Source organism: Cervus canadensis, chromosome 16 (genome assembly GCF_019320065.1).
Source record: "Cervus canadensis isolate Bull #8, Minnesota chromosome 16, ASM1932006v1, whole genome shotgun sequence".
Taxonomy (NCBI): domain Eukaryota; kingdom Metazoa; phylum Chordata; class Mammalia; order Artiodactyla; family Cervidae; genus Cervus; species Cervus canadensis.
The window spans coordinates 6,227,668-6,482,374 of record NC_057401.1 but is presented as its reverse complement, the minus strand read 5'-3'; the positions used below and the strand labels follow the sequence as shown (position 1 = coordinate 6,482,374).

The 254,707-nt window shown below is 40.8% G+C and overlaps 5 protein-coding genes across 18 annotated transcripts; 2 read left to right on the top strand and 3 right to left on the bottom strand.

Annotated features, from left to right (window-relative positions):
* Positions 1 to 17,249: 17,249 nt before the first annotated feature.
* Positions 17,250 to 50,862, bottom strand: LOC122454606 (beta-hexosaminidase subunit beta-like). 3 transcript variants are annotated; one of them, XM_043489211.1, is made up of 14 exons: positions 50,485 to 50,862; positions 44,478 to 44,623; positions 39,100 to 39,165; positions 30,268 to 30,314; positions 29,895 to 30,005; positions 26,297 to 26,398; positions 24,285 to 24,414; positions 21,960 to 22,140; positions 21,248 to 21,334; positions 19,952 to 20,024; positions 19,287 to 19,461; positions 17,996 to 18,086; positions 17,734 to 17,838; positions 17,250 to 17,435 (listed from the first exon to the last, which is right to left on the bottom strand). In XM_043489211.1, the coding sequence occupies exons 1-14, from the start codon at positions 50,721 to 50,723 to the stop codon at positions 17,375 to 17,377; spliced, it is 1,614 nt and encodes a 537-aa protein (XP_043345146.1). In that variant the 5' UTR covers positions 50,724 to 50,862; the 3' UTR covers positions 17,250 to 17,374. The 3 variants fall into 3 exon arrangements, with proteins under 3 accessions (XP_043345146.1, XP_043345148.1, XP_043345147.1); XM_043489213.1 differs by lacking the exon at positions 44,478 to 44,623 and having other exon boundaries at positions 50,485 to 50,622; XM_043489212.1 differs by lacking the exons at positions 44,478 to 44,623; positions 50,485 to 50,862 and adding an exon at positions 44,374 to 44,413.
* Positions 50,863 to 57,699: 6,837 nt separating this feature from the next.
* Positions 57,700 to 89,625, top strand: LOC122454605 (beta-hexosaminidase subunit beta-like). The gene is made up of 14 exons (XM_043489210.1): positions 57,700 to 58,192; positions 64,662 to 64,807; positions 70,088 to 70,153; positions 75,894 to 75,940; positions 76,203 to 76,313; positions 79,821 to 79,922; positions 81,807 to 81,936; positions 83,621 to 83,801; positions 84,421 to 84,507; positions 86,768 to 86,840; positions 87,652 to 87,826; positions 88,800 to 88,890; positions 89,048 to 89,152; positions 89,452 to 89,625. Exons 1-14 carry the CDS (start codon positions 57,954 to 57,956, stop codon positions 89,510 to 89,512), a joined length of 1,614 nt encoding a protein of 537 aa, XP_043345145.1. The 5' UTR covers positions 57,700 to 57,953; the 3' UTR covers positions 89,513 to 89,625.
* GFM2 (GTP dependent ribosome recycling factor mitochondrial 2) lies at positions 89,590 to 138,125 on the bottom strand. Of its 5 annotated transcripts, none has more exons than XM_043489196.1 (21): positions 137,988 to 138,125; positions 129,816 to 129,902; positions 127,470 to 127,554; positions 126,027 to 126,084; positions 125,484 to 125,581; positions 123,313 to 123,438; positions 122,482 to 122,594; positions 117,707 to 117,795; positions 115,928 to 115,988; positions 115,487 to 115,666; positions 111,950 to 112,030; positions 110,509 to 110,657; positions 108,943 to 109,083; positions 108,754 to 108,853; positions 107,853 to 108,042; positions 106,320 to 106,396; positions 103,817 to 103,955; positions 99,192 to 99,371; positions 97,870 to 97,985; positions 90,501 to 90,683; positions 89,590 to 90,051 (listed from the first exon to the last, which is right to left on the bottom strand). In XM_043489196.1, exons 2-21 carry the CDS (start codon positions 129,876 to 129,878, stop codon positions 89,923 to 89,925), a joined length of 2,358 nt encoding a protein of 785 aa, XP_043345131.1. In that variant the 5' UTR covers positions 129,879 to 129,902; positions 137,988 to 138,125; the 3' UTR covers positions 89,590 to 89,922. The 5 variants fall into 5 exon arrangements, with proteins under 5 accessions (XP_043345131.1, XP_043345132.1, XP_043345133.1 ...); XM_043489197.1 differs by having other exon boundaries at positions 122,506 to 122,594; XM_043489198.1 differs by lacking the exons at positions 126,027 to 126,084; positions 137,988 to 138,125 and adding an exon at positions 125,945 to 125,992 and having other exon boundaries at positions 129,816 to 129,854.
* Positions 138,126 to 138,168: 43 nt separating this feature from the next.
* Positions 138,169 to 146,215, top strand: LOC122454607 (ribosome biogenesis protein NSA2 homolog). Its single transcript, XM_043489214.1, has 6 exons — positions 138,169 to 138,404; positions 140,585 to 140,772; positions 140,864 to 141,014; positions 142,797 to 142,976; positions 144,410 to 144,602; positions 145,962 to 146,215. Exons 1-6 carry the CDS (start codon positions 138,402 to 138,404, stop codon positions 146,027 to 146,029), a joined length of 783 nt encoding a protein of 260 aa, XP_043345149.1. The 5' UTR covers positions 138,169 to 138,401; the 3' UTR covers positions 146,030 to 146,215.
* Positions 146,216 to 146,920: 705 nt separating this feature from the next.
* Positions 146,921 to 214,072, bottom strand: FAM169A (family with sequence similarity 169 member A). 8 transcript variants are annotated; one of them, XM_043489201.1, is made up of 13 exons: positions 213,354 to 214,072; positions 193,865 to 193,999; positions 192,694 to 192,793; positions 192,300 to 192,385; positions 190,035 to 190,206; positions 170,996 to 171,175; positions 166,854 to 166,982; positions 166,252 to 166,364; positions 163,174 to 163,213; positions 162,604 to 162,754; positions 156,087 to 156,243; positions 153,178 to 153,381; positions 146,921 to 151,148 (listed from the first exon to the last, which is right to left on the bottom strand). In XM_043489201.1, the coding sequence occupies exons 2-13, from the start codon at positions 193,994 to 193,996 to the stop codon at positions 150,600 to 150,602; spliced, it is 2,013 nt and encodes a 670-aa protein (XP_043345136.1). In that variant the 5' UTR covers positions 193,997 to 193,999; positions 213,354 to 214,072; the 3' UTR covers positions 146,921 to 150,599. The 8 variants fall into 8 exon arrangements, with proteins under 8 accessions (XP_043345136.1, XP_043345139.1, XP_043345137.1 ...); XM_043489204.1 differs by having other exon boundaries at positions 213,504 to 214,072; XM_043489202.1 differs by lacking the exon at positions 213,354 to 214,072 and adding an exon at positions 212,841 to 213,314.
* Positions 214,073 to 254,707: the final 40,635 nt, after the last annotated feature.

The following is a 254,707-nucleotide window of genomic DNA, read 5'->3' as shown; positions in this document are numbered from 1 at the left end:
TGCTGTCTAGGTTGATCATAACTTTCCTTCCAAGGAGTAAACGTCTTTTAATTTCATGGCTGCAGTCACCATCTGCAGTGATTTTAGAGCCCGGAAAAATAAAGTCAACCACTGTTTCCACTGTTTCCCCATCTATTTGCCCTGAAGTGATGGGACCGGATGCCATAATCTTAGTTTTCTGAATGTTGAGCTTTAAGCAACTTTTTCACTCTCCTCTTTCACTTCATCAAGAGGCTCTTTAGTTCTTCTTCACTTTCTGCCATAAAGGTGGTGTCATCTGCATATCTGAGGTTATTGATATTTCTCCCGGCAATCTTGATTCCAGCTTGTGCTTCCTTCAGCCCAGCGTTTCTCATGATGTACTCTGCATATAAGTTAAATAAGCAGGGTGACAATATACAGCCTTGACGTACTCCTTTTCCTATTTGGAACCAGTCTGTTGTTCCATGTCCAGTTCTAACTGTTGCTTCCTGACCTGCATACAGGTTTCTCAAGAGGCAGGTCAGGCGGTCTGCTATTCCCATCTCTTTCAGAATTTTCCACAGTTTATTGTGCTCCACACAGTTGAAAGCTTTGGCATAGTCAATAAAGCAGAAATAGATGTTTTTCTGGAACTCCCTTGCTTTTTCAATGATCCAGCGGATATTGGCAATTTGATCTCTGGTTCCTCGACCTTTTCTAAAACCAGCTTGAACATCTGGAAGTTCACGGTTCACGTATTGCTGAAGCCTGGCTTGGGGAAGCTGCAAGCAATTCTGAACTCAGATCACAGGTGATGTGTGAGGTCCGCCCCAGTCGGAGATGAGAAAACTGAAAGAAAAAAGGGAGGGTAGAGAAAGATTCAGAGGCACTTTGTAGACATGAACACAGAGAGAAAGCAGGAGGAAGGGGATCCTAGGGCTGGGGGACAGCCCCAGATCCTCCCTGCTCTGGGGAAAAAAGAACTCTGCTCAAGTCTTTCTCCTTTTCTCTTTTCAATCAGTCAAAAACTAACACTAGGAGCACTAGGATTTTTTTTTTTTTAGCAGAAGGTAGCATTGCTTTATTGTCAGCTGAACATGAATGTTCTTCCTCAACTCAGGAAGATTGCATTTTGTTGAGAATACATGAAATTTAAACCTTAAAAGCTTGATAAGTGGCTGGACTTTAGTATCATACTTCAGAAGTCAAAGAAGGCTCTTACCTTAGAAATCATGTTCTTTTCCACCCTAAGGGTCAAGTGCGAGAGAGGAATGGCCCTCAAGAGCCTGTCTGTGACTGATAGAGTGGAGAGAGAGGTGAGGAGCCCAGAGGCGGAGAAACAGTTGTCACTTCACCTAAGCAAGAAGCCAAAGGAGAAGAGAGGCTCTGACCTTTGTCAAGAACACAAGGATCATTTGGGAAGGAAGCAAGAGGATGGGGCGTGTGTGGTGCAGAGACCCTCAGTCTGGCAGAGCCCACTCATCAGCCCCCACAGCCATCCCAAACCCCGATGATATTTCCAAGTGTGCCCAGCCCTCAGCAATAACTGGCAATTGGTCTCAGCCAAACATAGCAACCCTCATCCTCTTACTAAGCGCTGGTTGCCCAGCCTACCTCTTTAGCGAGGGTAGTGCCAATCAAGCATAAAACGTAGCCTGCCGGGAGGTTTCTGGAAAACGTTTTGCTTTTTGGTTAAACCAATATGTCTGAGGCTACCTCTTTTCCTCTTCCTCCTCCCTCCCTGACTACACATGATGCCTGAAGTCTCAGCAGCCAAGAGGAATGAGGCAGGAGAGTCAGAGATCCCAGCCCCGAGGGCCTTAAGCTGCTGAATTAAGCCGGCACCTACCCACCTGTGGACTTTTTGGTAGGTAAGAAAAACTAGAACATGTTTGCTCAAGCTACCCTCCTTAGTTGTGTCTACTCCTCCCAGCAGCCTCCGAATACTAAAGTCTTATTCCAAGAAAATGTCTTTCAATCCTGATAGCCTTTATAACTGGTAAAACCACCGTTTAGATGATCACAGGAGAAATCCTGGCAAAAAAAAAAAAAAAATTGTCTTGGAGTTCATGGAATCCATCACAGAGGCCTCTGATCATCAGGGCTTCACACACTACAGCTTGAGAACTGAATGAGGCCAGAGATGCAACTACAGCAAGGGTAAGAAAGACAAGGCATTGCCTGGCAGAAAAGGTCAGCTTAGGAAAGCAAGAACATGGGTACCTGAAAAAGGTGCCACCCAGCCTCCCTGCAGCAGCGGGAAAATGCCGGTTAAGAAATCCCTTTCGGCTTGGCCTCCACCCTTCAGGCCAGACAGCAGTGGACTGAGCCGCGGGGAGGCAGGAAGCCCTGTCTGTTGGTATCAATGGGGGGTCACAGAGCAATCAACCCCTCTCTGCCTCCCAGCAGGACAAACTCAGGGCTGGAGCAGAGGCCAATTGCACTTGCACCGAGTGCTCATTAGATCCCCAGAGCGTTCTGGAAGCTGAACATAAATTGAAGTTTACAGTCCTTGACCCCCAGGAGTTATCCTCTGAATGAGAATAAGGGAAAATCAACAGGGAGGCAGAGAGGTGAGAAAGAAAAGCCTGGAACGGAACACATGCCAGACGGACCAGCTGGGGGCTCACATCTTCCCTAGTTTAAGCAGGCTTTTCTGTTTTACTTTTGACTGTATTTAGAAACTGACATATTTTTGAAACTAAGTTCTACTTAAGGAAATTCAATACATAAAAAAAATGTTGAATGACGATCACTCACATTGTGGACGGAGAGTTCATTTGACAGACTGCAGAGGTGCTTCATGAGATGAATTTTCACAACATGTTTGCTCCAAGATCTGAATTCAGCAGAATTTCTCAGCCTCGCGTCCACATACAATAAGACCTTACCTAACACATTTTTCCTTTCATAATTATGTTTTCATTCAAGGAGAAATATTCATCTAAAAAGTCGGTTTACTTTTAGCCAAGTATAAAATTTGTATGTGTTCATTGCACAAAGTTGGAAAATATAGAAAAGTAGAAAGGGGGAACATTCACCATACTCCAAAGAAAACCTCTATGATTTTAAGCTTTTTTGAAATAATTTTTTGTTAGTTTCAGGTGTACAACATAATGATTCAATACTTATATGTAATGAAAAATGATCACACACTAAGCTTAGTTAACCTCCATCACTATAAATTGTTATGATTTTTTCCCTTGTGATGAAAACTTGTAAGATCTGCTCTCTTAGCAACTTTTAAATATACAATTCAGTATTATTAACCATTGTCATCATGCTGCACATTATGTCCCCATAAATTTTTCTTTTAGTCTTTCTGCTGTGCATGGTATTTCTCCACAGGCATATAATATTGATTAGACAATTTTATTTTCTGCTTTTTTTCATCTAACATTATAGCATGAATATTTTCTTATTGTTACTTTTACTAAATATTATTTTTTATGATTGCACACTATAATTTACTTATGTATTTCTGACGGTGAAATACTCTACTAACACAAATATACTTGTTTTGGATTACCCTGTGTCATTTAACCAAAAATCTAAATGAATTATGTTGTTATAAAATCTACCACACTATCATTGTCCCTACTATTGAGATTTTCCTGGCATCATTCACTCTCTGACATCTTTATGTACAATTTTTTTCTACATCTTAGTTGAATTTCTTTTAGGCTAAATTGCTAGAGATGGGACCTATTGGTCCCAAAGGAAAGAAGTCTCAAGGTGCTTGATTGTAAAAATTACTTCTCAAAAAGTATTATAGCCAGGTATACTCCTAAAGTGTCCATTTAACCACACTTTCACAGCACTGAGTGGGTATTTAAAAAAAAAATATTTATCAGTAAAAAAATCTTATTTCATTATTATATTAATTTGCCTTGTCTTTGACTACCATCAAAGTTGGTACATCTTTCCAGAAATTTATTAACTAACTATATTTTCTCTTTTGTGAAGGATTTGGTCCTAGTCAGAAACAAACTTCCTTTTACTTCTGTTAGGTAGTTAGAATAGAGAAAAGGAGTCCAGAATGGCAGTGACTAAAAGACCTGGAAGGAAAAAGCCCGCGAAAATAGAACAAAGGAAGGTCTGAGGACCAGAGTGAGAACCTCAGGTAAAACAAACAACACTCCTGGCCGGCCCAATTTACATAGGACAGGCCCAGGGACAGAGAAACATATAAAAAGAGGAGCCAAAGCTCTCTCTCTCTCTCCCGCGCGATGGGGCGCTCTTCTCTTCGCGACTTTGGATCGACATGCCCTCACGCCTCGAGGATGGATTTTCCTGCTATTATCTAAATAAAATAGAGCTGTAACACTGATTTATTTAAGAGCTATAACATGGTCTGTTTGAGATCTGAGAGCTATAACACGGTCTGTCCAAGACCCAAGAGCTGTAACAAGCTGAGGGGGCTTTAATGTCTGTCACTCCAAATCTTTGTTGTGGCGAGACAAAAACCAAGGAGCATACACTCGCCTGACACTTCCAAGGAGAAAAAAAGCTAGCAGAAGTCAAACCAGTTCCCCAAGGCTACACAATTAAATGTTTCAGGAATCCAATTCAGGCATTTTAAGGCCTACTTAATAAATTGCCCCTCCCACTACCGCCATTTTTTTTTCCCAGTTCCTCCACCCTACTTGCAAATATTAACAAAATAAGTACATTTCAAAGCACACACTTGAAGCTCATAGCTTCTCTTCTGGTTTGAAAAGTGAAAGTCGCTCAGTCGTGTCCGACTCTTTGCGACCCCATGTACTATACAGTCCATGGAATTCTCCAGGCCAGAATGCTGGAGTGTGTTACTGTGCCCTTCTCCAGGGGATCTTCCCAGCCCAGGGATTGAACCCGGGTCTCCCATACTGCAGGCGGATTCCTTACCAGCTGAGCCACACTCTCTTCAGGTTTACCACTGAGTAAACTGAAGCCCCAGGCAACACTGGAGACGGGTTTGATCCCTGGGTCGGGAAGATCCCCTGGAGGAGGGCATGGCCACTCACTGCAGTATTCCTGCCTGGGAGATCCCATGCATGGAGGAGGCTGGCGGGCAGGCTAGAGGAACAATGGCAACCTAAACAGGGGTGTGGGTGTGGGTGTGGGTGTGGGTGTGTCGCTCAATTGTGTCCAATTCTTCGTGACCCCAGGGACTATAGCTCACCTGGTTCCTCTGTCCATGCAACTCTCCAGGCAAGAATACTGGAGTGGGTTGCCATGCCCTCCTCCAAGGGATCTTCCCAACCCAGGGATCAAACCCAGGTCTCCCACATTGCAAGCAGATTCTTTACTGTCTGAGCCCCCAGGGAAGCCCTTCATCAGCCGATAGAGGGTTAATACCTTTACTTTGGAACTGTTACTCATGGGAGGACCCAGAGGGCATGAAAGGTGGAACACTCATGTTCTCATGGTGCGTGTGTATGACACACATCATTACACCCTTTCTGAAGAACACTCGGGACAGTATGTGTTAAAATAAAGCCTTAAAAAGAAAAGCTCATATCCTTTTACCTAGCCATTCTACTTCTAGGAAATAATCAGAAATCTATAAAAAGATTTTTATGGAAAGATATTTCTCCTAGACTGTTCTTTTTTATTGAAGTATTGTTGATTTACAGTGTTGCGGCAATCTCTGCTGTAGGGCAAAATGACTCAGTTTTACACATATATATTCTTTTTTTATATTCTTTTCCATGATAGTGTTTCTAAGGAGATTGCCTATAGTTCCCTGTGCACCAGGATCTTGTTGTTTATCCATTCTAAAAATAACAGTTTGCATCTACCAACCCCAAACTCTGAGTCCATCCCTCTTCCTCCCTCCCTGCCCTCGGCAACTTCAGTATCACAGACTATTTACAGCAGTGACCATTCCTAAAAACTCCAAATGTCCCCAAATAAACTAGTTCAATAAAAATAGTCTTTCTATCAAGCTTCCTATTTTAGAAGAACAAAACATGTGTGGTATTTGAAGTGACAACACAGTAAATAGAATATCGTTGTAATCTTATAAAATGAAAAATGCCACCTATATACACTGTGGTAGTAACTGGACATAGCTACAGATGATTTTTCAGTTTTCTTCTGTACTTTTTTAAACATTCACTTTTTAAATTGAGGCATAATTGGTTTGCAGTGCTGTGTTTCAGGGGCACAGCAAGATGTCTTCTTGTAGTTTTCTGTGTTTTCCAAACTTTCTACAATAAATGGGTGTGTGTGTGTGTGTCTTCGGTGGTGTGGTGTTCAAGGAGATTTTTAGAATAGTAGCCCAGTGGACAGAGTTCTAAATACCTTTGTTTCCGTTCCCCATACACACACAGATGTTAAAAGCATCTTGTTGGAACCCCACAAAGGTCTATAAAATGGAGACTACACAGGTGGGTTAGCAGCTAAGCTTTCTTAATGAGAAATTGGAAAGAAGTGAACAGCAAGTTTGATGAAACCATTTTTTCAAAAAGCTGTAAATATTCCAGAAGACAGATAAGAATATAAACGACAGCAAGATCAAAGATTTGATGGAACAAATCCACTAGGAGTGAAGGTAAATTTATGGACTGAATTCTTTTTCTTAAGCTGGTGCCTTGTGAGTGTCCAGTTTATTGACGGTTTAAATTATGTCTGCAATTTTCTGAGCGGTTCACTTACTTTTCAAGTTTGTAAACCAACACATCAACAATCCCTAATCAATGGGAGAGCATTTCTCCAGGGAGCTATGAAAATATATGTTGCATTTCAATGCAATAAAAAACATGACTAAACATGCCTCTGTTCTTCATAACACAAAAGTACCACATCTGGTCATTTAAAAAAAACAGCATTATACAGAGTTGTAAGGATGCCAGATACTTATTACAGAGAACTGTTTTATCCATTTAGCCCAATTTTCCAGATGTTTTATTACTTGGAGACAGGACAATTGTTGAAACTGGTGATTGAAGCCCATTTATTTCAAGGGGCTCATCTGCAAGCCATAGGAAGCATTTGAAGGACAAGTAATTTATGACAGGCCACACGGCAAGGCTTGAGGAGGGCTGCCATCTCACTGGGTCACAAATAATCCCAACAAAGAACAAACTACCCTATTTTGTTAACACCCAGCTTCATCTGCAAAAATTGCCTCTGAGGCAAGCACTTAGTTGTCATTTCACATGCAAATGTGATGCACTTAATTGGAGCAATTTCCATAATAGTGGGTCAAGTTGGCTGTGACTGGTTGGCCGTGATTGGAGGCCTGGTTCTCATTGTCTACCAGCAACAAAATGCTCACTTGGACTAGTTGGAAGTCCTGTCCTCATAAAGACAACAGGATCGTGTTACACAGGAGCAGGTGTTGCTCCTCCCGCCCTTTCCCCAGCCAGGTGTCCCCGCCCCCTGCTAAGCGCCCCTCCCCGCTCAGAGCCTCACTTCCCTGCACACAACCAGGGAACCTGCAGAGCAATGGCCTCAGGACATTAGTGAAGCAGTCCTGGCAGCCACAATCTTTGCAGCTAATTAGAAGGCACCTCACTGTGGTAAATTCTCTCCACCTGTAGATCAAAGTGGGGATTGGGGGGCAGAAGGGGCGGGTGGAATCTTTTAGCTGCACCACTCTGAAGTCAGCGTGTGTGTCTTTGCTTCATATACAGACGTAGGAGATCCCAGGACCTTGGAGAGGTGTATTTTCAGGTTAAAAGGTAATGCTGCTAACTATCCTAAGCCAGAGGATTCACTAGCAAGTCAGTGTTGGGCAATTTATTTGTTGTTGCTTTTGTTATTCTTGTAAAAGCCGATTACCTCTAGCGTTTGAGAGTGCAGACTGCACTTCCTCTCCTTGACAAATTTGCTACCAGGTTGTTTATTGTGATGAAATGGAATCTGAGACCAATTTCTGCTAAGGGTGTCAGTGTTTATTAACAAGCAGGTATAAAAATGATCACACAGTGGTTTCTTGTGAGTGGGGGAAAAGTCCCTCGCAGTCTTTAGGCATTCCAGCTAGCTCTTTGCTTGAGAGGTTCATTCTAAGGAGGAACAGTATTTTTTAAAGCAGAATTAGCCAACTTACTGGTTGGGTAAAGAAACAGGCCAGAGGGATGAGAAAGAACACAGGGTCAAGCGAATGTCTGAAGGGCAAGTGCTGCTCCAAAGGCGTGGGCTGGGCAGACCAGATCCTCATACTTGCTTGGGTAAGGGGAGTAGGGCCCATTATAGTCTTTCTGCTGCTGCTGTTTAGTCGCTAAGTTGTGTCTGACTCTTTGTGACCCCATGGATTGTAGCCCACCAGGCTCCCTCTGTTCATGGGGTTTTCTTGGCAAGAGTACTGGAGTGGGTTGCCATTTCCTTCCCCAGGGGATCTTCCCAACCCAGGGATCAAACCCACATCTCTTGCATTGGCAGGTAGATTCTTTACCACTGAGCCACCTGGGAAGCCACCTTCTAATTAGTCATAGATTTCAATTCTGCATTTCAACGGGAATCATTTCAGTCATTACTTCTGCTAGTTAACCAACCCTCTCTTTCAAAAACAATAATTCTAATCCATAATTCTGGAGTGTATCTTCTTGATTAGGATGCTTCAGAGGCTCACTAATCATCCCTGAAGTGTGGATTTTTGATTAGGGGTTCCTCAAAGGCTAACCAGCCTCATGTGCATCACACTGTTTACAGTGGATAATATTAAACTAAATTATCTCAGGTTGGACAGAGGTTCCTGACATTGTACAGGAGGCAGTGATCAAGACCATCCCCAAGAAAAAGAAATGCAAAAAGGCAAAACGGTTGTCTGAGGAGGGCTTGCAAATAGCTGAGAAAAGAAGAGAAGCAAAAGGCAAAGGAGAAAAGGGAAGATATACCCATTTGAATGCAGAGTTCCAAAAAATAGCAAAGAGAGATGAGAAAGCCATCCTCAGTGATCAATGCAAAGAAACAGAGGAAAACAATAGAATGGGAAAGACTAGAGATCTCTCCAAGAAAATTAGAGATACCAAGGGAAATTTTCATGCAAAGATGAGCACAATAAAGGACAGAAATGGTATGGACCTAACAGAAGCAGAAGATATTAAGAAGAGGTGGCAAGAATACACAGAACTATACAAAAAAGATCTACATGACCCAGATAATCACGATGGTGTGATCACCAACCTAGAGCCAGACATCCTGGAATACGAAGTTAAGTGGGTCTTAGGAAGCCTCACTGCGAACAAAGCTAGTGGAGGTGATGGAATTCCAGTTGAGCTATTTCAAATCCTAAAAGATGATGCTATGAAAGTGCTGCATTCAATATGCCAACAAATTTGGAAAACTCAGCAGTGGCCACCGGACTGGAAAAGTCAGTTTTCATTCCAATCCCAAAGAAAGGCAATATCAAAGAATGCTCAAACTAATGCACAAAAACATCTCACAGGCTAGCAAAGTAATGCTCAAAATTCTTCAAGCCAGACTTCAACACATGAACCATGAACTTCCAGATATTCAAGCTGGATTTAGAAAAAGCAGAGAAACTAGAGATCAAATTGCCAACATCCATTGGATCATTGTAAAAGCAAGACAGTTCCAGAAAAACATCTACTTCTGTTTTATCGACTATGCCAAAGCCTTTGACTGTGTGGACCACAACAAACTGTGGGAAATTCTTGAAGAGATGGGAATACAAGACCACCTTACTTCCCTCCTGAAAAATCTCTATGCAGGTCAAGAAGCAACGGTTAGAACTGGACATGGAACGATAGACTGGTTCCAAACTGGGAAAGGAGTACGTCAAGGCTATGTATTGTCACCCTGCATATTTAACTTATATGCAGAGTGCATCATGCAAAATGCCAGGCTGGATGAAGCACAAGCCAGAATCAAGATTGCTGGGAGAAATATCAATAACCTCAGATATGCAAATGACACCACACTTATGGCAGAAAGTGAAGAACTAAAGAACCTCTTGATGAAAGTGAGAAAGGAGAGTGAAAAAGTTGGCTTAAAACTCAACACTCAGAAAACTAAGATTATGGCATCTGGTCTCATAACTTCATGGCAAATAGATGGGGAAACAATATAAATAATGACAGGCTTTATTTTGGGGGGCTCCAAAATCACTGCAGATGGTGACTGCAGCCATGAACTCAAAAGACACTTGCTCCTTGGAAGAAAAGCTATGACCAATGTAGGCAGCATATTAAAAAGCAGAGACATTACTTTGCCAACAAAGGTCTGTCTAGTCAAGGCTATGGTTTTTCTAGTAGTCATGTATGGATGTGAGAGATGGACTATAAAGAAAGCTGAGTGCAGAAGAATTGATGCTTTTGAACTGTGGTGTTGGAGAAGACTCTTGAGAGTCCCTTGGACTGCAAGGAGATCCAACCAGTCCATCCTAAAGGAGATCAGTCCTGAATATTCATTGGAAGGACTGATGTTGAAGCTGAAACTCCAATACTTCGGCCACCTAATGCAAAAAACTGAATCATTGGAAAAGACCCTGATGCTGGGAAAGACTGAAGATGGAAGAAGGGGATGACAGAGGATGAAATGGTTGGATGGCATCACTGACTCAACGGACATGAGTTTGAGCAAGCTCTGGGAGTTGGTGATGGACAGGGAAGCCTGGGGTGCTGCAGTCCAAGGGGTCGGAAAGAGTGGGACACGACTGAGCGACTGAACAGAACTGATGACATCCACAATCCATAAGGAGTGGGTCGATAAGAGAGCCAAGACTCAGAGAATAGACAACCTGTCCTGCTCCACAAAAGGGATGGAGGGATGGAGACTGGCTCTGTGATATCTAGCCATAACATGCCTTGATTGTGATCCATGGAGGCTGGACCCAGCCCAGGCAGGGTTACCTGATGCAGACAGGGAACAGGTGAAGGGGTGTGTTGTTGGGGAGGGACCTCCTAAGAACTGTAGCTGTGTGCCTCAACCACTAGCTTGTTTTCTGTGTGTGTTTTTCTTTGCACATTTGTCCTTTGATCTTGAACTCTGCTTTTCACTAATCACAGAAAAATTCCATTTTTCTTATAATTTTTTCATCTTTCTTCTGGATTGGAGTTTGGGGAGGGTAGGTGGGAAGCAGTTTTTCCAGATTCAGGCTTCAATAGTGGAAGCCAACTTCTTTACAAGTTAAGATGATTTCAGAGGGTCAGCCTGGCCCGTGGGAAGAAGAGAATGTGTAGATAGTCCAAGTAGAATCAGATCCTGGTTCTCAAACTTCCTAGCAGTGTTTTTCTGAGCCTCACTTTGCTCATCTATAACATAAGACCATGTTACTGAACACAGATTCCACTGCTTGAAAGTCAGTACTCGACAAGTGTTGGTTGGAAAGGAAAGTTTGCTTTATCCAGTTGGCCAGTAACATGGGCAGAAGGCAGACTCGTTTCCAAAAACCAACTTGACCATGAAAGTTTTTACAGGGAGAAAAGGAAGTTAAACATTTGAGGGGATGCGGGGGTGGGGGGTGGTCCAGAGTCTTCATTATCTTCCACTGTGTGCAGACTTTCTTCTGATTAGTTGTTGGTGAGGAAACAGGAATCTTAGGCTCAGCCTGACGTTACAATCTTCCATCTGGGCGAGGCCTTCATTCCTGCAGAAGAACTTAAAGACAGTGATGCGTATTCCTTGAGGTGGCACCAGGACCCTGCCACATCACTGCACTACTGTTTCTTGATTGCTCCTCCTCTCCTTTGTATCCTCTTTCCCTTTGTTGTTGTTAATTAGTCGCTAAATCATGTCCGACTCTTTAGCCACTCCATGGACTATAGCCCCCCAGGCTCCTCTGTCCATGGGATTTCCCAGGCAAGAATTCTGGAATGGGTTGCCATTTCCTTCTTCAGAGGATTTTCCAGACCCAGGGATCAAATCCAAGTCTCTTGAATTGCAGGTGGATTCTTCACCGCTGAGTCACCAGGGCAGACTCATTCATCCCCTTACTCCCCAGGTTAGTTACTGAATCTGCCCTTTAGAACTCAGGAAAGGTCTTTCAGCCTCCTTGATGTCTAGTTCCCACAAACAAGAAACGGAGGGCAGGGAAAACATTTGTCCCCTAGAGGGTACCACAGGGTCCTGCTCATTTCACTCAATTTTCTGCACCTTGCAAGACTGTCATAAGGTCTGTCTAGTCAAAGCTATGGTTTCCCCGATAGTCATGTATGGATGTGAGAGTTGGACCACAAAGAAGGCTGAGTGCTAAAGAATTGATGCTTTTGAACTGTGAAGCTGGAGAAGACTCTTGAGAGTCCATTTGACTGCAAGGAAATCAAATGAGTCAATCCTACTAGAAATCAACCCTGAATATTCATTGGAAGGACTGATGCTGAAGCTGAAGTTCCAGTACTTTAGCCACCTGATATGAAGAGTCAACTCACTGGAAAAAAAACCCTGATGCTGGAAAAGACTGAGAGCATGAGGAGAAGGGGGTGACAGATGAGGAAATGGTTGGATGGCATCACTAACTCAATGGACATGAGTTTGAGAAAACTCCAGGAGATAGTGAAAGACAGGGAAGCCTGGTGTTCTGCAGTCCATAGGGTCCCAAAGAGTCAGACACAACTCAGGGACTGAACAAAAAACAATAACAAGGCTATCATAAGGATTTGAGATGCTATTTGTAAAGCAACTGGTTAAGTGAGGGCTTTTAAAACGATAGTGGAACTTCCCTGATGGTCCAGTGATCTGCCTTCCAATGCAGGGAACTCGGGTTCAATTCCTGGTTGACAAATGAAGATCCCACATGCCACGGGGCAACTAAGCCCATTCGGGGCAACAAAGATCACACGTGATGCAGCTGAGACCTGACAGCCAAGATAAAAATTTAATATGTAAATATTAAAAAATAAAATGACACAACCAAAAATAAAAATTAAATAAGTAAATAAAAAAGGGAAAATGATAGCTTCTCTGAGCCCCCAGGAGGCTACTGCTGTGAGCAGAGTGCGCATAGAAATACTGAAATGGAGCAGAACCTGGGCCCTGGGACAGACCCACCATGTGCTCTGCTGAAGTGCCTCTCTGAAGTACCTAGGTAATAGTACATGATACCTGAGTTGTTTTACAGATACGAAAACCCCCACCAAATGGGAGACGCTAACTCCGTAACGACCGTGAGCACACAACCCCCAGGCCTGCTGGAGCCTGAGGACCGATGTTGCTAACCCACTGACACTGCCCTGTGAGCTCACCCTCAACCAAGCAGAGGGCAGTGCACAAGCTGATCACGTGTCCTGCGACCTCCCTCACCTCGCCTTTAAAGCTTCTTTGCTGAAAGCCTTCAGGGCACTCAGGCTTCCTGAGGACCAGCTGTCCTGAACTCCTTGTGTGGTGCCCGGCCATAAACACTGTATTCTCCCTCTCCACAATCCTGTGCATCACCAGGGTGGTTTTACTGTGCCAGGGCAAGTGAACCCAAGTTTGGTTTGGTAACAGTACTACAACATGTATGAATCTTAATTATGCTGATTTAAAAAAGTGGCTCAGAGAAGAAAACATACTGAATGATTTCTAAAAAATTTTAGAGAATGCAAACTAATCTTTGATGACAAAAGCAGATGAGCAGTTTGTCTGGACAGGTGAAAAGGAGGGAGGGGGTGAGGTTAGAGAGGGCAGGGGTCAGGGAAGGGGTTACATAAGGGCAGGAAGAAACATTCAGGGGTGATGGATATGACATGTTTCATTATCTTGATGGTGGTAATGGTTCCACTGTTACATACCTAAAACTCACCCAATGGTTGTTCAGTCGTTCAGTCACGGCCGACTCTTTGCGACCCCTCTTCTCGACTTTGGAAAGAAGTTAATGTTGCTGAAATTCAGCCTCTGTTCACAGGTGCTGAACAGAGACGTGGAGACAAGAGTTCTCGGTGAAACAGGAAAGAGTAGCTTTTATTGCTTTGCCAGGCAAGGGGGCCCTGGTGAGCCAATGACCCCCAGTGACCCCTGAACCACTATAGTGCTTCAGGAGCAGGCTGATTCAACCAGTCTATGGTCCATGCTCTCGTGGTTAGCAGTTTTCATCAGGAGGGGTCTACCTCCTGTAAAAACAATTTAGGAGTGCGTGTCAGGCCTTTATATCTTTAAGGGAACTGTGAGTTTGGTAATTCTGCTTTGTGACAGAATTACAGTCTAAATTGTTACCAGTTCCCTAGCCCAACAGCTATCCTTGTTTCTTCATCTTCACATTTCCCAATCAGTAACTCTTGAGCATTTTACTTGAAAAGACAAGGACACAGGGGCTTTTACACATTTTCCTTAATTGTTGAGCTGTGATGTTTTGGAGGATATGGGTACAGTGGCAGCATTCTAGACATGGAAAGATTAAAGAAGGCAGGGGAGAAATGAAATTAGGGTTGGAAAAGTAAAATAGAGTCCGACTGTAGGGAAACCTGTAAGAAACTACACCGAGAAATTTCAGATTTGTTTTGAGAACTGTGGTAAATGATTTAAACATTATGAAGAGAGCACCATAATCATTAGAATGTAGGAGAGACTGGAGTCTGGAGAGCCTCAGGGAATAGACCAGATCTGAGCTAGAGTATCAGCAACAGGAATATAAATCTCACAGCTCACGTTGGGGAAACAGGAAATCAAAGACGCATGTCCGGGTAACCTGACGACGAGTGATGCCGTCAACAGAAAGAGGAGCGAGCAGGCAGGCGTTTGGGAAGGAAACAGTGAGATCAGTTTGGGGCGTCCTGGGTTGCTGCAAGACACTCAGACATCATCCCAGAGCAGCCCAGTGGGTTACAAGGAGCACCCAAAGACTGTGACTCCCGTACAGCTTAGCGTTTCTGAGGAAGCTCTGTAGAAGCAGTTTTTGATGCTCTATAACTACGCAGGGTCGCTAAGGAAAACGCTGTGAAAGAGGACTAAGGACAGACCCACGAGCACAGTACCTCCTGTTCAGTCACACAGAACTCTGACCCTTCCTTAGATGCAGCATTACTCCTCTTAATTTTTAGTCTTTTCCCACTCCAATATGTTATTCAAAAAGATACCCTGTGAAGTGGCACGAAGCATTGGGTAAGAATTGCAAAAATACACAGGATGTATTTAGTTGTTTCTGTGTCATTATTTTTCCGTAATGTTTCCATTCAAGGATTATTAGATACTTTTTCGCTAATTGAGTCATTTCAGTTGGTAGTGATTTTAACGGCTTAATCAGCTGCAAAGAACTGAAATTATGCTTTTACTGTGTATATGTGTGCTATGGTTTTCTGAAATGTCTACAATAAAGAGAATATACTGATGTTTTTATGAATCTGCCCATTTTTCATGATTGTGAAGGTAGGAGGGGGAGGGGAAGGAGGAGGCGCAGAGCATTACTGGACAATAGAGGCGGTGGTACCGCCGGTCCTGAGTGACTGGGGGCAGGCGAGCAGAGAGAGGATGATCAGCCAGAGGCAGATAAAGGAGAGGCCACATTCCAGAGCCCTTGCTTTTTGATCTGGCTTCCACTGCTAAATCCAAGATGATTGTATCCCACCAGACAACCAAACAGGCTTAGAATATATAGGAAATTGTTTTATTGTGTTTTAACTCTGTTAGGCTGGAGAAGTAGGTTACCTATTAAAGCAGACCCATCAGTAGTTACAGTGTTGCAAACGGCCTCGAAATCCATGTACCAGTTTGGCTGATGGAAGGATGCTATGCAGACAAAATCTGACTAGGACCCCAATATGTGTTATTCCTCTGCTGCTTCCCCAGTTTTTGTCCACTTCCTATTTGCCTGATGCTGTTTTAGCTTTTTTCAGTTTCTGTATCTGCTTGTTCTTCTTGGCCTTTGAAATCTAAAATTCTGAACAGAATTCTGTTTGTCTTACACTGAGAACATGTTTCTGCTTACTGTTTTTACCTCTCTCCTTCATTTCCCTCCTTGATTGTCCTGACTTGTAGCATGGACTGTAACTACAGGTTTCGAAAATAAAAGAGGAGATATATGAAGGAAATATGTCTTTGAGAGGGGAAAACCATTTTCTTTCCCCTGTGTCTCTGGGCACATGTTGACAGGTATTCTACCTAATCAGACTTTACCAAGCATCCTCTTGCAAAACATATGTGAAGGTAGGAGCAAACCCTACATGAGGTCTCAGGTATACTGTTGGCGTGCATGTACACGCAAACGTTGATGTTTTGGACTTCTTAGAAAGAGGGTTAAGGCAGGCTTCTGTCTTTTTGCTGGAGGCTCTGTGCTTAAGAGTATGGACAGTATTTAAGTTTTTATGAATCTTCCCTTCATAACAGAAGTCTGATCTGCAGTCTGAAGAAGAGGAGTTAACATCCTTTAATTCCTTTAGGCTCTGAAGAAAGCTGAAAAGCAAATTCTGGAGCCCCTGATGAATCTTGAGGTGACGGTGACAAGAGATTACCTCGGCCCTGTCCTAGCAGACCTGGCACAGAGAAGAGGGAACATTCAGGAAATCCAGTCTCCCCAAGACAGCAATGTTGTTACTGGGTTTGTTCCCTTAGCAGAAATCATGGTAGGTGCTCTGAGACTAAATCTACATATTTTACATAAATTGCTGGAGAAATCCCAGGGATCATATCAGCACGGGTGTGGATGTGTGGCGGAGGGCTTCCCAGCCCTGTACAAAGTTTGAGGTGGGCTCTACCAAAATGTGTCATCAGCCTAAATGACCGCTTCTCCATCCTGAGCACTTATTTACGTCTACTATCGCTGGCTCCCAGCCAGTTCTTCCTGCCATTCTTTTCCCCGCCAGTCTCTCCTGCTCTAGGACAGGCATCTGAGTGCCAGCAGGGCCTTTTACCAAACGCTGGGACTGCGGAATACTTCTGAAGCATACCCCACTCCTGGTTTTCTGTCCTCACAGTACTTAGCAAGTTTTTCCTGATAATGGTCAAAAGATGTGCAGGGAGAGATTTGAGGCTTAACTTTGCAGAGATAACTAACTTAAATTATTTTGATTAGGGTTATTCAACTGTGCTTCGGATGTTAACATCAGGCTCAGCTACTTTTTCCTTAGAGCTGTCTAATTATCAAGCCATGAATCCTCAGGACCAAAGTACACTGCTCAGCTAGATAAATGGCTTGTCCTAAGTCCTTGGAGAGAAACTCAGGAGCACCTACCTACTTCATTTTCAGTAAGAACACTTTAAGGGAGAACTTGAACAGACAGTGGCACTGGTGCTGGTCATTCTACTTTATAGCATGAGAAACGTGCTGTGATGTTGAAGGTTAATGTACCTGAACTGTATGTGTATCTAGGAAATTATTACTGTTGGCAGTTAAGATTCAGTCTTTTGGAATACACTGAGTGATAGATATCACAAGGTTTTCGGTTGGCTGATTTTACGCTTATCTCACAAGAAAGATGTCAGTATAATAAGATGGAGGTTCAATCAATAAAAAGATACTTTATTCAAAAACATGATTTTTAAAATCAGGTTGATTGTAGTATGGATTGACTGTGGGCTCTTTTCCCATATTTTCTTCTGTTTCAGCTCGTTTTTACATTCTGCCCTCATGGTCACAATAGCCAGTAAAGAGAGGTTGTGCAGCTATTCCTCGTCTGTAGGACAAGTATAAACAAAAGATGTTTTAGACTGATGTAATTCACCTCTGTCTTAAGAAACTTAGTAGCTCAAGTCAGAATCACTAAACCATACCACAAATTACTGAGGAGAGATTCATAATTAATGGAGAAACAGTTGCCAATTTTTCCTAATTAGATCACTACCTCTTAGGTCACATATACTTCCGTTTACAGCAACAACAAAAAAATCCCAATAAGCTAGCTAACACTAAATAAGGTAAAAAGTCACCCTGTACTTAACAGTATCCTAGCCTGACAAATAAATGTGTCTTACTTGACCATTCTGCAGCGGTGTCTTGTTAGTCTCCTGTAGGCATCCTCTAGGTCTGTGACTTCTTGATGACTCCAGAGTCTCTCACCAACAGCACTTGCCCGAGGCCTAAAATTTAAACCACATATCCCCCAAGGCAGTTTAAATTCATGTTTTCTTCAAGAAGCAAATCACACACTTGGGCAAATTTCTAGTGCTTTCCTGCTTGGGTGGAGAAGAGAAACTCAGGCACCTTAATTCACATGCCCTTCCTTAGATTCCATACCATAATCTTGGAGTAAGGTTAGTTGCATCCACATACTCTCCCCACAGGCAGGCTTCTCCACCAATGACAAGCTGTTTCTGTTCTGGAGTACCTAGATTACAATCAGTGGTGTAAGTTAAAAGTGAAAAGTGAAAGTGAAGTCATTCAGTCGTGTCTGACTCTTTGCAACCCCGTGGACTGTAGCCTACCAGGCTCCTTCCTCCATGGGATTCTCCAGGCAAGAATACTGGAGTGGGTTGCCATTTCCTTCTCCAGGGGATCTTCCTGACCCAGGGATCGAACACAGGTCTCCCACATTGCAAGCAGACGCTTTAACCTCTGAGCCACCAGGTAAGTTAGGTAGTTGCAACTTGAGGCTCACCTACAGAGCCGGTGCTGATTTCCAGTGTTAGCCTGGGGCAAGGTTTCTCTCTCAGAGTCAGGAGGACCTTGGGAGAAGTTCACAGCTGTGGCACAAAAAATGGTCGGAAACTTTATTGCCACAACTGACCCCGTGGTTCAGAGTGTTTGTTAGCGTGTGTCGACTAATGTAGCAGGCCAGTAGTAAAGAGACCATTCTATTTTGGTTTTATGCAAACTTATTTGGACACCAGAAGCACTTCCCCTGGTTGCCTGGGAACAGTGTGCCAAGGAATGCAAGGTGGACTATGCTAGTGACCACCACTCCTGCCTTCAGTACCTATCTTTTGGTATCAAAGAGACTAGGTATCTACAGTAACTATGACTTTTTGATTCTCAGAAAATGCTTTTAGAGAAACAGTTCCTGATAGGCCTACAGTTTTGAAACTTTTTAAACACCAAAATACTTTTAATTAAAGGAAAGTGTATATTAAAGTCTAGTGTACAAAACTGGACAAAGCAGAACTGTTCTTAAGGGGGTTTGAGAGCCTGGAGCCCCACCACTCAGACATGCCCATCCCCAAGGATGCCTCCTCCTCAGAACCCGGAAGCCACCGAACAGGACGCGATCCCTACTTAGGTGTCTGACATCGCAGAGAAAGCTCAGGGGAGAGACAAGGCTCATGCAGTAGGCATCTTTAAATGCATGGTGACAAGTCGTGTCAGTGTAAGGGAATCTTACTTTAGAAGTTTTCTCATTTAGGAAAGAATACGGTTTCCTTCACGAAGTTTAAAATGATAACTGAGTTCAGTCTGTTGGATTATACACTAGAAAAATCAAGGGTCAAACATAAAAGGGAGGATAGGAGGTGGTACTAGGTAAAGATTCCCTGGAGGGAGGGAAGGGTTTGAAAAACCTAACACATCAAGTAATGATCGTTGCTTCACTTACCTGCAAAGAGAAGAGGCTCCACAGAGTAGTATTGTTTCCAGTCTTCCCCATAACTGATCACATCTAAGTACCAAGGGGCAGAAATGATCACAGGGAAGCCATCTGCTGTAACTTTACTTAGTTTCATATGAAGGTTTCCCATTTTCCATACTTGAACTACTGTGCCTTGTGTAAGCTATTAAAGTTAAAAATGAAATATGTATTAGGTCTTGCAGCTACAGCAGATGATATTAAAAGTCTAAGGCATTGTAGTTAATAACTTTCAAGATCCTTGAATAAAGCAATGCTTTCTTCTTTCCCCTTTCCTCTTTGAGGTAATATCTAATGCTATTTGTAATAAGGACTTAGACATTTCATCAAACCTTTTAATTTGTTACCTTTTGTCTATATACAATACCATGTAGGTGTAATAAATTAAGGCTTTAGTCTCATTTCTACCACACTATTTTACTTACTTTGGAACTTAGAGGATGCTACTAACCCTTTTGGAAAGATAATACAAGTAGCTGGACTTTCAAATTTTCAGTTGCCCCAAAGGAAAATAAAGAATTCTGATTATGTCAGAGAGAAATGCCATTTAAAAGCTTAGAGTTCCTTCCATCCAAGGTGTTAGAGTATTAAGTCTCATATTATCAGAACCACATGCAGTATTAGTAACCTCTCACCTTGACTTCATCATCATAAACCTCTTGCCAGACTATGGATCTCTTGTTCATGGCTGAAATCATATCCAAAACCCTACCATTGAAAAAATTACAAAGTTATTTCAGATCACAAACTTAGCAATGTGTGTAAAGAATGCACATTTTATACCAAAGACTGCAACCCTGACAGATGCCTTTCAGTATGTGCATGCGAAGCTGCTTCTGTGTCCGACTGTCTGTGACCCCATGAACTATACAGTCCATGGAATTCTCCAGGCCAGAATACTGAAGTGGGTAGCCTTTCCCTTCTCCAGGGGATATTCCCAACCCAGGGATCGAACCCAGGTCTCCCTCATTGCAGGCAGATTCTATATCAGCTGAGCCACAAGGGAAGCCCCTTTTTACATTGGTAAAACAGAGCTTAAAAAATATTTGAAAAGTATGTAACCTATGCATGCGTGCTCAGTCGTGTCCAACTCTTTGTGACCCCATGGACTGTAGCCCACCATGTTCCTCTGTCCATGGGATTTTCCAGGCAAGAATACCCGAGTAGGTTATGATTTCCTCTTCCAGGGGATCTTCCCGAACCCACATCTCATGCACTGCAGGCAGATTCTTCACCGCTGAGCCGTCGGGGACGCCCATGAAACCACATGTGCCGCGAGAAAGCCAACACTTACTGTCTAGCTCTTTACAAAATAAGTTTACTACTCTTTACCAAAGGGCAGCACTGTCGAGTAGATCTTTATCTGCAGGGATGGAAATGTTCTCTATGTGCACTTTCCAATATGGTAGCACTAGTCACATCTAGCTGTTGGCTGCGGAGCATGTGAAATGTGGCTGATGTGACTGAGGAACTGAGTTTTTAATTTTCTTCAAGTACAATTTAAATACAAACAGCCACATGTGGTTGTGGCTGCCATACCAGATAGCACAGGTATAAAGTAAAAGCAGTGCTGGAGTTGACAAAATGAATTCCAGGAGCTAGACGGTGACGAAGCCTTCACAGGGTAGCCTGGGTTTTCAGCTGAGCTCACAGAACAGGTAACCATTACCACCCTATGTCTCAACCGTTACTGCAGAAGGATTAGAGTCACCATGTTACTGATTTAGAGAGAATAATGTGTATTGCACCCTCCTTTATGATTTTTTTTTTTTATGATTTTTATCTGTACTTTGTGTAACAAAGATTATAACATGTACACTTTGAAAAGGAATGAAGAGAAAATGAGAATATAAAATAGTACTAAATAAGAGCTTAAACTTTTACAAAAGGCACTGATGAAATAAAAAGTAGTAGGCTTTCAAGTAACTTACCTCTGCATATAGAAAGATTCCAGTTTCTCAATTTTTTTGCCAAAGCCTTTGTTCCTCATGAAATGCTGGACTGCTAGATTGGACTCCCTTAAACAAAAACAGTGATAAAAATTTCATTAGAAGTTCAATATGCCCAATCTTTTTAAAGCAACATATAACCCCAACATCATTTATACAGATGGAAATCTATTAAAGTTTGTAAAGAGTAAAATAAGCCTAATTATAACTAAATTAAACCTAAAATAAGCCTAATTACACCTAAAATAAGTCTAAAATTTAATTATGAGTTATGTTAACTTTCCATTGCAAAAAAATTTTTTAGAAGCTGATATCCTGTAAAAATGGCCTTCTCTAAGCTCCCCCATCTTTCTTCCATCTCAGGCTATTTGCACAGAAGATTTTTACTAGAAAAATCTCTCCCACTTAATCATTACCCTCTTCACTAAAGCTATTCTTGTTCTCTAGTTTTTTTTTTTTAATTCCCATTTTCTTCTGCATTTTAATTCTCCTTCCTACAGGCTTCTGTCAATAGCACCCATATGCACATTCCGTAAACAGTTCACCGTCTTAGGAGTTGTAGTGCCAGGTTAACACCTCACAGAGATGTTCCCCCAAGTCTTCCCTTTTCCCAGGGACACCTCTACACCTACTTCAAAGATAACACATTTTAGAAAGGGGCGGGGGAGGGGAGGCAGTTAACAGATTTTCATACCAACAACCAAAATTTACTTCATCTCCTCCCAGATGAATGAATTCATCTGGAAACACAGTACTAATTTCTTTGAAAAGTTTAGACAGGAAGCTGTAAGTTGAATTCAAAATAGGATTTATAGGTCCAAAGGTCCCAGATGGCTCTCTCGCATAATAACATGGAGTCAGGATGTCTTTCTGGCCTAGAAGGAAACATGGAGAATCTTTGCTGAAGTAGTAGTTCAGTCACAAAGACAAGACTTTGCACATGATCATATTACTTTATTTTGTTGAAGATATATGTAAGAGATTTTATACAGAAAAAGATAAGCGTGTTTACTTAGAGTTACTTTGGTAATTTCTTCAGATAAGAAAAGGGAGAATTAATTTCTGAATACTGCCCCTGTCCCGCTTTCTTTCCATTTCCATCAACCTCTCTGAGATTTTATCCATGTCAAATACTATCTCAAATATTAAGGGCTCCCAAATCTTCAGCTTGCCCCAATCCTTTTCCTCAAGTTTCAAACTGTATTTCAAATTCCCTGCTGAACACAATTAGCTTCACTTCAAATATACTCCAACAGGGCTTCCCCAATGGGTCAGAGGTAGAGAATCTGCCTGCCAATGCAGGAGACACAGGTTCGATCCCTGGTCTGGGAAGATCCCATATGCGGAGCAAGTAGGCCCCTGCGCCACAACTCCCGAGCCCGCCTGCCGCGAGCAGAGGAGCCCCCACGCGCTGCAACCAGGGAAAAGCCTGCATAGCACAAAGACCCAGCACAACCCAAATAAATACAATTAAAAAAATACAATCCAGCAGAAACCAAAGTCTCTGCCCCAAACTCCTGCAGCTTCCCAATTTCCACATTCTGGTCCACGAGCCCCCATCCCACCGAGTCTCTCGTCCCCTCCTGCTGGAGTCAGCCAGTCACCAAGTTCCATGGACTGTATTTCCAGAATGTCTCTCAGTTCGATACATTATTTGCCATCCCTTTTATCAGCATTCTGCTCTCGGACCTCACTTCCCATCTGTCGCCTTCACGTAGGGCTCCCTGCACTGTGGCCCCCGCCATGTCTCTCTTCCGCTCTGCAGCTTTCACTGGCTTCCATGTGTCCTGACGAAGCACAAACTCCTCCCCCAAGGCCTACCATGCTACTTTTCAGACTCATTTCCCACTATTCTCCATGTCTATTCTAATAATACTTATTGAACAATTATAAATGCTAGGTGCAGTGCTATGTGCTTTATATTCATTTTTTAAACTTCAAAAAACAGGACATGATAGCTACTACTAATACACCATTTTAGAGATGGGAAGTCTCAGAATGAGATGTTCTATCACTTGCCCAAGGTCACTCAGTTTATAAATGCCAGAAAGTGAAAAGTGAAAGTGATAGTCGTTCAGCTATGTCCCACCATTTGCAACCCATGGACTATAGTCTGCCTGACTCCTCTGTCCATGGAATTCTCCAGGCAAGAATACTGGAGTGGGTTACCATGCCCTTCTCCAGGGGATCTTCACAACCCAGGGATCAAACCTGGGTCTCACGCATCGCAGGCAGATTCTTTACCATCTGAGCCACCAGGGAAGCCCATAAGTGCCAGAAGCAGGATTCGAATCCCAGGCAGCCTAGCTCCAGAAGCAGTTCTTAAGCACCCAGTAGTAAAGAATCTGCCCACAATGCAGGAGACCCCAGTTTGATTCCTGGGTGGGAAAGATCCCCTGGAGAAGGGACAGGCTACCCACTCCTGTATTCATGGGCTTTCCTGGTTGCTCAAATGGTAAAGAATTCGCTTGCAATACGGAAAACATGGGTTCAATCCGGGGTTGGGAAGATCCGCTGGAGAACAGCATGGCAACCCGCTCCAGTATACTCGCCTGGAGAATCCTGATGGGCAGCGGAGCCTGGCAGGCTACAGTCCATGGGGTTTCAAAGAGTCGGACACGACTGGGAGGCTAAGCACAACATAGCATAGTACATACTGCTCTCCCCGCGCTGCCCTCCAGCTAAATGCCTTTCCTGTATCCCCTCTACCAGAAACAAGAATGTATTCTCTGATGTCTCAAGCACATTTTAGGTGTTACTTCACTCACGTAACTCTTTAACTCACATATCACATTCTACTTGTTTTCTTGTTTTCTTTTATCCCTTGTGTTTATACTTTAGGCAATGCCTAGATACAGCGACCTGCTCACAATAGACATATAATAGTTACTGAATTACAACCATCAATAGTGCTACCTTTGTGCAAATCACAAGTAAGAACAAAATAAGCAAACACCAAGTGATGAGATGCAGGAGCACACATGTTCACTTTTAGCGACTCATAAAGCACACTCCTTACCTTTTCCCCAAGATGCCGTGTGGCCAGGGCTATCAAATTCTGGCAGGATGCGAATCCCTCTTAATCGTGCATATTCAATCACTGTACGGACATCGTTTGGTGTATAAACATGAGACAAAGAATAGCTTCCCTGTAAAAGTCACGTTTATTAAAGTTAAAATGTATGAGCTGTTCACAGTTCTGTTGTACTCTGACATCTGCCAGCAGACTTTTCAGGTATCACGAAGTATTCAAGTCTTATGTGATGTTGGGGGACTCCTTTAAATTATCTGTTTACTGCATCTTATCAGTAAGCTCTCAGCACACTTTGGGTTAATTCCAGATTTATTGACAGAACTATCTACTGACAGAGCCAGCACCTTGATTTAGCAATGTGTACCATCACACTATTTCAACCTCATGTGACCATATGACAAAACAGAAATAAAATGTTCGACTCCAAAGTGAAAATTCCTAATATATTGCCCTTGTCAGCTTTAGAATCAAAATTTACACATTAATACAAAACAGCTGTTGGCGTTCAAGGTCACTTTAATTACTGCCAGCAGCAAAAATTCCCCTTGAGATGCCCTGGTTTTTTGTTTTTTATTTTATTTAAAGATTACCTTTGGTCCTGTTTTTTGTTCTTGAAAAATTAGAACTCAGTATCAGTGGTAAATAAAGGTCCATTCAAAGTGTTACTATGGCATATCTCTCAAGGTATAAATATATAAATATAAATAAATACTCAACTCCTTAAAAAGTAATCTTGCCTTCCCCAACCCCAACAACAAATCTGTATTGAATCAAGACCTGATCTAAGTTTATAGTAAATACATGGGACAGAAGAACAAATTGACATGGAAAGGCAATCAACAAAACCCAGACTGTGGAAAACTATAGGACAAATCGAGCTTCATATCCTCAATGAAACTAATACATTAAAAGAAAAATAAAAAGACATGGTCAGGGATGGGCACCCATAGAACAGATGTGTTAACTGACCACAACGTATGGAGTTTATTTGCATCCCACTGCAAATAAAAATTTTTTTTAAAGAAAAAGGCTCTTGGGGAAACATGAATAATGATTGGCTATCTGGATTATTACTAAATTTTTAGCTGTGATAATGAGTTATTTTTAAACAGGCCTTTTTACTAATAAGAGATGATGTCTGAGATTACCTTCAAAATAATGGTGGAGGGGATATAGATGTTGTAGGATTGGCCATTACTTGATTATTGAAGCTGAGTGATGAGGAAATGGGAATTCATGAAATTCTTCTTCTGTATATGTTTGAAGCTTTCCATATCAAAAGCAAACAAGAACAGGAGTGCTGCTAGGATTTCAATCCAAACCACATCAAAACTTTAAGGAAAGCTTTGGAATTGTGACCAGAGGCCTCATCTAGGGTCTTGGCTCTGCCCCTTCATAACTACAACTCTGCATGACACAGGCAGCCTCTCTTGCTGACAGTGACCAGCTCTGTAGCACAGGGGATCCAGTGAGACGGTGCAAGGCTTGCTCCCCGCTTCACTGGTCTATAATTCAGTCAGTTTGAACACTTCTAACACTACCATTATTTTCTACGAAGGAGCCATTATCTCTACGAAGAAGCCATTATCTCTCAAGATTCCCTACTTCATACAGTTTTTTAGAGAGAAAAGAAGTTGTCATTTACAGAATTGAGAACAATTCTGTTTAAAACACTTATACAGTTGGGCTACTTGATAAATATAATTATTTAACTTTATGTTAATCACAAAGGCTCCAGGTCTCCTACATCCATTAAGCTTTTAAATTTTTATTTGTATAGCCCCATAAATGTTTACATTTATGATAACAATTACAAAAGCAGACCAGTTTTGTGGACCTAAAATGCTCAGCAATAGCGTATTAAAAATTTTAAACCACGAATATCTAACTTTTACACCTAAATTCTATCCATAATAAGAAACACTTAAGCTGCAAACTTCTAAGGAAACCATACCCAAAATTTTTGTACACCAACAACAATAACATGAATTACTCACTTTATTGCTTAATTCAGGAAAAGTGATGCTCTGATAAGGGAAAGACTGGTCATCCACGATGTGCCAGTGGAGAACATTAAACTTATTAAAAGCCATGGCATCCTACAAGCGAACAGGTTGAAAATTTATACACCTTTAAACCACAATGAGATTATCAACTCATACCTGTCAGAATGGCTATCATCAAAAAGGACACAACAAATGTTGGTGGGAATGTGGAGAAAAGGGAGCCCTCGTAAACTCCTGATGGGAATGTGCATTGGTACAGTCAACAGTTTGGAGGTTTCTCAAAAGACTAAAAGTAAAACTTACCACATGACCCAGCAATTCCACCTCTTGGTACACATAACCCCAAAAAACAAGAAAACTAATCTGAAAAGATACATGCACCCCAGTGTTCATAGCTGCATCATTTACAATTGCCAAGATACAGAAGCAACCTACGTGTTCATGAGCAGATGAATGGGTAAAGATGTAGTGTATGTATATACAATGGGATTCTACTCTGCAATAAAAAAGAATGAAATTTTGCTGTCTATGAGATAGATGGACTTGGAGGACATTGTACCAAGTAAAGTAGGTTATACAGAGAAAGATAAATACTATGATATCACTTGTATGTGGAATCTAAAAAATAGAACAAACTAGTGACTATAATAAGAAAGAAGCAGACTCACAGAAAGAACAAACCCAGTGGGGAGAAGAAAGGGAAAAATAATTACATACCACAGATATACATTCCAATTTATTAATACTTACTATATCCAGGATTGTTCCCAATATGTCTGTTTCCTTTGAAATTTTCCTTTTCAACAAGGGAAGGATGTGAAGAAGTATAAATTTCTTTTCACTTTTCAAAAAGCCTATACACAATTCAAATTCAAATTAAAGCTGTAACTTTGCCCTACTGGAAGAGAGCCAGCTCATGAATTCCCAGTAGCTCTTGACTACCACTACTGCAGAGTTTGGGAATAGAGCAGAGGAAAAATGGGACTTACCAGTCCCACAATTCTGAGATTTGAGTGCCAACTTTCTTACAAATGAAAGAAATTCAGTACACAAACAGCACAAATCCAATTAACATTCTCAGAAATTTGGGGGACACTGACACCGATTTTATGTACAACCTGGAGGAGTAAACAATATAATATGTATATAAAATATAAAAGATGATATGAAGAAAATGGAAAATAAGCGGAGAGACTTTCCCTATCAGAGAAACAGAACACACAGACTCCCTCCTCACGATGGGGCAAGACGGCAGAGCAGGAAGGCCCTCTTCCTCACCTCCTGCCATAAACACAGCAAAATGACAACTATTAAGAGTAATTATTGATGAGAAGGACCTGAAACCTAGCAGAAACGCTTTCTTCACAACTCAAGATATAAAGATGGAAACACAAGGAGACAAGTAGGTGGGTCAAGACCCACAGTCCTGGGCACATGACCCACAAGTGGGAGGCGAACACAGCTGTAGAGGTTCTGCCCAAAGGGGTGAATCCGAGCCCATATCAGGCTCTGCAAACCCAGTGTCCAACACTGGGACAATGAGCCCCCCAAAACTTCTAGCATTGAAAGCCAGCAGGACTTGAATACGGGAGAGCTGAAGGGCTACAAGACACAGATTGTGCTTTTCAAATTTCACAGGCTCTTAGTCCCAAGGCAGAGGCAGTAATTTTTAAGAAGCCTGGGTCAGAACCATGTGCTGATCTTAGCCTCCCAGAGAGGCAGGAGACAAGTGGGAATCCCCCTGGGAACAAAAGCACTAGAGGGAGCCTTCTGGGGGGCTTGCTGACACTGGTGATGTCATCTGCTATTTTGGAGTCCTCCCTCTAGTCTGTCAGCACCAGACACTTCACTGCCCATCAACAGGCCAGCGCCAGTCCCCGAAGCCAGTCCCACAGGCAGCTGCCCCGGGGCCCAGCTCTGCCCACCCATGGAGCAGCACCCCCACAGGGGGCAGGGCCTGTTATATATGAACCTTATGGTGACTACAAACCAAACACCTATTAATAGGTACACACACAAAGAAAGGAATCCAAACATAACACTAAAGATAGCCATCACATGGCAAGGGAAGAGAGCAAAAAAGATAAAAGGAACGAAAAAGAACTATGGAAACAACCCAAAACAATTAACAGAATGGCAGTACATATAGATCCATCAGTGATAACTTTAAATGTGAATAGACTAAGTTCCCCAATCAGAACAGAGTGGACTCAGCCATAAAAAAATGAAGTCTTGCCATTGTGACAACACGGGTAAATCTAGAGGATATTATGTTAAATACACCAGAGCTACATTACAGAAAGACAAATACCAAGGACCTCTCTCATCTGAAACCTAAAAAGCAAAATGAAACAAAAACAGACTCAAATACAGAGAGTGGTTGCCAGGAGGGCAAGGGGGTGGGTAAAAACAGGTGAAGAGGATTATGAGGAACGAACCTCCAGCTACATGATAAATAAGCCCTGGGAAGGTAATAATATTGTGATAACTATATGGGGATAGATGGATACCAGACTTATCCTGGTGGTCATTCCATAATGTACGCTAATGCCAAACCATGATTTAGTATACCTAGAACTAACAGAATATTGTATGTCAACTACATTTCAATAGAAAAAGAATCATATATTAATTCATTGATAAATGGGACATAAAAATTTACGTCAGTCTTTGGTAAATGAGATTATGGGATCACCATTTTATGTATATCTGTGTTCAAACTTTTTTTTACACTAAGCCTGTATTTCTTTCATTAAAAATTACAATAATGTCTTCTGAAGAAAAAAATCAAGGTTTAAATATAAATGTAAAAATAACTTTTTTATAACAGGCTATGTTCATAAATGATTCGGCGAAGGTACAGGAAAACTTCCTGATCCTCACAAACTGACAGTGATGGGAGGGATGAACCCATAAAGCGTCAGTAAGAGGAGAGAGTTACGTCAACGCTGCTTCCCAGCGCCCACCACCTGAGGTTCCATATTTCTTTGGAACACTTTCTTAGTTACAAAGCTGCTCTCAGATTCCTTTCTAGGCCACTGAAAAAAGCAGTAAGTGGAGGTCACAGAATTAAAGGTCCATAACTGGAGATACTGGAGAAGAAAAGAGCAACCCACTCCGGTATTCCTGCCTGGGAAATCCCAGGGACAGAGCAGCCTGGGGGCTACAGTCCACGGGGTCCCAAGAGTCGGACGGACTAAGTCAACAGCAGCAGCAGCAGAAACCAGAGGTGATATATTCCTGATGAAAAGTCTCGACCCATGATTTGACAGTTGAGATTTACATAGAGGGCCAACAGGCAGCATTAAAACTGAGTGTTTTTCTTAACAATGCTGACTGAATCCTGGGTTAGCCTCTCTCCCACCTCAATGAAAACAAGAGGGTGATTCCCGAGGGGAGCCTCCACTTCTCAGCAGAGGAAACATATATCTCAGGGAAGGGAGGGAAAAGCCCACTGCTTACACTCACTATACGGAAATAGACTTAGTGTATGGAAATGAATCCCTTGTTCCAACCGGCACAACAGCACAGTGACCAACATACAGTAACGACATGAAGGAGCAGACAATGGAGTTAAACCATTACCTACCAGAGTTTTCAAAATCGTCTTAACGGGCAGAAAGTGTCTAGAGGTATCAATTAAAACTCCTCTATGAGGAAACCTTGGAGAATCTACAATGTTGGATTCATTGGCAATGAACTAAAAGACAAAAGAAAACTTTTATTTATTTTTAGAATTTTCTCAAGTTCAATGATGATTACATCTGTCTATGCAAGTACTGGATAAGAGATTAATTTACAACCAAACAAAGTGTAAAAACTACATTTACCAGCTAAGAGACACACTTGGGGAGAAGAAACATTCAAGAAGCAATAAATAGTTAAAAAGTTTACATTTTTCCTATAGAATATTGTATTATGTCTACCCAATAATGTTAGTAACATACAATAATCATACTTACAGTCCCATAAGAATCTTGATAAATCAACTGGCTAAAGGTCTCTAAACCTGAGGAAAATAAAATTTATAATTTATTGCATTAATTTATAAAGGAAACAATAAAAGATATATTATCCAAGCATAGAACCATAACCAGGAAAGGCAAATAAAATTAAATATGTTATACTCTGTAACATATTCTCTAAAATCAAGGCTCAATTTAAAAAAAATCTCTGTTGCTATCAAATAAAAATGTTTTACTTAATTGTACCCATACCATTTTTTCTGTTTTAATGATAAACACAAAAAAATAGTGTTTTAAGAAAACAAAATTCCAGTTCCTTAATAAATTTATAGCATTATAATAAAGAATTTTTATAATACAACATTATAGGCACTTTAGAAGGTACCTAAACTTAACAGAGGGCAAAGAAGCTCAGAAAACACTATGAAATTATAAAGGCCCAAATTACAATGTTTTATTTATAACTGCAGAGACTCTTTCTTATGCATGTGGACTGTTCCCTATATTATAGACCAATTCCTCTTTCTACCCTCAACTTTACCAAAATTCATGATTCTAGTTGACAACTATACTGCCAAGGAAAATTTTAACCTAAGAATACAGGCATACTTCAGTTTCTTGCATTTCACAGATAGCTGCGTTTTTTACAAATCAAATGTTTCAAGCAACCTTGCATTGTCAGATGATGATCAGTATTTTTTAGCAATTAAGTATTTTTAAAACGGGGGAGGAAACGGCAACCCATTCCAGTATTCTTGCCTGGGAAATCCCATGGTCACAAAGAGTTGAACACAACTTTATGACTAAACAATGCAACATTTTAAAATTAAGGTATGTACCTATTTTTTAAGACATAATGCTATTGCACTATACTGTTGAAAAACTACAGTATAGTGTAAGCATAACTTTTTTTTTTTTTAATTTTTTATTAGTTGGAGGCTAATTACTTCACAACATTTCAGTGGGTTTTGTCATACATTGATATGAATCAGCCATAGATTTACACTTATTCCCCATCCCGATCCCCCCTCCCACCTCCCTCTCCACCCGATTCCTCTGGGTCTTCCCAGTGCACCAGGCCGGAGCACTTGTCTCATGCATCCCACCTGGGCTGGTGATCTGTTTCACCATAGATAGTATACATGCTGTTCTTTTGAAATATCCCACCCTCACATTCTCCCACAGAGTTCAAAAGTCTGTTCTGTATTTCTGTGTCTCTTTTTCTGTTTTGCATATAGGGTTATCGTTACCATCTTTCTAAATTCCATATATATGTGTTAGTATGCTGTAATGTTCTTTATCTTTCTGGCTTACTTCACTCTGTATAAGGGGCTCCAGTTTCATCCATCTCATTAGGACTGGTTCAAATGAATTCTTTTTAACGGCTGAGTAATATTCCATGGTGTATATGTACCACAGCTTCCTTATCCATTCATCTGCTGATGGGCATCTAGGTTGCTTCCATGTCCTGGCTATTATAAACAGTGCTGCAATGAACATTGGGGTGCATGTGTCTCTTTCAGATCTGGTTTCCTCAGTGTGTATGCCCAGAAGTGGGATTGCTGGGTCATATGGCTGTCTAGGTTGGTCATGAGGAACGCTGGGCTGGAAGAAGCAAAGCTGGACTCAAGATTGTCGGGAGAAATATCAATAACCTCAGATATGCAGATGACCCCACCCTTATAGCAGAAAGTGAAGAGGAACTAAAGAGCCTCTTGATGAAAGTGAAAAAGGAGAGTGAAAAAGCTGACTTAAAGCTCAACATTCAGAAAACTAAGATCATGGCATCTGGTCCCATCACTTCATGGGAAATAGATAGGAAACAGTGTCAGACTTGATTTTTTTGGGCTCCAAAATCACTGCAGATGGTGACTGCAGCCATGAAATTAAAAGACGCTTACTCCTTGGAAGGAAAGTTATGACCAACCTAGATAGCATATTAAAAAGCACAGACATTACTTTGCCAACAAGGTCTGTCCAGTCAAGGCTACGGTTTTTCCAGTGGTCATGTATGGATGTGAGAGTTGGACTGTGAAGAAAGCTGAGCACCAAAGAATTGATGCTTTTGAACTGTGGTGTTGGAGAAGCCTCTTGAGAGTCCCTTGGACTGCAAGGAGATCCAACCAGTAAAGGAGATCAGTCCTGGGTGTTCATTGGAATGACTGATGCTGAAGCTGAAACTCCAGTACTATGGTCACCTCGTGCAAAGAGTTGACTCATTGGAAAAGACCCTGATGCTGGGAGGTATTGGGGTAGGATGAGAAGGGGATGACAGGAGATGAGATGGCTGGATGGCATCACCGACTTGATGGACATGAGTTTGAGAGAACTCCGGGAATTGGTGATGGACAGGGAGGCCTGGCGTGCTGTGACTCATGGGGTTGCAAAGAGTCAGACACGACTGAGTGACAGAACTGAACTGAACAATGTTGGTCATAACTTTCCTTCCAAGGAGTAAGCATCTTTTAATTTCAAGGCTGCAATCACCATCTGCAGTGATTTTGGAGCCCCCCAAAATAAAGTCAGCCACTGTTTCCACTGTTTCCCCATCTATTTCCCATGATGTGATGGGACCAGATGCCATGATCTTAGTTTTCTGAATGTTGAGCTTTAAGCCAACTTTTTCACTCTCCTCTTTCACTTTCATCAAGAGGCTCTTTTAGTTCTTCTTCACTTTCTGCCATAAGGGTGGTGTTATCTGCATATCTGAGGTTATTGATATGTCTCCCAGCAATCTTGATTCCAGCTTGTGCTTCATCCAGCCCAGCGTTTCTCATGATGTACTCTGCATTTAAGTTAAATAAGCAGGGTGGAATATACAGCCTTGATGTACTCCTTTTCCTATTTGGAATCAGTCTGTTGTTCCACATCCAGTTCTAACTGTTGCTTCCTGACCTGCATATAGGTTTCTCAAGGGGCAGATCAGGTGGTCTGGTATTCCCATCTCTTTCAGAATTTTCCACAGTTTATTGTGATCCACACAGTCAAAGGCTTTGGCATAGTCAATAAAGCAGAAATAGATGTTTTTCTGGAACTCTCTTGCTTTTTTGATGATCCAGCGAATGTTGGCAATTTGCTCTCTGGTTCCTCTGCCTTTTCTAAAACCAGCTTGAACATCTGGAAGTTCATGGTTCACATATTGTTGAAGCGTGGCTTGGAGAATTTTGAGCATTACTTTACTAGCATGTGAGATGAGTGCAATTGTGCGGTAGTTTGAGCATTCTTTGGCATTGCCTTTCTTTTGGGATTGGAACGAAAACACATTTTCCAGCCCTGTGGCCACTGCTGAGTTTTCCAAATTGGCTGGCAGATTGAGTGCAGCACTTTCACAGCATCATCTTTTAGGATTTGAAACAGCTCAGCTGGAATTCCATCACCTCCACTAGCTTTGTTTGTAGTTATACTTCCTAAGGCCCACTTGACTTCACTTTCCAGGATGTCTGGCTCTAGGTGAGTGATCACACCATCACAGGTATCTGGGTCATTAGGATCTTTTTTGTATAGTTCTTCTGTGTATTCTTGCCACCTCTTCTTAATATCTTCTGCTTCTGTTAGGTCCATACAATTTCTGTCCTTTATTGAGCCCATTTTTGCATGAAATGTTCCCTTGGTATCTCTAATTTTCTTGAAGAGATCTCTAGTCCTTCCTATTCTGTTATTTTCCTCTATTTCCTTGCATTGATCACTGAGGAAGGCTTTCTTATCTCTCTGTGCTATTCTTTGGAACACTGAATTCAAATCATTATATCCTTCCTTTTCTCCTTTGCTTTTTGCTTCTCTTCTTTTCACAGCTATTTGTAAGGCCTCCTCAGACAGTCATTTTGCTTTTTTGCATTTCTTTTTCTTGGGGATGGTCTTGATCCCTGTCTCCTGTACAATGTCATGAACCTCTGTCCATAGTTCATCAGGCACTCTGACTATCAGATCTAGTCCCTTAAATCTACTTTTCACTTCCACTGTATAATCATAAGGGATTTGATTTAGGTCATACCTGAATAGTCTAGTGGTTTTCCTTACTTTCTTCAATTTAAGTCTGAATTTGGCAACAAGGAGTTTATGATCTGAGTCACAGTCAGCTCCCAGCCTTGTTTTTGCTGACTGTATAGAGCTTCTCCATCTTTGGCTGCAAAGAATATAATCAATCTAATTTCGGTGTTGACCATCTGGTGATGTCCATGTGTAGACATTTCTCTTGTGTTGTTGGAAGAGGGTGTTTGCTATGACCAGTGCGTTCTCTTGGCTAAACTCTATTAGCCTTTGCCCTGCTTCATTCTATACTCCAAGGCCAAATTTTCCTGTTACTCCAGGTATTTCTTGACTTCCTACTTTTGCATTCTAGTCCCCTATAAAGGAAAGGACTTATTTTTTGGGTGTTAGTTCTAAAAGGTCTTGTAAGTCTTCATAGAACCGTTCAACTTCAGCTTCTTCAGTGTTATTGGTTGGGGCATAGACTTGGATTACCATGATATTGAAGGATTTGCCTTGGAAACGAACAGAGATCATTCTGTCATTTTGTTGTTTTTTTCTTTTTTTAAGGGAGCATGTCTTTTATTCCTTAAAACTTCATTGACATGGAATTTGTGGAAGAGCAAATACACTTTGCTTATTTTTTTCCATTTTTAAAAATTTTAATTGGAGGTTAATTACTTTACAATATTGTATTGGTTTTTGCCATATGATGACATGAATCAGCCATGGGTGTACATGTGTTTTCCTAATTAAACTTAAAAGCTTTTCCACAATGAAGGAAACTATAAGCAAGGTGAAAAGACAGCCTTCAGAATGGGAGAAAATAATAGCAAACGAAGTAACTGACAAAGAATTAATCTCAAAAATATACAAGCAACTCCTGCAGCTCAATTCCTGAAAAATAAACAACCCAGTCAAAAAATGGGCCAAAGAACTAAACAGACATTTCTCCAAGGAAAACATACAGATGGCTAACAAACACATGAAAAGATGCTCAACATCACTCATTATCAGAGAAATGCAAATCAAAACCACAATGAAGTACCATCTCATGCTGGTCAGAATGACTGCTATCCAAAAATCTACAAACAATAAATGGTGGAGAGGGTGTGGAGAAAGGGAACCCTCTTACACTGTTGGTGGGAATGCAAACTAGCACATTCTGTCGTTTTTGAGATTGCATCCAAGTACTGCATTTTGGACTCTTTTGTTGACTATGATGGCTACTCCATTTCTCCTAAGGGATTCCTGCCCACAGTAGTAGATATAATGGTCATCTGAGTTAAATTCACCCATTCCAGTCCATCTTAGTTTGCTGATTCGACATTCACTCTTGCCATCTCCTGTTTGACCATTTCCAATTTGCCTTGACTCATGGACCTAACATTCCAGGTTCCTATGCAATATTGCTGTTTACAGCACGGGACCTTGCTTCTATCACCAGTCACATCCACAACTGGGTGTTGTTTTTGCTTTGGCTCCATCCCTTTATCCTTTCTGGAGTTCCTTCTCCACTCATCTCCAGTAGCATACTGGGCACCTACCGACCTGGGGAGTTCATCTTTCAGTATCTTATCTTTTTGCCTTTTCATACTGTTCATCATCTGCACATCAAAAGAAATCATCAACAAAAAGGCAATCTACCAAAGAGGAGAAGATCCTTGCAAATTATATATCTATTAAGGGGTTAATATATAAAGAACTCATACAACTCAGTAGCAAAAAACAGTCCAACAAAAAAATGGGTAGAAGATTGTGAACAGGTATATTTTTCGAGGAAGATACATAAATAGCCAACAGGTACATGAGAAGATGTTCAACATTATTAAGCATCAGTTCAGTTCAGTTCAGTTGCTCAGTCATATCCGGCTCCTTGCGACTCCATGGACTGCAACACACCAGGCCTCCCTGTCCATACCCAGTTCCTGGAGTTTACTCAAACTCATGTCCATTGAGTCGGAGATGCCATCCAACCATCTCACCCTCTGCTGTTCCCTTCTCCTTCTGCTTTCAACCATTCCCAGCATCAGGGTCTTTTCAAATGAGTCAGCTCTTCGTATCAGGTGGCCAAATTACTGGAGTTTCAACTTCAGCAACAGTCCTTCCAATGAACACCTAGGACTGATGTCCTTTAGGATGGACTGGTTGGATCTCCTTGCAGTCCAAGGGACTCTCAAGAGTCTTCTCCAACACCACAGTTCAAAAACATCAATTCTTCGACGCTCAGCTTCCTTTATAGTCCAACTCTCACATCCATACATGACTACTGGAAAAACCATAGCTTTGACTAGATGGACCTTTGTTGGCAAAGTAATGTCTCTGCTTTTTGATATGCTGTCTAGGTTGGTCATAAATTTAACCATTAACCATTAGGGAAAGGCAAATGAAAACCACAGTGACATATCACCTCACACTTGTTAGAATGACTATAATAAAAAACACAAGAAATAACAACTGTTGGTGAGGACATGCAGTAAAAGGATCCCTTAACACTGTTCATGGGAATATAAACCGGTGAAGCCACTATAGAAAACAACATGGAGGTTCCTAAAAAGCTAAAAATAGAGCTACCACATGATCCAGCAACTCCACTTCTCAGTGTTTATCCAAAGAAACCAAAACACAAAATCCCTCCACCCCAAATACGTGTACCTCTGTGTTCACTGCAGCATTAACTACAATAGCCAAGATACGGAAACAACCCATCCATCAAAGGATGAATGGATAAAGATGTGGGGTGTATATGTGTACAATGGAATACTATTTAGCCACAGAAAGAAGGAAAGCTTGCTATTTGCAACAACATGGATGGACCTTAAGGCCATTATGGTAAATAAAATAAGACAGAGAAAGACAAATACTGCATGATCTCAATTAGATGTGGAATCTGAAAAACAATAAACCAAAAGCTCATAAATATAAAAACTAGATTGGTAGTTATTCGAGGCAGGGGTAGGGGGTCGGTAAAATGGGTGAAGGGGATCAAAAAGTACAATCTTTCGTATATATACAAGTCCTAGGGATGTGAGGTACAGCATAGTGACTGTAATTAATAAATATTGTGCTACCTATTTGCAAGTTGCTAAAAACAGTAAATCTCAGAAGTTCTCATCATAAAACAAACAATTCTCTTCTAACTATGTGTGGTGACAGATGGTAACTAAACTTACTGTGGTGATCATTTTGCATTAAATACAAATATCAAATCATTAAGTTGTAAAACTGAAATGAATAAAATGTTATGTCAATTATACCTCAAAAAAAATTAGGGAAGAATAAAAAGTTCAAAGTTCCTTTGGCTATGCCTTCCTCCTATCCCCAATTACAGAATAACTTTGGAATTTTCTGTTAAGTAGCAGTGCACTCAAGTATCGTTTATGGCACATTTGTTACTTTCAAAGTCTGACAGGAAGTGGAAAATAAAGACTTCCTGGACTAGATTCACAGAACGCTCTCAAAAGTTCTTATGTGGATTAGCGCAGACATCAATAAAGCTCATTTCCCTAACAGACCCCAGACAAGACAAGCAGACCAGACTGGTAACAGTTTAACATCACATCCCAGTATATGTAAATAATCTAGATGATAATATCTGTAGTTACATTTGCGGTAAGTATCTATAGCTATTTTCGTGTCATTATTTTGAATAAGATCACAATCATACCATTATTATTATGACTATAAAGCATAGCATTAACAATCATTATTTTATTCTAGATAACACTCAACCAGAGTCAAATCCAAAGGTTTCTCTCCTTTTAATTACTATAACTTTGGCTGGCTAGCTCACATTAAAGAAAATCATTCTTCTCCTTTTTCAAAACCATAGTAATTTGGAAGCCAGTAAAACAAAATCTTATCCTCTCAAAAGAAGAGGTCAAAGCACCTTTTGAACAGCAAAAGTAAATGTCCCAACGCCTGAACTTTGAAGTTCAGACTAAAAGTCACAGGAAAAGCTTTTAAGGTTCTTCTCTGCTCACTGCCTCCAATCACTCAGAGTATATTTTTATCTTTTCACAACGTTCCTGCAAACTTTCTTATATTTCTAAATTCACAGGAATTTAAAATGGGTGAAGGGTTCTCTTCTTTTCTAGGTCATCATGGTGTGTGTGGTTGACTCTGTTCCTGAACTTCTCTTCTTGAGACTCCCAGGATCAAATGATTCCTGGCCAAGAAACAGAACAATAGTCCAATTGCCCAGTGGATTCAGCTGAAAATGGACAATGAGATCAAGTACAACTCCACTCCTGAAAGGAGACACCGGAGAAGAACCAAGCTGAGTCGACAAGGACTCTCAAATGCCACGGCACATGCATTTATGCTGCACTGAGGTCATGAGCATCTTCTCGTATCAAGCAGAAAACATCACCACACATGGAGAGTTGGACATGTTTTATTGGGAACATGATTTTCCTCTTTGCTTTTCTGCTTCTGCACTAATAGACTGGTTCAGAAAAAAATATGAGTATACTGTTGTTTGAATAAATAAATAAAATGCAGAAACGACATGCTTGCTACTGAAGGTGACAAGAGGTGACGGATGATAAAACCAAATCTAATTGGAGCAGATCAGGGCCATTTATAACTCTAAATATTACAGATCAAGAACATCACGGAATTGCAGCATTATGAATGCGATAACCTTCAAACATTTTAAAAGGTCAAATGATCTTTCATTAAGTGGTATATACAAATGTATATACAGTACTTAATGGAAATTGTTTTGGAAATACCCAACAAATCATTCTACAAAGGGCCCCCAGGAAGCAAAGTTTTACTATTAATATGCTTGATTTCCCAAAGTGGCAACTGAAACTCTTTCCTCACTAGAAAATAACAATGAAACTACATAGAATTTACCTCGTAATACTCCCCAGACTCTGTTGGCAGTGAGCGTAGCCACTGGTCCTTTCACAAGTAAATTATCTGTATTGGAAAAAAGAAAAGAATGTTTCTTGTATGGTGACAGATGGTGACATTTTACATTATATACAAATATCAAATCATTATGTTGTAAACCTGAAACTAATATAATGTTATGTCAATTACACCTCAAAAAACCAGGAGAGAATAAGAAGTTCTCTGCTTCATCATCACCGACCACGGCCACCACCACTCAGGGTGTCGCGTGACAGCTGGTGACACCTGGGAAAACAGATCTCTCCACAGCTAGTCATCAGGTGACGGTCTTCTGACAGGGTAGCCTTTCCTCAGAAGAACAGAGTCATGAGTTAGGCTTATGTGTAAAAATGTATGGAAATACTGAATCACCATGTTGTGTAAGGGGAATTAGCACAGCGTTGTAAGGTAACTGTACTTCAAAAACAAGCAAGCTCAAGAGAGAGAGATCAGACTCTTGGTTACCAGAGGCAGGTGGTAACTGGACAAAGGCAGGCAAAAGGTACTAACTTCTGGTTATAAGATAAATAAGTACAAGGGACATAATGTACACCATGATGAACACAGTTAGCACGGTGGGATGCTACATGTGAACATTGTTCAGAGTAAATCATAAGAGTTCTCATCAAGAAAAACCTGTTTTTCTTTCTTTAATTTTGTATCTATTTGAGATGGACGTGCCCTAACTTCCTGTGATAATCATTTCCCGATGTAAGTCAGTCAGATCATAACGCTGTGCACCTAGACTTACACGGTGCTGTCAGTCATGTCTCAGTAAAACCGGAAGAAAAAATGTTTGCTTTTAATCCCTCAGTGATACACAGTACATTTCCCAAAACATACCATTGTTATTTCTGCATCACTCCTTTCTCCTGAGCTCCAAACCTGTCTCTCCAACTGCCTTCTGTATATCCTCATGTGGAAGTCCCGTGAAAAGTGAAAGTTGCTCAGTCCTGTCCGACTCTTTGCGACCCCATGGAATTCTCAGTCCATGGAATTCTCCAGGCCAGAATACTGGAGTGGGCAGCCTTTCCTGTCTCCAGGGGATCTTCCCAACCCAGGGATAGAACCCAGGTCTCCCACATTTCTTGGGGATTCTTTACCAGCTAAGCCACAAGGGAAGCCCAAGAATACTGGAGCGGGTAGCCTATCCCCCCTTCTCCAGGGGATCTTCCCGACCCAGGGATCGAACCGGGGTCTCCTGCACTACAGGCGAATTCTTTACCAGCTGAGCTACAGGGAAGCCCCAGAAAACCTGACGGCTCTTCCTTAAAGTCCACAAGCCCCAGACTGAACGCGTCCCGCTTCTCACTTGCTGGGCTCCGGACTCCTCCTCTCCTCACTCCAGCCAGCCCAGGAGCTCAGTCAGGAAGCCGGGAGGCCCCGCCCTCATTCCTCATTCTCCCTTACTGGAGAGTTCTCTCCCGCTAGCCCTCTACAGAGCAGGGGCTTACTTAAGCTGAGAGTTTAAGTCAAAGGGGCAAGCCCCTCAGTGCCCCTCATCCCCTGATGGAGCCTCTGCTGTCAGTCTTGAGCTCTGTAAGACCAGAGTTTTCTCTGCTCCGGCCGCTCCCCCGCTGTGTCCCCTACTTGCCCTGGACCTCCACACCCCTAACGTTTTCCCAAATCTTCCTTCACACTCACTTGCTGGGACCTTGCTGGTGGTCCAGAATTTGCCTTCTAATGCAGGGGATGGAGTTCAATCTTTGGTTGGGAGCTAAGATCCCCCATGCCGAGCTGCAACCAAGCGCAGCCCTGCAACTAGAGGTTGCTCCAGCCTCATCTCAGTCTTCAGAAAGGTTTCCCATGGACTCATCCCCAGAGAAAGCGGAGCACCAGGAAGCAAAGAGAGGCCGAAAGCTAAAGGCATGAAGACTGCAGCAGGAGGGACACTCGAGGGCTGCAGGCTCATGACTTAACTGGCATCTCTGCTTCATCATCACCCTGCACCACCATCACCCAGGGTGCTGCGTAACAGCTGGCTACACATAGGGAAAACAGCTCTATCAACAGCCAACGATCAGGCGACAATCTTCTGACAAGGAAGCCTTCCATAAGACGAACAGTCGTGAGTTAGCTAAAGGCCAGGCTAAGAATGGTATTGCTATTATGACCACAGTCTAATCACGATTCCACCCCTCTATTAAATCCTTAGTTTAAGCTACCTAAATAGAACTCACCATTTCACTGGTCACTGTTTAAAGCCAGTTTTTGCCACTTTCCAGTTCTGAGATCTCCTGGAATCAGTCAGCACAAAGACTTATCTAAAACCATTAACATGTGGCATATACCTGATGCCAGTTATTTTCCAACAGCTGACGACTGGCTGATATTGTAAAGGATTCTGATTCAACCCAATGCAAAAACCACACATATAAAGCAGTAAGGAGGAGATTGTGTTTCCTAAATATATGGACAAATAAGCTATAGAATTTTTATTTCAAAGCCAAATTGTTAGTCTTAACACTGATAAGCTCCCTGAGGTGGGATGAAGGCATCTTTCTTTCAATTATCTCCTTCTATACTTTTTGCACCACACTATTTTGACGGGTATACATGCAAGTAACAGCAATGGATTCCTCTTTTTAAAATAAAAAAATGTGATAGGTAAGACTAAAAGCCCTTTGAGATGCCCACTGAACTCCCTACTTTCCTTAGAGGAAACAGCAGATCTTTTCCGGGGCACTTGTATATCCACGTGACAATAAAAAGAATACTGCTTTCTGTGCACCTTCTTGTATTATGTTGGTATTTAAATGGTATCCTCCTGTACACATTATGATGTATCTTCCTTTGTCCAACTCAGCAATTTATCTTGGCAAGTTCTCCACGTCTGTTCTATCTCCACTTGTTTTTTAAGTATTTCATTTCCCTACGTATGCTGCACTGGGTCTTCACAGCTGTGTGTGGGCTTTCTCTAGTTGCAGCGAGCAGGGACGCCTCTCGAGTTGCAGTGCGTGGGTTCCTCACTGTGGTCGTTCCCCTTGTTGCAGATCACAGGCTCTAGGCCTGCAGGCTTCAGTCGTTGTGGCGGCTGGGTTTAGTTGCTCCTCAGCGTATGGGATCTTCCCAGATCAGGGGTCGAACGCGTGTCCTCTGTGTTGGCACGCAGAGTCTTAAACACTGGACCACTAGAGAAGTCCTGTAACTCCATTGGTTTATTCTCAATTGTTGAAGAGTATTCTCCAGTGTCAACTGACAAGATATATGCAGCTATTCTTCTAGTGATGAACATTTCATTTTGCTTATAAACATTCACTGTGGCAGACAAACCACAGAGAACATTCTTGATGTACGTAATTACTTCTCTATGGTAGAAATTAGTCTACATCTGGTTCTGAGGGGATGCCTATTTTTATTTTACTTGATGCTGCTGTTAACACTTGTCAGTTTCTCCAAGATTTCCCTGTACCCTTGGACAATGGTTGATATCTTGTTATTTCCATTTGTGTGTTATTTTTATCATCATCATCAACTAGTTTAAAACTAGTTTATCCTTTAACCAGAAAATTTCACGGTTAGCTTATCTCCAGAAGTCTCCCATTCAGAAAAATGGGGTTTGCAAAACTGAAAGCAAGGCAGACTGTAACTCCCCAGCCTCGACATATTCCCTCATTTGGATTTTACAGTATGTCATTGTACTGCTGGTGAGCAAAGATTCCTTGGTAATTTGCTGATCATTTCTCAATTCAGATTGCAAAATCTAATTCATCAAGTGTCTGAGTGCTGTCAACTCACATGACCAATGTGGGCAAACCATCCTGTTTCTCTTCTAAGAACAGCCACAGAATGGAAGAGAAATGAAGTTATTTTGCAAAAAGATGTATCAAGGCATCAAGTAATCTCACCTCTAGTCTAATTAAAAGGATGAAGAGATGTATTTTAATTGTCTGTGAGGCAGTCTGAGAACAAAGGGGTTACTCTTTTCTCTAAGATATGCATTTTCTTTTCTATTTTTACACCTGACTCACCAGTCTGCTCTTTCTGCACTAATCCTAAATCACCCATTGTTCTTCTATGATTCCGTGGTACAATTCCACATAATTTCCAGTCAGTACATGCTATGATAAAGGTCTGCCCATCTGCTTATTCTTCCTACAACAAGTTAGGAATATTTTACGCAAATAAGAAATCATGTAGCTAAATGTTGATTATATTTTCAATCAATATAAATGAAGATGGAATATAAATATAATACAACATAAATATAAATGCAACCTGAAAAACTTCAACCCTCACATTATCTATGTGTCAACTTAATTATAAACATAAATCATGCCAGGGCTTTGCTGGAGCCCAGTGTAAGATTCTGTGCTTCCACTGCAAGGGGCACAGGTTCAATTCTTGGTCAGGGAACTAAGATCCCACATAATGTGCCCAAAAAAAAAAAAGAGAGAGAGAGAGAGAGAGAAAGATCATGCCTATAAGCACAAACTTGATTTCAAAATAAACTATCTAGATGTTCAAAATTAAGGGATAAGCCAGTGAGTTTTGGCGCAACCATACAGTTGGTAGAACATTACTCAGCCACTAAAAATGCTGTCATTGAAAATTATTTAGTGAAATTCCTGTTCATAGGCAAAAAAGTGGCTTCCCAGGTCATGCTAGTGGTAATGAACCCACATGTCAATGCAGGAGACATGAGAAATGCGGGCTCAATCCCTTGGTTATGACGATCCCTTGGACAAGGAATGGGAAACCACTCCTGTATCCTTGTCTGGGAAATCCCATGGACAGAGGAGCCTGGCAGGCTACAGTCCAAGGGGTCTCAGAGTCAGACAGACTGAAGCAACTTAGCATAGCACACGCAAAGAAGAAAAACAGAAAACCACATGCACAGAACTAGACCCCTTTTTCATGCCATTCCTTATCTTATGCTTTTATTTATATCTATGTAAAACATTCAAATGTATTACTCTGCAAAAAAAAAAAAAAAAAGACATCTAAGTAACAAAGGTCAACTCTGAGTGCCGGGATTATGAGTAATTTAATTCCTCCTCTTCACTTACTGTACTTAAAGATTTCCTGCAATGATTATGTTTTAGTTTTGCCATCAGACTTTTAATGGTAATTATTTAGTTATTTACTATTGCCATAGGTACAGCATGTGGGACTTTGGTTCCCCATCCAAGGATCAAACCTGTGCTCCTTGCAGTGGAAGCGCAGTCTTAAACACTGGACTGCCAGGGAAGTTCCCTAATGGTTATTTTTTAAAAATAATAATTATAAACTCACTGGTTAAGAGGTCAAAACAGTTCATGGAGCAGAGTCAGCTTCTGGCACTTGAGTCTGTAACAAGCAGCTTTGTGTACAATCCGTCCCATGACATAGGTACTCACAAGACTCATCCGAAGTGATGTTGGGGAAACTGTCACATTGTGGGTTCTTGATAACTGAGACTTCAAGTTTCTGTAACTCCATTGCACTTGGAACTTTATTAGAGCCAAGAGGCCACTTGTAGAAACCAAAAATATAGTCATAATATCTGTGTGAGAGAAATTCAAACAAATTTTTAAACCATTGTTGTTTATTCACTGAGTCGGGTCTGACTCTACATGACTACATGAAGTACATCGCACCAGGCTTCCCTGTCTCACTAGGTGTGTGAAGCAGGGTGTGCAAGCTCATTCTGACCAGTGATGGGGCAGGGCGGGGAGGCGGTGGGAGGAAGCTTCCTCTCCGAGGTGAGCACCAAAAAAACTTTCTCTGTATGTGACACCTACATCAGTGGCAGCCACACCAAAGATGGAACATCAGAGATGACAAGAATACAGATCCTAATGATACTGTTGAGCCACTTAGCCAACTAGCCCTGAAATCCTGCCTTCTTTTGGACTTCTCAATGTGTGAGATTCTTTACCCTCTGAGCCACCAACAACTGAATGGTTCAAGATCGAGAAAGGAGTACGAAAGGGCTGTCTGCTGTCACCCTGTTTGCTTAATCTATATGCTGAGCACATCATGAGAAATGCCAGGCCGGATGAGTTACAAGCTGGAATCAAGGTAGGCGGGAGAACCTCAGATACATGGATGACACCACTCTAATGGCAGAAAGAGAAGAGGAACTAAAGAGCCTCCTGATGAGGGTGAAGGAGGAGAGTGAAAGAGCTGGCTTAAAATTAAACATTAAAAAAACTAAGATCATGCTATCTGGCCCCATTAGGTGGCGGTTGAGACACTAAGTTGTGTCTGACTCTTACGACTCCATGGACTGTAGCCTGCAAGACTCCTCTGTCGATGGGATTCTCCAGGCAAGAATATTGGAGTGGGCTGCCATTTCCTTACCAGAGAATCTTCCCGACCCAGGGATTGATCCAGGGTCTCCTGTTTTGCAGGTAGATTCTTTACCAAATGAGCTACTGGCCCTATTACTTCATGGAAAAAAGAGAGGGGCAAAGGTTGAAATTAGTGACAGATTTCCTCTTCTTGGGCTCTAAAATCACTGTGGATGGTGCTGTAGCCATGAAATTGGAAGATATTTGTTTCTTGGCAGGAAAGCTATGACAAATCTAGACAAGTGTGTTGAAAAGCAGAGACATTACTCTGTGGACAAAGGTCTGTACAGTCAAGGCTGTGGTCTTCCCAGTGATCACGTATGGTTGTGACAGCTGGACTCTAAAGAAGGCAGAGCACCAAAGAATTGATGCCTCCAAACTGCGGTGCTGAAGAAGACTCCTAAGAGTCCCTTGGACAGCAAGGAGATCAAACCAGCCAATCCTAAGGGAGATCAACCCTGACTGTTCACTGGAAGGACTGATGCTGAAGCTGAAGCTCCAGTATTCTGGTCACCTGATGTGAACAGCTGACACCCTGGAAAAGTCCCTGATGCTGGGAAAGATTGAGGGCAGAAGAGCGTGTCATAGGATGAGACGGCAGGATGGAATCACCAATACAGTGGATGTGAACTTGGGCAAACTTCGGAAGATGGTGAGGCACAGAGGTCTGGCATGCTGCCTCCATGGGGTCGCAGAGAGTTGGACACGGCTGGGCAACTGAACAACCACAAAATGTGAGATGTCAGCTTTTCTTTCTGCTCACGCCACACTGAGTTGGGGCTCAGTTACCTTCCAACAGAAGTATCCAGCTAACACCACCAAAGAATCCTCACTAGGGCCTAGACAATTTACATTCTGCTGGTACCTGAATGTCAGAGGAAGAGGGTAGGAAATAAACATTTGAAGGTGCTAGAAGATAAAAAGGTCACATAGTCTTCAAAGCCTAAGACCTGTAACAGAGTTTGAAAAGCCAGAAGGCTGTATAAGCTACTTATTCATAAGACTGTCTTCTGCTTTTTCCAGGGAAGTAAGGAGAGATGGGAAAGTTCTGATGAACATCAAAGTGTATGGAAGTTAACCAGTGAGACAGCGAAACAGATTAAGGTGCTGGGGGAAATCATTAGCTTAGGAAAATCTTTTTATAATTTAAAAATACATTATTTATTTACTTGGTGGGGTTGAGCCTTAGTTCTGGCATGTGGGATCTAGTTCCCTTACTGAGGATTGAACCTGGGCCCCTGCATTGGGAGCATCCAGGAAGTCTAAGCCCCTGGACCACCAGGGAAGTCCCTATCAAAAAATTCTGACAAATTCAAACGGAAATAAAGCTCACTAAATTGTATAGCTAAAAATAGTTAACACAGCATCCTAGGAAGTTAACCAGTGAGACAGCGAAACAGATTAAGGTGCTGGGGGAAATCATTAGCTTAGGAAAATCTTTTTATAATTTAAAAATACATTATTTATTTACTTGGTGGGGTTGAGCCTTAGTTCTGGCATGTGGGATCTAGTTCCCTTACTGAGGCTTGAACCTGGACCCCTGCATTGGGAGCATCCAGGAAGTCTAAGCCCCTGGACCACCAGGGAAGTCCCTATCAAAAAATTCTGACAAATTCAAACGGAAATAAAGATCACTAAATTGTATAGCTAAAAATAGTTAACACAGCATCCTAGGGCTTCCTCGTTGGCGCTAGTGGTAAAGAACCCAGCTGCCAATGCAGGAGACACAGAGATGATGGTTCCATTGCTGGGTCTGGAAGATCCCCTGGATCAGGAAATGACAACCTTCTCTAGTATTCTTGCCTAGAATATTATGTGGGCAGAGGCGGCTTAAGGGCTACAGTCCACAGGGCCACAAGTCAGACACAACTAAGTACATAGCAATCTTATGTACATGCTACCATAATTTAAAAAAAAAAAAATTGAAGGGAAATTAAAGCTGTCAGCAGCTTTGAGTAAGGTGCTGCCTTGTCCCAAATAAGGAAATCATGGCCCTAGATATTAAAACTCTAACAGAAAACTCTAGTCAATACTGTGGTTTTTCTAGTAGTCATGTATGAATGTGAGAGTGGGACTGTAAACAAAGATAAGCACAAAAGACTTGATGCTTTTGAACTGTGGTGTTGGAACTCTTGAGAGTCCCTTGGACTGCAAGGAGATCCAAACAGTCCATCGTAAAGGAGATCTGTCCTGGGTGTTCATTGGAAGGACTGATGCTGAGGCTGAAACTCCAATATTTTGGTCACCTGATGCAAAGAATTGACTCATCTGATAAGACCCTGATACTGGGAAAGATTGAAGGTGGGAGGAAAAGGGGAGAAAGAGGATGAGATGGTTGGATGGCATCACAGACTCAATGGACATGAGTTTTAGTAAACTCCGGGAGTTTGTGATGGACAGGGAGGCCTAGCATGCTGCAGTCCATGGGGTCAAAAAGAGTCAGACACACTGAGAGACTGAACTGAACAGAAAGCTCTAAGGGATCTGACGCAGTGGTATTCAAGGTGTGTGTGAAACAGTCAATAGCTCCATCGTCTCCAACTCTTTGTGACCCCACAGACTGTAGCCCGCCTGGCTCCTCTGTCCATGGAATTCTCCAGGAAAGGATACTTGAGGGGCAGCCACTCCCTTCTCCAGGGGGTCTTCCTGACCCAGGGATTGAACATGGGTCTCCTGCATTGCAGGCAGATTCTTTGCCATCTGAGCCACCAGGGAAGCCCATTTGAGCTTGTCAGGAACTGAAACTAAAGTTTTGGTTAACTAAGGAGGGGAAAAGGTTAAAAAAAAGAAAACTGGCATGTGATCTTGCTATAAATGCTAAGGAAGCAGCCACATACCAGACAGACAGAACTCTGCCTGCAAAATGCATACTGTTTCAAAGCAGGGGTTGATAGAAGTGGGTTCTTCAGGAGACAGGAGCCTTGAGGATCTCAGCACACTGGGGCCTCAGTTTTACCTGTTCTCCATGGCCTTGAGATTCTAGAACACCCATCATCTCTAAACCTTTTCAACTTCATCATGCGTTTACTCTGAAGTAGTAAAGGCCCCTCCTCGGTTCCTAGAACACTCTCCTGAATGCTTTCAAGTCTCAGCCATAATGGCTAATGTTTTATACCCTGCTTCCTAACATGCAGGGTATAATTAATAGCTGCTTCCCACACAGGGCACAAATTAGTTAGGCAAAGTCCTCAGATAACTACCTACACTCCCTTACGATGCCAGGCCTTCTTCAAGTTCTGGTTATCTAACCATGGTTGCCTGACATCATCCACGCTTTCTTGCCAGACTCACACCATTCAGCTGATCACCGTGTCCTTGTTTTACTAGCAGTATGGCACAGAAGGAAAATCCAGTTTTACAAATTGAGTCCCAGAGCAAATAAGGTGTGTTTATGTTTAAAAGATTCCCAAGTCATGATCTTCCATTAAATGGCCTTCAGGTACTTTTTCCTTCTCAGTATCCCAAGGCGGGTAATCAACCACCTTCATATTACTTCTTCACCCAGACTCCAGCCATTCTGACCTGATGGCAGATTCAACACCAAAGACTTATTAGATTATGCATCTAAAATGAGGGTAACATTGTCCCTCGCCTTATTTAGTGGTTCACAAGGGAAGGAGAAGAAACCATCTCTGCCATCGACTCCGTAAGTCTCTTCGGCCTAAGCCTAAGTGCGAGGCCTAGCTGGGGTCAGCAGCTGCTGATCTGACGAGTCCTGCATTTACCTCCCAGCTGCTTGGTGTCCTGCAAGCACAATTAAGCTCTAATGACCTCAGGGAACAAGGACCAAAATCTGAGGGAGGAAAGGACCTGTACAGTGAGCACCAAGCCACACTCCTTCAGGGCGCCTTGAGGACAGGTCGAAGCCTGAGGCTTCTTGAGACATCGCCCCAAGGGCAGTCCGCCCTGTACGCGGTGAAGTGAGCAAAGCCAGCGCCGCGGTACCACACCGCAGATCAGCTCTTACTGCTGCTCAGTCAGTAGTCATGTCCCGCCCTTTGTGACCCCACGGACTGTAGCCCACCAGGCTCCTCTGTCCACGGGCATTGTCCAGGCAAGAATGCTGCCGTGGGTTGCCATTTCCTCCTCCAGGGGATCTTCCCCACCCAGGCAGGGATGGAACACATGTCTCTTGTGTCTCCTGCATTGGCAGGCAGATTCTTTACAGCTGAGCCACCAGGGAAGCACCCCCCCCCCACACACACCCCCCAGATCAACTAGACATCAGTTTTAAAAAGAAAGGAAGAAAAAACTAGCACTGTGGGCTGCCTCCCTACTACACAATTCTCCCTGCGGCCAATCGGGTTACAGAGCTGAGGCTGGAGGGCTGAGAAGCGCTAAGGATCAAAACAGGAACCTGGGAGAGGAAGCACATAAGTGCTTCTGGCAAACAAAAGGAGAAGCAGGGACTGCAGTGCAGTGACCATACCAAAGTAGTAGGTGAAAATATCCAACACTTTGCATGGAACAGAGATTTGGAAAGGGAACGGGAGTTTTGACAATGCTTCAACCTAAGGACTTTCTGCCACCTGAACTGTTACCAGATTGGGGGAGGAGAGATTGCCTATAAATGACAAGCCACTTTGGGAAACCCCTTGCCCGCAAACTTTAAGAACCCATCTTCCTCTTCGAACTCCCTCCAGATAAACTGCCATTAACCCTCCATCCACTCCATTCTCCGAGGCGAACAATGGCCACAAACTCTGAGCACGCTACTCCTTCCGCTCAATATCCTGCACCCGAACGCGTTCCCGAGCACCCAGGAGGTCCCTTAGGAGGCGGGGTGGGGGAGGGGAGGGGCGGTCAGGGGAGGGCTTGCGTTTCCGGCCCTGCTGCGCCAAGCCGGCTCTGCTCTCTTCTAGACCCGTGACTTTGGTCTGGTCACTGGCCGGTTCACCTGCCAAACAGGGGCAAGAGCGTCGGCGAGGCTGGACGGCCGTGCAGGTGCTAAGAGGCTCTCAGGTGCTCCTCCCCTCGGGCCCCGCGCCTGCGCTGCGTCCCAGGGTGGGCCGTCCCTCCCCGTCCCGGGGTCTCCGGGTCCCCTCCCCGGCCGCCCGTCGGGAGCGCTCACCGCCGAAACGCTTCCTGCAGGACTGCGCAGGAGGGGCCGGCCTTGGAAGCGGGGCTGTGCCCGAAGAAGAAGTTTCCGGGCGATAGGTACAGCAAACGCGGGGTCGTCTTCACAGAGAGAGGCAGGGGCCAAAGATTCAGGTCCCGCGAAGCAGAGACGCGCGGGGTCCGCGCCGCCAGCAGCGCCAGCAGCGCCAGCAGCCCGGGTAGCCTCAGCCTCCCCAGCCCGCGTTGCTCCATGGCCGCTCAGCTGCTCTCTACCCGGGCCCCCCCCCGTAAGCACCGGCCGCCGCCTCGGCTCCTGATCGCGCCCGGAGTCCTGGGAGCGGTGCCTGGAGCGAGCGAGTCCGAGAGTCAGCGGACTGTGCTCCGCCTCCAGAGGGCTGGGGCAGCCAGCCCCGGCCGCAGCAGCCATCCGCCCCCAGCCGATCCCGGGTTTCCTCCCTGCCCAGACTTCCCGCTGGCAGCGCTGGGGTTCTTGCAGCAGTTCGCCTCAGTGAAACTGCAGAACGCACGCCACGTAAAAACCAACTTCCTCCCGCCGCTAACACCAGATAACCCGCGTGGTTCAGTTCAGTTCAGTTGCTCAGTCGTGTCCGACGCTTTGCCACCCCATGAATCGCAGCATGCCAGGCCTCCCTGTCCATCACCAACTCCCGGAGTTTACTCAAACTCATGTCCATGGAGTCGGTGATGCCATCCAGCTCTGTCGTCCCCTTCTCCTCCTGCCCCTAATCCCTCCCAGCATCAGGGTCTTTTCCAATGAGTCAACTCTTCACATGAGGTGGCCAAAGTACTGGAGTTTCAGCTTCAGCATCAGTCCTTCCAATGAACACCCAGGACTGATCTCCTTTAGGATGGACTGGTTGGATCTCCTTGCAGTCAAGGGACTCTCAAGAGTCTTCTCCAACACCACAGTTCAAAAGCATCAATTCTTTGGCGCTCAGCTTTTTTCACAGTCCAACTCTCCACATCTATACATGACCACTGAAAAACCATAGCCTTGACCAGACGGACCTTTGTTGGCAAAGTAATGCCTCTGCTTTTTATTTATTTATTTATTTTTTTAAATTTTTTTATTAGTTGGAGGCTAATTACTTCACAACATTTCAGTGGGTTTTGTCATACATTGATATGAATCAGCCATAGATTTACACTTATTCCCCATCCCGATCCCCCCTCCCACCTCCCTCTCCACCCGATTCCTCTGGGTCTTCCCAGTGCACCAGGCCCGAGCACTTGTCTCATGCATCCCACCTGGGCTGGTGATCTGTTTCACCATAGATAGTATACATGCTGTTCTTTTGAAACATCCCACCCTCACCTTCTCCCACAGAGTTCAAAAGTCTGTTCTGTATTTCTGTGTCTCTTTTCTGTTTTGCATATATGGTTATCGTTACCATCTTTCTAAATTCCATATATATGTGTTAGTATGCTGTAATGTTCTTTATCTTTCTGGCTTACTTCACTCTGTATAAGGGGCTCCAGTTTCATCCATCTGATTAGGACTGGTTCAAATGAATTCTTTTTGACGGCTGAGTAATATTCCATGGTGTATATGTACCACAGCTTCCTTATCCATTCATCTGCTGATGGGCATCTAGGTTGCTTCCAAACACATGAAAAGGTGCTCAACATCACTCATTATTAGAGAAATGCAAATCAAAACCACAATGAGGTACCATTACACACCAGTCAGGATGGCTGCTATCCAAAAGTCTACAAGCAATAAATGCTGGAGAGGGTGTGGAGAAAAGGGAACCCTCTTACACTGTTGGTGGGAATGCAAACTAGTACAGCCACTATGGAAAACAGTGTGGAGATTCCTTAAAAAACTGGAAATAGAACTGCCACATGACCCAGCAATACCACTTCTGGGCATACACACTGAGGAAACCAGATCTGAAAGAGACACGTGCACCCCAATGTTCATCGCAGCACTGTTTATATTTGTCTCTGCTTTTTAATATGCTGTCTAGGCTGGCCATAACTTTCCTTCCGAGGAGTAAGCGTCTTTTAATTTCATGGCCGCAATCACCATGCGCAGTGATTTTGGAGCGCAGAAAAATAGTCTGACACTGTTTCCACTGTCTCCCCATCTATTTCCCATGAAGTGATGGGACCGGATGCTATGATCTTAGTTTTCTGAATGTTGAGCTTTAAACCAACTTTTTCACTCTCCTCTTTCACTTTCATCAAGAGGCTTTTTAGTTCCTCTTCACTTTCTGCCATAAGGGTGGAGTCATCTGCATATCTGAGGTTTTGATATTTCTCCCGGCAAACTGGATTCCAGCTTTGTGCTTCTTCCAGCCCAGCGTTTCTCATGATGTACTCTGCATATAAGTTAAATAAGCAGGGTGACAATATACAGCCTTGACGTACTCCTTTTCCTATTTGGAACCAGTCTGTTGTTCCATGTCCAGTTCTAACTGTTGCTTCCTGACTTGCATATAGGTTTCTCAAGAGGCAGGTCAGGTGGTCTGATATTCCCATTTCTTTCAGAATTTTCCACAGTTTATTGTGATCCACAGTCAAAGGCTTTGGCGTTACTTGCCCCTAAGTCTGGATTTCTCTAAAACAGCACTTCCGCTTTAAATATTAAAGCCTGCCTTCAGAACTCCTTAGGACAAAGTTTTCAACAGATGGGAGGTTAAAGATTAGGCGGGAGATGATACTCCGTAAGAAAATGGGCGATATTGAATCTTCCCGCTTAGACATGATCTCTGACTTTGTAAAGTCGGCTTATGCTTAGCGTCGAAGTCTCATAGCCTACTTGAGACGAGCTTTCTTATTTCTTCTTAGGCATGTTGCTAGATTTTTCCTTCCTTTGCTGATGGTCTTAATAGAATCGCTCCCTCCCCTAGCTCCCCCTTCCTCCCCAGAAATGATGAAAGAATGAGGTAGACTTTTAGGTATTGGCCTGGAAATAGCTTTCCACCTGCTACTTATACCACTGACCTCACCCCACCTCAAACAGTGTGGAAACACAGCTGCCAACGTCTTCCTTGTAAAAGGTAGACTGGATCATGTCACTTCCTTACTCAGTCAGTACATGCCAGTGGCTTGTTTCCCATTGTGTCTAGCATAAAATATAAATTCCTTACCATGATCCACATGGTGTGGCAGAATTTGCATCAGCTCTACATGACTTCCACCTTTCATTACCTTGTTCCAGTGCCCTGACCTGTTACTTGAATCCACTGAGCTTTCTCCTCCTTCACAGCCTGACCTAAAGGTGTCAGGAAAGCAGAGAAGGGAATGAGAACTAATACAACTTACTCCTGCCCTAGACTGGCCACATTTTCATCTATCAATTGGCAAAGAGGTTCTCCTTGACCAACCTTTACTCAGGCTCTCTTAAACCCTCTTCTTGACTAGCATAGCCCAGTTCTAGCAAGGATCCTGATAAGTTAATGGATTAAAAATCCCCCACCACCACCCTTGATATGGGATCACCCTGGGATCCTGCAGCAAGAATTCTATTAGGTTGGTTTGGCAAGAATCTCCCTTACCCTTGATGTCTCCTGTTCATAATTCTCCATCCACCGACCACTGCTGCTGCCTGCTCATTGGCCATAAATCCCCAGCTGTCTTTCTTATACTCAGAGTTGAGCCTGATCTCTCTCCCCTGTTGTGATTGTCTTGGCACTTCCTTCAATATCCTGAATACACGTGTCAGAATAATTTTTTAAAAATTACTCACACAATGTTTTTGGATCAATGAGCCCTGAGGAGTGAGAGGCCAGGGGACTTTAGGCAATTTATTTCTAGCTCAGGCTTTTTTTATTTTTATTTTTGGCCTTGACATGTGGCATGTGTGAACTTAATTCCCTGACCAGGGATCAAATCCTAACCCCCTGCACTGGAAGTTTGGAGTCTTAGTCACTGACCACCAGAGAAGTCCCTCTAGCTCGTTTATGGATAGATAATTTATCAGTCCCTGGTAAAGTCCCTGGTAAAATCCTTGGGCTTCCCTGGTGGCTCAGCGGGTGAAAATTCTGCCTGCAATGCGGAAGACCTGGCTTCAATCCCTGGGTTGGGAAGATCCCCTGGAGAAGGAAAAGGCTGCCCACTGCAGTATTCTGGCCTGGAGAATTCCATGGACTGGTATAATCCAGGGAGTCACAAAGAGTCAGACACGACTGAGTGACTTTCACTTTCAAGGCTTAGTTTCATGGAAGAGTATCCACTCCCCTTAGTGTTACCAGAAAGGAATTAAATACAGGATATCAAGTGGCTCACAGAAACTTGTGAGAGCCGAAGAACTTGACTCTTGGCTGAAATTCCCAGTATTGTGACTAGGAACCCAACTGCTTACTGGAGAAGCATCTACTATGGATGCTAGTTCTAGAATCTACACCAGTGAAAGGGCTGCCTCATGCATGGTCTCTGTCCCCACTTAACTCGCTTCTGAATAACACTCTCAAGTAACTGTTATACCTAATGACAGAAACTAAAAGCTATGGAATCTCAGCAGTGTGGCAGTCTGGGAAATGTAGTTTCTAGCCTCTGTAATATAGGAAGACATAGTGGAAGGAATTTCAAACAGGTGGATGCTGAGTGAGCCAGTTCAGGGCACCAAGACTTTCTGAGCACTAGCTGTCCTGAACTCCTTGTGTGGTGCCCTGCAATAAACACTGTATTCATTGAAAGAGGAAAGTGGCTGTGGAGTATTGAAGGAGAGCTGAGATTCCCACCAGGTGGCACTGTTTAATAGATAAGGGAATGAGAGAATCTAATCCCTACCGCTAAACTTTGGAAAACTAGGAGAAACCTTTTCCAGCCGCCAAACCAGACTGAACTCCAAATCCTCTTGCCCTTCTGGGAGAGCCCAGTTCAGTATTACTATGGCAAATGGAACTGAACCTGTTTTCATGATTGCAATGTCAGAATATACAAATATTTCAGGATTGTTTATGGGTATGTTGCGAGTGCAGAGAAAGGCAATCAGAGGGAAGATCCACCTCTAATATCAGGGGCTCTCTCCCAAACACAGGCTCTTCATGTTTCCTCAGGAATTAGGCTGCTTTACCCACATGTCTGCCCAGGTCCTAGGTTGTCCACTCGTCTCAATTGTCATGTTCTGGGAGGTTGCGGAACTTGATCACTCAGCATCCATCTGTTTGAAATTCCTTCCACTATGTCTTCCTATATTACAGAGGCTGGAAGCTATATTTCTCAGACTGCCACACTGCTGAGATTCCATAGCTTTTAGTTTCTGTCATTAGGTATAACGGTTACTTGAGAGTGTTATTCAGAAGCGAGTTAAGTGGGGACAGAGACCATGCATGAGGCAGCCCTTTCACTGGTGTAGATTCTAGAACTAGCATCCACAGTAGATGCTTCTCCAGTAAGCAGTTGGGTTCCTAGTCACAATACTGGGAATTTCAGCCAAGAGTCAAGTTCTTCGGCTCTCACAAGTTTCTGTGAGCCACTTGATATCCTGTATTTAATTCCTTTCTGGTAACACTAAGGGGAGTGGATACTCTTCCATGAAACTAAGCCTTGAAAGTGAAAGTCACTCAGTCGTGTCTGACTCTTTGTGACTCCCTGGATTATACCAGTCCATGGAATTCTCCAGGCCAGAATACTGCAGTGGGCAGCCTTTTCCTTCTCCAGGGGATCTTCCCAACCCAGGGATTGAAGCCAGGTCTTCCGCATTGCAGGCAGATTTTTCACCCGCTGAGCCACCAGGGAAGCCCAAGGATTTTACCAGGGACTTTACCAGGGACTGATAAATTATCTATCCATAAACGAGCTAGAGGGACTTCTCTGGTGGTCAGTGACTAAGACTCCAAACTTCCAGTGCAGGGGGTTAGGATTTGATCCCTGGTCAGGGAATTAAGTTCACACATGCCACATGTCAAGGCCAAAAATAAAAATAAAAAAAGCCTGAGCTAGAAATAAATTGCCTAAAGTCCCCTGGCCTCTCACTCCTCAGGGCTCATTGATCCAAAAATATTGTGTGAGTAATTTTTAAAAAATTATTCTGACACGTGTATTCAGGATATTGAAGGAAGTGCCAAGACAATCACAACAGGGGAGAGAGATCAGGCTCAACTCTGAGTATAAGAAAGACAGCTGGGGATTTATAGCCAATGAGCAGGCAGCAGCAGTGGTCGGTGGATGGAGAATTATGAACAGGAGACATCAAGGGTAAGGGAGATTCTTGCCAAACCAACCTAATAGAATTCTTGCTGCAGGATCCCAGGGTGATCCCATATCAAGGGTGGTGGTGGGGGATTTTTAATCCATTAACTTATCAGGATCCTTGCTAGAACTGGGCTATGCTAGTCAAGAAGAGGGTTTAAGAGAGCCTGAGTAAAGTTTGGCCATGGAGAACCTCTTTGCCAGTTGATAGATGAAAATGTGGCCAGTCTAGGGCAGGAGTAAGTTGTATTAGTTCTCATTCCCTTCTCTGCTTTCCTGACACCTTTAGGTCAGGCTGTGAAGGAGGAGAAAGCTCAGTGGATTCAAGTAACAGGTCAGGGCACTGGAACAAGGTAATGAAAGGTGGAAGTCATGTAGAGCTGATGCAAATTCTGCCACACCATGTGGATCATGGTAAGGAATTTATATTTTATGCTAGACACAATGGGAAACAAGCCACTGGCATGTACTGACTGAGTAAGGAAGTGACATGATCCAGTCTACCTTTTACAAGGAAGACGTTGGCAGCTGTGTTTCCACACTGTTTGAGGTGGGGTGAGGTCAGTGGTATAAGTAGCAGGTGGAAAGCTATTTCCAGGCCAATACCTAAAAGTCTACCTCATTCTTTCATCATTTCTGGGGAGGAAGGGGGAGCTAGGGGAGGGAGCGATTCTATTAAGACCATCAGCAAAGGAAGGAAAAATCTAGCAACATGCCTAAGAAGAAATAAGAAAGCTCGTCTCAAGTAGGCTATGAGACTTCGACGCTAAGCATAAGCCGACTTTACAAAGTCAGAGATCATGTCTAAGCGGGAAGATTCAATATCGCCCATTTTCTTACGGAGTATCATCTCCCGCCTAATCTTTAACCTCCCATCTGTTGAAAACTCTGTCCTAAGGAGTTCTGAAGGCAGGCTTTAATATTTAAAGCGGAAGTGCCGTTTTAGAGAAATCCAGACTGAGGCGCAAGTAACCACCCCAGCTACCTGCTGTTAGGGGCGGGAGGAAGTTGGGCGTTCCGTGGCGTGCATTCTGCCAACAGGAAGTCACGGTGTGGAGGAAGCCCGGGTTGGGCTGGGTGCAGTCCGCCGCTGCGTGCGGGCGGTGGTCCGCATCGCCGCCCCAGCCGTGTGGAGGCGGAGTCGAGGCGGGGCGCTGATCCCGAGGCCCGCCCCACCCGCCTGGAGGCGAAGCACAGTCAGCTGACTCTCGGACTCGCTGGCTGCTCGCACCCTCCCCCGGACCCCGGACGGGAAGTCTGAAGCCCGGGCGGCTGCCGGTGCTTACGGGGCGGGCCCAGGTAGAGAGCAGCTGAGCAGCCATGGAGCAACGCGGGCTGGGGAGGCTGAGGCTACCCGGGCTGCTGGCGCTGCTGGCGCTGCTGGCGGCGCGGACCCCGCGCGTCTCTGCTTCGCGGGACCTGAATCTTTGGCCCCTGCCTCTCTCTGTGAAGACGACCCCGCGTTTGCTGTACCTATCGCCCGGAAACTTCTTCTTCGGGCACAGCCCCGCTTCCAAGGCCGGCCCCTCCTGCGCAGTCCTGCAGGAAGCGTTTCGGCGGTGAGCGCTCCCGACGGGCGGCCGGGGAGGGGACCCGGAGACCCCGGGACGGGGAGGGACGGCCCACCCTGGGACGCAGCGCAGGCGCGGGGCCCGAGGGGAGGAGCACCTGAGAGCCTCTTAGCACCTGCACGGCCGTCCAGCCTCGCCGACGCTCTTGCCCCTGTTTGGCAGGTGAACCGGCCAGTGACCAGACCAAAGTCACGGGTCTAGAAGAGAGCAGAGCCGGCTTGGCGCAGCCGGGACGGAAACGCAAGCCCTCCCCTGACCGCCCCTCCCCTCCCCCACCCCGCCTCCTAAGGGACCTCCTGGGTGCTCGGGAACGCGTTCGGGTGCAGGATATTGAGCGGAAGGAGTAGCGTGCTCAGAGTTTGTGGCCATTGTTCGCCTCGGAGAATGGAGTGGATGGAGGGTTAATGGCAGTTTATCTGGAGGGAGTTCGAAGAGGAAGATGGGTTCTTAAAGTTTGCGGGCAAGGGGTTTCCCAAAGTGGCTTGTCATTTATAGGCAATCTCTCCTCCCCCAATCTGGTAACAGTTCAGGTGGCAGAAAGTCCTTAGGTTGAAGCATTGTCAAAACTCCCGTTCCCTTCCCAAATCTCTGTTCCATGCAAAGTGTTGGATATTTTCACCTACTACTTTGGTATGGTCACTGCACTGCAGTCCCTGCTTCTCCTTTTGTTTGCCAGAAGCACTTATGTGCTTACTCTCCCAGGTTCCTGTTTCGATCCTTAGTGCTTCTCAGCCCTCCAGCCTCAGGTCTGCAACCCCATTGGCCTCAGGGAGAATTGTGTAGTAGGGGGGCAGCCCACAGTGCTAGCTTTCTCTTCCTTTCTTTTTAAAACTGATGTCTAGTTGATTTGGGGTGTGTGTTGGGGGGGGTGCTTCCCTGGTGGCTCAGCTGTAAAGAATCTGCCTGCCAATGCAGGAGACAAAAGAGACATGGGTTCCATCCCTGCCTGGGTGGGGAAGATCCCCTGGGGGAGGAAATGGCAACCCACGGCAGCATTCTTGCCTGGACAATGCCCGTGGACAGAGGAGCCTGGTGGGCTACAGTCCGTGGGGTCACAAAGGGCGGGACATGACTACTGACTGAGCAGCAGTAAGAGCTGATCTGCGGTGTTGTACCGTGGCGCTGGCTTTGCTCACTTCACCGCGTACAGGGCGGACTGCCCTTGGGGCGATGTCTCAAGAAGCCTCAGGCTTCGACCTGTCCTCAAGGCGCCCTGAAGGAGTGTGGCTTGGTGCTCACTGTACAGGTCCTTTCCTCCCTCAGATTTTGGTCCTTGTTCCCTGAGGTCATTAGAGCTTAATTGTGCTTGCAGGACACCAAGCAGCTGGGAGGTAAATGCAGGACTCGTCAGATCAGCAGCTGCTGACCCCAGCTAGGCCTCGCACTTAGGCTTAGGCCGAAGAGACTTACGGAGTCGATGGCAGAGATGGTTTCTTCTCCTTCCCTTGTGAACCACTAAATAAGGCGAGGGACAATGTTACCCTCATTTTAGATGCATAATCTAATAAGTCTTTGGTGTTGAATCTGCCATCAGGTCAGAATGGCTGGAGTCTGGGTGAAGAAGTAATATGAAGGTGGTTGATTACCCGCCTTAGGATACTGAGAAGGAAAAAGTACCTGAAGGCCATTTAATGGAAGATCATGACTTGGGAATCTTTTAAACATAAACACACCTTATTTGCTCTGGGACTCAGTTCGTAAAACTGGATTTTCCTTCTGTGCCATACTGCTAGTAAAACAAGGACACGGTGATCAGCTGAATGGTGTGAGTCTGGCAAGAAAGCGTGGATGATGTCAGGCAACCATGGTTAGATAACCAGAACTTGAAGAAGCTGTGAGATGATTTCAGAAACAAGGCTTGGCATCATAAGGGAGTGTAGGTAGTTATCTGAGGACTTTGCCTAACTAATTTGTGCCCTGTGTGGGAAGCAGCTATTAATTATACCCTGCATGTTAGGAAGCAGGGTATAAAACATTAGCCATTATGGCTGAGACTTGAAAGCATTCAGGAGAGTGTTCTAGGAACCGAGGAGGGGCCTTTACTACTTCAGAGTAAACACATGATGAAGTTGAAAAGGTTTAGAGATGATGGGTGTTCTAGAATCTCAAGGCCATGGAGAACAGGTAAAACCGAGGCCCCAGTGTGCTGAGATCCTCAAGGCTCCTGTCTCCTGAAGAACCCACTTCTATCAACCCCTGCTTTGAAACAGTATGCATTTTGCAGGCAGAGTTCTGTCTGTCTGGTATGTGGCTGCTTCCTTAGCATTTATAGCAAGATCACATGCCAGTTTTTTTTTTTTTAACCTTTTCCCCTCCTTAGTTAACCAAAACTTTAGTTTCAGTTCCTGACAAGCTCAAATGGGCTTCCCTGGTGGCTCAGATGGCAAAGAATCTGCCTGCAATGCAGGAGACCCATGTTCAATCCCTGGGTCAGGAAGACCCCCTGGAGAAGGGAGTGGCTGCCCCTCAAGTATCCTTTCCTGGAGAATTCCATGGACAGAGGAGCCAGGCGGGCTACAGTCTGTGGGGTCACAAAGAGTTGGAGACGATGGAGCTATTGACTGTTTCACACACACCTTGGATACCACTGCGTCAGATCCCTTTGGGTTTTCTGTTAAGAGTTTTAATATCCAGGGCCAAGCTTTTCCTTATTTAGGACAAGCCAGCACCTGACTCAAATCTTAAAGCTGCCAACAGCTTTAATATCCCCTTAAATTTTTTTTTAAGTTGTGCTAATGTATACATAAGATTGCTATGTACTCAGTTGTGTCTGACTCGTAGCCCCATGGGCTATAGCCCTCCAGGCGCCTCTGCCCATAGAATTTTCTAGTCAAGAATACCTGAGTGGATTGTCACTTGCTGCTCCAGGGAATCTTCCCAACGCAGGGGTGGAACCACCATCTCTGTGTCTCCTGCATTGGCAGCTGGATTCTTTACCACTAGTGCCAACGGGGAAGCCCTAGGATGCTGTGTTAACCATTTTTAGCTATACAATTTAGTGATCTTTATTTCCTCTTGAATCTGTCAGAATTTTTCAGTAGAGACTTCCCTGGTGGTCCAGGGGCTTAGACTTCCTGGATGCTCCCAATGCAGGGGCCCAGGTTCAATCCTTAGTAAGAGAAGTAGATCCCACATGCCAGAACTAAGGCTCAACCCCACCAAGTAAATAAATAATGTATTTTTAAATTATAAAAAGATTTTCCTAAGCTAATGATTTCCCCCAGCACCTTCATCTGTTTCACTGTCTCACTGGTTAACTTCCATACACTTCCAAGTTCATCAGAACTTTCCCATCTCTCCTTACTTCCCTGGAAAAAGCAGAAGACAGTCTTATGAATAAGTAGCTTATACAGCCTTCTGGCTTTTCAAACTCTGTTACAGGTCTTAGGCTTTGAAGACTATGTGATCTTTTTATCTTCTAGCACCTTCAAATGTTTATTTCCTACCCTCTTCCTCTGACATTCAGGTACCAGCAGAATGTAAATTGTCTAGGCCCTAGTGAGGATTCTTTGGTGGTGTTAGCTGGATACTTCTGTTGGAAGGTAACTGAGCCCCGACTCAGTGTGGCGTGAGCAGAAAAGAAAGCTGTCATCTCACACGTTGTGGTTGTTCAGTTGCCCAGTTGTGTCCAACTCTCTGTGACCCCATGGAGGCAGCATGCCAGACCTCTGTGCCTCACCATCTTCCGAAGTTTGCCCAAGTTCACATCCACTGTATTGGTGATTCCATCCTGCCGTCTCATCCTATGACATGCTCTTCTGCCCTCAATCTTTCCCAGCATCAGGGACTTTTCCAGGGTGTCAGCTGTTCACATCAGGTGACCAGAATACTGGAGCTTCAGCTTCAGCATCAGTCCTTCCAGTGAACAGTCAGGGTTGATCTCCCTTAGGATTGGCTGGTTTGATCTCCTTGCTGTCCAAGGGACTGTCAGGAGTCTTCTTCAGCACCGTAGTTTGGAAGCATCAGTTCTTTGGTGCTCTGCCTTCTTTACAGTCCAGCTCTCACAAACATACGTGATCACTGGGAAGACCACAGCCTTGACTGTACAGACCTTTGTCCACAGAGTAATGTCTCTGCTTTTCAACACACTTGTCTAGATTTGTCATAGCTTTCCTGCCAAGAAACAAATATCTTCCAATTTCATGGCTACAGCACCATCCACAGTGATTTTAGAGCCCAAGAAGAGGAAATCTGTCACTGACTTCCACCTTTTCCCCCTCTATTTTCCATGAAGTTAGGGGCCAGTAGCTCATTTGGTAAAGAATCAGCCTACAAACCTGGAGACCTGGACTCAATCCTTGGGTTGGGAAGATCCTCTGGAGAAGGAAATGGTAACCTACTTCTGTATTCTTGCCTGGAGAATCCCATGGACATAGGACCCTGGCAGACCACAGTCCATGGGGTCGCAAGAGTCAAACATGACTTAGCGTCTAAACCCCCACCTAATTGGGCCAGATGCCATGATCTTAGTCTTTTTAATATTTAGTTTTAAGGAAGTTCTTTCTTTCCCCTCCTTCACCCTCATCAGGAGGCTCTTCAGTTTTTCTTCACTTTCTACCATTAGAGTGGCATCATCCCTATGTCTAAGGTTCTCCCGCCTGTCTTGAATCCAGCTGATAACTCATCCAGTCCAGCATTTCTCATGATGTGCTTAGGGTACAGTTTAAACAAACAGGGTGACAGCAGACAGCCTTGTCTACTCGTTTCTCAATCTTGAACCATTCGGTCATTGGTGGCTCAGACAGTAAAGAATCTCACACATTGGGAAGTAGAAACGCAGGCAGGATTTCAGGGCTAGTTGGCTACGTGACTCGACAGTATCATTAGGAAATCTGTATTCTTGTCATCTCTGACCTGCTTGCTTTGGTGTGGCTGCCACTTGTGTAGGTGTCATATACAGAGATAGTTTTCTTCTTGGTGCTCACTTCGGAGAGGAAGTGTCCTCCCACCCTCCTCCCGTCTCTGCCACATCACTGGTCAGAATGGGCTTGCACACCCAGGATTATTGGTTTGATTACTTTTATAATGGGGACCTCATAAGAGTCACTTGGGGTCATGGCCCAGGCAACTTTTAAAATCACACTCTCGGAGATTCTGATTCTGAAGGTCTGGACATCAGTGAAAGTGAAAGTCACTAGGTTGTATCCGATTCTTTGTGACCCCGTGGACTGTACAATCCATGAAATTCTCCAGGCCAGAATAGTGGAGTGGGTAGCCTTTCCCTTCTCCAGGGGTCTTCCCTACCCAGGGATGGAGCCCAGGTGCCACATTGCTGGCAGATTTTTTGCCAGGTGAGCCAACAGGGAAGCCCTGGACATTAGTACCTGTTTGCAAAATGCTCCCCAGGTGATTCTGATGTGCAGCTTGAGGTGGGAGCTTCTAGTTAGACTCATACCAGGTAGCAGGGGTTTGAGGAGTCAACAACATCACCCACTACCATGTATGTATTTAAAACTTAGCTTGTGTTGTTCAGTCCCCAGTCATGTGAGACTGTTTGTGACGCTATGGACTGCAGCACATCAGGCTCCTCGGTCCTTCATTATCTCCTGGAGTTTGCTCAAATTTATGCCCATTGAATCCCTGATGCTATCTAATCATCTCATCCTCTGTCACCCCCTTCTTCTTTTGTCTTCAATAAAACATGGCTACAGTGCTAATCGACTATACCAGATCCCACTCTAGTATGGCAGAAAGTGAAAAGCAATAGAGAGTCTCTTGAGGGTTAAAAAAGATGGGGAAAAGGCTGGCTTAAAACTCAACATTCAAAAAGCTAAGATCATGGCATCCAGTCACATCACTTCATGGCAAAGAGGGAAACAATGGAAACAGTGGAAGTTTTCATTTTCTTGGGCTCCAAAATCATTGCAGATAGTGACTGCAGCCAGGAAATTAAAAGACCCTTGCTTCTTGGAAGGAAAGCTATGATAAACCTAGACAGTGTATTAAAAAGCACAGACATCACTTTGCTGACAAAGATCCATATAGTCAAAACTATAGTTTTTCCAGTAGTCCCGTATGGATGTGAGAGTTGGACCATAAAGAGATCTGAGCACTGAAAAATTGATGCTTTCAAATTGTGGTGCTAGAGAAGACTCTGGAGAGTCCCTTGAACTGCAGGGAGATCAAACCAGTCAATCCTAAAGGAAATCAACCTTGAATATTCATTGGAAGGATTGGTGCTGAAGTTTTAATACTTGGGCCACCTGATGTGAAGTGCTGACTCTGGAAAAGACCCTGATGCTGGGGAAGATTAGGGCAGGAAGAGAAAGGGAGGACAGAGGATGAGATGGCTGGATGGCATCACTGACTCAATGGAGAAGAGTTTGAGCACACTCTGGGAGATACTGAAAGACAGGGAAGCCTGGTGTGATACACTCCAAGGAGTCACAAAGAGTCAGACCCGACTTAGCAAATGAACAACAGTTTGAAAATTTGTTTGAATTTCTCTCTCACACAGATATTATGACTATATTTTTGGTTTCTACAAGTGGCATCATGGCTATAAGAAAATTCCAAGTGAAATGGAGTTACAGAAACTTGAAGTCTTAGTTATCATGGACCCACAATGTGACAATTTCCCCAACATCACTTCGGATGAGTCTTGTGAGTACCTATGTCATGGGAATGGATTGTATACAAAACTGCTTGTTACAGACTTGAGTAACAGAAGCTGACTGTACTCCATGAACTATTGTGAGCTCTTAACCAGTGAGTTTATAATTATTATTTTTAAAAAAACCATTAGGGAACTTCCCCTGGCGGTTCAGTGGCTAAGACTCTGTACTTCCACTGCAGGGAGCACAGGTTTGATCCTTGGATAGGGAACCAAAGTCCCACATGCTGTACTTATGGCAATAATAAATAACTAAATAATTACCATTAAAGTCTGATGGCAAAACTAAAACATAATCATTGCAGGAAATCTTTAAGTACAGTAAGTCAAGAGGAGGAATTAAATTATTCATAATCCCAGCACTCAAGAGTTAACCTCGGTTACTTACATATTTTTTTTGCAGAGTAATGCATTTGAATATTTTACATAGATATAAATAAAAGCATAAGATAAAGGGCATGAGAAAGGGGTCTAGTTCTCTGCATGTGGTTTTTCTGTTTTTCATTTTCCATGTGCTACGCTAAGTTGCTTCAGTCGTGTCTGACTCTTTGAGACCCCATGGACTGTAGCCTGCCAGGCTCCTTTGTCCGTGGGATTTCCCAGGCAAGAACACAGGAATGGTTTGCCATTTCTTTCTCCAGGGAATCTTCATGACCCAGGGATTGAGCCTGTATCTCTCATGTCTCCTGCATTGACATGCAGGTTCTTTACCAATAGGATGACCTAGGAAGCCTGTTTTTTGCCTACAAACATGAATTTAAATAAATATTTTTCAATGACAGCATTTTTAGTAGATGAATAATGTTCTACCAACTGTATGGCTGTGCCAGAACTCACTTGGCTTATCCCTTAATTTTGGACATCTAGATAGTTTATTTTGAAATCAAGTCTGTGCTTATAGGCATGATTTTTCTTTCTTTTTTTTTGGGCACAGTATGTGGGATCTTAGTTCCCTGACCAAGAATTGAACCTGTGCCCCTTGCAGTGGAAGCACAGAATCTTACACTGGGCTCCAGCAAAGCCCTGGCATGATTTCTGTTTATAATTAAGTTGACACATAGATAATGCAGAACTGAGAGGGATGAAGTTTTTCACTTTGATTTATGTTGTATTATATTTATAGTCTGTCTTCACTTATATTGACTGAAAATCAACATTTAACTACATGATTTTTTGTTTGCATAAGATATTATTCTCCAAGGCTTTTCCTAACTTGTTCTAGGAAGAATAAGTGGATGGGCAGACCTTTATCATAGCATGTACTGACTCGAAATTATGTGGAATTGTACCACGGAATCAAAGAAGAGCAATGGGTCATTTAGGATTAGTGCAGAAAGAGCAGACTGGTGAGTCAGGTGTAAAAATAGAAAGGAAAATGCATATCTTAGAGAAAAGAGTAACCCCTTTGTTCTCAGACTGCCTCACAGACAATTAAAATACATCTCTTCATCCTTTTAATTAGACTAGAGGTGAGATTACTTGATGCCTTGATACATCTTTTTGCAAAATAACTTCATTTCTCTTTATTCTGTGGCTGTTCTTAGAAGAGAAACAGGATGGTTTGCCCACATTAGTCATGTGAGTTGACAGCACTCAGACACGTTATGAATTAGATTTTGCAATCTGAATTGAGAAATTATCAGCAAATTACCGAGGAATCTTTGCTGACTAGCAGTACAATGACATACTGTAAAATCCAAACGACGGAACATGTCAAGGCTGGGGAGTTACAGTCTGCCTTGCATTCCGTTTTGCAAACCCCATTTTTCTGAATGGGAGACTTCTGGAGATAAGCTAACCGTGAAATTTTCTGGTTAAAGGATAAACTAGTTTTAAACTAGTTGATGATGATGATAAAAATAACACACAAATGGAAATAACAAGATATCAACCATTGTCCAAGGGTACAGGGAAATCTTGGAGAAACTGACAAGTGTTAACAGCAGCATCAAGTAAAATAAAAATAGGCATCCCCTCAGAACCAGATGTAGACTAATTTCTACCATAGAGAAGTAATTACATACATCAAGAATGTTCTCTGTGGTTTGTCTGCCACAGTGAATGTTTATAAGCAAAACGAAATGTTCATCACTAGAAGAATAGCTGCATATATCTTGTCAGTTGACACTGGAGAATACTCTTCAACAATTGAGAATAAACCAGTGGAGTTACAGGACTTCTCTAGTGGTCCAGTGTTTAAGACTCTGTGTGCCAACACAGAGGACACGCGTTCGACCCCTGATCTGGGAAGATCCCATACGCTGAGGAGCAACTAAACCCAGCCGCCACAACGACTGAAGCCTGCAGGCCTAGAGCCTGTGATCTGCAACAAGGGGAACGACCACAGTGAGGAACCCACGGACTGCAACTCGAGAGGCGTCCCCGCTCGCTGCAACTAGAGAAAGCCCACACACAGCTGTGAAGGCCCAGTGCAGCATACGTCAGGAAATGAAATACTTAAAAAACAAGTGGAGATAGAACAGACGTGGAGAACTTGCCAAGATAAATTGCTGAGTTGGACAAAGGAAGATACATCATAATGTGTACAGGAGGATACCATTTAAATACCAACATAATACAAGAAGGTGCACAGAAAGCAGTATTCTTTTTATTGTCACGTGGATATACAGGGGCCCCGGAAAAGACCTGCTGTTTCCTCTAAGGAAAGTAGGGAGTTCAGTGGGCATCTCAAAGGGCTTTTAGTCTTACCTATCACATTTTTTTATTTTAAAAAGAGGAATCCATTGCTGTTATTTGCATGTATACCCATCAAAACAGTGTGGTGCAAAAAGTATAGAAGGGGATAATTGAAAGAAAGATGCCTTCATCCCACCTCAGGGAGCTTATCAGTGTTAAGACTAAGAATTTGGCTTTGAAATAAAAATTCTATAGCTTATTTGTCCATATATTTAGGAAACACAGTCTCCTCCTTACTGCTTTATATGTGTGGTTTTTGCATTGGGTTGAATCAGAATCCTTTACAATATCAGCCAGTCCTCAGCTGTTGGAAAATAATTGGCATCAGGTATATGCCACATGTTAATGGTTTTAGATAAGTCTTTGTGCTGACTGATTCCAGGAGATCTCAGAACTGGAATGTGGCAAAATCTGGCTTTTAAACAGTGACCAGTGAAATGGTGAGTTCTATTTAGGTAGCTTAAACTAAGGATTTAATAGAGGGGTGGAATCGTGATTAGACTGTGGTCATAATAGCAATACCATTCTTAGCCTGGCCTTTAGCTAACTCACGACTGTTCGTCTTATGGAAAGCTTCCTTGTCAGAAGATTGTCACCTGATCGTTGGCTGTTGATAGAGCTGTTTTCCCTATGTGTAGCCAGCTGTTACGCATCACCCTGGGTGATGGTGGTGCAGGGTGATGATGAAGCAGAGATGCCAGTTAAGTCATGAGCCTGCAGCCCTCGAGTGTCCCTCCTGCTGCAGTCTTCATGCCTTTAGCTTTCAGCCTCTCTTTGCTTCCTGGTGCTTCGCTTTCTCTGGGGATGAGTCTATGGGAAACCTTTCTGAAGACTGAGATGAGGCTGGGGCAACCTCTAGTTGCAGGGCTGCGCTTGGTTGCAGCTCGGCAGGGGGGATCTTAGTTCCCAACCAAAGATTGAACTCCATCCCCTGCATTAGAAGGCAGATTCTGGACCACCAGCAAGGTCCCAGCAAGTGAGTGTGAAGGAAGATTCGGGACAATGTTAGGGGTGTGGAGGTCCAGGGCAAGTAGGGGACACAGCGGGGGAGCGGCCGGAGCAGAGAAAACTCTGGTCTTACAGAGCTCAAGACTGACAGCAGAGGCTCCATCAGGGGATGAGGGGCACTGAGGGGCTTGCCCTTTTGACTTAAACTCTCAGCTTAAGTAAGCCCCTGCTCTGTAGAGGGCTAGCGGGAGAGAACTCTCCAGTAAGGGAGAATGAGGAATGAGGGCGGGGCCTCCCGGCTTCCTGACTGAGCTCCTGGGCTGGCTGGAGTGAGGAGAGGATGAGCCCGGAGCCCAGCAAGTGAGAAGCGGGACGCGTTCAGTCTGGGGCTTGTGGACTTTAAGGAAGAGCCGTCAGGGTTTCCGGGGCTTCCCTGGTAGCTCAGCTGGTAAAGAATTCGCCTGTAGTGCAGGAGACCCCGGTTCGATCCCTGGGTCGGGAAGATCCCCTGGAGAAGGGGGGATAGGCTACCCGCTCCAGTATTCTTGGGCTTCCCTTGTGGCTTAGCTGGTAAAGAATCCCCAAGAAATGTGGGAGACCTGGGTTCTATCCCTGGGTTGGGAAGATCCCCTGGAGACAGGAAAGGCTGCCCACTCCAGTATTCTGGCCTGGAGAATTCCATGGACTGAGAATTCCATAGGGTCGCAAAGAGTCGGACAGAACTGAGCAACTTTGACTTTTCACGGGACTTCCACGTGAGGATATACAGAAGGCAGTTGGAGAAACAGGTTTGGAGCTCAGGAGAAAGGAATGATGCAGAAATAACAATGGTATGTTTTGGGAAATGTACTGTGTATCACTGAGGGATTAAAAGCAAACATTTTTTTCTTCCAGTTTTACTGAGACATGAGGTGCACAGTGTTATGATCTGACTTACTTACATCAGGAAATGATTATCACAGGAAGTTAGGGCACGTCCATCTCACATAGATACAAAATTAAAGAAAGAAAAACAGGTTTTTCTTGATGAGAACTCTTATGATTTACTCTGAACAACGTTCACATGTAGCATCCCGCCATGCTAACTGTGTTCATCATGGTGTACATTACGTCCCTTGTACTTATTTATCTTATGACCAGAAGTTAGTACCTTTTGCCTGCCTTTGTCCAGTTACCACCTGCCTCTGGTAACCGAGAGTCTGATCTCTCTCTCTTGAGCTTGCTTGTATTTGAAGTACAGTTACCTTACAAGGCTGTGTTAATTCCCCTTACACAACATGGTGATTCAGTATTTCTATGCATTTTTACACATAAGCCTGACTCATGACTCTGTTCTTCTGAGGAAAGGCTACCCTGTCAGAAGACCGTCACCTGATGACTAGCTGTGGAGAGATCTGTTTTCCCAGGTGTCACCAGCTGTCACACGACACCCTGAGTGGTGGTGGCCGTGGTCGGTGATGATGAAGCAGAGAACTTCTTATTCTCTCCTGGTTTGTTGAGGTGTAATTGACATAACATTATATTAGTTTCAGGTTTACAACATAATGATTTGATATTTGTATATAATGTAAAATGTCACCATCTGTCACCATACAAGAAACATTCTTTTCTTTTTTCCAATACAGATAATTTACTTGTGAAAGGACCAGTGGCTACGCTCACTGCCAACAGAGTCTGGGGAGTATTACGAGGTAAATTCTATGTAGTTTCATTGTTATATTCTAGTGAGGAAAGAGTTTCAGTTGCCACTTTGGGAAATCAAGCATATTAATAGTAAAACTTTGCTTCCTGGGGGCCCTTTGTAGAATGATTTGTTGGGTATTTCCAAAACAATTTCCATTAAGTACTGTATATACATTTGTATATACCACTTAATGAAAGATCATTTGACCTTTTAAAATGTTTGAAGGTTATCGCATTCATAATGCTGCAATTCCGTGATGTTCTTGATCTGTAATATTTAGAGTTATAAATGGCCCTGATCTGCTCCAATTAGATTTGGTTTTATCATCCGTCACCTCTTGTCACCTTCAGTAGCAAGCATGTCGTTTCTGCATTTTATTTATTTATTCAAACAACAGTATACTCATATTTTTTTCTGAACCAGTCTATTAGTGCAGAAGCAGAAAAGCAAAGAGGAAAATCATGTTCCCAATAAAACATGTCCAACTCTCCATGTGTGGTGATGTTTTCTGCTTGATACGAGAAGATGCTCATGACCTCAGTGCAGCATAAATGCATGTGCCGTGGCATTTGAGAGTCCTTATCGACTCAGCTTGGTTCTTCTCCGGTGTCTCCTTTCAGGAGTGGAGTTGTACTTGATCTCATTGTCCATTTTCAGCTGAATCCACTGGGCAATTGGACTATTGTTCTGTTTCTTGGCCAGGAATCATTTGATCCTGGGAGTCTCAAGAAGAGAAGTTCAGGAACAGAGTCAACCACACACACCATGATGACCTAGAAAAGAAGAGAACCCTTCACCCATTTTAAATTCCTGTGAATTTAGAAATATAAGAAAGTTTGCAGGAACGTTGTGAAAAGATAAAAATATACTCTGAGTGATTGGAGGCAGTGAGCAGAGAAGAACCTTAAAAGCTTTTCCTGTGACTTTTAGTCTGAACTTCAAAGTTCAGGCATTGGGACATTTACTTTTGATGTTCAAAAGCTGCTTTGACCTCTTCTTTTGAGAGGATGAGATTTTGTGTTACTGCCTTCCAGATTACTATGGTTTTGAAAAAGGAGAAGAATAATTTTCTTTAATGTGAGCTAGCCAGCCAAAGTTATAGTAATTAAAAGGAGAGAAACCTTTGGATTTGACTCTGGTTGAGTGTTATCTAGAATAAAATAATGATTGTTAATGCTATGCTTTATAGTCATAATAATAATGGTATGATTGTGATCTTATTCAAAATAATGACACGAAAATAGCTATAGATAACTTACCGCAAATGTAACTACAGATATTATCATCTAGATTATTTACATATACTGGGATGTGATGTTAAACTGTTACCAGTCTGGTCTGCTTGTCTTATCTGGGGTCTGTTAGGGAAATGAGCTTTATTGATGTCTGCGCTAATCCACATAAGAACTTTTGAGAGCGTTCTGTGAATCTAGTCCAGGAAGTCTTTATTTTCCGCTTCCTGTCAGACTTTGAAAGTAAAAAATGTGCCATAAATGATAGTTGAGTGTACTGGTACTTAACAGAAAATTCCAAAGTTATTCTGTATTTGGGGATAGGAGGGAGGCATAGCCTAAGGAATTTTGAACTTTTTATTCTTCCCTAATTTTTTTTGAGGTATAATTGACATAACATTATATTCGTTTCAGTTTTCCAACATAATGATTTGATATTTGTATTTAATGCAAAATGATCACCAGGGTAAGTTTAGTTACCATCCATCACCACACATAGTTAGAAGAGAATTATTTTTTTTATGATGAGAACTTCTGAGATTTACTATTTTTAGCAACTTGCAAATAGGTAGCACAATATTTATTAATTACAGTCACTATGCTGTACCTCACATCCCTAGGACTTATGTATATTCGAAAGATTGTACTTTTTGATCCCTTTCACCCATTTTGCCCACCCCCTACCTCTGCCTCTAGTTTTTATATATATGAGCTTGGTTTATTGTTTTTCAGATTCTACATCTAATTGAGATCATGCAATATGAAGTATTTGTCTTTCTCTGTCTTATTTCATTTAGCATAATAGCTTTAAGGTCCATCCATGTTGTTGCAAATAGCAAGCTTTCCTTCTTTCTGTGGCTAAATAGTATTCCATTGTACACATATACACCCCACATCTTCATCCATTCATCCTTTGATGGATGGGTTGTTTCCGTATCTTCCCTATTGTAGTCAATGCTGCAGTGAACACAGAGGTACACACATTTGGGGTGGAGGGATTTCGTGTTTTGTTTTCTCTGGATAAACACCAAGAAGTGGAGTTGCTGGATCATGTGGTAGCTCTATTTTTAGCTTTTTAGGAACCTCCGTGTTTTCCATAGTGGCTTCACCAGTTTATATTCCCATGAACAGTGTTAAGGGATCCTTTTACTGCATATCCTCGCCAACAGCTGTTATTTTTGTGTTTTTGATTATAGTCATTCTAACAAGTGTGAGGTGATATGTCTCTGTGGTTTTGATTTGCCTTTCCCTGATGGTTAGTGATGTTGAGCACCTCCTCATTTACATGTTGGCTATTTATGTGTCTTCCTTGAAAAAAATACTTGTTCACAATCTTCTACCCATTTTTTAATTGGACTGTTTGTTTTTTGCTATTGAGTTGTATGAATTCTTTATATACTAATCCCTTGATAGATACATAATTTGCAAGTATCTTCTCACCTTTAGTAGATTGCCTTTTCATTTTGTTGATGATTTCCTTTGATGTGCAGAAGCTTTTTAGTTTGGTGTCACCCCATTTGTTTATTTTTGCTTTTATTTCTTTTGATTTTGGTGTCATATCCTAATAATTAATTCTTTTTTATTGTTTAGTAGAGTTCACTAGTGAAGCCTTCCAGTCCTGGCCTTTGTTTGTTGGAGACGTTTTATTATTGTTACCATCTCCTTACTGGTAATCAGTCTCAGATTCCGTTTCTCCGTAATTCAGTCTTGGTAGGTTTTCTCTCTAGGAGTTCATTCATTTCTTCTAACTTGTGAAACTTGTTGGCATATAGTTGGTCATACTAGTCTCTTATGATCTTTCATATTTTTGTAGTATGTTGTCACATCTTCTCTTTTATTTGAGCTTGCACTACAGGGAAACGTTGGAGATATTGTGGGTTTGGTTCTAGACCACTGCAGTAAAGTGACTATCTCAATGAAGGGAGTCACACAAGATTTTTGGTTTCCCAGTGGGTGTAAAAGTTATGCTTACACTATACTGTAGTTTTTCAACAGTATAGTGCAATAGCATTGTGTCTTAAAAATAGGTACATACCTTAATTTAAAAATTGTTTTCATTGTTTAGTCAGTAAGTCATGTCTGACTCTTTGTGACCCCATGGACTGTAGCCCACTACGCCTCTCTGTCCATGGAATTTCCCAGGCAAGAATACTGGAGTTGGTTGTGTTTCCTCCTCCATTTTAAAAATACTTTATTGGTGATAAATACTGATATCATCTAACAATACAGGGTTGCCACAAACTTTGGATTTGTAAAAAATCTGTGAAATGCAAGAAACTGAAGTACAATAAAGTGAGGTATACCTGTATTCTTAGGTTAAAATTTTCCTTGGCAATATAGTTGTCAGCTAGAATCATGAATTTTGGTAAAGTCAAGGCTAGATAGAGGAATTGGCCTATAACAGGGAACAGTCACATGAATAAAAAAGTCTGCAGCTATAAATAAAACACTGTTTAATTTGAGCCTTTCTGGTTTCATGGTGTTTTCTGAGCCTCTTAGCCTTCTGTGAAGTTTAGGTACTGATAGCTTATGGTAAAGGGTGTTGGATTTCTAATCGCCAAATAAGATTTAGCTTCTGGACCATGGACCAGCCTTGATCACTCAAGAGCTGTTGTGTAGCGGAGTTTTGGGACACAAAACTCCTACTGTTACCAAGGGAGTTATATACTTTTAAAATTAGCTATTCAGTTCAGTTAAGTCGCTCAGTCGTGTCCAACTCTTTGCGATCCCATGAATCGCAGCACGCCAGGCCTCCCTGTCCATCACCAACTCCTGGAGTTTACTCAAACTCATGTCCATCGAGTCTGTGATGCCATCCAGCCATCTCATCTTCTGTCGTCCCCTTCTCTTCCTGCCCCGAATCCTTCCCAGCATTAGGGTCTTTTCCAATGAGTCAGCTCTTCACATGAGGTGGCCAAAGTACTGGAGTTTCAGCTTCAGCATCAGTCCTTCCAGTGAACACCCAGGACTGACCTCCTTTACAATGGACTGGTTGGATCTCCTTGCAGTCCAGGGGACTCTCAAGAGTAGTCTCCAACACCACAGTTCAAAAGCATCAATTCTTTGGCGCTCAGCTTTCTTCACAGTCCAACTCTCACATCCATACATGACTACTGGAAAAACCATAGCCTTGACTAGACAGACCTTTGATAGCAATGTAATGTCTTTGCTTTTTAATATGTTATCTAGGTTGGTCACGACTTTCCTTCCGAGGAGTAAGCGTCTTTTAATTTGATGGCTGCAATCACCATCTGCAGTGATTTTGGAGCCCCAAAAAATAAAGTCTGACACTGTTTCCACTGTTTCCCCATCTATTTCCCATGAAATGATGGGGGCCAGATGCCATGATCTTAGTTTTCTGAATGTTGAGCTTTAAGCCAACTTTTTCACTCTCCTCTTTCACTTTCATCAAGAGGCTTTTTAGTTCCTCTTCACTTTCTGCCATAAGGGTGGTGTCATCTGCATATCTGAGGTTACTGATATTTCTCCTGGCAATCTTGATTCCAGCTTGTGCTTCCTCCAGCCAGTGTTTCTCATGATGTATTCTGCATGTAAGTTAAATAAGCAGGGTGACAATATACAGCCTTGACGTACTCCTTTTCCTATTTGGAACCAGTCTGTTGTTCCGTGTCCAGTTCTAACTGTTGCTTCCTGACCTGCATATAGGTTTCTCAAGAGGCAGGTCAGGTGGTCTGGTATTCCCATCTCTTTCAGAATTTTCCAATTTATTGCGATCCACACAGTCAAAGGCTTTGGCATAGTCAATAGAGCAGATTTAGTTTTTTACAATAAATCAAAAGAATGTCTCAAAGTTGTAAAAATTTTACCAGACCCACTCCCACAATTTACATTTTCGGATAACAGGATTAGAATTTAACAATAGAAAGATCCTACCAGACCAGGATTAGTCAGAAGGTTTTCAGGAAGGAGAAACTGTCCTGAAGCAGGATACATTGTTGTTATATAATCCCTAGTACAGAGTTTAAACTGAGTTATATGTTGTGTAATCATGAGTTCCAGGCTTAAAGAAAAAAAATCTTTTTATGTGATTAAGACTAAGGAATGTAGAGGGAAAAAAAAAAGTTTGTCCTTTCCTCCTCCTTGAGGAACCCAGGCCCCTCTCTCCTCAGGGGGACCCCTGGACTTCTTATCACCCTGCCGAGGAATTGACTTTCTCAATACCCTCTAAAGTGCCTATAATATTTTATTATGAAAAGTCTTTCTTATAACGCTATAAATTTATTAAGGAACTGGAATTTTATTTTCTTAAATCACTATTTTTTCTGTTTATCATACAAACACAAACACGGGTATGGGTACAATGAAGCTTTTTTTTTTTTTTTCATAGCAACAGGGATTTTTTTAAATCGAGCTTTTATTTTAGAGAATGTTACAGAGTGTAACATACTTAATTTTATTTGCCTTTTCTGGTTATGGTTCTATGTTTGGATAATGTATCTTTTATTTTCTCCTTTATAAATTAATGCAATAAATTATAAATTTTATTTTCCTCAGGTTTAGAGACCTTTAGCCAGTTGATTTATCAAGATTCTTATGGGACTGTAAGTATGATTATTGTATGTTACTAACATTATTGGGTAGACATAATAAAACATTCTATTGGAAAAATGTAAACTTTTTAGCAATTTATTGCTTCTTGAATGTTTCTTCTCCCCAAGTGTGTCTCTTAGCTGGTAAATGTAGTTTTTACACTTTGTTTGGTTGTAAATTAATCTCTTATCCAATACTTGCATAGACAGATGTAATCATCATTGAACTTGAGAAAATTCTAAAAATAAATAAAAGTTTTCTTTTGTCTTTTAGTTCATTGTCAATGAATCCAACATTGTAGATTCTCCAAGGTTTCCTCATAGAGGAGTTTTAATTGATACCTCTAGACACTTTCTGCCCGTTAAGACGATTTTGAAAACTCTGGTAGGTGATTGTTTAACTCCATTGTCTGCTCCTTCATGTCGTTACTGTATGTTGGTCACTGTGCTGTTGTGCCGGTTGGAACAAGGGATTCATTTCCATACACTAAGTCTATTTCCGTATAGTAAGTGTAAGCAGTGGGCTTTTCCCTCCCTTCCCTGAGATATATGTTTCCTCTGCTGAGAAGTGGAGGCTCCCCTCGGGAATCACCCTCTTGTTTTCATTGAGGTGGGAGAGAGGCTAACCCAGGATTCAGTCAGCATTGTTAAGAAAAACACTCAGTTTTAATGCTGCCTGTTGGCCCTCTATGTAAATCTCAACTGTCAAATCATGGGTCGAGACTTTTCATCAGGAATATATCACCTCTGGTTTCTGCTGCTGCTGCTGTTGACTTAGTCCGTCCGACTCTTGGGACCCCATGGACTGTAGCCCCCAGGCTGCTCTGTCCATGGGATTTCCCAGGCAGGAATACCGGAGTGGGTTGCTCTTTTCTTCTCCAGTATCTCCAGTTATGGACCTTTAATTCTGTGACCTCCACTTACTGCTTTTTTCAGTGGCCTAGAAAGGAATCTGAGAGCAGCTTTGTAACTAAGAAAATGTTCCAAAGAAATATGGAACCTCAGGTGGTGGGCGCTGGGAAGCAGCGCTGACGTAACTCTCTCCTCTTACTGACGCTTTATGGGTTCATCCCTCCCATCACTGTCAGTTTGTGAGGATCAGGAAGTTTTCCTGTACCTTCGCCGAATCATTTATGAACATAGCCTGTTAGAAAAAAGTTATTTTTACATTTGTATTTAAACCTTGAATTTTTTCTTCAAAAGACATCATTGTAATTTTTAATGAAAGAAATACAGGCTTAGTGTAAAAAGAAGTTTGAACACAGATATAAATAAAATGAGATTATGGTGATCCCATAATCTCATTTACCAAAGACTGACATAAATTTTTATGTCCCATTTATCTCATTTTAGACTTGAAGAATGAATTAACATGTGATTCTTTTTCTATTGAAATGTAGTTGACATACAATATTCTATTAGTTCTAGGTATACTAAATCATGGTTTGACATTAGCGTACATTATGGAATGACCACCAGGATAAGTCTGGTATCCATCTATTCCCATATAGTTATCACAATATTATTACCTTCCCAGGGTTTATTTATCGTGTTTCTGGAGGTTCATTCCTCATAATCCTCTTCACCTGTTTTCACCCACCCCCTTACCCTCCTGGCAACCACTCTCTGTATTTGAGTCTGTTTTTGTTTCATTTTGCTTTTTAGGTTTCAGATGAGAGAGGTCCTTGGTATTTGTCTTTCTCTGATGTAGCTCTGGTGTATTTCACATAATATCCTCTAGATTTACCCATGTTGTCACAATGGCAAGATTTCATTTTTTTATGGCTGAGTCCACTCTGTTCTGATTGGAGAACTTAGTCTATTCACATTTAAAGTTATCACTGATGGATCTATACGTACTGCCATTCTGTTAATTGTTTTGGGTTGTTTCCATAGTTCTTTTTTGTTCCTTTTATCTTTTTTGCTCTCTTCCCTTGCCACATGATGGCTATCTTTAGTGTTATGTTTGGATTCCTTCCTTTGTGTGTGTACCTATTAATAGGTGTTTGGTTTGTAGTCACCATAAGGTTCATATATAACAGGCCCTGCCCCCTGTGGGGGTGCTGCTCCATGGGTGGGCAGAGCTGGGCCCCGGGGCAGCTGCCTGTGGGACTGGCTTCGGGGACTGGCGCTGGCCTGTTGATGGGCAGTGAAGTGTCTAGAAGGAGGACTCCAAAACAGCAGATAACGTCACCAGTGTCAGCAAGCCCCCCAGAAGGCTCCCTCTAGTGCTTTTGTTCCCAGGGGGATTCCCACTTGTCTCCTGCCTCTCTGGGAGGCTAAGATCAGCACGTGGTTCTGACCCAGGCTTCTTAAAAATTACTGCCTTTGCCTTGGGACTAAGAGCCTGTGAAATTTGAAAAGCACAATCTGTGTCTTGTAGCCCTTCAGCTCTCCCGTATTCAAGTCCTGCTGGCTTTCAATGCTAGAAGTTTTGGGGGGCTCACTGTCCCAGTGTTGGACCCCCGGTTTGCAGAGCCTGATACAGGTTCGGATTCCTCACCCCTTTGGGGAGAACCTCTGCAACTGTGTTCGCCTCCCACTTGTGGGTCATCTGCCCAGGACTGTGGGTCTTGACCCACCTACTTGTCTCCTTGTGTTTCCATCTTTATATCTTGAGTTGTGAAGAAATCTTTTCCGCTAGGTTTCAGGTGCTTCTCATCAATAATTACTCTTAATAGTAATTTTGCTATTTATGGCAGGAGGTGAGGAAGAGGGCCTTCCTGCTCTGCCATCTTGCCCCATCATGAGGAGGGAGGCTGTATGTTCTGCTTCTCTGATAGGGGAAGTCTCTCCGCTTATTTTCCATTTTCTTCATATCATCTTTTATATTTTATATACATATTATATTGTTTACTCCTCCAGATTGTACATAAAATCGGTGTCAGTGCCCCCAAATTTCTGAGAATGTTAATTGGATTTGTGCTGTTTGTGTACTGAATTTCTTTCATTTGTAAGAAAGAGTTGGGACTCAAATCTCAGTACTGTGGGAATTGTAAATCCCATTTTTTTCCTCTGCTCTATTCCCAAACAACACAGTAGTGGTAGCCAAGAGCTACTGGGAATTTATGAGCTGGCTCTCTTCCAGTAGGGCAAAGTTAAAGTTTTAATTTATGATATGAATTATGTATAGGCTTTTTGAAAAGTGAAAAGAAATTTATACTTCTTCACATCCTTCCCTTGTTGAAAAGGAATTTTAAAAGGAAACAGACACATTGGGAACAATCCTGGATATAGATAAGTATTAATAAATTGGAATGTATATCTGTGGTATGTAATTATTTTTCCCTTTCCTCTCCCCACTGGGTTTGTTCTTGCTGAGTCTGCTTTTTTCTGTTATAGTCACTAGTTGGTTGTATGTTTATAGATTCCACATATAAGTGATATCACAGTTTTTATCTTTCTCTGTCTGACTGACTTTACTTGGTACAATGTCTTCCAAGTCCATCCATCTTGTAGATAGCAAAATTTCATTCTTTTCTATTGCAGAGTAGAATCCCATTGTATATACATACACTACATCTTTACCCATTCATCTGCTAATGAACACGTAGGTTGCTTCTGTATCTTGGCAATTGTAAATGATGCAGCTATGAACACTGGGGTGCATGCATCTTTTCAGATTAATTTTCTTGTTTTTGGGGGTTATGTATACCAAGAGGTGGAATTGCTGGGTCATATGGTAAGTTTTATTTTTAGTCTTTTGAGAAACCTCCAAACTGTTGACTGTACCAATGTACATTCCCACTAAGAGTTTACGAGGGCTCCCTTTTCTCCACATTCCCACCAACATTTGTTGTGTCCTTTTTGATGATAGCCATTCTGACAGGTATGAGTTGATAATCTCATTGTGGTTTAAAGGTGTATAAATTTTCAACCTGTTCGCTTGCAGGATGCCATGGCTTTTAATAAGTTTAATGTTCTCCACTGGCACATCGTGGATGACCAGTCTTTCCCTTATCAGAGCATCACTTTTCCTGAATTAAGCAATAAAGTGAGTAATTCATGTTATTGTTGTTGGTGTACAAAAATTTTGGGTATGGTTTCCTTAGAAGTTTGCAGCTTAAGTGTTTCTTATTATGGATAGAATTTAGGTGTAAAAGTTAGATATTCATGGTTTAAAATTTTTACTACGCTATTGCTGAGCATTTTAGGTCCACAAAACTGGTCTGCTTTTGTAATTGTTATCATAAATGTAAACATTTATGGGGCTATACAAATAAAAATTTAAAAGCTTAATGGATGTAGGAGACCTGGAGCCTTTGTGATTAACATAAAGTTAAATAATTATATTTATCAAGTAGCCCAACTGTATAAGTGTTTTAAACAGAATTGTTCTCAATTCTGTAAATGACAACTTCTTTTCTCTCTAAAAAACTGTATGAAGTAGGGAATCTTGGGAGATAATGGCTTCTTCGTAGAGATAATGGCTCCTTCGTAGAAAATAATGGTAGTGTTAGAAGTGTTCAAACTGACTGAATTATAGACCAGTGAAGCGGGGAGCAAGCCTTGTCTCACTGGATCCCCTGTGCTACAGAGCTGGTCACTGACGGCAAGAGAGGCTGCCTGTGTCATGCAGAGTTGTAGTTATGAAGGGGCAGAGCCAAGATCCTAAGTTAGTCCTCTGGTCACAATTCCAAAGCTTTCCTTAAAGTTTTGATGTGGTTTGGATTGAAATCCTAGCAGCACTCCTGTTCTTGTTTGCTTTTGATATGGAAAGCTTCAAACATATACAGAAGAAGAATTTAATGAATTCCCATTTCCTCATCACTCAGCTTCAATAATCAAGTAATGGCCAATCCTACAACACCTATATCCCCTCCACCATTATTTTGAAGGTAATCTCAGACATCATCTCTTATTAGTAAAAAGGCCTGTTTAAAAATAACTCATTATCACAGCTAAAAATTTAGTAATAGTCCAGATAGCCAATCATTATTCATGTTTCCCCAAGAGCCTTTTTCTTTAAAAAAAATTTTTTATTTGCAGTGGGATGCAAATAAACTCCATACATTGTGGTCAGTTAACATATCTGTTCTCTTTTGATCTATGGGTGCCCATCCCTGACCATGTCTTTTTATTTTTCTTTTAATTTATTATTTTCATTGAGGAAACGAAGTTCAATTTGTCCTGTAGTTTTCCACAATCTGGGTTTTGTTGATTGCCTTTCCAGTGTCAATTTGTTCTTCTGTCCCCTGTATTTGCTATAAACTTAGATTGGGTCTTAATTCAATACAGGTTTGTTGTTGGGGTTGGGGAAGGCAAGACTACTTTTTAAGGAGTTGATCATTTATTTATATTTGTATATTTATACCTTGAGAGATGTGCCATAGTAACACTTTGAATGGACCTTTATTTACCACTGATACTGAGTTCTAATTTTTCAAGTACATAAGACAGAACCAAAGGTAATCTTTAATTAAAAAAAAAAAAAATCAGGGCATCTCAAGGGGAATTTTTACTGCTGGCAGTAATTAAAGTGATCTTGAATACCAACAGCTATGTTTTGTAATAATGTGTGAATTTTGATTCTAAAACTGACAAGGGCAATATATTAGGAATTTTCACTTTGGAGTTGAACATTCTATTTCTGTTTTGTTATACAGTCACATGAGGTTGAAATAGTGTGATGGCAGACATTGCTTAAACAAGGTGCTGGTAGAGATAGATAGTTCCATCATTAAATCTGAAATTAACCCAAAGTGTGCTGAGAGCTTACTGATAAGATGCAGTAAACAGATAATTTAAAGGAGTCCCCCAACATCACATAAGACTTGAATACTTCGTGATACCTGAAAAGTCTGCTGGCAGATGTCAAAGTACAACAGAACTGTGAACAGCTCACACATTTTAACTTTAATAAACGTGACTTTTACAGGGAAGCTATTCTTTGTCTCATGTTTATACACCAAACGATGTCCGTACAGTGATTGAATATGCACGATTAAGAGGGATTCGCGTCCTGCCAGAATTTGATAGCCCTGGCCACACGGCATCTTGGGGAAAAGGTAAGGAGTGTGTTTTATGCGTCGAGAAAAGTGAACATGTGTGCTCCTGCGTCTCACGACTTGGTGTTTGCTTATTTTGTTATTACTTGTGATTTGCACAAAGGTAGCACTATTGATGGTTGTAATTCAGTAACTATTATATGTCTATTGTGAGCAGGTCGCTGTATCTAGGCATTGCCTAAAGTATAAACACAAGGGATAAAAGAAAACAAGAAATGATTACAAGTAGAATGTGATATGTGAATTAAACAGTTACATTTAAGCAGTGAAGGAAGTAACACCTAAATTGTTGTTGAGAGATCAAAGAACATATTCATGTTTCTGGTAGCGGGAATAGCAGGAAAGGCATTTAGCTGGAATATAGTGCATGAGAGTTGCCATGCCCTTCTCCAGCGGATCTTCCCAACCCCTGACTGAACCCATGTCTCCCGCATTGCAGGTGAATTCTTTACCATCTGAGCCACAGGGAAGCCGATGAGTACTGCAGTGGTAGCCTGTCTCCAGTGGGTAGTACTGGAGAAGGGTCTCCAGGGGATCTTTCCGATTCAGGAATCAAACCGGGGTCTCCTGCATTGCAGGTGGATTCTTCACTGCTGGGTGCTTAAGAACTGCTTCTGGAGCTAGACTGCCTAGGACTGGAGTCCTGCTTCTGGCACTTAGGCTTCCCTGCTGGCTCAGATGGTAAAGAATCTGCCTACAATGCTGGAGACCCAGGTTTTATCCCTGGGAGGTGAAGATCCCCTGGAGAAGGGCATGGCAACCCACTCCAGTATTCTTGCCTGGAGAATTCTGTGGACAGAGGACTCTGGCAGGCTACAGTCCATGGGTTGCAAAGATTCGGACACGAATGAGCAACTTAGCAGTTTCACTTTTCATTTTCTCACATTTATAAACTGAGTGACCTTGGGCAAGTTATAGAACATCTCATTCAGAGACTTCTCATCTCTAAAACTTGGCGACTGGCTGACTCCAGCAGGAGGGGACGAGAGACTCGGTGGGATGGGGGCTCGCAGACCAGGATGTGGAAGTTGGGAAGCTACAGAAGGAGTTTTGGGCAGAGACTGTGGTTTCTGTTAGACTATTTTTTTTTTAATTGTATTTATTTGGGCTGTGCTGGGTCTTTGTGCTATGCAGGCTTTTCCCTGGTTGCAGCGCGTGGGGGCTCCTCTGCTCGCGGCAGGCGGGCTCGGGGGTTGTGGCGCCCCTGCGCCTACTTGCTCCGCATACGGGATCTTCCCAGACCAGGGATCGAACCTGTGTCTCCTGCCTTGGCAGGCAGATTCTCTTCCTCTGACCCACCGGGGAAGCCCTGTTGGAGTATATTTGAAGTGAAGCTAATTGTGTTCAGCAGGGAATTTGAATACAGTTTGAAACTTGAGGAAAAGGATTGGGGCAAGCTGAAGATTTGGGAGCCCTTAATATTTGAGATAGTATCTGAAATGGATAAAATCTCAGAGAGGCTGATGGAAATGGAAAGAAAGCGGGACAGGGGCAGTATTCAGGAATTAGTTCTCCCTTTTCTTATCTGAAGAAATTACCAAATAACTCTAAACACGCTTATCTTTTTCTGTATAAAATCTCTTACATATATCTTCAACAAAATCAAGTAGTATAATCATGTGCAAAGTCTTGTCTTTGTGACTGAACTACTACTTCAGCAAAGATTCTCCATGTTTCCTTCTAGGCCAGAAAGACATCCTGACTCCATGTTATCATGCAACAGAGCCATCTGGGACCTTTGGACCTATAAACCCTATTTTGAATTCAACTTACAGCTTCCTGTCTAAACTTTTCAAAGAAATTAGTATTGTGTTTCCAGATGAGTTCATTCATCTGGGAGGAGATGAAGTAAATTTTGATTGTTGGTATGAAAATCTGTTAACTGCCCCCACCCCGCCCCCCGCCCCTTTTTAAAACCTGTTATCTTTGAAGTAAGTGTAGAGGTGTCCATGTGAAAAGGGAAGACTTGGGGGAACATCTCTGTGAGGTGTTAATCTAGCAGCACAACTCCTAAGAGGGTGAATTGTTTACATAATTTGCATACAGATGCTATTGACAGAAGCCTGTAGGAAGAATTAAGATGCAGAAGAAAATGGGGATTAAAAAAAAAACTAAATACAGAACAAGAATAGCTTTAGTGAAGAGGGTAATGATTAAGTGGGAGAGATTTTTTCTAGTGAAAGTCTTCTGTGCAAATAGCCTGAGATGGAAGAAAGACATGGGAGTTTAGGGAAAGCCATTTTTACAGGATATCACCTTCTAAAAAAATTATTTGCAGTGGAAAGGTAAGATAACTCATAATTAAATTTTAGGCTTATTTTTTAGGTATAATTAGGCTTATTTTAGGCATAATTGGGCTTATTTTACTCTTTACAACTTTAATACATTTCCATGTGTATAAATGATGTTGGGGATATATGTTGCTTTAAAAAGATTGGGCATATTGAACTTTTAATGAAATTTTAATCACTGTTTCTGTTTAAGGGAGTCCAATCCAGCAGTCCTGAATTTCATGATGAACAAAGGCTTTGGCAAAAATTTTAAGAAACTACAATCTTTCTATATGCAGATGTAAGTTACTTGAAAGCCTACTTGTTTTTATTTGATCAGTGCCTTTTGTAAAAGTTTAAGCTCTTATTTAGGAGGTCCAACCAGTCCATATTAAAGGAAATCAGTTCTAAATATTCACTGGAAGGACTGATGTTGAAGCTGAAACTCCAGTACTTTGGCCACCTGATGAGAAGAGCTGACTCATTTGAAAAGACCCTGATGCTGGGAAAGATTGAAGGCGGGAGGAGAAGACAGAGGGTGAGATGGTTGGATGGCATCACCAACTCAGTGGACATGAGTTTGAGTACTCTGGGATTTAGTGATGGACAGGGAAGCCTGATGTGCAGCAGTCCATGGGGTCACAGAGAGTCGGACACGACTGAGTGATTGAACTGAAGCTCTTATTTAGTACTATTTTATATTCTCATTTTCTCTCCATTCCTTTTCAAAGTGTACATGTTATAATCTTTGTTACACAAAGTACAGATAAAAATCATAAAGGAGGCTGCAGTACCCATTATTTTCTCTAAATCAGTAACATGGGGACTCTAATCCTTCTGCAGTAACGGTTGAGACATAGGGTGGTAATGGTTACCTGTTCTGTGAGCTCAGCTGAAAACCCAGGCTACCCTGTGAAGGCTTCGTCACCGTCTAGCTCCTGGAATTCATTTTGTCAACTCCAGCGCTGCTTTTACTTTATACCTGTGCTATCTGGTATGGCAGCCACAACCACATGTGGCTGTTTGTATTTAAATTGTACTTGAAGAAAATTAAAAACTCAGTTCCTCAGTCACATTAGCCACATTTCACATGCTCCGCAGCCAACAGCTAGATGTGACTAGTGCTACCATATTGGAAAGTGCACACATAGAACATTTCCATCCCTGCAGATAAAGATCTACCCGACAGTGCTGCCCTTTGATAAAGAGTAGTAAACTTATTTTGTAAAGAGCCAGATAAGTGTTGGCGACTTCACGGGGCACATGTGGTTTAATCGGCTTCCCCGATGGCTCAGCAGTGAAGAATCTGCCTGCAGTGCATGAGATGTGGGTTTGATCCCTGGGTCAGGAAGATCCCCCGGAAGAGTAAATCATAACCTACTCGGGTATTCTTGCCTGGACAATCCCATGGACAGAGGAGCATGGTGGGCTACAGTCCATGGGGTCGCAAAGAGTCAGCCATGACTGAGCAAGCATGCTGCATACTTTAAAAATATTTTTTAAAGTGTGCTTTACCATGGGGTTGCAAAGAGTGGGATACGACTGAGCGACTTCAGTTCACTTTACCAATGTAAAAAGGGGCTTCCTTGGGGCTCAGCTGGTAAAGAATCCACCAGCAATGCAGGAGACCTGGGTTTGACCCCTGGGTTGGGAAGATCCCTTGGAGAAGGGAAAGCCTACCTACTCTAACATTCTGGCATGGAGAATTCTATGGACTGTATAGTCAGTGGGGTTGCAAAGAGTCGGACACGACTGAGCGACTTTCACTTTACAAATATAAACACCATTCTCAGCTCATGAGCCACACAAAAACATTCTGCAGGGTAGTTTGCCAACCCCTGCATTGAGCAGGTCCAGATTCTAGCCTTTTCCTGTTTAGCCTTTTGCATGATGCAGTCTGATTTTCTTGACCTTTTTTTTTAATCCTGCATAACACCCAGCGTTGTCTGAGTATCAGGAGATAATTTGTGAATTGACTGTCAGCACTGTTGGAAGTTACTTAGGTGCTGTCACAGGACGGTTTCTAGTTTCCTTTATTCTAAGGTCCTCATGAGATTATCCAGGATTGCTGTTTGTACACTTCCTTGTGAATTGCCACATCGTCCTATCTTTGGGGCATGCTTAGCTGATTCATTCTGCAAATGACTGTTGAACCCTCCTGTTGTGTCAGAAAGAACCACAGGGGTCACCACCAAACTTAGCTTGTTCTGCTATAAAGTTGGGTTGTACTGAAAGGCTTCCCAGGTGGCGCTAGTGGTAAAGAACCTGCCTGCCAATGCAGGAGACACAAGAGACATGGGGTCGATTTCTGAGTTGGGAAGATCCCCTGGAGGAGGGCATGGCAACCCACTCCAGTATTCTTGCCTGGAGAATCCCATGGACAGAGGACCTGGTGGGCTACAGTCCATGGGGTCGCAGACAGTCGGACACAGAAGCAGCTTCGCATGCGCATACTGAAAGGCATCTGTCAGTGTTGCAGTCTTTGGTATAAAATGTGCATTCTTTACACACATTGCTAAGGTTGTGATCTGAAATAACTTTGTAATTTGTTTCAATGGTAGGGTTTTGGATATGATTTCAGCCATGAACAAGAGACCCATAGTCTGGCAAGAGGTTTATGATGATGAAGGCAAGGTGAGAGGTTACTAATACTGCGTGTGGCTCTGATAATATGAGACCTAATACTCTAACACCTTGGATGGAAGGAACTCTAAGCTTTCCCTGTAATGTTGGGGGAAGTCAGCTTACCTTTCGGTTTAACCTGCTGTTAGGCAAGAGCCGCACGCTGACACCAATGATCATGGTGTTTATTTGATTTCTTCCATTTACTTCATTCTTCAGTGCTGCCTCCTCTCATCTCTGCCATCTCCCTTCCTCCCTCTCCATCTCATTCTTAGTAACAAATTGAAGTACTTTGAAAAATGTTCCGTTTTTCAGAAGGGCAGAACAAACAGATAAGAATGAGTCTTTATTGCTGTTAAGGTAACCTTCGTTTTAAGTATCACTGTCAAGTACACTTTTTATTTTAAATGGCATTTCTCTCTGACATTATCAGAATTCTTTATTTTCCTTTGGGGCAACTGAAAATTTGAAAGTCCAGCTACTTGTATTATCTTTCCAAAAGGGTTAGTGGCATCCTCTAAGTTCCAAAGTAAAATAGTGTGGTACAAATGGGACTAAAGCTTCAATTCATTATTCCCACATGGTATTGAATATAGACAAAAGGTAAAAAGTTAAATATCAAACCTTAAGGTTTGATGAAATGTCCAAGTCCTTATTACAAATAGCATTAGATATTACCTTAAAGAAGAAAGGGGAAAGAAGAAAACGTTGCTTTGTCAAGGATCTTAGAGAGTTAGTTATTAGGTACAGTGTCAGACTTTTACTTTCATCTGCTGTAGTTGCGAGACTTAATAATATGTACTTCAATTTGTAACTTTATTAGCTTATACCAGGCACAGTAGTTCAAGTATGGAAAATGGACAGCTTCTCTATGGAACTAAATAACATTACAGCAGCTGGCTTCCCTGTGATCATTTCTGCTCCTTGGTACTTAGATGTGATCAGTTACGGACAAGACTGGAGACATTACTACTCTGTGGAGCCTCTTGACTTTGAGGGTAAGTGAAGCAACGACCCTTAGTGGACATGTTAGGTTTTTCAACCGCTCCCCTCCCTCCGGGAATCTTTACCTAGGTACCACCTATTATCCTCCCTTTATGTTTGATCCTTGATTTTCCTTGTGTATAATCCAACAGACTGAATTCAGTATCATTTTAAACTTTGTGAAAGAAACTGTATTCTTTCCTAATGAAAGAACTTCAAAAGTAAGATTCCCTTACACTGACACGACTTGTCACCATGCATTTAAAGATGCCTACTGCATGAGCCTTGTCTCTCCCCTGAGCTTTCTCTGCGATGTCAGACACCTAAGTAGGGATCGCGTCCTGTTCAGTGGCTTCCGGGTTCTGAGGAGGAGGCATCCTTGGGGATGGGCATGTCTGAGTGGTGGGGCTCCAGGCTCTCAAACTCCCTTAAAAACAGTTCTGCTTTGTCCAGTTTTGTACACTAGACTTTTACAATTTCCTTTGAGGAAAACTGTTCCGGTGTTTAAAAAGTATCAAAACTGCAGGTCTGTCAGGAACTGTTTCTCTAAAAGCATTTTCTGAGAATCAAAAAGTCGTAATTACTGTCGATACCTAGCTTCTTTGATACCAAGAGATAGGTTCTGAAGGCAGGAGTGGTGGTCACGAGCATAGTCCACCTTGCATTCCTTGGCACACTGTCTGCAGGCAACCAGGGGAAGTGCTTCTGGTGTCCAAATAAGTTTGCATAAAACCAAAATAGAATTGTCTGTTTACTACTGGCCTGCTACATTAGTCAACACACGCTAACAAACACTCTGAACCACGGGGTCAGTTGTGGCAATAAAGTTTCCAACCAATTTTTGTGCCACAGCTGTGAACTTCTCCCAAGGTCCTCCTGACTCCGAGAGAGAAACCTTGCCCCAGGCTAACACTGGAAATCAGCACCGGCTCTGTATGTGAGCCTCAAGTTGCAACTACCTAACTTATACCACTGATTGTAATCTAGGTACTCCAGAACAGAAACAGCTTGTCATTGGTGGAGAAGCCTGCCTGTGGGGAGAGTATGTGGATGCAACTAATCTTACTCCAAGATTATGGTATGGAATCTAAGGAAGGACATGTGAATTAAGATGCCTGAGTTTCTCTTCTCCACCCAAGCAGGAAAGCACTAGAAATTTGCCCAAGTGTGTGATTTGCTTCTTGAAGAAAACATGAATTTAAACTGCCTTGGGGGATATGTGGTTTAAATTTTAGGCCTCGGGCAAGTGCTGTTGGTGAGAGACTCTGGAGTCCCCCAGAAGTCACAGACCTAGAGGATGCCTACAGGAGACTAACAAGACACCGCTGCAGAATGGTCAAGTAAGACACATTTATTTGTCAGGCTAGGATACTGTTAAGTACAGGGTGATTTTTAACCTTATTTAGTGTTAGCTAGCTTATTGGGATTTTTTTTCTTTTTGCTATAAACAGAAATGTACATGACTTAAGAGGTAGTGATCTAATTAGGAAAAATTGGCAACTGTTTCTCCATTAATTATGAATCTCTCCTCAGTAATTTGTGGTATGGTTTAGTGATTCTGACTTGAGCTACTAAGTTTCTTAAGACATAGATGAATTACATCAGTCTAAAACATCTTTTGTTTATACTTGTCCTACAGACGAGGAATAGCTGCACAACCTCTCTTTACTGGCTATTGTGACCATGAGGGCAGAATGTAAAAACGAGCTGAAACAGAAGAAAATATGGGAAAAGAGTCCACAGTCAATCCTTACTACAATCAACCCGATTTTAAAAATCATGTTTTTGAATAAACATCTTTTTATTGATTGAACCTCCATCTTATTATACTGACATCTTTCTTGTGACAGAAGTGTAAAATCAGCCAACCAAAAACCTTGTGATATCTATCACTCAGTGTATTCCAAAAGACTGAATCTTAACTGCCAACAGTAATAATTTCCTAGATACACATACAGTTCAGGTACATTAACCTTCAACATCACAGCACGTTTCTCATGCTGTAAAGTAGAATGACCAGCACCAGTGCCACTGTCTGTTCAAGTTCTCCCTTAAAGTGTTCTTACTGAAAACGAAGTAGGTAGGTGCTCCTGAGTTTCTCTCCAAGGACTTAGGACAAGCCACTTCTCTGGCTGAGCAGCGTACTTTGGTCTTGAGGATTCATGGCTTGATAATTAGACAGCTCTAAGGAAAAAGTAGCTGAGCCTGATGTTAACGTTCGAAGCACAGTTGAATAACCCTAATCAAAATAATTTAAGTTAGTTATCTCTGCAAAGTTAAGCCTCAAATCTCTCCCTGCACATCTTTTGACCATTATCAGGAAAAACTTGCTAAGTACTGTGAGGACAGAAAACCAGGAGTGGGGGTATGCTTCAGAAGTATTCACCAGTCCCAACGTTTGGTAAAAGGCTCTGCTGGTGCTCAGATGCCTGTCCTAGAGCAGGAGAGGCTGGCGGGGAAAAGAACGGCAGAAGAACTGGCTGGGAGCCAGCGATAGTAGACATAAATAAGTGCTCAGGATGGAGAAATGGTCATTTAGGCTGATGACACATTTTGGTAGAGCCCACCTCAAACTTTGTACAGGGCTGGGAAGCCCTCCGCCACACATCCACACCCGTGCTGATATGATCCCTGGGATTTCTCCAGCAATTTATGTAAAATATGTAGATTTAGTCTCAGAGCACCTACCATGATTTCTGCTAAGGGAACAAACCCAGTAACAACGTTGCTGTCTTGGCGAGACTGGATTTCCTGAATGTTCCCTCTTCTCTGTGCCAGGTCTGCTAGGACAGGGCTGAGGTAATCTCTTGTCACCGTCACCTCAAGATTCATCAGGGGCTCCAGAATTTGCTTTTCAGCTTTCTTCAGAGCCTAAAGGAATTAAAGGATGTTAACTTCAGACTGCAGATCAGACTTCTGTTATGAAGGGAAGATTCATAAAAACTTTAAAATACTGTCCATACTCTTAAGCACAGAGCCTCCAGCAAAAAGACAGAAGCCTGCCTTAACACTCTTTATAAGAAGTCCAAAACGTCAACGTTTGCGTGTACATGCACGCCAACAGTATACCTGAGACCTCATGTAGGGTTTGCGCCTACCTTCACGTATGTTTTGCAAGAGGATGGTTGGTAAAGTCTGATTAGGTAGAGCACCTGTGAACATGTGCCCAGAGACACAGGGGAAAGAAAATGATTTTCCCCTCTCAAAGACATATTTCCTTCATATATCTCCTCTTTAAGTTTTGAAACCTATAGTTACAGTCCATGCTACAAGTCGGGGCAATCAAGGAGGGAAATGAAGGAGAGAGGTAAAAACAGAGTAAGCAGAAACATATTCTTACTGTAAGAAATAGAATTCTGTTCAGAATTTTAGATTTCAAAGGCCAAGAAGAACAAGCAGATACAGAAACTGAAAAAAGCTAAAACAGCATCAGGCAAATAGGAAGTGGACAAAACTGGGGAAGCAGCAGAGGAATAAAAATATATTGGCGTCCGGGTCCTTGTCAGATTTTGTCTGCATAGCATCATTCCATCAGCCAAACTGGTACATGGATTTGGAGGTCGTTTGCAAGCACTGTAACTACTGATGAGTCTGCTTTAATAGGTAACCTACTTCTCCAGCCTACCAGAGTTAAAACACAATAAAACAATTTCCCATATATTCTAAGCCTGTTTGGTTGTCCGGTGGGATATAATCATCTTGGATTTAGCAGTGGAAGCCAGATCAAAGAGCAAAGGGCTCTGGAATGTGGCCTCTCCTTTATCTGCCTCTGGCTGATCATCTTCTCTGCTCGCCTGCCCCCAGTCACTCAGGACCGGCGGTACCACTGCCTCTATTGTCCAGTAATGCTCTGCGCCTCCTCCTTCCCCTCCCCCTCCTACCTTCACAATCATGAAAAATGGGCAGATTCATAAAAACATCAGTATATTCTCTATTGTAGACATTTCAGAAAACCATAGCACACATATATATAGTAAAAGCATAATTTCAGTTCTTTGCAGCTGATTAAGCCTTTAAAATCACTACCAACTGAAATGACTCAAATTAGTGAAAAAGTATCTAATAATCCTTGAATGGAAACATTACGGAAAAATAATGACACAGAAACAACTAAATACATCCTGTGTATTTTTGCAATTCTTACCCAAAGCTTCCTGCCACTTCACAGGGTATCTTTTTGAATAACATATTGGAGTGGGAAAAGACTAAAAATTAAGAGGAGTAATGCTGCATCTAAGGAAGGGTCAGAGTTCTGTGTGACTGAACAGGAGGTACTGTGCTCGTGGGTCTGTCCTTAGTCCTCTTTCACAGCGTTTTCCTTAGCGACCCTGCATAGTTATAGAGCATCAAAAACTGCTTCTACAGAGCTTCCTCAGAAACGCTAAGCTGTACGGGAGTCACAGTCTTTGGGTGCTCCTTATAACCCACTGGGCTGCTCTGGGATGATGTCTGAGTGTCTTGCAGCAACCCAGGACGCCCCAATCTGATCTCACTGTTTCCTTCCCAAACGCCTGCCTGCTCGCTCCTCTGTTGACGGCATCACTCGTCGTCAGGTTACCCGGACATGCGTCTTTGATTTCCTGTTTGCCCAACGTGAGCTGTGAGATTTATATTCCTGTTGCTGATACTCTAGCTCAGATCTGGTCTATTCCCTGAGGCTCTCCAGACTCCAGTCCCTCCTATATTCTAATGATCACCAAACTCACAGTTCCCTTAAAGATATAAAGGCTTAACACACGTAAACTGTTTTTCAGGAAGCAGAACCCTCTCAATGAAAACTGCTAACCCCAAGAACACAGACTGTAGACCGGTTGAAACACCCTGCTCCTGAAACACTATAAACTGCTCCCTGTCTCTTCAGGGTGGCTCACACAGTCTTGGGATTAGCTCACCAGGGCCCCTTTGCCTGGCAAAGCAATAAAAGCTTCTCTCCTGTTTCACTGAAAACTCTTGTCTCTACGTTTCTATTCAGCAGCTGTGAACAGAGGCTGAATTTCAGCAACATTAACTTCTTTCCAGTGTTGACTAAAAAGATGCAAGTTAAGCTTCATCTGGGGCAAAATGAAAACTGCAGCCTGGGAGACAGCACCTCAGACAGCTCTGAGAGACTGCTCTGAAGAGGCAGTGGGGTAAGGTTAATAACATAAGATTTTGGTGAAGGGGGAGTTCAATACAATTAAGTACTCATTTCACAAAGGGTTTTCTGCTCTCCAGGAGGATCTGAGGTCCTCAGAAAGGGATTTAGTGCTTTTCTAGGCAAGAGGAGATGCAAGGACTGGAATCTTGAAATCAGTTCCTAAAACATCCAAGTATCTAAAGACCTGTCCTGCAGGTTCCCTGCAGCGAGGCCGCCGCGCTCCACGCTGAACTCCCCGGGGTGTTGCAGGTCGAGAGCTGTGGCAGCCCGGGCTCAGCCTCTGCAGAGGCCGACGGGGACGCCCTTGTTCGGGGGCTGCCAGCGCTCTTGGCAGGTGCCAAATAGTAGGTGACACCAAGAACCGTGCTCCAATTCCCCACTTCTCAGCTTCTGTGAATCTTATACCATTCTGTCTAATATTCTGACTGCTTGGCTATATTTAATTTCCTTCTAAATGATAAGCTCGTTTAGGTCAAGAAAAACATGCATCTTATCGTGCTCCCTCAGATCCCAGTGCACCGTAAGTGCAACATAGATGGCTCAATAACTATATGAAGCATCATTGACTTCTCATCAGCAGAGGCAAGGAGCTTCCCCACCAGATGAAGTTTCACAAGGCTCAGAGTACTTCCATTGGTAGTATTTAAAGTAATAAATTAAAACTAAAGATTAAGTGGAGGCCTCATAAAGTTAATTCTTATTCTCTACTATGGTCTTAATGGAAGCTTAATCAAGGGGTATTAGATTCTGAAGGACTGGCCAAAATACTGGGGCTTGAGGTTAACTTAGAAGCACTGTATCATCTTTCAGGTTACGGTAATTTGAATACTAAAACCAAAGTCAGGTGGAACGTTTAAGAACTATTGGAAGGTAAATGTTTTCAACAATTTCATCATGACCACTTTACAGGCAATATTTCTAACTATATGCTCCAGAAAACAATATTTAAATAATTTTATTTTTGAAAATGTAAGTGGGTATTTTTTAAAATGAAAACTCTTAAGAAGTATGAATTTGAACTCACATGAAAAAGTCTTTCAAGTTCAGCCTTCTAAATCAGGGACTTAGGATAATTAAATTAACTTTGTAATTATGGATTCAAATGAGACTAGAAAACCACATCTCAAACCCAGTCCAAAATACTAGAAAATGGTGATAAAAGCAAGTGTTTTAATGCACATCAGTCACCTACAAAGCTAGAGTATTCCCACACTGAATGAATGCATGGAATCACCATTCAGCACACCAAGGTCCTGGCGGCTGACCCCATGGACTGCAGCACACCAGGCTTCCCTGTCCATCACCAACTCCTGGAGCGTACGCAAATTCATGTCCATTTAGTCAGTGATGCCATCCAACCTTCACATCCTCTGTCGTCCCCTTCTCCTCCTGCCTTCAATCTTTCCTAGCATCGGGGTCTTTTCCAATGAGTCAGTCCTTTGCATCGGGTGGCCAAAGTACTGGAGCTTCAGCATCAGTTCTTCCAATGAATTTTCAGAACTGATTTCGTTTAGAATTGACTGGTTGGATCTCCTTGCAGTCCGAGGGGCTCTCAAGAGTCTTCTCCAACACCACAGTTCAAAAGCATCAATTCTTCGGTCCTCAGGTTTCTTTAGAGTCCAACTCTCACACCCACACATGACTACTGGAAAAACCATAGCTTTGACTAGATAGACCTTTGTCAGCAAAGTAATTTCTCTGATTTTAAATATGCTGTCTAGGTTGTTCATAGCTTTTCTTCCAAGAAGTGCATCTTTTAATTTCACGGCTGCAGTCATCATCTGCAGTGATTTTGGAGCTTAAAAAAATAAAGTCTCTTACTGTTTCCATTGTTTCCCCATCTATTTGCCATGAAGTGATGGACTGGATGCCATGATCTTTTTTGAATGCTGAGTTTTAAGACAGCTTTTTCACTCTCCTCTTTCACTTTCACCAAGAGCCTCTTTAGTTCCTCTTCTCTTTCTGCTGTAAGGGTGGTGTCATCTGCATACCTGAGGTTATTTGTATTTCTCTAGGCAATCTTGATTCCAGCTTGTGCTTCATCCAACCTGGCATTTCGCATGATGTACTCTGCATAGAAGTTAAATAAGCAGAGTGACAACATACAGCCCTGATGTACTCCCTTCCCAATTTGGAACCAGTCTGTTGTTCCAAGTCCGGTTCTAACTGTTGCTTCTTGACCTGCATACAGAATTCTTAGGAGGCAGGTAAGGTGGTCTGGTATTCCCAATGCTTTAAGAATTTTTCAGTTTGTTGTGATCCACACAGTCAAAGGCTTTGGCGTAGTCAATAAACAGGAGATGTTTTTCTGGAACTCTGTTGCTTTTTCGATGATCCAACGAATGTTGGCAATTTCATCTCTGGTTCCTCTGCCTTTTCTACATTCAGCTTGAAGTTCTCAGTTCACATACTATTGAAGCCTGGCTTGGAGAATTTTGAGCATTACTTTGCTAGCATGTGAGATGAGTGCAACTGTGCGGTAGTCTGAACATTCTTTAGCATTAAAATGAAAACTGACCTTTTCCAGTCCTGTGGCCACTGCTGAGTTTTCCAAATTTGCTGGCGTATTGAGTGCAGCACTTTCACAGCATCATCTTTTAGGATTTGAAATAGCTCAACTGGAATTCCATCACCTCCACTAGCTCAAGGGCAAATCCCCAGGCAACCACAAGGAGAAGAGGAAACTGCTTTATGCTCTGAGAAGGAACTTCACTTATCTGATCTGTAACTCAACAGGACTTATCTGATTTTAGTGATCCTTGATTAATCTTAGTAGAATAAACATGAACTCCAATACTGGAACCAATATTAGACCTACAGTGTCCTTTACATTATAGTCCATTTTGGGCAGAGCTGACCCAAAGAGTGTCTTTTACTCAGAGCTGCCAAGCCTGCCTCTGTGGCTATGTATATGGTATAGGAAAAGCAGCATGTATGCTCAGTCGCTTCAGTCAAGTCCGGCTCGTTGTAACCCTATGGACTGTAGCCCCCCAGGCTCCTTTGCCCATGGGATTTCCCAGGCAAGAACAATAGAGTGAACTGCCATTTCCTTCTCCCCTCCAAGGTATCTTCCTGACCCAGGGGTGGAAGCTGCGTCTCTTATATCTCCTCCATTGGCAGGCAGGTTCTTTACTCCAGTGCCACCTGGGAAGGCAGGGGAAGGAGAGACGCCACTAAAACAACTTGCCTCTTCGGCAGAAGCAGAGGATGTTTAGTCACTTTCTGTGTTGAATACCAATATCCTAGATCCTATTTTGAATAAAACTCCAGTGATTAAGAAATCAAAGTTTCTCCAGGATTAGAAACTCTTGATTATAGGGTTCAGAATGCAAGGACACAAGGTCAGGCCCTGGGAGCACAGCTGTCTGCGGATCAGTGGTGCATGGCTGGCCAGAGTGCCTTAAAGCAAAATGGATTCAGTTCAGTTGCTCAGTTGTGTCCGATTCTTTGTGACCCCATGGACTGCAGCATGCCAGGCACCCCTGTCCATCACCAACTCCTGGAGTTTGCTCAAACTCATGTCCATTGAGTCAGTGATGCCATCCAACCATCTCATCCTCTGTCATCCCCTTCTCCTCCTGCCTTCAATCTTTCCCAGCATCAGGGTCTTTTCCAATAAGTCAGTTCTTTGCATCAGGTGGTCAAAGTATTGGAGTTCCAGCTTCAACATCAGTACTTCCAATGGATATTCAGGACTCACTTCCTTTAGGATTGACTGGTTGGATCTCCTTGCAGTCCAAGGGACTCTCAGGAGTCTTTTCCAACACCACAGTTCAAAAACATCAATTCTTCAGTCCCCAGGTTTCTTTAGAGTCCATGACTACTGGAAAAACCATAGCTTTGACTAGGTGGACATTTGTTGGCAAAGTAAGGTCTCTGCTTTAATACGCTGTCTGGGGTGGTCATAGCTTTTCTTCCAAGGAGCAAGCGTCTTTTAACTTCATGGCTGCAGTCACCATCTGCAGTGATTTTGGAACCCAAAAAAACAAAATCTCTCACTCTTTCCATTGCTTCCCCATCTATTTGCCATGAAGTGATGGGACCAGATGCCATGATCTTAGTTTTTTGAATGTTGAGTTTTAAGCCAACTTTCACTTTCACTTTCATCTGGAGGCTCTTTAGTTCCTCTTCACTTTCTACCAAAAGGTTGGTGTCATCTGCGTATCTGAGGTTGCTGATATTTCTCCCAGCAATCTTGATTCCATCTTGTGCTTCATCCAGCCCTGCATTTTGCATGATGTATTCTGCATATAAGTTAAATAAGCAGGGTACAATATACAGCCTTGACATACTCCTTTCCCATTTTGGAACCAGTCTGTTGTTCCATGTCCAGTTCTAACTGTTGATCTGAGTATAGATTTCTCAGGAGACAGGTAAGGTGGTCTGGTATTCCTAACTCTTTAAGAATTTTCCATAGTTTGCTATGATCCACACAGTCAGAGGCTTTGGTGTAGTCAATAAAGCAGAAAAAGATGTTTTTCTGGACACTCTTGCTTTTTCGATGATCCAACAGATATTGGCAATTTGACCTCTGGTTCCTCTGTCTTTTCTAAATCCAGCATGAACATCTGGAAGTTCTCAGTTCACATACTGTTGAAGCCTTGCTTGAGAATTTTGAGCATTACTTTACTAGCATGTGAAATGAGTGCAATTGTGTGGCAGTTTGAACATTCTTTGGTATTGCCTTTCTTTGGGACTGGAATGAAAATTGACCTTTTCCAGTCCTGTGGCCACTGCTGAGTTTTCCAGATTTGCTGGCATATTGAGTGCAGCACTTTAATAGGAAGCACTGTTACAGCAGCTTCTCCAATCAGGAAGCTTCCATAAGCCTCTTATTCTTATCCCTTAGAGGGCAGACTAATGAATGAAATGAAAATCACAATCACAATTACAGCAGAAAGGATTAGGACACTTTCATACCTTTTGTAGGCATCTTGAGACACAGGCAGAAATCATAGTTGTGGAGGTACCAGGATGAATTACCAAAGAATGTAAAGTAACTGCTAGGTCTTGAACTGGGGATCCAAGCAATGGTCCTAGGTAATGGGGAAAACTATATTAGGACTGTATTGTATTCAGTGAGGGGTAACTGAAATGTGTAAAGAGGCAGAGAACTTCCAGTGTCCTGCATGTAAGGAGCTTTGAAGTCATCACACTGTTCTAAATAATAAATAAACAGCAACAACTCTTATTGGGTTGACTGGAGAGGGGAGGACAAAGGGCAAACTACTGTCCCTAAGACTGGAGAGAGAGGTCAGTGCAGGGAGTTGCACTGAACTGTAATTGATAAACTGTCTGAGGCTCAGTGTGGCCCAGTCAGAGTTAAAAACTCCAGGAGAATCCAGTCTTGGGGGTGGGGAGGGGCACAATTTTGTGATCTCAAGCAGGCTCTCACAGTAAATATCAGATTCATGAGGGTGGCAGTGGGGAGGAATTCTCTCTGAAATACCCCAAGGCACTCTATTCTTAACAAGGTCCGCCCTCACAGCCAAACTTGAAGGGGTATCAGAGCCTAGGTGACTTGAGGGAAGCACCCAATGGCAGTCTACTCCAGCCGTCCTGTCCCACCTATGGGGGGATGGAAGGTCTGAGAAACGGCTGTGCAGCTCAGAGGCCAAGGGCACCGGCTAAGACCCAATCTTAGGGGCACAGACGCTCCCCTCCCCTCCCCTCCCCACCACAGTACTAAAGGCCAGTTTAGAGCAGTCCCTTTCACCCAGTGTATCATAGCTGGCTATCAAGAAAAATGCTGAAGGGCAAAGAGCACAATCTGAACAGAGAGAGCAAGCATCAGAACCAGACATGGCAGGGATGCTGAATGGTCAGACTGAGAATATGAACTGTGATGAACATGTAAGGGCTGTGACAGACAAAGTGAAGGCCACGAAGAACAGATGATCATGATGGAACAGAGACAGAATCAAAACGGAATGCCTCAGGTCAGAGACACTAACAGAAAGGAAGAAGACCACTGACACACTCAGACGGGACACGGCAGAGCAAAGTCTGAGTGAGAAGATTTATCAGTAGACACCTCCAAAACTGAAAAGCAAAGTGAACAAAAGATTGAAAACAACAAAACAGAATATGCAACACTGTGGGACAACTACAAGGTATGACATATGCATGGGGAGAAACAGGGAGAAAATACTCCCAAAGTTAGAAAAGAAGAAAGAAATAATTTCTATTATTAGAAGGGGTTGAAAGTGATACCCATGCTTACTCTGGTTTGACTACCTCACCTTGGAGGCATGCACTGTGAACGCCATTTTCAAAGGCCTCCCTGGAGGCTTGCGAGAGGTCTCCGGCAACGCTTGCTGCATACTCGATAATGGGCAGAAGAGATGACGTTTCCATGGGTTTTGCTTCCAGTTCTACAGTCACAAGATGCCGTTTGTCTCCTAAAGTTCTATCTAAGGTATCTGTAAACAAATTGAATATAGTACCTCAGAGATTTGTTCTGGAAAGGTGTCAAGGTGCCACAACTGGCAAAATCAACAAGTCGAACAAGTTGATTACAGTCAACAAATTCAAGGTCTCATGGAAGAGAATACCAATAAAGACACTAAGCATAGTATAAAAATGTCAGAGTAAATAGTTCTATCAAGAAAGCGTAGATTCTGTATTTATCAACACTTGCTCTGAATCACCTATTAATATTGCTTCAGTGTTAGGGTGTGTTGAGGCAGATGAACACACAAGTTCTGACATGCAGATTATACGTTTCAACGTTTATGTGACTGAAATTCTTTTAAGCACAAAATTTTTACTTAAAACACTTACTGAGTACAAAAGGTTATCTAATGAAAATTAAAAGGTTTTTAACCTTGACAACAAACAGTTAAATTTCATACAGTTCCAGCAATATATTCTTTATTTAATGTTCATGATTTCAATCCTCCAAAACTACTGATCTATTTGTTAAAATGAAAATGGTATCCCTCATTTGTCAACAAGCAACAGTGGTCAGTGAAACTGAGTGGGGCCCTGTTGGGGCTCTCTGGCATGGAGGGCTTTTGTCCCCCATTTCTTGTAGGCAAGACTCCAGCCTCTACGACCTTCCCTGAGTTCCACAGGGCAGATCTGGAACCACTGCTAAGCAAGGGAGAAGCAGTCAAGAAACCACCTGTTCAGTTCAGTTGCTCAGCCATGTCCAACTCTGCAACCCCATGAACCACAGCACGCCAGGCCTGCCTGTCCATTACCAACTCCTGGAGTTCACCCAAACTCATGTCCATTGAGTCGGTGATGCCATCCAACCATCTCATCCTCTGTCATCCCCTTCTCCTCCCGCCCTCAGTCTTTCCCAGCATCAGGGTCTTTTCAAATGAATCAGCTCTTTGCATCAGGTGGCCAAAGGATTGGAGTTTCAGCTTCAACATGAGTCCTTCCAATGAACACCCAGGACTGATACCTACTGATACCTACTAGAGGAACTGCTGAGAACTAAGGTCTACACATAGCCAACTTCATAACAAAGTTGCCAAACTGTTTTCTTGCCAATCTCGTTGGTGTAAAAGGGCATCTTGTCTTTTAACTCGCATGACCCTAATCACTGACAATCTTTTAATGTGTTCATGGGCCTTCGGCCTCTTTTGTGAAATGTCTGTTCAACCTTTTTTGCTCACTTTTCTACTTGGTTGGCTGTCATGTTTTTAGTGATTTTTGGATTCTCATCTGTCAGTTTTGTATGAGGCAAGTATCTTCTCTCAGCCTATCTTTTTGCTTTCATTATATTCTAATACATTCTTAATTTCAATACCAGCAAATTTACTCATCTTTTAGTTCAGTTTCAGCCTTACCTGGTTAAGTTCTCCTATACTATCTTCCAAAAATTTGAAAGTTTAAAAACTTTCATAAAGCACTGGGGTTTTCTTTCTTTCCTCTTTTGCATACATTAGCATTTGTTCTCTTTATTCTTCTGTCCTCATAGGGAGACTTTCCAACTCTTTCCTCTTATTTAGGCTTTTAAATTCAACTGGAATTGAGGTTTAGATACAGTATGTGGGAGGAAAATAAATCTTTTCTCATATGAATAGTTTTTCCAGGCCCATTTATTGAAATTCAGTCTGCCCTTTCCCACTGAGCTTCAATATCACTCTGTGAAAGCTGCATTTTCATTAGATATGAGTGTGTTTCTAAGCGCTCTGGTTTGTTCCCCTGGTATATCTGTCTATTCCTAGCTTGATTAGTTGATCAGTATCATAATGACTGCTTTTATAATAAGTATTAATGTCTGATACACTTCTTTGGGTAGAATTGGTACCTTCATGCTGTTCAGTCTTCTTATCTATGAATAGTATGGTTCTTAGCTATAGTTTTCTTTCATTCTCTTTTTTCAAAAAATTTATTTGGCTCCACCAGGTCTTAATTGTGGCATGCACAATCTTTAGTTGTGGCATGTGAACTCTTAGCTGTGGTACGTGGGATCTATTAACAGTTCCCCGCCCAGGGATCTGAACCCTGGCCCCAGGCATTAGGAGGACAATCTCAGCCCCTGGACCACCAAGGAAGTCTCATGAATAGTATGGTTTCCCACTGAACTTGGGTCTTAATACCTGTACATTTTGATAATTTTCTAGATGTACACAAATGTAACCTGTGTCTCAACAGCATGTGATCACTGGTGGTCTGACTGTTCAGTCAAGGTGTGGTCTGACTGCTGCAGCATCTGGTTGCTAGCTTTTCACTTTGTAACTAGCAAGCAATTTAGAGGGAGACACTTGAAGACTATGCAAATATGTTATTCAACAACGTAAACAATATTAAGTATTTGCAAAATGACGATTTTCTATTCCAACCCTCCTCCTCAACATCTAACAGTCAGCACTTGCCATTTCAGTGTAAGGAAAAACAGTCTCTTCTTGTTGATCTATTATTGGTATGGCCTCAGGAATTCTAGCTTTTTGTCAATGGCTTAATTATTGTACTTAGCTATTCTGGAGCTCAAATTAACCCAGATTTAGCCAGTGTAGCCTCTTCAGGTTGGTTCCTATGTCCTTATGACACAACCCCATCATTTTTTTGAGCATTTCCTTTCTTTCTCAGATAACATTCCATCGCTTATTTATTTTTGAAAGTTTCCTATTTCTTACTAATACTTTTTAATCCCCTTTCTTATTTCTTCAAAAATAATATTTATTTTATATACGCTGTACATGGTAATTCCAGTATCAGAAGGCTTTGCTCGTCTGCCTGTGAGGTTTATTGTTCCTACTGCTTTTTTTTGCTCATTGTGCCTTTTCTCAAGGCTTTATGATTTTAAAACTTCAAAAAAAAATATTGAGTTCATTTTCCTTTGTGGGATCTTTGAGGCCCGGATTGAGGGTACATTTACCTAAAGAGCCCTATGTTTGCTTTCTCCAGGCTCCTTGGTCTATCACCAATGAAGAGGACTTCACACTAAGTTCCTCTTGGTTTGGAGTTTTATAGATTACACTGGTTCTGTGAACTTAGGCTGAAATTGCCTATGGTTACAAATCCTCAGAAATTCTGCCCCTTTGCCAAAAGCCAATCAGATAAGTTTCTCTGTCACCTTCTTTTATGGAGAAGACTTTCCATATTGTTTCCATGAGAATGTGGCTCTCAAGCAGTAAGTTAAATAGGACCACAGATTTCTCCAGAATAGCTAGTGGCCTAGGTGCTGAGTTATCTTCCAACATTCCTGTTCCACCTTCCTTTTTTTAATCTCTGGAAGTTTCCATCATATTCTAACCACTTCAGACATTAATTTGAAAGGGGTTATTTATATTTTCCAAGCATCTTGTTTTTCCAGATATAAAGTCCAGAAAAAGAAATCATCATGTCATTTGTCATCATGCCCCTATATCCTGTTTAATTTTTCAAGTTTCAATGAAAAGTAATCACCTGGCCTATTTATAAACCACTGAAGTGCTTAAAAGTTCCTAGTTACGCTACACATCTCTTTTCTATATTTTTTCACAAACCTGTCCAAGTTTCCTTACTGTGGGGATGGGAATAACTGCCATGTTCTTTTACTTAAGGGAACCAAACTGAAAATATCGTATGTAGAAAAAGCATGAATTCTTACATTTTGGCACAGAAATATAAAAACTTCAGTTTCTCAAGAATACCATCAGCACAAGATTACCATGTTTATTAAACAGTGGAAATTATTTTCCACTCTATTTTTTTTCTTTTTTAAATTTTAAAATTATCTGTAATTTTACTGATATAATTGACATACAGCACTGTAGGAGTGTACAACATAAGGATTTAACTTATTTATATAGATCATGAAATAACTACCACAATTAGTTTGGTGAACATCTAACATCTCATATAGATATAACACTAAAGAAATAAAAAATATTTTTTCCTTTGTGATGAGAAATCTTAGGATATACTCTCTTAACTTTCACTTATAATGTACAGCAGTATTAATTATCTTTATCATGGTGTACATCACATCCCTAGTACTTATTTAAATATCTTATAACTGGAAGTCAGTACCATTTGACTGCCTTCATCTAATTCTACCTTCCCCACTCCCATTTCCACTATTTTATGGAGTAAAAAATAGCACACCAACTTCAAACTCTTATCCTCCTTCTGGTATTGAGGACCAGGATGAGCTGTCTACTTCAATGGCTAATCCACTGCACACCTGCTTGACAAGTGGCTCAGCCAAGTATATGTAATAAATGAGCGGCAATGAAATAGGGCCATGCCTAAAGCAAACAAATTCTAAAAAAAACAAGAAAACACACATAAAACCTGTCCTCACTGATGGAAGACACTAGTGAATATAAACCCTGCTTTATGCAACTAAACTAAGAGATGCAGCAAACAGATCCTGGAGAGAAAGAGAGCAACAGGACCAGCAAGTTCTGAACGTTGAGTTTACCTGTGGCATGAACTGAATTCAGGATGGCCTCTCGGTATGCCACCTGCAGGGGCCCGAGATAGGTTTCTAGTCCGTATTCCCTCTTGATTCGGTCATGAATAATTTCAATATGTAACTCCCCCATGCCACAAAGGATAGTCTGGGTAAAAGAGGAAGAAAACAAAACAAAGGTCAAGGAAAAACTGTTTATCACAAAACACTAAATACACGTATGGTATCAATACATTTTATTTCCCATTACTTACAAACAAAATGTCTCCTGTAAACTTTTTTTGGCTCCTACATCAAAACACTGTTTTTAACTTCTCTGACTATAATAATAAATCAATTAAAAGTGAATCACAAGGGGTGGCCCAGTGGCTAAGATTCCACAATCCCAATGCAGGGGGCCTGGGTTTGATCACTGGTCGGGTAACTACTCAGTGCTCATGCCGCAATGAAGATCCCATGTGCCACAACTAAGAGCCAGTGCAGCCAGCCTCTTACTCTGTGATAGCTGGGCTATTAGCTGGCCAAGTGGCATTCTAACCAGAACCATGCTTCCCAACCACAAAGCTAAGTTCTGGCCAATGGAACATAAGTATCAGTGATGTTGTCAGCTTCTAGGTTATGTCTTTAAGGATAAATAAAACCATTCTCTTAATGAAGATGTAGATAACTATCTTGAAATGTGAATGAGGGCAACAGCTTGTGAATGAGGGAAATAACCCCTCTCCCACACACTCCCAATCACATGGCTATTTCCCAATCATCCTGGACACCTTAACCTTACAGTTTTGTGGGCAGTCAAAACTACTAGAGTAGCTTGAACCTTTAAGTGACAGAGAAACTGACTTTTATCTTTTCTGAACCAATGTCATTTTGGGTCCTTGTTAGAACAGCCAAATTTGCATTAAACATTAAAAAAAAAAAACCCAAAAAACAAAATAACACAAAAACAGTTACTCCTGAAGGTCTTTGTGTATGGGAGAGTACAGTGCAAGTAATCCTCTTTGCCCCATTTTATTCATATACCATCTGTATAGTGAAGCATTAATTTTAACCCCAAAAGAGATCTGGCCCTTGCCTTCAGCTACTGGAAAGTTATCTCTAGGCCAAAATGCTCCTTGATAGAAGTGTTTTTGCTTATCTGGCGCCTTTGTCCGCCAGACAGTCTAACAATGTGACTTATGAAACAGGCTTTGGAATAACCATACCCATTCACAACCTAGAGGGTGAAGGTAGTAGCCCAAACCTAGAGAAGACACCAGAGATTAAATGTCAACCACATAGGCAGTATGTGATTATGTTCCAACAAAATCTCTGGACACCGAAGGCTTAGGTGAGCTTCCCTGGCTGGCAGTACTCCGCAGAGTCAAGATGAAGAAAGCTTTGCATTTAGAACTCTCCCAGACTTTGCCCTATGTGTCTCTTCCTTGGCTGTTTCTGATTTGTTTCCTTTCAGTGTAAAAAAAAAATTGTAAGAAACAACAACAAAAGACTGTTTGGTATATGACTGTGATACTTTAATATAAAGTTAAAAAAGTAAATTATTTGGAAAGAAGCAAGTTGTTGAATAATACAAATAGAACGACTTGCTATATATCTGTATATATACATTTAGAAATATGTATATATATACTATGTTTTATAACATAGCACAGCAGAAAAATGGATGTTTGGAAAAGTGTGAAAGGCTATTCATTGATTATCTGTCTAGAACAGGATGGAAAGACTGAAAGGGAGACTTTAATTCTTTCCTTTGTCCACTTGCATGTTATCTGCTATTTTAAAAAAAATATGTATTGGTGGTTTTTAAATAAAAAGTTTCTATTGCAATTGCTGTTGCAGCCTTCAGAATCAATTAAATTAAGCTGCTACATCATTTAGTTGGCATTTAGGAAAAAAAAGTACTCCACATTTTTCAGATTAACTGAGTTTATCCTTTTTACAGGCAAATTTATAATCTTTTAAAGGACCTTTTTCTCGATATTTTACATAAACTCTACTCTGCCTCCCTGAAAAGACGACGTAGAATGAACATGCGTTCTCCCACTGTACCGTAACACACAGTGCGGTCCTGTGCCCACTCTAGACTCTACTTCCCACACTGTTGGCCGCGGTCTGTCACTTCTCACCCATGCTGTGTGTGTTATCATCACTGAAAGTATCTGTGCATCCTCCCTTTAGTAAACTGTTTCTGTAAGTTTTAGCATATGAGGTTCAAAGTGTTGTCTTGGGGTTGAAAGATTTATTTCAAAATTTCACAAAAGGCTATGTTCTGGAAGATAAAAATGTTGGAATAGTTTATATATGAGTAAGGTATAATCATGCTGAGGAATTAAGAATTTAGCTTGACAGTAAAGATAATAATCAGAAATTTATATTATGAGAGAGCCAAAGTAGAAGGCCTTTTCTTTTAGGTGCATGGACAAATCAATGTTTTAGACAAATGGACTTAAACACTCCTACACACAAACATTATTATTGAAAGATTTAGGGAATCAAATAATAATATGCATACTTGTCCAGAATCAGGATCTAGCTTCACTTTCAAACTGGGATCTTCACGCTGAAGGCATTTCAATGCATGATCCAAATCTAGAGGATAAACAATAACTGTTACCTTTACATTTTATTTTTTAAGATAAGGTACTACAATAACAGTTATTTCACATGGCCAGAATGTTTTGTAAATAATTTAAAAAAGTGACAAGACAGTGATGGGAGGTTACTTGAGATTGAGTGACCTGGAAAGACCTGTCCAGGATGATTTAGATTAAGACATAAACCAAAAAGAATGATGTCGTAACTAAAATCCCAAAGAAAAAGAATTCCAGATAGAGGAAATGGCTGTGCAAGGAATGGTTTCTATGGAAGAAACAAGAAGGCCAGTGTAGCTGGATATTGGTAGACAAAAGAAAGAGTAGCATCAGATGAGGGAGATGTGTGATGAGATCAATCACATCATACAAGGTTTGGAGGTCATGGTGAAGTCTGGATTTACACTTGGAAGCCACTGAAAGGTTTTACATGGGACAGTAACATCATCTGATTATACTCTGCAAAAGTTAAGAAGCTAACAAAAAAGCCTTCAGAAACAAATATGAAGGAAGCTAAATTATATCATGAATAAAGAGATGCTAACGTGCCTACTCTACGATGAATGATCACACCAAAGAAGTAAGAATACAGCTGACCCTTGAATAACATGGACTTGATGTGGGTCTTCTCATATACAGAATCAGATATGGAGGAACCAACTATAGGGAGTGCCAACTATAACTTCAACATTCAGAAAACTAAGATCATGGCATCTGGTCCCATCACTTCATGGCAAATAGATGGGGAAACAATGGAAACAGTGACAGACTTTATTTTCTTGGACTCCAAAATCAGATGGTGACTGCAGCCATGAAATTAGAAGACACTTGCTCCTTGGAAGAAAAGCTATGACCAACCTAGACAGCATAATATTAAAAAGCAGAGACATTACTTTGCCAACAAAGGCCCATCTAGTCAAAGCTATGGTTTTTCCAGTAGTCATGTATAGATGTAAGAGTTGGACTATAGAGAAAGCTGAGCACCAAAGAATTGATGCTTTTGAACTGTGGTGTTGGAGAGGACACTTGAGAGTCCCATGCGTGGCAAGGAGATAAACCAGTCCATCCTAAAGGAAATCAGTCCTGAATATCCATTGGAAGGACTGATGCTGAAGCTGAAACTCCAATACTTTGGCCACCTGATATGAAGAACTCACTCACTGGAAAAGACCTTGATGCTGGGAACTATGGAAAGCAGAGGATGAGATGGTTGGATGGAATCACAATTCGATGGACATGAGTTTGGGCAAGCTCCAGGAGCTGGGTGATGAACAGGGAAGCCTGATGTGCTGCAGTCCATGGGGTCACAAACAGCTGGACATGACTGAGTGACTGAACTAAAATGCTGAACTCAATGACATAAAATGACATAAAAAACCTTTTGAAGTGAAATGTAACTATTTTATCTAAATTATCAGAGCACTAATTAATTGATGCACCAAGATTATTTGTACCTGGCTGCTTAGCCATTGATGGAGGTTCTATGGTACAGAAGAAAACAGGTTCTGGAATCTCCACGCCAGCCAATAAAAGTCTCTCTGCTTCACCGTTTTCTTTCTGCTTCTTTTCTCCCTCCCTTTTGGCTCGACGAGATGCAGCTAATGCACTGGACTTTGATGAGACAATGGTGTCTCCGGTAGCAGTCTGCAAGCAAACAAGATGCGTGAACACAACAGGCAAGCACTCAGCTTCCACCAAAACCACGGAAACCAAAGAAAAATTTAATGTAGCACTTTCTCTTCATCAAAACCTAAAAGAGACAAATTCACTAAGCTTATTATAACTGTACATTCATAAAGCTAATTTAACTTATAGACGAATTCTATGCAAAACACTGCTGTAGTAAATTCTAACAATAAACACTGCCGGAGGACGACAACAATAAAACACACATACACACAAAAAATACATTTAAAATTCATCTGGCGAATCAAATTTATCTTTGAGCAAAAGAGACAAAAATTCCTGCCCTTACAAGACTTCATTGGGAAAATATCTTCACTTTTTACATAATCAGTTATAAAGTTAAATTTTCTGAAGTTATCAAGATAGGAAAAAACCTAATGAGAATAACACTATCTAATATAAACATAAACCATAAGTATGTATCCATAAATAATATATTTATTTTACTTGGATTTGAAATTTATATGAAGACAATCCATAGTGTTTATAGCGTTCCATAATTTATTTTTCTCTCTATTAAATATTTGAGATTTGACTATGTTGATGAATGTACTACAATATTCATTATTCCACTTTTGGATTATTTACGGGTTTTTGCTATGATAAAATACGTACTTTTAATTAAACATTTAAGCTGTGATTTCCTACAGAAACCATTTGGTCACTTACATGTTTAAGCCCAACAGTCAAAGCAATGTTACCAGCAGTCAGTAAAGGGATTTCTATGTGTTGGTCAGCAAATGGCAAAAGCAGACGACTTATCCTCTCCCTGTAAAACCACGGTTCATATTAGTAAAAGTACAAAGAAATGAGCTCAGAAATGAGGAGTTTTAGAAAATAACCTAGGCTTCTACTTACGTGCAGTTTCCATTAATATTATGGATGGCCGTTTGGGGTTTTAACATGCCCGAGTATATGCGCATAAAAACCAGGGGGCCTCGCTGCTTGTCATGGAGGACTTTAAATGCCAGGGCACATAAGTCACCCTCATACCACTGCCTAGAAATTAAGGAGAAATTCCAGAAAAGCCTTTAAAATATGCCTCCTATATATCTATATAGGTAAGATCAGAATTACTTCATAAACTTTACCTTCATGTCCTCCAAAGATTACTCTTATCTTCTAATTTAGCAACCCAGGACAATTAAATAATGTATTACGTACCTTTGTTCCTCCACTGGACTATACTACTTATTGGAGATCTTACCATAATGCTTCAAAACTGGAAAAAACCAAACAAAAAAAGATTCTCTTCCAAATATTACCTCTATTAGCAAATAATTCTTGCCGAGACATCCCTCCTCAAAAACTACACCTAGGAATATCACACCACTTCTTAAAACCCCATAAAGGATAAACAAGAAGATACTTTTCAATTACTGCTTTCACGCTCTCCTCCCACTTCTTCTTCAGCTGCATAGCCATATAAATCTACACTATAAACTTGAACTTGTTTACAACACCAACACTTACAGAATGATGTCCTTAAACTGGTATTCACTGAGGTTTCAGAAAGTTTGAATTTGTCTCAAATTGCCAAATTTTGTGCATAGGTACATTTTTCTGAGGAAAAAGCTCCATATTTTCACTAGTTTCAAAGGGGTCCATGACTCAGGAGATGAGACACTTCTATTATTGAGCTTCTCTAATCTTATTCCTATTCTCTCCAAATTTTATTTAACAAGTCCTTATATAGAGAGTTGATCATATACTGGGCACTGTTCTTTGTGCTTTATAAATATTAGCTCATTTATTCTAGTGTCAACCTTATGAGATAAATCCCATTTTCTGCATTTTACAGATAAGAGGTTAAGCAACTTGGAAGACCTGAGATTTAAATTCAAGTAGTACACAGTCCATGCTCATCATCACATTGCCATAATGCCTCTCCAATAGAGATGAGAAGTGACTCAGATTCCAGTTAACAGGATTAAAGTCCACCTCTGTCTGCCATTATGCACAAAGCTCACTTAGATTTTAGAGGATTTTTAACCAAGGACAAAGCTGTTAGGCACAAGAGGAGTAAAACAACAAATCTTTCTGTACGGTCACAAAATATTTTGAGCTTATGAAAAATCTTGAAATCCAGAATAAATATATCTATAGCATATTTATCAAACACCCCCAGTATACTACTTCTTTTTTTCAGACTAAGATGGAAGGGTCAACACTTATACTTTTACACAACAAAGAAGTCACACATTCTTAGCTCCATCTTAAAGACAGCAGGTTACAAGAGATGATGACAAACATCCCTTTCAAGTAAAAATTACAATGACTCTATATTATATTGTTTAGAATAATATTCTTCATCAATATTATTCAAAAATTGTGATTCAACTACCACTTTTGAAAAATAAGACCTATCTGTCTACCTCTCTTTTCAAGCCTGTAAAATTTTAATCTATGTACTTTTATACTTACAGAAATTCACAGCTGCGTTCTTCAGGTGAAGGCAAGTACAGAGTAACAGCATCTAATAAGGGCTGGACCCCTTTGTTTTTCAGGGCACTCCCACAGAGCACCGGCACTGCGGTCTGAGCCAGTGTCACTCTGCGTATTGCGGTTTGTAGCTATAAAGCAGAGATATAAATGCTTCATGTGTAGTATTTTGGTCTCCACCAAAATATCTCAGAATCAGATGATTTTTCTAACCAACCATGTAAAATATCACTCCTCAGCACACTACCATCATTCTTTTTATGGCCTTATTCTATTTTTCACTGTAAATAACATTAATCACTATCTGGTATATTAAATACATATTTAGTTTACTGTCTGTCCCCCCATCCAGTAGAATGTAAAATCTATATAAGCATTGTAGCAAATCCCATAAAACACCACTAAATCACCAAAAACTACTAAAATAAAGTAGTTGAATAAAAACATTTCTTGAAAAAGTTAAGTACTTGTGATTTAACCTTGATAGTCTACTAGAAGAACTTGTTAGAAATTAGAAATATGAATTTCAGTTTCTTCAAATGAATTAAATTCACATTAAATAAAATCCAAGGCAAAATGAGGTGTACCAAAGCTAGAAACAACTTTTAAAAGATCACAAAAATGAAGAAAAGCTTAGATGTGTTTGCAAGCTATTGATAAGAGGAATGGTGGGTCAACTTCATTTTATATTATAAGCTCTTTGAAAACAGAAATCATATTATGTGACTATAGGGTAGAGCAAATATCACATCTAACCATTCAAATACTAAACAAGAAAAAAACTCAAACTTATAGCATTCATGCAAAAGAAAAAAATTTTTTACACCTCTAATTTCAAATGGCTCAAAATTAATCTACAGATCTTGTGTTTTTCGTTAATTCTTTCCATGAAAAATAACCAAGCCAATTTGCTGGGCTCATCTTGAAGTCAACTTAAAACACATTACCACTTAAACACTGTTCATGGGAGAAGGTTCCTGTCAGAAAAAACCAAAAAGACCTTGAATAAATCTGTCATAATTCAAATACAATTCTCTGGTTTGATGTATTTCATAAGAAAGCCAGGAAAAAAAAAAAAAAAACCTGGGAAGATCTAGAATAAGTTTCCACTAACAATTAAAACAGATTCAGAAAAAAATGTTCTGAGAAAAATGACCATTATAGTAGTCTGAAAAATCAGTAAATTAAAAAAAAAAAGAAAAATTTCCATCTGTGATTTTCCTACTGCTACTTAGTGAAATGATCACAGTGAAGGGAAAAGGATGCAGAAAATGAACAATGTTCTCTAATTTTTAACAGTGTTCTAATTTTTAAGTCGGCATTTTCTAATAACATCCAAAGTTGAAAAAAAAATCTACAACAGTCATCAAACCACATCCAAATAGTAAAACTTGGTCAGAAGTAAATGATTAATACAATTTACCTTTTCAGCTGGTAGCAAATCAAAATTCTCACTAAATTCTCCTAAAACCAAGTCAGCAAATTCATCATCCAAATCTGCAACCTGTAAGGAAAGGCATTAGTTCTATAACTTGCATTCATTATTACAACTATAGGTCTACACACCATAAACATCCATTACCCACATATCTCAAGACAGTTACACAATCCAACTTATCCAGGCTAAGGAACTCATCACATCTTCTAGAGATTTTCTTTCAAAGGAAAGAGACTGAAAACTGAAGATATGATTTCATGAGTTTCCTAAACTCATGGGAAGCCAGAGCCTTTTGATAAAGCACCTCAATACAGTACTACCTACTCAGAGTACTCAAGAGGAATAAGAGAAAATTTACAGCTGATAGCCAAAGATAGCACACACAATGGACTGCTGTCTTAAAATAGATCTGGAGGGGACGTGCCTGGCAGTCCAATGGTAAGAACTCTGTTATTACAATCCAGGGGGCATGGGTTTGATCCCTGGCTGGGGAAATAATATACCACATGCTATGCCGTGTGACCAAAATAAGTAAATTAATAAAGATTTGGGGTCTTAGTTCATAAGAAAAGTTTCATTTGGTAATCCTCTAATGTTTTGAATGTTCATCATATCTCCTAAGTAAAAGAACATCCTGTTTATAATTCTTCACTGAGGGAATAAATTTAAGTTGAGAGGGTCATGGTATCATTTCAATAATAAAAACATAAATAATCTCATTCATATTTGTTCCTAATCATTTGCCTATGTGACAGGAGAAATCAGCTGATAATAAAATTAACAAAAGAGTTTCAATAAGAGGCCTCCGCACTGCAACAAAGAGTGGTCCCCTGCTCACCCAACTAGAGAAAGCCTGCATGCAACAATGAAGACGCAGTGCCGGCAAACACAGATTTAAAAAAAGAAAAGAGAAAAGTTATGTCACCTCTCTCTCTCTCTTGGTTACCTGTGGAGATAATACTAGGACTTATCCCACGAGACTACTGTGAAATTTAAATAACCAATTCAAACTATGCTTCCAGAACATATAGTAAGTATACAATATTCTTTTCATTGCTCTTCACCTTTGGAACACATGAAGTTGATTCTAGTTGCACTAATCTTATTCTCTAATTAAAAACTTTTTAACTGTGGTAAAATATAACAAACATAAAATTACCATCTTAACCATCTCTAAGTGAATAGTGTTAAGTATATTCCACACTGTCATAAAACTAACCTCCATAACATTTTCATGTCACAAAACCAAAACTCTATATCCATGAAACAAACTTTTTCTCATTCTCCCTTCCCCCCAGCTCCTGGTTAATTATCATTCTACTCCCTGTCTCTTTAACACTGAGGACTCTAGATACTTCATATAAGTGATATTCTACAGTATTTGATTTTGTGATTGGCTTATTTCAATTAGCATAATGGCATCAAAGTTCATCCATGTTGTAGCATATGTCAGAATTTCCTTATTAAGGCTGAATAATATTCCACTGTGTATACAGTACATTTTATCCACTCATCTGCTGAAGAATACTTGGATTGCTCCCACTTTTTGGCTGTGAGAAAAATGCTGATATGAAGAAGGATGTACAAATAGCTCAAGATCTTGCTTTCAATTTGTTTGGACATATACCCAGAAGTGGAACTGCTAAATCATATGGTAATTCTATTTTCAATTTTCGGAGGAACCACAATACTGTTTTCCATAGTAGTTGCATCATTTTCATTCCCCAAACAGTACACAAGGGTTACAATTTCTCCCAATTCTTGCCAACTCTTCCTTTTTTTTATTATTATTTTTTTCTTCTTCCTTTTTTTTTTTTTGATTGGAGCTATTCTAGCTGGTGTGATATGCTGTTATTCTCTAATTCTATACATATATATGTATTCCTTGTAATGAATACTTTATTACTATCTACTGATAGTTGTCTCAAATTCACCTTATTTTCATTATATACTACCATGTTCTGGAACATTGAGAGATATACATGCAAGTGTAATTTGGCTCCTTAACTGTATTACAAAATCCTTCTTAGGATTATTGATAGGTAGAGGTGTGTGTGTGGGTGTGTGGGGGTGTGTGTGTGTGTGTGTACTGATAGGTAGAGAGGTGTGTGTGTGTGTGTACTGATAGGTAGAGAGGTGTGTGTGTGTGTACTGATAGGTAGAGAGGTGTGTGTGTGTGTGTGTACTGATAGGTAGAGAGGTGTGTGTGTGTGTGTACTGATAGGTAGAGGTGTGTGTGTGTGTACTGACAGGTAGAGAGGTGTGTGTGTGTGTGTGTACTGATAGGTAGAGAGGTGTGTGTGTGTGTGTACTGATAGGTAGAGAGGTGTGTGTGTGTGTGTGTGTGTGTACTGATAGGTAGAGAGCTGTGTGTGTGTGTGGTACTGATAGGTAGAGAGGATGTGTGTGTGCTGTTACTGATAGTAGAGAGGTTGTGTGTGTGTGTGTGTTGTGTGTGTTGTGTGTGTATGATAGGTAGAGTCGTGTGCGTGTGTGTTGTATGATAGTAGAGAGGTGTGTGTGTGTGTGTACTGATAGGTAGAGAGGTGTGTGTGTACTGATAGGTAGAGGTGTGTGTGTACTGATAGGTAGAGAGGTGTGTGTGTGTGTGTGTGTGTGTACTGATAGGTAGAGGTGTGTGTGTGTGTGTACTGATAGGTAGAGGTGTGTGTGTACTGATAGGTAGAGGGGTGTGTGTGTACTGATAGGTAGAGAGGTGTGTGTGTGTGTGTACTGATAGGTAGAGAGGTGTGTGTGTACTGATAGGTAGAGGTGTGTGTGTACTGATAGGTAGAGAGGTGTGTGTGTGTGTGTGTGTGTGTACTGATAGGTAGAGGTGTGTGTGTGTGTGTACTGATAGGTAGAGGTGTGTGTGTACTGATAGGTAGAGGGGTGTGTGTGTACTGATAGGTAGAGAGGTGTGTGTGTGTGTGTACTGATAGGTAGAGAGGTGTGTGTGTGTGTACTGATAGGCAGAGGGGTGTGTGTGTGTGTGTACTGACAGGTAGAGAGGTATGTGTGTATGTGCGCGCGTGTGCCCTTAGTCACTCAGTCGTGTCTGACTCTTTGCAACTCCACGAACTGTAGTCCGCTAGGCACCTCTGTCCATGGGGATTCTCCAGGCAAGGTTCAAACCCAGGTCTCCCGCATTGCAGACAGATTCTTTATCAGCTCAGCTACCAGGGAAGCCCCATTTCATTTAAGTAAAATTCAAAAACATGGAAAATTAGGCATATATCTGTAGTAAACTATAACGTAAAGCAAACGAAAGACAAACACTGCAATCAAGATGGTGGTGGTGGGGTAGATGATTAGTGGGAGGGAGAGAGAACAGGAAGTAGCACACAGAGATTCAAGACTATTGCCAATATTCTACTTCTTAAGCTGGGAGGTGATTACACTGGTGTTCCCAGTATTATACTTTATATATTCTATATGTAAATTTAGATGAAATGTCACAGTAAACATTTTTTAAAGTTTCTAAATATTTAAGCAATTTTAAGCTCAAAGTATTTACTTTACTTGTTCAATTAAGGCATTCCTTGCTTCCGTTGTTTCTTTCAACAATTTAGGATCACTTGTTTCCAAGAGGGGTTTTCTCTCAAAGTCTTTTCCATCATTTGAATTGGGATTCCAAAGAAGTTTTTCTTTACCTACTACATCCACCACTCCTTTGAAAGCTTTGCCTTCACCAATTGGTAACTATAAGTGAGAGTGAGACAAACATTAAATGATCATTAGAACTCAATTAAAACTATACTGGTGATAAAACTTCCCCCACTCACTCCCAAATGTCTCTTATCATCATTATCATAATCTAAATCTATTTTTACTTATATCCTAACTTCTTCCAAAAGGATTTGAGATAGCTTCAAAAATGTATATAATAATACCACAATAAACCGATAAGGAAACTAAGAAGGATCTGTTCATATTAATTAAACCAAATATTAATCAACCAACCTGTAAAAGCAAAGGTTTTGCCTTCAACTTCTCTCTGATGCTTTCAACTGCATAGTTAAAACTGTAAAATAATTTTAAATGTTAAGATTCTTAAAATAGGATTTAAGAACCTAACCCTATTATAACCCTAAATTGTTCCTAATGTTTACCATTTAACATTTTTCCACAGGACATTTTGTCTAATCTTTTAATGGTAATTTCAGATTAACAGTCCCTGGAGAAGGGAATGGCAACCCACTCCAGTACTCTTGCCTGGAGAATTCCACGGACAGAGGAGCCTGGCAGGCTACAATCCATGGGATCACAAAGACTCAGACACGACTAAGTGACTAACACTTTCACTTTTCAGATAAAAGTGACTGAGAATCTATCATAATTCTGCCACACATGTATTTAGGGTATTTTATTATTGTGAGCTTTGTTTAACTAAAGTTTGAAGTTAAGGTTAAATGAATTGATCAAAGTCACACATAATAAACTGGAGTTAAGATTCAAATCCAAGATTTATGATTACAAGTCAAAGATTCTTCTAACAAATATCAATACATTTGTTATCACACATGACTACCCACTTTCTTCCAAGAGCCAGCCTAATTTTTCTACACTTTCATCTCAGGCATTCTTCATATCATATGCTATACTGTTCATTTTTGTGCTAACACTAGGGCTGGCTTACCTACGAAACTCATGCCATCTTTGGCATGTGGGCTGATTCAAACACACATGCAAATCACTCTGGTCCCGATGTCTTTAAGCAGCAACCTAGTATCCAGTATCTCCCTCCCATCACTATAGATTCTGTCAGTCAGTACAGGCAGTAGCCTATCAATCTCAAGGAACTCCAAACAGAAAATGGTCAGAACTTTAGTCTAGCACATTTTGAAGGTTGCTGTGCTTTACTAATCAAGACACAAGTCCTTTAAACCAGCAGCCTTAGAATTACTATGCAGAGTTACAGACACACGGAGCATACCTGTGTGGTATTAGAAGAGACACGGTTTATTACTGTCACTCTCATACCACAGATCAGGATTGCTCCCTTTCACATTTCCCCAGAATCATCAGAATTCTTAATTCTCGCCCTTTCACATTTTCTCCAAATCCTTCATACATTCTTGACTGTCCTGAGTTCTGTTCTCAGAATAACGTGTCCATTTAGGATTACCACTCTAAGTCTGCAGAATTACCACTACATCTCAGCATTAACTTGTTTGCCCTATATGCAGGTCTGAAAACACCTATTTCTCCTTCCTAGTTTCTTTTCATTGACAGCACTTTATCCAGTAGCTAAAGAAAATCAGGGGACAAGGAAGAACATCATTCACTGAGGCAACTACAGGAAACAATTCTCTACCCTCTACCGTTAGCAATGACAAGAGCACCATTCAGCAATACAAGGACTCAGCCATGCAGCTCTAAATAGAGACAGTGGAATCAGCAAGACATCACTCTGTCAGGAGCCTAAAAAATAGGATAAAGCCTCTCTACCTTAGAATCAGAGAGCTTCATCATCTATCAGCTCTCTATTAATCCCACATTTTTACTTTATCTATTAGCTGCTTTGAATTTTTTTTTAATGGGATTGAACTGGGATACCATGGAATAGATACCATGGATTGAATTGGGATACCATGGAATAGATACCATGGATTGAATTGGGATACCATGGAATAGATTATACTTTATAGGGAATAGCTGTTTCTAAATTTAAGTTACAGTGCATTAAAAAGTCAAATGATATTCTTACTTTGATAAGCCAAAGAAACACATTTTAAATACCTTGCTCCAGTTTTGTCCATCTTGTTTAAAAAACAGATTCGAGGTACCTTGTGCTTATCAGCTTGCCTCCATACTGTAAGAGTTTGTGCCTAAAGCAAAGATAAGGAAAAAACACACATCTGACAAAAACAACTGTTACTACACATGAAATAAGCAGACTCAGCCTGTATTATAATGGAACTGGGCCCTATTCTAACATAGCTAGTACCACTGCACATATATCTCTGGACCCACTCCAATGCTGTCAGATTAAAACAGCTAAGAAAATGCTCAAGTATGACTGCAGATTATGCTTCCAACTGAGAATACTTTGGGTGAACCATGATGCAAGACAAAGGAAATGAACAACTGAGAAGTACTGGGAGTCACAGAAAGAGGACTTAACCAAGAATCACAAGAACTCCTTTGTTTGGCTTCACCTTACTTAGTAACAACCACACTTGGTAACATCATACAATACTGAACTCATCAGTTTTCTGATCTGTGCAATATAGACTTTTGCCTTAATTAATTCAGACAATTGTAATGTAAAAAGAACAAATAGGAATGTACTATAAAATGCTACTATGACAAAAATCAAGTATTTTTACTGTGAATGTTTGAATACTCATGTAAACTGAAGAAAATTTAAGGAGGGGAAAGGAAGCCAACACCTGTATTTCTAAGTCACAATTTTCATATGCTTTTTTATTTGGCTTCTTTTAATTCTACTTTCTGTACGTGTTAAATATAAACAGTTTGCCTAGTAGAGTCTAGACTTTTAAAAACCTAATGTGCTGACATTGTTAAAATAGAAACCAGTCTGTCATTTGTTTTATTAGGTAAAACTTAATATAAAATAAAATACAGCTGCCCCCTGAACAACACAGGGATTAGGGTGCAAACCTCTGCAAAGTCAAAAGTTCACTTATAACTTTACAGTTGGCCTTCCCTATTTGCAGTTCTGCATCTGCAGATTCAACCAACCATGGCTTATGGAGTCTGAAGCCCCTATTTAGTGAAAAAAATCCACTTGTAAGCAGACCCATGAAGTTCAAACCCATGCTGTTTGAGGGTCAACTGTATACAGATTTTAAGAGTACAGTTCAATGAATTTTGGTAAGTGTGTATACTTATATGACTACTACCCCAATGAAGAGATAAAACACATAGAACATTAGAGATTTTTATGTCCCAAGATTCATTCTGCCTGTTGTTGAACCTCATATAAATAGCATAGCATCTTTCACCCAATATAATGTTTTTGACATTCATTCCCATTGTTGCATGTACTGGTTAATTTTTACTGCTAAATTCCTCTGTATAAAGCCTGGCATGCTACAACAGTCCACGGGGTCACAGAGTTGGACACAACTGGGTGACTGAACAACAAGGACAAGTGTATACTTAATTTTACAAGAAACTGCCAAATAGTCTTCCACCGTGAGTATAGTACTTTACAGACCCACCAACAAAGTGTAAGAGTCCCAATTACTACACATCCTCAACCAAGGTCTGCCACCCTTCTTTTTAATTTTAGCCATTCTTATGGGTACGAAATGGTCTCCTTTTGTAACTTTAACTTGCATTTCCCTCATGACCAATGAAACTCAGCATCTTTTCATGTGCTTACTAGCCATTCAACTGCTTCTTTGGTGAAGTATCCTTGATTCAAGTCCTTTGTCTTTTTTTTTTTTTTAATTGGGTTGTTAGGTTTTATTGGGTTAATACTGACACACAGTTCTTCACATATTCTGGATACAAGTCCTTGGTCATATACATGTACTGTGAAAATTTCAGTACATACTTACAAGACAATAATATTCTCTACATAATCAGATGTTATTGCACTCTGGAAGTTTAGCATTCTTACAGTATTTTATCTAGCATTATACATCTTTTTCACAGTCTAAGGCTTGTTTTTTTAAGTTTGAAACATGTAATTTTGATGAGGTCCAATGAATCAATTTTGTTTTTTGTTTCCTGTGTCTTCTCTAAGAAACTGTTACCTAGTGGCCCCACTGATTTTTATGTGGGTTGGAGGGGGGGATATACATTATAAATTTCCCAACAAACAAAACATATTAAAAAATAAAACTCCCATCACGCCACCTGCCAGCTAAAAGCTCATCTACTATTTTAGCAAATAATAGCCTTCTGTATCACAAATTCAGAAACTTCCTACTAAGCATATTTCGATCTTGTAAATAATGTAATCTGTCTGAATGATTAAGTGTCAAATGCCTGTAAAGAATTATAACGATAGGAAGGATGCAACCATTAGGAAATGAAGTGACTCAAAGAAATACAAACAATAGTGTATAATCAACCTCAGACCTCAGTGTCAGGCTTTATATCAAGCAAATATCACTGTCTGTCAGGGGTCCTCAGGTGGGGCTTTCAATAACTGTTTTATTTCCCCTCCAACTTTTCATTTGAAACACTTCAAATCTATAACAAAGGGGAGAGAACAGTACAATAAATATCCATGTACTCTTCATTCACCTAGATTTACCAAATGTTAACATTTTGTTACACTTGCCTTTTTCTATGTATAAACATGTGCCTCTGTACACATTATGTGTACGGTGGCTGTGAAAGTGTGCCCCTTGAAACTACTGTGTAGAGCACAATGAACTGATGGTCCCAACTGTCAGCCTTCTAGATCAACACCATGTTCTTTCAAGAGCCCCCTTCCAGGGGGCTGTTCCCAGCTAATGACTGAGTTCAGCAGAGTAATAATGTAGGTCTATTCCCACAAAAAATGGGTTCCTCTAACAGGTGACTTTGGCTTGAAGAATCCCCAGAGCGTAGTCAAACTCTTCTAACTGTGCTGTAGCCTGAGACTCTTCCTCCCGAATCCCCCTTCCTAACCCTCTCCTTCACAGGTGGCCTGCCCTGTGGTCTGGACACCCTCTGCCACTTCTCTTTCTCCCTTTTTATTCCCCCCAATAAATCTCTTCTACCTCTAATCCCATCTTGGCACCCAAACTAAAACCACGTGTGTATCTGAGGTGGATGGGAGCTGAGCCATGAGATCACGCTGCAGGTACCACGACATTTCAACCCTAAATACTTCAGCATGCACTTCCTTTGAGCCTCTTTTTTTGGGGGGTGGGGGTGGGGGGATGGGGGTGGGCAAGAATACCATTCCCTTCTCCAGGAGATCTTCCTGAGCCAGGGATCGAACCCAGATCTCCCGCAATGTAGGCGGAAAGCTTTACCGCCTGAGCTGCCAGGGAAGTCTCTCAGCATGCATTTCCTAAGGATAAGGACGTTCTCCTACATAATCAGTTACAAACATCACATTCAGGGAAATTTAAGTTGACATTTTAAAAAAATTCTGGCTGCACCTTGTGGCATGGGGGATCTTAGTTTCCACCAGGGATAGAACCCATGCTCCCTGCACTGGAATGGCAGAGTCTTAACCACTGGACCACCAGGGAAGTCCCCTGATAAAATACTCTAATATATATACTTCATATTCAAAATTCTGATTTTCCCAAAGATGTCCTTTGTAACCTTTTCTTTTTGATCCAGGGTTCCACTGAAGAGGATATGTTACATTTAGTCTTCTTGTCTCTTTAGAATTCTGTAATCTAGAACAGTTTCCCAGCAAACCCCCCCAACCCCAATCATTCATTTTCCTAATGTTTTTTCCTTACATTTTTCTCTCAATTTCTGAAAAGCCTTGGCCCACTGTTTTGGAGAATGCCTTTCAATTTAGATTTGTTAGTCTGTTTTCTCACAATATGAGCCAAACATTTTTGCCAGAAAACAATGTCCTTCTTAGTGCTTCATATCAGGAGGCCCATGGTATTGATTTGTCTCATTTTGGGGGATGCTGATTTTGATCCCTTAATTAAGATACCACTTTTAATAATCTTAAGATAAGAAGAACTAATATGGTTCTATATTCAAGGTAAAGCCAATCTTGAGATTACAAAACAAACAAAATACCAGTTAAAGAGAACATAACGGACCCCAGGAGCAATAATTTAAGGAGTATTGCTATCATTTTCAGGATTTATTCAAGGAGATTTACATTAAGTTTCAGGAGAAAATCCTTCATGTGTTGCTCATATTTCTGCATGTTTTATCAGGAGAGGCAGTGACTGCCTTTGTTCTGGACTATCTTTTCAAAGATGTTTGTATAGTGAACAGTTTAGAGGGAGCAGCTAGTGTCTCCTTCCAGAGCAAAAGGCAGGCGGGTCTACGACCCTGGAAGAGCAGAGAGCAGGCATGTCTACTGCCCGTTATAAGATACCTGCACTGTCTAAGCACAGGTTCCACCACACGTGCAGCGCTCACTTGACCTCTCTTGTGTCACCCTAAGGGGATTAGGGCTTGAGGAATCAGCACAAGAAAATGTTGGTACTCTGGATATTGCTATTTTGGTGACTAATATAGTCCTTCATCCTTGACTCAGGAATCTTGTGTCTTCTGCCAGAATCCATAAAGCTATGGCAGACTAACTTGATAGCTTGAAAGTAAGAATCCAGCTCTTCTCAAAACCAACTTTCACTATTTCCTACAGAAAAGTAAATTTTACTTTCTTTTTACTCTGAAGTACATGAGATCATATACAGATCACATCTCAAATTCCAAATTATTCCAAATTCTTTTCATCATAATTGGACTTATATGAGCTTACCAAATAAAGGTATAATACCACCAATTTGAGCTTATGAAATAAAGGGCTATAATAATATCAATTTCAGCTTACTAAATAAAGGGTTATAGTTAAATCAATCTGATGCATTCTACTTTTTAAAAAAAAAAATCATACTTTCTACCTTTACTTTGACAATATTTTTTACCTCTACACCGGCAGAGGCATCAAACACGGCCACTGCACCATCTAATACTCTCAGGCAGCGCTCAACCTCCAAGGTAAAATCCACATGACCTAAGAAAAGATGAGAAATATAACACCTAAAATCTTTAAACCACAACCACAACCATCACATGGTCCAGCAATCCCACTTTTGGGTATACACCCAAAAGAACTGAAAGGGTAATTTCAAAGAGATATTTACACCTCCACGTTCAGAAGGGCACTATCCACAATAACCAAGAGGTGGAAGCAACCCAAATATTCATCAATTTTTCTGTATTCAAATATTCACCATATATTTCTGTATATACACAAGATTTTGTATGTATACCATAATGTGTTACTTATGGGCAATGGAATACTACATAGCCTTAAAAAGGAAGGAAATACTGGCACAGGTTACAATACAGATGAACCCTGAAAAGTTTTGCTAAGTGAAATAAGCCTGTCACAAAAGGACAAATAGTGTACAATCCTATTATAAGCAGTATCTAAAGCAGTCAGTCTCATAGATCCAGAACGTAGAATGGTGGCTACCAGAGGTCAGTCAAGGGCACAAAGAAGAGACGCTGTTTAGGGTACAGAGTTTCAGTTCAACAAAATGAAAAAGTTCTGGAGATCTATTTCACAATAATGTGAACAATCTTACTCTACTGAACGGTACACTCAAAAATTATTAAGATGGTGAATTTTACATGCTTTTTACCACGATTAAAAACACACACACACACACAAATAAAAAAAACTCAAAATAATGCAGCACCTCTGCAGTGCTGAAACGGCACTGTACCTGGTGTATCAATAAGATTGACTCTATGCCCCTTCCAATCAAATGTGACAGCGGCTGACTGAATAGTTATGCCGCGTTCTCGCTCTTGAGCCATGAAATCTGTCACCGTGTCTCCATCATCAACATCTAGCCAGGAGAAGAAATGACACAGTTAGGCTTAAAAGCAAGTATATTTTATAGGCCTGTGATGTCTACCTGACATAGTTTAATTTGCTCTAAAAAAAATTGTTCATAAAATAATTGATTTAAGACCCTTAATCTTTTTCTAAATCAAGCATCATTCTAGAAGAAGTTTTTTTAGCAGATGAGTAATTATTCCATAAAAACATTTTTTCTGTAATAACAAAGATTAACCTCTTTACTTAATTTTACTGAATCATATACTTCTTTCATTTTTTTTCCCTAGTTTAACTTTCATTATCCCATCTTTACCTGATATTCCTCACACCTGATCCCTTGACAGGGGGCAGAGTAATGCCATAAAAGAGCACAGACAAACCAAACTTTAATTCCAACCTAATCACTTCTCTACAATATTTTTAAAATTTTTATTGGAATATAGTTGCTTTCCAATGTTGTTAGTTTCTACTGTACAGCAAAGTGAATCAGCTAACTTTCACGAGTTGGACAAAAGACTCTTGCAATCCCATGGACTGTAGTCTGCCAGGCTCCTCTGTCCATGGATTTTCCAGGCAAGAATACTGGAGTGGGTTGCCATTTCCTTCTCCAGGGGATCTTCCCAACCCAGGGATCAAGCCCAAGTCTCCTGCATTGGCAGGTGGATTTTTTACCACTGAGCCACCTGGGAAGCCCCATTTTCCCATTTACACAGCAAAAAATTCTATGAGAAATTCATGATGATAGAGACCTATCATCATGAAGATTCTCATCTTGAATGGTTTTATCCTTTATAAAAGTCTCAGCCAATTCCAAGGACCTAGAGAAATGGTTCTCAATGAAGCACATTTCAAAATCACTGTGGTGGACTCCTCTGGTGGTACAGTGGATTAGAATCTACCTGCCTATGCAGGAAACACAGGTTCAATCTCTGGTTCAGGAAGATTCCACATGCCACGGGCAACTAAAGGCCATGCACCAAAACTACTTAGCCAATGTTGTAGTGCCCACAAAGCCTGTGTGCTTCACCTACTGAAGCCTGTGGGTCTAGAGCTTGTGCTCGACGACAGGAGAAGCCACTTCAGTGAGAAGCTTATGCAGCACAACAAAGAGGAGCCCCTGGTCACCGCAACTAGAGGAAGCCTGCAAGCAGCCATGAAGACTCAGTGCCACCAGAAAAAAAAAGTTAGGACATGAGGCCCTCTGTGTCAAAAAAAAAAGAAAAAATCTGTTTCACCAGAGATAAGGGGCAAGGTAGAAAAAAAGAATCACAGTTTTTGACATATTATAATAAAAACAGTAAATTCAAACTTAGGTAAATAATACTATTACTAGGGGTTAAAGATTAACAAAATCCTTTCTTGTTCTGCATGAGAATTTGACCTCTGGTTAACTTTCCAGCTCTTTTCTCCTACAGCCCAGAAAACAAGTATGCCAAACGCACTGCTAGGCAACATACTTACAGAAAAAATAATTTCTGACTGGTAAACTACATCTGGCTTGGGAAGGATTAACAATGAAGTATAAATGCCTGATGAAGATATGCAGCTCTAGGTTTCCCTGAGTGGGGTATGGCATGTCTCTGTGAGAAACCTGGAAGGTGGCCCACAGAGCTGTAACGAGAGAGACTCATTCCTCCAAGGCAGGAGCTTTCCAAGCTAGAGCGGCTCCAGTGAATCTTGTCACCTTGTACCTAAGCTATCACTTTTGGGTGGCCAGAGAAGACAGTTTCCACAGAGCTCTGTAGACTGCTCTAAGAAACTCTGTAGGAAGAAACACCTACTGCTGCTCTGCTTGTAAGCTATGTTTCCTACCCCAAAGACTTCTGAGTAGACCAGCGCCAACTGTAGCCCAACACATGAGTCTGAATGTTGAACTGAAACTAAAAACATCCTTTGGTGAGTACCGTAACTACCTTAACTTTATGTTGTGGCTTAAATAGTACTGCCTCCATGCCATACTCAAGATCTCTGGGTTGACTTCTTCATCAAAATATTTCCCAATAAAGTTTTTTCTAATAGGGGTGGGGAGGGAGAGGAGGAATCCAGTCTAACCTCCCAGTGATCTTGTGTATCCAGAATAATATAAAATTCTTTCTGTGGTGGTAGTTTTTCCTGCATCAATATGAGCCATAATTCCAATGTTACGAATTCTGTTTAAAAGGGAAGAAAAAAAAAAGACATGTATTATAAGGTGGACATTACTGAAACTGTAAAACCAAAGTATCTATGCTGTGCAATTTTCAAAACTGGTTAGTATTTCAACATTTTATATGAAAGTGTAAAAACTAGAAAAATGGATAACGTATCATTCTCACAGTATTCTGACAAAACAGTTAAGTAACCAAAGAGCTAACTGCAATTCTGTGAATATCTTATATTTCTATGAAAAGTGTGCTGCTGCTACATTAAAAATTCCGAGCACTGAATTGAAACAACAGCTTTTAAGAGACAAACCAACATCTATTTATAGTTAATTAGGTAGGGCAGGAAGTTATAGAAATTAGAGCACTCACTAAATGCTGAAGTAAGCCTGTGAGACATCTGTAAAGTTTCATGGCAGCCTATGGAAAAGACAGTATCAATGATGAGACTTACTTAGCAATAGGAGGACTGATGATGGAATGAAGGGACTTGATATCATTTCCTATTAAACCTAATGGAAAGAGTGTTAAAATCAAACTGTTAAAGAAAATGTCCTTAACTTATAAATTAAAGAAATTAAAAGAATTTTAAGCAAACAGTATAATACCAATTAAAGTAAAATTCAAACTAAATGTAACACTCATTTACCTAAAATTTATTTTCTTGCACTCTCTAAGAGAGTTTGGTCTTGAACCAAACAAACAACAAAAAATGCACAAGGACTTTCCTGGTGGTCCAGGGGCTGGGGCTCTGCGTTCCTAGTGTAGGGGGCCCAGGTTCAAGCCCTAGTCAGGGACCTGGATCTCATGCCACAACCAAGAGATCGTAGGCCACGACTAAGATCCAGCACAGCCATATAAATAACTTAAGACCAAAATCAGAACAAAAAACACTACACAATCCTGTAAACTGACATTCTCAAGGCTTGAAGAGCAAAGAGAGATACTCATATCATCTGACAATGGTTTCTGTACAATTTGGAACCTACCATGCCTCAGCAATTCCAAGGACAGAATACCTTTAAAGATGGCCTGGGAGGTGTCACTGAATAGGAAAGCTATAATAATTTAATACTCATAGAAGGCCAAATAGTATTTCTGGAATAAAAAAGTCCATGATGACTTATTCCACACTTATCATTTACTCTATTAATACTAAAGAAACAATGCAGTTACATTTATAAATTTAATCTACACCTTTCTGCTATTTAAACCAGTTCTCCCAAACTTCTATAATAAATTATGAAGACTTCTATTGTATTTTGAAAACCTGATGGGAATCTGAAGACTGGATGATAATCTGCACTGCTATGGATAAATCTGCACGGGCAAAACACAGAAGCCCCAGATTCGCCAATAAGGCAGGCCGTTAAATTCACATGTCTCACAAGTTACACAGCCAACTGGTGTTTTTACTCCAGTATTCTACGTGACAAAGATGGTAGTGAGAACTGCTACAGAATGAAGTTACAGGTGAACCTTGGACTACAGAGGTTTGAAGTGTGCAGGTCCACTTATCCGAGGATTTTTCCAACACACGCATGCCACAGTACTATACGATCTGCGGCTGGATGAATCCGCACATGTGCAACTGCAGACACAGCGTGCTGACCACCGGCCACACCTCTGAGCCACCAACCCTCCCCTTTGCTCAGCTCATGAGGATGGACAGCACATGAGACATGTAAGTCGACGTGTACTACCGCCTACCATCTACCAGAATACTTCAATTCCAATAATCTCAAAGAAATAGCCAAGAAGTAAAAGAGAGCCACTGCTTTAAAAATGGTTGAAGATCCCTAATAACAGAGATGCTTGCAAATGAGAGAGAAAGAGACAGAGAAAAGGGAGAAAGCAAGCAGTTTAAGAAAGATGAGAAGAATCTTAACATCTGTACCTGGTAGGGAACTGTAATGTCTTCCAAGAAGCACATGTAGCTTTAATCTTTTTAGACTTGCTCTTATTTTAGAGGAACACATATTCTGGTGAGGAGAAAAAGAAATGTTAACTTTATTTTAGCATAACTTTTTACTGTAGCTTTAACATCATAACTTTGAATCTTTAGAATATGCGTTGAATCTTCAGATAGTAGTCCCAGTTTATTAACTCCAGCTCTTCTAAAAAGTGACAACACAAAATTATACAAGAGAAAAATAAGGCTAAAGTTAATACTGCTTGCCCCTTTGAGCTGACCTTAGATGATGGCTCTTCTAGATCTGCAGCCTTAACATCACAGGGATCTTATGTGAAATATAAATTCTCAGGACCCATTCCACTCAAGAGAATCAAACTCTACAGATAGGGTCAAATAATGCATCTTAACAAGCCCTCCATTCATCTGTAGACAGACATCTAGGTTGCTTCCATGTCCTAGCTATTGTAAATAATGCTTCAGTGAACATTGGGGTACACGTATCTCTTTCAATTCTGGTTTTCTCAGGGTATTTGCCTAGTACTGGGATTGCTGGGTCATATGGTAGTTTTATTCCTAGTTTTTTAAGGAATCTCCATACTGTCTTTCACAGTGGCTTTATCTATTTATATTCCCACCAACACTGCAAGAGGGTTCCCTTTTCTCCACACCCTCTCCAGCATTTTTTGTTGGTAGACTTATTTATGATGGCCATTCTGACCAGTGTGAGGTGATACCTCATTGTAGTTTTGATTTGCATTTCTCTGAAAATGAGTGATGTTGAGCATCTTTTCATGCGTTTATTACCCATCTGTATATCTTCTTTGGAGAAATATCTGTTCAGGTTTTTTTAACCACTTTTTGACTGGGCTGTTTGTTTTTCTGGTATTGGGTTGTATGAGCTGCTTATATATTTTGGAAATTAATCCTTTGTCAGTTGTTTCATTTATTATTATTTTCTCCCATTCTGAGGGTTGTCAGCCCAATAACTAGGACATGGAAGCAACCTAGATATCCATCGACAGGTGAATGAATAAAAAAGCTGTGATACATATATACAATGGAATATCACTCAGTCATAAAAGGAACACATCTGAATCAGTTCTAATGACGTGGATGAACCTAGAGTCTATTACACAGAGTAAAGTGGGTCAGAAAGAGAGAAACAAATATTGCATATTAATGCATGTATACAGAATCTAGAAAGACAGTACTGATGAACCTATTTGCAGGGTAGCAACGGAGATGCAGACAGAGAGAAGAGACTTACGGACACGTGTGGGAGTAGGAAGGAGAGGGTGGGACAAGTGGAGAAAATGACATGGAAACATAAACACTACCACAGGTAAAACAGACAGCCAAGGGGAGTTTGCTGTCTGACTTAGGGAATTCAAACCGGGGCTCTGTAACAACCTAGAGGGGTGGGATGGGGTGGGAGGTGGGAGGGAGGTTCGAGAAAGAGGACATATGTATACCTGTGGCTGATTCATGCTCACGTACGGCAGAAACCACACAGTGTTATAAAGCAACCAGCCTTCAATTAAAAATAAATAAAGCAAAAAAAAAAAAAAATACCAAGTCCCCCCACGTGACTCTGACAGCTAGAAAGCTTTTAAAATACATGGAGGGGAAAAAAAACTAACATTTTTAAAAGCTCCTAAGTATCTTCTTGTAATGTTCCCACACAGAGGTTGAATGTTCTCCAACAATTTATCCCTAGACCACTAGATGACCACTAGGTGGTCCCTAGACCACCACATTTAATGGCTGTCAGTATATTGGGCATTGTTGCAGTTAGTGTATGTAATGATTCTGGGCTGCACAATCTGCCTTTAATGATGTCAAGGAATGCACACCTGCGATTTCTGTGTTATTTCTACATTAGTTACCAAGTTGCTGGCAATAAAATACTATCATTATAAGAAAATAGATTAAGAGCAGAGAAGAGACTCAATTAATTAAATTTCTACTTCATAATGACCAGGATAAGAAAGTATCATCTATCAAAGGGTTTACATTCTGAAAGCATCAGAAATGGAAACACTTGAAGAAAATCTGTGTAACTCCTTGGGCCACTAATGACCTCAAAATGGAATATAGTCTCAATATGCTGCACAGGTAATTTTAAAGTAGCAAAGTGAATTTATAGACTAATGATAAGGCATGCTTCTTGTTGCCTACAGACTCTTCCATACTCCGTTAAGAAATTGCTGACATACTAGTATAAGAAATACACAATTCTTATACTAGTATAAGAAATACACTAGACCTTCGGGGAAGTCAAGTAACTGAAGTTGTCAAAGTACATTTAACTTTACAAGAAAAGCTTACATTAAAGTAGTGCAAGCTGGATATTTTCTTCCGATTCACTGCAAATATCCTTAGATTGGACATCTTGACCCTCTAAACTGTTATTCTCTGAAAAAGAAATAACAGAATTGCAAAACTAAGCTTATGTGTTACATGTAAGACATATGTAAGGTAAATGCAGTATATTAAGTAAAAATGTATTACTGTTAAAAAATACAAACAATACTTTTAGCTATCAAAAGTCAATGTATAATTCAGGAAATGAAAACTCAAACTAAACATGAGAAACACGGTTCTCAAGTCCCATATTTTTTTCAGCATCCTTTAACTCTTCAAGAAAGATGTGACGATACTGCAGAAAAAGATATATTGAAATTACAAAAATACACCAAGCAAAAAAGCATTTTTATGTTAAAAAAAAACCACAGAATTAAGTACAGAAAGGTAAGCATCTACATGTTAAGTTGGTAATTTCTCACTGACAGTATAACTTTTTGGTTTATCTGTATATTCTGATTTTGCAACCAGAAATATATAGAGACAAGTCCTCTTCTGTGATCATGGAAAGTTAGTATTTTTAGTTTTAAAAACATATACTAAATATTCACCATGCATCAGGTACACTCTCAAAGCAATGAGAAAAATGCCCAGAAGCAAATGAGATGAGGGGGTGGGCACCAAGTAAACAGATAAGGTTAAACTCCCTCGGAACCTGTTGCGGAAGAAGTCATGTCAGAACTCCGTATCATCCTTTCTAAATCTCCCGTTTCTTACGACAGAACCATTCACTACCCTTAGTTAGGAAGCCACCAGTCCTTCTGATTTTATTTCCCAAATATATCTTGAATCCATTCCCTCTTCATTTCCAATACCAAAGTTCAGAATATTTGCAAAATAACATATGTTAGATTTATTCTGAAATAGAACAATTTCAGAATTCTACCATAACAGAACACAAAAAGCTCACTAATTTGGCTGGTTCCCACACTGCAACCTTTAAGACACTATCACCTGTCAAAACCTGGTATATAAGTTGATACACAATTTTCTGAAAAGACTACTAAAAGACTCCTCCTGTGGGAGAGGGGATCGGGATGGGGAATACATGTAAATCCATGGCTGATTCATGTCAGTGTATGACAAAAACCACTACAATATTGTAAAGTAATTAGCCTCCAACTAATAAAAATAAATGAAAAAAAAATAGAGATCAAAAAGTTAAAAAAAAAAAAAAAGACTCCTCCTTTGCCCAACCACATGTATGTATTCTGCTAGATTTTCTTCAGACACTTCAACCAAAAAATTTTTTTAAATACATATGTGTATATATGTATGTATATATATATATATATATCAGGAAAATATGTATATATCTATCGGGAAACTAGATATATATATATCTACATATATGTATGTATCAGGAAGATCCCCTGGAGGAGGGTATGGCAACCCACTCAGTATTCTTGCCTGCATAATCTCATGGACAGAGGAGCCTGGCGGGCGACTGTCCATATGGTTGCAAAGAGTCAGCTTAGCATAGTCCATAGCAGTAGCAGCACAATGCATAATAACATAATAGAGAAGCAGATAGAAGCTGTTTTCTGTTAAGCCAGACATTTAAGACTTGCCAAATTATAAAACAATATAAAACACCCTTCAAACTAGATCATTTTTGTTTTTGAAAAATAGGTATTTTCATTATAGTATATTAATGACATTAATATCTAATGGATTTATTAGTTTAATGAATTATTAAAACATTTTAAAGTTTTGCTTTCATTTCTAATATCTGAGTTATCAATTATAACCCATATAAACAAAACTGTTCTGAGTTCTGACTCATTTTTAAGAGCAAAAGGTTCCTATAGACCAAAAGTTTTTACCTTATTCCACCACTGTGTTTCCCAAGGTAAATGCCCATGATTATTATTTTGGGTTACAGAGGGGAAAAAAATTTAATAAACAAATGTTAGAAACAATAGCCAACAAAATCTATGAGTTTGTGCGTGCATGTGTCCAACTCTTTGTTGCAACCTTATGAACTGCAGCCCGCCAGGCTCCTCTGTCCATGGGATGCTCCAGGCAATGGGTTGCCATGCCCTCCTCCAGGGGATCTTCCTGACCCAGGGATCGAAACTGAGTCTCCTGTGTTCTCCTCCAGTGCAGGTGGATTCTTTACCGCTGGGCCACCTGGGATTTTGCAGTATTGCTTTCATGAAATCATTTATGTAAAAATTTCAATTTAAGAAAAAATATTAAGTAATTAATAGCTCAGGTGACATTCAGTTGTCAGACTTAAAAAGGTAGTACTCAGATCGTTTAAGTAGAAAATACTGCTTGAAGCCATCATCTTGTCAATTTCTTACTTAAAAACCTGTAAAGTTTTTTAATATGACAAATTTGCCCTTAACTACCTTCACAGCCTTGTACTCTACTCAGTTCAGTTCAGTCGCTCAGTCATGTCTGACTCTTTGCAACCCCATGAATCACAGCAAGCCAGGCCTCCCTGGCCATCACCACCTCCTGGAGTTTACTCAAACCCATGTCCATCGAGTCAGTGATGCCATCCAGCCATCTCATCCTCTGTTGTCCCCTTCTCCTCCTGCCCCCAATCCCTCCCAGCATCAGGGTCTTTTCCAATGAGTCAACTCTTCACATCAGGTGGCCAAAGTACTGCAGTTTCAGCTTCAGCATCAGTCCTTCCAATGAACACCCAGGACTGATCTCCTTCAGGATGGACTGGTTGGATCTCCTTGCAGTCCAAGGGACTCTCAAGAGTCTTCTCCAACACCACAGTTCAAATGCATCAATTTTTTGGTGCTCAGCTTTCTTCACAGTCCAACTCTCACATCCAACATGACCACTGGAAAAACCACAGCCTTGACCAGACAGGACCTTTGTTGGCAAAGTAATGTCTCTGCTTTTTAATATGCTGTCTAGGTTGGTCATAACTTTCCTTCCAAGGAGTAAGCGTCTTTTAATTTCATGGCTGCAGTCACCATCTGCAGTGATTTTGGAGCCCAAAAAATAAAGTCTGACACTGTTTCCACTGTCTCCCCATCTATGAAGTGATGGGACCAGATGCCATGATCTTAGTTTTCTGAATGTTGAGCTTTAAGCCAACTTTTTCACTCTCCTCTTTCACTTTCATCAAGAGGCTCTTTAGTTCCTCTTCACTTTCTGCCATAAGGGTGGTGTCATCTGCATATCTGAGGTTACTGATATTTTTCCTGGCAATCTTGATTCCAGCTTGTGCTTCCTCCAGCCCAGCGTTTCTCATGATGTATTCTGCATATAAGTTAAATAAGCAGGGTGACAATATACAGCCTTGACATACTCTTTTCCTGTTGGGAACCAGTCTGTTGTTCCATGTCCAGTAGTAACTATTGCTTCCTGACCTGCATACAGGTTTCTCAAGAGGCAGGTCAGGTGGTCTGGTATTCCCATCTCCTTCAGAACTTTCCACAGTTTATTGTGATCCACACAGTCGAAGGCTTTGGCGTAGTCAATAAAGCAGAAATAGATGTTTTTCTGGAACTCTCTAGCTTTTTCGATAATCCAGTGGATGTTGGCAATTTGATCTCTGGTTCCTCTGCCTTTTCTAAAACCAGCTTGAATATCTGGAAGTTCCAGTTCACGTATTGCTGAAGCCTGGCCTGGAGAATTTTGAGCATTACTTTACTAGTGTGTGAGATGAGGGCAACTGTGCGGTAGTTTGAGCATTCTTTGTACTCTCCTACTCCTACTCTATTCCAGGAGCTCTAGCCAAGATTCCTCTGAAACACCAGCTCTGACATCTTCGCACCTTGGTGTGTAATGGAGCCACTGTCTGAAAGTAGTCCTCAAATCCCCAAAGCCACACACCTGGCAAATTTCTATTCAACCTTCAAGCCTCAGCTTGGAAGCCTTTCTGAATCTCCTGCAAAGTTTTCATACCGCCTTCTCTCTGTTTTCATAATACCTGGAACTTATATTTACTCATGACAAACATGATATTTCCACGTTATCTCCACTATCGACTCAAAAGGAGGGATCTTCTATCAGCAGCCTAGCACCATGCCTCAAACATTTTTTTGACCTACGAAGTCATTTAGGGCCTGCCACCGAAATTCTTCTTCCTCTTGGCTCAATGATTTTCAGTGAAAATGGTTTCCTACTGTACTATCAGATGATTCTTTATACAAGGTCCAGACCTCCTCAGGCTTAGACAACACATAAGTACAACTGAAGCACTTTCCTTGGTGATCCAGTGTTTTTTAAGACTCCGCACTTCCAATGCAGCGGATGCAGGTTCAATCCCTCACCAGAAACTAAGATCCCACAGGACAACGGGGAGCGGCCAAAAAGTAAAAACAAACAAAAACAAATGAGCAAAGCCCTACAGGGCCTTCCAGAACAGACCCCTCCCCTGTCCTCCACTTGCCTGTTGTCTGTAGAAAAACTTTATCCTCTAGGTCTTCCCCAAGTTCCAAACAACTGATTTAATTAGAGAAGTGAGAAAGTGCAGAAATAAAACTGCCAAACGATAAAATAATAACAGTCTACCCATTCTGAACTGTGTTCTTTGAGCTGTTTTGCAGGTACTGAAACCTCCACCAGGGGGAAGTTAACTACACGATGCCGACAAACAGGTAGACTCCAACTGATTGGAATGACTGTCCATGAGCAGATTACACACCCACAATCCCCCTCCCTCTCCCTTTCTTTAAAACCTTTCCTTGAAAGCCTCTGGAGAGCTGAGGCCTTTTAAGCACTAGCTACCTAGGCTCCTTGCTTGTGTGTGTTAGTCCTCAGTCCTGTCCGATGTTTTGGGACCCCATGGACTGTAGCATGCTAGGCACCTCTGTCCATGAAATTCTCCAGGCAAGAATACTGGAGTGGGTAGCCATTCCCTTCTCCAGGGGATCAAACCTGAGTCTCCTACATTGCAGGCAGATTCTTGACCATCTGAGCCACCAGGGAAGCTTTGCTTGGTTCCCTGCAGTAAACACTGCACTTTCCTTCACCACAACCTGTGTCAGGAGATGGACTTTATTGTGCTCATGCACGTAGACCCAAGCTTGTTTCGGTAACATAAGTACTCACTAAAAGGTGTGACACCTTATGTTATGAAAAGGGAAAGTAACGAGGGGAAAAAAGCTAAATATCCATTCTACATTATCAACAAGTTACACAATCTATAAACAAAAGACTATTTGGCAAATCCAAAGACTAATTAAAAAAAAAAATCAGTGGACTATCATGTCTGTAAGGTTTAATACACAAAAACAGGAATCATGGGACACTAAAATACAATCACAAAATACATTAGTATGCAAGCATAAATGAAGATGCTGTTCCTGAGGATCAAGTAATGTATTAATAGGAAAAGAGATTCTACAGCATCAAGTTAAAATAGTCTGTTTGCATATGGTATTTGTTACCATACTTAGTAATTTTTCCTGAATTAGAAACTTCAGATTTGTGTCATATTCAATATTCTCAGAAAAGTATCAAATATGAATCAGGTCAATATGTTCATCGTTGATTAATGTCAGTCCCTACTGTCATTTTTGCTTTTTTCTCTTTATATTGAACAGATCACCTCAGGCTATCTATCTAAACACTCATTTCTACCACAAGATTTACGTCACAAGCTCTATTTATGTAAGTTTTTAAAATTCGTCTAGCATTTAACTTCATTCAAGATAAAAGCTTGGCAAAAAAAAAAAAAAAAAAAAGCTTGCTAGAAAAAAATGCTCAGTAAATAAAGATACTCTTAAAGGTCAACTGGAAAAGTACCTTCCAATTCCTTGTTCTACTAACATTTAGTGAAGCAACACAAGGAACTGCTATTGGAAACATGACAATGGGTAACACAAGATCCCCAGCCTCAGGAAAATTGTGACCTTTAACAACCCTGCATATCAAAACAACAAACATTTCCTTCATAACACCTTCTGCAAGGCTTTTAGTACTGTACCTGTTCCTCCTCTTTAACAAATCAATTTACAAAGCAGCTCTCACTTCCTCCTGGCTTATTCTTCTAACCTTATCTATACCAATAAATACTATCACAGTATCATACAGATCAGAGGAATACATTGTCAAGCTTTTAACAGCCAAAATGTAAAGAGTGTGTATCTAGTATATCCTTTTGGGAGATGCACCAAAGTAGTAATGATACCCTTCTTGGCTACTGCCAGTTAGATAGGAAGAAATTTTTTTAAGAGAGCTTTTTGCTAACATGATTAGGCCATTTCTATCCCACAATCCCAGGTGAAAGTAAGAACACATGATAAACAACATAGCAACAACTTTGCCTCCTCTTCTTCACACAAATCAAGATGTGACTATTGCTTAATATCTAAAATATTTTCTATTTCCAATTCATAAGGGAAAAGGGCATATGGCTTTGAGAAATACAAATGAAAAAAAAATATATCAGGAGTTCACAATTTAAACAAACCTATTAAATACTTCCATGAATTGGCAGGAAGCAAAAGAAACCAACACATAAAAGTTTATACTGTATGATTCCAATCAGTCAATTTAAAAGACAAACTAATCCATTCTGTTCGAAGTCAGGATAGTAGGTACTCTTAGAAGTGAAAAAGGCATGAGGAGGGCTTCTCACATGCAGGTCATTTCTTGATTTGGGTGCTGCTTATATGTGTATATTCAGGTTTTGAAGAATTCACTAAGATCGTTCATCTACAGTACACATTTGTCTTCGTGCCACAATTATTACACATCAATAAAGCCTTTTAAAAACTCTCCATAGACTTTTAATTATACTAGAAATGTCAAGTGGGCTTTTCACTTGTGGGAAAAAACCAACCGGACTTTAGTCAGAGGACCTGCCTGAGTCCCAAGTCTTCTATGATCTTTAGTGACTAACTTCAAATCTCTGAGCCTGTCTTTTCATCTATCACATCACATGATCCACATGAGAATTCAATTCAATTAACAAGAATTTATTGTCTACGACTGTCTTCGAGATAATGGGGTTAAAAGTAGTGAGCAAAAAAACGACAATCCCTGCTTTATGCTGTCTCTATCCTTATCAGTGGACACAAACAAGAAACAAAAGGAATAAAACACAGCATCTCCTATGGTGACAGGTGCTACAGCAAAGAATTAAGCAGGAAAGGGGAACTGAGGCAGCAGTAACTGTAAATAAGGAGCTCATATGTTGTGCTGTGCTTAGTCGCTCAGTCGTGTCTGACTCTTTGCAACTCTATGGACTGTAGTCCGCCAGGCTCCTCTGTCCGTGGGGATTCTCCAGGCCAGAATACTGGAGTGGGTTGCCATGCCCTCCTCGAGGGGATCTTCCCAACCCAGGAATCGAACCCAGGTCTACCGCATTGCAGGCGGATTTTTTACGGACTGAGCCACCAGGAAAGCCCAAGAAAACGTAGTGTGTAGACTATTCTTTCTCCAGGGGATCTTCCCGACCCAGGAATACAACTGGGATCTCCTGCATTGCAGGCAGATTCTTTACCAGCTGAGCTACCAGGGAAGCCCAAGGAGCTCATGGAAGGCCTCAATATAACAGTGATCTGAATCGGGTGGGGAAGGCAATACCAGGGGTAAATGTATCCCACTTAAAGTCTACATAATTTACTGCACTTGGAAATATACAAATACTAATTAGAATGAGTTCAGGTTCTAAAGAAAATAAGTCACATTAGAAGATGAAGGCTTAAAAAGCTGCCTCAAATCCATGCTCTAAGACTTTGGGAGACGAATAACTGAATAACTTTCCAGACGTAATTAAAGAAATTTCAGCGACCGTGCTTTAAAGGGTAAAACAGACAGCTTTCTTCGGTACCACTAGAGAACGACGAAATGCAAATTCACACAGCCCTATGCACCAAAAGGCCTCAGGAATTTCAGAAATTAGTTCGAAAAAACAGGACGCTGTCTTTCTTTTCTGGCAGTCATTAAGGCCCAGTAATTTTACTTTCCTCTACAGTAAGTTCTCATGCCTCCGCATCCTTCTCAATCGTGCACACATTACACACGGTGACAGGAATAAAGACTAGTCGCTCTCGTCAGAGGGAAAGAAAGGCCTACACCTGGGCGAACACCGAGGTGAGGGGCGAGAGACTGAGGTTCTCGTGTCTGCCTGGCTGTAGCATCCTAGAAGGCCTCCAGTGAACTGCGTGGACCAAGGCACGCGGGAGCCGCACGGCGCGACCCGGTACCTACCCGGCACTCGGTCGCATTCGGAGGCCGTCTTTTTCCCACCCCGCTGGTGAGAGCCGAGGTGCCGGCTGCAACCAAGAGTGCAAAGGCTTTACGTCGCTACGCTCTGTCTCCGAGGACGCCCTACTGGTGAGCTGAACCTAAATCTGTTTCGCTTTGCCTCCGTCGGCGCCGCACTTCACCACTTCCGGCAGCGCACCACTCAAAGGCTGCCGGCTAGCAACTTCCGCCCTCTTAGCTGAAAGTGGAGAAAGGAAGCTCGGAACGGTTGCGTCGCGGTTTTTCTGGAGTCCGTCGAGTTAGAAGAGACCCTTTCCTGTCGCGGGTGGTGAGGAGTCGGCTCGTGGGTCTTTGAGAGCCGAAAATTGAGACCTTCGCGCCGCGGAGACTGCACCCGGCGGCTCGGCAGCCGTCACCATGGTGAGGAGGTCGCCTCGGGCGCTGGGGACCTAGGGCGTCGGAGGTGGCGGGGCCTGAGGTCCCATAGGCGCTGGGCCTGGCGGTGAGGGGTGATAGGCGGAAGTAAGGTGCTGCTGAGGGAATGAGGGTGGACTCTGTGGGGTGCGCTCTTGCTCAGTCGTGTCCGACCCTTTGCGACCCCGTGGACTGCAGCTCGCCAGGCTTCCCTGTCCTTCACCAACTCCTGAAGCTTGGTCAAATTCCTTCCCCTTGAGTCGGCGATCCCATCCAACCGTCTCGTACTCTGTCGCCCTCTTCTCCTGCCTTCAGTCTTTCCCAGCATCAGGATCTTTTCCAATGAGTCCGTTCTTCGCATCAGGTGGCCAAAGTATTGGATTTCAGCTTCAGCATCAGTCTTTCCAGTGAATATTCAGGACTGATTTCCTTTAGGATGGACTGGTTGGGTCCCCTTGCTATCCAAGAGACTCTCCAACACCACAGTTGAAAATCATTAATTCTTCGGCGCTTAGCCTTCTTTATGGTCCAGCTCTCACATTTATACCCTGGAGTCAAAATAACCTCTTTTGGTCGGTGGAGTGGAGTATTTGCCTGAGTACAGGCTTTTGGAGTCAGACAGGTTTCACTCTGCTGAATTCCTGACTTCACCTAAAGTTGTGTGGCCATCAGTTCCAGATCCTAGTGATAACTCTGTACACTAATCTTTAATCCCGCATCAGTCCTCATCTCGGCCGAGGAAACTGAAGGTATGCCCTGCCCACGGCCAAGCAGCTGGATTTATAACCCAGATCTGACTGCCAGATCTTTTGTCTTTCTACTAAGTACCTAATCTGTGTTTCTCTGCAAAGTGTCAAATCCACATACCCTTTTCACGGTTGATGCCAAATTTATGTGATAGCAGTTGAAAACACCACACAATACAAAGTATCTTGTTGATTGTTACACTTAGAATTATTTTCCGTGTTGTTGGAGTTGGCCTCACACCATTGTTTTATTACGGGCTTCCCTGGTGGCTCAGAGGTTAAAGCGTCTGCCTGCAAATGGTGAGACCTGGGTTCGATCCCTGAGTCGGAAGATCGCCTGGGGAAGGAAATGGCAACCCACACCAGTATTCTTGCCTGGAGAATCCCATGGATGGAGGAGCCTGGTGGGCTACAGTGCACAGGATCGCAAAGAGTTGGACACGACTGAGCGACTTCACTAGACTGGGGCCACACGTTTATAAATAAAACTGGCATATGGAAAGCAAACAGGCGCTTAAGAAGCAAAAGAGGATCCCATACATTACCAATGAAACGAAAAATAGTACAGCCGCCTTGAAACAGTTTGGCATATGTCGAACAAAGACTGGGTACACGTTTATTCACCGAAAACTGGAAACAAGCTAAATATTCGTCAACTGGTAAATGAGTAAACAAACGGTGGTAAAAATAAAATGACTACTTATCAAAAGAATTGAAGTAGGATTCATACAGCAATGTAGGGGAATCTCAAAAGCCTTATGCTAAGTGAAAGTTAGATGCAAAGGGCTGTATACTGCAGATTCCATTTACTTTTCATTCTGGGAAAGGCAAAACTAGAACAACAGATGCCAGGTTGGAGGTGGGAAAAGATGATTTACTTCAAAGTGACACAGAACATTCTGGGGTGTTGGAAATATTCTTAATTTTGACTGTGGTTACAGAGCTGTGTGACAGCTCTGTAGTATAGCTTGTGAAAACTTAAGAACTCTTTACCTACATGCACATATCTTTGTATGTATGTAAATTATACTTTAATAAAATTGGATAAATTTAAAAATTTTTAAGTATGAATGATGATTATATTGAAAAACCAGATATTGATGTTCAGAAAAGAGCAATTCTAGAATCAGATCGTCTCCTTTGTGGTCTAGTGGATTTTGGACAGTTCTATTCAATGAACAGTAACTTTCACTGAGTTTATTACCGAAGTAAATCCTGACACCTTATGTCCTACAGGATTAAAATTTATTTAACTTACATTACATGATTAGACTTAACGGGGCAAGAGTTATTTAATCAAGTGAGCAGTGGATGATATACGACAATCTATACTTCACATGCTGCTCACAAGAAAGTATTTTTTTTTTTTTTAAGAAAGTATTTTAAAATAGTTGTCAGTTTTTTTTTAAATTAAAGTTAACACTTCTTGCATCGTTATAGCCACAAAATGAATATATCGAGTTACACCGTAAGCGCTACGGATATCGTTTGGATTACCATGAGAAAAAGAGAAAGAAGGAAGGTCGAGAGGCTCATGAACGTTCAAAGAAGGCAAAAAAGATGATTGGTCTGAAAGCTAAGCTCTACCATAAACAGCGCCATGCTGAGAAAATACAAATGAAAAAGACGTAAGTACCGTTTATTTGTTGTACCAAGTTAATGTCTTTTGAGTATTAGTTGTTAAAACTGATAATCTTGAGTCTTCCTCATTCTTGGTAGTATTAAGATGCATGAAAAGAGAAACACCAAACAGAAGAATGATGAAAAGACTCCACAAGGAGCAGTACCTGCATATCTACTGGACCGAGAAGGACAGTCTCGAGCTAAAGTACTTTCCAATATGATTAAACAGAAACGAAAAGAGAAAGCGGTAAGCAGTAAAAAACTGGTCTTTATTTTGTTGTTGTTGTTCAGGAGAATTACTTAAATTCATATTTGAGTTTCTTAGTTTCTTCAGTTAAATGGAAAAATAAAATCCAACTGTTACCATTATTCAGATGTTAGAGTCTTTCATATAAAATGTTTTAGTAATAAAAAAAGGTTTGCTTTCTTACCATGAGAACATTCAGCAGGATTTAAATTTTTTTTTTTAAGAATGTCATGCATCTTTAGTTTTCAAAAATTACTTAAGGTAATTTCCTGCCGATCCAGTGGTTAGGACTCTGAACTTCCACTGCAAGGGGCACAAGTTCAGTCCCTGGTCAGGGAACTAAGATCCCGCACATCATGGGCAGAAAAAAGAAATTATTTAAAACAGCTGCTTATACTTGACAACTCCTAATGTTGTGGTGTTGTAGAGAGGGATACAACTGCTTGTTTTTGTTGCTTTGCAATGCCAAAACTGGTTAAAAAGTAGCATAGTGGAAAGCATCCTAAGTGATTTGACTCAGATAAAAATTCAGAAATTAAAAAGAAAAAAAAAAAGTTTTTGGCTTGCCCTTAGTGTCAAATTCGGTTACCTTTTGCTAGAAGCTGAGGGAAAGACAGATACTATTTTTAAACACCTGTGGATAGAGGGACAAATCTAGGTAGCCGCAGAATATGCACTATCTGTATTTAAAGAACTGACAGACTCCAGATTTGATCTGTAAAATCTTACTGCTTTTTTTGGTATGTATCAAAATTGGAAAGGTAGAACTTCACCAAATTTTAGAGATTATCTACTTTTACACTATGAACTATTTAGCAGTAAACTTAACTAGTTCCAATTCATTTCAGGCTTGTTTGAGGACACAATGTAGATCTCTAGAAAATAGTTGAGCCAAAATATTGTTGCTTAAGCCAAAATACTGTTGCTAAAGCAAAAAAAGTGAGTCTACAACTTTGTACAACTAAAAATACTAGACTTTTTATTCTCATTCTCTTTCACTAACAATTTTTTTTTTTTTTTTTCTGTTTCAAATTCTTTATTATACATCATGGTTGCACAATTTGAGGCTGGTTAAATACAATTGGTTTTCAATTTTCCTTTGAATATTTTCCAGATTACTACATGCAAGTGACCATGAAAATATTTGGCATTTTAAAATTTTGAAACTCTGAACAGGCACTTACATGAAGGAAAACATTATCATTCACAGATATCCACATTTATAACCGGGGCTCCAGCACATGGAACTTTTTGCCAGTTAAGCTGGTTACTGACCATTCTTCAAAGAGCCACAGTAGTAAAACAGGCTTAAAGAAACGTAATTTGGGTTACTTAGTTTACTCATAAAGTAAGGTTAACTAACAAGACTTGCACTGAAGTGTATAAAAAAATATTGGTACAAAAACCAATGAACCATAAGTGAAAGTAGTTTCATACATCAGGTTTTAGTTTCTACGCCCCATATTTAGTGTATCTGAGATCAGACCCCATGCATAGCATAAAAACAGATGACTGTAACCTTCTTTTTTAGAGGCTTTGAACAATGCTTGAATTTAATGTTAAAAAAATTTAAACATAGTGGACAAAGAAGTTTAAATTTGAGTTTGAACTAGTCAAGGTTCTGATTTAACAAATGTGAAATTGTCCAGATCTGGATAACTACATGCTTTACCAGTTCTCCTGAGTGCCCTCATCCTCAATTTTCTCCTGAAAAGAGAATATTTGCAAGAAAGTTTATATTTGTGTACATGTGCTAAAAAGATTAATTGTGATCTGTTTTAGGGAAAATGGGAGGTCCCTCTGCCCAAAGTTCGTGCCCAGGGAGAAACAGAAGTATTAAAAGTTATTCGAACAGGAAAGAGAAAGAAGAAAGCCTGGAAGAGGATGGTTACCAAAGTCTGCTTTGTTGGAGATGGCTTTACTCGAAAACCACCTAAGTATGAAAGATTCATTAGGCCAATGGTAAGACCCTGTTAGAGTGCAATGGCTTAAAGATCAGTTCCTGTGGTAAACCAGATAAAGTACTTGACAATTTCCTAAAATTCCTAATACTGGTATTAAAAAAAACAGGTTGAAAGATGTTTTTAGGCTGTTTTTAAGCTGATGATAGGTATTGTTTAGCACTTTTTCACTACTGTCAAGAATCTTTGGCTTCGTAGGAGATTTGAAATGAAAAAGAATTCTCATTACAGAGATTGTCAGTGAATCTGGACTTGTAAACATGACAGAGACTTCCCTGGACGTCCAGTGGTTAAGACTTGGTGCTTGCAATGCAGGGGACACAGGTTTGATCCCTGGTTGGGGAACTGAAATCCCACAAGCTACATGGTGTGGCAAAAAAAAAAAAAATTAGAATCTTCATTTCCACACAGTCATTTTACTCACTCATCAAGTGCCTGACACTTGTCTTTGAGAACAGTTAGAAAATTGGAGAATTGTTTTTTCAAGAGTCAATTCCAGTTTAGTAAGAGAAGTATCAGTGCCTTTGAAAATATTTACTTAATATGTAGTCATTGACAAGAGAGTATTAAAATGGGCTTTCAATTTCTGTTGACAGCGGTAACGGCCAAACCCAATCTCCTTCTCTCCTCCCCTAATATATTTTTGCAGAATGCCTTTAAACAGAATGAATTCATCTCCCAGCTAGACACCAGCCTGCTTAGAAAAACAAAGAATCAGAGGGGAAAGTCGGCAGTATTACTCTCTCAACCTGAATCATTTTCAATGAATTAAAATGTTGCCCAACAGCCTGCTTCTATAAAGTTCTATTGGAATATAGCCATGCCCATTTATTTACATGTTGTCTACGGTTCTAGGTGACTAGGGGAATCTGGTCTCTGTAACAGAAACTTCTCTGGGCTCTCTGCAGTTTTTGACCAGTATTAACCATCAATGCAGAGAGCTGACAGTCTTTTTCACCAAGGAAGGTGGCTGAGGTATATAAAGACTTGGAATCGAGATACTTAAGTTTGATTCCATCCTCACACTATTTAGCCTGGGAACAAGTTATTTAACCTGCTGGTCCTTGTTTTATCCTTTTTTTAAAAAAAGTAGCGGGAGTTGTTAAGGCTGTCATGCTGAAATGCACTGCCTGTGAGCTCTGGCACAGTGCCTGGCATGTCGCGAGCCCTCGGGAAGTACAGACAACTGGACCGCTGTTCCATGGTGAAAACTTTTTAGGAGTATGTGTTTGAGTTTTTCCTCACATATTTTTCTGTAACTGTCAGATACATTGTCTGTAGAATTAATTGTATTTTCTCCAGTGCCTTAAGATGAGATAATATTCAATCCTTTTTGAAGCAGGGTGGGGAGATGATTGGAAAAGATAAGCAAAAAGAATCAATATTCTTCATTAACATCTTTAACTCAGAACATTCTTGTGTTTGGCTTACTAGGGATTACGTTTCAAGAAGGCTCATGTAACACATCCTGAACTGAAAGCCACCTTTTGCTTGCCAATACTTGGTGTAAAGAAGAATCCCTCATCCCCACTGTATACAACTTTGGGTGTTATTACCAAAGGAACCGTCATTGAGGTGAACGTGAGCGAGTTGGGCCTTGTAACACAAGGAGGCAAAGTCATCTGGGGTAAGTCCCATCTGAATATGGGATTCTTGGTGTTAGAATCCTAAAATAGACGCTTTTTAGTTGACGTGAAGTATGCAGCAAGATTTTAATGTAGTTAAACTTGATGTGAATAAGACTTAGAAAACAAATGTTCTCAATTTAGTTTACTGATTTCAGTTATATAAACTACATTGCTAGATATTTTTGGTTGCTTTTTATTTTAAGAGGTATTATTAGAAAAGATGGGAAGTTACAATTGAAAATACTGGAAGAAATTAACTACAAACGGGGGAAGGGAGGCATACAGCAAACATGTAGCTATACTACTTAAGTGACAATTACAAACTAAAATATATATAACAATTTTAAATTCTTTTTTCCTCATTTTCTTAGTTTTCTGCTTTCAGTACCCAGGTATTTCTAAACTTTAATGTTCTTTGAAAGGGAAGAATACAGTGTATAGCTTATTGATTGAATCTTCATATGAGTCATTGACACGTACTTCACATTGACCTAGATTTTAAAACAGGTTAATAAAACTAAGCCTTTTTTTTTGGCTAGTGATTGGCCATAGTATTATGCTGAGAAAGGATGTTTTTATTTCGTTCTTTTTCAATAGTTTTTACCCAAAATTAATATTGAAGTTTTAACAAATGCTTTTTTGGGCATCTGTGAAGGTGATCATACTTTTTCCTCTGAAATATTTATGGAATTAATTGATCTATTAATAGTCTTCCTAGTAATAAACCATAATGTATTTCTAGAATGTACCTTCCTTGATCATGATGCATTATTCTTTTAATATTCAAATGATTCAACTTGTCCAAGTTTAATTTAGGATTATCTTTTCTGTGTTTTTAAGTAAGATATTTTGCTTTATTTTCTGTTATCTTAGTCGGGTTTTTGTGTCTGTATAATGCTAGGTCAGAGGAAAGAACCAAGATAGTTTTCTCTTTCTGTGGTTGAGGGAAAATTTTTTGAAAACTTAGAAGTATCACTTCTGGAGGTTTTACTAATGGATTTGAAAACTTGGATGATTTCCTGCCTTGTTTGTGGTATAGACTGGATGCCAGTAAACTGCAGCCTGTAGGCTGCCACTTGTATTGGAATACAAAAACAAAATAGGTTGTTAAGTTGATTTGAAACCTAGTTAATAATACTTGATACTTTTTCCAGTAAGAATTGTGTGGAAAAGGAGCGGTGCTAGGGTCAACCCACAAAGGCATGTTAAGTGATTTCGTTTTATAAAGTCACATGTAATACTACTGTTGCTCACTTTTTTCTTTCTTAAAGTGGTGATTGTAAATATCTTAAGCAAAGGTCATATGCATTCTTTTTTATTAGCTAACATCTCTAATTGTTCTGTTTTGTTTCCCTTAGGAAAATATGCCCAGGTTACCAATAATCCTGAAAATGACGGATGCATAAATGCAGTCTTACTGGTTTGACAGCAGTTACCTACAAGTAACTCCTTGTAATCACGGAAGGCCACACGCCAATCGGGAAACCATCACCCTGGTATTTCTGAATACTACCAGTCAACCTTACATGTTGTCTTCAGTCAAAGAAAACTATTTATTCTGTTTTAAAAAAGAAAAAAGCCAACATTAAAATGATCTCATTTTACAAATTGGTCTTTTGCATCTGTGTAGCGTTTAAATGTTCATAAAAATCAAATGATTAAAAAATCAATTATAGAATATCTTACTTCAATAGTATTTGCGTTAATGAATGGTACTACGCGGTGCAGACCTGTCATTTAAAAAAAGGAAAAGCCAGTGTAGTTGAAAATACCTTTTATCATAAAGGTTAGTGCACACTTAAATGTGAAGAATAGGCCAAGGAACTGTCACGTCTAAGACCTTACCTTAGGTCTCCTCCTCCTCACTGTAGATAGTACTCCAAAGAAATGTAGCATTAACACATTTTAATTCAAATACTTTAAAAGTGTACAAGAGATGGCACATTTACACTATAAAGCTCAAAAGAACAATAGTAAGTCAGGGAATTAGTATCTTAAACATTTTTCCCTTCTCATTCATCATATATAATGCCATATACTTCAAACTATATTTTCTACTCAAGACACATGAAAAAAATAAACCAAAATGTTTATACTTTTAGCATTTTCTATATTCTAAACTTAGGGTAGTATATTTATATTTTTAGAATGGTAAAAAGACTGCACTAATGCCCTTAAAGGGAAATAAATATGTTTGCAGTTACTTAGATTACATTAAGAAGGTCATGTTTTAGTCAGAAGCACATCTGTGATCTGAGTCTGTTTGTGACTGAGCTTTAGGGTGTTTATATATTGTATTAATTTATAATCACGTTAATTGTTTTCAATTCTGTTTATTTTTTTTTAAAGTCTGTCTTGAAAGTACAACCAATGTGATTAATTGTGGCTTTAACAAAATCAGTGTAAACAAATCCAGTATCTAAACACATCTTCACCAATGAAATTAGGGAAAAGGGAAGGAATTTCAAAACATAGACAATCACAAAATATAGGTTTAGTTACTACTGTTAAAATTGGAAAGAAAAAAAACTACCAAGAAAACAAACATAAGTACTTGAGTAAGTCTTGCTATTCTGAATAATGTAACATCTTTCCTAAGTTCTATAAACAGTAGGTAGAAGTTTTGGAAACACACAAACACTTAGGAAAAGAAAGGCTAGTTTCTTGGGAATGACTATCCAGTATGATACAATTACTTCAGGATAACAGAAGTGGAACCTACCTTACAATCAGATTTTAACAAATGATTTTGCCACTAATAGAAATGGGGAATGAGTGAGTGACAAGTTTTGGAGGGTGAAACAAAATCAACTAAAGGTAAGCACTGGATACAGAGCTGAAGTTTGCTTATTTTTCACAACCAAAAATAAGCAAGTTAACTATCTTGTACAAATAAAGCTTGATACTAAGTATGTGAACAGAAGCATAAACATTACTAACTAATCACAACCATGAAAGACTGGATTAACACTTTAAACACAGTATTGCTACTAGTGGACAAACAAGGCAGAAATTTCTAAAATACTGTTATACAGATGAGTAATGTTAGTATAAATTCTTTATTTACATTAAGATCTGTCTCAGTTTGCTGGTGTGACCAAACCTTAGAAGGTAATCCCTAAGGGTAAAGCAGAATGTAAGAGCAGATACTTAGGTACCAGATAAACGCTCAACTTGATGCAATCATAAACTTTCCAAAATATTTTTCTAAAGTCACTGAAACCATTTTAGGTGGTGTTCTGGTGGTCAGCTAAAAGTGAACCATTAATCACTAGTAGTTTTTATCCTTGCCATGATAATTCTCTGCACTGAGTGGAAACACCATGAATATAGACACATTTTAAGTAGTAGAAGATTGACATTCTGTCATGCTATTTTTGATTTTATAAAAAAATCATAATAGACCCTCTCACTTCAAAGTTGTAGAGGAACTTTATAATAAACTCTTCAATATATTTCTGTGATGTCTAGCAATTGAATAAACTTGAAAGTAGGACTAAAACTTTGCTAATAACTGTCTGCTTTATATTACACAAGGAAATATATATGTATTTACACAAACTGCAGTGAACTCCCTTCTCCACAAATAAGACTTCTAAACAGAAAAAAAGCAGTTCACAAAGAACTGTAGAATGTGACTGGACACTCAACTACCTGGTTGAAATCAGATTTCAGTCCTCTGTAATTCTGTTTTTCTAATGCCTTTTGCAAAAAGTACAAGTAATCTGATTAAGTTTTATTTAGAGTCCTAACTGAGGATAAATTTTGTTATAAATTCTATACTCACTCACTGAGCATAGAACTTATTGTTACTGAACATGAAAGTTAGGTTTTTTCCATATAAGTTAGATTTTTTCCATGCGATTTAACTTTTTCCCTCTGCTACCTATAAACTCCAAAATAACATTTTCTGTCAGAAATAATATGTGACAAAATTTTTCTTGTGTGAACAAAAAGTTTTGAAACTTGATTAAAATGCGCTTATGGTTTAAGAATAAGCCAAACAAATTTAAGTATACATTTATATAGTGAGTCCTTAGTGACCACATACGAATATCCATTTCTTTTCTGTAAACTCAGCAACTATATTCACACATCAGAAGATGTCAGTGAGCTCAGTCTTAAACTACATCTTGTTAAAAGTATTTTAAAGAACAAAGAAGAATCCAAGTAAAAAAGTAAATGTTAGGTTTTTAAATCTGTTTTAAGAAATTAAAAATGGAAAGGTTTAAGAATTTACTGAATCTATTTCCCTAACTGTGGTATTAACAAAAATTTCTCACAAAATGTATAAAACAGCATAAACATTCAATACATACACTAGTATTAGCCACTTATCCTTTCACTTGACTAGCATTTGTTAAGAAAACAAATGGCCAAAGTGCTTCATTTTCATTTAGAATGGAATAATCTAGGCTAACTCTGAACATAATGAAAGAAAATGTAGGGGACACAGTATTTAAATTTTTACATGAATAAGGAGGGTTTGCCCTTTTGCCTACTAATGATTTTACCTCAACTTTAAATCTTCCTAAAATGCCAACAGCCCAAAATAAAATTTAGTATCACCTGACTATAGACTGAATAAACCTTCAACATCAATCCTTAACTCCTCAAATAATGACACGAAATCATAACACATTTTTTTTTCATGTAAGGACCAAGCAGTTTTAAAAACAATCTAAATAGTCTCAAAGCATTCTCAAATGAAAATTTGAGCACACATAATACTTTCAAAGAATAGGACTGTTTTAAGATTCTCTTTGGATTTGAATGACCATTTTTTTCACTTTTAAATAAATTACCATACAAAAATAAACAATTTAGGGTGTGTTTTTCAATTTTTTGTTTCTAGTTTTCCCAGGCAAAGGCCTTTGCTGTGGCCACACAATGTCTACACAGGTTAGCCTGTCACTTCTCTGCACAGAACAAATCAAGGGTGAGCAAGCTCAAAGGGACAAGACTCTTGCAACTACGGCTCCCGGGGCCACTTACTCCTGCCATCTAGGCCTAAGACTGGGGCGCAGTTCTAAACTTACCAAAAATGGAAGCCAAGGGCACAAGCTGGAAGGCAGGCAGAGAGATCTTTTGACAGGAATCACTCCGTCAGTTAGGGAAGTGGACAAAAGCTGAGGGGAATATAAACAAGATTCTAGAATAAAGGCAGTGTCAGGATTAAGGAGAACCCTCTAGGAAGGGTTCTCATACTTCTGAAGTATACATGTTAATCGGGTGAGAACCAAAATACAACCCCCAGCTTCAAAAGAAATTTTAAGTAATTATGCTAGTGCCTACACACTAGAGTTAAATCCCGAGCAGTACTGTTAACATCAGATGTTATCAAGAGTGAAGTGGAAACAGATTATGTTTGTATTTTTCAACAGATACAGAAGTCAAAGGAAGAAACTGCACCTGCAACTAAGAGATCAAAAATACCACCTTTGTAAACCTTTGACCATAAATTTCTGAATCTGTGCTCTCAATTGGTTGAAATTACTTTGACCCTAATTTACTGACATTTTTGTTTAATCATGCCTACATTTTAAAAAATCATGATTAGTTTCAAAATTTAAGATAAAACTTCTAGAACCTTCACCAAGATTACTATTAAAACCCTTAGTATAAAAGATGTCTGTGATCCTTACAACTGATGGAAGCCCTACTACTTTCATAGCTTTTAAATTTCTATTTTCTGAAATTATAATGGTCAGGTATCTCCAACTGCTAAAGAAAATATAGTATGATCTGGCTTCCAAAATCGAAACATGGTTAATAGAAATAAAAAAAAATTGTATTTACACAAATATAGCCTGAAAAATTAAAAAGAACAGTGAATCCTAGGATCTACCGGGGAGGGAAAGCAGCATCATAAATAAGTTCAACTTGAAAATTTGGAATTTTTGTCCTGGGCCCCATGCCATTTATTCATCGCCATATTGTAAAAACAACAACTTGATTGCAAAGAAGAGGTTTTATCATCTGCACGTCTTCCTCACTCAGGTCAGCTTGGCTTTCTTCTTTGCAGGCCCCTTGTGCCCTTTGGCCTTTCTCCTTAAATTCCGCCTGTCAACCACAGGCACCTCCACTTCTATCTCCTCGGAGCTGCTGTCTACCGTCTTCTCTGTTGACTGTGTCAACTGATCCAGCTGCTCAGAAGACGCTTCAGACTGCTCCTCTGACAGGTTCTTCTGTCCTGCATTCTGTGAAAACGGCACATCTTCAAGTTCAACCTCTATCAGAGAGCTCTGAGGCAGAGCTGCAGATGATTCCTGGGGCTCGGCGACCCCCTCCTCACCCTGGTCTTCCAATGAGGCAGTAGTGTTGGGTGACACATTTTCAGGGATCGATTCCTCAGAAAATTCAGCAATTACAGAGTTTGGAAAAGCACTGTCTGACCTTTCTTCATTTGGGATAGTAGCCACATTGTCTGAACTCCCAAAATGTGCTTTCTTTCTTGAAACCAGAGGCAGCTTCTCTTCGGTGCGCCCCTTGTCATCAGATGGACCTTCGTCTAGCAATGTTTCTGAGTCAGTGGCATGTGAAATCTAAAAACAAAAAATCCAGTGAACAACTTTTGCAATCAAGTTCTTACATAAATTATTCTCAGGCACTAATATGCAAAGACCCTGAACCACATTTTATTTTATTTTATTTTCCCTAAACCACATTTTAAAGAATTCAGGACTCACTACTTTTGTCAATCATGTGCACATATTCTCTGAATATAGCTCAATTTCTTAAAAACTGTCTTACATGATACTTTGTACTCATTAAGTGCTTGCTTTAAAGATACAATGAAAGTAATGATTTTACCTCAAAAAGTATTTAAGGCTCTTAAACTATCCATCAAGATTCTTTAAAACCGTGAATCAACTCAAGTGTTTAGTTTCTTGGTGTTACTGGAGCCAGAACCAAGTATCCTGGGACCTGACACTGTGCTACCCACTGGGTTTGACTATTAGTTGATGGGTGGGGTTCCCCAGGTGGTGCTAGCCGTAAAGACCACACCAGCCTGTGCAGGAGATGTAAGAGATGCGGGTTCGATCCCTGGGTCAGGAAGATCTGGAAGAGGGCCTGCCAACCCACTCCAATGTGCTTGCCTGGAGAATCCCATGATCAGAGGAGACCAATGGGCTACGGTCCATGGGGTCTCAAAGAGTCGGACACAACTGAATGGACTTAGCAGGCAGGAAGGCAGTGAAAATTCTACTCAGGTAATTACATGAGACACCAATAAAATAATGCTATATAAGAGGTTTTTAGACTTAAATTGGATATTCAAAACTAGAAATTAAATGTCCTTTCAGATGTGGCGCACACACACACACACACACACACACACACACACACACACACACACACACACACACGATGGAGTATTACTCAGCCATAAAAAAGGAATGAAATCTTGTCATTTGTAACAACATGGATGGATCTACATGGTATTATGCCAAGTGAAATAAGCAGACAAAGACAGAACCCATATGATCTCATTTATATGTGGAATCTAAAAGACAAAATAAAAGGAAAACAGACTCAGATTAGGAGGCCAAATGGGTGGTTGCCAGAGGGGAGGGAGCGAGGGGAGAGACACAGGTAAAGGGGATTAAGAGGCACAAACTTCCAGTTATAAACCAAACCACAGGGATGTAATATACAGCATAAGGAATGTGTCAATAATATTGTAATAATTTTGTATGGGGACAGAGAGTTAATAGACTTACATTTGACATTTAGGTGATGATTTTATAACATATGGAAAATCAAATCACTATGTAGTACACATGAAATTAATGCTGTACATCAACTATATTTCAATAAAAATATTTCTTTAAAATATTATATCAACTTTCCCCCACTAATCAATCTCTCTAATTAAAACAAATTAAATGACTGTACTGGTCACAGACCAGCAATAGGTAAATCAAATATTTGCGTGCATGCCTGCTAAGTCGCCTCAGTTGAGTCTGACTCTTTGTGACCCTATGTACTGTAGGTCCACCAGGCTCCTCTGTCCATGGGATTCTCCAGGCAACAATCCTGAAGTGGGTTGCCATTCCCTCCTCCAGGGCAATTTCCCAACCCAGAGGTCGGGAAAGAGTCACCCAGGCCTCATGTCTCTTGCACTGGCAACTGGGTTCTTTACCACTAGCGCCACCTGGTGAATAATATTTAGGCATGTTAATCACTCAGCCGTGCCTGACTCTTAGTGACCCCATGGACTGTAGCCCTCCAGGTTCCTATGTTCATTAAAGTCTCCAGACAAGAATACTGGAGTAGGTTGCCATCTCCAAATATTTAGGTAAATAATGCTTTATCCATTTTTCTAAGCATTTCCTAAATCTACAAAGTAAAACTCATGTTGTTATCATAAGTCAGATATGAATGAAGTTACAAAGATTTGAATTTATATTACTGATCGCATCTGCTCAAAATATCCAATGTAGCATAATTTATTTTTCCTAAATGACTGTACACGTTAAAGTAGAGGAAAATATATATCCTACACTGCCCCAGCTGAGTCACCAAGGATGGACACTGTAACTATAAAAAGTTAGGTTATTTTTCTATTACCTTATCCTGTGCAACACCCTCAAGGGGTTGTGAAGAGTCTACCACCAGTGGAGCAAGATTCGTAGAGTCTTCATTGGAACTAAAAGACTGCAATTTTAATTCTTCATCTAAAACTTCACTAGTGGAGTCCTCCTCTTCTGTTACGAGTGAAGTCTTAAGAGTATCATCTATTATCTCACCATTCATAGGCTCTAGTGCAGATTCCTACACAATTGAGCAAAAAAAAAAAGGACAAAATTACAGATTAACTTACTTGTCACACAACACGGGTCCATTCTCAGTACCTCCCTATCATGCACTAGGACTCAAGATACATTTTACCATGTTACGGGGCATAGATTAAGCAACAGCAGAGTCAGGAAGAGAACAGAACCCCTAAGCAGCCCAATTTCCCTCTGTGTTCATGGAGAACCATGCAGTGAAGAGACCCTACCTCCTTCTTCCTCTTCCTCCTTACAGGGCAGTCACAGGAAGAACCTTTTCGGTAAAAAGTTACCAGAGAAAGTCTAAATTTGGTGCTGGCTCTTTACAGAACATCAGCTGATCAGTAGCTGGAATCTTTGGGATCTGAGGGAAGTCACAGTTCAGCGTGCCTGGGAAGGAAGCACTAGCAGATTTGTGGCAGGTTGAGTTTGGGTAAAGCTTCCCGCTGGGAGAAGAGAGTCCTCAACCTCAGTGAGCTCACTGTATAGTCAATAAATGGTTGTCTCCAAACAATCCTGAATGAATTGTCTCCGAACAATCTCCAATTTCTGAAACTCTTCCTCTCGTGTTTAATCAATCTACAAGACTTCCATTAATGTCTAATATTTCTAATTAATACTATTGACATTTTATATTTAAAAATTAGAATAATGATACACTCGAATTTTTAAAAGTAGACTTGGCTGGATTATATAGAATCCCTGAAATGATATAATGAGTATTTTCCTAAGGGATATTTAAATCAGAGACTTAGAAAAATTAATCTGGGGAATTCCCTGGTGGTCCAGTGGCTAAGACTCAGTGCTCCCAATGCAGGAGCCCAGGTTTGAACTGGAGGTCAGGGAATCAGATCCTACATGCCTCAACTAAAGGTCCCACATGCCACAACTAAGACCTAGTACAGCCAAATTAATTAATTAATCTAAAAAACCACAGATTTAAAAAAAGAAAAAGTAATCTGGCCAGAGTACAAAGAATAAACTGCACACAGAAGGTAATTAAAATAAAACTCACAAAAGGACCAACTGGGGTAGAAGAAATGTTAAAAAGATGAAAATGAGAAAGAGACAGCAAAGGTTTTTGTAAAAAAATTGAATTTTGGTGAGTAACTACAAGAGAGAAACAAAAGAGAAAAACTCATGTCCTTCAAGTTCTAGGTTTGGGAATAGAATGAAAAATAGGAAATAGGAAAAGAAGCCCAGTAGAGAAGTGATAGGCAAGAACAGAGATTAAATTTAAGATGATAAAAGACATCTGTCTAAACAGAAATACTCAGAAGGCAGGTAATATTATGAGATCATAGTCTGGATCAATCTTCAAAGTCTAGAGCTACTGGTCACCCCCACAGAGACAATCATTCCGTCATAAGACTAGATGCATTTAAAAAAAAAAAAAATGAACAAAAGGGCAGAAAGTCAAGAACTGAGTCTTCAAGAATGTCCACAAAGACAGGGGAGAAAGGGGAAAAAAAAACAACAGGAAACAGAACAGTCAAAAACCAAATGCATAAAACCAAATGAAAACTCCAGAAAGAGGTAAACCTAGAAACCAAAACGCAGTAGTGTTATAAAGCCAGGCGATCAGAAAATCTAGAGGAAGAGAGAATAGACAGCCTCAGTAAGGAAAGCCACTGCAACTGAGTGAAACTGTCACTGTTGACCTACCACGTAGGTACTCAGAGGTATCGCTGGAGAGAAGAGACAGGTTACATGTAGTATGTACAGCATAATCTTAAATTTTTAATAAAGGAAAAAAACCACACAAATATACATTCCCATAATCATCTAGAAGCAGATAAATTTTGTTTTTAAAACATGTATTTTTCCAATTTAAATCAGTAATGCAGTTTCACTTTCTTAGCTCCTGGTTGGACTTGACAAACAGGTAAAATATTTTTAAAGAAACTTAAGCACATTTGAAAGAAGAAATAAGGAATCTGTAAAAGACTAAAGATATTAAAGAAAAAGAAGAGAAGGACAGGAAATAGAGAAGATGAAAAAAGAAAGAGAAAAATAATTGAGGAGCTACAGAAATCAAGACAGATAAAGAGATTTTTTACTCAGTCAAGAAGTTATTTTCTTACCTGTTTCCTAGTAATTAAACAAGAAAAGAATGTAGTTATTTTTTAGGAATTTGTAAATCAACTGTTAAGTAAAAATAATTATTTTTTTCTGGACAACTAATTCTATCTTTACATCCAAAATGGGATGAATTTAGAGCTTCTTGGTCTTTAAGGCATTCTAATTGGTTTTTTAAGGTAGGCTTCGATCAGTCACATAATTTGCATCACTTCTCAAAGTTTATGTTTAATTCCACAAATTGATTTGAATTTTAAACACACTGAGAGGACATTACTATCTAAACACCTTCTATTTTATCTCTGTAATATGTCAAACTTTATAAATTCAGTTTGAAACATAAAATACTTAACACTTTATCTTCCACTACCCGACTTTGCTTTAGACATATATGCTTTTTAACATTACAATTTCTACTAAGAGTCTTTATGCTTTTCCAACAATATACGACTAAGTTGAAATTTACCTCCATTCATTCTATTAAATAAATAAACCTCAGAAATCCAAAAATGAGGGGATATATGTATACATAGAGCTGATTCACTTTGCTGTACAGCAAAATAACACAATATTGTAAAGCAACTACATTCCAATGAAAATTAATTTAAAAAAAAGCGAATCACTCACCTTTTCACCTTCTTGCTTTTCCAGGCCTGGCTGGGTTTCTGGTGCTGGTTGAGCATCTTTATCACTACTTTGATCCTCAAATTCAATCACACTCTGTTCGGGTTCTTCTTCCAAGAATTCTTCCGAGCTCTCTGATGTGCGTGCAGTAGACTCCAATCTAGGAAACCGAAGAAAAACATTTTTACTTATTTTATTAAAGATGCCACAGGTTACACTCATACACAATGGCAAACTTTAATGAATTATTTTATCGGAGTACAGCTGACTGACAATGTTGTGTTAGTTTCTGCTATACAGAACAGTGAGTCAGTTATACATATACATGTCTCCACTCCTAAGATGGCAAACTTCATTGATAAATGTTGCATGTGTTCTGACTATTACAACTGATTGGCCATTACCCATCTCTCTCTTTCTTTGGGTCTCCCTATTCCTTGAGACACAACAATATTGAAATTAGGCCAGTTAATAACCCTGAAATGGCTCTAAGTGTTCAAATGAAAGGAAGAGTCACATATTTCTTACTTTAAATCGAAACCTTGCTAGAAGTGACTAAATTTATAAAGGCATTTGAAAGCTGAGACAGGCAGAAAGCTAGGTCTCTTGTGCCAAATAGCCAAGCTGTGAATGCAAACCAAAAGTTCTTGAAAAAAAAAAAATCAACAGTGCTACTCTAAGTGAACACACCAATGATACGAAAGCAAAACAACCTTATTGCTGGTCTAGAGAAAAAGTTGTAGTGGTCTGGACAGAAGATCAAACCAACCTCAACATTCCCTTAAGCCAACGCCTAATCCAGAACAAGGCCCTGAATCTATTCATTCCCACGAAGGCTGAGAGAGGTGAGGATGCTGCAGAAGAAAAGCCTGAAGGTAGTGGAGAGGCTGGTTCATGAGATTTAAGGAAAGAAGTTATCTCCATGAGAGTGCCAGGTGAAGCAACCAGGGCTGACACAGAAGCTCTATCAAGTTAGCTAGAAGACACAGAGCTAAGATAATGAATGAAAGTGGCTACAATAAACAACAGACTTCTCAATGTAGACAAAAAGATGTCATCTAAGACTTTCATAGCAAGAAAAGAGTAGTCAACGCCTGGCTTTAAAGTTCCAAAGGACAAGCTGACTCCTGTTAGGCACTAATGCAGCTAGTGACTTGCAGTTGACACCAATGCTCATTTACCATTCTGAAAATCCTAGGGCCCCTCAGAATTCCCTACTCTGCCTGTCCTCTATAAAGGCAAAAACAAAGCTTTGCTGACAGCACACCTGCTGATGACATGGATTACTGAATATTTTAAGCTCCCTGTTAAGACCTATTACTCAGGGAAAACAACAAATTTCCTTTCAACATATGACTGCTCATTGACAATGTAAGTGGTCACCCAAGAGCTCTGATGGAGATGTACAATGAAGTTCATGTTGTTTTCATGTCTGCTAACACAACATCCATTCTGCAATCCAAGGATCAAGGAATCATTTCAATTCTAAAGCCTTATTTCTTAAGAATTACAGTTCATAAGGCTACAGCTGTCAAAGATACAGATTCCTCTTACTAATCCGGGCAAAGTCAATTGAAAACCCTCTGGGAAGGATTCACCATTCTAGACGCCACTATGAACACTTATGATTCATGGGAAGAGGTCAAAATATCAACATTACAAGGTGTTTGGAAGAAGCTGATTCCAACTATCATGGATGACTGTGAAAGGTTCAAGACTTCAGCGGTGGAAGTCACTGCACATGTGGCAGAAACAGTCAGAGAACTATAATGAGAAGTGGAGCCTGAAAATGTACTGAATTGCTGCAATCTCAAGATAAAACTGTAATGGATGTTCAGTTCAGTCGCTCAGTTGTGTCTGACTCTTTGCGACCCCATAAATTGCAGCATGCCAAGGCCTCCCTGTCCATCACCAACTTCCGGAGTTTACTCAAACTCATGTCCATCGAGTCGGTGATGCCACCCAGCCATCTCATCCTCTGTTGTCCCCTTCTCCTCCTGCCCCCAATCCCTCCCAGCATTAGCGTCTTTTCCAATAAGTCAACTCTTTGCATGAGGTGGCCAAAGTATTGGAGTTTCAGTTTCAACATCAGTCCTTCCAGTGAACACCCAGGACTGATCTCCTTCAGGATGGACTGGTTGGATCTCCTTGCAGTCCAAGGGACCCTCAAGAGTCTTCTCCAACACCCCAGTTCAAAAGCTTCAATTCTTCAGCGCTCAGCATTCTTCACAGTCCAACTCTCACATTCATGCATGACTACTGGAAAAACCATAGCCTTGACTAGACGGACTTTTGTTGGCAAATGGATGTTGGTAATGGATGAGGAGCTGCTTATTGTGGATGAGCAAAGAAAGTGATTCCATCTCGAGATGGAATCCACTCTTGGAATCCACTCTTGAAGACGCCATGAAGATCGGTGAAATAATAAAGACTATGACATAAACTTAGTTGAAGAAGCTGCATCAGGGTTTGAGAGGACCGACTCCAATTTTGCAAGAATTTCTACTGTGGGTAAAATGCTATCAAGCAGCACTGCATGTTACAGAGAAATCATTACTAAAAGGAAGAAGTCAGCCAATCTACATGGCAAAGTTCATGGCTGTCTAACTAAAGAAATGGCCAAAGTCACCCCAAACTTTAGCAACCACCTCCCTGGTCAGTCAGCAGCCACCAACACTGAGGTAAGACTCTACACCAGCAAAAAGATTATGACTCATTAAAGGCTCAGATGATGGTTATCATTTTTTTTTAACCAATAAAGCATTTTTAAATTATATACTTCTTCTTTAAAGACATATAGTACAGTGTAAACATAACTTTTATGTGCACTGGAAAACTCAAAAATTTCTGTGACCTGCCTTATTGTGATAGCTGCTTTACTCTGGTACCGCGGAACTGAACCTACATCTCTGGAGTACGCCTATATGTAACGTCCCTTTCATTCTCAAAAATACCATTTGGGGCAATAAATGACATGGCTTAGTTCTACTTCTGAAATGCTTTTCAAACAAATCCACAACTTTTTATTCCCATTCTCATCTTCCTTCTTCAAGCCCTATTATCTCTGGACACTATAACTTCTTCCCAACTCATGTCCAGACTAGCAGTACATACATTCTTTAGTAAGGTTTAAGAAAGGCAATCCCAAAGAATGCTCAAACTACCCCACAATTGCACTCATCTCACATGCTAGTAAAGTAATGCTCAAAATTCTCCAGGCCAGGCTTTAGCAATACATGAACCGTGAACTTCCAGATGTTCAAGCTGGTTTTAGAAAAGGCAGAGGAACCAGAGATCAAATTGCCAATATCTGCTGGATCATCGTAAAAGCAAGAGAGTTCCAGAAAAACATCTATTTCTGCTTTATTGACTATGCCAAAGCCTTCGACTGTGTGGATCACAATAAACTGTGGAAAATTCTGAAAGAGATGGGAATACCAGACCACCTGACCTGCCTCTTGAGAAGCCTGTATGCAGGTCAGGAAGCAACAGTTACAACTGGACATGGAACAACAGACTGGTTCCCAACAGGAAAAGGAGTATGTCAAGGCTGTATATTGTCACTCTGCTTATTTAACATATATGTAGAGTACATCATGAGAAACGCTGGACTAGAAGAAGCACAAGCTGGAATCAAGATCGCCGGGAGAAATATCAACAACCTCAGATATGCAGATGACACCACCCTTACGGCAGAAAGTGAAGAGGAACTAAAAAGCCTCTTGATGAAAGTGAAAGAGGAGAGTGAAAAAGTTGGCTTAAAGCTCAACATTCAGAAAACTAAGATCATTGCATCTGGTCCCATCACTTCATGGGAAATAGATGGGGAGACAGTGGAAACAGTGTCAGACTTTATTTTTGGGGGCTCCAAAATCACTGCAGATGGTGATTGCAGCCATCAAATTAAAAAACGCTTACTCCTCGGAAGGAAAGTGATGACCAACCTAGATAGCATATTAAAAAGCAGAGATGTTACTTTGCCATCAAAGGTCTGTCTGGTCAAGGCTATGGTTTTTCCAGTGGTCATGTGTGGATGTGAGAGTTGGACTGTGAAGAAAGCTGAGCACCGAAGAATTGATGCTTTTGAACTGTGGTGTTGGAGAAGACTCTTGAGAGTCCCTTGGACTGCAAGGAGATCCAACCAGTCCATCCTGAAGGAGATCAGTCCTGGGTGTTCATTGGAAGGACTGATGCTGAAGCTGAAACTCCAGTACTTTGGCCACCTCATGTGAAGAGCTGACTCACTGGAAAAGACCCTGATGCTGGGAGGGATTAGGGGTAGGAGGAGAAGGGGACGACAGAGGATGAGATGGTTGGATGGCATCACCGACTCGATGGGCATGAGTTTGAGTAAACTCTGGGAGTTGGTGATGGACATGGAGGCCTGGTGTGTTGCGATTCAAGGGGTTGCAAAGATTCAGACACGACTGAGCGACTGAACTGAACTGAACCGACTGAAAGAGCTATGTTTCTTTCTTTCTATATGTACCAGTGATAGTCCAGCTCAGAAAATTCTGATGGTCCTCTATGGACTGCAGAATAAAGCACATATCCTCTCAAAGTCTAACATGACCAGACCTTTATATTTTTACCTTCCACTAGATGCTGAAGCTAAAACTTGAATACTTTGGCCACCTGATGTGAAGAACTGACTCATTAGAAAAGACCTTGGTGCTGGGAAAGATTGAAGGCAGGAAGAGAAGGGGACGACAGAGGATGAGATGGTTGGATGGCATCACTGACTTGATGGACATGAGTCTGAGCAAGCTCTGGGAGTTGGTGATGGACAGGGAAGCCTGGTGTGCTGCAGTCCTTGGTGTCACAAAGAGTCGGACACGACTGAGCGAGTGAACTGACTGTGATGCTACTTACCTGTGTATCAGTTTTCCTTACCAACACCCCTCCCAGTTTTGTGCCTTTGCTCACATTATTCCTGCAGTCTAGAACTGCATGGTACAATACAGTAACCACAGGACACTTGCAATTATTTATAATATGGTAATAAACTAAGTGAAATAAAAGACTCAGCTCCTCAATCGCCCGAGCCACACTTCAGGGCTCAGTGACAGGCACACAGAGCAGAGGCAAGGCACAGAACACACCCGCCGTGACAGGAAGCTCTCTAACAGCCCTGGCGTAGACCAAGGTCTGGCAAACTTTTCTGTTAGGTTGTGTGGGACACATGGTCTCTGAACACTCACTCACTCCACCACTGTAAAGCAAAAGCAACCACAGTAAACATGTAAACTAATAAACATGGACGTGGTACAGTAACATGTTATTTACAAGAGGTGGTGGGCCAGACTGGCCTACAGACCATAGTTTGTGAACCTTCAAACCAGAAAAGTCTTCTTTCCCAAATATGCTTGTTGAGTTTCTACTCATCCCTGAAGCCCTGGCCCAAATGTCAAATTTCTCCATCCCCTCCATTAGAGTCAATCACGCTCTCCTTTGTAATCCACAGCACTTTCACTTCTATTATCACATCACAATCCACCTTGCAGCTCTCTCAACCTGTGTCCTAGGAACAGACACGTGTATTAGAAACTACTAGCCAACGGCAAAGGTGAAGTTTGGTTCCTCAGCGTGTCTGATCATTTAAGCATCTAGTCTCACTGCTAAAGAAAAATTCCACAACATTTCTGTGGTGTGCGATTTAAAATGTGCTATTACACTCCCTTCTAAAAAGGGTATTACATCAAAATGTTACTCAGTGGAAAAAACCGTAATTATCTAAACTCTTATTACTCTTTTCACAAGTTAAATACTTAGATTTTTCTTTAAAATGGTGGATTTTTCATTGAAATATAACATTTACATAATTATCCAACTTTAAAATTATATACATTAATGAAATTAGCATAGCTACAGAATACTTTACCCGAGAATAATTTTATAGCCAAGGTGGCAAAGTTATGAATGGTTGACTCAAGAACAGTTAGTAGGACTATCAGAGCAAAAGCTTAATTTAACTATACTATTCAAAATCTTACTTTCTTTAAATAAGAAAATAAGGTTTTGATCCAAGGGTTCTGTTGATTCAGCAGACTATTAAGTTTCTGGAGGAGCTGATGATATCATTTACGGCAATTACTAATTTATGTTATGTTCTATAATCTAGTAAGAGAAGTTCAGATAAGTCCATTATAAAGTAAAATTGAGGGTTTCTTAAATTGACTGAACTTCAGGATTACTGAAAACCACAGCTACTGTCAAATTCAAAGCTGACAATAAATGACTCATTTGAGATAATATAACCACTAGAAGATTCTTCTGGATTTTCACACAAGAAACTAAAACTTCAGTTTATTCTACTCTCTTACTAGCAACTTCTCCCTATAATACTGTCAATGTGACACTTAGTAAGTGTAATCAATAAACTTGTTGAAGAACTCAAATACAAACTTCTACACCAAGGTCATTTACTACACAAATAATATAAAAAATGTCACCTTAGAAACTAAATACTATGAAAATAAGAGGACACAAAATAGTGACAGTAAAATAAACAATGCTTTACTTGTTCACTGAAGCTGTGGGAGAAGTCTGAGGAGTCTTTTCATCTTCCCCTTGAGAACTACTAAACTCAGAATCCTGAAACCGCTTTCCAATCTTTGGCCGCTTTAGATGGCTACTTCGAGTACAAGTGGAAACAGGTGTTTTATCGTGACCTGAGAAAAAAATAGCAAGCCCATAATTAATTGACTGTGTATTCTAAGAATTACCCATTAATTATACACAGAAATGCAAAAACTAAGCTAGTTTAACTATATCACCACCATTACATACTTTCTATCACATCAGGCTAGGAAACCATGTCAGTGACATATATGTTAATTTTCACTTAGATTCTCTTTCAATAATCTTGGGAAATAAACAAGGCAGACATTATGGTCCCTATTTCACAGGTAAGGGAATGAAAAAAAAAGAGGTACAATAGCTTATCTGTTCACACAGCAGAATCAGTGGTACCACAACCCCGACCTAGATATTAGAGGTGGGTAAGTCTTTATTTATACTAAGGGACACACACACACACTTAATTCTAACACTCTCAAAGACTTACTAATAGACCAGATGAATTTCTTACCTTCAGAAGTACTTGCAAAGGCATCTTTTAGAGAATCAATCTAAAACAGAGATACATATCAAAACCAAAAGTTTTAGACCCCTTTTCCTTCCTATGCATCTACTTCATTCAGTTTCAAAGAAAATCTTTTAAAAACTTTTTCAAATAAAACCTTTTGTATTCACTATCCATCAATTAAGAAGATTCACAAATGGCAACCCACTCCAGTATTCTTGCCTGGAGAATCCCACAGATGGAGGAGCCTGGTGGGCTACAGTCCACGGGGTTGCAAAGAGTCAGATACGACTGAGCGACTTAACTTTCGCTTTCACTTAAGAAGTAAAAGGGCTATATTATAGCTTCAGTTTATTATAAGCCCAAGAACTTGTGAAATCACCTAATATGCAATACTGATATACACTGGGGTTTCCAACTGTTCTGTCCTCAGCTCCTTTCTCAGTCCAAATACTCCTTCTATGTAATTGTATCTACCACCTTTACTTTAACATCTCCTTGCTGATGAATCCAAATATGCAACTTAATTCTCCCAACTTTTTTCCTGATTTCCAAAGCTCTATTTCCAATGAAATCTCTCTCCAGTGAATACTCCAACCCAATTTCCTATCCAATCTGTCCCAAACTAAACTCTCATATTTAATCAGTATTATTCTCTATCTTGGTTATTTGCAATAACAATTCAGTATGCTATTCCAATCAAAGACCTGTGGGGCAGTAATGACTTCTTGTCCTTCGTTCAACCAACCACAAGCCTGTCCATTAGGACACTGAAGAATCTCTCAAAACTGCCCCCCCTTTGGTATTACCAATGCTTCAATTTGGGCATTTATCATCCTTAACATGAAGGTGTACACCTTAAATATGTATAATTTTTGTCGATTATACCTCAATAAAGCTAAAATATTATGTAGTTAAACAAAATCACTTCCCCATGTGGTTACTAATGAAAAGAGAGTTTAATATGAGAAATATCTTCCTTGATTAAAATATTACAGTAATATGAAGAATATGAATTTCTAAAATGAAAGAAAATCTAATTTATATTGCCAGCCTTTACAGTACAGTGAAATTTTAATGTTCTCATTAAAATGACACAAATTATTTGGCTTAATATTAAAGTAAATCATTGCTCTCAGTACATGTATGAAACAAATGGATTTTTCTACTTTCCCTTGTTTTATGATATCTGATCAATAATAAAAGAATTTGAATATATCTGAGGAATTTGGATGCAACATAATAGAAGGGCTTATTTTGAAGCCTGAAATTCCAAAGGTAGGAAAAAAAAAACTGAACTCCTTATATAGTTATTGTATTATTTATATTATCCTTAAAAATGCTTTTCAGAATTTTTACTCAAATAGTCATCACTCATGCTAATTAAGACAGAAGAAGAGAGGCACAAATAATTCCCCAAAGCACTTGATGTTGAAATGCATGTGCATTTACACAGACATATTCAACACTCACTAAAAATATATTCAGATACCAACATACAAAATAATTATGACTATATTAAAACCTTCCCTGGTGGCTCAGCTGGTAAAGAATCCATGCAACACAGGAAGACCCAGGTTCAAACTTTGGGTCAGGAAGATCCCCTGGAGAAAGGAATAGCAACCCACTCCAGTATTTTTGCCTGGAGAATCCCATGGACAGAGGAGCCTGGCAGGCTACAGATATGGGGTTGCAAGAGTCGGACATGAGTGAGTGATTAACCAATGTAATAATAATGTAAAAGCTACCACAACAAAACGCTGAAAAAATAAACCTCTAGGATCACCAATGAACTGGTATTTTAAGTAATATCAAGTAGGTTTCAGAAAAGTACCTGGTAAGTCCTCTGGAATTAGGAAAGGGGACTTGCCCTTCTACTTTCAGGTTACCTAGTATTTGCAAAGTGCATTACATTCTACAGTGACTTAACACATGTAGCCTCAAACTTCCCCCAAATAACTTCATAACCTTTGACCTATTTCACTTCAAGAAATTTATCTGTGCAAGGAAATAATTACATTTGAACAAAGATGCATGTATAATTGTGTTCATGGTTGGGCCATTTGTAAAAGCAAGTATAATATGTTAAGAAAATAAATGCTGGTATTTACATAGAAGAGTGTGCTACCTAACAACAATGATTTAAAACAGTAATAACAGGGTTCTCTGGTGATTCAGTGGTAAAGAATCTGCCTGCCAATACAGGAGACATGGGTTCGATCCCTGGTCCAGGAAGATCCCACATGCCACAGAGCAACTAAACCCATGCTTCACAGCTACTGACCCTGTGCTCTAGAACCCGTGAGCCACAACTACTGAAGCCTGTGCGCCCTAGAGCCCAAGCTCTGCAACAAGAGAAGCCAGTGCAATAAGAAGTCCTCGCATGCAACGAAGAGTAGCTCCCACTCGCTGCAACTGGAGAAAAGCCCACCCAGCATCGAAGACCAGCACAGCCATAAATAAATAAATAAAATTTTAAAAAAAGAGTAATGACACAGAAAATGCTTACAACATTATGTCAATGGAGAAAAGCGGTTAGAAGCATGTATGAAAGTGAATGAAAGTCGCTCAGTTATGTCCGACTCTTTATGACCCCGTGGACTGTACAGTCAATGGAATTCTCCAGGCCAGAATACTGGAGTGGGTAGCGGTTCCCTTCTCCAGGGGATCTTCCCAACCCAGGGATCAAACACAGCTCTCCCACATTGCAGGCGGATTCTTTATCAGCTGAGCCACAAGGGAAGCCCAGTTAGAAGCATAAAAGAATAAAAACAGAAATGAAACATATGCACATACATGTTTCATAATATATATTAAGTACGTATACAAAAATGTTAGTTGCTAGATCTAGGGTAACAGAATTACAGATTTTTATTTCCTTCTGTACTACTTTGTGTATTCCAAATTATTTTTCAAAGAAAATTAAATCTTAGAAACCAATTAACAAAAAATGCCAAGTAACACAGTAGAAGTTACGTAAGTTTGCTGAATGAACAATAACATTTATAAAGTTAAATATTAGCTGAACCTCTTTTAAAAACAGCACACTTGGTATTTCCTATGGTAAACATATAGTATACCTACAGTTAGCTGCATCTCACTAGACTGACTGTCTTCAGCTCTTGCTTCATATTCTGGAACAGAGGCAAGACTGTATTCTCCAGATGTAGATCTTTTAGCTTCATTTTGAGAAACTGCTGTGTGAAAAAGAATTTTTAAAATTTTAACCCAGTTAGTATTTGGTTTTAATTGTCACATTCTTTGTATGGATTTTTATAAAAGCTCTAAAGAAGGGTGTTAAATATTCGGATGTGGGATATCCCTTCACCAGTATCTTACAATGAAACCTTAAAAGAGTTTTAAATAGTTTATCTGTTATTTAGCAACTTCATAAGACTGAGTACTACCTTTGATCCCCTGATGCCTATTCTGTGCTGAGTAATCTGTGTTCATTTCTTGCCCACCAATTTCTACTGGACTACTGAGCTATATTCTATAGGGCTATTCTAGGTCTTCTTACTAATAATGACACAAATGTTTAAATATAACAAAAATGCAAACTTTAGAAAAGAAGGCCTATTACTAGAGAGATCAAATTATAACACATTGGACTATTCTGGACTATAAGACCATCATTAGGCAATGCTTTTACACTAGCCTTATGTCCAAACTGAAAACAGTCTTACCTGTAATTTTAAGTGTTTCTCTTTGTAATGCTCTGGTGATTGGTATTCTCTGGTACCAGTGTCCAACACCTTCAACTTCCCAAAGGAGTTCATGGTCTCCTGGATATTTTTCAAAGTACTGGTTGCAAGCTGAAAAACACATTGAAACTTTTCTAGAAATCCCAGCAATCAATTGGAATGAACAGTTAAAATGCTGTGTAATGTGTATTTTATCACCAAAAAACTGTTTAGGGGACACTGCTCTGGGAAAGATGCCTGGTGTTCCCCTCACCTAATGCAACTGGTAAGTTCTCCTACTCTTTGATTTGGCTGTGTCTTTTGGCTCAAAACGCATCAAGAGGTGAACCCAGTTTTCAGGCAAGACCTCTAATAGGGCAAATGAGGAGAACTTCTGTGCTTTTTAAATTATATCTATATTGTGGGAAGTGTGAAAATCTAAAGTAATTCTGTAAATATGAATACATAAAAAATAAGTGAAATTATTTTTTTAAAAACTTAAAAAATTTTAAAATAAGAAAGCACACAAAATAATGTTTTATAGTGTGTATAGACAGAGACTTAAGTGTGAAACCATGGGCAGGAAGGATACACACAACTTGAGGAACACAATTATCTCTGGGGAGAAAAAGGTGAAAGGGGGATGGGATTAGGGCCGGGTTCAAAGAGAACATCAACTGTATCTACATCTTGTTTAAGTCTCCATCTAGTTTAAATCTCTTAAAATAAGTGAAAATAAATGAAAATATGGCAAAACCTTAACATCTGTTAATCTGGACACTGAATATGTGGACACCAGGATACCATTTGCTCACTTTTCCCCCATGTATTTGACAATATTTCTCAGGTTCTTTGGTTGTAGTTCCCACACCTATCAGGAAGTGAAAAGCTGGAGAAAACCAGTAGGCCACTCTGTCTCAATTAAAATAACTAAAATAGTAGAGGATGCATTACATAATACATAAGCACCTGTAGTTCATTTAGGATTCAATTTATTTATCATTAGAATCCTTAAAAAGGGTAAGTAATATGAGACTCTGCCTACAGTAGATGTGTTTGCTGCTGCTGCCGCTAAGTCACTTCAGTCGTGGCCGACTCTGTGCAACTCCGTAGACGGCAGCCCACCAGGCTCCACCGTCCCTGGGATTCTCCAGGTAAGAACACTAGAGTGGGTTGCCATTTCCTTCTCCAATGCATGAAAGTGAAAAGTGAAAGTGAAGTCGCTCAGTCATGTCTGACTTGTAGCGACCCCATGGACTGCAAGCCTACCAGGCTCCTCTGTCCCTGGGATTTTCCAGGCAAGAGTGCTGGAGTGGGGTGCCACTGCCTTCTCCAAGATGTGTTGCATCCCTCCCCAAATTTAGTGAAGCAATAATTAAGACTTTAAGAGGAAAATCCATGTTCAGATTACCCAGGGCATACAGGACTCACTCCACTCTCATGTACGGGCCTGGAGAGAAACTGTGAATCAAGATGAGCATGCAATGCTTGGTTTTTGTTTTCTGGATTTTTGACATTAAAAAGGGAGAAGAAACTTAGAACAAAAATATTTTTTCAGTGAATATCTGATGCTAGATTAAAATCAATGGTAAATTAGATACTATAAAAGTTTTCACACAAATCACTCTTCAGTATCAAATCTTACTTCACTAAGAAAAGAGAAGTACTACAGGCTTCATACAAATACAAATATAAATCCACTAATGGCTTTTAAAACACAACAGCAAAATACATCCACACAATAGAAACAGCATTAAAAAAGAGTAAATTGAGCTACATGAATCCATAGGAATAAATCTTATAAAGATGAGTAGAAAAAGCAAACTGCAGAATTCATTCAGTACATATTATTTATATAAAGTTTTTTTTTTAATTGATTTTCAAGGACTGCATTTAGGGCTTTGGCACGGAAAGCAGAGTCCTAACCACTGGACTACCAGGGAATTCCCTGAAGTCCTTAAACATGCAAAACAGTATGACACCGAGACTTCCCAGTGGTCCAGTGGTCAAGAATACGCCCTCCAATGCAGGGCACTCGGGTGTGATCCCCGGTTGGAGAACCAAGATCCCACATGCCTTGGGGCAACTAAGCCCACATGCCACAGCTAAAGAGCCCACCCAATGCAACTAAAACCCAACGAAGCCACACACGAAAAAGATGATTAAAAAAACATGACACTGTTGGACTGTGTGTGTGTGTGTGTGTGTGTGTGTGTGTGTGTGTATAATAAATGCATGGGGAAAAGAAATGCCAAATTAAGGACAGTGTTTGAAGGAAAGTTACACTGCTCAAAATAGCCTGGAGTTAAACTCCCCTCCAGGTCCTCCCTACCATTCTATGCAAAACAAAGAACTCTCTCACCCGAAGAAAAAAAAATGGACATTAAGGTTGATTTGCCCAGCTCCCAGCCTGTCCAGCCTCTGGCCCATCTCCAGAATTCCTTGCCCCAGCCGTTTAAGAGAGAACTACTCTGAACAACCTTGGAGAACAGGCCCCCTTAAGACAGTAGATTTCCACATACATGCCTGTGTATACTTACTCTTTTCTTGGGGAGATGCAGCAGCTCGCTCATCTGACCGCTGCCCCTTCTCGCCTCATTAAAGGTGACCTGTTCCCCGTACAGGGCCGGTCTCCTCCTTTTCCTGAACCTCGCCTTCTCTAACTCCATGCCCTACAGTGCTTATTTCAAGGAACGGAGGGAATAAGCTAATTGGATAGGACAGGAGTACAACTACACTGGCAAAAATCCACTTCTCAGGGATGCTACATGCTGGACGATACATGAGTATTTTGTTACCGCCTACTTTTTTTGTATATATGAATTTTTTAATTTAAAAAGCTACCACAGGGACTCCCCTGGTGGTCCAGTGGTTAAGACTCTGCACCTCTAACAGAAGGGGTGAGGGTCTGATCCCTGGTCAGGGAAATGAGTTCCCACATGTGTTGCAGCACGACCAAAAAAAAAAAAACAAAACCTACCACAGACAAATAACAAATAACCCAAAGAAAGAATGGCTAAAGGATCTAAATATACATTTTTCCAAAGATGATACATATATGACTAATAAGCACATGAAAATATGTTCAACACCAAACGCACATCAAGACAATGAGATGCCACTCCACATCCACTGAGAGGGCTATAGTAAAAAACACAAATAATGGGAATTTTCCAGCAGTCCAGTGGTTAGGACTCTGTGCTTTCACTGCCAAGAGTGAGGGTTCAATCCCATCAGGCAACTAAGATCCCATAAGCCTTGCAATGTGATCAAAACTTAAAAAATTAAAAGGACAAATAATAGTACACATTGGTGAGGATGTAGAGAAACTACAACCCTCATACAATGTTTACGAGAATGTAAAACGGTGCAGTTGCTTTCAGAACAGTTTGGCAAGGTTATGACCAAGCTATTTCATCCACACCTAGATATACACCAGAGCAATGGTCACACAAAAACTGCACAAATGTTCACAGTAGCATTATTTCTAATATCTAAAAAGTGGAAACAATCCAAGTCTATCAACTGATGATGGCATATCCACACAATAGAATATTTCTCAGCCATTAAAAAAAAAATGAAGCACTGAGTCAGACTACAACATGGATGAACCTTGAATACATTTATGCAAAATGAAAGAAGTTAGACACAAAGAACTTACAATATATCATACAATTACATTTATATGAAATCTCCAGAATAGCTAAATCCATAGACACAGAAAACAGATCAGTTGTTGGTTGCTAGGGGATGAAGGAATGGAGGAATGAAAGAGTCACTGCTAACTGGTACAGAGCTTTTGGGGATGTTGAGAATGTTCCAAAATCAGATAGTGGTTATGGTTGCAAGCTGTGAAATAATAAAACCACTGAACTGTACACTTTATGCAGGTGGATTTAATGGTATGTGAATTCTATTTCAATTTCTTTAAAAAAGCTACCATACCCTCAAAATGTCATTCACGTGAGGTTAAGGGCACATTTGCAAAATGCCATTTATGTGAGGTAAGGGCACATAGACTCTCTTGACCCTGGAGAGTCAAGAATGTAATTTACTTAATACTGACATACACACGTTTAAGTGCAGAAACAAGTCCGAAATGACACTGAGACAAGTTTAACGCTCTAAAAACTTAATCCAATTACCTATGTACATGAGCGAGGTCAGGGGATACCGCAAGCCAAGTGCATCTTCTGTAAAGGAGTCAACAAAGTCCTCCAGCATGTGAAGCCCACAGTCTCTGCCTCGATATTTCTTTCTTACAAACATTGTATCCAGAACTGGCAGTTGGTAGCTTTGGGTAAGAAACGAGGCACATGTGCTTCCTGCAGTCATAAAACAGAAATCCAACAATTTTTCACATTTAAAAGACCATGTAGGTATATATATTTAGAGAACATGAGTTAAATCTGAAATTGGTTATTTTTTCTTACATCACGAATCTTAAATCAATGCATAAATTTTACAATATAAAATGCTTTCCAGCTATTACATATCATAATGTATACCTGAGATGATGAGAAGAAGTGCGTATTTTACAGCTGCCAACAGTATCTCATGCAAATTAACTGTTACCATTTGATGAACTGTATGCTTGAATACATATCTCTGTCCATAGACCTGTACAACTTCAAAGCTCATCAACTATTAAAATTTAAAGAGCATTTGGTGATTGCATAAGTACACGAAGTATCTAATTCCAACCTTAATACGTGAATATTCATCTTTTCCCTTTACTTTTTCCCTAGTGAGTACAGTTTCATTTTTATCTACTTAATGACGGCAAAGAAGTGAATTAGTTCTCCAAATTTTTAAGGACTATGGATTAGGACTAAATGGAAACAATGGTTTTAGAAACAGCTAAGTCAGCAATCTTTCCTCTGTGAATACACTTTTTAAACTATCCTGTACATTTAAGGTTTAATAGGAGAAATGTTTGTAGTAGTAACTAAATATGCCTCCCCTCATTATATTACAGAGTTACACTGATTTGTCTTTTGAGAACCCTGATTTGGGTTTTGACCCATCAAATAGATGTATAAGCTTCTATAATGTATCTTAAGATAGTTTATAAGAAGAGGACATCATGGTGGAGTATCCCACTTTCTAACTTAGCTATCAGTTGTTATTCTACTCTTTTAGTACTTCAAGTAAAACAATTATTCTCAGTTATATTATTCATGTGATTTTGGATACTTACAATGTTGTAGTTCAAGAAAGAAACAAATTTTCAAGCACCAAACCTTTCACAAATTAACTTTTAACCAATCACATAATTTGATGAGATGGTCAATATAGCAAGGCTTTTTAAGTTCAACCAAATAATGAATTACTTATTATTAAACTGGAGAACTTCAATAACTTTTTGCAATAATCTCTGCAAGAGATTATCCACTCCAGGATTCTTGCCTGGAGAATCGCCATGGACAGAGAAGCCCGGTGGGCTATACAGTCCATGGGGTCACAAAGAGTCAGACACGACTGAGCGACCAGGCACACACACTAAGACAACTAATTTAAATTCAAAACAGGTGACTCGCTGTTACGTACTTAGATCTGAACCGCTGTTCTTCAGTTAGGACACCAGGAAGGGTCCAAATGTCTTACACAGTGGCTGTAATTAACAATGCTGCTTTACACACATTAAATTTATTAAAAAGGTAGATCTCAGGCTTTCCAGGTGGCTCAGTGACAAGGAATCCACCTGCCAATGCGGGAGCCACAGGAGACTCGGGTTTGATCTCTGGGTAGGGAAGATCTCCAGGAGGAGGAAAGGGCAACCCACTCCAGTATTCTTGTCTAAAAACTTCCATGACAGAGGAGCCTGGCAGGCTACAGTACATGGAGTAGAAACGAGTTGGACAGAACCAAGTATGCAAACCGAAAAAAAAAGTAGATATTAAGCATTAGCATCTCAAAAAAGAAAGGAAGAGGGCTTCTTTGGTGGCTCAGTTGTAAATATGTGTAGGTAAAACCCAATGCAGGCGACAGGGGTTCGATCCCTGGCCCAGGAAGATCTCACATGCCATGGAGCAGCTGAGCCCAGTACAGGAACTACAGCACTTGTGTTCTAGAGCCAGGAAGCCACAGCTAGTTAACCCTGAGCACCCTAGAGCCCATGCTCTCCAACAAGAGAAGCCACGCAATGAGAAGCCCGCACACCCCAACCAGAGAGCACCCCTGCTCGCTGCAACTCGAGGAAACCCTGCATAGCAACAAAGGCACAACGCAGACAAAAATAAATAAAATTACACACACACACACACACACACACACACACACATATTATACATATAAGAGAAAAGAAGGAAGAAAGAAAATGGCAACCATGTTAGGCAATTAATATAATGATTATGGTGAATATTTTGCAATGTGTATCAAATCACAACTCAACTTATCAATTATACTCAATAAATTCAAAATAAATACATAAAATTTTTTATTAGTCTAACGGATAGCCTCACCAACAAGCTACTGTGACTAGCTTTTTTAATGTCTTAAAATTAGGGTTCTTGCATAGTAACTGCTAGAAGTGATAAAGAAATCAAGAGACATTACTTTAAAAGTAACATTAATTCAAAGAACAAAGCAAAAATGAGAAGAGAATCATATCTAGTTCGTAACACTGAAGATCTATTGCTTTTACCCTTGTACATGTCTCAGAATATCAAATATATGAAGTAAATTTCCCACAAATTGATTTTTTTCTATCTTTACACAAACATTCCTTTAAATAGAGAAAAGGTAGAGTCTAGCAGCTAATAGTGTTAACAAGGTCAATTTATGGAACTAACAGTTTTCACAAAGTCTAAAGTTCTACTTACTCACCATGTACATATTCATTTCAAAAAACCATGCTAATTATCTTCTTGTGACTACACCTTAAATTCTTATTTTTATATTTCTATCAGCTTCTATCCAGATATAAGAGAAATTAAATAAAGGGCAGAAAAACTTCCCAAGTTACCAGAGATTCTTCAGACACATCAACAGCAAAATTATTTAGTGATTAGTAAAGGGAAAAAAACCCCCTACAACCTTAGATGAACTTTTCATTAAAAATCTAGTTGAAATGAAATTTAATTTAGCATTGCACAAGAGGCAGCTTGCATATTTATACTCCTCAGAATTTCACCTTTGGCAACCTTTTTCTATATGCTCTCTCTAGGTAATCTCACCTACTCTCACGGTTTCTAACATTTATTCAAATGCTTATGATCACAATCTTTTATTTCTGTAATGCATGAAACTTACTCCAGGATGAATGGAAGAGCTCATATAAATGTAAACACAACAAAAAACACACAGTCATCTCCAACTACAGAGAAAAAGCATTAGACAAAATCCAGCACATTCATGATAGAAATACTCAACATCTTCAGTCTGATAAAGGGATCTATGAAAAACCCCGCAGCTAATAAAAACCACACTTAATGGTGAAAGACCAGATATTTTTCCCTAAGATCAAGAACAGGATAAAAATGTTAATTCTCACCACTTTTATTTAATATCTTAAGGAGGTTCTAGCAGGGCAATTAGGCAAGAAACGGAAATGAAAAGCACCTAGAAAGAAAGAAAGAAAACCTTCTTGTATATAGACCTTAAGATTTTCATCTTAAGAAATTCACTAAAGAATTATTAAAACTGGTAGTTCATAAAGTTCAGCAAGATTATAGGATATAAGATCAATATACAAAAATCAATTAAGGAGTTCCCTGGCAATGCAGTGCTTAACACCTCGGGCATCCACTAAAGGGTGCCTGGGTTTGATCCCTGGTTGGGGAACTAGGATCTAGACCCTCACATGCCTTGCAGAGTGGCCAAAAAAAAAAAAAAATTCAATTGTATTTCTAGACACCAGCAATGAACAATCTTTAAATGAAATTAAGAAAACAATTCCACTAACAACAGCATCACCAAATAATAAAATACTCAGGAATAAATTTGGCAAGAATACAAAACTGAAAACTACAAACATTTAAAAGAAATTAGGGACCTCCCTGGTGGTCCAGGGGTTAAGAATTTGCCCGGCAATGCAGAGGACACAGATTCCTTCCCTGGTTAGGGAACATCCCACATGCCGCAGAGCAACTAAGGCCATATGCCACAACTACTAAAGCCCACTAAAGCACTCCTGAATCCCTGCTCTGCAACGAGAGGTCACTGCAATGATAAGCCCGCACACCACAACTAGAGAGTAGCCCCCGCTCACCCCAACTAGAGAAAGCCCATGCACAGCAACAAAGAGCCCCTGGGATGCAGTGAAGACCCATCACAGCCAAAACTAAGTAATTAATTTTTCAAAAAACCAAAGGAATTAAAGAACAGTTAAATAACTGGAAAGACATCCCATTGTTCATGATTCAGAAGACAACACTGGTGTCAACACACCCCAAACTGACCCATAGGTTCAAAATTCCAGCTGGATTTTTTGCAGAAATTGACAAAGTAATCCTAAAACTCATATGGAAATGCAAAAAAACACAAATGACCCAAATAATCTTAACAAAGAAGAGCAAAGTTGGAAGACTCCCAATTTAAAGACTTCCCATTTTAAAAGTTACAAAGCTACAGTAATCAAGCCAGTGTGGTACTGGCACAAGAATAAATAGCAATCAACAGAATAGAAGCTGCAGAAACAAAACCTCTTATTTTTGGTCAACTGATTTTTGACAGGAGTCCCAAGGCATTTCTCTGGAAACACAACAGTGTTTTTAAAATGAATGGGGGTGGGCCAAATGGATATCCACATATGCAAAAGAATGATGTTGGGCTCCACTCCGCTTTTTTAGACCACATACAAAAATTAACTGCAAATGGGACATAAACATAACTTTAAGTGCTGAAACTACAAGAATCTTAGCATAAAACACAGCAGTAAATCTTCATCACCTTAGATCAGGAAAAGTCTTCTTAGCTATAACACCAAAAGCAAAAGTGACACATAAAAAGATAACTGGACTTTATAAAAACTAGTGCTTCAAAGGACATCAACAAGAAAGTAAAAAGACAATCCACAAAATGAGAGAAAATCCTCTCAAATTATGTATTTGATATGGGACTTCTATCTAGAATATATGAAAAATGCTTAACAACTCACTAATAAAAAGACAAATAAAACCCAACTTAAAAACGAGCTAAGGATTTAACAGACATTTCTCCAAAGACATACAAATGGCCAACAGGTATATAAAACATGTTCAATGTCTCAAATCATCAGGGTAACAGCAAATCAAATGAGTATCACCTCACACGTATCAGGACTGCTACCAGCAAAACAAAAGACAACAAATGCTAACAAGGCTATGGAAAACTGGAACACTTGTATTCTATTATTGGGAATGCAAAATGGTGTAGCCACTATGAAAAAAAGCACAGAGGCTTCTCAAAGGATTAAAAATAGAACTATCACAGATCCAGCTATCCCATTCCTGGGTATAAATCCAAAATAATTGAAAGCAGTATCTCAAAGAGATTAGCAATTCAATGTTCACTGCAGCATTATTAACAACAGCCAAGGTGTGGTAACAACCTAAAGGTCCATTGATGAATGAATGGATAAAGAAAATTTGGGAGGGGGTGGGGTGTGTGTGTGTGTGTGTGTGTGTGTGTAGGATACATACCTACAGCTTCAAAAAAATGTAAATCTGCAATATACAACAACATGGATGAACCTTGAGGACATTATGCTAAGTCAGCCACAGGACAAACACTGCATGATTCCAATTATATGAGACATTTTAAACAGTCAAATTCACAGAGGCAGAGAGCAGAACAATGGGTGTCAAGGGCAGAGTGAGGGAAAACTGGGCAGTTGTCAATGGATTTAAAGTTTCAGTAATGCCAAGTTCTAGAGATGTGCTTTTTATAACACTACATCTATAGTCAACAATATTGTAATCTATAGTTAAAAATCTGTGAAGACAGTAGATCTTCTGTTAAGTGTTCTTACCACAATAAAATAAGATTAAAAAACATATTTTAAGATAGATAATCTAGACAGAAAGGAGATTAGTGGCTTCCAGGAATTCCAAGAAAAAGGAAATGAGAAGTGGCAGCTAAAGGGTACAGGAATTCTTGAGGTGATGAAGATATTTTTGAATTAGACAGTACTGATGGTTGCACGACTCTGTGAACATGCTGAAAATCACTGAAGGGTAAACTCAATGATATGTGAATTATAACAGGATGGCCCTCAAAAAAAATCATACTGAAAGAAAACTCAGACCAAAAAAAAGGTACTATATGATTCTAATTTATAAAAATCTAGAAAGCAGGCTAATATATAACAACAGACAGCAGATAAGTGTTTCCTTGAGGACAAATTGAGGAAGGAAGGATGGTTACAAAGAGGCATAAAGAAACTTTTGGGAATAAGAGATCTGTTTACTCTCTTGATTGTAGTGATAGTATCACAGCTGTATACGTAAGTCAAAAACATAACGAACTAAACTTTCAACATGGTTAACTTTTTGTAAGTCGGTTATACCACAATAAAGCGAGAAGGGAAAAAAAAGGAAAAAAAAAAAAGACAATTTAAAAACGGGTAAAGGATTTGAACAGATATCTCGAAGAAGACACAATAATGAAAAAGACACACGTGAAAAGACGCTCAACATCCTTAGCCATTTAGTAAATGCGAGTCAAAATGACAGGGCCATGCCACTTCACACCTACCATGTTGGCTATAGTCAAGAAGACATAAAAATAGCGATGGGAACACCAGACCAACTTACCGGCCTCCTGAGAAACCTGTAGGCAGGTCAAGAAGCAACAGTTAAAATCGGACATGGAACAGACTGGTTTCAAATCGAGAAAGGAGTACGTCAAGGCTATACTGTCATCCTGCTTATGTAACTTCTATTCAGCGTGCATCATGAGAAATGCCGGGCCGGATAAAGCACAAGCTGGAATCAAGATTGCTGGGAGAAATATCAGTAACCTCAGATGTGCAGATGACACCACCTTATGGGAGAAAGTGAAGAGGAACTAAAGAGCCTCTTGATGAGAGTGAAAGAAGAGAGTGAAAAAGCGGGCTTAAACCCCAACATTCAAAAAACCAAGATCATGGCATCAGGTCCCATCACTTCATGGCAAACAGATGGGGAAACAATAGAAACAGTGACAGATTTTATTTTCTTGGGCTCCAAAATCACTGTAGACAGTGACAGCAGCCATGAAATTAAAAGACACTTGCTCCTTGAAGAACAGCTATGACAAACCTACACGGTATTAAAAAGCAGAGACATTACTTAGGAGACAGAGGTCTGCATATTCAAAGCTATGGTTTTTCCAGCAGTCATGTATGGATGTGAGAGTTGGACAATAAAGAAAGCTGAGTGTCAAAGAACTGATGCTTTTGAACTGTGGTGTTGGAGAAGACTCCTGAGAGTCCCTTGGACTGCAAGGAGATCAAACCAGTCAATCAATCCTAGAAATCAAACCAGGAAATCAACCCTGAATATTCATTGGAAGGACTGACACTGAAGCTCCATACTTGGCCACCGGATGCAAAGAGCCGACTCACTAGAAAAGACCCTGAAGCTGGGAAAGATTGAAGGCAGGAGGAGAAGGGGGCGACAGAGGACAAGATTGTCGGATGGTATCACCGACTCAATAGATAAGAATTTGAGCAAGCTCCAGGAGATGGTAAAGGCCAGGGAAGCCTGGTGTCCTGCAGGCCATGGGGTCGCAAAGAATCAGACCAGATGGAGCAACTGAACAACGACAATGGGTAAATTGTACAGCATGTAAATGAACCTTAATAAAGCTTAAAAATGTAAACGGAAGAACAAATTTGTACATGTGACTCTAATAAACTATTTATAATCAGATTTTTCATATACTCCCCAAACCTGCTCCTTCTGTTTTCTAATTTTTCCGGAAATCTCAGCATCATTCTACCAGGGGCTCAGAGCAAAACCTGAGCTCTCATCCTTGTCTCTTCCTTCACAGCCCACGCATAATCTATTAGAAACACTGCAGCAATGACTTCATAATTTATCTTAATTATGAAGACTTCTACCCCTTTCTTCACCTCTCACCAGAGTTTTCTGCAACAGCCTCTTAACTAACTTCACTCTTAACCCTGCCATCTCTCTTTCTGGTTTTCCACACAACTCAGCTACTTTTATAGAAGGCTAACCAGATTGTTACTTCCATGCTCAAAATCCTCCACCAGATTCCTATCACCCAAAATGAAATTCAGACCTCTAAAAACCTCTTCTCTGGAAACTTCAAAAGAAGTTCTTCCCTCATTGTTCCCTCACTTCCTTCAGAGATGCTTGCCCTGACTAGTCTATTTAAATAGTACATCTATTTAAAATAGTACCAACACTCTATTCTTTTAATCTAGTTTTTCTTCATAGCACCTGAGAGCATATCAGCTATTTGTCTATCCATTGCTATCTCCTTCTCTTAAATGTAAGCTCCATGAGGATAGAGTTTGCAAACATTTTATTACTATCTCTCAATTTCTGCTGCTTGCTCTTTCTCCTATTCACCCTCCTCCCCTTCCCCTTTTCCTTCCCTATCAATATAGCAAATACAAATAACTTCCGAGTAAATGAATAAATTTTCACAATACCATTCAGGATCAATGTATCAAATTCAAGAACAGCTAATCTGTCACAACTGAATGACTCTCTCTTTTCATGGAATCACCATTTCTTTGTCTAACCAGGAATTTGTCTCTTCTCACCTTCATAAAACCTGCCTTAATACCTTATGAAGCCACCAGTGTGTGACTGTCTCCACAGACACACATCATAAAGTGAATCCTAAGGAAATAATGCTGTTAGATATCTTTACATGAGACCTCGTCATATACTACTAGAGAGGTATTCTCATTATAGTCTTCATGCTTTGTAAATCAGTTAAGGTAACGTGAGCTGTTATAATAAACCAAATCTGGAAAGCTTAACATTACAAAGTTTCATTTTTAAATAACAATGCCACATAGTTGTTTCTGGGTAGTGGATGACTTTCTGACTCACAATCCTTCAGTTACCTATTACTGCCTCACAAACCATCCCCAAATGTACTGGCTTAAAACAGAATTTATAATTTCGTTATTTTTCACAACTCTCATACTCTGTTAGATGGGCCACTGGAACAGCTAAAGGTCCAAATGCCACTACACCCACAGCAGTAGGAATCGCAGCTGGGCACCTCACTTCAAGGTAGTTAAACACCCTGATGCTGGGAAAGATTGAAGGCAGGAGGAGAAGGGGACAACAGAGGATGAGATGGTTGGATGGCATCACCGACTCAATGGACATGAGTTTGAGCAAGCTCTGGGAGATGGTGAAGGACAGGGAAGCCTGGTATGCTGCAGTCCATGTGGTCGCCAAGAGTCAGACATGACTGAGCAACTGAACAACAAAAACAATATATACTATCAATAGTTATTATTTTATATCACATTTTTGTTATTCCTCAAAAAATCTTGAAAGAGAAGGGCCAGAAATCTAAATTTTAGTGAACAGAAAGTAAGTGACCTGTCCAAAAAAGGAGGTAAGATCACAGCTATAGCTCCAAGTAAAAAGGAGTTAGAAAGTTGTAACAAAAGCTAATAGCAAATGAAGAGAGGAAAAAACACTTCCACTAAATATTATTTCAAACGGAAATTTCAAAAACCAAAAATACATCTCCTGATTCGATCATAAATAAATCCCTTTGGAAGCGAGTTAACAAACTGATTTTAAAGGTGTTGATTAGATTGTGCTTCCCTCATAGGCTTATGTTTTTCCAAAACAGGAGTCTTCAAATTGGATCAAGGAGATTTACACTTGAGGCCAAATAAGAAGTATTTCCAAATAGCACCTGGCTTCAAACTTTTTCCCCTCAGTTTTTCTACACTAAAATGTGACATCTGATTTATACACACTTATTATCTTTTATCTTTCTTGACATAGGACAGTTAACAGAACTTTCACTGAATTAACAAGTGCTTTTGTTTTATTTTTCATACCTGTATGAGATTTTTCTCCTGAGCAGTTTTCTAGTTAGTATAATGCTTTTAATAGGTGGACCTGATCATCACAGGCCCTGTGAGATCTAGAAAGTTCACCTGGTTTTGTGGCAGACACCAATTAGACTCTGGGAATAGTCCTTTTGATAGTGCTCACTTTTAACTCTTCATCAAAGTTTCACACATACACTGTCAGCGCACGACAGTCCCCTAACACTTGTTGGGGAAAACACACACACACCAACACATTATCCATCCTCCAGAAATAAGCACTTTGACTTTTTTCAGTACTTACTTCCACATCTCTAAATAACTTACTACTTCTTGATTTTTCCATTTTAGGCATGATACTGACTTCCCAGTATGGACGATGAGAATTCTTTTAAATGTTAACACATTCACACACCCGACTCCCAATACAGCAGCGACAGGATGAGATGGTTAGACAGCATCATCAACTCAATGGACATGAATCTGAGCAAACGTCAGGAGACAGTGAAGGACAGAGGAGCCTGACATGCTGCAGGCCAGGGGGTTGCAAAGAGTCAGACACCAGTTAGGGACTGAACAACAATAATTCCCACTATACTATAACCACACATCCTATACACGCCTTGCCCTATTGAGAGAGTCATTTCCTAGGTAGGTTAATAAGAAGTCTAGGGGTTCCAGAGGAGAGAGGGGTCTGGAATTCTCAAGGAGGAAAAAAGGACAAACCTCTTTTCCTCTACATTCCTTAGGATTATAGAACAATAATGTATCCTGCCGAAGGACAGTCTCTGGATTAAACCTTCTGGCTAATCCTGTTATCTTATATTATGGGAGTAGGTCCGGTGAGGTCTTTACAACCTCCAGACATTCTTTGGATTCATTCAGTTCAGTTCAGTTCAATCGCTCAGTAGTGTCCGACTCTTTACGACCCCATGAATCACAGCACACCAGGCCTCCCTGTGAGTTTACTCAAACCCATGTCCATCGAGTCGGTGATGCCATCCAACCATCTCATCCTCTGTCGTCCCCTTCTCCTCCTGCCCCCAGTCCCTCCCAGCATCAGGGTCTTTTCCAAAGACTCAACTCTTCGCATGAGGTGGCCAAAGTACTGGAGTTTCAGCTTCAACATCAGTCCTTCCAATGAACACCCAGGACTGATCTCCTTCAGGATGGACTGGTTGGATCTCCTTGCAGTCCAAGGGACTCTCAAGAGTCTTCTCCAGCACCATAGTTCAAAAGCATCAATTCGTTGGCACTCAGCTTTCTTCACAGTCCAACTCACATTCATAACCTTGAATAGATGGACCTTTGATGGCAAAGTAACGTCTCTGCTTTTTAATATGCTATCTAGGTTGGTCAAAGATTTTCTTCCAAGGAGCAAGCATCTTTTAATTTCATGGCTGCAGTCACCATCTGCAGTGATTTTGGAGCCCCCAAAAATAAAGTCTGACACTGTTTCCACTGTCTCCCCATCTATTTCCCATGAAGTGATGGGACCAGATGCCATGATCTTAGTTTTCTGAATGTTGAGCTTTAAGCCAACTTTTTCACTCTCCTCTTTCACTTTCATCAAGAGGCTTTTTAGCTCCTCTTCACTGTCTGCCGTAAGGGTGGTGTCATCTGCATATCTGAGGTTATTGATATTTCTCCTGGAAATCTTGATTCCAGCTTGTGCTTCTTCCAGCCCAGCATTTCTCATGATGTACTCTGCATATAAGTTAAATGAGCAGGGTGACAATATACAGCCTTGATGTACTCCTTTTCCTATTTGGAACCAGTCTGTTCCATGTCCAGTTCTAACTATTGCTTCCTGACCTGCATACAGGTTTCTCAAGAGGCAGGTCAGGTGGTCTGGTATTCCCATCTCTTTCAGAATTTTCCACAGTTTATTGTGATCCACACAGTCAAAAGCTTTGGCGTAGTCAATAAAGCAGAAATAGATGTTTTTCTGGAACTCTCTTGCTTTTTCGATGATCCAGCAGATATTGGCAATTTGATCTCTGGTTCCTCTGCCTTTTCTAAATCCAGCTTGAACTTCTGGAAGTTCTCGGTTCACGTATTGCTGAATCCTGGCTTGGAGAATTTTGAGCATTACTTTACTAGCACGTGAGATGAGTGCAATTGTACAGTAGTTTGAGCATTCTTTGGGATTGCCTTTCTTAGGGATTGGAATGAAAACGGACATTTTCCAGTCCTGTGGCCACTGCTGAGTTTTCCAAATTTGCTGGCATATTGAGTGCAGAACTTTCACAGCATCATCTTTCAGGATTTAAAATAGCTCAACTGGAATTCCATCACCTCCACTAGCTTTGTTCATAGTGATGCTTTCTAAGGCCCACTTGACTTCACATTCCAGGATGTCTGGCTCTAGGTGAGTGATCACACCATCGTGGTTATCTGGGTCATGAAGATCTTTTTTGTAGAGTTCTTCTGTATATTCTTGCCACCTCTTCTTAATATCTTCTGCTTCTGTTAGGTCCATACCATTTCTGTCCTTTATTGAGCCAATTTTTGCATGAAATATTCCCTTGGTATCTCTAATTTTCTTGAAGCGATCTCTAGTCTTTCCCATTCTGTTGTTTTCCTCTATTTCTTTGCATTGATCACTGAGGAAGGCTTTCTTATCTCTCCTGGCTATTCTTTGGAACTCTGCATTCAAATGGGAATATCTTTCCTTACAGTGATTTGTCACTCATTAATCAGTGTTTACCTCTAACTTTTCCCTTAAGAAAGTCTCCCTTAACTATAAAACTCATCTTGATAAGTGCAAACACATCAGGTATTCCATATTTTTGAATCAATGACCCAGAGTTTTCTGACCTACTACAACCTAGATTAATAAATCTCTAGGAAAGTGCTGTCCAAAAGAACTTTCTGCAATGATGGAAATTTCTATATCTCTTCTCTTCAGTGTAGTAGCCACATGCAGTTATGGGACACTTACACTGTGGCTAGTAGGACTGAGAAACAATTTTCAATTTTATTTCATCTTAACTAATTTCCATTTAAACAGTTACATAAAGCTAATGGCTACCAATCGGGACAGAGAAGCCCCAGAATGATCAGAGTTGTGATTTGGGGATATTTCTCACCTTAATTTCCTAATCTCTTTCTTGATTTTCTTCCTTATTTTAACAGAGCATAAATTCTAGGTTCCTGAAAAATGATGCATGAGAGATTAAAAAAAATTTTTTTTTAATTAACTATGTAGAAATTTCCTTCTCTCTCATACTTCATTTATAATCTGGGTACAGAATTACATTGAAAATCACTTTCTCCCAATATCTTAAAGGCATTAGTCCACTTAAAAGAGTATTCAGTGTTGCTACTGAAAAATCTAAATCATTCTGATTCTTGATCCTATGTAGTATAAATCCCTCTCTTTGGGGAGTCTCACAAAATCTTTTTTCTATCCAAGATGTTCTGAAATTTCACAATAATCTACCTTCAGTGTGGGTCTATTTTAATTCACTGTGATGGCTGCTCAAAGGGCCTTTTTAACTTGGATATGCATGTTCTATACTCCTGAGATGTTTTCTTGAACTACTTCATTGGTGATTTCCTCCCCTCAAGTTCCGCTGTTCTCTCCTTCTGAAACATCTATTATTCAGATCGTTCTCCTAATTTTATCTTTTCTTCCTTTTGTATTTTCCTTCATTAAGGAGTTTTTGCTGTTTTTGTTGCTATGCTTGCTCGCCTTTATAATCAACATCGATTTTATCTTCCTTATGTTGTGCTCTATGGACACTCTTTTATTTTTTTAAGTAAACTATTTACTTCTGGCTGCACTGGGGCTGTGTGCTGAGCACAGGAAAGGCTGTGGTGAGCGGGGCTCCTCTTCGTTGCTGCGCACTGGCTTCTCACTGTCCCAGCTCCTCTTGTTGCAGAGCACACTCCAGGCACACGGGGCTTCAGCAGCTGCAGCTCACTGACAGCAATTGAGGGTCTCGAGCCTAGTTACTCCAAGGCATGTGGAATCTTCCCGGACCACGATCTCTTAATTAACATGGTATTGCTCTACGTAAATTATTGCTCTACATAAATTTACTGTTTCCTTTTTTTTTTTTGGCCATAAGGCATGTGGGATCTTAGTCCCCTGACCAGATATTGAATCCATGTCCCCTGCACTGGCAGGCAGATTCTTATCCACTGTACCAGCAGGAAAGCCTTGGGCATTTTTTTTTTAATAGATATTGTTCTCATTCCATAAATGTAATAACTACTTTTACATTCAAAAAATATTAAGAGTTGTTCTGTTTTTGCATTATCTGTCTCTTCCAAACTGGTTTTTTTTTTTTTTTCCCAAACTGGTTTTATTCTGTTTTTGTTTTGATCTTCATCTTTCATATTAATGACTTATGCTAACTAAGCTATTTGTTCATAGTTAAGAATGGGACATTAAGAAGTTGACTAGTGTACATGGTGGGGGCTGCTGACAATGAGTTGGGACCCTTCCCAGGGGAACTATTTAAACTGGCACTCTTAGAATATTTTTTTGTCTTGGACAAGTCAAATTCCTCAAAGGAAACTTTTTTGTTCATGTAACCATTAAATAATTTTGAAATACATTAACATGTATTCATACATCTTTGGTAACATCTAAAATTTCCATCATAAGTTTCAATTATAAAGACTGTAATTTTTAGTAAGACTTCCCTGGTGGCTCAGATGGTAAAGCATCTGCCTACAATGCGGGAGACCCGGGTTTGATCCCTGGGTCGGGAAGATCCTCTGGAGAAGGAAGTGGCAACCCACTCCCGTACTCTTGCCTGTAAAATCCCATGGACAGAAGAGCCTGGTAGGCTACAGTCCATAGGCTCGCAGAGTCAGACACAACTGAGCAACTTCACTTTTAACAACTATTTATCTTAAAAATAATTTCAGACTTAGCAAAAAGTTTCAAAAATACGCAGTTCCCACACACCCTTCATCCAAATGCTCCTAATGTTAACATCTTACATAGCCAGAATACTATTATCAAAACCCAGGACATCAAAACTGATAAAAGACTATCAGTGAAACTGCAGACCTTATTCAACTTCTAATCCAATCCAAGATTCCATGTGGTATTTAAGTTTCATGTCTCCCAAACTCTGGTCTTGACACTTCCTCCACCCTTCCTTGTCTTTCATCTTGATACTTTTGGAGGTTACTGATCAGTTACTTTGTAAAATAACCTCCAATTTGGCTTTATAAATAGGAAAAGGAGTACTCAAGACTGTATATTGTCACCCTGCTTGTTTAACTTATATGCAGAGTACATCATGAGAAACGCTGGGCTGGAAGAAGCACAAGCTGGAATCAAGATTGCCAGGAGAAATATCAATAACCTCAGATATGCAGATGACACCACCCTTATGGCAGAAAGTGACGAGAAACTAAAAAGCCTCTTGATGAAAGTGAAAGAGGAGAGTGAAAAAGTTGGCTTAAAGCTCAACATTCAGAAAACTAAGATCATGGCATCTGGTCCCATCACTTCATGGGAAATAGATAGGGAAACAGTGGAAGCAGTGTCAGACTTTATTTTTTGGGGGCTCCAAAATCACTGCAGATGGTGACTGCAGCCATGAAATTAAAAGACGCTTACTCCTTGGAAGGAAAGTTATGACCAACCTAGATAGCATATTAAAAAGCAGAGACGTTACTTTGCCATCAAAGGTCCGTCTAGTCAAGGCTATCGTTTTTCCAGTGGTCATGAATGGATGTGAGTTGGACTGTGTAGAAAGCTGAGTGCCGAAGAATTGATGCTTTTGAACTGTGGTGTTGGAGAGGACTCTTGAGAGTCCCTTGGACTGCAAGGAGATCCAACCAGTCCATCCTGAAGGAGATAAGTCCTGAGTGTTCATTGGAAGGACTGATGCTGAAGCTGAAACTCCAGTACTTTGGCCACCTGATGCGAAGAAGTGACTCATTTGGAAAGACCCTGATGCTGGGAGGGACTGGGGGGCAGGAGGAGAAGGGGACGACAGAAGATGAGATGGTTGGATGGCGTCACCAACTCGATAGACATGAGTTTGAGTAAACTCCGGGAGTTGGTGATGGACGGGGAGGCCTGGCGTGTTGCAATTCATGGGGTCACGAAGAGTCGGACACGACTGAGCAACTGAACTGAATTGAACTGAATGTTTTCTCATGATAAAATTGAGATTATGCATTTTGGTGAAAAATAGTACAGAAAAGATGTGATATCCTTCTCAGTATACAATACTGGGGTCTCTAATAGTGATGTGTTTTATTCTTGGTAATGTTAACCAGAATCTATTAATTAACATGGTGTCTGCCAGGACTCTCTATATAAATTTACTATGTTTCCTATCTGTTTTTTGGCCTTAGGACATGTGGGGGGATCTCAGTTCCCTGACCAGGTATTATTGAACCCACGTCCCCTGTAATGAGTGTGGAGTCTTAACCACTGGACTGCCAGGGAAGTCGCCCCATCCCTTCTCAAACAATATTGATTAAAGAAAAAAACTTTATCACTACTCTTTTAAATGTATCAAATGGACCCTAAAGACTATTATCAATTTGATTTGATAACTGTCATCATACACTGAACAAACTGTTCCTTACTACTGACCTAACCATTAACAGTAAAAATTTACATCGTTCCTCCCCATCCTGCCTTTTATTTATTCTACACACCGTTATCTTGATGTAATATATTTTAATGTTTGGGTTATATGTTGATTATCTAATCATTCTTCTCTGTAAATACATTATCTGTATATAAATTTTTTTAATATAAATTTTTAAAATTCCTTGCAATCATAAGGTTCTAAGTACCAATTCAAAAGTAATTCTGAGTTTTCATTATAATTAATATTAGTATATGACAGATCAAAACACAAGTATATTATACATTTGGAAAACTATTTGGCAAAAAAAAAATTTTACTGAAAATCTCTCTCTTAATTAAATATATAGAGCTTACCTTTTTCTTTTCAGTTTATGAGACCACGAACAAATATTATTTACTATCAAAATGCAACAAGTATTAATCCTGTTTCTTTTATTTTTATAGATAAAAATGCTTAATAACCATAGGAGGGACCAGAAAATCTTATTACAATGATGTTATGCAACTCTGCAAGCTCCCTTTAGAGTTATGTATCAGATATTATACAGTGATCTACTGTTAAAAATTATTTCTAATGATCTGACATCTACCTAACCCAAAAGATAAACTATAAATCCCTCATAATAATTTATTTTAGGCCCCCAAAAATTATATATTTTCTTGAACTTCATTTCCTGTAATTAGATTTGACCTCATAAACAAAGTCTCCTCTTATATATCAAGATAATTTTTATGTTCCTACTAATAACCCTATATACTGATTTGCTATTTAAAAAACCATAAATAATCACAGACTTTTCTTCACCTACAAATGTATTTAACAAAGACTTTACCTTTTTGCTGCTGGTACAGTTTTTTCTGATACGTATCAATACATTAAGAACAGCTCTATCACAAAGTGTTTCAGTATTTGTCCCACACAATTTTTTAAAATCATTTTACATTTGGGTTTCCTTTGTAGAAAACTACTTCCAGACTGAATTAGATGGTTAAGGGTTCAAAGGCTAGCATAATCACATCTAAGTCCACTGTTCTCTGGCTGATGAGAGCCAGAGCTTAGAGTGGAAAAAGACAAAGCAACAGGCCGTGCAGTTAGCAGGGAAGAATGGAAGGTGCTAAGAGGGGCAGACAAGTAGTACTTGGAAGCTGGAGCGTATAAAACTGAGTTAAATACCAGAGAAAGGAAACAAAAGCCAGGCCCCAAAGCAGAGGAGGAGCCCCAAACACACATCAACGAGGGACCAACGCCTGCAATCAAGTACCGATCAGAAGTACTGAGAGGGGAATGCTGCGCCCTGTTCTAACTGTGTGTCTTTCATCTACAGATGCTCTAAATGGAGAAGCATAAACTCTTCTGTACTTCAAATGTCTATAAGCTAGTTTCAAGTAGGAAACCCTGCTATAGCCAGTGTGGCAGCAACAAGCCTCTAATCCCCACAGGAATTACCTTGTATAAAATAAAGCATATAGTGAACCAGACTCCAGCCCCAAATATACGAGACCATTTTAAACCAATTAAGTGATATCTTTATGCAATGCAGCACTAGGCTTCCACTAAACAAACATCATTATTCTGCCTCTAAACGATGGTATCTTTCTAGAGTTACATAATTACTGGTTCTGCTTCAAATTTCTACAATAAAACAGCATACTAACGGAGACTTATTTACTATACCAAACCATTTAAAACTATAGATCACAGTTTTATTTATTCTTGAGAAAAAGTGACCTCCCTTTTGTTGACTATGTATACTTATTCTCATCATAAATGTCCACTAATTGTATGATTAAGGTTATTAGTCACAATTGTCCTTCAAGTCAGCAGGGAATTTGGTAAGATCTTTAGAGGGCATTTAATCACAAGAGCTAAATTTGGCAAGTCTGAAATATAAAAAAGATAGAAAAATAATGTGAGTGTTCTCTGTGAATGGTCTTTCGGCGGAGGCGCAGAACAAGGCTGCTTTTGCTACTTGGTGGTTGTCAGGTGTGGAATATGTATGCACATGGACTAAGCAGGTTTGATTTTTCTGGCTCCAGTAGCTCTAGGGAACCAAAAGAACAGGAGAACACATACAGCAAGATGAAGCTGCTCTAGTCTTTCAGGAACAGGGTGTAGTTGGGTCCTGGGATCAGAAATCCAAACTTGACTAGATTAATGATGTCAAAGCTGCTTGGATTCGCTAAATATATTAAAGCACTTTGTTTTTCATGGTAATTAGCAAAGCTGCCTTTAATCTGTCAGGCCGAATCAGCTAAAACTAGAAGAGAAAGGCTATGCATCTGGTCCACAGGTAGAAAGGGGCTTTGAAAAAAGTCAGTAACAGTGACAGCAATAGGAATCGAAGTAGAACAAGGACCTTTAAATAAAGGGAAGCAAATGAGAGGGAAAGAAGACAAATTTGAGCCTCAATATACAACTTTCATCACATACGTGGCAAAATTTTCCTGTCAAATGTTTAATCTTTTTTTCAAGACTTTTCCTAACAATCCTCACTTACATAGAATAAAAGCACTCACAAGAAATACTGAATAAAATCATTTCAATTTGTACTTTAGATACTAATTTAAAAGGGACATTGATATAGGTGGGGTCCAGAAAGTGAGTTTACATAATACATATTTTAAATAACTTTTAAAGACTCACCTGTAGGCTTAACTGAATAAAACCCAATGGCCTCTCCTTTCTTCCACAGAATCTTAGCATAATCAGTACTGCTATGACACAGGAATGGGATCTCATTTCTCTCCATTTCCTGCTTTCTATAAATAATTCGATTCAGAACATATAGAACCACTCTCTCCCCAAGAGTTCTCACCTACAAAGAGAGTCAGACACCAGGCACAAGTTATAATATGCATCAACTGAGAGATGCAATTTACCTGACTCCCTGCTTCCATCTCGTACTGACATTCAAAGCATTTTGAATACATTCAAAATGACTTGTAAACCATTTTATTATCACAAAGATGAGACCAAATCATTCACACCAATAACAATCCATTTCTATGGATACAAGTTATGCATGAAATAATGCCTCTCAGCAAAATTCTAAAATAGGCAAGCAGGTTTCCAATATACCAACGCCCAGCATCTCCACTTCAGCAGTCAGCGTTCTCTTCTGGCTTCCAACTGCCCAGATCCCAGGTCTCCCCAAACTCTAACTGCAGCCCCCAACATCTCTAGTGCCTCAGCTCTTTCCACCCATTCCAGCCTACACAATTAAAAAAAAAAGTAAATAAAATAAAAGGGACAAAAGCTTAGTGTTACTCTGAAGACTCTGAAAACAATCATCTCATTTGATGAGGAAAGCCCGTAATTATGCCCTTGGGAAAGGCATCTGTCTCATCTTTTCCAGGTAAAATGGTCATTTGACAGTCATGTGTTTGTCATGCAACTCTCAGGAATACCTGTCTCCCCTCATACACACACACACACACACGCCTCCACCAGATCAGATGGGCGATGACAGTGGCACCAGGGCGGTCTGATGAAAACAAAACGGGTCAATCACAGAATGGAAACAGAACCTCACTCCTACAGGGAGGGCTCCAGTCACTGGGACCCCTTCATCAACTGCCCGACACTGAACAGTGGGGTCTTCCCCACAGATATCTGTCACTGCTAAAAACAAGAGTCTAGCCATGAAATCTACACGCCCGCTCCAACTTTCCTTAAAGAAAAACAAGAATGTCTAATTAGGGGAAGGGAGAGAAAAAAGTATTAGGCACACACACACTACTACCAAAAACCTCCCTGGAAAGAGATTTCCAATACCAAACACCACATGAAATGACCATGCTCACCAGCTTACAAGGTAACCCATGCCTTCCGTGAACAGCTCTGACCAGCATGAAATTCCTCTTCACATTGACCTGAAATCTCTTTTCCAAAAACTATACTTTGCTTGATATTCTGGACCACAGAGTCTACAAATATTTGAAAACAGCCCTTATATTCTCCTAAATTTCCTATCAAAGCTGAATGTAGAAAAAGACTCATCTAATATGATTTTGGGTACTCCTGCCATTCCAGTCTTTTCCCTTGAAATGGCTTCAGATCCCTAATGTCTCTCTGCATGTCAGCAGATGCAGCTACTACAGATATAAACTGAAGATATTGATAAGATAATGGGGCTTTTCTGTATAAACTTAGGGTTTTTATCAGCTTTCTTTCTTTCCTTGACTTTACTTCTAATTAACTAAAGCCCAATCTTTTTCATATGTGCTGCTGTTTTAGTTTGATCTTCATGGTGTACAGTTAATTTTTTGAACCCATAGATATTATTTTACCTTTTTCACTAGTTTATTTTCATGTTAGATCCTTCTCTTTTGTTTCTTAATTCTGCCTTTACAGATGAGTTCTCTCTTCCAGCACTGTGGCATGAAGAACTGATAAGCATGCCAACTATGTCATCTTCTAAGTAACTGATAAAATGATGACTGGGACAGAAAAAAGACTAAGTTTTACAGTATGCTACTGAGGACCTCCTTTCCACTACACTGTTTGGAACACTGAATGGACCACCCAAAATGGCCCTACTGATAAGCAAGTTTCCTGGATAGTCTCTCCTAGAGACAGAGAACCTAAGCAACCACACAGAGAGAATAAGCTTTTTCCCACCCAAAAGGAAAAATCAGAACCTGAAGGTGATGTGGGTAACTACAGATCAATTAAACCACAGGTTCTCATTCCTCCTCCCTCAATACTCAGACCCTCACATTAAAATCAAGGAAGCCCAATCTAAGTGCCAGTTTCACCGTAACAATGGAACAATGAAAGGGTTTACTATCACCAGGAACATTAAAATGGAGAATAGCCCAGTAACTTCAAAAACTATCACTGTTTATGGGAAACACATTGTGAAATGGTCTCTTAAGAAACACTTTTAAAACGACAGGGTCTTGTTACCTGCTTAAGCCCCTCTCTAGAAGGGACAGATGTTTTCACAATATCATCAATAGCCCACCACTGATCAGCAAGGTAAAGTGCCACAGCTAAAAGAGAATAAATGATGGTTAACATCGAAGTCTTAAAGTACACGATATTACTATTTTGTAGGCTTTTAACGATACTCTTAAATATACCCATACTTTATAATACAGTGTGGCAGCCCCATTTATACTATCTTATTGTATTTCGCTCACTAAATATTTAACAGAGAAATTTTATTTTCCTAAATTTACAGTTTGAAATAAGTTTTTTTTTTTCTTCAAAATCCCTTCATGTAGCTATCTTTTATTAAATTTCTAATTGTTTGGGAGAAAAAATTCCTCAATTTATAAAGATTAAGCAAAACAGAGACCTGTGAGTGAGTCCTCAGGTGCAAAAAGAGCAAGAACTTTCTGGGTCTGATCTCCACCATAGAGAGGTACAAAGCCTACATTTGACAGGCTAATAGGAATCTGAAATGACAATTGATTAAACATTAGTGAAGAGTTGGTAAAAAAATATCAAAAACACCATGTTTCTACCAAAATTTTAAACATACATTAACACTAACTGTAGTTTCTTCTCACAGAGGATATTTCTAGTCTCCAGAGAAGAAAAGAAAAAAAAAGAAAAAAACCACATGAGATAGGTTTTACTTTTGCAGGAATTTTGTGAACTTGGGAGAAAAATTAAGTATTTCAATAAGTATCACTGTGCTGTAGCTATGCATCTGAATAAAAACAAAAGCATGATATGCTCTATAAAATGATTTTAAAATTTTATCATCTGTTATTTAGGTCACTTGAGGGAAAATTTTCATTTTCTAGTAAAAGACACTAGGGTATTTTTCCCCTGAGATATATACAATACTTTAAATCTTTCTGCCTTTAACGAATTAAAGTTGTTCAGTCTTGTCTGACTCTTTGTGACCCCATGGACTGTAGACTGCCAGGCTTCTGTGTCCATGGAATTCTCCAGGCAAGAATACTGGAGTGGGTATTCCCTTCTCCAGAGGATATTCCCAACCCAAGGATCGAACCCGGGTCTCTGGCATTGCAGTCAGATTCTTCACAGTCTGGAACGCTAATTCCCTATTTACACGTAATATTGCCATTCAAAGAACTGTAAAATACTGATGTTGGAAGAAGCTGAGAATTCGTTAAATAAACATCATTTGCCAAAAGAAAAACCTGAGGCCTAAACAGGTTAGAGAATTTGCCTGTCATCAAATTCACACTAGAATTCTAATAATTTTATGTCTAATGATCTATCAAAATATATTCAGAAATTTTTAATATTTTGGGAAAAGGAAGGCTTGTGACACAAAAAAGTGTAATGTAGTGTTTTGCTGATTTTTTTTCTTTTGTTTTTTAATTAACTTTCTTTTGCTGATTTTTATTCAGTATTTATCCGTTTTACTGAAAAGTCTTCTGGTAAAATTTTCAAAGGTGATTAGTTAACACTTTAAAAGATAATAAAAGGATACTGACTTCATTATAAACTCAGTGGAAAAGATTGGTAAAAATCACAGCAGGATGCCTTACCGTAATATTGAGAAGAGAAAAACATTCGGGATTTTCAGGGTCCCCACACCTCAGATCTGACATGTAATCTTCAGCAGAATTTTCCAGTTCCTCATGACTGCAATTATCCAACATATCCACAGGGAATGCCATCCTCTTTAACAAACAACATGGGACAAAATGTTTCAGAGTATGAAATACTGTTTTCAAAAAAAAAAAGAAATGCTATCTTCCTGTACTGAGAACACTTTCTCTGTAATAGCACAGCATTTTATTGTAGAGAGACTTCTTTTTTTTACTACGCCAAGAAAGACTACAACTTGAGCCTGCTGATTTAAATGTATGTCAAAAAGAAAACTTAAACACTCATATTAAAAACAAGCAATGAAATAAGAATTAATGCCCATGCACCTTTGGTCAATTAATTTATGACAAAGGAGATAAGAATATACAATGGACAAAAGACAGTCTCTTCAATAAGCAGTGCTGGAAAAACTGGACAACTATATGCAAAAGAATGAAAGGACATTTTTCTTACACCATTTAAAACATTTTCTTATACCATTTACAAAAATAAACTCCAAATGGATTAAAGCCCTAAACTTAAGACCAGAAACCATAACAGTCCTAGAAGAAAACATACAGAGAATACGCTTTGACATACAGCACAGCAATACTTTTCTGGATTTGTCTACGAACGCAAAGGAAACAAAAGCAAAAATAAACAAATGGTACCTAATTAAACTGAAAAGCTTTTTCACAGCAAAGGAAATCATCAATAAAATAAAGAAACAACCTACTGAATAGGAGGAAATATTCGCAAATGATATGACCAATAAGGAATTAATATCCAAAATATATGAACAGCTCATACAACTCTATGTCAAAAAACAAACCAGTTAAAATACAAGCAGCAGACCTGAATAGGCATTTTTCCAAAGAAGTCATACATACAGATGGACAACAGGCACAGGAAAACATGCTCAATATCGCTAACCATCAAAGAAATGCAAGTCAAAACCACAACAATATATTATCTCACATCTGTAAGAATCGCCATCATCAGAAAGAACATGAATAACAAATGTGAGAGGTGTGGAGAAAAGGGAACCCTCCTACACTGTTGGTGGGAGTGTAAAATGGTACAGCCGCTGCGGAAAACAATACGGAGGATCCTTAAAAAGCTAGAAGGAGGAATTCCTGGTGGTCCAAAGGTTAGGACACAGCACTTTCACTGTGCTGGGCCTGGGTTCAGTCTCTGGTTGGGGAACTGAGATCCTGCAAGCGAATACCTGGATATATACCTGAAGAAAACAAAAATAGTAATTCAAAAAGATACATGCCGCCCAATATTCATAGCAGCACTATTTACAATAGCTAAGATACAGAAGTAACCTGTTTCCATAAACAGATGAATGGATTAAGAAGATCAGATCTTTTTTTAATGTGGTGTGTATATATATATATATATATATAACGGAATACTACTCAGTCATTAAAAAAAGAATGAAATTTTTTCTTTTAAAGAATAACATGGATGGACCTAGAAGGTAATATGCTTACTGAATTAAGTCAGAGAAAGACAAATATTACATGTTATTAGTTATATGTGGAACCTAAAAAATAAAACAAAAAAATGAATATAGCAAAACAAATTCACGGATACAGAGAACACGCTGGTGTTTACCAATGGGAAGAAGCAGAAAGGGGCAAGTTGGGGAATTAAGGAGTACAGATGATCATGCATCAAACAAAATACAAGGGTACACTGTTCCTACAGGGAAATGTATGATTAGTTTATAATAACTTCAAATTGCATGTGTGTCTGTGTGCGTGTGCACGCATGCACACACACACTCAGTCATGTCCTACTTTTTGACCCCATGGACTGTAGCCCACCAGGCTTCTCTATGGAATTTTCCATGCAAGAATACTAGAGTGGATTGCCATGCCCTCCTCCAGAGGATCTGCCCGACCCAGAGATTGAACCCGAGTCTCTTGCATCTCCTGCACTGGCAGGTATATTCTTTACCACCGTATCATAAATGGAATATAACCTATAAAAACACTGAATCGCTGTTTTACACATCTGAAACTAATACTGTAAATCCACTATACTTCATTTTTTAAAAATGAATAATTCCTTAAATGATAAAACTAAATATTTACAAGGTATAGGATATAAACACATATGCATACAAACAAATCATCATATACCTCTCAACATAAGAATTGCTATAAAAGGACACAGGAACTTTTCAGAATCACAGAAACATTTACAAATAAGTTTTGGTGATGGTTGAACAACCTTATAAATTTACTTTTTAAAAAAATCTCTGAAGTACAGCTGTAACGGGTAAATGTTGTTCAGTCACTCAGTTGTTTCTGACTCTTTGCAACCCCACGGACCGCAGCACGCCAGGCTTCCCTGTCCTTCACTATCTCTCGGAGTTTGCTCAAACTCATGTCCATCAAGTTGATAATGTCATCCAACCATCTCACCCTCTGTCGCCCCCTTCTCCTCCTGCCCTCAATCTTTTCCAGCATCAGGGTCTTTTCCAATGTGTCAGCTCTTCACATCAGGTGGCCAAAGTACTGAAGCTTCAGCATCAATCCTTCCAATGAATATTCAAGGTTGATTTCCTTTAGGATTGACTGGTTTGATCTCCTTGCAGTCCAAGGGACTCTCAAGAGTCTTCTCCAACACCACAGTTCAAAAGCATCAAGTCTTCCGTGCTCAGCCTTCTTTATGGTCTAACTCACACATCTGCACATTACTACTGGGAAAACCATAGCTTTGACTTTACAGATCTTTGTCAAAGCAATGTCTCCACTTTTTAATACACTGTTTACGTTTGTCATGGCTTTTCTTCCAAGGAGCAAGTGTCTTTTAATTTCATGGCTGCAGTCACCATCCGCAGTGATTTTGGAGCCCAAGAAAATAAAATCTGTCACTGTTTCCATTTTTTCTACATCTATTTGCCATGAAGTAATGGGACCAGATGCCATGATCTTAGTTTTTCTGAATGCTGAGTTTTAAGGCAGCTTTTTCATCCTCCTGTCACCTTCATCAAGAGGTTCTTTAGTTCCTCTTCACTTTCTGCCATAAGGGTGGTGTCATTTGCATATCTGAAATTATTGGTATTTCTCCCAGCAATCTTGATTCCAGCTGTGCTTTATCCAGCCTGGCATTTCGCATGACATACTCTGCACAGAAGCTAAATAAGCAGGGTGACAACATACAGACTTGATGTACTCCTTTCCCAACGTGGAACCAGTCTGTTGTTCCATGTGTAGTTCTAACTGTTGCTTCTTGACCTGCATACAGGTTTCTCAGAAGGCAGCTAAGGTGGTCTGGTATTCCCATCTCTTTAAGAATTTACAGTCTGTAAACTGTATCTCTCATGAATCCTTTTTTAAGCTGTTAAAAAAGGAAGCCAACAACCTAGAGGGGGTGGGGGGGGGACACTAAGGATTTTTCACTAAAGTCAAGAAAAATAAGGACTTACCTAATAAATAATATTATATAAGTACTTGCTAATGCAATTAGTTGAGAAAATTAAGACTTCCCTAGTGGTCCAGTGGTTAAGAATCCACCTGCCAATGCAGAAACAAGAGGTTCAATCCCTGGTCCAGGATGATTCCACATGCGGTGGGACAACTAAGCCCACATGCTGCAAGTACTGAGTCTGAGCTCTAGAGCCCATGAGCCACAGCTACTAAGATCCACACACCCTGGAGCCCACGCTCCACAACAAGAGAAGCCACTGCAATGAGAATCCCAAGCACAGCAACTAGAGAGGAGCCCCCACTCGCCACAACTAGAGAAAGCTCACACACAGTGACAAAGACCCAGAACAGCCAATAGATAATTAATTAACTAAAAAATTTAAAGAAAAAGGCAATTAGAGGCATAACAATTGGGGACAGGTGCATGGGTTAGGGGGAAAAGGAGACTATCTCTACCCCAATTTGCAAATAATACATTTAACTGAAAAACCAAAAAAACAAAAACAAAAATCAATGGAAAAATTATTTCAAACAATTAAGAAAATGTAGTAAAATGGTAAGATATAAAATTACATAGAGAAATCAAGCCCTCATATATATAATAATAACCAGTAAGAAGAAACAATAAATGAAAAGTCCAGGACTTTTTAATAGGTAGTACTGTTTCACTGGTCTTACAATATACTGAAATGAGAAATTAATTTTGCCCATTAAAAAAATATTTATTTATTTGACTGTGCTGGGTCTTAGCTGCAGCATGGGGGATCTAGTTCCCTGGCGAGGGATTGAACCCTGGGCCCTTCATGGGAACTCAAGAGTCTTAGCCATTGAAGTCCCCCAAATTTTTTTTTTAATCTAGGGGAAAAGTCACTGAAAAAATAAGTTACTTTTCTTTAAAGTGACCTTCAAATCTATTTTAATACAACAAAAGCATCATTAGATAAGGAACTGAATATCTAATAGAAATATGAGATAAACACAAAAAAGACATATACTGTTATACATACAATTAAACATATTTTTCTGAATTCTGAAGATATGTTAATGAGAGGAAGTTCTTTTTTTTTTTAACCATAATCTGAAATACTGGTCCTAAGAACTTTAAAACCTGATGTACATATGACTGGGACCTTAATTTGTAAATATATATACAATTTTTAAAATTAAGCTGACTTTTTTTAATTTTTAAAAATCAAAACCTAGAAATAGAACACTTAAATTCAACCCATCTGCTAGTAAATGTCTAAATAAAAAGAGAAAGTAAGAAAAACTTGTGACATTATTTATGAAAGCGATACCATAGGACTTCCAGACAGCTTGTGAAAAGGAGGAAAATAAAAACCAAATTTCAAGAGAACCAAAAAATAAAAAAAACAAGAGAACCATCAGGAGCTTATCTAAATAAGATGTTATAGTTAGAAAGGGATCCTAAAATAAAACAGTAGCTCTACATTGAAGGAAGCTTATTTGTTAGTTTGGCAAATATCTGTATCTCTATCAAAGTCAATATGAAAAAGCAATCTAAGCAAATACAACATTATGTTCTATAGTCAAACCATCAACTATAATGAAGAAACATGGGACTTCCCTAGTGGTCCAATGGTTAAGACTCCACACTCCCAATGCACGGGGCCCAGGTTCAACCCCTGGTCAGGGAACTAGATCCCACATGCTCCAATTAAGACTCGATGCAGCCAAACAAAAATATTTTTTTTCTTACAAAAACTAAAAACATGAGTGAAAGAAAACATGAGTCAACAGCAAGTGGAAGAAGCACAAGGAGGACACTAGTTAAAAGAACATTAGTACAGTAACTGTTTTTGCTTTCCTATAGACAAAATCCCAACTTTGTACCCAAGTAAAACATTCAAAGGCACTTAATATGCTACAGAAGTTCAAGAAAGAATAAAAGTATTCCTCGGACTTCCCCTGGAGGTCCAGTGGCTAAGACTCCATGCTACAACCACAGGGGGAGGCAGGTTAGATCCCTGGTCAGGAGAACTAAGATCCCACATGCCAAGGTCAATTAAAAAAAGTATTCCTCTTAAGCCAACTCAAAAGACTCTCTAAAATATTAACTACCAAAACATGGCATGAATGAAACATTTAAAATTTTTATTTCCTAAGAATAACCATGATGTAAAGGATAAAATATAAATTAATGTTTGAAGCTTACTTTAAAAAAAAAACACTTATTCATCCTAAACTATAAAGCCTATGAAATTCTTAGCTTGATACATGAGATTATACGTTTTCCTAATCAGCATTCAAATTTCTATAACTTAAACATTCACCTGAATATCAATTAAAAACGTCTCCTAAATCTCCAGTAGTATGTAAGAACACTTTTGCTTACCATTCAGAAGACACCGTTACAGATCAAAGGCAAGCAGAACATGACTAGTTGTAAAAAGAGAAGTTTGTTATCCTTTATTCTTAAGCCTTTTTAAACTGAGATTTTTAAATACAAAAAATAACGTCTTCTGGGTTTATCTGTATTTTTAGTTAAGGATTTTAATAAAAACACAAAATGAAACGATTCTGTTTTCCTGAAATTCAATCATGTAAATACTCTGAAATTTGCATAATGAGCATTACCAGAGGGAAAAAATATGGTTAGAAGGGTTGTGATTTCCTTTCTTTTTTAATAACTGACTTTTATTAAGTGCCAGAATGTGTCAGAACTGTGCTAAAAGAATGCCAAACAATCTCATTCAAGCCTTGAGGCAAAGATACGTGGTGGACCCAATTAATATTCTTATTTTATAGGAAAGTAAACCACCTTGCAGATGTTAATCATTTCCCCAGAGTCACAAAGAGAGAGTAGGTGGCAAATCTCAGATCCAGGCATGGACCTGACACCCAAGCCCATCCTCCAGAGTGAGTAAAACACTGGGTTCTGTGTCACATTTATGACTCATTATTTTATAGTGAAAACCTTTAGACTTGGAGCACTAGAAATGTGGCCATTTCCTGATGCATCTGACTTTTTTTTTCATATTGTTCATTTTCCTGGTGGCTCAGATGGTAAAGAGTCTGTCTAATGCAGGAGACCCAGGTTTGATCCCTGGGTTGGGAAGATGCCCTGGAGGAGGAAATGGCAACCCACTCTGGTATTCTTGCCTGGGAAATCCCACGGACGGAGGAGCCTGGTGGGCTACAGTCCATGGGGCTGCAGAGTCAGGCACAACTGAGCAACTAACATTGAAAGGATTTTTTTTTAAATCTTTTTTGGAGATATGAAAGCATGACTGGTGGGTTAGTTGCTAAATCGTGTCTGACTTTTGCAACCCCATGGACTGTAGCCTCCAGGCTCCTCTGTCCATGGGGATTCTCCAGGCAAGAATACTTAAGTGGGTTGCCACTTCCTTCTCCAGGGGGAAGCATGACTAAATGTCCTTAAATCGATCATTTCTGTGGCAACAAAGCAAGTTCAAAATAAATGTATTTCTTCTTCACTATAGAAGAAATTATTTCACTATTTTCTCTCTCATTTCACCTCCAGGGCATCTCCCAACAAACTTAAAAGTTGTTATTTTTGAATATAGTTTAAAAACAACTATAGCATCATAGCTTTTAATATGAAAAAAATTAGAAAATATTTCCCCAATTCCAAAGGCCCAAACATACACCCCTTCTAAAATATTTCTAGGTTTTCAAATCTGTCCTTAAATCCATTACTTTCATTACTGGTCATTCTCAGTGCCAAATTTTATTGGCTAAACAATCACTGATCAGTATTTTAAAAAGATGAAAGAACGAGAAATTATTATAAATCAGTAAGAGCAGCAGGTAACATTTACTGAGAAATGACGACATACCAGACTTTAAAGAGAATGCTGCATGTAACACAGAATGAAGTACTTCTATCAGCCCCATTCTACAGATGAAGAAACCGAGCTTTAGAGATTAAGACACGATCAATGTCACAGCACTAGTGGAGCTAGAATATGAATCCAGGCAAGTAGACATTCCAATGTAATTATTTTTTACTCAATATGCAAAATCAAATATCATACTCTTTGTCACAAGAAACTTACTTCTGTAAAACATCACAACTACACCTTGTTATTAAACATTGTATTCACGTATCACACCAGAAAGAGTACTTGTACTGGAACCCTGTGCCGATGCCCAGGTCAGTTTTGCCACCAGCCAGCTTCGTGGCCCTAGGCAAGTTACTTACCATCTTAAGCCTTCTGTATTCTCATTGGTAACGTGATGCAACTAGATGGGATAATCCTAAGGACCTTTTCACCTCTAAATGTTTGTAATTGTTTATTTTAAAAAATAGCGGTTAGCTTAAGACTGTGTAAATTACTAGCCTTAAGCTGGTTCTGCTAGGTTTAGGGAGACAGAGAAGGTTAGGAAGGTTTTAGAGAGAAATATAGCTTGCTATGAAAAACATCAGTGACTTCTCTGTTTTTGTTGTTTTTAAGCTTCTGTCCAATGTTATATAACTGTAAAGCTGTCAGATCAAATTGTGTCAAGTACTTTATGCTCTGCCCATGAGATGAACCAAAGGCCTAACTAGATTCTACATGAATGAGAAAGCTTAATGTCCCCTTAAGCAAACTAACTCATCAAAAATTTTATGCAGAATGAAGTGTAGAAAGTGTCCAAATTAATTTATAAATTAAGTAAATGGCATGCTCATTAATCCTGGATAACCTGTATAAAAACATAATACACCTCTTACATAAGAACACAAGAGGCCCACCAGCTTTTTTATACCCATCTTTTAATACTTCCATCCCCTTTTCCTGAAAAATTATGTAACTGTTTGCAAGAATGAATGTTCTTTAAGAAAGAAACTATGAGAAAGAGCTAAAAATCAAATTATTACTGTGATTTCCCCTCCTTTTTAAGGTTAATTACTGGATATCAAATATATTTTTTATTCTATAATATTTTATTATCACTCTGAGGCTATACATTATAATTTCCAAATTATTAAAAATATACCTGAAAATAAGAATCCTCTTTGAAAGTATGTGGAACTTTTTGTACGATTATTTAGTGTTCTCTCTTATTTTCTTTATTTCCTGCATATCAGAACCTTTTTTATTTTTTTAACATATATCCCCTCCCTGACTCCCTCCCATCAAATATATTCTTAAAGCAGGAAAAAATACATATTTTTAACTTGAGTTCCTAAGTTACTTCAAGAGTGTCGCTATTATTGGGGGCTTTAGGAGGAGGAGAAGATCCAAAGAATTATGGAGATTTTAGAGGTGAAAGAGTTCTTAGAAAAAAAATAATTATCTCAACCAGTCCAAGCCTTGATCCTACCTCAGCTGATTGTTTCCCCAAGACCGAAAATAGGTTGGGTATCCAAGTAACATAAAATCTGTGATGGCTCTCAACCTTTTACACAAAAGGCCTGTTTCTGGACCTCATTGTGATTCTCCCTTTGTCCCTTTTCTCCCCACCATCATATCCTTCTCTGACTAACCTAGGTCCTGTATTACATCAGCTCAACTTTTATTCTACTCACCTTTTATCCTTCTAACCTCCTATCCTACATAAGGCCCTAAGTCCAAGATGAGTCTTTCTCCACTCCTTGAACTGAGTTTTTGAGTATGACAAAAATGAAACCACTGAACAGACTGCTACAGTTATCAACACTTAGGTGGGCTCAACAATGCTCAGAAATCCTTTTCTATCCTCTGAGAGAGGAAAAAGATTTGATTACATATAAGTAGTCAAAGTGAAAGTGAAGTCGCTCAGTCATGTCTGACTCTTTGTGACCCCACGGACTGTAATCCATTAGGCTTCTCCATCCATGGGATTTTCCAGGCAATAGTACTTGAGTGGGGTGCCATTTCCTTCTCCAGGTGATCTTCCTGACCCAGGGATCAAACCCCTCATTGTAGACAGATGCTTTATCGTCTGAGCCACCAGGGAAGTCCATATATAGGTAAAGATGCCTATAAATGTATTGGTGATGGGACAGGAAGTTAAATGTGGTTCACAGTAGTAGTAGCGTCAGTAGTGTCTGACTCTTTGTGACCCCATGGACTGCAGCCTACCAGGCTCCTCTGTCCATGGAATTCTCCAGGCAAGAATACTGGAGTGGGTTGCCATTACCTTCTCCAGGGGATCTTACGGACCCAGGGATCAAACCCGGGTCTCCTGTGTTGCAGGCAGATTCTTTACTGTCTGAGCTACAGGAAAGTCCTACAAACGTGGTTTATATTTGTTACCTTTTTTATTTCAAGTAGAGAACAAAAATCAACTTTTGAAGTAATAATCACTGAGCCAACATGGACTATGCACCTGATTCTATTTTAAACATTTCACATGTATCCCTGAGAGAGTTTTTATCCCCAGCCCATGAAGCCGGTGATTTAATCATCTCATTTGTCAGATGAGGAAGCTAAAACACACAGCAACAGTGTAACCTGTCCAAGGCACACTACGTCTGTGTGTGCAGACTCAATCCCTGTCTGACTCTCTGCAGCTGCGTGAACTGTAGCCACCAGGCTCCTCTGTCTATGGAATCTCCCAGGCAAGAATACTGAAGCGGGTTGCCATTTCCTTCTCCGGGGGATCTTCCCAACCCACATCTCAAGTCTTTTTGCATTACAGGCAGATTCTTTACCAACTGCCCAACCTATAATCAGCAGCAAAGCTAGGATTTGACCCCAGGCAGTCTGGCTGTGAGACTGATCCTTTTAGTCACCATACTAGGCCAGAAAGCACATTAGGATCCTAAGATGGTATGAGACTGCTCACACATACCCACAGAAATCTTATCAGTTTTCTAACAGTTTAATTCCTTCTTCATCTCTAGAAAAAATGGTCCTACATCTAAGAAATCATTTAAACATGAAGGCAATGGGTACTTGGCATGTTTCAGGACTTACAAAAGCAACATCCAGTCACATGGCATAGAAGCTGATGCACTTGAAAGGCAGAATGTGTAGAATACTAGTTAAGGGAGTGTGTTCTCAAGCCAAAACTGCCAGGATTAATAGCTGGGTGAAAGTGAAAGTGTTGGTCGCTCAGTCGTGTCCGACTCTTTGCGACCTCATGGACTGTGGCCCACCAGGCTCCTCCGTCCGTGGAATTCTCCAGGTGAGAATGCTGCGGTGGATTGTCATTTCCTTCTCCAGAGGATCTTCCCGACCCAGGGATCGAACCTGTGCCTCTTGCACTGCAGGTGGATTCTTTATACCATCTGGGCCGCCAGACTAGCTGTGTGGCCAGAAGCAAATCAGCTGAACACAGAGAGGAAAAGGGCCTCTGAAGAAGGAATCAAGTTCAAAGTAAAAACTAATAATACATTAAAAATTTTACATGAAAAAAATTTACATCAAAAACTCAGGGGCAAACTTTATATAACCAATATGACCCATAAGAATCAGCTTCCTTAATACAAAAGTTTTTAAACTATGCAAATAAATAAGCAAGTGGCATGAACAGGCAATTCATAAAACAAGAACAAACATAAAAAATGCTCAACTCAAATTTTTTCTAAAAAGCCTACTCCAAGTATTTTTAAAACTAATTTATGAAAAATATTGGTATATATTTATATGTTTGTACAGAAAATGATCTGGAAGGGCTCACATTATATTATTAACAGTAGATATTCCTGGTGAAGGAGGAAGAACCAAGGGAAGAAAGGAGATTCCACATGGAGCCTCCTTCCTCAATCACTTACTATGTAGTGCAGGCTCTCTCGGATGCAACTCTGACAAAATTTAGGTTACATGCCTGCATCCAACTTTCCAGGGAGAAGAGTGATTTGGGAGGTTCTATCTTGGGAAGACAAGCAAGGCTCATAGGGCCGACATGGGACTCCTAAGCAAAACGAGTCAGACCACAAATACTAAATGACCACAGCCACGGATGGATGCTAAATCCTCATCTCCCTGTCTATATGCTTGGAGGAAGACAGAGTGAGCTACTTGCATTTCTCAGATACATATGCAAAAGCTTAACAGTAAATTAATAGGCGATATGTGAAACAGACATGTGCTTGTAACTGAAGCTTCCACTGAACAACGACATGTGGTTCTGCCGAAAAGAATACCTTTGCCTCTAAAACATGTCAGCTACCCCAGCCCGTCATGACCCAGATTATTAAACACTGTTTATAATCTCAGAGGAGCAGTTTATAAACCTCAGGAGGGGCAAAATAAGAACTATTTAAATGAATACACCATGAAGTCTTGTCCTTCAATATTAGACAGTCTTTTTTTTTAAAACCTGGCTTCTTTACCATGAAATAGATCCAATTAAGCAGTATAGCTTAAAGTAAATATGAGTTTGGCATAGTAAATCTCAAGGACATAGGCAATTTTAAAAAATAGGAGTCTAAACAATATACATATTGTACATATCTTTACCATATAATATCACAGAGATATGTCTCATTAGAACTATGAAGATGGATATTTTCGTTTTAAAGGAAATACTAAAACAAAAACAAAACTTGGTAATTAATTTTGGCTTACAACTTAGGAAATATTCTGCTGAGTCGCAATCACCACTACCACCATCACCACCACCTCTCCCCATTTCCTAATGTAACCAAGGGTTGCTGCTACTTGCAGAGTATGACGCCAACTTTCAAGCTGGCCAACACAAGCTAAACATTCCCCTTCCCCTTCCAGGCTTCTCCCACTCTGCACTGCGAGCCACAGCCTCATACACCTGCTCTTACAATCTTCCTGCAAACTCAGGTATGTATGCTTACCCACATCAAGTGAAATTGTTTTCTTACACTTCACCAGCAGCAGGCCCAGGGGAAAAAAAGAGACAGTAGTAGCCTTCCTCTCTGGCTTCAATATATTTGTTGTTTAATCACTAAGTCATGTCCGACTCTTCGCAACCCTAAGGACTGTAGCCTATCGGCCCCTCTGTCTGTGGGATTTCCCAGGCAATGAATACTGGAGTGGGTTGCCATTTCCTTCTCCAGGGGTCTTCCCAACCTAGGAATTGAACCTGCATCTCCTGCTTTGCAGGCAGATTCTTCACCACTGAGCCACCTGGCTTCAATACATATTACTATATAAATGAATGACGAATGACTGAACAAGTTTGCATAAATAAACCACACACTGGTGATAGAACAAAGAACTACCACAGATAAAATCCATGTGAAGTTCTGCAGCTAGAGGAAGAGCAATAGATGGTCTCTCAACAGGCAGATAGAAGGGGAGACCCTCTAGGATGGGAATGCTAAAAGGAAGCCAGAAAGCATGCTGAGAATAGCAAGTAGTTGGATTCATCAGGAGAGTTAAGGTATATAAAAAGCAGTGGCATGTACACCAGGAAAATAAATTGAGGATAGAAATAACAGGCCAAGAACACTAGATTAAAGAGTCTGGACTTTATTTTGCACACAGAAGGAGGTAATTTAAAGATCCTGAGCAGAAGAGAGATACCCAAGGCTATGGTTTAAGACAATTTACCCAGCAACTGCGTGTAGGATGGATTAATAGGTAAAAATGAAGGGAGACAACTTGAGAAACTCATGAGTTTCTTGCAAGTTCCTCATGCATACTTCTTTTAACATACTTATCACAGGAGAGTGTGATTTACCTATTCTACCTTTTCTTCATCTATTCTACCAGGCTCAGAACTCCAGAGAAACATAATTTTTCCAAATATATAAAAAGTAGGGATGGGTCAAATGATCTCTGATGTCCTTTCTAACTAATACCTTAGGTCATGCACGACCACTTAGAGAAAGAAGACAGGGAAAAAAGCACTTAATTTACAAAAGATTGGTACCATCTAATGAATAATCATTTATTCTAACTCAAAATGTTTTCTGATGATGAAAGAACTATCATTTATTGCTTGCTTACCTTGAACGAGGCATTATGCTCAACATTCTACACATAATAAATCATTTATTCCTCAAAATGATTCTATGAGGTTAACTATTCTTACACACATTCTTCCAATGAGGAGTCTCAATTGTGAACAGGTCAAGTTTCCCAAGTTCACACAGCTGGTAAGTGGCAGAGTCAGTCTCTAAACCTAGGCAATCTCTCTCCAGAGGGATTTGGTCAGGTTCCTAGATCAAGACAAAAGTCAATATAACCCATAATGTACCTGATCGTACAAATATCATATATCAAGCATATTGTTCAGTCACTCGGTAAGTGTTAGATTTTTTTGAATCTTGCAGTATCCTCTCTTCAGACTTTAGATACTTGTTCTAATCACTATGATCCACCTTCAGAATTTTAAAATGTTTATGACACAATGAATACAGCGCCAACCGTCTTAAAATGAAAGGGAAACTTAAAAGCTGACAAAATGAGATTCAGCTGGTACTAGACTCAATATGAATTATAGCAAGTGTTTTTTTTTTTTACCCTAAGTTAAAGCAAAATGATCCCACAATAGGGCTTCATTCAAAATGAGGAAAGGTGTACCTCAAGGATGTATACTCTCACCATGCTTATTTAACTTTTATGCAGAGTACACCATGAAAAATGTTGGACTGGATGAAGCACAAGCTGGAATCAAGACTGCTGGGAGAAATATCAATAACCTCAAATATGCAGATACCACCACCCTTATGGCAGAAAGCGAAGAAAAACTAAAGAGCCTCTTCATGAAAGTGGAAAAGGAGTGAAAAAACTGACTTAAAACTCAACATTCAAAAAACTAAAATCATGGCATCTGGTCCCATCACTTCGTGGCAAATAGATGGGGGAACAGTGACAGACTTTATGTTCTTCGGCTCCAAAATCACTGTGGATGGCGACTGCAGCCATGAAATTAAAAGATGCTTGCTCCTTGCAAGGAAAGCTATGACAAACCCAGCATATTAAAAAGCAGAGACATTTGCTGACAAAGGTCCATCTAGTCAAAGCTATGGTTTTTCCAGCAGTCATGTACCAATGTGAGAGCTGGACCATAAAGAAGGCTGAGTGCCGAAGAACTGACTCTTTCAAACTGTGGTGCTGGAGAAGACTCTTGAGAGTCCCTGGGACAGCAAGGAGATCAAACCAGTCAATCCTAAAGGAAATCAACCCTTTCCTTTAGATAGGTCGGATAGCATCACTGCCTGAGCGGTCATGTGTTTGAGTAAACTCTGGGAGATGGTGAAGGACAGGGAAGCCTGGCATGCTTCAGTCCATGGGGTCAAAAAGAGTCGGACATGACTGAGCGACTGAACAACAATTAGGAGATACAGAAATGGAAAAGGACCCCCGGTCTCTTCATAAGTCAGACAGCATTTAGTCTTTTATTCCATCCTGAGGATCACATTTTAAGAAAACTACACTGAAATGGCATCACCGACTCGACGGACGTGGGTTTGGGTAAACTCCGGGAGTGGGTGATGAACAGGGAGGCCTAGGGTGCTGCGGTTCACTGGGTCGCAAAGAGTCGGACATGACTGAGCGACTGAACTGAACTGAACACTGAAAAACTGGAACGCCTCCAATGGAAAACAATCAGAACGGCAAAGGATCTGGAAACAACAGTACAGAAGATGAGGAAAAGGAACTGGGGAGAAATCACTGAGGGCAAGTCTTGTTGGACAAGTCTTACAAGGGAAGAAACTTCCCTTCAGTAAATTCTATCCACAAATGTATCACACCTCCTGAAAACACAGATGGACTAATGAGCTCATCAGAGTACCGTTAGTGACTGCGGACACATTCCAGTTCTGACTGGAGTAACACCTCTCCACCCAAGGCACAAGGACATCCGTCTTCATCTAAGCCAATTCTAGAAAGGAGAGCCAAGAGTCCAGGGAATTCAGCCGAGTGATTGTTTGCATATGCAATTGGAAAATCACGGGGATCATTTTATAGAACTACACCTTTTGTTGTTGTTGCCATTCTGAAAAGCTGCTCAGATACAAAAAGTTAGTATTCACCAGTTTCACAAAGTTTCACTTCATTCAGAATCACTTCGGTTTCTTTTTTAATGGTCTAGAAAATTTTATCAATAAATCTCCTCAGCCTTGAAATTAATTTCAAATACTTTTAAATATGCATTAAATTGCAAAGCTAAATATCAATACTTTGAACATGTGTTTGCTTTTTGCTAAATATAGCTATATTTGCCACTCATATGCAGTAATTAATAGAAAATAGGACCAGATATTTGAAAAAAATTTTTTTTTACTTTTATTTTTTGGTCCTACCACACAGCACATGGGATAGTAGATCCCTGACCAAGGATTGAATCCATGCCCCCTGCAGTGGAAGTGCAGAGTCTTAATCACTGGACCTCCAGGGAAGTATCCAGATCTAAAATGAGAAGATAGATTCTTATTCTGGGATCCACAAGAGCTATATGGGGGACTATATAAATTATATTCAATTTTTCAAAACAACACTCATTTCCCCACATTAATACACAAACTAATGAAAACCAAAGATTTTCTTGGTTTTAATTTGAACTCTACCAACTCAACTCATTTTGGTTATACTTTATCTCATGAAGAGCAAAAGCTCTGACTGACAAGTGGTAGAGAAATCACAATTTTAAAAAAGAAAAAGTCATTGTTTTGAAATGTACCTCAAAAATGTGCTGTACACTGCATGACTGTGGGGAGAAGATAATAAAAAGGAGAAAAAGTTGAGGAACACTGAACTAGATACTTAAAAAAAATTCTAATTTCATGATGACGATACCAGTAGTAGCTCACCTTTAGGAATGTTATCACATTTAATTATGCTAACATTTTGAGATAAGCTCTATTATAACTACTCTTACAAGCCAAGGTTCAAACTTATCTATTTGGCTTAAATTGTGAAATGATACTGCCTCTGAATAATAACTACTGTTAAGAATGAGAATAAGTTCATCTGGTATATGACGAGCTGGTTGATGTAAACTTAAAAGCATTAGTAATATGTATAAAAGACTTTATAGACTAAATTCCTTATCAATACAGTTTATTACTTTATCATTGTACAACAAAAAGTCAAGTTGACTTTTACTCTGTAGCTATTCACTGAAATTGGCTTCTCCATTATCACTATACTGGTATCACCCCTCTTAAGGCCTCCAATAATAACCTCTCAATTTCCAAATTCAAAGGATTATCTTCATTTTACCTTTCTTGTCCTTATGACAGATCAGACCCAACTGACTACTGTCCAGTTTCTCTTTCCTTGGACAATACTCTCAAGTTTATTAGTTTCTTTCCTTTCTTAGTTTCTTTCAGCAACTGAACCCTCTTTCTCCTCTCCTGAATCCATAAACGCAGGGGTCCCCCCACATGCAATCTGGACTTTTTTTAAAAAGGAAATTTACTAAATTGATTTGTTCCCAATACATATTAGCAAAAACCTCTGTGCATATAGATTAAGGAATTTTTAACATTTTAATCCACAATGCTAGACTATAAGCAGCGTGAGTAGAGTTTGTCTGTTTTTGCACTCCACAGCATAAAACACTCAGTGTTTGTTGAATAAATGAAAGCTACCTCTGGTGTAACCTAAAACTAACATCTCATTGGAGGAGCTAGTAACTAAAATCATGCTCTTTTTTTCTCTTTTTACTCTGTGCTGAACTTCCTGGCAGGAACCACCTCAATCCCCAGGGACCTAAAACAGGTCCACTCAGTGCACAGGCAATCCTTAAATTCTCTAAAACAAGACTCATCTCTCAAGGTCCACGGTCCCTTTCACCTAATTCTCCCCCAAAAAACATGTCAGCAGGGAGAGGCATGACACTTCTGCTAGGGATGATACATGATACGGAATCATTTATTTCAGACAGAATAAGTGAAAGAGTCTTCAACTAATCAGAAAAAGTTTAGAGTGGAAGGGTTTAAAACGTTTAAAGAGATGACTCTCAAAAGCATCTAATTATAAAATATTTTTTATCCAAATCAAAGTTAAGTCTTTTGCTTAAGGTGTATTATACAGTTATGAAAGAAATCTGTAATGATTTGAATACTACTTAAAAGATCAGACTAATCTGGAACTTGTTAGAATCTAAAATCCACAGGTAAAGCATCTTAGAGTATAATCACTCAAGGAGCAGGCAATGTTGCTACTCATATAAGCTAAGTTCCCTAAACCAATCCTCATCATAAATTCAGAGGAGTCCAGTATGACAGCTTACAAGCTTTCCGTGAAAGACTGATATTTTATCATTGTTTGCGCTGGAAGTCTTATCACAAATGGACTCTTCCCAGGTTCCTCTCACCATATTCCCTGGGCTCACACCCACATTGCCCCCCACCCCGCAAAACAAAACAAAAGAGACAAGCAAAGATTTAAAACCCAAAACTTAGTCTTGTCCATATACCAAAAACTTAACCTTGTGCATAATAAATAATAATAAATTAAAAATCGTTCCTCTTGTAGGAGAAAACCAAAACATAGCTTGCAAAGATAACCTGTACATCTTTTGTACATGCAAGCAGACATACAAGGCACGTCAAACCCAGATCCACTTTGGCAAATTCCCTCCAGGGCCCAACTGTGTGTATTATGCAACAGCCACCATTCCAGGCTTTAATCCCTGTCTGTGATGCAGTGATAAAACACAAATGGCCAGAGTATACCCTACTAGGAACTTAAGTAAATTTGTGAGGAGATAAATTACAAACAAGAACTACCAAATTCTCATGACCCTTGAAAAAGACGGATGTGTAACAGTTCTGAATCACAATACAACTTGTCCTTTGGGTAGTCTTTTAGCAACCTGTCCCTATCTCACTCAAGAATCCTCACACGAGAACGTTTTGTTTGAGGTTTTGAAAGGATATCCCAAAAGAGGAAGGGGTCGCGGTTAATTGTGAATCTACCCCAGACAAGACAGTCAGACCAACTTCCAGAAGCTGAAAAGCCAGTGAGATACTTCATCTGAAGTAAACGCAACCCAAAGCCCTGAGCCATAAACAATCCAAAGCTTCACCCACTGATTTCTTACGGCACAGGCCTCGAAAATTGCACAATGGGCAGCTAAGAACTAGAACAAAATTGCCACGACCTGTATTTTAGAAGGGAATCTATACAATACCTAATCCGAAAGTGGTTACAGGTAAGGGAGATGGTCAGAGCATCCATGGAGGCCACCTGCGTGGCGGAACCGGAACGCTTCCGCCGCCCCTCCCCCACCCGCCACCAGGTCCGCTTCCCCCAGGCCGAGGCCAGCGACCCGGACTGAAAGGCTCCAGGTGGGAAGGCAGGAAGGGAGCGGGCTCGGCAGGCAGCAGCTGGGGGTCGCGCCGACGCGGGTGGGGGAAGGAGAAGGAGGCATTCCCTCACACAAAATGGTGGCGCTGGCGCGGAGGCCGAAGCACCTGGGGGCGCACCACACGCCCCTCGGAGGAGCCGGCCAGTCGCCCGCAGCTGGACGCGCGCCCCGAGCCCGGGCGGCCGGCGTGGGCCTGCGCCGCGCCCGAGCCCTCGGGGAGGCCCGCAGCTCGTGCCCGCGGCACTGCCCGCGGCTGTGCGGGGCCAAGCCGGCGGGACGCGAGGCCGGACCCAGCAGCTTCGGCCTGGGCCCGGGGCCCCCCGCCCGGGACGGGCCGCGCACTCACCTCGGACGCGCCGCCGGAGCCGCCTGAGGAGCCCGGGAAAGGAGGCGGAGCCGCGGGAATGAATGGAGCCGGCGGCGGCTCGCCGGCGACCCCCGGCCGGGCCCGGGCCGCGCCGCTCGCGGCTGCCGGGGCGAGTGCGGCCGCCTGCCCGCCGCCCGGGACACCCGGCTCCTGGTCGGCAGGCCGGCCGCAGCCCACCGTGCCCTCCGCCGGCGTGACGCACTCGCGCCGCAGCGCCTCCAGCCTCTGAGGCCGCGCGGCGCCCGCGCCCACCGCGAATCCCCCCGCCCGCCCGCGACGCGCGGCCCCTCCTCGACGCCCGGGACGTCGCCCTGCCTGCCTCCGGCCCGGCTCGCGGGTCTCGCGGGCGCCGGGCAGGTGTGGGCTCGGCCGGCCCGGGGGCGCCCCGCGGCCCCCGCCCCGCCCCCGCGGCCCCTCTCCCCGCCCCGGCTGCCGTCGCTAGGCAGAGAGCGACGCCGCAGCCCAGGCGCTGGCCCGGTATTAAAGAGTGACCTTGGCTTAGCTATAAAAATAGGTGTGGGTAAGCCGCGGGGACCTGGACGCTGAATGTGCGTATTCCTTGACTGTCAACATTCGCAGACGCCCGTCTGCACTCCCCGGGGAGTTCTCCTCCAGCGAGGGGCGGGACCTCCGGGAATTTACCCAGGGTGGGCGAGGCCAGCCGACCTCCGGCCGGGATGCAGAGAGTGCGGGCGAGGACCACTGGCACCGCCCGGCACCTCCCTCTTAAATCCACTGCCACGCTGGAAGATGGAAGCAGAAAGGAGGTAGAGAGCCCCATTCACAATCTGGAAGAGCCCAATCTGGACAAGACAAGACTTCCATTTTGAGATTACCAGGAACCACCAGATTCCTGCGTTGACCTTTTCTCTTTTCTCAGCCTAGCACACGCAAACTATCCCCAGGCAAACGGCGGCTCCACCCTCCTCTCCTCCCCTTCCTCTCCCAACATATTTCATCTGCCTTAACGCCCAGGGCCCTTTTGCTAATTACACTCTCATGGAAGGAAGATAAGTACTCAAGTATTTAAAGCATGATAGATTTCTTTAAAGTAATGCAGGCCATGGTTTAAATATGTTTAATAAATGAATTGAGGAATAGTACTGTGTCAATCCGTAATCTCTGGAAAATAAACTCACCATTCAAGAGCTGCGGCTTTGTTTTCAGCTCATCCAATAGGTTTGAAATTGCTTCTTTAATTCCTCGGAAATATTAAGCAATCGCAGTTCCAGCCTTTCATGAATTTACTAATGATCAACGAAGCCAATAAATACTTTTAAAGAACACTTGTTGATAGAGAGATATTTAACTCAGATGTTTTTCACCAAATAGACTTTTCTAGTTGCTCATAAAAATCAATTTCACATCTCTAATGTTTTATTTGTAATATTTAACAGAAATCTTAAATATTATAAAGTATTTACCATTTTTCTGGCCCTTAACACTGAATAAGATTTAATTGAGCAGGAATTTTGAATACCAGGGTTTTATTCACAGCAAATCTGAAATGAATGAAGTTATATAACTCTTAAATTTGTATTTCTAGGGCTATTTGTAAATTGGAGTCCCCAGGGCAATTCCAAACGATTGCTGCTTTGGCAAGATGTCCTTTTGGCTACCAGGCAACAGGTGTTGAAGACTTGGGCCTTAGAGTAAAGCTAGCCAATACAATTTTTTATGTTTGAAATGCATGAGTGTGGTTGGATTTCACCTGTTACTGTATTCGGTGGCCACTTAGGCATGGGAAGCTATCTTTCAGGTGTCTGACCACGCTTTAGTAATCAAAGTCACACTCACCTAGCCCCTAAAAGAGAGAGTCCAGTGGTCCCTCATTCAAGCAGCTAAACTCGGGGCTTTCTGTGGCAAGGATCTTTCCTGCTGAGCCCTGGTGGAGAAGCGCTGTCTCCTTCTCATGAGGAGTGTCAAGTGAGGAAACTCTGGCTTCATTCTCTTCACTTGCAACAAGTTAAAGCTCTGAGTGTTTTAAGGGGAAAAAAAAATTATTTACTTCCCTCTTTGGCTGAGATACAGATACCTTGCTTCTGTTTTTACCCATATTCTGAAGATCAATGGGTTCTAAGTGGATAAAGAACTGAAAAATTAGTCTATCAAATTAATACCTGCTATAAATCGCTATGAAAATATTTTAAAATATGCTTTGAAGCTTTTGTCTTAAAAAGTTTTGTAGGGAATAAGAGTTCCATAGCTTTGATTCTTGTTGCATATGCTTGCTTCCCTGGTGACTCTGAGGGTAACAAATCTGCCTGCAATGCAGGAGTGAAAGTGAAAGTGAAGTCTCTTAGTCCTGTCTGACTCTTTGCGACCCCGTGGATTGTAACCTATCAGGTTACTCTGACCACGGGATTTTCCAGGCAAGAATGCTGGATTGGGTTGCCATTTCCTTCTCCAGGGGATCTTCCTGACCCAGGGATCAAACCCGGGTCTGCTGCATTGCAGGCAGACGCTTTATCATCTGAGCCACCAGGGAAGCCCGCAATGCAGGAGACCAGGGTTCAATCCCTGGGTCAGGAAGATCCCCTGGAGCAGAGAATGGCTTACCCACTCCAATATTCTTGCCTGGAGAATTCCATGGACATGGACAGAGGAGCCTGGTGCACTACAATCTATGGGGTCGCAAAGAGTTGGACACGACTAAGCAACTAACACTTTCATGCTTGCTTTAATTATTATTTTGTTAAGTTATAAGCAGAAAGAAATATGTTCAGAGTTCTCATTGCATTGTTAGTATATGTCAAAAGGGAAATAAAACCATGGTAAGAGAAACTTGCAACACCTCCAGACTTAGAGGTTGCTGACATAAATGACCCAGAAAAGGGCCCTTAAATTGTATTAGAAAAGAGAAATTCCTAATGGCGAACGTTTTTAATTGTTAGCAAGCTGCAAGGCATTCTACTAACTTTTTTGTAGAAATCAGCTCATTTAATTCTCATAACCATCCTTTGAGGGACATACTAATGTTATCCCCAGTTTATTGACAGGAAAATTGAGGCACACAAAGAAGCTAAGTAATTTCCTCAGGGTCACATAGCTAATAATCCTGGCAGTTGGCTCCAGAGCACACTCCCTTAATCAGTGTTTCATACCACCTTTCATGGACACAAAATCTTATGCCATATGATTGAATTTTGCTTTTGAAGCCCTAAAACATACCATACTTAGATGCAGTAGTATTTTCCTGGACATGAAGAGGAAATTAAATCCTTAGAAAGAAAACTTGTAAGACTTCCTCACATATATATTAAGCAAAATTATATAATCTGTTAGTTTTTGAAAAGCCAAAAAAAAAAAAAAACAACAACCAACTTTCCACATCTTTTAAGGGTAATTGCTCTCCAAGTTTTTTTATTTCCCAAATTCCTGAGAACAGTTATACTTTTGATTTATGTATTTATTTAGTGAATGGAAGAAAAGATTCACCACCATCTCTGACCCTCCACTAGGCTTAATGGGCAGAATTGTTACCAAGTCTAAGTTCGCTCTGCTTGCAACTCCATAGGCCAATGAATCTGAGAGAGGAGGTATTGAGGAAAGGAAGAGACTTTAATCAGGGAGCCTGGAGACCAAGAAGAAGGCAGGCTAGCGCCTGAAAATAACCATCTTATGGCATCTGGATACCAGGTTCTGTTATAGATCAGAGATGAGGGGAGGAGAGGAAGCAAAGGAAAAAGGCCATTAATCTTGCAAACATCTAGAATGGCAAGCCTCAGGCAGGGGATGTGTTAATTTCTTCCTTCCTGCCATCCACAGGTGAACAGGGTTCTGAACAAGGGTACTTTAACAGTCTGGCAGAGGGGCAGGATTCCCTGAGCAAACCATTCTGTATGATTATAATAACAAAAACAACGAAAAGCAAGTTAAAGAAACAGTTCCAACATGGAGTCAGAATTGGCTTCCTCCCTGCAACAGAATTAGGGTCCAGTATATACAATATTCATGTTTTAAATTCATAAAATTACAGTGAAAAAGTTCTCATGACTAAGGTAGCCTAGGAACCTCTAGATCTAAAATACTAGCCAACTAGTTAACCAGTTAGCTAATAGTGACAGCCATGGAAAAGGGGAAGCGGAAAGGTAATCTAGTCATCTTTCCTACTCACCCTAGAAGAATGCTTTATTTCTTACCCAGGTATATAAAGTATGTCACAGGAATGCTTTCAGGATTAAAAGCGCTATTTTGTCGGGGTTTCCTTTTTTTTTTGTCGGGGTTTTCTTTGTCAAACACTACTACTATTTGCAGATTTCAAATTCCTGAATGATAGTATGCATTGAGAAAAAACAAATTCGAAGAACAAGAGTAATAACAAGTTTGAGAAGACCAGTTAATTTGTTTTTTTGGTTCAGTTTAATTTAACATGATATATAAGTTAAAGCTCAGAGTATTTGGTAAGTTTAGGCTCAGTTTAAGAGAAAGACAATGTGATATTTTTCATATTGCTGTTGCTAAGTCACTCAATCATATCCTACTCTTATGACCTCATGGACAGCCAGGTTTCCCTGTCCTTCACCATCTCCCAGAGCTTGCTCAAACTCATGTCCATCTAGTCGGTGATGCCATCCAACCACCTCATCCCCTATCATCCCCTTCTCCTCCTGCCTTCAATCTTTCCCAGCATCAGGGTCTTTTCCAGTGAGTTGGCTCTTCGCATCAGGTGGCCAAAGTATTGGAGCTTCAGCACTAGTCCTTCCCATGAAAATTCAAGGTTGATTTCCTTTAGGATCTTAAAGCAAGGTTTATCCCCTTGCTGTCCAGGGGATCTGAAGAATCTTCTCAAGGAACACCACCGTTTGAAAGCATCAATCCTTCACTGTTCAGCTTTCTTTATGGTCCAACTCTCACATCTATACAGGACTACTGGATAAACCTTAACTTTGAATAACTTTTTAAGCAAAATAATGTCTCTGATTTTTAATACCCTGTCTAGGTTTGTCATAGCTTTTCTTCCAAGGAGCAAAAGTGTTTTTTAATTTCATGGCTGCACTTACTGTCCGCAGTGACGTTGGAGCCCAAGAAAATAAAGTCTGTTGCTGTTTCCATTGTTTCCCCACCTATTTGCCATGAAGTGATGGGACTGGATGCCATGATCTTAGTTTTTTGAATGTTGAGTTTTAACCCAGCGCTTTCACTAAAGAAAAATTACACACATTTATACTCGTGGCATATACAACAAGTTGCCTAGTTAGTATCTATTTCCCCTTTTTCTCTGTCAGATCTAATTTTGTTCAGGGTGGTCATGTGTCCAGCCAAAGCTGTTTTCCTTTCCAGACTCCTCTTGCAGCTTATGATCATTTTGGCTAATGAAATGTAACAGAAGATTACTTGGTATGGCTTCCAAGAAAGGTTTTGTTTTAGTGGTAAAAGACACACCAAGTGATCCCTTTGCTTTTTGCCATTTGTACTTTTTATTCTTCCTGCTTGGAAGAAGGACTTATCCCTGGGATGAGAGCAGCCATCTTGTAACCAAGAGAATGAAACCCGTGTATTAACGGTGCCAGAGCCAAGAGATAGGGACACGGGATACTGATGACATGGAGAGCTACCACAGCAATCCCAGACTGCTCCTGTCTTCTCGGTTACTTGACAACAAATGCAGTCCTCACTAAAATTCAAAGTTAAACACTATCTCCTTGCTATGGCTAGAAGCAGAGAACACTCTTCTATACTGTGTATACAGTACAAATAGATGCTTTTCTTTGATTTTGCTGCTGTCTTAAGGAATGGCGTTCTGAAGAAATCAGTGCTCCCTGTGATTTACCTATCCGATATTTGATGAAGAAAACACACTGCTTCCTGACCTTGAAATGAGCATCTTGGGACTTCGCTGGTGGTCCAGTGGCAAAAGCTCCCCGTTCCCACCACGGGCCCCAGGTTTGACCCCTGGTCAGGGAATAGGAACCCACATGCCGCAGCTACAGGTTTGCATGCTGCAGTGAAGGTCAAAAATAAATAAACATTAAAAAAAATACCTTATACTTGATTATTCATTTGGTCTTACACATTTCATACATAACCTCAGTAAGTCTCAAATACCACTGTGAGAAGGATAACAAATGGCTGTTTTAGTCTGGAAAGAAGTTACTGGCCAAAGTAATTGCCATGCAAAGTACATAAAGAACATATAGAAAATTATAATTATGCTTTTCATTTTTTAATTAAAAACAAGTAAAAGAATCAAAATGTCATGAGGGATCCTAAAATGAGAACAAGTAGTCTGTTCTTCATAAAAAGCTACCTGTTGATACGTATCAAAAGTGATGAAAGTATGAATGTTCTCCTTAATACATAAGGAACCTTTTAAAAAGAAGAAAAAATTAACTACAATCTGATGTTTTTCTATTGTGTGTATTTCCCGAAATGGCTATTCAATAGTTAAATGACAACAATATAAGTAAAATTTTCAAAGCAGTGAAAAAAACAGAAAAAAGGTATGTGTATGAAGATGTCACTAAAGCATTTTTTTAAAGCCAAAATGTAGAAATAATACCATGAATGTCTAAAGAGGTAAACTGCTGTTACTCAAAGAAATACAAAACATTTGCCTATCTTACTGCAGTCAATAAGAGGTATTATTTTTAAGTGCTAATAGCAACCACAAAGTTTAATGAAACAGCTACTCACTCTATAACAGATACAAAATAGATCACCCATCTGGAGGAAAGTATCATGATCATCATTGTTATTGTTGTTGGGTTACATTTTTTAATCACTTATGTACCAGACATTATACTAAATGTTTTATTTAAGTTGTCTTGTTTAATCCTCACACTATCTATTTGAGGTAGATACTATATCCTTATTTCAGAGATGAGGAAACTGAGGTTTAGAGAGGTGAAGAAACTGACCCCAAGTGCTAGAGCAGAAATATGACCGTTGTCCTGAATTACACTAGACTTTAAACACTAAACTATAAACTTAATTGTACTATTTCTCAGTTAGTATATATACAAGCTTCTAGAACCACGTTGGCCTAATAGATAAAGCGTCTGATCAGAAGATTGAGGCTTTGAAACCCTTCATGTTTAGTTTGGGCTTCCCTGGTAGCTCAGCTGATAAAGAATCCGCCTGCAGTGCAGGAGACCCTGGTTCGATTCCTGGGTTGGGAAGATCAGCTGGAGAAGGGATTGGTTACCCACTCCAGTATTCTTGGACTTCTCTGGTGGCTCAACTGGTAAAGAATCCGCCCGCAATGCAGGAGAGGGAGATCTGGGTTCGATCCCTGGGTTGGGAAGATGCCCTGGAGAAGGGAACAGGTACCCACTCCAGTATTCTAGCCTAGAGAATTCCATGGACTATCCATGGGGTCGCAAAGAGTCGGACACAACTGAGTGACTTTCACTTTCAGTACATACTTAGTTGCAGGGAGGGGGACCCCTTCCAGGGCCTAAAGGGGGCTCTTGTCTGACACTCAGAAATGAATGGTCCAAGGAGACACGTGTGCTGTTGGGAAGGGGCCCCTAGGCGGAGAGCAGGAGGGTAAGGGAACCCAGGAGAGCTGCTCCGCCCCATGGCTCACAGTCTTGGCTTTTATGGTGATGGGATTAGTTTCTGGGCTGTCTCTAGCTGATCATTCTGACTCAGGATCCTTCCTGGTGGTGCACACATTGCTCAACCAAGATGGATGCCAGCGAGAAGGATTCTGGGAGGTGGCAGGACACGTGGCGTCTCCTTTTGACCTTTCCCGAACTCTTCTGGTTGGTGGTGGCTTGTTAGTTTTGGGTTCCTTACCAGGACCTCCTGTTGTAAAATAACTCACGCAAGTGGTTACTGTGGTGCCTGGCCAGGGTGGGTGGTTTCAGTCAGGGTGTTTCCCATAACATTTATATTAACACCCTCTCACTCATTATTATATTTTATTAACTCAACACGTATCTTTCAAAAAGATACACTTATGCCAGGCACTGTGCTGTCTAGTCCCTGTAATGTGACAGAGACATGGGTCGGGCAGAGCCAAGAGGAAATGTGGACCTGCCCGTAGAACAGTGGTTTTCTGGTAGAACTGAGAAGACAACTTGTACTTTTAGAAGAGTGCAGAGTGTCAAGAAATGACACCAGAGAAACAGGCAAGACCAGTTATTCCTCTAAAAAGCCCTTGTTATCGACGGTCAGTATGGACTGCCTTCCAAAGGCAAGGGAGAGCCATTTAAAAAATTTACGTTTCAGGGCTTCCCTGTGGCTCAGATAAAGAATCTGCTTGCAATGCAGGAGACACATTTTTGACCCCTGGGTGGGGAAGATCCCCTGGAGGAGGAAATGGCAACCCACCCCAGTATTCTTGCCTGGGAAATCCCATGGACAGCGGAGCCTGGCAGGCTACAGTCCACAGGGTCCCAAAAGAGTGGGATGTGACTTAGCAACTAAATAACAACAAATACATATTAAAATTTGCCATAAGAAAAAAGGTTTAAGTTTCAGAGTGACACACGTTAGCAAGTTTTCTCAGGCTGCAATTGGGAAAATGAAGAAAATAAGTCTGCAGACTGGAAGCCAGATATGGAACTGATTAATTTATCCAGGTGAGAGACGGCAGTCTGGTCTAGAGGTCATAATGAGGATGAAGAGTTGTAAATGAATTTCTAAAGCTCAAAGGTGGGAAGTGAAATCAACAGGACTTGGCAAAATGTACAAAGTAATAGAGAAGATAAGCACGATCACCAGGCTTCTGGCTTGAACCAGGGTAGATGCTGATTCTGCTGATTAAAACAGGCATCACTTAGGGAATGAGAATTTAGGAGGTAAAATCATTAATTTCATTTCAACTGTGTTAAGCTTTCCATGCTGTGAGACCTACAAGTGGGGACATCTGAAATAATGAGATCTTTAGGAACTGGAGCTCAGGGTTGTTGAGGATGGGGAGGGCGATTACCCTGTTTTCAACCAATTTTATGTACCTTGCAAGACTGTCATAAGGTCCATATAGTGAAAGCTATGGTTTTTCCAGTAGTCATGTACAGATGTGAGAGTAGGACCATAAAGAAGGCTGAGCACTGAAGAATCGATGCTTTCAAACTGTGGTGCTAGAGAAGACTCTTGATTATCCCTTGGACATCAAGGAGATCAAACTAGTCAATCCTAAAGCAAATCAATCCTGAATATTCATTGGAAGTACTGATGCTGAAGCTGAAACTCCAATACTTTGGCCATCTGATGCGAAGAGCATTGGAAGAGACCCTGATGCTGGGAAAGATTGAAGGCAGGAGGAGAAGGGGACAACAGAGGATGAGATGGTTGGATGGCATCACTGCCTCGATGGACATGAGTTTGAGCAAGCTCCGGGAGATGGTGAAGGACAGGGAAGCCCGGTGTGCTGCGGACCATGGCGTCGCAAAGAGTCGGACACCACTGAGCGACAGAACAACAGCGACAACTCAAGCCCCAAATTCTCTACTTCTGCTGTTAAAGGTGTCTTTCTACCTCCCAGCGCAGGGAAGGCATCTTTCACAGGAAGATTTATTTCCTGCTTTCAGGGAGACAGAGAGGAGAGATCTGATTAACAACTAAATTTTGTTCTGCAGATAATGCTGGAACTAAAAATGCTTTCCATGTGGAAGCAGTAGATATTGTACTCAAGAAAACATAAAAGCAAAGACTCCTTTACCCCAACTTCAAAACCAAAAATCAAGCAGTAAAACAAATAAAAACCTATGAAACTCTCAATACTCCAGCTCAACTAGGATAATTAGGGGAAAATAAAAAAAGACCAGGCAAAACACTTGATTTCTTTTATATTGGAAAGGAACAAAAAGAGATGAACTTTCAGTCCAAACAAAGGCACATCCAGCAATGAAAGGCATGTCCTGCCAAGGCTTAGAAGAGGGACAGTCTTCTGCTTCCCCCACGTCAAGGCGGAAACAATACACAATGTCTCTCAATTTTTCAGCTTGGCCTTGGTTTGAAAATGCTACAGTGGAGCTAAGTGCGGGGCGGGGGCTGGGCCGGGACCAGGCCTTTAGTGTGCAGGCGCCTCGTGCGCTTCAGTTTCAAGGTTAGACATGCGCAGCCCCGAGTCTCTCTAGATATTCCAATCCAGCACACCTGCAATGGGGCCAACTTGCATTTTAAATAAGCACCATTGCTAAGTCGCTTCAGTCGTGTCCGACTCTGTGCGACCCCATAGACGGCAGCCCACCAGGCTCCCTTCCCTGGGATTCTCCAGCCCACTCCAAGAACACTGGAGTGGGCTGCCATTTCCTTCCCCAATGCATGAAAGTGAAAAGTGAAGTCGCTCAGTCGTGTCCGACTCTTTGAGACCCAATGGACTGCAGCCTACCAGGCTCCTCCGTCCATGGGATTTTCCAGGCAAGAGCACTGGAGTGGGGTGCCGTTGCCTTCTCCAAAATAAGCACCATAGGTATCACCTTTATTGAGGCTTCCCAGGTGGTGCTAGTGGTAAAGAATCCACTTACCAGTGCAGGAGACGTAAGAGACACAGGTTGGATCCCTGAGTTGGGAAGATCCCTGGAGGAGGGTATGGCAGTATTCTTGCCTGGAGAATTCCATGGACAGAGGAGCCTGGCAGGCTATACAGTCCATAGCATCTCAGAGTTGGACATGACTGAAGCAGCATAGCATGCACGCACGCATCACCTTTATTAAGAGAGTGAGATAATTTACAGACAGAGAAACTCAGATGAGGCAAAGTGAAGGGATTTAAACTTCCAGTTTTGGACTTCCCCAGTGGTACAGTGATAAGAATCTGCCTGCCAGTGTAGGGGACACAGGTTCGATCCCTGGTCCAGGAAGATTACACATCCTATGGTGCAACAAAGCCCGAGACTGAGCCAGTGCACCGCAACTACTGAAGTTCATGCACCCAGAGCCCGCGCTCCACAACTGGGGAGGCCACCCCAGTGAGAAGCCCGGGCACTGCAGTGAGGAGTAGCCCCCGCTCACCACTACTAGAGAAAGCCCAGCACACCAGTGAAGACCCAGGGCAGCCAAATAGAGAAATAAAAGAGGCAGCGCAGTGACACAAAGTAGGCATTCAATAAAAGGAAAAAAAACTTTTTTAATATAATTCTGACACTTAATTTTGAACTAAGGCATCACTTTTATGGGAAAGTAAATAAGAGGTCTAAGATTAATTGCACAGTTCAATGAATTTTTAATACGTGGACACCTAGATAGCTACCACCCAAAGCAAGATAGGGAACATTTCCAGCGTGTCAGCAAGCTCCCCCATTCCCTGTCCCAGACCATACCTCTCCCCAGAGGTAACCATCATTTTGACACCTGACATCATAGATGTTTTGAACTTCATTTTGAATTTCATTTAAACGGAATAATGCAGTATGAACTTTTTTTGTCTGACATTTTTGCTCAGCATTATGTGTTGTGAGACTCATCTGTGTTGTGGAGTATGGTAGTAGCTTCCTCCTTTGGATTTCTGTGTATCATTTCACTGTATAAAAATGCCATAATATAGTTGCCTTCTCCTACTATTGGACACCAGTCATTTAAAGATTGTTTGACATCGCCATCTTGTTGTGTAGGGGTTTGACATAATCATTTTTTCCTTTTGGCGGCAGGGTGCACAGGCTCTTCATTGCTGTGCCCAGGCTTCCTCTGTGCTGGGCTGTGCTTAGTCGCTCAGTCGTGTCTGACTCTGCAACCCCAAGGACTGGAGCCTGCCAGGCTCCTCTGTCCATGGGGATTCTCCAGGCCAGAATACTGGGGTGGGTAGCCATGCCCTCCTCCAGGGGATTTTCCCAACTCAGGGATCTAACCCAGGTCTTCTGCATTACAGGCAGATTCTTTTCAATCTGAGCCACTAGGGAAGCCCAAGAATACTGGAGTGGGTAGCCTATCCCTTCTCCAGGGGATCTTCCCAACCCAGGTATCAAGCCCAGGTCTCCTGCCTTGCAGGCAGATTTGTTACCAGCCGAGCTATCAGGGAAGCCCCAGGCTTTCTCTAGGTGTGGGAAATGGAGGCTTCTCTCTAGTTGCAGTGCTGGGGCTTCTCACTGTACTGGCCTCTCTTGCTGCGGACCTTGGGCTCTAGAGCACTCAGGCTTCAGTAGCTGTGGCTTAGCTGCTCCGTGGCATGTGGGATCTTAGTTCCCTGACCAGAACCCATCTATGTTGGCTGCATTTTTGGCGGACAGATTCTTAACCACTGGACCAGCAGGGAAGTCCCTTGACACGATTTTAAATCCACTTATTTCTGACAAAAATGAAGTTGTTTTTAAGAGTGAATTTTTTTGTTTTTTGGGTTTTTTTTTTTTGTCATGCCATGGTGCATGTGGGATCTTAGCTCTCCAGCCAGGGGTGGAAGCTGTGCCCCCTGCATTGGAAACTCTGGACCACCAGGAAAGCCTGAGTGAAGCTGTTGTTTTGATATTGAAGTGAAATTATATGTTAGGATGTCATCATCCATGTCTGGAGTTGCTGATAAGTACATATGAAAAAGCAACTATGATGAGAGGACATTTAGACCATAAATACCTAGGGTGAGGGCTACCCAAGAGGGTTAGGTATGGGTAAGGCCACCCTTTACTGATCTAAATAGCCCTCTGAAGAGCTTAGGGCATTAGCTCCTGCCATGGGAAAGGTAACTCTTATCCACAGTGCCAAAAGCCACGCAGAGGCCCAAAGGAGATCATCTTGCCCCCAACATCTGTGCCACGGTTGCTAGCAATATGTTCTAGCAACAGGGAACTTTTCACTTTTGTTCTGCGGGCAGCTGCATGTCAGCTTGCTGTTGATTAAGCTGCCTCTCCTGAGAACCAATTTGCATAAAGGTACACTGTGAACTACATTTGGACTTTCTTTTACCTTCCTTGCCTAGAACAATAGTGTCATTAATCTATCATTTGTTTGGAGTATGTTATTTCTTCATTGACTTATTAAGAGACATTATCCTATATGTGGTTGGCTTGTGAAATTATTATAATTGCTGCAATAAACCTATGTCAAATAAACAAATAAATATTGGGCAAGGACAATCTCAGTCTCTGAGCACAGTCTGCCAACCACCCCATGTGCAAAATACATATGGACTTTAGAATCAATTTGTCCATTTCTATTAAAAAAAAACAATTGAATTCTTGATACAGATTACATTTGAGGAATACTGTCATCTTAACATTATGTGCTTTAGTATGTAAGCACAAAATATCTTTTTGCTTCTTTAAATCCTTTTTTTACTCCATTATTATAGTTTGCAGTGTGCAAATCCTGTACTTCCTTAGTTAAATTTATTTTTTCTTTCATATGCTATTATACATGAAATTTTTTTCTTAATTCAATTTTCAATTTGTTTACTACTAGTACACAGAAATAAAGTTGATGTTGGTATACTGATCTTGTATTCTGCAACTTTTTCTGTTTTTTTTGCTATGTAGCTTGCTGAATCTGAGTTTCCCAACCAGGATAGAACCTGCTCCCCCAACAGAAGCTTGGAGTCCTAATCAGAGGACCATCAGAGAATCCCCTCTTGAAACTTTGGTTAACTTGTTTATCAACTCTAATCATTTTTTGTTCTGGTTTTTCTTTTTTTTTAGGGTTTTCTATGTGCAAGATCATGTCATGTACAAATAGAAACAAATTTATTTTCTCCCTTCCAACCTCAACTTCCCTTTTTTCTTTTTCTCACCTAGTTGCCCTGGCTAGGACCTCCAGTACAACGTTGAAGAGAAATAATGACACCAGATATTTCTATCTTGTTCCTGATTTTATGAGGAATATTTTCAGTCTTTTACCATTAAGTATGATATAAGCTGCAGGCTTTTCATGGGTGCCCTTTATCAGGCTGAGGAAATTCCCTCCTACTTTGTTAAGTGTTTTTATCATAAAAGGGTGTTGGATTTTGTCAAATGTAGGGGTTTTTTTTGTCTGTTGAGATGATCTATTATTTTATTAATATCATGTATTACATTGATTGACTTTCATATGTTGAACCAGTCCTCACATTCATGGGATAAATCCCACTTGGTCATGGTGTATATTCCTTATGTGCTGCTGGACTTGACTCTCCAACATTTGTAGAGGATTTTTGCACCCGCAATCATAGGTGATACTGGTCTGAAGTTTTCTTTTCTTGTGATGTCTTTGTCTGGCTTTGTTATCAGAGTAATACTGAACTCACAGAATGAATTATAAGTTGTCTCTCTTATTTTTTGACAGTTGTGAGAAGGATTTTTGTTAATTCATTAAATGTTTTGTAGAATTCAGCAGTGAATTCTGGGCTTTTTCTGTGTGTGTGATCATTTATTTTTATCTTTTAATTGAAAGATAACTGCTTTATAATGTTGTTTTGGTTTCTGTCATACAACAGTGTGAATCAGTCATTATATATACTATGCATTTTCCTAAGTATAATGAGATTTAGACTATTTTCATGTGTTTATTGGCCATTTGGATTTATGCTTCTATTTATTGACTATTTACTTCTTATATATATTCTTCTGTATGTTTGGAAGATCCAAGAACAAGCAGAAAAAAAAAAAGGAATGTTCATAACAATAGATATATGGATACACACCCATGTGTGTATGTACTTATGTGTATGCAATACACATATATCTGTATTTTTGTTTGTTTTGTTTGGCCATGCAGCATATGGGTTCTTAGTTACCTGACCAAGGATTGAACTTGGGCCCTCAGCAATGAGAGCTTGGAGTCCTAACCACTAAAATGTCAGGAAATTCCCCCAGTATGTTTTTACATAAATAGTATATTTTTGAAAAATAAAAGAGCAATAAAGTTGAAAGAAGTATTATAAAGACATTTACAGTGAACTGTAAAAGCAAAATGACAAATGCACTATAATTTGTCAAACTTATGTCCAAAGCTTTTTAAAATGTGAGAAAACTGAGATAAGAATAAAGCTCCTGACCCGTGTGTAAGGAAAGGGCATAAAGGGATGGGAGTGTTGGGGTTTAAATATTATTAGAATCTTGGTGGAAATGAGGAAGACCCAGAAAGTCAGCCAGATGGCCAAGAGAACTCAATCTCAAGTGAATCCATGTGAAGTCTTTGATCTCTCTCATGAAGGAGTTCAAAGGAAATCTCTTGCGGGAAGGACAAGCTCTGTAAAACTTCAATCCTGGCTGCATGCTAAGTTCACCAGAGGAGCTTTTAAAATGAAGGGCCTACAGCTCCAACTCGAAACAATTGAAACAAAATCTCTGCAAGTAGCTCTAAAAACTGGTTTGTTTGTTTGTTTTTGGGGTTCTTTTTGGTTTTTTTAAATTGATGCATAATTGACATATAACATTATGTTGGTTTCAGGTGTACAACAAGAATTCAATATATTGAGAAATGAGCACCACAATAAGTCTAGTTAACATCATTTATCATACATAGTTACACATTTTCATTTTTTGTGATGAAAACTTTTAAGATCTACTTTTAAGATCCAAGTAACCTTCAAATACATAGTACATGGGAACTATATTTTTTTGAAATTTCCCCTGGTAGTCACCAAGGTTGAAATTTCATGAAGTAGACACTGACATGCAGAACACCAAATTATATTGTTTAGAGGCACATGAAAAGATGTTCAGTATTATTATTAGAGAAATACAAATCAAAACTACAATGAGGTATCACCTTATACTGATCAGAATGGTGAACATTAAAAAGTCTACAAATAACATGCTGAAGAGGGTGTGGGGAAAAGGGAACCCTCCTGCACCATTGGTGGGAGTGTAAATTAGTGCAGCTACTATGGAAAACAGTATGGAGGTTCCTCAATAACTAAAAATAACGTTGACATTGCTGGGCTGTGCTTAGTCGTTCAGTCGTGTCTGACTCTTTGGGACCCCAAGGACTGTAGCCCGCCAGGCTCCTCTGTCCATGGGGATTCTCCAGGCCAGAATACTGGAGTGGGTTCCCGTGCCTCCTCCAGGGGATCGTCTCAACCCAGGGACTGAACCTAGGTCTCCCACATTGCAGGCGTGTTCTTTACCATCTGAGTCACCAGGGAAGCCCAGAGTTGCCGATGTGATTTTGCAATTCCATGCCTGGACATGCATCCAGAGAAAACTGTAATTTGAAAACTTACATGCACTCCTGTATTCAGAGTAGCACTACTCACAGTGGCCAAGACATGGAAGAAACATAACTGTTCATTGATGGATGAATGGATGAAGAATATGTGGTACATATATACAATGGAATACTACTCAGCCATAAAAAGAATGAAATTATACCATTTGCAGCAACATAGATGGACCCAGAGATTATCACAGAAAGTGAAATAAGTCAGAAAGAGAAAGGCAAATACTATATGATATCACTTACATGCAGAATCTAAAATATGATAATAATGAACTTATCTATGAAACAGAAACTTGCGGTTGCCAAGGGAGGTGGGGAGGGATGGATTGGGAGTTTTGGATTAGCAGATGCAAGCGTTTATATATTGAATGGATAAACAACAAGATCTTACTGTCTAGCACTGTGTAGTGCGCTTAGTCACTCGGTCATGTTTGACTCTTTGTGACCCCATGGACTAGCCCACCAGGCTCCTCTGTCCATGGGGATTCTCCAGGCAAGAATACTGGAGTGGGTAGCCATTCCCTTCTCCAGGGGATCTTCCCAACCCAGGGATCAAACCCGGTCTCCTGCATCTCCTGCAGATTCTTTACCCCTGAGCCACTGAGGAAGTCCCCATATCTACACAATACTCCCTAAATTTTTATGCTTTTGAGATTTCTGTATTACAAAATCAGTGTATGCCCTTGCATCAAATTCAAATACTCCTGTAATGTATATATAGGAAGTGAAAGTCCTCTCTCCAATCTGCCTTCAGAGGTAGCCATTGTTAGCACTGTGAGTAGGTATCCATCCAGTTTCTCCATGTCTCTGCCTCTCTCTCTCCAGCTGTTTGTTTCTCCCTTTATACAGAATATAGATATACATATACACATATTACATACACACATACAATGTCATATTCTTTATATATATATACACTCTCCACTGTATACATGTATCAGTTCAGTTCAGTCGCTCAGTCGTGTCCGACTCTTTGCGACCCCATGGACTGCAGCACACCAGGCTTCCCTGTCCATCACTAACTCCAGGAGTTTACTCAAACTCATGTCCATCGTGTCAGTGATGCCATCCAACCATTTCTTCCTCTGTCGTCCCCTTCTCCTCCTGCCTTCAATCTTTCCCAGCATCAGGGTCTTTTCTAATGAGTTTGTTCTTCATATATCAGGTGTTGGAATTGGAGCTTCAGCTTCAGCATCAGTCCTTCCAATGAATATTCAGGACTGATCTCCTTTAGGATGGACTGGTTGGATCTCCTTGCAGTCCAAGAGACGTTCAAGAACCTTCTCCAACACTACAGTTCAAAAGCATCAATTCTTTGGCACTCCGCTTTCTTTATAGTCCAACACTCACATCCATACATGACTACTGGAAAAACCATAGCTTTGACTAGACAGACCTTTGTTGGCAGAGTAATGTCTCTGATTTTTAATACACTGTCTAGGTTGGTCATAGCTTTTCTTCCAAAGAGGAAGCATCTTTTAATTTCATGGCTGCAGTCATCATCTGCAGTGATTTTGGAGCCCCCAAAAATAAAGTCTCTCACTGTTTCCATTGTTTCCCCATCTATTTGCCATGAAGTGATAGGACTGGGTGCTATGATCTTAGTTTTCTGAATGTTGAGATTTAAGCCAACTTTTTCACTCTCCTCTTTCACTTTCATCAAGAGGCTCTTTAGTTCTTCACTTTCTGCCCTAAGGGTGGTGTCATCCACATATCTGAGGTTATTGATATTTCTCCCAGCAATCTTGATTCCAACTTATGCTTCATCCAGTCCAGCATTTCTCATAATGTACTTTGCATAAAAGTTAAATAAGCAGGGTGGCAATATACTGCCTTGATGTACTCCTTTTCCTATTTGGAACCAGTCTGTTGTTCCATGTTCAATTCTAACTGTTGCTTCTTGACCTGCATACATATCTCTCAGGAGGCAGGTCAGGTGGTCTGGTATTCCCAACTCTTGAATTTTCCAGTCTATTGTGATGCACACAGTTAAAGGCTTTGGCATAGTCAATAAAGCAGAAGTAGATGCTTTTCTGGAACTCTCTCACTTTTTTGATGATCCAGCAGATGTTGGCAATTTGATCACTGGTTCCTCTGCCTTTTCTAAATCCAGCTTGAACATCTGGAAGTTCACAGTTCATGTATTGTTGAAGACTGGCTTGGAGAATTTTGAGCATTACTTTGCTAGCATGTGAGAGGAGTGCAACTGAGTGGTAGTTTGAGCATTCTTTGGCATTGCCTTGCTTTGGGATTGGAATGAAAACTCACCTTTTCCAATCCTGTGGCCATGGCTGAGTTTTCCAAATTTGCTGGCAGATTGAGTGCAGCACTTTCACAGCATCATCTTTTAGGATTTGAAATAGCTCAGCTGGAATCCCATTACCTACACTAGCTTTGTTCATAGTGATGCTTCCTAAGGCCCACTTCACATTCCAGGATGCCTGGCTCTAAGCGAGTAATCACACTATCGTGATTATCTGGGTAGTGAAGGTCTTTTTTGTATACTTCTTCTGTGTATTCTTGCCACCTACATACTTATATGTGTGTGTGTGTATATATATATATATAAAACACACCATATGTGTGTGAATATAGTAAACTAAGCAATTGTGTATATATTTACATACATGCTTGATACATTTGTGGAGAATCTATCTAGTGCCTCTAAATACAGTGTATCTATCTATTCATGCACGTATATGTTTATGTGTGTATAGGGATGTGCGTTTGCTCTAAAAAGTGTAGGGTTTTTGGGGATTAATCCCTTCCTAAAACCTTTTACTGGGCACATCACAGACCAGGTCAAGTCCCAGCCTTTAGCATGTTGTCCCAGGCTCCATGTAGTCAGGCCACTACCTCCATCCGTGTCCAGCCACTTTTCAGAGAGATATACAGTGGAGAACAAAAGAAAGAGTGCTCCTCCTGAGCACCTTCTTCAAAACTGGGGTCGTTTCAGCAATTATTTTTCAAAATCAAGGCGCTGACATGATTTGTTATGGTTATGATGAAAAAAGCTCAGGAGAAGTAGTGCGAAAGCAGAGGGGTGAAAATACAAAGAGGAAACGATATGCTTGCTTTTTTCCTTAATTTATTTTTATTTATCTTTTTGGGGGTGGGAGGGAGCCACACCACGTGGAAGATGGGATCTTAGTTCCTAGACCACAGGATTGGAAGCACAGTCTTAACCACAGTAACACAGGGAAGTCCCAACACGCTTGTTTAACGTGCTCCTTAGCTCCTCCCCAAATGCAAAGCCCTTCCCCTCGCATCTGTCACCCCTCTATTCGGGCGGACTTGGCCTTGACCCTCCGGCAGTCACGCTGAGAGCTCTGTAAATTGCCCAGAGGTTCTTCAACCACCCAGCTGCTTCCCGTCTCTGGACTTTCACACATTTTTATTCTTCCAGCTGGAACCCCCTTACCTGCCACACTCTGCCAGGCAAACTCTAATTAACTTTCAAAACTCAGCACATGGAAGAGTGTTATTTCTATCTGGAGGCCACAGTGAGATGTCCCTTACCTGGTGATTTTGAAATAAGGCTGCCACAGAATAAAACAAGCCAACATGGGGATGTGGTTAGCTCTCTGGAAGGAGAGCAAGAATTGTGAATAAATATGTGACTAAAGGATTTTAGAGACTTTCCAATTTAAAAAAAAGTTGGATAATCTGAGAGAGAAAAATATGGAGAAACTCCATATTACTTCACTGTAATTCAATTAACAGAAAGTTCATTTTCTTGCCTTTTTCATAGTAAGACAATGTGGAGAAAAGTGTCCAGTAAACCCAGGAAACAGTGAGAAGAGGGCAGGGGTGGAGGAGAAGGTTCACAGAGACACAAGCTGACAGGTCCTCCTCGTTAATCTTCACGGCCGCGTGTCAGTCTGCACCAAATCAACTACGTTTTATCTCCTATCGGTAGAAATAAAGACAGCTTCCAATAACTAGCCATTATAAATACTGCTCAATGGGCGTTATTGCTCATGTCTCCTCATGCTCACAAGCTGGTACTTTTGAGAATGCATGTTTGGGAGTGGTGTTACTGAATCGTAAGGGACGAGCTTGTTCAACTTTGCTGTTGATGCTCTTTAGTTGCTCAGTCGTGGCTGGCTCTTCTGCAACCCCATGGACGGCAGCCCACCAGGCTCCTCTGTTCATGGGATTTCCAGGCAAGAATACCAGAGTGGGTTGCCATTTGCTTCTCCAAGGGATCTTCCCGACCCAGGGGTCGAAGCTGCGTCTCCTGTATTGGCAGGCAGATTCTTTGCTACTGAGCCACCTGGAAAGCCCTCAACTTTACTAGATAATGTCAAATTGTTCTTCAAAATGGTGTGTCCATTTCTGCTGCCACCTGTGTAATGATGTTCCCGTTCTTCTACATTCTTACCATACTCAGTCTTATTTGCAGGTTGGATGCACTGGGAATGCTGTCTCATGCACTGTTCTACTATGCATTTCTGATGCCTACTGTGATTGTGCATCTTTTACATTTTACTGACCACTAGGGTTTTCTCTTCTGTTCATTCCCTTTGCCCATTTTTCTGTTCAGTTATTTTTATTCTGTTTATTGTTTTGCAGGAGTTCTGTGTGTGTGTTGGATATATTCTCCTGGTCCATGGCTTGTTTTTTCACTTAAAAAATCTTCTGTGCCTCAATTTCCTCATCTGTTAAACAAAGGCAATATTATAAGCAAGTATGCATTATTATTATTAAGTAAATATTAAATATTATTAGGCAAAAATGTAACATATGTAGAACAGTGCCTCAATCCTAGGAAGCACTATGTAATATTTATTATCAGTGTCTTTCAATGAAAAGAAGTTTTAATTATTGCTATAGCATCTTCTGATGAATAGACATTTTTATTTTTAATGTCTAAATTTATTAATCTTTTCTTCTATAGTTTGTGCTTTTTGTGCCTACCAACTGCCTTTTTATACCTGTTCTCTGTTTTTCCCATTCTATGAGTATTTTTACAATTGAAGTTTTCCCTAAAACACTCTGAAACCCATTATATTGGGAGAATAAGGAGAACACTTACATTATTACCTTTGTGTTTTAAAGGATGGTGGCTTTTCCCTTTAGACCCTATCATGAATACCAAAAATATGCTTTAGTTCACGTAGTTAACTCTATAAGAGAAGGCTTTTATCATGGCATCTTACTGAGGATGTATTAGTGGTTCTTGAACGGTATTTAACTTTTAAAATTTTACTTTTTGTGTGTTTTTTTCCATTTTGTTTCCTATGGTTGCTTTCCCCCACAAATGCTGATATTTTACATATATGCCAGAACTATTCTTTCACTCTCATAAAACTTACTAGACTCCAACAAATACATGAATTCTTTACCAATGATCATGTCTGTTCAGTGAACTGAGTTGATTGGCTGTTCTAGGATAGAAAAACCTGCACATCACATTAGCTAAGTACTGTAGTCATCTTGCAGAGTCATTCTTTATGATTAAAATCACTTCCAGGTCCCTTTGTGGTTGATTATTCCTTTCTGCTCTACTGAAGATATTGTAATACTTGTTGGGAAAGTTTCATGGCTACAAAAGCAGTAGCAGTCACTATTCAGCAGAGATGCTGGCAAATACAGAGGAGCACTGTCCAAACTCGTGATCAAGATGGGCTAGAAGCCATAAAATGTAACTTTGCAAGACAACTTAGATAGTGAAAATAAATGCTGGGAACATTCCAAAACTGCTTTTCCTGGAGAAAAGCCTGCTTTGCCTAGATCCCCCTGGGATTCCCTTCTGTTTAGAGTTCTCTGAGTTCCTCAGAGAATATATATTGAATTTTCTGCTCTTCACTTTGTATCAGAAATCTAGCCCAAAGAAATGATACTCAGGGAAGATCACCTATAGTTTTACAAGTTTTGTATGTGGGGGCAAGAGTCATGAAATTCTTCCTCTAAGACCATATTATTCAGATGCTATTCTGGTTGAAGTAGGAGGAGAACATTAGAACTTTTATTTTCTTGAAGGAACTGATATACTTATTTCTTTCTAGTAGTGAGAGGCATATATTAGAACAAGTGTCCTTTGTTTCCCCAGCCAGGAAGCTTAATGCCTAATTTAAATTTCAGTCATATATTAAAATGGCCATACTACCCTAAGCAATCTACAGATTGAATGTAATCCCTAACAAATTATCCATGACGTTTTCACAGAACTAGAACAAATATTCCTAAAATTTATATCAAACCACGAAAGACCCAGAATTCCCACAGTAAACCTGAGGAAAAACAACAAAGCTGGAGGCATAATTCTCTTAGACTTTGGACAATACTATGAAGTTACAGTAATCAAAACAGGGTGGTATTGGCACAAAAACAGCCAAATGGCTCAATAGAACAGAATAGAAAACGCAGAAATAAACTCATACACCTATGGTCAATTAATCTTTGACAGCGTAGGCAAGAATATATAATGGAGAAAAGACTCTTCAGCAAGTGAGTTAATGAAGTTAGAATACACCCTCAAACCATACACAAAAAAGAAACTCAGTATGGCTTAAAGATTTAAATATAAGATATGACACCATAAAATTTCTACCAGAGGACAGTCTAAATAGTCTCTGACATACACTGCAGCAGTGTCTTCTTAGGTCAGTCTCCCAAGGTGATAGAAACAAAAATAAAAACAGGGGACTTCCCTAGTGGTCTGTTCAGTGATTGAGAATCTGCCTTGCAATGCAGGGGACTCGGGTTCGATCCCTGGTCAGGGAACTAAGATTCCACATGCTGTGGAGCAACTGAGCCTGTGAACTACAACTACTGAGCTTGTGCACTCCCAAGTCTGTGGGCTACAACCAGAGAGTTTGAGTGCCGCAGCTACTGAAGTGCTACAGGGTCTATGTGCTGCCTCAAAAGATCCTGCGTGATGCAGCAAAGACCCCACATGCCACAACTAAGACATGAGACCTGACGCAGCCAAATCAATAAACCAAATACAAACGTTTAAAGAAACAAAGTAATCAAACTTGATAATGTTTTGCACAGCAAAGGAAACCATAAACAAAGCAAAAAGACAACCTGGGAGAAAATATCTGCAAACAATGCAACCAAGAAGGGCTTAATTTCCAAAACATACAAACAGCTCATACAGATCAGTAACAAAAAACAAACAACCCTATCCAAAAATGGGCACAAGATCTAAATAGGCATTCCTCCAAATAAGGTATACAGATGGATAATAGGCACATTGAAAAGATTTTCAACATCACTAATTATTAGAGAAACGCAAATCAAAACTACAAAGAGGTACCATCTCACAGTGGTCAGAACGGCCATCAGTAAAAAGTCTACAAATAATAAATGCTGCAGAGGGTATGGAGAAAAGGGAGTCCTCCTGTTGGTGGGAATTAAATTGATGCATTCACTATGGAAAACAGCATGGAGGTTCCTTAGAAAACTAAAAGAGCTGCCATATGATCCAGCAGTCTCACTCCAAGGCATACATCTGGACAAAACTATAATTTGAAAAGATACATGCACCCTTATGTTCATAGCAGCACTAGTCACTTTAGCTAAGACATGGAGAAAACCTAAATGTCCATAGATGAGTAGATAAAGAAGATGTGGTATATACACACAGTGGAATACTATCTGGCCATAAAAACAATGAGATAATGCCATTTGCAGCAACAAAATGAAGCTAGAGATGATCATACTATGTGAAGTAAGTCAGAAAGAGAAAGATGCCATTGATATCATTTATATGTAGAATCTAAAATATGACACAAATAAAGTTATTTATGAAATAGAAACAGACTCACAGACATAGAGGGATAAAAATAAGAGTTTGGGATTAGCAGATACAAATTACTGTACAGAAAATAAGGTCTAACTGTATAGCACAGGGAACTATATTCAATAGCCCCAAATAAATCCTAATGGAAAATATGAAAAAGAATAGATACATGAATAAGTGAATCATTTTGCTAACACAACACTAAAAATCAACTATATTTCAATACAAAATTTTTAAATAAATTTCAATCATAGCATCTGTGTCATTTGTCATTAGCACCTATGCATTCTATTTTTCCCTTAATCCTGATTTTCTATCCCTATTTTCTTTTTTCCCCTATTTTCTTAAATTACTACCTATATCTCAAATATGTCTCCAGCTCAGATCACTTTCCAGAGATTCAGAACCAGCTGTCTTCTCTACTTCTGTTTAGATTGCCACAAGAATTTCAAACTCAAAAATGTCTAAAACAGCACTTAATTCCCCACCTGAAACAACAAACAAATAAATCCAGCTCTTCCTCCTTGCTTTTCCCAACCCCAAAGAATGTTAACTCCATCCATCCAGGAGCCAAGGCAGAAATCTTAGCCATCCTTGGTTCTCCTCTTTTTCTCCCTCTCCGCATCCGTCAGGATATACTGGTTTGTACTGCTCTATAGCAAGTAACTTCCTACTCTGAGTGGCTTCACACAATGGAACTTTGTTTCTCCCCTGACTCCTGAGGCCAAGCGGGGGCTCTGCCCCAAGCCATCACACTGCCTGCAGGTCCCAGGCGGAGGGAGAGGCCACTATCCGGAACACTCCTGGTCACCGCGTTGGAAAGAAAAGAACTCTGAAGGGTTTCATCCTGCTGATTTATCTGGTGCTCAGCCCAGAAGCAACAAATATCACGTCTGCTAGAGCTGACGACTGGGCCCCATCACAGAAGGCCAGGAAGTACAGCCCTACCACAGGCTCAGAAGGCAGCGGGCAGAAAAAATAACAAGCAACATTCATGACCACCACACCGTCTTAGGGTGGACTCCCCAGAAGCAGACCCTGGGATGAGGATTCACGGGAAATGCTGTTAGGAAAAAAAAACGGTCAGTGAGGAAGAGAGTCATGGCAGAGAAGGAAGAGAAGCAAGATCTGGTATCAAACAAAGTCCCTTGGAGGACAATATAGGCTCAACTCCACAAAGAGCCTGGAGACTGTCCTACTTGAGAGCAATCTGGACCAGGGATGCGGAGGCTGGAGGAGGTATACTTCTGCACAGGAGTCATTTCCTTGGGTTCTCCCTGGGGATGAAATCCCAGCTGTGTCTGGCTCCCCTCACAGATGCTGGTTGTTTGAAGGGAAAACAAAGCACGAAAATGGTAGAGGGATCCACAGGTCGAGCATTGACCTCATCTGCCACACACCCCCCACCGCCCCAAACCAATAAATCACAGCATCCTAATGGTTCTACGTCCCAAGTGTTTCCTAAATTGTCCCATCTTTTTCTACCTTTGGGTGTTCCCTCCCTTGAGTACACCTGGAGCCCATTATCCTTGATCTTCTACACTATTAGAATCAGAGTATTACCTACAGTCCTGACATCTCCAGACTCGATGTCACACTACAGCCACAAAGAATCACTTTCTGATTCCCTGGTGACACCTCAAATGTGTCATGCATGCTTTCTAATCAAGATACAACCCCTATTTGCAGATGAGAAAACTGAGCCTCAGAGAAGTAGTTGGTAGAGCCAGAATGGGCTTCCCTGGTGGTTCAGCTGGTAAAAAATTCACCCGCGATGCGGGAGACCTGGATTTGATCCCTGGGTTGGGAAGATATTCTGGGGGAGGGCATGGCAACCCACTCCAGTATTCTTTGGGCTTCCCTGGTGGCTCAGACGGTAAAGAATCTGATCACTGGGTTGGGAAGGTCGCCTGGAGGAGGGCATGGCAACCCACTCCAGTATTCTTGCCTGGAGAACCCCATGGAGAGAGGAGTCTGGCAGGCTACAGCCCATGGGGTTGCAAAGACTTGGACACGACTGAGCGACTAAGCATGCACACAGAGCCAGAATATGAATCTAGTATATATTAATTCCAAAACCTTCCCCATTATATTTCACTATTTTGGGACATGATTAACTGTCTACTTTACCCTGATTACTACCCAATTCTATAAGCTGCTGCTGCTACTAAGTTGCTTCAGTTGTGTCCGACTCTGTGCGACCCCACAGACAGCAGCCCACCAGGCTCCGCCATCCCTGGGATTCTCCAGGCAAGAACACTGGAGTGGGCATTCTATAGCTACAAACTCAATTTGTTTAAAGCCAAATTTATCATATTCCGTATCTCTCTCACCATTGTCCAGCTTTTGAGTTCCCAGTGTCAGTAATGACCCTGCCAGCTTTTACTGTCAGCCTTTACTCTTCTTTTCTTCCTTGTTTATCCGCAGTTATAGTACTTTTGACTTCTCAGTGCCCATTGCTGCAGGTAGGGCTGACATTAGGTGCCTTGCAAGTATCCATATGTGGGAGGTTCTGGAACTGGGCCCAGTGAGGGCTCATTAGTAGTAGCTATCATGCCAACGATATTCTGTGCCAAGTTACAAGATCAGAGTCCAGGGAATGAAGCCAAAGTCGGTCAGTCAGTTTGCCAAGCTGGAAGTTCTTGGACACAGTTATAAGCAAAAGGAAAGAAGCCAGTGGAGAGGGAGAGACTGACTAATGATGGGAAATTTAAAAAAAGTGATGGATGGAGCAGGGTCCTGGGGAAGGCAATGAAACAGATCACCATATGGCTCTTTGAAAGTAGACTGACTCTAGCGATTGAGATCTTGAGGAGAAAGGTATATGTCTGGCATATAGTAGGTGCTCAAAATAATATTGAAAAGTCTTCATGAAAATATGTGTCCCCTACTCCCTGGAGGCAACTATTTTGAACAAATTTAGCTTCCCCCCACCCCATAAACCTGGCATTTATCTTCATATTTCTAAGTAATATATTTATACTATAATTTCTTGATTTTATCAATTTGAAACTATTAACCTTCTATCAAGTAAACGATAAATTAGCCTGTTGTATTATCACCTCCAACTTCCTCTCTCCTCCAGCATAAAAAATTCTAGCTAAATCAGTAGTCAATATATTTTTTGGCTATTGAAATACAGTCTAGTGATGATCCAGTTCGTGATAAATTGTATCTTGTACAAATTTTTAATTTTCCTGGAATTAATAATTTTTAAAATCCCATTTTCTCTGTATCAATCTTAAATATTTTCCCAAGAGGTCCATCTGCTCTGTCAAATCCTCTCGGTAGGTTTTCCCTCCGCCGTAGTGCTCGAGCGTATTAATAACCTATTTCCCTCTCTTCCTCAGCCGCCTCCCTCTCACAGCACGCCGCTTTCTACTGCTGTCTGGATGGGTTGCTCTTCAGCCCGCGGCACAGCTGTCTTCGTGAGAACTCTCTTCCCCGTCAAGCTGTTGCTCTTGTGTTGGGTTTCCCTTCGCTGAATCCAGCGATCTTCCTTCTCCGGGTTTGATTGCTCTGTGCATCTGCTGAAGCACAGCTTTCAGCAGCCTCGAAGTAAGGAGGGTGTCTTACTCAATCCCCATGCTTGTTGCATGGTTTGGCTGGGTAATTTTAAAGGCATTACTCCATCTACTATCTGGCAATGATGAGAAGTCTTAGGGCACTCTGTCATTATTTTATATGTAACCTATTTTGTCTCTCTGAAAGCTTTTAAGGTTGCCTCTTTATGACAAACGTTCTGAAATGTCAGAGATGTGCCCTCTCGTGGATGTTCTGCTATTCATCAAGCTAGCACTGAGGGTCCTTTCGGTCTGGAGGCTCTGTGTCCTTCATGTGTGGAAAATTTTCTTGTACCTTTCCTTGAAAATTTTCTGTCTTCTGTTTTCTTTTCTTTCTATGATTTCTGATCTCTTAGACTGAGGCTCTACATCTAAGCCACCAGTCGCTTTCTGTTCTGTTTTTTGTCTTTTTTGTTCTGCTTGCTGGACAATAACTTTGATTTGACTTTCCAACTCTCCTATCATAATGCTTTATTTCCTCTTGCGTATTTTTCAGATTTCCAAATATTCATTGCTATTTAGTTTTTCACAATATGCTACCCTTGTTTTATGGATGCAGAATCTTGTATTATTTTCCCAAGGATATTATTTATTGGTTGGTTTTCTTCTGTTCTTGTTCACTTTCATCAGGTTCCTTTTTTTGTTTGTTCTGTTCTATCTTTTCATGTTGGGTTTGTTTTAAATCAAATGTTTCTACTGATAGTATGCAATATGCAAGATCCAGACAAATGTCATTTAAATATCTATATGAATTTGACCTGACAAAGAGGAAAAAAAATGATCAAATTCAAAGAGGATTAATAGGAATAAGATATATGTAGGAAGAATCATATGCAATGTCATTAAAACAATCTTTAAGTCATGTAGAAAACACTATAATAGCTTTCAAAAGCCAAAGAAACACACATCTAAACAAGGAACAAATAATGGACTATAACTTATGAGGAGGGCAGGGTAGAGCAGCCGACTCAAATCAGATAGAATAGGTAATGTGGGATTTGAATCTAGGGGATGTGCTAGCCCAAAGATGATTCCTTTTAAGGTACAGAACTCTATTAAGTGTCTCATGATGTCTCATTTGTTGTTTAGTCACTAAATTGTGTCCAATTGTGTCAGTTCTTCAATCAGGTGGCCAAAGTATTGGAGCTTCAGCTTCAGCATCAGTCCTTCCAATGAATGTTCAGAATGGGTTTCCTTTAGGATGGACTGGTTGGATCTCCTTGCAGTCCAAGGGACTCTCAAGAGTCTTCTCCAACACCACAGTTCAAAAGCATCAATTCTTTGGCACTCAGCTTTCTTTATAGTCCAACTCTCATATCCATACATGACTACTGGAAAAACCATAGCTTTGACTAGACAGACCTTTGTTGGCAGAGTAATGTCTCTGCTTTTTAATATACTGTCTACGTTGGTCATAGCTTTTCTTCCCAGGAGCAAGTGTCTTTTAACTTCATGGCTGCAGTCACCATCTGCAGTGATTTTGGAGCCCCCCAAAATAAAGTCTTTCACTGTTTCCATTGTTTCCCCATCTATTTGCCATGAAGTGATGGGACCGGATGCCATCATCTTGGTTTTCTGAATGTTGAGTTTTAAGTCAACTTTTTCACTCTCCTCTTTCACTTTGATCAAAAAGCTCTTTAGTTTCTCTTCTCTTTCTGCCATAAGGGTGGTGTCATCTGCATATCTGAAGTTATTGATATTTCTCCCAGCAATCTTGATTCCAGCTTGTGCTTCATCCAGCCCGGCATTTCGAATGATGTACTCTACATAGAAGTTAAATAAACAGGGTGACAACATACAAACTTGACATACTCCTTTCCTGGTTTGGAACAATTCTGTTGTTCCATGTCCAGTTCTAACTGTTGCTATACAGATTTCTCAGGAGGCAGGTCAGGTTGTCTGGTATTCCCATCTCTTGAAGAAGTTCCCACAGATTGTTGTGATCCTCACAGTCAAAGGTTTTGGCATAGTCAATAAAGCAGAAGTAGATGTTTTTCTGGAATTCTCCAGCTTTTTTGATGATCCAACGGATGTTGGCAATTTTATCCCTGGTTCCTCTGCCTTTTCTAAATCCAGCTTGAACATTTAGAAGGGCAACGTACTATTGAAGCCTGGCTTGGAGAATTTTGAGCATTACTTCGCTAGCGTGTGAGATGAGTACAATTGTGTGGTAGTTTGAACATTCTTTGGCACTGCCTTTCCTTGGGACTGGAATGAAAACTGACCTTTTTCAGTCCTGTGGCCACTGTTGAGTTTTCCAAATTTGCTGGCAGATTGAGTGCAGCACTTTCACAGCATCATCTTTTAGGATATGAAATAGCTCAACTGGAATTCCTTCACCTCCACTAGCTTTGTTGGTAGTGATGCTTCCTAAAGGCCCACATGACTTGGCATTCCAGGATGTCTGGCTCTAAGTGAGTGATCACACCATCGTGGTCATCTGGGACAGGAAGATCTTTTTTGTATAGTTCTTCTGTGTATTCTTGCAACCTCTTCTTAACATCTTCTGCTTCTGTTAGGTCCATACTATTTCTGTTCTTTATTGTGCTCATCTTTGCATGAAAATTTCCCTTGGTATCTCTAATTTTCTTAAAGAGAGCTAGCTCTATTCTTTCCCATTCTATTGTTTTCCTCTATTTCTTTGGTTTGATCACTGAGGAAGGTTTTCTTATCTCTCCTTGCTATTCTTTGAAACTCTGCATTCAAATGGGTATATCTCTCCTTTTCTTGTTTGCTTTTGGCTTCTCTTCATTTCACAACTATTTGTAAGGCCTCCTCAGACAACCATTTTGCCTTTTTGCATTTCTTTTTCTTGGGGATGGTCTTGATCACTGCCTCCTGTACAATGTCACCAATCTCTGTCCATAGTTCTTCAGGCACTCTGTCTATCAGATCTAATCCCTTGAATCTGTCACTTACACTTATAATCATAAGGGATTTGATTTAGGTCACACCTGAATGGTCTAGTGGTTTTCCCTACTTTCTTCAATTTAAGTCTGAATTTGGCAATAAGAAGTTCATAATCTGGGCCACAGTCAGCTCCCAGTCCTGTTTTTGCTGACTGTATAGAGCTTCTCCATTTTGGCTGCAAAGAATATAATCAATCTGATTTCGATGTTGACCATCTGGTTATGTCCATGTATAGAGTCTTCTCTTGTGTTGTTGGAAGAGGGTGTTTGCTATGACCAGTGCATTGTCTTGGCAAAACTGTTAGCCTTTGCCCTGCTTCCTTCTGTACTCCAAGGCCAAATTTTCCTGTTACTCTAGGTATTTCTTGACTTCCTACTTTTGCATTCCAGTCCCCTATGATGAAAAGAACATCTTTTTTTGGTGTTAGTTCTAGAAGGTCTTGTAGGTCTTCATAGGACCATTCAACTTTAGCTTCTTCAGCATTACTAGTCAGGGCATAGACTTGGATTACTGTGATATTGAATGGTTTGCCTTGGAAATGAACAAAGATCATTCTGTCATTTTTGAGACTGCATCCAGACTGCATTTCAGACACTTTTGTTGACTAAGATGGGTACTCCATTTCTTCTAAGGGATTCCTGCCCATAGTAGTAGATATAATGGTCATCTGAGTTAAATCCACCCATTCCAGTCCATTTTAGTCCACTGATTCCTAAAATGTCGATGTTCACTGTTGTCATCTCCTGTTTGACCACTTTGAATTTACCTTGATTCATAGACCTAACATTCCAGGTTCCTATGCAATATTGCTCTTTACAGCATTGGACTTTACTTTCATCACCAGTCACATCCACAACTGGGTGTTGTTTTTCTTTGGCTTCATCTCTTCATTCTTTCTGGAGTTATCTCTCCTCTGATCTCCAGTAGCATATTGGGCACCTACCGACCTGGGGAGTTCATCTTTCAGTGTCCTATCTTTTTGCCTTTTCATACTGTTCATGGGGCTCTCAAGGCAAGAATACTGAAGTGGTTTGCCATTCCCTTCTCCAGTGGACCATGTTTTGCCAGAATGCTCCACTATTATTTGTCCATCTTGGGTGGCCCTACACGGCCTGGCTCATAGTTTCATTGAGTTACACAAGGCTGTGGTCCTTGTGATCAGTTTGATTAGTTTTCTGTGATTGTGGTCTTCATTCTGTCTGCCCTCTGATGGAGAAGGATAAGAGGCTTATGGAAGATTCCTGATGGGAGAGACTGACCAGGGGGAAACTGGATCTAGTTCTGATGGGTGGGGCCATGCTCCTAAATCTTTAATCCAATTTTCTGTTGATGGGCGGGGCTGTGTTCCCTCCCTGTTTGACCTGAAGCCAAACTATGGTGGAGGCAGTGAAGATAATGGCGACCTCCTTCAAAAGGTCCATGTGTGCACTGCCACACTCTGCCCCAGACCCTGCAGCAGGCCACCGCCAACCCAGGCCTCCCCAGGGGACTCCTGGAAACTCACGGGCAAGTCTGGGTCAGTCTCTAGTGGGGCCACTGCTCCTTTCTCCTGAGTCCTGCCGCGCACAAGGTTTTGTCTGTGCCCTCCAAGAGTCTGTTCTGGCGGCTCTATGGTGGGGTTAATGGCGACCTCCTCCAAGAGGGCTCATGCCACACCCAGGCCTGCCGCACCCAGAGCCCTGCCCCTGCAGCCGGCCACTGCTGACCCGCACCTCCGCAGGAGACTCTCAAAGGCGGGTCTGGCTCAGTTTTCGTGGGGTCTTCTGGTGCACACAGGTTTTGTCTGAGCCCTCCAAGCGTCTCTGGTGGGGACGGGGTTTGATTCTAAACGTGATTTCGCCCCTCCTACCGTCTCGCTGTGGCTTCTCCTTTGCCCCTGGACGTGGCGTATCTTTTTTTGGTGTGACCCAACATTCTGCTGGCGATGGTTGTTCGGCAGTGAGTTGTAATTTTGGATTTCTCACAGGAGAAGATGAGCACATGTCCTTCTCCTCCACTCTCTTGTAAGCGGATGGGGCTTATAAACAACAGCAACTTATTTCTCCCAGTTCTGGAGGCTGGAAGTCAGATAGCAGCATAGCCAGGTTCCAGCGAGAGCCCTCTTTTGGGTTGCAGACTGTCAGTTTGTACTCGTGTCTTCACATGGCAGAAAAAGGGCACCAGAGCTCTCTGGGGCCTTTTCTATTAGGATAGTAAGACCATTCATGAAATCATCACCATTATGACCTAATTACCTCCAAAGGCCCCACCTCCTAATACCATCCCTTTTGAGTTAGGATTTCCACATATGGATTTTGAAAGTTAAAGTTGCTCAGTTGTGTCTGATTGTTTGCGACCCCATGGTCTGAAGCCTGTCAGGCTCCTCTGTTCATGGAATTCTCCAGGCAAGAATACTGGAGTGAGTAGGTGTTCCCTTCTCCAGGTTGGGATCTTCCCAACCCAGGGATCAAACCCAGGTTTCCTGCATTGCAGGTGGATTCTTTACCAGCTGAGCTGGAGGAATGCAAATAATCAGCCTGCAGCAGTTTTCTCCAATGCTGCTGCTCACTTCAAAAGCCCAAGGAGAAACTTTCACCCCAGTTTGCTGACACAGAGTCATTTACAACACAACATAATCGTGCGTGTGACATCTCATTATCTTTTCCATGTAACACAACGTAGCCAAGGCACTGACTTCACACCACCTTTGCCGTATCCTATGGTTAGAAGCAAGTCACAGGTCCTGCCTTCACTCAAGAAGAGGGAATCACACAAAAGTATGGGTACTGGGAGACGGGAAATCATTGGGGCTACATCCTTTCTCTTTAGGTCTAGTAATTTCTTCAGTCTGATGAAGGATGATCTGATTTCTTCAAGCTGATTTGATCCAAAACACAAATAGAGCTAATGTACATAGTTTTGAATTTGAAGTATTAATAAATAAGTTTTAGCTCATAGTTATTGTTTTGTGTATCTCACAAGAACTTTCACCAACTGACCCATAAATAGGGTGACTTAATAGAGTTTGGTAATGTTTGTTTTTGAAAAAAAATTTCGTCATCTTCAGGTAATTGTATTATGGCTTTATTTTGAGAAATATTAGTTTGGATTACTTTAAATCAGGACACAGTTGAGAAAGGCTGTAAAAATGCCTTTCAGAGAAGTTAGAAGAGCTCTGCGCTCCCGCGCCGCTGTCTGCCCAGCACCGCGGAGACGGGTCTCAGCACATACTGTCTGCTGGAACCGTCTGCCGGAGAGAACTGTCTGCCGGAGAGAACCGTCTCCTGGAAAGAACTGTCTGCCGGAGAGAACCGTCCCGGAGAGAACTGTCTGCCGGAGAGAACCGTCTGCCGGAGAGAACTGTCTCCTGGAGAGAACTGTCTGCCGGAGAGAACTGTCTCCTGGAGAGAACTGTCTGCCGGAGAGAACTGTCTGCCGGAGAGAACCGTCTCCTGGAGAGAACCGTCTGCCGGAGAGAACCGTCTCCGGAGAGAACCGTCTGCCTGGAGAGAACTGTCTGCCGGAGAGAACCGTCTGCCGGAGAGAACCGTCTCCTGGAGAGAACCGTCTGCCGGAGAGAACCGTCTCCTGGAGAGAACCGTCTGCCGGAGAGAACCGTCTGCCGGAGAGAACCGTTTCCTGGAGAGAACTGTCTGCCGGAGAGAACTGTCTCCTGGAGAGAACTGTCTGCCGGAGAGAACTGTCTGCCAGAGAGAACTGTCTCCTGGAGAGAACCGTCTGCCGGAGAGAACCGTCTGTCGGAGAGAACCGTTTCCTGGAGAGAACCGTCTCCTGGAGAGAACTGTCAGCCGGAGAGAACCGTCTGCCGGAGAGAACCGTCTCCTGGAGAGAACTGTCTGCCGGAGAGAACTGTCTCCTGTCTCCTGGAGAGAACTGTCTGCCGGAGAGAACTCTCTCCTGGAGAGAACCGTCTCCTGGAGAGAACTGTCTGCCGGAGAGAACCGTCTGCCGGAGAGAACCGTCTCCTGGAGAGAACCGTCTGCCGGAGAGAACCGTCTCCTGGAGAGAACCGTCTGCCGGAGAGAACCGTCTGCCGGAGAGAACCATCTGCCGGAGAGAACCGTCTGCCGGAGAGAACCGTTTCCTGGAGAGAACCGTTTCCTGGAGAGAACTGTCTGCCGAAGAGAACTGTCTCCTGGAGAGAACTGTCTGCCGGAGAGAACTGTCTGCCAGAGAGAACTGTCTCCTGGAGAGAACCGTCTGCCGGAGAGAACCGTCTGTCGGAGAGAACCGTTTCCTGGAGAGAACCGTCTCCTGGAGAGAACTGTTCCTGGAGAGAACCGTCTCCTGGAGAGAACTGTCAGCCGGAGAGAACCGTCTGCCGGAGAGAACCGTCTGTCGGAGAGAACTGTTTCCTGGAGAGAACCGTCTCCTGGAGAGAACTGTCAGCCGGAGAGAACCGTCTGCCGGAGAGAACCGTCTCCTGGAGAGAACTGTCTGCCGGAGAGAACTGTCTCCTGGAGAGAACTGTCTGCCGGAGAGAACTGTCTCCTGGAGAGAACTGTCTCCTGGAGAGAACCGTCTGCCGGAGAGAACCGTCTGCCGGAGAGAACCGTCTCCTGGAGAGAACCGTCTCCTGGAGGGAACTGTCTCCTGGAGAGAACCGTCTGCCGGAGAGAACCGTCTGCCGGAGAGAACTGTCTCCTGGAGAGAACCGTCTGCCGGAGAGAACCGTCTGCTGGAGAGCTAGACGGTGCCTGCGCTCGGCAACAGCAAGAGCCCGAGGGCAACAACAAAGATGTCGTCAAAGTGCAGCTGGGAATCTGTTAGCGATTCTCACGATGGTGACTGCAGTTTTACGTCATCACTTTGAAAATTGTAAGCCAGTTTTGGCAAGAGTGCACGCTTTCTGCAGATCTATGAAGAAATGCTTTCTGCTATGGCTGTGTGTGTCTAAAACCTGCTGAAATAACTGCGTGACTTGGCATATCCATTCAACTGTACACTTAGGGAATGCCGCAAATCAAACTGGCTATCTCAGTTTTTAAAAGTGAAAATTTCAGGGGTCCAGTGGTTAAGAATCCACATTGCAATGCAGGGGGACTCGGGTTCAATCGCCGATCGGAGAACTGAAATCTCACATACCAAGTGGCAACAGAGCTTCGGGGCTGCACCTACGGAGCCGCAGAGCCACAACTGGAGTTTGCACGGCGACTCACAAGATCCCACAAAAACGCAGCGAAGATCCCGCGTGCCCCAACTGAGACCTGATGCAGCCAAATAAACACAATAAACAAATACATTCTTTAAAAGGGTGAACATTTTCATCCATTTGGAAGAATAATACATTTGAAATCTATGTGAGTTAATACATTTCTGAAAGAGCCAATTTCCTTGCACCACACGAGGGGGCTGTTTGAAGTTCCGAGAGAGTGGAAGCTACGGGAAACACACGGGGTTGAGAGAAGGCCTCTGTGGCCGGAGGCACGCGGGTGGGGGTGGCTGGACCAGACCGGGGAGACGAGCGGCTGAGGATGGACGCTCAGCTGTGAGGATGCCACCCTCATCACCGTCTGCTTCGTGACAGAGTTTAGAAGCTTAGAAAAGAGTTTCTCTCTCTCTCTCTCTCCAGTCTCTTTATGAGATGCTTGGAGCAGGCTATCTGGGAGCTCGGTGTCTGCGGGATGCAGGGGGAGGATCATGGACGCTGCGGACCTCGGAAGGCTTGGCTTCTGGCTGGGGCACCCGGCTCCGTGTGGTCCCGCCGCATAGGTGAGGGCGGGAGGGAGACCCCACTTCCCGGTCAGCTGTGCCTTTCCAGAGCTGTGTCCCCCCAGGTGGCAGACACTTCTCCCCAACAGGGCCCCAACGGGAGGCAAAGAGTAGTCAAGGCTGTGTATTGTCACCTTGCTTATCAACTTCTATGCAGAGTACATCAGTGAAATGCAGGGCTGGATGAAGCACAAGCTGGAATCAAGATTGCTGGGAGAAATACGAATAACCTCAGATATGCCGATGACACCACCCTTATGGCAGAAAGACAGGAGGAATTAAAGAGCCTCTTGATGAAACTGAAAGAGGAGAGTAGAAAAGCTGGCTTAAAAATTAACATTCAAAAAATGAAGATTATGACATCCAGTGCCATCACTTCATGGCAAATAGATGGGGAAATAATGGAAACGGTGAGAAACTTTATTTTCTTGGGCTCCAAAATTACTGCAGATGGTGACTGCAGCCATGAAATTGAAAGATGCTTGCTCCTTTGAAGAAGAGCTATGACCAACCTAGACAGCATATTAAAAAGCAGAGACATTACTTTGCCAGCAAAGGTCTGTCTAGTCAAAGCTATGGTTTTTCCCGTAGCCATGTATGGATGTGAGAGTTGGACCATAAAGAAAGCTGAGTGCTGAAGTATTGATGCTTTTGAACTGTGGTGTTGGAGAAGACTCTTGAGAGTCCCTCAGACTGCAAGGAGATCAAACCAGTTCTATCCTAAGGGAAATCAGTCCTGAAAATTCATTGGAAGGACTGATGGTGAAGCTGATACTCCAATACTTCGGCCATCTGATCTGAAGAACTGACTTTTGGAAAAGACCCTGATCCTGGGAAAGATTGAAGGCAGGGGGAGAAGGGGATGACAAAGGATGAGATGGTTGGATGGCATCACCAACTTGATGGACATGAGTTTGAGCAAGCTCCGGGAGTTGGTGATACACAGGGAAGCCCGGTGTGCCGCAGCCCATGGGGTCACAAAGAGTTGGACACGACTGAGGGACTGAACTGAACTGAACCGCCTCCCAATAATGGCAAAGGTGAGCAACGAGCAGAGAAGAGATAAAGGTGAAAAGGCAGGACTGAAAAGGCAAGAGAAGAGCCTGTAGTCAGTTACTGGACCAGACTTTCTGCTCTCTGGGTTGTTGTCACCATCAGTCAACAGGGAGGAAGGGCAAGGGGTTAGAATTCATTGAAGTAAGGAGCTCAGAATCTGCCTGCAATGTAGGAGACCCTGGTTCGATTCCTTGGTCAGGAGGATCCCCTGGAGAAGGGACAGGCTCGCCACTCCAGTATCTTTGGTTTCTCTGATGGCTCAACTGGTAAAGAATCCACCCGTAATGTGGGAGACCTGGGTTCGATCCCTGGGTTGGGAAGATTCCTTGGAGAAGTGAATGGCTCCCCACTCCAGTATTCTGGCCTGGAGAATTCCATGGACTGTGTAGTGCATGGGGTCACAAAGAGTCGGACACGACTGAGTGACTTTCACCTTCAAGGAGCTCAGGAAGCCACAGAAATTGAGAGTCAGTGGGAGGTGAGAGCTTCTTGTCACAGCTCCTGAAACCTTCAGTCTCTGGTTGCTAGAAGATTATGCTGAGTGATGTGTATGTACATCAGTGACTCTTCCAGGCTTATGAACTGTATTAAACATTAACAGCAGTGAGCTCAAGCCTCCCAGTTTCTTGTGAGACAAATCTCTTATCAGAATGTCTTAGGACATCTGAGGTGTCTTGTTTTTTTCATTCTGTTTTATCAAACTGTCTGAGCCTAATGGGCAAAAGCACTGTGTGGTTTAGTTTCTCAGAGAAGAGTTCAAAATAAATGGAAAGAATGTTTCAAATACCTCCGCTATTTTTACACAGAAATGCAAGATTGACCAAAGTTTGGGTTATTTCAAAATCATTCCTTACCTAACTACTTCCAAATAATTTGGAACATGTTATTTCATAATCAGATTTCTAACTTTGGTGGTATTATTTTTGTTCTGCTAATGCAGATAAGGAGCTTCCCCAGTGGCTTAGATGGTAAATTGAAAAGTAACAGAAGTTATGTCTCTAGAATTTAATCAGGGTACGATGCTGAGAAAGCAGAAATAAAGTAATAACAAAATAGAAAATATATTCAGTTCACCTGCCACCGACAACACATTGTCTATCAATGTAACTATAATATGGGATAAAGGTTGAGCTAAAGAACACTCAGGAAAAACGCAAAAGATTTCGAGTGTTCGTTCAGGTACATTCCACATTAAATTACAGCCCTGAATTAAAACTCTCTAAAGCTTTCATTTCGCAGGTAATCACAATTGGGTTTGAGACAAACCTGCCGCCTTGTGGCCATTCCGTGCAATAGCAACCGTGGAAGTTTTGCTTGCGAGTCCTTGCTCAGCTGCGTCCGACGTTATGACGCAAACTCTTCGCGGCACATACAGCTCACTGTGGGGCTTCAGCGTAGAGGGCCGCTAGGCTGGGCCAGGCGCCAGGGCAGCGAAAGCAGGTCCAGGGCCCAGAAGAAAGCCTTTCCGGGGAGGTGCTCAAGTGCACTCCCTGAATAGATTCAATTGAGAGAAGTTAACACTCAGGTTACCTCTTACCGGATACTGGGAGGAAAGAACAACGTGTGCAGAGGTGATGAACAGAAATAATCACAAATGTCTGTGCATACTTCAGATGAAGAAGTGTTTGGGCATAAAAGAAGGCGAGGGAGATTTACAAGGCTCAGATTAGGAGCACTTCTGTGTAGCATCTCAGAGGCTTTGAATGTTGCACACATAAACTCAGGAAACACTGAAACTTTGGAAGGGGAGATTGGTGTTTGAAGGAGGACCCCCTGAAGACAGAAGGCTTCTCATGGGGCTGATCTAAATGAAGCCAATAAGACCTATTTTTAAAAATTAACTGATTTTTTTATTGAAGGATAATTGCTTTACAGAATTTTGCTGTTTTCTGTAAAACCTCAACATGATTTTTTTTTTAATTTTAAAATTTATTTTTATTACTTTTCCTGCTTTATTAGGAAATAATTGACATACATCACTGTATAGGTTTAAGGCATACAGCATGACAGTTTTGACTGATACGTGATGTGAAATGATTACCACAGTAGGCTCAGTTAACACCCATCTTCTCATTCATCATTCTCTTATCTCATGAATTATGCTTTGAGTAATTCATAAGGCTTTAGAAGATTCATGTGTGTCTAGCTGAGCTGTGCTCATTCTAATATCGTTAAACAGAATTGTAACAGTCTCATTGTTTTTCTTTACTTTTTTTATTGGAGTGTAGTTAGTTACTGAACCCAGTTGTGTTAATGTCTGCTGTATGGCAAAGTGAATCAGCCACATGTACACATATATCCCTCTTGTTTGGATTTCCTTCCCATTTAAGCTCCCCCAGAGCACTGAGTAGGCTTTCCTGTGCTACATAGTGGGTTCTCATCAGTTATCTATTTTATACATCACAGCCTTGTCCTGGCGAAGGGGCTTGCCTAACTCAATGAAGCTATGAGCCATGCCGTGCAGGGCCACCCAAGACAGACAGGTCATGCGGAAGAGTCCTGACAAAACGTGGTCCACTGGAGAAGGAAATGCCAACCCACTCCAGTATTCTTGCCCGGAAAACCCCATGAACAGTATGAAACGGCAGCAGTCCATGGGATCGCAAAGAGTTGGACACAACTTAGCAACTGAACAACAAAGTGAATATAAGACCCAATTTTTAAAAATTAATTTATTTAAATTGGAGGATAATTACTTTAGGGTATTGTGGTGGTTTTTGCCATACATGGACATGAATCAGCCACGGGTGTGCTTGTGTCCCCCTATCCCGAACCCCGCTCCCACCTCCCTCCCCATCCCATCCCTCTGGATTGTCCCAGGGCACCGGCTTTGAGTGCCCTGTCTCATGCCTCGAACTTGGCCTGGTCATCTGTTTCACATATGGTAATATACATGTTTCACTGCTGTTCTCTCAGATCATCCCACCCTCGCCTTCTCCCACAGAGTCCAAAACTAAAAAAGTATTTCCTGTTACTTTTATAGAAGTACCATGGAAATATCTAGATTACTGGTAGTTTCTTAAACTGTTTCATTGAAGTACTGAAGTGTAATTGCCACATTCAAGGGTGTGTACTTTTGTCGTGTCCTACTCTTTGTGATCCCATGGACTGTAGCCCGCCAGGCTCCTCTGTCCGTGGGATTCTCCAGGCAAGAATACTGGAGTGGGTTGCCACGCCCTCCTCCAGGGCATCTTCCCAACCCAAGGATCAAACCCAGGTCTCTGTCATTGCAGGTGGATTCTTTACCATCTGAGCCTCCTGGAAGCCCATCAAACGATGACGGATTGAAGGAAACCTCAAGCTCTGTTTCATCAGCTGTGCCTGGGGCGTGCCACAGACCAGAGTGACACAGAGATGGAGGGGGGAAGGGCGTTTCTAAATTCATGTTTAGGAAAACTGATGGTACTGTTAGCTCCACACACTTCATCACTCAGTCTTATCTCCATGACCTAAAGCAGAATGAATCTAAGATACTATGTTGTAGTAGAGAAAAGTATATAAAAAATGGAAGCATAGTGAATTTATTTCAAATAGTAAATACTCAAGAATAAGACCAAATGTATAATAAAATGAAGGACAGTGGCAATTAGATGAATCAAAAATACTGAGTCCAGGGACTTCCTTGGTGGTCCAGAGGCTAAGACTTCACGCTCTCAACTCAGGGGATGTGGGTTCGATCCCTGGTCAGGGAACTAGATCCCACATGCCACCACTACAGAGTTCAGCTGCAATGAAGATGAAACATTCCACATGCTACAACTAACACCTAAGGCAGCCAAATAAATTTTAAAATGAGTTTTAAGAAAAAAAAAATTGAGTCTATTTTTACTAAGTAAGAATATTGAGTGATGTTAAATGATTGGAAAGAAATGTTACATGATGGTGAAATGTGCTGAAGGAAAATATTGTTGTAACACAACATTTAAACACTTCAGATAAACAAGGAATATAACCATCATTTTATTGCAAGAAAACTATGCATGCTATGGCTGACAAAAGTGGCCCTTATTTTTCTCATGTAATTGGCTCTCTTTTTGTTATGTTATTCTGCCAACTAAAGAAGCCCACTGAGATGCTTCCTGAAGGTTCACAGCAGGCTGAGTGTGCACGCCCAGAGCCAGGTAATTTTTCCAAGTGGAAACAACTTGCTTGACTTATAAAAATTTTTATTACAACACATTCCTAAAGTGTAGAGCAGGGAACTGTGACAATTCCCACAATTATAATACAATGTAATGGGATCTACAATGGAAATATTTTGGTTCATGTTACATAAACGGCAAGAGAATAATAGAGGTTCAGCTCTGTACTTAACTATTATTATAAATTCATCAGCAGCAAAAATAATGGTTGTATTTCATTCACTTCAGTTCAGTTCAGTTGCTCAGTCGTGTCTGACTCTTTGCGACCCCATGAATCGCAGCATGCCAGGCCTCCCTGTCCATCACCAACTCCCGGAGTTTACTCAAACTCATGCCCATCGAGTCGGTGATGCCATCCATCCATCTCATCCTCTGTCATCCCCTTCTCCTCCTGCCCCCAATCCCTCCCAGCATCAGGGTCTTTTCCAGTGAGTCAACTCTTCACATGAGGTGGCCAAAGTACTGGAATTTCAGCTTCAGCATCAGTTCTTCCAATGAACACCCAGGACTGATCTCCTTTAGGATAGACTGGTTGGATCCCTTGCAGTCCAAGGAACTCTCAAGAGTCTTCTCCAACACCACAGCTCAGAAGCATCAATTTTTCAGCGCTCAGCTTTCTTCACAGTCCAACTCTCACATTCATACATGACCACTGGAAAAACCATAGCCTTGACCAGATGGACCTTTGTTGGC

What these genes read in the sequence shown, in the direction of transcription:
- LOC122454606 (XM_043489211.1), bottom strand. Translation starts at nt 50,723, where the DNA reads ATGGAGCAACGCGGGCTGGGGAGGCTGAGGCTACCCGGGCTGCTGGCG. An exon ending in ATCAAGATTCTTATGGGACT is followed by an intron (nt 30,006 to 30,267) that starts GTAAGTATGATT and finishes TTTGTCTTTTAG; the next exon opens with TTCATTGCCAATGAATCCAA. An exon ending in AGACGATTTTGAAAACTCTG is followed by an intron (nt 26,399 to 29,894) that starts GTAGGTAATGGT and finishes GTTCGCTTGTAG; the next exon opens with GATGCCATGGCTTTTAATAA.
- LOC122454605 (XM_043489210.1), top strand. Translation starts at nt 57,954, where the DNA reads ATGGAGCAACGCGGGCTGGGGAGGCTGAGGCTACCCGGGCTGCTGGCG. An exon ending in AGTCTGGGGAGTATTACGAG is followed by an intron (nt 70,154 to 75,893) that starts GTAAATTCTATG and finishes TATTTTCCTCAG; the next exon opens with GTTTAGAGACCTTTAGCCAG. An exon ending in GGAGCCTCTTGACTTTGAGG is followed by an intron (nt 87,827 to 88,799) that starts GTAAGTGAAGCA and finishes ATTGTAATCTAG; the next exon opens with GTACTCCAGAACAGAAACAG.
- GFM2 (XM_043489196.1), bottom strand. Translation starts at nt 129,878, where the DNA reads ATGTCCAATCTAAGGATATTTGCAGTGAATCGGAAGAAAATATCCAGC. An exon ending in GGAATGCCTTAATTGAACAA is followed by an intron (nt 112,031 to 115,486) that starts GTAAAGTAAATA and finishes CTTTCCTTACAG; the next exon opens with GTTGCAGATTTGGATGATGA. An exon ending in TCTCAAGATGCCTACAAAAG is followed by an intron (nt 90,684 to 97,869) that starts GTATGAAAGTGT and finishes TAATTCCTTTAG; the next exon opens with GCTCTGAAGAAAGCTGAAAA.
- LOC122454607 (XM_043489214.1), top strand. An exon ending in AGAAACGAAAAGAGAAAGCG is followed by an intron (nt 141,015 to 142,796) that starts GTAAGCAGTAAA and finishes GATCTGTTTTAG; the next exon opens with GGAAAATGGGAGGTCCCTCT. An exon ending in AGGAGGCAAAGTCATCTGGG is followed by an intron (nt 144,603 to 145,961) that starts GTAAGTCCCATC and finishes TGTTTCCCTTAG; the next exon opens with GAAAATATGCCCAGGTTACC.
- FAM169A (XM_043489201.1), bottom strand. Translation starts at nt 193,996, where the DNA reads ATGGCATTCCCTGTGGATATGTTGGATAATTGCAGTCATGAGGAACTG. An exon ending in ACCTGAGGACTCACTCACAG is followed by an intron (nt 192,386 to 192,693) that starts GTCTCTGTTTTG and finishes ATTCTCTTTTAG; the next exon opens with CTGTGGCACTTTACCTTGCT. An exon ending in GACCTCGCTCATGTACATAG is followed by an intron (nt 166,983 to 170,995) that starts GTAATTGGATTA and finishes TGTGTTTTTCAG; the next exon opens with CTTGCAACCAGTACTTTGAA.